Below are 288,358 nucleotides of genomic sequence, written 5' to 3'. Positions count from 1 at the left end.
CAGTTTCTTTATCCAAAAAAATATTGGAACTGTCCTGCTTTTTCTCCCCTCGCTAGGATCTCAGAGGTTTCAGATGTGAGTATCTAGGGTTTTTCTTTTCCTCTCTTAATTGAAAGCCTAGAAAGTTTTGATCCTTAATAAGCATATCTTTTCTTCCGGCTATTTTTATGGTGTCCATACAAAATAGATTTTACCCTTGTGGGAAAACAGTTTTAACCCATTTGATTAAAACAATTCCTTTTCCTCAACAGAGGTCACTGTCGTGGTGTCATAATTCTCCTTGTTCTCCACTCATTAAGGAAGTTTTTCAAGTAAATAATGCAGGCAAGAACTGATTTTAAAGAAGATGTGTCAGCCTACTCTTTGAAGCCCTCTGCACATTTTAAAGGAGTGTTTCAATCTAAGCAATTACTGTTTCTGCTGCAAACTATCTTTAATACAGCTGCTCCAAATATCTAAACCTTGTGGATGACATCTTCTGAAACAAATGGGAAAACTCCCCTGGGGAGCAGGGACTGGGCTTTCATCTAGTACTGCACATCTTGATTTCTCCCGGCATGTCCTCTTCTTCTTCGGCACTCAGGACACCTCAAATGCTCACAGCTGGTCTCTGGCTGCTTATTTGTACACCCTGGGTTTTCTTCTCTTCATTTTATCCCATACCCCAAGTTCAGATTCTTCCTTTTCTTGGCGAGTGTCACCATTAGTCAGGATTGTCTAAGCACCCATCCTCTCTGCTCCCACCCTCTATCTAGTGGCTAGGAGCCCTGGCCAGGCATAGCTTACTCCCTTCCCTTCCCTTCCCTTCCCTTCCCTTCCCTTCCCTTCCCTTCCCTTCCCTTCCCTTCCCTTCCCTTCCCTTCCCTTCCCTTCCCTTCCCTTCCCTTCCCTTCCCTTCCCTTCCCTTCCCTTCCCTTCCCTTCCCTTCCCTTCCCTTCCCTTCCCTTCCCTTCCCTTCCCTTCCCTTCCCTTCCCTTCCCTTCCCTTCCCTTCCCTTCCCTGCTAAAGCATCTTAGATGACATGCAAGTTTTGCTATAGTTAGCTCATTATTATTTGTCAGTTTGGGATGAATTATGACATTTAAATGTGTCTTCATCAGACAGGGTGTTGTATCATTAATAATCATTTTGGAGCCGCTGTTTGAGCAATAATGGAAGTGTTCTGGTCACTTGGGACTGGGTTGCAAGCAGGAAACCAGCAAATGATGCTCATTTTAAAGGCCCTACAAATTCATTTGAGAAGTATACTTGTAGGGGAATGGATTAGCTGCACATTCACTAAAATTGGCCTTGGATGTGAGGATGTGCAGAGCATAGGTCATGGTAAGATTCAAATGTGTTCACATCGAGCCTTCAAAACATAATAGCTTCCAGTACCACGCATTCTGCTTCCTGCAGCCTTTAGCAAACAAATGCGAGAGGGGAAAATTAGTCTGAGGTGATGCCCACATTTTCCTTGGAGAATCAGACTGTTCATTTTATTTGAGCCACTCATTTTGCACAGGTGTCTGTGTTCTGTGTGTAATCCCTCACTTGCAGAGCCAGTCAGGCAGCTATCGTTCCCTGGAAAAGGCAGAAGCTAAAATCTGCTCTGGATTTATGCCTTGCTGGTTCCTTCTTGTCCGACTGACTACTGTCTGAGTTAATATATTATACATTCTTGTGTGTAATAAATACATCTATTATAAAGGATGTAGGAGGCAACAGCAAAGTATATGACTGCAAAATAGTTTCGTCACACCTTCCTGGATTTGGATGGCCAGAACTTTCTGAAACATCTGCCCTTCTGGGTGAGATATCCCAAATGTGGCTTATGTCCAAATATGACAACCTGGTTTTAGAAATTTTACAGATCTCCTTGCTATTCCTGAGGGAAATGAAGGTGGAAAGGGAAGTGTTTGTGTTTTAAATAATTTTTGAAATGCGTCCTCAGGCAGGTGAGGATCATGTGAGACTTAAACTGGGTGGACTGATCGTGCTCATACAGCTGGGGGTTTGGCGTGCTGCAGATTTGGGGGAAGTTGTATTAATGATCATTTGAAAAAACAGCTGAGGTTCGTACACAGCACAAGCCCCACGAGTCCTGATGTAGATCTCCACATGTATCGAGTGTCCATGCAAAGTCAGTCAGTTTTATAATCAGCCACCTGATCCAACGCTGTCTCAGAAAGCTTGCCAAGCGTTTCAGGGAACGCAAGGTCGTGGCAAACAGACCCTCCTGGAGCAGCACGAGCCCTTCTGCACCCTCTTGGCTGGAGGGGATGGATGTCCTCAGAGTAAATAAACTTGGCGACATGCAGGGAGCTCGTGGAGGAGCCTTTGAAGGCTGAAGCCCTGTCATCTCGGTGGGGGTGCTGGAGCCCCAGAAGCTTTTTGTAGAAAGGTCTCCAAACAGGCGTCCTCCATCATTGTCCCCCCAGGCATACACGGGGCTGTGTAACCCCACTGCAGGGAAACTACTGAATTTGCACAGTGGAGCACTCAAAGCCAAATATGCGTCAGGAATAAGGTTAAAGACATGGTTCTGCTCCTGCTGTTCCCTTCCCACCCTACATTTGCTATGTTGCAGGTGCCTCACTGCAGTGCTTTTTCTCTGGGAAGGCACGCGTAGGTTTGAGAAAGAGAGTGCCCAGGGGAAGCAGGAGCGTGCAAGCAGGTCCTGTGCAGTGAGTGGTGCTGGCCCTGGGGACAGCCCTGGGGACATCCCAGGGGATGGAAGTGGAGCAGTGCCATGGCGGATTTAACAGTGAGTGCTCCTGGTTGTCTTTAACCAGGGGCGAGAATACCTCCTGGGACAAGTTGAGAGCAGAGCCAGGACGGCTGCTCCAGAGGGGCAGAGGCCAAGACAACATCTGCACAGGATGCTGAGGGCTGGCAGCATGACTGGAGACAAAGCTGAAGGGGATGTGTGGTGGTAGGGACCAAACTGAAATGATTTATTGCTGGAAAGGGACTGCACACACTGCTTTCTAGGGGGAGGTTGCACCAGACTGGGTGGTGCGTGGGTTGGGTTTGTCCCTACCCCTGCCTGAAGAGTTGATCTGCAGAGTTCTGGAGGTAGGGTGATGGTGGCATCCTTTGGGAACAGGTTTTCCTGCCACTTACTAGCATGATTGTTTCCCACGAGACCCAGGAGAGATGTCAGCCTTTCCCTAGCTGCCACTGCAGATGGGGTGGCACATCCCCACCACGGCAAGTCCCACCAGCAGCAGAGCTCTGCATTAGCTGGGCACCACGCTAAGGAATAAGCTAACAAGTAATGAGCTGCTCCATCCCCCAGGAGATTCCAGAAGTGGCTTGCTAACATTTAGCCTGCAGCCCTCTGCATCACACCTTGTGTGTTGTAAACCTGCTTTTCCTGTCTCCTGACACCTGGCGCACCGGTTCGCCGTTCCCCAGACTATTTGTCATCCAGCAGCAAGCTGCAGGAGCTGCCTGGGACCTGTGGATTCACTCCAGGAACAGTGGCTAGAGCAGCGCAGGTCACATCTGCTTCGTTTCTCCCCTTCGCACGGTCTGTGTGCGCGCTGCCTTGCTGTGCCAAGCGGGGGAATTTGCTATGGGAAAGCACCTCTGTGCAGCTGGCTGTGAACACTGCTCAACTCTGCAAGCAGCGCCTGGTTTTTCCACTGATGCCAACAATTTCACCACTAAAAACTAGAGAACGTGAAGCTCTACATTCATCTTGTCAGAGTTGGTTTCACGTCCTGCAGATCCCCTGCCTGCATGGGATACTTGATGCCAGTGGAAATTCTGCATCAGATATCCACAGAGTTTCCTTGGGGAAGCTTCAGACAGAGGAAGAGGCATAGCTTTCCGTGAAGCAATCCACCTGCTTTTTGCTTCCTCGAAATATTTGGAGTATAGCTGAAGCATCTAGTGGTATCCCTTTTTGCCAGTTAGCCAGAGGCTGATTGCAGTCTTTAGGTATATAAACCAAGCGGCAGCAAGAAAGGATGATTTCTGCCTTTCTTTAAAGGCTTCATATTCTCATTTTAAAAATAACATCAAAAATTGAAGAAGATGCAGGAAGGAACCATAGAAATAAGACAAGAAAATACAGTGACAGGCATTAAACACTTCAATATACTGAACAGATCTAAAAAAGCCTGAGAGGTGTCTTGATATCATATATGAATGTGGCCATAAAGGACTAGAGGAGAAAAGATTGTCAAGGACTAATAGCTGAAACCTGATAGTGTTGAAATTCCAGGTGGAAGCAAGTCACCACTTCTGCAGCTCAATAAAGTGGCTAATGAATGAAATTTAATAACTCGTGATGTACAGAGGTCAGACCAGATAATTGGTTCGTTCCTCTGGGCTTAATTCTGTGAATCCAAGATTTTATTGATGTATGTCCTGCAATTACATGAAGGAAAAAATACGTGCTAACTAGCATACACAATTCTGTAAATTTGAACCAATCTGAAAATGTTGTCTACAATCTAGAAGGCAATATCAGTGGCTTAGAAGTTCAGAGGCATTTTTGTTTCACTTTTTTGGGGGGTAAAATTGTTCTGAGATCAATTATCTCCAAATTATTACTGTGTGTAATTTGGCAATTACTCGTGAATTTAAAAAGATTTAAGAAAGTCTTTCCAAAATAGTATAGATGAAGAACTCAATAAAAACTAATGTTTCTGAAGCGAACAGTATTTTTGTCCTTTGTGAAAATAAACTATTTTTGCTTTCATACTGGTATAAATTAGGAGGAATTAAACTGAAGTCAACAGATTGACATTTGTCAAATTGGATGCAAGCAAGTTTATACTGTAGTCCACTGACAAGGAACTTTGTAACATGTGCTCCTTGTGGGTTTTCTGATTTCAGCTGTTTATTTGGACTGCTTGAATTATTTGTTCTGTATAAATTACCGGATAAAGTTAAATATTTTTCCTGTAGGTGAAAAATTTGCAGGCTGCCTCCGAATGCTGGAAATACTGTGAGTGAAGTGTTTTCAGCCCCCGCGTATTTGTGGATTTCACTTGGAGGATTTGCATTTTGCCACCTGTGGGCTGGTAGCATCCATCCTGTGTTTTTGTCCCAGCTTGTGTGGAGAGCTGAAAGCTTTCAAGTAAGGTGCAGGAGATGCACAGGGAGTGAAATTCCCTTTAGGGTGCCAGGCTCTGTCCCAGCCCCTGTGCTCAGCTGGTCCTTATGTGCATGTGGAATAGCCAAAGTCTGGGCAAGAGAGGAAAAGCCTCTTCTGCATGGCCCTCCTGGGAGCCTTTTCCATAAACATTACTCCTGAAGTGGAGAAAAATGTTGGGAAGAGCCACGCACTCATCAGTATGCACTTAGGGAACTGAAAATGCCAGTGTGTTTGAGGTAATATACAGATTAAAATGTGGTTTTAGTTTCATGGAATGGTTACAGTGAAGCTCTGCTTTCCCTGTGTCCTTTCCATTAGCCTCTGTCGATTTTATCCTAGAATAGCCTCAGTCTTGCAGCTTCTGAATTTAATTAGTGTTAATACTGGAGATATTTAGTCCCATTCAAGGGAGGGAAAAAAAAAATCAGAAAATTTGGAGATAGCTTGTAAAGATAGCAGCATGGAGAAGTTTGTTAGCTGGCCTGTAGTAATTAAGCTTATTTCCATAGCAACATTATCAGTTCAGCTCTAGAATTTAGAGATTTTTGTGTACCCGGTAATTAGAACTAATATCCTAATTTTAGCAGAGATATCACATTTGTATTTGGCGAGTCTTGTAACTAAGCACACTGATTGGGGAGTGCAGTAATGTTCCATTATCCTTGATTTCTCTTGCTTGGATCCCTTCAGACTGCTAAAGTAGCTATAAGCAAAGCAGTGCAGTCTGTTTTCTCAGTGCATGAGGCTGCTTTTACCTTTTGGGGGAATCGATGCCTACACGCACACACGTGTGCGCACTCGCATATGTATAATTTATTTATAAATATAGTGAAAATCTTGCCTGTCTGTACCATCCTTGGCAAAACACAAAGGCAGAGCCAAATTACAGCAATTCAGAGAACTCAGATAGTCCTCATCTGAATCGACTCGATGATTTTAGCTGTCATTTTCCAACCTAAATGATTCAGTGATTCTATGCTCCAATTTCACACAGCCGTGGCCTCTTTCCCTGATGAGGAGTTTGCATGGAGCCCAGGAGGGTTGGGTGTCCCGCTTGCTCACAGGCCTTTCCAGCCATGGGGTCATGGGATTGGCATCTTCTGGGAAGGGAATCTCCCATCCCATCTTGTTCTTGCCCCCACCTGCTTGATCTGCTTGGCTCAACCTCCATTCCCAGCCTGGTGGGCAAATGTCAGCCCTGGCTGTGGCTGGTTTGGGGTTACAGGTGTGGGGACAGCCAGCAGGCTGCTCCTCATAAGGTGAGCAGTGTGCTTCTCTGTATCATCTGTACACAGCCTTCAGCTGCCTCAAAATTTGTCAAACTTCAGTTCCTGAGACCTCTATCTTCCCTGTCCCACAGCTGTCATGTTTACTAAAAACTGGCCATCAGGCTTACAGGTTATTAGGGAAAGATAGTGTGATCATATAAACCTCAATTTTCTTAGAAGCCAGGCTAGAAAATGAGTCTTCAGTGTTTCCGAAATAAATCCCCATGTCTAGGCAAAGTCCACAAAGACCCATTAGATGATCCACCTACTGGGTCAGTCTTGTTTTGATTTTTCTTCTAAATATTTTCCCCCAAATTTTTATTCCCTTTTCCATATCACTCTATTAAATAAGGATAAAGCTGCAAATACAACACTCAAGTGGCACAGCAGGTTCAGCATATGCAGTGGCTATGTAGTGGAAAGTAGCATCCACAGAATTGCTCCTGTTGCTAATGAGTTCTGAAGGTAAGAGAACAGTTAACGTATTCATAACAGACTTATACTCAAAGATTTGTAAATAATTTATGGCTTACCGTGAGTGGGAAGCCAACTACCATAAAGCTTGGACCCAAACAGAAACTAATTTTATATCAGCAAAGGATTTTGGATTTTGCAGATGTAGTATCTCAGCTGTAATCCCCCTGGCAGGGAAAAAAAATAACTTAGTAGACTACGGTAGAATATCTGGGGATTTATAATTTAGTCTTTGTGGCCTCCTGGGGTTCTATTACAGTTTGTCATCTACTTCCCCCTAAGGAAAATGAAACTCCTTGCAGTTTGACCAATGTTTTGCTAAGCTGTGTTTATCTGCAGAAATTCTATTATAAATCTAAATTAAAGACAGTGGAGAAACTCATTGTTGGCGCAAGAACCCCCCCGCTGGTGAGGGATTTGTGTGTAAATTGGCAGATAGTAACTATTCATAGGAAATACTAGTGAAATAGGCATACATACTTTGCATGTGAATCATAGTGGCCTTTGGGAGTCTACAGCACCGAGTTCTTTGCCATGGATTGAAATGGCTGAATTAATGTTTAAGTACAAAATATTTTGTGTAGGTGCTTTTTGTAAGATTGCACAACTGCTCAGCAATTGGCAGTGGCATAGGGGATACCATATGGGAGGCAGAATTGCCTTTGTTCCCACCTGAGCTGTTTTTATAGCTGTGAGAGGAGTGCACTGCAGTAACCAGGACCTATCCAAAGTCAGGGCTGTGACCACAGTCTTCCTAGCTGCAACAAGGCAGCATTTCTTGTGGATGCTCTGTCCATGAAAATAGAATGACTGCAAACACATGTACATCCTCACCGTTCTCAGGGTCCCCCAGAGACAGACCTCTGGCACCCTGCTCCTCCCCATCTTGGCACTGCACTCCCTTCTCTTTACATGAGCTCAAATTTTAGCTCTGACAGGGAAGTGGGTTGAGGAAGGTCACCGTGGTGAGAGATGAGACAGTCTAGTTGTCTTTTCCATTGTTAGCAAGCTTGGACATGGGCACAGCAGTTCTCTTGTTGGTCTAGTCAATTCAACCAGGCTTCGCTTGGGGAAGCTCTCCTGTCTGCTGGGGGCCAGCGACAAGCTCTTGAAGGAAATGCAGTTATAAGCCCCTTACTAACAGCCAGAATATGATTCTTTCAAACTTATTTGGGCTTTTGGACGCATCTCTGCTGAATAGTGCATTTATCTACAGCTCTTGTGAAACTGGAGAATGTTTTTCAAACATGTTAATCGCTGAAGAAGTAAGCAAGAGTTTTCTTTTCCCTCCTTTTCCTCCTTTTTTATTCTCAATTTTAGTATGCAATAGAGAGACATTTTAATTTTTTAATTTGCTTGGGCCTTTTTTTACAGTCCTTTGGGCTTTGAGGACATTGGTTGAGTTGCTACTAGAAAGTAAATTGTCCTGAGGTGTGATTCAATGTCCCTTGACCCCAGGAAGGGGGTCAGCACGAGGAACAAGGAGATCTCTTTCCACTGACCTCACATTTTGATGAGGCCATTATTCATGGGGATATGGTAGAATAGGCTAGTGAATCCTATGGATTTGTTTGATCCTTTCTTCAGTGAAGACTTGAGATCCAGAAGAAATGCCTATCACTGCCCATAAGCATAATTTACAACCTTTAATTTCAGAAAGATTTCTTGAACCATTTATGGGCACTTTCTGATTTCCAACAAACAAGTAATTGCTGTTTTTAAGTTTCTGCTTTCCTGGGAGACTGTATCCAAAGCTACAGTTTTTCAAGCCCCGGTGCCCCTAGCAGCAATACATAATTTGCTGAAATGAAAGAACAGCTGAAAAAAATATATATTCATATATTTATTGTTTCAGCTATTACAAAAGAAGTGGGTCAAAATGTTATTGTACTAATTAAACGTGGTACTTGTTTGCCTTTATGATCAAGATAAATCACGTTGGCTATCTGTCAGTGATGCCTATGTATTAGGGCTGACATTTAGGTACAAACTGGTGGGAATCTGGTTTGCTGCACACAGATGAGGAGTCTTTGGCTTCTCTTCATCTGATTCTTACACCTCAGGCATGAAGAAGAGGATAGTGGAAGGGTTTATAAAGGGTGCAGTGTATTGTGAGATTTATTGCAAGGAGCAGCAAGAAGTGGAAAGCCAACAAAGTGCCCTGTCATATTCTGTCTGATAAGCGGTTTTGTATGGCTATCTGCTGCAACAGACAGGACAAGTGGAGTAATATTTCTGACTTACTGGATAGTGCATAGCAGTAAATGTGAAAAAGAAGAGACTGTAGTGTATTTAGTTTAGCCACCCCGTTTAAACTTTTTTCCTTTAATTTCTAGTTGCATATACGTCATCATAATCTATAGTGCAGAATCAAAGTCCTCCCCTAAGAAAGCTTCCTGTAAATTCATGGTGACTGCGGGGTTTACTTTTATAAAATATGTTTAATAGATATTTTTCCTGCTCCCTCTGCATTGTGACCCAGCGGACTGAAGTAGTTAAGTTCTCCTGTTAGGTGGGAAGATGAACTTTTAGGCATAGCGAACATGTACCGAACCAGAAGGGAGGCAGATGGGTTTGCAGGTATCTGCTCCTTTCTCAGAAGAGTTTAGAGGCGATCAGCAGTTTCTGTTGGTTGAATGGCTCTTACAAAGGGAATAGATGATCTATGCTCACTGTGATCTGCCAGAAGAGTGATAGGAAGAAACGGTGATACCCAGCTAAAGATAGGGACATGGTCTGAGAGGGATCATTTAAGCTTCATAGCATGTTGGAGTTGTGTTATGCTTAAATACAGGCCTTCTGGTCACACCGATTAAGCACCTGAATTAAGAGTGTGCTGTTGCTTATTGTTACCGAGAACTTACCTGGTTCTCTTTCTGGTTATTTTTGTTTCTAATACCTCATATACAACATTATCTGGCAGCTTACTTTCAGTGCAGTGCCTTGTTATCCTGGTGATTCATTGTCCAAGATAAAGTGAAAAGGAGGTAAATTGTTGTGTGCATGTTTGGTGCTTTTCACTCTATGCGGTCTCTGAGTGCTCAACGTGAGGATGACCCACTTCAGACACCAGTGAAATACAGACACCAAACAAACATGTAGTGATGTGCAGGTGCACTTGGCAGCAGGTTCAGAGTGTAGGTGAGAAACACCTGGGGTAAAGAACAAGTAGGTTTGTATTCAGCTTGCCAAGAAATTGTGTGTTCACTACTGGAAACAAATGTTACGGGTAAAACTCTGATCATAACTATGGTTATTACTTCAAAGCAATTACACTGATATTTATAAAATCAGTAATGTAGATGTAAAAGAGTGTCTCCAGCCCAGATATGATTTGCTATAAAATAGTTTTGTTATACTTTTATAGAAAGCAGTTCTTAGTAACATGAGTTAAATCACGCAGAGGAATTAAAGTGCTGACAAGCTAAAACTAATCCTTCTAATTATTGAAGGGATTAGCATAAAGGAAATAAATGATGCATTTCTGGATTTACAAATGAAGGTTATTTTATTAGAATGGTAATTTCTTGAATCTAGTTGTCTTTCAGTGTTCAGGTGTGATTTTCTTGCAGCTGGCAGTGAGAAATATACATAGAAATGAAAACATGTATTTAAGAAAAGAATGCTTTATATATGTATTTTTCTTCTATTTTACCAATCATGTGGAGTTGGTCATGGACTTTGTAGATTTCCTTCTGCTTGCATCAATTGCACAGCTGAAACTTACCCCTTTTGATAGAATTTTGCTGTTTGAATCAATTAATATATTTATTTTCAATTAATTCAAGAAGACAAGTGCATTTATAGCAGTTTTTAAAAGTTTGCCTTTTCAGACTTACATCACTATGTTGCTTGGATTAACAGTGCACCCATATTCCAGAAGTCCCATCTCTTCCAATAAAAATAGATGAAGTCATGTTGACAGTGTGGAGGGCTACAAAAGTCACAGGATTCTTTGTGTAAGCTGTATTCTGCAGAAGAAATTATAAAGTAAAGGTGATCTTTTTTTTTACCTACCCCCCCCCCCCCCCCCCCCCCCGCAGATTGCTATGTTTTCTGCTGCTTTTTTTCCTGTTTTGTTAAATAGGCAGGTCTTGTAGGGTGCTGAACCTGGTGTGAGCACAGTTCTGTGCAGGGTGTGAGAGCAACAAGTTGGCTTTGGTAGTTAGACCATGAAAGTCTCATAAATATCAAATGTTTTCAGCCATGCACTGAAAGAGGGAGAGGAAATGAAAATAAATGAATGTTATCAGACTTGCCGTTTGGTTCAGAGGACCCGAATTAATTTGAAGTCTGTGCACTGATCAGTCCTGTGCTTGGATGACTGGCACTGTTTTGCAGATACCTTTAAGAACTGCTGAGCATAGTGTATAACCTTTCCTTCTAATGGTGGAATCAATCACCCCGGGATTAGCATGCTCACAGGCACTTTTTTCATCTTCTGCCATAGTATTTCTTCCAGTAAGAGGATGGATTACCCACTGAACACTTGAGGAAAAGAAAGGAGTCTTCTCTGAAGGAAACTATATGAAAGTCCATAGAAAAGCATAATTTGTCATGTGTCACTTGATATAAAGCACAGAGAAATACCCTCCTCATCTTGCAGAATTGTTTTTTTTGTTTAAATATAAATGGAAATATTTAACTACAAATTTGTCCAGTGAATACCTATAACCAAGTTAAGTAGTAACTTTGATTTATAAATGCATTTTTTGGATGGGAGAGATCAGTCTAACCATATCATACTTTCATTTCAACAGTCATATTCACATTTGTGCAGCACATCAGCCACTTGCCTCTTCTCACAACCATGTCTTGAGTATGAATAGTTACCTAGGAAGATACAGGAACAGAATGCATCAAAGGAATCCAACTGCAAATAAATAGATCAAGCAAAGAGAGAAAAAAAACTTTGCTTACTAGAATACAGCTTTTTATTTGTTAAGTTCGCAGAACGTCCTCTTGAAGAAGCAGTCGGTTTACATCACTGCCTGTACTCTAAAAAGCATACACAATACACAGTAGTGTAAAGGATGCTTTTTTTTTTCTGTACTGGAAGAATATTTTATTGGTAATTAATCTAATAGTGGTCTTTCTCAGTACTGTCCTAAGAGAGGTTATACAATAATTTCCACAGCCAGTAGAGTTTTCAAAGCATGTGTAAATTTTTCATTAAAACAATTCTGGGAAGTAGGCGTGTTATTTACTTAGGCTACCTCCATCACACAGAACTTCAGGTGGGTCACAAACCCAAAGATTGCATCCTCTAGGGGTGTAGAGTCACTAAGCCTCTGAGCTTCATTTTCTTTGACTTCTAAGACCCAGAAGTTCATGCTGCCACAAAGTGCCGCATCCACGTTTGAGAGTTGCTCCCAGTGTTCAGTTTCCATAGCGCTGGACAGACCCAAAGCTTGTGCTGTATTGCAGCCAGCAGCTCAGGCAATAAAATAAATAGAAAATGTTTGATAAGGTGGTTCAAACGCAATCTAGAGTGGTACTTTTGTGAAAAAACAAAAACAAACAAAAAAAAAACAAAAAACAACAAACAAACTGACAGTTCAATAAATATTCTATAAAACAGAGAACCTCCCTATTAGCCTAAGGTGATTTTTTTTGTTGTTGTTGTTTTGTTTTTTCCATTTTGATATCTTTTCAAGGCTTTTGATGACCAGAGAGCAAGAGCCTTCCCTCAGGAGCATCTTCAGGAGGAACCAAGTAAAAAATACTGTAAGTAATACAGTAGGCTTGTGAGGTACATCTTGCAGCTACTGGATAGCACACAATCTGACAGATTCCCCCAGAAATAATCCATATGTAAATCGAAAATAGCATGTGATACCCAATTTACAAACAGCTCCATGCTCTGTTCTTGGATTTGCGCTGTTGGGCCAGTAATTAATCTTTCACAGCCAGATTTTCGTCTCCTTTACTCTTCGTCAGATGTACAAACTAAACACGAGATTGCAAAAGAGAGATATTTTATAAACAGCTGATCTCTTTTTTCCCCTCTTCAGCTGGCCTAGTTTTAGATGCTTCATATTAGTCACTTTATAAGAAACAAGCAGCCATATTTAAATAGAAACTAGGTCCCCATTTTAAACTGAGTTCTTAATCCCATCCCTAATTTCCCACCAGGGAAGCCTAATCTTTCTGGATGTTCATGTGCTGAATCTTGGTGGTGAATAAGGGATTTCTGGGAATTTTAGAAAAAGAGATTTGGGTAAAATTGTGGAAGTTCATCTAAGTTCATAGTCAAAAAGTCCCTGTTTGGGATCTTTGTGCTACTTCTGGAAGAGCTGGCCTATATATTCCATGTGAGCTTTGCTTTCCCTGTCTTAGGAGACTTCCTCTGGGCTGTGAATGTCTTGTAGGAAATAATAGGTCACTTGCAGAGATGTACAATAGATTCAACACTTAAAGTGCAGAAGGGACGTGATCAATTAGATTTTTTTTTTTTTTTGAAACTTAGCTGTAAAGGTTTGTCCTACTTTGTGACTGACATTTTATGCAAATTATTTAGAGCACTTTTGTGTATTAATTAGAAGTTGTATATATTATCATATTTATTATCTTCTTCTTGACAGTACATGTTCTGAGCACTGTAAAAAGTCTAACTTGGCACTTCAGCTGTGTACTAGAAGTTGGCAAGGTCACTGGGGAATTTCAGAGTTGTCAGTAGGTGTTGGAAGTATTCAGTTTCTTATGGGAAACGTGTGTCTGCATTGATAAATTATGCCCAAACTCCTGGTATGGGTGAGAAGGAAACGGTGGTCATGAAGCCTGTTCCCCCATAAGAGTAAGGGCTGTAGTTTACTGGTGTGCATGTTGCCTTCTTGATTTTCCTACCTGGCTGCTGTTTTCCTGCCATGATCCAACATGGGAACAGGTAAAGAGATGATGTCTGGCTCATCAGCAACCACAGCAAACGTCTGTCATCTTCTGTTTCTTAGCTAGCCCTAAAGAAGTTCAGTTTAGTGCAGCTGGAGGCAGCAAAATCCTTGTATCCTACTTGGGATACATTCTAGATGGGTAGACAGCTAGACAGATGAAAAGCTGGCATGTTTTTTGGGCTCACAGAGTGGTAGTTATTGGTTCACAATCTACCTGCAGGCCAGTTAGGAGCTGAATTCCCCAGGTGTCCATGTGGAGACGTACCCTGTTTAATACTTTCATCAGTGACCTGGAGAAGGAGACTTAATATGTCCCCTCATCAAGTCAGTGGGTGACACAAGACTGAGGGGAACCACATGATATGCTGGGGGGCTTGGCTGTCTTCCATGGGGACCCGGACAGGCTGGAGGAATAGGTCAGTGGGAACCTCATGAAATTTAATGAAGACAAACACAAAGTCCTGTGCTGATGGACTAAATTCCCTGAAGGGTATAGGCTCAGCATCCTGGGCTCTACTAAGAGGAGCAGAGCCAGAAGGAAGGGATTATACCCTCTACTCAGTACTTGTTAGACCACGTGTTGTTACTGCATTCAGTTTTGGCCCTCCCAATACAGCAAAGACATTGATGAACTTGATATTTGAGGGAGTTTGGCAGAGACCAAAAAGGTGGGGGGGGCTAGATCATTTGTCCAGGTACGAAAGGCTGGGGAAATTGAATTCTGCTTGGAGCACAAACAGCTTGGTGGGGGACTTGACAGCAGCCCTCAGTGCATACAGGGTCACTGGGGAGATACAGCTGGTATCTTCATGATGGTATGTGGCAGGAGGACAGAAGGTAATAGGCATAAGATGAAATGAGAGGTTCAGACTGGATATAAGGAAAACAGGAGACTGTCCCATGAGACAGTCAAGCTTGTACAGTCTCACTGTCATTGGAGGTTTTCAGGACCAAGCCTGAACAACCTGGTCTGAGTTCAGTGTTGACCCTGGACTAGAGACTTCCAAGACCCCCTCCAGCCTGAATGGCTCAATGATTCACTGACAATGGGCCTTTAAAGGAACTCAAAAGATGCTGAAGGATGGATCTTTGCAAAAAACAGAAGGAGGAACTGCCTGCTTGTATCTGCAAGAAAGGAATACGTTTTTTTTACATCTGACATTATGGTATTTTCTTTCCCATTTGCTTTGGGATTTTTTTTTGTGGATCTTTCTTTTTGGGTAAAAAATAGAACTATAGATGAGGTTTTCCAAATCTGGGAGATGATTGCTCTCCAGTTTTGGTAATTATTTTATATACCAATTCTTCCAGTCTTTAGGCATAAATTGCAGTACTTTGCAAACAGAAGATCTGACTTATTGTCTGACCTGACTAGTAATGAAGCATTTTGACAGCATCTGGGCTAATTCCCTGCTGTGTAAGCATATGTAGCTTCTTTGAAGTGAATTGCAATACATGTAATTGTACTAGTGGCAAGTTTGGCCCATTTTTAATAAAATACAACTAATAGGTTTTGTGCTTGTAAGTTATTTAAATATTCAGACAAGGTCTTGCTGATGAGCAATTATAAGAAAATCTTTCCTCTGACACAAGAAATGTCAGATATTGCCAAGAAAACCAAATGGGTCTAATCTTCAACTCCCAAAGTGTTGAACTGCAAGGCCATCTGCACAATAGGTGCAGCACCCTAATTGATGCAAGATCCTTCACCAACTCCACTGCCGTTAAAACACAAAGGCTTTAAGAAGCCTTTTCCTGTCAGTGTTCCAAGATCATAAACCAATTTTTGAGTGGCACCATAGAGCAGGATAGAAATATTTTACATGTTATTCTCTTTAGGAGCTTGTCTGTTCTGACACTTTCTTTGGATGTTTCTTCCCACCTTAATTACAAAACTAAAATGCTTTCAGAGTAGTTTCAGTTTATAAAATCAAAAATGTTTGGATCTCAGAGCTGTGTATGAGGAGAAGGCAGTGCAGCCTAAAAGGCTGTGGAAGTATTTTCCTTCTCTTGGGAAGTACCTCAATGAAAAGTTCATCATTAGGGTCAGATTTTAACTTACGTGGTATGTAGATTGCTATGTAGGTTGAGAAACTTGCTGCTCTGTTTTTTTTTTTTTTTTTTTACACATAAAAATAGTAGATTGTTTCTGATTTTTGAGTTTTACATGGCACATTATAGAAATTAAAATCTGACTTTCATATTGTTAATGATCGTGTTTTAAAATCAGTGAGTTTTGTATATGCCACTTGTATACTCTTCATTGATGGTAATTTGAGTATCACAAGCAAAACACATATGGAACTTGCCCTTACATCTGCAAAAGTATTCACGTCACTGTCTCTAGCTCATCATATCCAAATCACACCTCCTCAAGTGCACGGGAGAAGGAACATCACTCTGAATTACTGTCAAATCCTGTTTACCATTACAGCAGTAAGATTAATTATTTAAATGTGCAGATTGCACAAATTATACTAGAAAACTGGAATATTCCCAGGCATTGGAACTTGGTCACAGGTACTTTGGGGCACAGTTTGTGAACTAGGGAACCAGGAAAATGCTCTTTCAGAACTTCTCAGTATCTGGGTGAAAATGAGGATGGGTCCATGCCAGTTATCCTCTGTGGGGCTGAGGACATAGTGACGTGTATTGAAGTTAGAAGTAGTACACTGAAAACTGAGCTTTTATCATACAAGACATTTTTTAATGTCACCCTACCAGTGACCCTCTGTTTAGCTGTCTCAGGAAGCTGTGATATGAGCATAGCAAAAAAATAATAAATAAAAAAAAATGTAGTGTGAAGAGGCTGTAGCTCCAGAGTGCTTCCAAACCCAATGCAGTGATAGTCACTTTCTGATTGATAGCTGGGCATATAGGTTGCTGTAGTAACTTAGATATATCAGATTCTCCAAACTAAACCTTTCAATGATACCCAGACGACAATTATGAGCATAGAATATGTTAAAAATCTGGAGCAGATCTATGTGATTCCATTTTAAATGCTATTGTTTGTTTGTGTCTGTACTGCTCGAGGTACTGGGAGTATCCATGGCTCTACTAACAAATGGCACAGGCAAACTGATTTCCTCTTGGCCACATGTTAGTCTCAGCTGGAGCAAGTCGGAGTAATCTAGACATTGCCAGGGAGTTAACTAATGCTTAGGCAGCATGGGCAGTTGGGCTTGGTGCTTGTGCTCATGCCCTGGTCTGTTCCTATTTAGTAGAAGAGAGTCAGCCTTTATTCCTGGCAGCCATGCTGTTGTGCTTCACTGCATTTCATGGCCAAGCAATTGAACATTAGTCCCTGAAGTGTTTCCAGTTTGCTTTTTGAGTTCGTGTTTTGGTTTCCTTCAGCAGAAATGAAGGCACTGTTTTCAGTTCTACAGATATGAATTCATCTCACCTGACTTTAAACCGTCCAAAAGTTAGATATCTCCTCCGAGTCCATCATCTAGACTGCTGTGATATTTGAGGCAAAGCATGATGCATTGCCATGTCTTAGAGACCTATCTTAGGAGTGGTTGAATCCCCCATGGAAGTGGCTCATGTCTCTGCTCACTATATGGAGACAGTTAAGATGATTATCTTGGACTAGACGCCTAAGTTTTAAAATGCTAAAATTAGCTGGGATAAGTCCTACTCACAGCTACTACATTTATCTTCAGCTTCTCTTTTTCTATTTTGTTTCAAATTTCATGCCTGTACTCATCGATTTTCCACGTCTTCTAGCTGTTTTTCTTTATATTCTTTGTCCCACATGTACATGTTATTTCCTTCAACTTAAACCTGATCTCTGATTCTGGAATGGCAAATGGATTCTACAATACTTCTGCTTCCGTCTATTTGCTGAAGCATTGACTTTCTTAAAGCATTTTTGTACTGAAAAAAAAAATCAATAAGTCTATATACGAGGCAGAAGCAATAATGTAAAGGCGTCTTGCTAACCTAAAACAAAAGAGCAACATCCAGAGTTGAACGTCATTCAGTGAAAGGGAAACCTCTGGTTTCTAGTTGAGGGAAAATGATATTGGGCGTCTCTGACACCCTGCATTATGCACCCATCCATCAAAGGTAGCCACAATTCAACAAGCTGCAAGAAGAAAGAACAAACTCAGGAGAGCAAGCGCTAGAGAAAATAAGGGACTCTCACCTACAACTTGTTGGCCATAATATTTTTCAGTACATAATGAATATGCATAATCAATCTTTTTAGATGAATGCAAGTGTGAACTTCTGTTGGAATCAGTAGATATTTTTGGGAGTTTTTTAGTGGGGTCAGATTTTTGTGCAAGGTCTCTATCTCCCCTGAAGGAGGGAAAGACAAGCTAATATTTCATTTTGTTTGTGGAACAGCCACTAAGTTTGGAGTGTTTCAGCTGGAAAAAGGATATTGGCAGAATGTGGCATTCTTATGGATGAAACTTTATCAGTTCAGTGATGAATCTCAGGTACACTGTTCCATGATGTATGAGTAGCCAAAGAAGATAGAGTTTATTTAATGCTTATTTTGGACCTCATTCTCTGAAACTGCTTGACAGTAAGTATCTGTTTAACTATATGCAAGTAGTGCTTGGTGAGGAGGAGAAAGGCAGTACTTTGGGATTTAGCTTGCAAGTTTCCTTGCTTCCCATCTATTTTTGAAATGTTATCAGCCAAAGGCAACTAGAAAAAATGGTTTGGGAAGTGTGTAACATAGCTGCAATCATGTTTTTATATAGTGCTTGTTACCAACTTTTTCTGTGCATCATTGTAGCTTCCAAAGGGGTCCTTAAGACATGCTGCTGAGAAATGAGTTGCATAGTTGTTCATTCCAGTCTCATTAAAGACTGTTAGCCAGGGAAGGAGGGAACCCCCACAGAGGGGTCCTGGGGAGACTGCAGGTGTTACAGACACTGCAAATTAGACAGGCAGGTGTCTAGAGGAAGGCTTTATGTATTGCAAGGGTTGTATGTGTTGGAGGGGATAAGTGTTGAGAGATCTCACTGCCAGTGCCCTGGGGCAGGCCAGCAGCTGAGGCAGGACCTACAGAGGGGTTTCTTTACAAAATGGGGTCTTCCACCCATCTGCCCTGTGCACTTGTGTGTGCTCTTCTGAATGCCTGAGCCTCTCCCCCCTCTCAGGCACTGTGTCTGGCCTCCAGGTGGGCTGTGGCGTGCGCTAGGCTGGACTACCGTAGTGTCCCCATCAGGCCTTTCAACAGGGGTAGTCCAGCTCCTTGTAGAGGAGCTTTTGAACCTTCACAAATGGCATGTTGGGGCAGGAGGTAAAATGGAAACCAGTGCCTGACACAGCCAGGGAGGTGGGTCACGAGATGTTCCTGTGGCTGGCACCTGGGATCTGGGCCTCAGCAGAGGCTACGCGCTGCAGGGAACCATTTGCCCCGTGCCTGGCTGCCTGTGTGACCTGGAGGGGTGCTACACCTCACGTGTTGCTTTTGTTTGTTTGTTTTGGAGGCCTAATATTTGAAATTTGTCATTAATGACACAAAAATTCAGAAACCACAAAATAATCTGATGTCTTAGAGTTGTCTTTGTGTCATTTGTTGCCCACATTCTGAATGCAAAGACAAATGTGCAATATTTTTGATCAGTAAATCTGCTGCCAATGTCGAAATATGTTGTGAACCAATAGCCAAACATTGCACAGATGTAACTCAATATGATCCAAACTTCAAGGCCAGAAATACTTGAATGCAAAGATAACTGATGCTTGGAGAAATACCTTAAAACTTTGTTTCCCAGTGCATGTAATATGATTTTCCATCTGTTTGCTGCATAGCTGAGGAATACAAAAGCTAATGTACTGTAAGATTGTAATCACATTCATTTGTTTTTCAATTACTGGTGGGTATATTTTATTTCTGATGTTGGGACAAAATCCAGTATTTTTAGTGAGAATGTGGATAATAAAGGTTACAATTTATTCCTCAAAACGGGGGGCTTCTTATTTTTCCTATGTTTGACATACAATCGCAGATAGCATAATTAGAGGTGTTCTTTCTTTGCAGTGGAATGTGACTTGTGTAACAACATTCTTTAAATGGCTGTTTCTGTTTCAGTGAGAAATAAACATTTGGCAGTGTCCCATTGTGCCATTTAATTAACTTGAGTCATATGAGATACGTGAGCTGGGAGACTGCTACAAATTCTTAAAGCCCACAGCACATGAATAGGACATGTGCTGTGGCCCAATCCTGATATTAGGGCAAATGTTTTTGATGCTGGTTTAGAGGAGCTCTAGTAAAACAGGAAGACATCCAGGCAAGAATAAGTTGGCAACATGAGGGAGATGTTATAATACAGCCAAACACACCAGCTACCTCCTCGTATCGCAGTCAGCCTGACTGAGTCCAGTTGTGGCAGACCGGTGGTAGGAGCTAAATGATGTCTTTGCTGCTGGATTTCTCATTCCACAAAGGCTTCTGGTATCTTTGCAACTGAGACAAAAGCCCTTCCCATTTTCAAAGGTCCTTTCAAACTGGGGATAGAGATGAGAAGCAATTTCTGGGTTTAGATTTCTTTGTTGGGAAAAGGTTTTTTATTAACTTATGAGCCAGAGTTTTATTATTTATGCAAAATCATGGAAGCATGTGAACCCCATAATGGAAACAAGCTGACAGATTTCCCTCTGTTTGGCACCTGCAGTTTGCTGTACTAAAGCTCTGTATTGCTTTAGATCTCGAAGTGAACACCTGAGAAGGTAAGTTATAGAGGCTTGCTTTCTTGTAACGTGTTTTCTGTTTGCCAGTCTCAAATTTGCTTTTTCTCCTGTATCTAAACCCAGAAATTAGGTATGGGAAGGCTAGTCAGCAGTATTATGTTAGGCAGTGAAACATCTTAAAGGAATATAGTCATATATTAATATAGGAAATATATAAATATATGAATATATATATTTTTGTCAGGTATGCTCTTCTTTTTGCTTCCTTCAAGGATAATGCTTGATGATGCTTTGCTCCAGAAAACATTAAATTATTAACCTCAGTGATGCAGTTCCCTGTGATACACTACAGGATCCATGTTTGGACATTTAGACAGATAATCCAAGCATTAGTCTGTGGAAGATCGTCTGTAAATAATGTAAGAAGAGTAAAGCAAAGGATATCCTCTTACACATATAACTGGTATGAAATGTCTCAAACTGACAGGGTGGAGCTGTGTTGTAGGTGCTTTGATGGCATGTGATTTGGCTTCCCTAAGTCATTTCTACATAGTTTTCATGAACTGATATTATGAAGTACTTTGTGATCTTCTCCTTCCACATGTACTTGCTACATGTCATTTTCATCTTACCTTGGGACAGAGCCTCAAGCCCAGTGCTGGAGGGAGAAGCTTCTCCTAAACACTCAGTAACTCAAGGCTTAGGCAGATACAACACTCCCATTATAAGCCAGGCATAAGTGAGAAAGGGTAGTTGTTCTGGGAAGGAAGTGCTGTTGTTGGACCTCCTGATGGTGCCCCTGGGAGCCTGACTCAGCCAAGAAAACAGTGGCATTTCTGGGAACAAGGACCCCCTGCTATTTGTTGGGGTATTCCCATTATATCCCCATCACCTCCCTGCCTGGTTGAGTGCCTCTGTCAGGCAGTCTTCCACAGCCAGAGCAGCCACCCTGCCCTTTACCAATGCACTTTGTCTCCTTTAGCAAACCTGGTAGCCAATTCATCTCTTCGGGAGGTCTCACCACTGGACTCTGCATTGCTTCTCTTATATTGTTGTGGTTGTCTTAGCAACAGCAAGGACTTTAGGGCAGGGGTGAGCTCTGATCTCTCTTCTGTACAGTGCAGTGCAGAATCCACATGGGCATGCAAATGTTTTATGATAATCGTTTCCCTTCCTTCAATGTATTATTCTGCTTTTCTTTCACCAGCTGAACCTCATTTTGTTATTTGTTGCCCATTAGGATTGCTTCTAGGGAGGCCTGACAAAACTGTTACTGAAATTGTTCACTTAAAGTTATAGATGGTGTTCAAAGCACCCGCTGATTTGTTGAAAAGTGCAGTTTGGTAGTTTTCTAGCCTCACATTGATTGTGGGATGCTGTCCTGGTGACAGCAGCGTGCAACAACATAAGCACCACTGCTTGTACCAAATGCAATCATCAGTGTGGCATCAGAAATGAAAACCAACTGAGAAAATGTTATCTAGTGGTAGAAAAGTGCTGTTAATAATGAAGGACAAGTATGGGCAGAGAGCAGGACATTATTCCTGAGAGAGCTGGCAAAATGGAGACATAAACTGCCTCTTATGAAGACAGAAATCTCTGTAAGAAATAGGTCACATAAGATTGTTTAGTGGGGAAAAAAATAAGTGAAGATGAGACCCAGCATAAATGCAAAGGAAGCAGAATTACTTCAGAGCAGCTTCTGACTTTCATGACACGTTTCACTTGCAGTGTCCCCTGCCTTTTCTTGCACCTTGTAATTTAGGACCTCCACTTCTTGCCCTGGCCCTCCAGCCTAGGGGCTAGGCTGCCTCCTCTTGTCTCTACCATTAATTGCTTTGTTCCTGACTCTAGTCATGCCAGCATGGAGATTGTTTGCCCAATGTAACATCAGATGTTGGAAGTTTGGTTGGGTTGGCTCGTTTGGTCCAGGATCACCTGTGCTCCTTGCTTCCCTCAATGCTGGCCCTCAGAGTGTAGCACACAGCTATCCCAGCCAGGTAAAACAAGTTATAGGGCCACTACTGCACCTCACTGGTGAGATGTAATTACCCAGTTGGGAGCTATGGCTTCAGACAAAATTTTTGTCTTTTTGTACAGAAGAAACAATATTTCTCCTGAGGGATTTCTTTCCTGTGTTGTCTAATCGGCAGTGGGAGTTGCGTAGGGACAGAGAATGTTCAGAGAAGATTAAATCTTCACAGTTTCCAGCTGCTGAAATCTCTCTTTAGCTGTTAATATCGTGACTGAACATTTGTGAACTGTGGTGTTATTTTTTTTTTTTAAGATGCTCATAAATTGGCTGTATTTTGACCTCAGAAGGACAAAAATTACATGCAAGTCGCAAATCATCCTCTGCAAAATGGTAAGGACATTGAATGAGAAGTTCTAGTGTCACAGAGGTGTCTCTTAGTGTGTGTTAGTCTAGGCTGAACCCTATTTCAGTGAATATTTTTGTAAGGCTCTGGCTGAAGGGGTCACCCACTGCTTAACCCTGGCATCCAAGTAAGCCCTGGGACTTCCCTGAGCCAAGCCCTTGAGTGCTGCTCGCTTTCACCTACCTGGCACAGCAGAGCTGTTGCTCACAGTGTTTCGGATTGCAAGAACTGAAACATTTCTAAATGTGCTGTTCAGGTGGTTTTCCTTTTGGGGCCTCAGTCAGCATGGAGAATGAAAATTGGCTAATCAGTTTTGCTTTTGTTTACAGTCAGTTACTCTCTCTCAAGTGGTATCAGACCTCTCCAAGGTTTGAATTATAAACATTGGGAGACCACGTTTATTTGTTTAGAGAAAGCCATGACTCAAATAGAATTAAAAAAAAAAAATCATATGAACATTTGTATTGCTCTCATGGAGTGTAAATTCAGACAAAGTTTTCCATGAGAGCATTTTTTCTAACCAAAGCAATCTGTCACTGTTTGAAGTTATGAAGATATGTTCATATAGGGAGATAAATATGCATTATCTACCTGCCACTTATGATACTCAGTAGATGATAAAAATAAGCTAGAGAAAAAGACAAATAAATTAATAGAAGATGGAGAAGGTGGGCTGGCAGGTATATTACCGGTGAGCAGAGAAAATAGCAAGACAGGATGACAGCTGAGGACATGCTGCTTGCTTTTTTCAGAGCAATCGTTATTTCTGCAGGGAGTACCCGTGCTGTGAGAATCCTCTGCAGCAGATCCTCCGCAGAGGTGAACAGCCTCAGATTGCCTCACTTTCAATGCATATTGCACTACATCCATGTTTCATTTGATTGTGGCTCCTTCAGTTTTCACATTTAAATACAGTTCTGGGGGTGCTGGCTGAAGTTTCCTCTGGTCTGTGGACAGCAGGTGCTGTGAAGCCAATGGGATATTTGTGCCCAAGTTGGCCAGGACACATGGATCTGCATGGCGCAGCCTCTGCCCCAGGCAGGGTTTTGAGCTAGGTTGAAATGTTGAGCTGCAGCAGAAGAGGGCTGTTGGGGGCTAAACTCTGTCCAGGGATGATTAGCACAGCATGTAGCTGTGCACGTGAGGAAGGTAACCTTATTAAAGAAAGGTCACTGCTCACACTTAGGAGTGGGATCACATAACACCACCATGTTCCCTTTTGAATAATGAGAGTTTGGTAAGATGGACAGGAGCTATTCCAGGGCAGCCTGCTTCAATGCCAGGAAATGGTTTCATGCATGTTTAATTTAATTTTATGTAAAAAATTGGTGTGATTTTACCACTGCATAGATGTAGTCTTGGTGGCTTATGTATAGAACTGCATAAAAGAGCACCAGGTGCCATACTCTTGGACCAAAGCTGTGGGAGCTGATGGTAGTGGGCAGCACTGGTGCTCCACGTAGCAATCCAGTGAGGGAGGGTCACTGTTGGAGCAAGCCAAAACAAAAGCAAAACAGAAGTTAATCTGCACAAACAGTGCTGAGGGTACAAAACATGGGATTTATTTCCACTAATTAAAACCACGTGTAACACAGGCATCTGTACCAGAGCTGTCACCCCAAACTGTGCACTCCCTTCCTCCCCCTACATTCAGTGAGGAGACATTGGCAATTTTAGAGCCGCATTCATCTGTGACCTATTTTAGTTAGAATGAGATGACTCCCACTCCAGAAGTTAGTGTTTTTCCCTCATATGGACAGAGGGAGTTTAGCCAACTGCCGCATACATATTTACCTGCACTGTAAATATCTAACATGAGTTCAGATTAATCCTGCCCTGGAATATCTATTGATTGTGTCTTATGACTCTTAGTTCAGGAGTTCCTGAAAAGCTGCCCAGGTCTTCCTTCCAATCCTGTATTTCTCAAACTCTGTAGAAAAATCCAGCCCATTAGTTTTAGGTTACAATTTTACTTACAGAGGAGAAAAGGCTTTGGCATGCTGAGCACGTTAAAGGCTTTCTTGCCACCTGAGAAGTTTACATAATGATTTTTATTTGTTACATGAATTGTTCTGTATATGAAGGCACTTCCTCAAACCCACGTAAAACCAGTGTACCTAGCAACAAAAACACAAGTACCCTGCCTTTGATATCTGCAAGGGAGTTAAAGCAATTACTGTTAATCACTCACAGATATGGAAATGACTTATCCAAGCAAAAGAGAAAAGCCACTTCCCAGTCAAAGATACAGTGCTTGAGTTCCTTTTTAGCTACACTGGTGCAAATTGGGAGTTTTTGGTGTCAATTACATTTTGTCTGGATTTTCACTGACTTAACAGAGATAACAATCAGGCCCCCTGGCTTCTAATCAAGTTTGATATTACCCTGGTGAGTTGTTATAATCCCTGAAATGGCACCATGTGTTAAGAAATCAATTGCGTTATGAAAATTACTCAGCTTTTCAGTGGTGCTAATGTAATCTGGTCTAATTGTCTAATTTTACCTACTAAATAAAGAAAATATTCAGAATTCTCTCCAGTGGAGATTCATATTTGTAATTATCAGTGTAAAAAAGAAAGACAAATATTTTCCATCAAGGACAAGAGTTTTCAATGTGCAACATAGAATAACTGGTCACTAGTAAGTACATTGTCTTAAAAAATGTAGTTAAATTAGCATAAATACTCTGTGATTGCAAACATCTGAAGAGCATTTTGTAAGGACAGAAATATGTAAGTTATTGTACCAGTGAAATAACAGAGAGAATTTATATAGCTGGTGTAAGAACTCCATTGCTGCTATCTTTGCATTGCACTCATTATTTTAAGTTAGCACTACAGCTTTTGTGAGTTGAAGTACTTAGCATTATGTTTTTGGGGGATATATTTAACCAGAAATAGTAACTAAATAACAAATATTTGCTTATGCTGACTGGTTAAAGGTGAGTTGCCTTCTTCTCCGTAAGTTGTTCTTGAAAGTTATATGGAAAGTGCAAAGATCTGGTTAAAGTATTTACTGTATTTTTTTTTCTTAGCACTTATGAATATCTATCTGCTTTGATTACTTAAGAGGGGGATTCCATACTTAGAGAGGTCTTGATGTTTTGGGGAATTTTTTCAGAGTTTGGGCTTCTGAAGACAAAATCTCATTTTTTTGCCTTTGTATTGTTCAACTCAAAACAATTGGTAAAGCCTAGAATGAATCTTTTCAGAATTTTAGTAGAAATAAATAGAAAACAAGAAGTTGACAAATATTTCCACCTTTTCCTGTTAGACATTTCCCAGAGAGCAGAACCAAGCTCAGAGTTTTTTAATTCAGTACCTTGAAACAATACACTATATGAAATGAGCTGTTCAAAAAAATAATATTAATTGGTTTATGGTTCTCAAAATCTGGTCCAAAAGATCACACACAATACCTCTGAATTAGGATTTTTCTACTTGGATCATGATTTGATTGAAAAGAGAAAAAATAGAAGATTTTCATCTTTTCTTCTGTAAGTATATAGCCGGACTGGTTTTGCTTTCATACGAGTACACAGGTAGCTCCAGAGACTCTGTTTTCCTGTCTGCTCTACTTTGTGCACAAATGGAGATTTTTTTCTGACAGGAACCCAGCGCAGGTAGCATGGGTTATTTCTGCTACTGCATGCCTGTGATTCAGCTGGTGGAAGATGAGCATAATTGAGCAATAGTCCTGAAATTCTGCTATGCACAGAAGTTGTGTGTATGCGCTTCTCAGAAACAACTGCATCTGGAACACATTTTTGTACACTAAAACTTTCACGCTGGAAGAAAATAGCAAAAATAAGCATGCTCCCATACATAGTCAGTAGGCAGCTGTTCACTGTTAGAGTTAACAAAAATGCAAATTTTGGTCATTTGGGAATATCTTGTTATCCTTGTATCACAGATTTGACTGTGTCTCTAAAACAAAAACAGTAGATGCAGTTCACTTAGGTGTGGTTGGCTATCCTGCAGCTAAGATGGATGGTTACGTGTTTATTTTACAAAGAAATACCAATGTGAGTCACTGAACATTTTACTTTGTGCTTGGAGTACTCTCTGCGGTGCAGAAATGGCTCAGAGCACAGTGAGTGGAGTTGCTTGCATAAGCCCTGAAAGGTGACTGGGGCATTCAGAAGTACTATGAAGTGAGAAACTTACAATAGTCTCTTTTTTAGAGAGCCACATTACATTGCAAATGACCTGTCATGCTCTTCACTCTGCTGATGGGTCACAACACAGCATCATCCTGCCTCACTGAACTGCTATAACATGTACCAATTGACTGTCATATATGATGTAAGGTGTGGCTGCAGGATATTAAAATGACAGACAAGATACTGTCTGCTTACTGATGTGCTGGATATCCCATTGGATTTTTCAGAGAAGGGAAAAGCTGCTTTATTTCTCACACACATTTCTTTTATGTTGAACTAATCCAATCTATAAGAAATGCAGAAGAAGAATTTCTGCTCTCAAGACCGAGAACAAGGTGAGAAGCAAGCATACCCACACATTAAGATTCTTCTGTAGTCATGTGTGTAATAAAAAAGACCAAATTTGTTGCACTGGGGAAACCCTTCACACAGATATGGATATACACATTTTCAAAAAAAAAAAAAAATCAGTATTATTGGCATCACAAACTGTTTGGACAAGTTTGTGCTTCATAAAACCTGTCAAAGCATAACATCAAAACAACAGATATTTCATGGACTTTGGATAGTATTTTGTGATTTCTTAAATCCTTCAAGGCACAATCTGTTTGTAGAACTAGACCTGATAGGAGCTATTAGGAGTAGCAACTGGTAACGTTCTTCCCCCATATACTTCTCGCACATTGATCAGTTTATTATCTGCTTGTGTTGTGTTTTCTACTTTGTTTCCTGTCTTTTTTTTCTTTTCTTTTTTTTTTTTAATGAGGAAAAATGTGGTGTGTGGGAAGGAGACATTAATACTACTTCAGAATAATAAATTTAGTATAATTACTTTATTATGGTAGAAATGAAAAGAGCACAACAAAGAGAAGGTGTTTCAAGGGAAAAAGACAGTTGACTTTTTGCTCTGCTTGCCCATAAAATGCCTCTTTGTCACAACTGTCTCTGAATATCACACTTTATTTTCCAGAGAGAAAACTCCAAGCTTGGGGCACATTTCATTAAATCTTTGCAAACTACCGATGCCTGGAATGTTCTGCTTAGCACAATCACATTAATTCCAGTTTTCACAAATGTATGTGTTCCACCATCCACGTCTCTTAATCACTAATCCCACCTCCATGAAGAGCATTTTGGGAGCAGCATGCCATGAAAGATGAAGTTAAATTGTTCGGGGGGTAGTTTCTGACTGCTACATGGAAGCTTTTACACTGGCATCAACTTGCATTTCCTTCATATGTGGTCTAGATACAAAGCAAAAAGCCATGCTCGTTTGAAGCCTGATACATTGACAATGCAGGGACTAGGCATTTTCTCAGTGTTGTTTCATCCTATTCACTACTGGGAAATCTGAACAGGGTGGTTGCTCTGGATGGGGCTGGTCCCACTGGTCCCATCAGTTCAATCCTGAACAGGGATTAGCCCTAACGCTGAGCAGTCACAGTACTGACACTGAAAGTATTGACTGACACTGCAAGGAGTCACTTCTTTTAAAAATGCTTATGTGTTTATATTTATAATTGTCACTCATAAGCTTTCCCTTTGTTATTTTTTTGGGGGAGGGGAGCAAAAATTTAAGGGTATGGGTGAGGAGGAAAAAAAGATAAAAACAATGTCCCAGGCTGGGACTGTTAAAATAGGAGATAAGCATTTATAATAATGAGGAGGCGTGGTGGAAATAAGTCCAGAAAAGACCTTCAGGACTGAGTATTCCAGTGACAGCTAGCTCCTCTGATGTCTTAGGATATTGGGCCCAGGTAGAGGATTAATAAAATATTAACCTGACAATAACTACTACTGCTGAATGCAATTACTCATTATCTGAAAAACAGTCCAAAGAACTTAATAAAAAAGAAAATATCATTATTTAAATTCTTCCTGAAATGATTTGCACAGGGAAGAATCATCTAAGGATCATTTCATCTTGATTGTGTGTCACGCCACGTATCAAGTTACATCAGATTTATGCTGTAAGCAGCCATCCTTCAGGAGCATCTGTCTGGCAAAAGCTTATTCTAGCCAAGAGGCGATGCAATTGAATAAGTCATCACATTTCATGGATACAATTCTTCAATCAGTCAGTGGAATGGAAAATGCTGAATGAGTTGGCTATAATACATCTATCTAACTGGGGATATTTTCCCTTTGTATGACAGTGACATTTGAAGCTGTACGGGGCAACTTGTTTATCTGTGCAGAGCTGGATCCTACAAACAGTACATTACTCCATCGGTAAATATAATGGGATTGCTTGAAAAATGAGACCCTGCTTAGACTGAAAAAAGTTAGTTTGTTCCTGAAAAAGCTGAACGTCAATTACAAGAAATGTACGTAATGTACAAGAAAAGATAGCCTTCCTTTCTGATCTCTGAAAACTTTTATTAGCTCGCAGTTCGTGACTAGTGTTTCCATAAAAGTTACATGCCAACTCCCATAGACCCTGCTGGAATTTCCCATTCCATTCTCATCCATATTGTGGCAAGAGATTTTGTATGGAAGTGCAATAAATTGTTAAAGGTCTTCCATTTCATGTACAAGTTTAATTACTGTAATTTTCTTTGTGCAATTTTTCACTTTCTGCTATAGGAATAATGACATAGATAAGTAGTAATAAGATAATACAATGAGGACAAAGGATTATGACATGAAACAGGAATAAAAAAAAAATCAAAGTTTCTGTGTCAGCAACACAGCAATAAAAAAGACATTAAGAAAAAAATCTTGGTCTGAGAGGAAGGAGCAATTTCTCATCTGCTGAAGCTTTAATCTAAACTATGTTGAATAATGCAGGGATTTCCCCACGGATTTTGATAAAGCTTGTACAGGTGCCTAAAACAGTATACGTAATCTTCAAGACAGCAAGATCTATTTGTCTGATGTTGGCTTCTCTCCTTTCCAGTTTCTGTATGCATGGTTTCCAAAGGTTGATTGGCTTGCAGGAGAATCTGGGGTGATCCATCTGGGTTAACAGAACTTATGTTTAATTGTTTTGCTCCAGATCTTCTACTGGCACCACCAGTATGCCTCAGCATGAGCCAGGTGGCCAACAACTGCCCCACATCATTCACTCTTGTCTTCCTTGCCTGATACATGTTCTTTCTGAAATTAGAATCACTGGATGGTTTGGGTTGGAAGGGACCTTAAAGACCACCCAGTTCCACCCCCCTGCCATGGGCAGGGACACCTCCCATCAGACCAGGTTGCCCAAAGCCCCATCCAGCCTGGCCTTGAACACCTCCAGGGATGGGGCTTCTTTCCTTGAACACCTCCATGGCTTCTCTGGGCAACCTGTGCCAGGGCCTCACCACACTGAGTAAAGAATTTCCTCTGAATATCTAATCTAAATCTTCCCTCTTTTAGTTTAAAATTGTTACCCTTTGTCCTGTCATTACACTCCCTGACAAAGAGTCCATCCCCAGCTTTCCTGCAGGCCTGCTTTAGGTACTGGAAGGCCGCAATGAGTGCTCCCTGAAGCCTTCTCTTCTCCAGGCTGAACAACCCCAACTTCCTCAGCCTGTCTCCACAAGAGAGGTGCTCCAGCCCTCTGATCATCCTTGTGGCCCTCTTCCCTCCAGGGTTCTGTCCCATGGTACTCTACCAAGCAGATCCCTGGAGAGGCCAAAGCCTGCTCTCCTGAAAAGCTGGGGTTGCACCTCTTCCTCTTGCTCCATGATCCCTTTTCTCCTCTTGGAGGAGCAACCCTGAGTTTTCATGTAGAAGTCTTTGATTCAATCTTTGCTGAACTTAACTCATAAAGTAGAAAGCAGAAAGTTGGCATCTTTTCATCACTCTAAACACTTACTTTCATTTTTATTTATTTATTTATTTTTAGTTGAAACAAAAGCCATAACTGTTCTGCAGCACATGGTTCAGACCACCCTGGCAGTCACTGCCAAAACTGGGTGTTTCCCTATGTCACACTGGCGCATCAGGCTGGATTAAAGAACAGGCAGTGTGTTACACTATGGCACTTCCATACTAAGTCTTACCTTAAGAAATTCATAGACAAATCTCTTCCAAGAACCTATGAGAGTGTGTAACCCAGCTCTTGTTGCCCAGAGAAGCTGTGGATGCCCCATCCCTGGAGGTGCTCAAGATCAGGTTGGATGAGGCCCTGGGCAACCTGGTCTGGTGGGAGGTGTCCCTGCCCATGGCAGGGGGTTGGAACTGGGTGGGCTTTAAGGTCCCTTCCAACCCAAGCCATTCTATGATTCTATACTGGACTGAATTTGCTTGCACAGAGGCAGCTGTTCAAACCTGCCTTCCCGAAGGTTCAAACCATGCCTTCCCAAACCTTCTGGCAGTGCCATAAGCTTGTGGACCAGCAGCCACTGTGCAGAGAAGCCCAGTGCTCAGCAAGCCTAGTGCTGTGTATTGTCAGGACTCAACTAGTATTTCTCATTCATTTCAAGTGGGGCTGGAAACAGACTGTACAGTCTTATCTCAGAACTTGAATTCTTATATTTTGGAGAATGCTAGGTGATATTTGAGTTTTGAAACAGAATTAAAATTCTATGTTCATTGTGCAGAAAGAATTAGGGTTTTACGGTGTATCTCTGCCTTAAGTTCAAATGTAAAATACAGTAAATATGAGGTACAGGACATAACAGGATTTTCATCATCGATTACCCAGTACAGATCTGAAAAGTGATTTTTTAAAGTAACTGCTCTCTCCATCTTTACTCTGAACATGCTATGAGTTAGAGTCAGAGGGAATTTAATATACTTTATTTTAATGCAAAGTTTTTTCCAAAGGGGTTTTTATAGAACTAATGTGGGTCCAGCCAGACATAATGAGTCCTCCGAAACATGCTAGCCTCTTTCTTGCCTAACTGATATTTGTCCAGGAAGGACAGATGATGTGTGTCTACCACTCCCTGCAGCTGTTCTCAGGTGACACTATGCAATATTAATCACCCTGCTGTATTTACTGAGCTGTCATGAAGGTTTCATGGATCCCAGAGGGGTGTGAAATCCCTTCCCCAGGGCATACAGTCCTCCTCCCATTCCTGGGGCAGCAGAGATGCTGTGGGGTGGGGGATGTGAGCTTCAGACAGACAGATTTATTAAAGGGAGTTACTAGCCAGCTTAGTTATTTGGGGACACAAGCACCCCACCTTCCTCACAGATATCACGATCTTAATCAGAAGAGAAGATCCTAGCCAAGAGTGGCCAAAGGACTACAGAAAAGTGCTGTCTGGCTTCTCTTTCTCAAGGAGCTCCGAAGCAGAGGGTGGCATGACCAGTTTGAGGCTACCAGCTCTAGATAGGGGTTTGCTGGGAACCTGAATGCACCTCAGGACTGGGGAGGCAAGGACAGTGAAAGATGCCTTTCATTTCTTTGCTGTTCTTTGTCTGGGATGCCAGTGTTGATCAAACTAATTTTTGTATCATCTCTTGGCAGATTGTCCCAGTGTGCAGCTGTTGGTAGCGTACAACAGAACATTTTTAGCAATAACTGTAACTGACACCTGATTAGTTGTTTGTACTTGTTTAAAAGCTTGATCAATGCAAAAGTTAGGCAAGGTTTGCAGGAAAGGTAATACTGCTTGTTGTAACAGCTGATGTAGATGAAAAGGCACATCCACGTTTCCAAACACCTAAGCCCTTCTCAGGATTGCTGCAGAGAGAGAAAGATCATAGAGAAACAAAAATCAACCCTATCCCTTTTAAATGTGACATTTCTAAAATGCCTTCCAATGCTGCAAATTAGTACGAGTTTAGAGTAAGTCTGATTTATTGCCACAGCATATGCTGTGAGTCTGGAAACTCAATAACATTTTATTACCTACTGGAGAAGTTGTTTACTTAAATGATTACTTCTAGTGGCATATACCAGAAGATAAACAATGTATAAATGAATAAGCTATGTGACTGAGTGCTTTGTGACTAACCTCTTCTGTTCATTGTATGCCATTAATTTCTGAATTTATTCCACAATAAATATAGATACTGCTACTATGTGTTCAAAAGAAAAACAAAAGTCTCTTCAGCTGAAGGAACCAGTGCACCTTGCAAGCACCATATGTTTTATCAGATTTTATTTCTGATAGTCAGTTGCAAATGAAATACAGAAGTTCCCATTTTCAGTGTGAAAAGCACTGATAATTCATGAAATAATTCTTCCAGCTAAAAACAAACAAACAAACAAATAAACAAACTAGGAAACTTAATGCAATATGAAGGGAAGATGTGTCATTCCATGACCTCACATTTCCTTCCCTGTTAGCATAATATATATGGGTATAAAGGGGAAAAAATCAGTCAGGTTTCTGACCTGACAAAATGTATTCATTTTATGCTTATAATCTTGAACTAGCTCTTTCTCTTCCTACTCTGTTCTGGAAAGTACCATTCAGTGTAAGTTCATATCATCATCTGTTGTGTAAACATAAAAATTGGCTCTTCATTTTTTTATAATCCCCCTTTAAGTATTGAAAAGCTGAAATGAGGTCTCCCTGGAACCTTCTGTTCTCCAGGCTGAACAACCCCAACTGACTCAGCCTGTCCCCATAGGAGAGGTGCTCCAGCCCTCTGATCATCTTCATGGCCCTCCTCTGGACCTGCTCATAAACAAGCCATCTTTAATTATATCCCCTTTGACTTCTTTGTTGCCTGAATTGCTCATTGCTCTCTCAGAGAAAATGAAACCCCAAATTTCCCTAATGGTTATTGTAGATGTCAACCACAGCGTGCAGACTCTTCAAAGGATCCCTGCCATGACCTAATCTCTGTGCTCTCCAAAGCTCACCAGTGATTATGATGTCATTTTAGTGGTGACTGTGAGGTGAGAAGTGCTCACTGCTACTTTTCATTATCCACAGGAAAAAATCTTTTTACCACTGAAAAATGCAAGCTGCATACTGATTAATTTACCAAAGGCAACTAAGGTTATGGCTGCATATAAAGTGGAGGCCGTAGCATGGAAAATCCCCAAAGCTGTCTGGACATTACCCGGCAGGGTTGGATGTGTCGGTCCATCAGTCACTGACTGGCCAGGCTTCGTCCTCAGGCCAAACTCTGGCAACACAGCAAACCTCCAAGGCTAACTCTGTCTGGGACTAGACTGGCGCACAGCTGAAAATGATTTGTCTTGTACCAGGCACTCAGTGACTGTCAGCATTGAATCTGCAAAATCAAAATTCTTTTTCCACATTCAGACCTGAGATGACTTTCTGCTGAAGACAAACTCACCTAAAGAACCCTCTCGGGTTTTGTAATCGCTGTCTGCAGGAGAGTGTGCAGTTGTGGCATTGCTGTTGACATCTGATGAAAGCCAAGCAGACAGTGCTTTCACTTTCCCCTCAGCCTCCACAAAAATAAAAACCAACAGATTTGTTTTTTAGAAATATATTTGCACTAACACTAGAGATTTTCTTCTTCCCATATTTTTTTTTAGCAACTTGATTCAGTCTTTCATTCCTAAAGGTGTCAGGTAAACTCTCTGGGCCAAGTTTTAACTTGCAGCTTGTATTTATAATGGAGAAGTAAGACGTGGAAAACCCAGCTTTGAAATGGAAATTCCGCCACAGCTACAGCCGCAACAGCACTGCTCACTGCCCTATTTTGTTTTCCTTTTCCCATCATCAGCCAAATCAGGCTCGTTGCTCCTTGTTCAAAGAAGTGTTAACTTTCCAGAATTCCCTGTGCTGCTACTTATGAGCTGTCAAATGCCATATCCAGTATCCCATGTGTCTGAGCATGAGAAAATACTATTCTCTTCTGACTTCCAGAGCCTTGGAGCTAGCTCTAGGATGCAGGGAACCCAAACAAAAGAGAAGGTATGTTATCATCCAGTGCTTGCATGTTATTCTTAGGCCAGTGTATGTACTTCTGCTGGATTGCCCCACACCAGCTGAATGCTTCTGCTGTACCAGGCATCCACTGAAATCAGTAGCTGATCATATAGCATGTGTAGAGTAAAACAGTATTGTATACTTGTGGGAACAGTGAATATGTTCCTTAAATCTTTGCCCAATAGCAAAGTGAAGTGAGGTAAAGCAGAGGTTAGCTGAACGTAAAGCTGGGCCTGCTACATGACTGTACAGCCACCGTGAGCTATAATTAACATATTTCTCTATTTAAGCAAGTATGCTGTTTCTTTTGGAGTCGAGTCTGCTTCTAAATATATGAATCCTGATCTCATTCTCTTCAGAGAAGTACTATTTTTTGGCAGATGGCAAAACTTTCTGCAGAGCGGCTTGCAAATTTTGGGGTGTGAAGCGCGCTTGGCGGCGATGCTTGGGAAAATGATCTGATGTGATCTGTGAAACATGCCGTACCGGTATGCAGTACCTGGGAGAGTGAAACCTCTTGCACAGTGTAGCATGCCCAGATCTCACACAGGATGGCATGAAGCGCAACTCCTTGGCATTTTCTCCAGTGCTGAAACAGCGTGATTTTAGCTGACGATCTTCCCCGGCCATCTGGTGAAAGGGTGTGAAAGAACTTTGCAGGGACTAATTATTTCCTAGATCAATATTGCTGACAAGTACTCCATGAGGCAGTGTGTATATTTTCAGGGTGTTATGCTACTAGAAATGCCATTAATTATTTTGCCCGCGATTCACCGAACGCTGTGGTTCTGTACACTGGCATTCTGCCCCTACATCACCATCTGTGTACATCACAGGATATACCATCGCATTTATTTAAAATCTTTCCTGAGATTTTTCCATTTTAAGATTTAAGAATCTGATTAAGTAATTTTTAATGCAAGGCATTATAAAATTCTAACTTTTTAATCCAGTTTTCCTCTCAAAACTTGTGAAAATCTGTTTACTAACAATATACTAAGCAGGATGTGCTCTCAGTCTAACTGCTTACAGACATTGGCATCTAAACTGAATTTAACAGTCATGCATTGATTAATTTCTCCTTTTTTCACAAAAAAAAAAATACTATGACAGTTCATATTTCCAAAAGCCTTCTTAATACATTTAAAATAATGTATTATATTTAAATACAGTGTAAATATGAAACATATGATATTGGCTATCCATATTAAAAATGCATATGATGACATGCCAGCAGTTTGATCAAAGGTATCAAAATAATTAGTGTAACTGTCAGAACTGTTAAAACAGTGATCAAAATTTTCCTGGTTTCAGACTACTTGAAATATTTCGAATAAGTTTAAATTGATTTTGCTTTTACAGCTTCACCCAGTTCTGATTGATAATGATCTTCTTCCCAACACAGAAGTCTAATACAATTTCCCAACTAGTCCAATAACTCTTGCCTTTTCATTGATATATCTGTAGAGCTCTTAATGAGAATAATTTCAGATTAAAACGTCTGTAGGTTCTTTTTGACCTTCTGTGTTGTTTACTGTGGCTTCAAGGTCTTTTAACACTTGAGGTGTACAAACCAGTCTGATCTGACAAACTCCTGTAGGTTTTTCTGTTGTTAAAACAGATGCCCTGCCTTATTTACTGTAAAATGGAACAATCACCCGGTGGAGCAACACATATGGTCTAAATTCACTGACCTATATTCACTGGTAAAGAAAAATCTCTGGTGAAACCTCAGGGAGGGAAGGAGCATCATGTTATCTCTTCAGAGAGAAAAAGAGGAAATCAAAGATTCTGTAGAGCACTACAGATTTTACAATAAAGAAACATATTTTGAGGATTGATGCCTGTATGGAAAAATGGAATGGATTTTAAACTCTTACAGTGGAAACAGAGGGAAGTGGTGAAGTTTGGGAGTGGACAGTGGGTAACAGAAAATGGAAAAGGCAAGACTTATGAGGGAGCAGCAAGAAGCACCTTGTTAATGGAGCAGGGATGTGGTCCTCAGGGAGAAGGGTGTTCTTGCTTGGAAGAAACCTCTGGGCTCTGCAAGCTGTGTTTGGAAGAATAACCCCCTCAAATCCCAAAGCAGGTACATGAACTTTTCAGTAAAAATAAAATGTTGCTGATTATTGAAGATGAACAGGTACGATGAGACTACACAACTCAGTATCTTAGATTATTAAACTGCTTCTGTTTCTTGTCATGAGGACTAGTGCAGTCAACCTAGAAATCTCCTAAGAATGCCCAAATAAAACTTTTATCATTTTTCTTTTGTTACCTTTGCATTTGGCAAAGGTTTTCCTTATTTGTATTAATTTCTTAGAGCTCTAATGCAACATGGCTCAGGAGCTTGCTCTTAGTGTGGTCCTGCCCAACCCTGACTCCAGCTGAAGGGGTTCTTTATACTCCAGCAAGGGGACCTGTGGGCTAAAGCTGGAGAGCCACTGATGCAACTATTTAGCAATGGCACAGAAATCTACTCTGTTCCTTGTGCAGTAACTCTCTGCTCCCCGTGTGGTGTTTCGCAGTGAGTGTGCCTTCCTCTGTGTGATTTTAACTCCGTAGCAGGGAACGTGAAGAAGCTGAGTCACTACTGCAGCAGGAGACAAACTCTTGAGCAGTGTGAAGTGCGAGACAAGTGGTGTCACAAAGCAGGCTGTAGGATTGCAGTTTACTTTTAGCTACCAAAATTCTAGGTGGAGGTTTTCCTTGAAGGAGTCAAACCTGTTTTTCAAAGGCTTTTCCAGAGCCCTGCCCACAGGATTCACCACGCTAACTATGGGAAATACTATTGCAAAGCAGGGAGCCAAGATTTACCTGACTTTAACCATATGAAAGAGTCAGGATGATTCAGGCCACAAGTCCAACTTGAATTTCCATTGAGAAAAGCCTCTTTCTCTCAGCAGGCTGGAGAGTGTGCCTACATGACTTGTCTAAGCTCAATCCTTCTGTCTTAGGCAGCTAAGGTTTGGAGAAAAGAAACCTCTGTCTGCAGAGGTGAATTGCTTTGCCCACCTCTAACACGGGCTGGGGTCCAGAGACCGGAGTTCAGGTCTCCAAGTTTGGGACTCTGGCCAGACTGAGGGCACCATAGGTGTCTGTGCCTGAAGCCCTCAAGCACCACTCTGTTCAGCAGAGAAAAACATCTCATCTCAATCTAAGCTAGGTACATGGAATAATCAGATTAATCATGTCCTGAAAATACTCCATTTCCTCTGTTGTTTGTAAAAGGACCTTGAGGTGACTAGTTTGGTTGTAGGTGGTTGCAGAAAAGTGAGATGAGTCCAACCCTTATGCCACAAATGCTGCCTTTAAATACCGTCAGCAAGTTGCAGCTTCTGTTGCATCTGTATATAGGGTGTGCTGGTATAGGGATATCCTTGGCTGGCTAGCATACTGCAAACTGGGACTTCAGTCTTATGTGTTTGTTGGTGGTGATGACTCATCAATAAGCTAAATCCTAAATCTTGATTCTAGTCACTTTTACCAACAAAAACACAAAAGGTAGGTTGTTGCATGTTGTTACAGATAGAGCATGAAGAAATAAGAAACCGCTTTAGTGCCAGTGGTTAAATTTTGAGATAGACAAGGGGATGAATTCATTATAGAGATATCAGTGTTGTTTAAATTTAAGATCCCCATCCACACATTTTTCAATAGTCTTCAGTCATCTCACTTTTTGCCCAGCACTCTGGAGACCCCTTTAATCACTCAAACGTCCTCCTGCAGCCCCTTCTCTGGATTAGAAGACTGGGACTCTTTCTTCCATTTGTCTGTTTCTCCTTATTCTGGGAGCTTTTTTCCTTTCATTTCAGGACCAGCCTGTTGTCACAGCAACTTGGGTTGGCTTAAACAACATGCAAGGCTAGAAAAATTGAAATACAGCTGAGTTGTGTAGTGTGAAATGTCTTCCTACTGAAGGGCTGAATGATAGAGCATTAGACAGAATAAACCTGAGCTTCACAGACGATTTAAATCTGTTGCTCTCTCACAGCATGATGGTGCCCTGTGTGCTTGAACCGCCTGTGTGCAAAGGTTGGGCCTGAGGTCTGAGTGTCCTGTCTTAACTTTCCAGCTGCTATTTATATTACATTAGGTCACAGAGGATCCAACTGAGAACAGAACCTTGCTGTGTGAAGTACCGTACAAGGAGTTTTGTATAGTCTTTGACCAAAGACCACAGTATTTTTGTGAGTCTTGAACAGTCTTTGAATAAAGAAAAATACGCAAGCTAGACACACAGGGCAAGCAAGGGCCAAAAAGGAAGAAAAGTCTGTGGGGAGCTCACCATGGATCAAAAAGGGGTGGAGTATATACACCTCGCCTGTTTTGGGGCAATTGATCTTATGCTTCCATCAGTTTTTTCTCGGGTAACTTTCAATGGCCCATGAAAGTTTGAGGCAGGTAAAAGCCACCTGTATCATGTGAGTCAAACACCAGGAATGAATTCAAAAGTGCTCCAGGAGTAAAGGGTCTGGTCTTATAAATTACTTAGCACACCTTCAAGTTACCCCTTTTAACAAAGACTGAGCCAAAGCACCCAAGAATGCGCAGGCCCAATATCACTAAGCTAACCTCGTCCCCACTCCCAGGCCCCGGCTCTGTATTGCAGCATTTCAAGAAATACCTTCTCACCGGATTGCACTTCTCACTGGAATATCCGTAGTATGTTTCATGATATTTTTCTGTCCCAGCTGGGTTGTGTCATAGCTGAACTCTGAGGTCTCTTCAGATTAATGGGATTAGGCTGTTTCTTTAATGCTGGATATTTCTAAGCAGGCTATTCAGTTGCCTTCCATACTCCAAATACTCTGGTGTTATCTCCCTCTCTTAGTAAAAGCTGTGCCTGTTAGATTCTCAAAGACTTACACTGAGCCATACTTATTTCTTGAGTAGTTTTGCTTGCATAAGGTGCTTCTCCACGTGGCTTAAACACTGTCTCTAGTTAGGAGCTGCTTCTTCCCAAACTCATTCTACTGAACTATGTTGCTTTGATTTCATTTGGGGTGGTGGTGTACAACTTCTAAAAAAAGGCATAAAAGAAGATGGAATGGCTTCTTGCAGGAAATAATTGTTTATGATAGTGGGGAAGGTTCATAACAATGTGTCTCTGTAACTGCAGATTGACTTTGTATGACTTGGAAACCCAAATCTGAGCCTTGTTTAACTCTTCAAAGGAGCAGTGTACCAGCCACACAAGAAAGTGAGGTCCCAAATGGATGCATTCATGCCAAGAACCCAGCTCCCATCAGGAGCTGTGTACGAGGGTTGTTGTTGGTTGCGGAGGGGAAAGGACCCCCAAAAGCAGGGTCAAATTGTCCACTTTTTTTCTTAGTGGAGCATCACTGAGCCACTTACTTTTATCTGGAGGGCGTTTTCTGGTCTGTGAGTCTTGTCCTACGTGCCACACTCACCACATCATGTAGTTGTTTCAGAATTTACCAATCTCCTTTTTAGAAGTAACTGGCTACCAAGAGCTCTCTTTTGTAAGGCTAGGAATTGTCTTCTACTTCCCACATGGATATATTGATTGCTAATTTGTACTCTCTTCCTTCTGTGACTAATTTAAGTACCTCTTCTCAGCTACCATTCTCATAGTAAATATTCTTAGTTTAACCCTAGAGAGATCAATCTGTCTCAGCTTTTTTTTTGACTAGGGTAAACAACCCTCATTCCCCAAACAGTTTTTCATTTCAGTTACCTTAGATGCCATCACCTGTGTGCTGCATTGAATGTGACTTGCCAGAGTTGTGTTGCTGTCTCACCAATGCTTTATATAGAGACATTCGTGTTTGTGAATCTGTGTTGGAAATAGCTCCATAAGATTGCATTTACCTTCTTTATGGCTGCTTTAGGTCCGAAGCTCACTGTGGCTCTAACATCAGTTAGTTGAAAAAGTTGCGTTTCCAGCTGAGGAGTGCTCGGATTTTAGCCAGTACTTCCATTATTAATCCATTAGGACAAGACAGAAATGCTGGGGGCTTACCAACTGCCACAGAAAGCAAGTGCTGGAACGAGGACAGACCTGGACAAGGCCCGGACCCACCAGAGCCAGATGTGACATCAGACTTTGCTTGCAAAACTTTCTGGTTTTAAGCAAGATAACATTGATACCATGAAAGTCATGGGAATAGATTATTTTTATTATTGTCCTTGTCTCCAAGATAACATACTAGATTTGTGTAACAGCACAGAATAAGGTGAAGTCACATTCAAAACAGTCACTTTGCTTATCAGAAGGAAGCAGTATTATTTCTGCAGGCCACAGTCATGGCTAATCACTTTACTTGCATTTGTGTTTCTCAAAAATCTCCTACGGTGTATGATAAGGATGATGGCTTCGTGCCACAATTTCTCACACAGAGATCCCTTTTCCAGGGACGTGGAAGTGACTGATGGCAGGAGAGCTTTGGACCCTTTGCTCGGGAGGTGTCTGTGGTAGGTGCGTGTGCTGCTGATGATTATCCAGTAATTACAACAGGAAGGCAGAAGCCAGCCTGAGTGCTCACATGCTGTATTCAGATAGGAAAGCTCTTAGCATAATCTGCTGCTGATCAAACAGGGCTCGGGCTAAGCCACGGCTTGGCTGACCGTAATATTCCTCCTGCCAGGGAGGTCAGGGCTAGGCCAGGCTGGCTGGGAGCTGGCGGAGAGACACCGAGGTTATTTATTAATGGGGCAGGGCTGGCTGAGGCGGCTCAGCCTGCTGTAGGACCTCCCTGAGCTGAGCAGCTCTCGCTTTAGGTTCCCAGGTGCGTGCAAGGGGCACAGTCTGGGCCTCATTGCAAAGGAAATGGATTAAAGTGAGAGAAGTCTGCTTTCTAGCTCGAGAACAAAGAAAGGGAGGAATATCTCAGTGTGTAGTTCAGAGGAGAAAGGGGTATGGTTGCCCTGAGTGTCTCTCTTTGCAAAATACTAGGAAATGAGATGAAAGAGGGAGTTATTTAACCTAACTCCATACTTCTTCACTCTTAATTGCATACCTTGGGCATTTCTCACTTGTGAAGCTTTCTCAAAATCTGAAGGGTTGCCTGAGAGTGACAGTTCTGTCTGAGAAAGACCAGGGCTGCTACTTGCATGCTGGTACGGTTTCCCCCTCTTCTATTCTTACACTTTTCTGCTGTCTTCCTGTTATTCAGTATATTTCAGTTTCTTTTCTACTGATTTTATTTTCCTTTTCATTGAAAATAACTGATATCTCAACATTTTTTTCTCTTCCAATTTTTTATAATTTCTTTATCCATCAAGATTGATTAACTATTTCCTGCCTTCCTGCTTTCCCTCAGTTTTCCTTTCATTGACTGTGCAAATATTCTTCAGCACTCTCATACTGTCCTCATGTCCACTGTGGTATGATGCTAATTAATATAGCAATATCTTTGCACTTTGTTTGTAGGCTATGGTGGGGCTTCGTGCCATCTGACTCAGACCCTTTTGTCCTGAAATGTCCAATAAAAACAGGGGGTCAAAAAATATTGACTATATTAAGTGAAGGATGTATAAAAAGCTCTTTAGATTTTTTTCCATCTATTCTTGATGATTTTTTAAATATTCTTCCATAATTAGTTTTTTTAAAAGTACTTATTTTTTCAAACATCTCTTGGGCATTGTTATTGCTCCCTTCTTCGCTTCTCTACCTAGGGAAAAAAAAAAAAGTAGAAACTTCCCCACAAAAATATATTGAATTTTTATGGAGTGACAGGATTATTTTGACAAAAATAAATAAATAAATAAATAAATAAATAACCTGCTTTAGTAACCCCACAGGGGTGAAAACCTCTTCTCTTAAAGGCAGCAAATGTTTTGCTGTGCATGTTTTTTGCCAGGAACTTATGCAAGACTTAGGTGCATCTGGAGGACAGAAGCCAGCACTGCATAGTGCTTGCTGCAGTTGGGCAGAGAAAGGCCTTTGGATTCAGAAGGGAATGGGGTCCCACCAGTGCTGTGTTCCCTCCCCACAGGGCTTGGCTCTAGCCTTGATACCATGTGAGAGATAGGGGGATTCCACTGACCATATATGTTTTTAAGAACTGAAGCCACAAACACCATGTGCATGTATTTACTGTAGTATTTCTTACATAAGCTGTTTTCCAGAATGCTCTATGTTGTTAAATACTTGCTGCTAAATGTAGAGTGAAGGGTCTTGAGGACAGAGAAAAAGAGTTTCAGGTCCCAGCAGGCTCTGAAGAGGACAATAGCCATCACCATTCAGTGGCTGATTCCTTCCTGCCAGGCTTAATTCATTGGGTTTGGGAGCCCAGGAGTACAGTGAAGTTTTCCACAGAATTCCTTGAAGTTACAGTTTTACTGGCAATATTTTCTTACACTTGCCCTGGCCATGTCTATGTAGGTAAATTAAATAGGGAACCTTCTCCTTCTCCTTCTCCTTCTCCTTCTCCTTCTCCTTCTCCTTCTCCTTCTCCTTCTCCTTCTCCTTCTCCTTCTCCTTCTCCTTCTCCTTCTCCTTCTCCTTCTCCTTCTCCTTCTCCTTCTCCTTCTCCTTCTCCTTCTCCTTCTCCTTCTCCTCCCTCTCCTTATTGCTCTCTCTTATCTTTCCTGGCTTAATATTCCTTTTTGAATCAAAATATGCAATTTTACCAAGAGAGCAATGCTATGAGAACACAAATGAATATATTTTATGAAAAACTGCATGTCAAGGGGCATTTTTGTTGTTTGGAAAAAATCTTGCCAACATCACTTGTAAAACAATACAATTAAAACAAATGGGTGGAAACATTTGCACAAATAGCAGTAATTGCAACTGAAAGGTATAATTGTTGTATCTTTATTTGACAAGATGAATTTGAAATACCATTCATTATAAAAAAATTAAATGGGACATTCTGTGTAAACAAAGTAACCCAGTTCACACACGGTAATTTTCACAGATAATTTCTTTTTATGTGCAAAACCTGATCCAGAGATACCGTTTCTGGTGATAAGAGATATTGTACAGAAGAGCTCACATGTGCTTCCCATAGGAGTGCAGTGTAGTCATTCAGCTGAAGCAGGGCACTTTGCGTTTAACAAGTAATCTGGTTAAAAAATGTAGGCATTTTGTCCCCAGGGTACCTCTGAAGAGACTTTGCTTTGTATGAATTCATCTGTCGCTTGAAATTATTTCAGTGCTTGATTTGCATGCATTTTTGTCTCCAGATCCTTACTGAAATACTCATTAAATCCTCTTCAGTACGCAGGGCTTGAACAGGGCACATCTGAACTTCTTGTGAGCCCTGTCTTACCCAGGGCTTCTGGCTGCCACGTTCAAGTCAATATTGCTCACATGGTGGCTTCTCCCACCACCTGCACTGTAATATTTAAAGTCAGAGTGAGATAAAATTAATTAATTCCAAGTGATCTCTGAGCACTGAGATGTCCAGGCATTCCCAAGTAGCAATATACAAACCCAGGGATATAATAGCTTAGAATTTAAATTCCCTTGACATGAATATGATAGAGGATTTCTGCTAATAGACTTCATTGATCTGGTGGTACTTTTCCCCTAACACGCCATTTACCATGAGTTTTCTTGATTTATTTGCATCCGTGATTGGGGTGGGAGGAGGAATGCAGGTTGCTGTAACTTGTGGGGTTTTTTCATTCCCTGAAAAATCAGGGATGAAACATTGGTGGAGATGGGACACAAGTGACAGAGATGAGGTGCAGACAATCTAAGTTTTTAATTACTTGGCTTGTGAGTCTTTGTTCAGGTGCTCAGCTTCCAAATCCTGACCAAATTTTGGACTGAGAAGAAATCAGCATGATCAAATTAGCAACGACCAGAGAATTCATCATTTTTTCTCTGCACCAGGGAGCACCACTGCCTGCTTGGAGCACTGACGGGCAGCACATCAGCTCCCTGCATGGACCTCAGGCATTTTTATACCTTAATCTCACGTGTCTCTGCTTGGTGTCTCAGGGATTGGAATTTCTCAGAGATTTCAGCATTTCTGAATTGCTTTAATTTATCCATAGTCTTGCTATCAACATGTAGTGTCTTTATATAGATGAGACTGGACTGTATGATCAAGTACTATGGACTCTGTGATCTAATATTCCCTTTATCCTTAAAATCAATTCACAGAGTCCCAGCCAGGTATGCCCTAGCACACGTAGCCTGTCAGTTCTGAAATCCATACCTTGTAGTTTGTTGTTGCAAGCTGATTTAACTGAGCCTTGTGTTTTAGCAGAGGTTCTGATTTAATCATATAAACATATAGAACATCCTAAAAATGTAAGTATGTGCAGTACAACTGTAACACAGAAAACTTTGATTGCATTTCATTTGCTGCCAGTGCAGTTGTATAGCTTTTGCTTTTATGTCTGTGACAGGGGCGAGGGCTTCATATCAAGTAGCAGACATTAGATCAGAGACACCATCTGATGCTTTACACACTCACACCGCTAGATTTTTGCCCATTCCTGCAAAATATGAAACTGGATGGTATTTCTCAGTTAATAAAGAGGATAGATTCTGAAGGGACCTTGTTACCTCTGGTTGATGCTTTGCACTTTCCCCAAGGATAAGATAAAAGAATTTTGCTTGCTCGTGCTTTGAATAGAACATTAGATGTCAAGACTATGGGAGAGGGAAGAGAGAAGATGAAAGTTGAAACGTGATTAGGTATACATGTATTACAGAGAAAGCAATTAAGGCCTTGGATAGGTTTTGCAAGGATTCAACATCTGCAGAAGAGTCCCCACAGCTTGTAACATCCTACTTTTGCATTATAGCAATGCCCACTACCATTGTACAGTGAAAGGTCTATCTCCATTTGTCTTTTTAAAAATCATTCTGTAAATGGTTTGTAGTCATTCATAAAAAATGAACTCCGGGATGAAATTTATCATGTAGCATGTTGTTCATGAAAATATATTTTGCCCAAGATAGCAATCATTTTGACCATTTAAACTTGCAAATGAGAAGAAAACTTTTCATGTGGCTGTTCCACACTTCTCAAATTTCCATGTATACAGCAATTCACATGCCCAAATTCCTGCATACACAGTCTTTTTTCAATGCTGTCTGTAGCTTGTGTAAGGTGCAGCTCTTGAGTGCAGTGAAAGAAAAGGGGGGAAAAAGTATTTCCAAATGGCAGCATGGCTAATGATTGTGTGCAGTGGCTTCTGTCAGAAAGCTTTCCAAGGGTTTTCTCAAGGAAGATGTCAGCTGCGTATATCTTAGTTGCACTGAAGTATGGGGAAATATCTCCATGACAGCTGTTACAGTATGTCTTAGCAATTGTATACATATTTCTGCAATAGACAATAGATTCTCCATTCTAAGAAGTTTTTAATATGTGTTTACAGTACAGTTTTAAAGTCTCTGCAGATCAGATAAGGCTACGAAAAGTTTGCCAAATGATACTAGCGTACAGTTTTTGGCAACAAACTTTGTTGGAAGAAAAAAAATAATTAATACACTGAGCACAGAGAAGTTATTTATAAATAGGTCTTCTTGATGTTTTTTTTTCAAACCCAGCAATAATACATTAGCTGATTGAGTCCTTGTGAGATAATTTAATATAATGCTACAGTGGTATTTAGATAGTTTGCCAAATAAAAGAAGACAAACCACAGAGTTATTAAAAATGCATCCTTGCAGTTTTTGCACAGTATTTACTGCCATCAATGTCAGTTAACCAGTGGAAACTTTCTCAAAAGATAACTCATTTCCAGAGAGGTGGAATAACCAAGAGGCACTCTGTTTCTTTAGGTTTTTACTCCTGGCAAACGGCTATTTCTTTCTTCAGTTATGCTTTTGGATATTTATATTCCCTTATTGCCTCAAATAGTTTACTGTAAGTAAACAATGAAACTAGATGAACAAGCCACTAAGCTCTCCATACCTAATCCATTCTGTAATGTGAGGGCAATAGTTTCCTAATGTTTATTTTCCAGTGCTCTCTCTTAATCAATTTTTAATGATTAAAGCAATAGGCTTGATCCTGCTCCATTCAAGTCAGTAAAAATGCCCACAGTAATGCCTGCGGTGCAGAGCTGAGTCAAGGCAGGAGACATGCTCATTTAGCTTTAGTTTTCCTTTTCTCATTTTCATTCTGTTACCAAGTATTGTCCATTAGACTCAATTTAAGTGCTATTTCTTTTTCAGATTCAATCCTCTAAGCAATTACATAGAAGTTATTAAAGCAGTTATCAGATGTAATGCATATTAGTCCATTAGAAATAAACCAGGTGTGACTTAACAATCTTTATGGCTCCTTTTGTGTAGGCATTCCAAGAAAATCCCTAGCAGCCTGGCCTCACGTGTACTGTCTTTGCTTTGGCAAAAGAGATAACAGCCCCCAGAGGTCAACCTGGGAAACAAGCCCCAGAGTAAAGTATGTAACCAGTTGGATTTATACCCCCAAATCATCACATTGGCTCTCCCATTTTTAACTATATAAATGTATTCTGTAATATTCATCAAGGTTACCTCACTTCACTTCAGGACTGACAACGCTGGGGTCTATTGAGAGATCATGGTAAGAATTTGCCAGTATCCTAAAATATTTGGTGTCAAGACATCCTGACTTCACCAAGCGAGAGCTTCTAATACTAAATCATCCTTACTATTTCATCTCCATACACTGCAAGTGAATGTACAAAAGCATTGCAGTGTTTATGATTCATTGCCCCATTACTTTTTCTGTGTCCAAAGTCCTAGAAATGTTCCTTGTACAAACTAACAAAACTCTTCACTAGCCAGTCTTTTCCAGACATTAATTATTTTGATTTGAAGGCTCTCATACAGGCAGCATAGACGAGTAAACAGTTGTCTTTCCTCATGCTGTACAGAAGTGAGAGTTACGGCACTTGTAGTGCAAACACTTCAGCATGTACATAATTTTACTGTCCTGAGTCAGCCTCTTGACATCTGTAAGATGACTTAAGATAGTAAAGTTCAGCATGTATGGAAGCATTTGCTGGACAGGAGCTTACAGTTCCCATAGTCATTATTTATCCACGTTGTGTATATTCATTATTATTTTTTCCCCAAAAAAGTTTCATAGATGAGTTAAAAAATAAGACTGGAAGGGAGGTCACAGTATCCATTCATCTTCCTCAAGGCAAGATAATCTAGAATTTCATCATTTCTAAGAGGGGTTTGTCTAAAGTGTTCTTAAAAATGTCCAGAGATTGTTTCACATCTCCTTATGAAATCTAAGTGCAATGATTAGTTACCTACCTTAACTATGTACAGTTATTAAATATGTAACCCTGCTATCCTATTAAGCACATTTCTTGCTTTTTCCTTTATGTCCACCAGTTTCTTATTTAGCTTCTAAGAATGGCATGCCCAGAGCTGTACGGCAGGTGCAGATCTCTCCAGTTTCAAGACAAAGTAATATTTAGCTTTCCTGTTCATGTAGCATTCCTACTTCCAAGCATTGTGTTACAGTCTGCCTAATGCTCCTAACAGCATTTATGCATATTAAAAGTACTCAGAATGTGTTTCTTAGTCCATATTCATGTCTTCTGTAGTTCTCTGAGAGCACGTAGGTAACTTGAGGTCCTCTGTTTTCCATTGACATCTCTTTTTATGACTGGTTGCAAGCATCTACCGTATCTTTCTAGTTAAGGTCAGGATGGGTGAATATTGCTGACGATGTGGCTACTGGTGCACTGTGGATCATGAGGTGGAAGGAAGCCAGCTGACAGCAGACTTTTTTATATGTAGATCTCATTTTTTTCTAGTTGCTGAAGTAATGGAAAAGAAAAAAGGAAAAATAAACTTTTTATCATTGATACTTTGTTTGGGGAAAATAAAAGGCACGGTCCCACAGACCTCCTGAAAGATTTTATATTGTCATACTTGGAAAGTGCTTTGTATAAAGCATTAAAATTGTAGGTTTAATGGCATTGAAATAAGTGAAGGGGAAAAGGGCAGATGGGATGGCTGCCTTATTGCAAGTTAGACCAAAGCCCGGCCATCTCCAGCAATGCATTCTTGCTGTAGGAGTCATTGCTTTGCTATCGTCTCTATCATTACATATTTATTCAGATTAAAAAATACTTCTCGCATTTTGCAAGTGGTCGAGATGGTTGTAGTATTAATTTTTCTCCTTCTAATGAAGTGAAATGGTCTGCTTTATTTTGTTTGGTTCTTTTTCATTTTCTGCTTATTTTCATCTGAGAAAAGATTTCCCATTTGGTAACATACAAGTTGTCTTAAAACATGGAATTTTTGTTTCTAATCAAATTATAATCTATGGTTTAATTAAAGAAATACACCATTGAATCAGGTAGAATAAGTTTTACAGAATTTTGCCTAAAATTTACTGGCCTTGCAAAGGTGAGGGTGAGCAATTCTGCCCTGTATGTCATTGAGAAAATGATTAATTTAACATATTAAAGGAACTGGGCAATTTTCCCTATGGAATAATATACTGACAAAGAAGTCACATGTGGAATGGAGGGAATTGCTTGTCCTGCTTCTCACACACTTTTTGTTGAAGGAAGATCTCAGTGTACCAGGTTCAGCAGTGCTGATATTTAAAGTTGGGAGCCATTTTTACCTTTCACACAGATGTTAGCAGGATCCTGGGACTTCTGGCTGTTGTTAAATGCTTTTAAAATAAATCTTTAGTTTAGGATATGAATATATGAGATGAGTCTTTGGAGTGTTCTTCTTGTTCCGTGGAGGTTCCAGCAGCGTGTCATGAAATAGTCCTTTGTTTGTCTTCCTGTTTAACAGTTTCTATTAGAATCATGCAATAATTTGGTGGGAAGGGACTTCTGGAGGCCACCTAGTCCAAACCCTGCTCAAAGCTGGACCAACTTCAGGTCAGGTTTCTTGAGGCCTTCTTGAGTGAAATTTTGAAAATCTCCAAGGATGGAGGTTGTATAACCATTCTTGTTAACCTGCATCAGTGCTTCACCCGTCATGAACATTTTTCCCCCTTATATTCAGTTTAAATGTTCCTTATAGCAACTTGTGTCTACTGCTTCTTTTCCATTAGCTGTGCTTTTATGAGAGGAGTCTGACTCTGTCTTCTCTGTTATTCCCCTTTTTTTGGTCACTGAAGACAGCTGTTAGGTTCCCCCCAGACTCCTCACTTCTAGGCTGGACCAAGCCAGGTACCTCAGCCTCTCTTTGTATATGATGTACTGAATGATGTACGCCAGATCTGTAACTGTCTTGGTGGCCCTCCTCTGGATCCTCTCCGGTACCAGCATTGTACTGAGGCCCCAAACCTGGACACTGCCCCATATGCCTCATGCATACTAAGCAGAAGGAAAGATCACTTCCTTAACCTGCTGGCTACCCTCCTGCTAATGCAGCCCCACACATGTTTAGCCTTCTCTGCCACAGGGACACACCACTGAGTCATGTTCAGCTTGTCTTCCACCAGCAGTTGTCCTCCAACCAGCTCCACCAGCAAAGCTGGAAAGTCCTGAGCAGTCCCTTGGGAGACTACATCCTTCTCCTTTCAGTTTGCAGACACAAACTGGAGCAAGAAGGAAGAGAATTTGTGGATGCGTCCTTTGCAGTACCCTATTCTTTGGAGCTCATTTCTTTGCTTTGCCCAAAAGCCTGTCTGGTCCTTAGCACAAGCTGCAAAACCTAAACTTCTTCCTAGCTCCTGAAGGAGGGAAGAAGATTGCATGGTTGAGGTAAGTAGAGAGTGGGGTGCTGGTAAGGTGAGGCATGCAGTTTAGAAGAAACATCCGTTTCTTTTTGGGCTGAGCTGCTGAGTGCTTGCTATTTTTAATGCAATGTATCTAATATGCTTGCTAGTTTTCCTGTGTATCTGATACGTGCAAAAGATGCTTGATACACAGCTGTGGGTTCCAAAATAATCAACAATATCAAAAAATAAACATGGGCATAAAGATCTCAAATCCTATATGTTTGCTGTTAAAAAAATACAGTGTGTGAAAAATCCCCAAAGCTCACAGTAGAAGCATTTCTCATTTTCTGTATACATTTAAGGAGTGTGTAGTGATAAAGTGCCTGGTAAATAGAAAGGTGATAGAATGCTAAAACTGAATCAAGTTTGTGTTGATTTATGAAAAGGGGGATGCAATCTTTTGACAAAAAAAAATATCCTCCAAATGTTTTTGAGCAATATATACACATTTTTCTAAGCAGAACAAATATAATTGTTTACAGAGCAGTGGTCGCTGTGATGTATTTCTACTACCCTTTCAGGATCAGTAGCAGCAGGACGGTAATGCATTAGTTGTGCTTGACTTTTCTGAATAATAAGATTTTGCTGTTTGCCTTCTGTGCTCATAAATGAGAACTTCCTTGCCAGTTTGTCCTTGGTGAGTCCCCAGCCACGATGGACACGTGGTGCTTGGGGGGCAGGATGGTGTTATTGCTTCTGAATTGTACTACAGCTACTAGGTCAGTCAGAGTGTCTTGAGTGTGATAATTACACACGTTCCTTCTGCCTTCCTAACACCTGGAGTTACACCTAGAAATCTACTTCATGTACTTCACAGAGCCTGGTAGAAAAGTACGACTGTGAATAAAAACACACTGAGCTTTATGCCCTTGAATAGGTCGTTGTGACTGGTGTAACCAGGGTCCTCTAATCCACAGTCCAGTCTGGATTTTACCAGTTTTCATTTCCTTTTCCATTTTTTTTTTTAACAGATTGACACTGTTTTTTTCCCCTTAGGTCTCAAGTCATGAGCAAAAATATTCAGGGAATGTAGATCAAACTAATTATAGAAGATGGTTTTTACTGGAGTTAAAGAATATACATAGAATTTCTGATAATCCTTTATATTTGGTTTGTTGTTTTTTACTGATGAGGTGCCCCAGTATATCTACAGTGATGTTTTTGAAATTTTGACAGCATTATAGAATTGATGCTAGTTCAAACTCAAATGTGCAAACCTAGCAATCTAAAACTAGGGTCCTAAATTCATATTTAGGTATTCAGTTAAGAACTGATGCATTTACCTGCCATTGAATTCAGTAGAATTCAGAAAATGATGTGGAAAGACGGTTTACCCTTGTATACACTTGAAGTTAAACTGAGTTCAGCTCCAGTTATAACTGCTTTATCAGCAGTGGGTAGATTTGCTGGAGTAGACAAAGCTTCTGAGTTTCTGGTTTTGCTCAATAGGAAGCAAATTTATGAACTTTTTGAGTGTTATAACTAAATATATTTTTTCTGTCTCCCAGATGTTTTTTGGAAAGCAGGAAAGATTTAGCAGTCTTAGCAAAAAAACAATGATCATTTTGGAAACATTTCACAATCTCCTATGTCAAAATTTTGTGCTGTACAGAAATAAATTAAGTACTGTTTTGGGGCCCAGCACATCCACTGTCCAGCTGTTGCAGATTTTCTGATAAGCTGCTTGTTTGCATTTTTGGGTAGAGGGGCACATGTTCAATTGCTGGCTTGGCTCTGCAGGGTCAAGGTGCTCAGAGAGGACAGGCAGGATCCCTTTGCTGCTCCCTCCCATCCAATGGAAGAGAACAACAGGAGCTAGGGGTGCATCTCCCACCTTTGCCATTATCTCCTATACATTTTAGGGGAACTTTTTTCTCTGCTGTGCTCAAGACTGCCTAGAGGCAAAATGGTGCATGCATGGAGGATGCCAATATCCAGGGACAAAAGGAAGAGTGCAGAGGGTTGTGTCCATATCTGGGCTCAACCCTAGGGTAGTATGTCCATACATAACTGGTGGGTTGAGCTGTGGCAACACTGACTTGGTCTGATGTGTCATTTTTCTTCCCATGTTTGGTTCCACTTGTTGGGGAGGAATCACTTTTTGTCCAGACTACACTTCCCTCCAAGAAAACTTCCTTATTGTGTTCTTTCTTTCCATTTTCATTTGCTCTACAGTGCTTTTGGGTGTTCAGTGATAGATTTCTCTCCTTTGGCCCTCTGATTCAAGGTTTTCTTGTACTGCCTGAGTTTTGCTCATGGCTGTGACATTATAGATCTGTGTGGACTGAAGCTCTGAGCTGAGGTCCTGTTTCTCCTGATTTACCAGCTCTTACAACTTAAACAACCAGTATGCCATCATCCAATACCATCTATCTTCACAGTGTTTTTTTACCTGAGGTTCTGCTGTTTGTTCTTTGAAGTCCTGAATTGAATAGTATTGTGCTTCAGAAATTATGAGCTGTTCCTATACCACTAACCCGGTATACTTACCTAAAATTAAAATAAAACCAAACATCTGTTCGAGATAACTTGCTGTGGTTATCAAATTGGCTTCCTGGTTGCCTTTGCTAAGACAATCACAGGCCGTTTGAGGGGGAATCTGATTAATAGGATTGCTTATATCAGAGTGTGTTGTCTTATCCAACAGTGAACATTTGAAAGCAAATGGAAATGTAAAAAAAAAAAAAAAAAAGTTGTTTTGAAAAACCACAACTATTAAGGCTTATGCCTTGTGGAGACTTGATTGATGTTAATAATTAAAATAATTTGTCAGTTTTGATAATGAGATTCTTTAATCCCAAATCCTGTACCCCTTTGAAATAGCAGTAAGCAGGATCCTTTCCACATAATGTGCTTTGGGAATTTAGCCCTCACAGGTAATAAATTATTAGGGTAGCTCTTCACATTTATATTACAAAATGCAGTTTTAACAAAAAAACACACATTTACAAGTTTCTTATGAAAAGGAAATAATTTATATACATTATCTGAGAAGGTTTTTGATCTGTTTGCATTTAAGATGTACCGGTCCCCAGAGTGTAACTGGAGGTAAATTAAGATTTCTGCTCTTTGCATTGCCATGGCAAGAAAATTTGTGGGTCTGTTCCCAAGCAAGACCAAGCAGCTCTGGGTTGCTTTGGCCAACAGCAGTTGTCTGTGGTCATGGGTACTTCCCATCCACAGTAGGGACTATGAGATAAAGTGCCCCAGTTCTGAAAATGGGATATATAGCCAAAGGGAAAAGAGTGTAATCTCTTTGCTCTCCCTGCTGAGTTGGCATTCCCCGATTGCCATACGTAGGCAATTAAGGATATCTCTAAATGCTTCTAACGTGGTGTGTATTTTCCATTTTTCCATTTTATTCAGAAAGGAAAGTAAATCTTGCAAGCCAGTAATGAACACATTGTGATACTGCCAGGAGCTATGGCTGCAGCTACAGGGTTTCATGCTGGCATGTGGTTCTTTGGTCCTGTTGCTTCAGGTCACGGAGATGCTGCCATCTCCCCTGCCCACGGAGAGGAGATGTGCCTTTGGCTGTGCTTCAGGCAGTGACACGCGGCAGTGATTACCAGCAAACAGGGGATTGTACTGCTTCCCAGCGATCTCTCAGGGGTGTCCTATATGGAAATTACATAGAAGGGTACTGTAGGCTGGACCCCAAAAAACGGGCTCAGTCTTCAGGAGCTCAGGAGCTTGGCGAGTGGCAATGTGTGTATCATGTCATAGCTGGCACGTTTGGTGTGTGCAGTATGCTTCATGTGACATGACACCGGGCAGGAAAAACAAAATACTGACCCAAGAAAAAATTGAAAAAGATACATGTCCTCATAGGCCTTGTGAAAGCAAGAACCAGAGTGCTACACTGGGCTTGTTATCACACAGTTATTTAGGAAAAGTAAGTTAAAATACTAATTTGTGTACAGCATGTAACCTTTGTGTTTTCCCTAGGACATGACAGCCTCATCCAGAGTGACAGGGGCCTGTTTTAACAGGAGATTTTATTTAGTAATGAAATGAATACTTATTTCACACTTTCTCTTTTAAAAATTTAAAAAAATGCAAACATGGAGTAAATTTGATCTTGAAATGCTATTTTAAACTGTAAAATAATAATAATAAAAAAAAAAGTTAAACAGAATAAGTTTAAGTTGAAGCTAAATGTGGAAAATGTTTAAAACCTATTTTGTTACTAAACATTTTGATAAATTAGTTTAATAGAAGAGTATAAATTCATTAATAATTTCAATGATCTAAAAACTGTATTTTGGTGAAAAATCACTGAAAAGCTTTGCTTTTGCATATGAAAACTCTTACTCCTAACCAATAACTACTTTATATACAGTTTTTATATCTAAATTTATACAGAAATGAAATAGGTAATTATGTAAATAATGAAAAGATTAAAATTTATTGACCATAAAGGCATTAAACCAACTAAAACTGAAATTCTGGAAATGTTCAAGAACCACGCTCTGCAAAAATCACTAATATTTCCAGGTCATTTCAGTTTCACAACTGAATGGGAATTGCCTTCCCATCATTTTCCAACGTGTAAAGACCCAGCATTTGCTCCACCATTCCTCGTCTCTGCCTATGTCTGAGTTGCTCTTCAGGCAGACAGTTGCCTGTCCTGAAGTACTGTCCTCTTCATGATACACAGCATTGTTTCCATAGGGTCTGCCAATGATGAGATGATACTGTAATTTCCCCAAACAGCTGGATCTGCTTCTTTATGAGTAGAAACCAACTGAGGAGTCTATCCAAATGTTAGTTCTCAGCCTTCCAAATCACATTAACAAAATTATCACATGCCTGGGTGAATGCTTCTCCACAGCTTTTAATTAATTCTGATTGTATTTTAACCACTCCAAGGAGTTTATTGGCTTTTTTTATTTTTTTATTTTATTAGTGTCCTGGTATCAGCTTTCAAATTCCAGAGCCATTGGAAGAAGTAGTTTGTAATGATTTGGACTTTTCAGGAAGATATTCATGCTTCCTTCCCTTCCAGCACTGTATTTGTTTCATCCATGTGGCTCAGTGCTTGGCAACTTGCAGCCCTGATGTGTGATGAGGTGGTATCCCTTCTGCCAGAGAAGTCCTCAAATAGCATGTGCCAGGCCTTCCCAGCAGCATTTCTGCATATTGGGAGCCTGTTGTTCATGCCAGTTTTCTGTAGTAACTGTAATAACCACATCTCTTTCACACCTCGTACAAATGTGCTCCTCGTGTACTTTCATCAGTCTCCCTCAGCTACTGCATTGCTCAGACAAGGGGAACTTTCCCATGAGCCAAGATTTCTTTCTTAGGACCTGTTTCTGCAGGAGTTTATCTGTGAATGCTGTAGTGCAGCAAAAACCTGTGTGATCCTCACCCCAGAGCAGAGCAGCTCACTATCCCCACCAGCTCAAGAAGATTTGTCTTGCAGGAACAGGTGGTGATGGGTGGCTGCTGGTCTGTGGTCTGCCCCTAGCTGTTAAAATCCATTGTTGTTTTTAGTTTGTTTGTTTGTTTGTTTGTTTTTTAGGATAGTAGCAAACAGGTATGACAGAGACATGAGTTCAGTGGCAGATGGTTAATAAGGTATTCAGGTGCTTCTCTTACTCTTTAGAATTTTAGAAATCAGAAAACGCAATCAGCCCAAGCTGTGCACAGTTTTAGCAGTACAGCCAGATGTTTTTAGCATATCTTGCTGTAAATATTCTGGTTATAGTGTTTCAGTGCTGGGATGGAGAAGCAGCTGTGACAGTCTGAACTAGGAAATGTTTATACAGGAGCCACCCTACTCAACCCATTTTGGTTTTATATCTTTATCTCCAGTTTTACTTTTCCGTATGTTATGATCATTCTTTTGCATATCTTGTAGTTATTGCTGCTCTATTTTTTGTGGCAAATTGAAAACCAAACAACCAGCCAAAAGATTGATAATTCTTTACATTTTTCTTTTATTCAGTGCCTACGGAGAATAATATTTTCACCATTATTCCTACACTGCCTGTTTTACCAAAAAACTACTGTTATTATTTGGAAGAAGGCTGCTGCTTTTCCTTTCCAGGCAGCTATATTTTACAAACTTGAGTTCTGCTGCTACAGTCCATGCTGTGCAGGGGGCTGATATCATCCAGCTCAGCTTCATCTTCTCCCTAGGGTCTCCAGAGGCTGGAGTGGGACCTGCTGGCTAAATGTAGTTTAGGATGGAGCAGACTGTAGCAATAGCAGATGAGAAGAAACTCTTGTAGGCTTCTTTCCTACAGCATCATTACATGGACTCAGGCTTAGAATAGAGGCTATTAAAGATCGTCATCACAGAAGGAAACTGATACTGATGAGGTAAACCAAAAGCATTTAATTATGTTTCTGGCTCCTTGAACTTTTCTCCTTCCTGTTGGATGCACAGTTTACCATAGTCTGGTGGATATCATTTTATTCTACTGTCTAGTATGCTCACTTCACATCTTCACATTGTAAAGTTTTTTTTTTCTTTTTTTTTTTCACGAATATAGTTATTGTATCCTGCCAAGATGCAGTGACATGGAGATATAACTTGGCTATAACTTCATTTTTCACTTTCTGCAATTCAGAGGGGACATTTTTATGCTATACAGCATCAAGAAGTGTTTACCCATATCAAGGCTTACATATACCATATCGAGACTTTTAAGACTTGCAGTCCTCTTTCTTGTCCAGGGTCCTTAGCGAGAAACTCCTAAGTGATGAAGTGGTGCCATTGCTGGGATCAAGTCTCCTCTTACCTCTTGCTCCTGCTAAAGAGGGCATCTGAAGAGGTAGGAGGTTCACATATCCATCATCCCTGAGCCTTCCTGCACAGCAGGAAGTGACTTTGGGTGTGTTTATGTCAGCCAACATCACTCTAAAGAAGTGAGCAATAAAGAACAGAGGAAGAGGCAGCAGAACACAGGCTCTTCATCTCACAGTCTTTTCATCTCACTGACTCCAAAGAGCATAGTGAAGTTGAGACTAGACAGTGCCACTTAAGATAAACTTATCAGCAGAAAATCCCAGCAAAAGCTTCTCAAATAGAAGTTATCTACAGAAAAAGAAAAAAAAAAAAAAAAAAAGATAAAATCTTCTAAGGTCCCAAACGTATCACAGAACCATACATCTTACTGCCAAGTTTGCCTATCACAGTATATAAGTCTCTATTCCACTGAATGAACCAAAACCAAAAGCGTGTATTCTGTAACAGGGAAAACTGAAATAATAAGGTACTAATTGACATAGTTGCTTGATTATATTTTTATATTAAATTAGGAGTCCTGTTCTATTAGTATGTTTTATAGCAGAATGAAAAGTTAAACAGACAATATTTTGCAGAAGAAGAAAATAAATTTAGGTAATAGTATGAATGCTAACTGTAAGGTTGTAATAGATTCTTCAGGTCTGTGACATCCTTAATCTGAGACTGGACTTCATCTGGAAGAGATAAACTTCAAATATCTGGTGTGTAGGCGTTAGTATGGGATGAATCACCTTTCCAAGGTGCCCATCCCTCCTCACTGACTCTGGAGGTAGCACAGGTACAATGCTAATGCTGCCTGAGATTAAGCTCTGCCTAGACCATATTTTATTGTGCCTTCTCTTAAAAGCAATGTAATTACATACACATTTGAAGTCCATGTCTCTGGTCAGCACTGGCTGCTTTAAGACGCTAATTTCAGTCACACACAGAGACTGTGTAGTGCCCTGTATTTGAGAAGGGACAGATCTTTTCTCATCCTCAGGTTAATCAATTTGTACCAGCAACATTAAACCAAATTATTTGGTCTGCTTCCTGCTTCAAGCAGAACGAGCTCCCTGGATGAGCGCGTCCTGTCTCAGACAGCATATGGGAAGATGCTTTGAACGAATACAGGTGTTTCTACAATGTTTTTTTCAAACCTGTCTTCATTTGCGGTGAGTTAGTGCTAGTAATCATATTGGGGGCAAGTGTAGACAAGAAGAACAAATGACCTCTTATCACCACGTTCATAATCTTAAATGCCTCAGTCAGCTTTATTGTAAACCTGTGTAAGAGATTTCCAAACAAGCAAACAAACAATCAAACAAAAAAGACAAACTAATGTATTGCTCTAGTTGTATATTTGAAATGAGTGTGACTCCAGGGCAGGAGCAGCTGGTGGGACACAGGAGTCTCCAGCCCTGAAGGGCAGGCAGAGGGCTTGGGGCTGCTGTGAGCCCACCTCTGTCTGAGATCTACATTCACAGTTGACCCCTCTGCATTTCCACCGCAGCTCCATGGTCACAGCAGGCCTTTAGGAAACAGCTCTGTTCCATTTCATAAAAGAAACGGAGGTATTTGTATATAAAGATCAGTCCCCCAAAGGGAAGAGCCTTTCCTGAAAAGAGGGGAAAAACCATTCTGCAGGTTTCACTGGAAGGGAATGCATCTCTGTCACGGACAATCTGTGCTCCCACTGACTGACCACATGCCTTTCTCCGTGCTGGCTATGAAAAGCTTGTCCCTTAGCTGACGTGAGTACATATGAAATCTAGCTCATCATTACCTGAAAAAGATGCAGTTTTAGTGAGCTCAGTGGAGAATTTGCTTTCCTTAATCTCCCTCAGCAGGTGGCACGTCAGGAGGAAGATGTTGCTAGATAACCCCCCCTCACTTTCTACGTTATTGCCACCCCAAGTGCATCTGTGCACGGTGTGTCCATGGCAAGGTGGTGGTGGTGTGGGGCTGCAGGGTGGCCTCTGTGAGGAGAGGCCTGGGCTGCCCTGTGCTGGCCCCAGCCAGCTCTAGCTGGCTCCATCTGGTTTCAGCCAGTTGCAGTCAGCTCCAGCTGGTTCCAGCTGGTTCCAGCCAGTTCCAGCCAGTTCCAGCAGCCCCAGGCCAGGACACAGCTGAGGCCCGCAGCCATGTTGGTTGACCGCTGGGAGCAGTTTCTAGCATTGCTGAGGAGGAGTTTCCATTTTTTTGTCTTTGTTTCTCACCATCCAGCTCTATTTTAATTGGCAGTAATATAAATTACTTCTCCCCAAGTCAATTTTTTTTTTTGGCCCATGATGGTAATGGGTAAGGGACAAGTGACCCTGCTGCCTCTACCGTGATCCATCAGCTTTTTCATCACATTTTCTCTCCTTGTCCTGTGGAGGAAGGGGGAGTGAGACAGCGGCTGGGTGGGTGGCTGGCAGCTGGCCAAGGTCAACCCCACCCCACACCCCATTAAAGCTTTGCATTGTTGGGTGACAGATTTGGTGAGAGAAGATGAGGAAAAAATTTGGCAAGAAAAAACAAAACAAAACAAAACAAAAAACACCCCACCACCATCACCAGAAACAAACAAACAAACAAACAAACAAACAGAAATCAATATATATATTTAATTTAATAAATACTCCTTTTTGTGTGTGTGTGTGAATAAAGACAGAACACAGTAGTTTAAAAGTCTTACTTTACAGTGCTTTGAGGATGAGATCTGCAATAACACATCCCTGTGGTGCTGAAGTGAAATTCTTACCGCCGTGTTCTGTTTCATGAATTAATTTAATTAGCTGTTGTTTGCTGAAGAGATGGATCTATGCCAGGAGTGCCAAATCCAGACTCAAACAGAATGTGTGTGTGCACCATATGAAGGGACTGAGTCTGAGCTTGGAGGCAGATGTTGTGAGAAGAGCTGGGCTGAATGCGAAGGCAGGGAGGACCTGCTCACAGCAGGTGCTAGATATCTGAGCCCAGTCTTGCACCTAGATGCAGCAAGCAGAGAAGGGGATTTAATCAGCACTTCTCATTAGAGCCCCTGTGGGTGTCTGATTAGAAAACCAGCACAACTGGGATCATCACAGGTGCTTTAAGTTCAGCCTTCTGGGAAATGTGGGGCATGTTCCAATTTCCACTGTCCGTACCATATTGTGAAGAGTACTGAGCTACTCAAGAGATATCTGAGAGTAAATTTAAGCAAAGCATGGACAGAAGATGTGTCAAGGGCCTTACAGAAGTCCAGGCAGATGACATTGGTTGGTCTTCCCTCGGCATTGATGCATCCTCACCTTGAACATTGTGTCCAATTCTGGGCCCACAATATAAAAATGACGTTAAGGTATTTGAATGCATCTAGAGGAGGGCAAAAGCCGGTAGAAAGGCTGGCAGGCATGTCTTGTGAGGAGAGGCTGAGGACACTTGGGTTTGTTTAGTCTGGAGGGAAGGAGGCTGGGAGGTGACCTACCTGCAACTCCCTGAGCAGGGGAAGCACAGAGGGAGGTGCCGGTCTCTGCTCCCTGGTCACTGATGGCAGGACTACCTTTTGGTTATCCCTGAAGAGATCAGGCAGTTGGACTTGATATTTGAGGGTCTCTTCCAACTGAATTATCCTGTCCTGTACTATCCTGTCTCCCCTTCATCTTGTTGTAGGTGACAGAGGGCAAAACTGGGGCTCCCAAAACCACAGGTGACAGGGAACCAAAAGGATCTGCATTGTATCGGGGCTGGTGTATAATCCTGTATAACTGAGCGTACACGTATGCAACTGTCTCTTAGAATAACATTGTTTTTCTTCGCAGTCCTCCATCTATAGTTCTTGCTTTCTTGGCATCTATGGATCTGGCTGAAGAGTATCAAAGGGGATGGGATGTCAGCACAAGCACAGCAGTGATTCGTACAAGTCAAGGAAAGAAACCCATAAATGTCCCCTAATAGAGCTGGAATTTTAATACTTATTGCTTGTCTTTACCATGGTGCTTTAAATGCATCAGTAGCTACTCTTGGTACAATAAAGGCATTGTTATAGCAGTATGAAAGTGCTCAGATCCTTGATGTGGAGGTTTCATCCTCACCTAGCTATTTATGGCTATTTACAGTTGTAAATACAGTTGTAAATCTAAGTAGTGAAAAACAGTAGCAATTACTCTTCTAACAGGACAGTTTTAACTGCATAACTTCTGAAGTCAGAGATCTGGATTACACCAGAAATCTTTGCTGAGGCCGAAGTTGTGACTGAAACAGCATCTGAAGTGTTTGAAAGTACTCTAACCTGTGAGTGCTGCTGATTTTCACTTTTTTTAATAAGCATAATTCATGACACTGGTGTAATGTCTTTTTTTTTTTTTTTTCTCACAGGTTGGCTGGATTAACTGGCTGTCATTCAGAGGGAACTTGGCAGATCTATTTTGCTTTCGCTGAACCTCTCTACTGCATGTCATAAAGATTTCCTGGGTCCAGAAGCTGCACTAAAGACAACTGAGCAGCACAAAAATGTGACTTTGACAAGGGACTCCAAGCTTTCTGACAAGGAATTTTTTACTGATCGGTTTATAATTTAAACCTATAACTGAAGCATGCATAATAATTAGTTAACCTGATAGGGGAAAGAGGCTTTCTCAGTAATTGGGGCTGCCAAAAAAAGCAGTCACTTGAAGTTTCAAAATGAGTGCTCCGTTAATCCCAAACAAGTCATGTTATGCCCAGCTTCAGGACAACCACAGTGAAATAAAAAATAATAATGAAAGCACAGTGAGTATGGGGGATACAAATGCCAACCAAATTGTGACAAAAGTTAGAACCACTGAAGGAGATATCAAGAAACATGATTTGACAGATGAGAGTGGGAATATACACCGTGGAGGATCAGAAAAAGTTACTCATCTGAATACGGAGCAGAATAAACTGGCCTTCAGAGACTCTCGGACCTGTAACAACAGTGTACAGGAAAGTAAACTGCCCTCAACCACAAGCAGGGAAATAGCGAAAGACTATAGAACCAGTGAAACTAAGGATATATCAAGGCATATCAGGATTAGCCGAGGACAAAGTCTGTCCAATTTAAAAAGCAGCACAAATGATGCTAACCTGGAGGTTATTTCAAAAGGTGACGTTGACCTCACCCAGAACTTTTCTAAGGGTAAAATGTCCAGGACTGTGGAGATGGAGAGAATAAAAAGGCTTTCTCTGGGCAGACCAAGTAAATTTTCTCCTCAATCTGAAACATTTGCAAAAGAATGTGTTGGCCGCGTGTCGTGTAAACGTCTGCTTTCTGCATCATTGGATTCCATTGACAGGTCACACCATTTGATTGGAAATGCAGAGAAATCACAAAAAACATCCACAGATCATTTTCTTGGGATGGTGTTTCATCCACTTGACAATACCTCGGAGGAAAATATTGTGTTTTATTCCAAACCATCTACCTCAGGGAACAAGAAAATAAGTAAACCAGAAAATGTACCAAATGTTAACACTGAAAGCACACTGCATACTTCCCATACCAATCATCATTCAGCTACTAAGCCCAATGAGACTGCTAGTAAATCAGAAGCACAATTAGGTCAGGGTGATAAAAGTAAGAAAATGGATCTTAAGACTGCACCGTCTCTACAATCTAAAAACACGTGCCAACAGAAGATTGAGAGAATTATGCTGGTAGAGTTACTGGAGTGTCAAAAAGATGAAAGTACGATAGTGCAAGAAGAGAAAAGGTCTGTGTCTGACTCATCAAAATTTCCAGCATCCCATTTTCAAGACATCTGTAATAAAGTAGAGGATCCATTGTCAAGCGAGGTGGTAACCTATCCTGATGACAAATTGCAAAGTGATAACTTCACCGTCAGTGGGGAAGGGAGAGGAAGTAATGACAGTGACAGCAGGGCAAGTAGCCAGGTTAGTGAGGAATTTTCTACTGACAAAGAAGTGGAAACAGTATTCCCACTCACATGTGATAGTAAATCCAGTGGCAAAGTGACATGTAGACAAAATGAAAATTTGCATGAAGTTGATGCAGGTTGCACTGAAACAGTTGGCGAACAGATATCTCTGATACATAACACTAATATACCTGACAGCAGACCCTTGCAAGATAATGAGAATAAACTGATGCTAGTCAAAGGAGTCACTGAGGATGCTGCCATTCCTGTTCCCGATCTCTCAGATCAGCACAGAGCATGCAGTGCAGAGACAGTGTCGAACCAACAACCTGACAACCACGACAGTGATGCGGAAACCTCAAGCTTTTCGGTTCCGAGTACAAAGACAGCTCATGCACAGAAACATCCTCCAGATGAAGCACCAGAGAGTTATAAGGTTTCGGCAAAGGCTGATGCCTTGTTATGTGTTCCCACTCCTGTGCGCCCAGTGGCAATTCTGGATGTCAATAGTCAGCCCACCCTATCTAACAGTAATTTGAAGGACCTTTATGCACTTCATGTTGACAAACTGTCACCCTCCTCAGTCCTACCTCCTGTTGACAGTACACAGTTGTTAAACATATCCCCTAAAGTGCCTCTCAAGGCTGCTTGCAGCAGCGCAATCCCCAAACCTATCCTGGTCCACTCCAAGGGCTCCCTAGCAGATAAGGAGGATGTGGACAGCGACTACAGTGAAAAACTGGAAGAAAGCATTGAGGTGAAACCTGCAATACCCAAGCCCAAACATGTGAGACCTAAAATCATCACATACATTAGAAGAAACCCTCGCTCAATAGAGCAGCTTGACCCTTCATTTGCACCACCGGGTCTGCCTTACAGTACCCCTGCGTGCAGCGTGCCAATCTCTACCGAGCAGAAGGCATCCAATGGAGGGGAGGTGAAGCCCCCCACCATCCTGTACGACAAATTTAAACCTGACATCCAGAAGCCAAGGCTCTTCAGTTCTGGATTGGTGGTGTCAGGAATTCGGCCCCCGGGACATCACTTTGGACCGATGAGTGAGAAGTTTCTGCAGGAGGTAAGGAGGTAGCTTTGACAGCCTCATTTGTATGCCAAGTGGTGATATTTGCATACTTTTTGCTGCCAGAAGCTAGTTGTCAAACCTTAAATAAGAAGTATATCCTAAATCAAGGAAATATGTGATCATTAGAAATACACTTAACTGTTTCTGGCATCAACCCTGTTGTGGTATCTGATCTGTGACTGGAAGTTGTCACTGTATTCCTCCAATGTTTCCTAGCAAGCCAGTCCCTTCCTAGTAGTATAAATAGAGATGTTTAAAAAGGAGAAGACACACTATTTGAATTTATCCATAAATGGGACTTCTGTTTTTGTTTGTTTGTTTGTTTGTTTGTTTTTCCAAAGAACATCTTTGGGAAATGAATATAATTTGCTCACAGAGAGACTTTTCCTCCTTAATGGGAAACTTGGCAGATTTTTACAGACAGAACACCAGAGGTCCATATGCATCCTCTTCTGTTTAACTATACAGAAAACCAGGAACTATCAGAGTTGTTTTTAGATTATATATATAAAATGCTGGAAGAGATTCACTTTGACTCGTTTTAAAGCAGTGTACTATATTGACAAGCTTCTTAAATATAAAAACTTTTCTGGGAAAGTTTTCCTGAGTAGCCAAAATGTAATGGAAGTCCCTCTACACAGTTCTGAGCCCTGACATTTCATTGTGTTTCCACCCTGGTAAGCTGGGCAGGAGTGCTGGTGCCCTGCAATTCCTGCTGGGAGGTGAGCACAGTGGTTGAAGGTTGACTTTGCTTGGAAGGTGGAGAAAGGACAGGGAAGAGGGCATTATATTCAGGTCTGTGATGTGCTCTCGAGTCCACTGCTTTGGACCAAGGATAGCTCAACTAACAAGCTTTTTATGTAAATACCGAAGATCACACAATTGTATTTAATTTGAAACAGTCTTTAAATAAAAAAAAAGTATATATATTTTTGCTGTGCCTCATGCCATGTTACTAAGGCTCTTTTAATGCCACGTCATTCTACATACAGTATTTATCTAAAGAATACCATTGAAATAACACATTTGGTGACAGTGTTGACAATCAAAAGCCAGCAAATACCCAAACTAAGATATCATGTGTGATTATAGATTGATCCTTCTGGCATGTTAACAGGCAACCTAGAGACTGTTGAATTGATCATGGACTACAGTTTTCAATAGAGTACCATCTCATCCCAAACACAAGAAGGACAGTGCTCGCTGCCCTTTTCCCTTCAGCTTCCAGCTCCATCCATTTTGCATTCAGAAGAGGAGTTATTAAAGTCTTTGGGAGCTTGTATATGCCAGCCATTACTGTGATATCTTCACAGTCTCCCTGTAAGGTGGGGGAAAATTACTAGGTTATTACCATTTAACTGAAGTTAAAGCCAAAATAACATATGCAGCTGTTTGGCTGTTTATAGGGTGACATGACCTTCTGAAGACCATAGGTTTCTATAGCCCATACAGTTGGGTTTGGGAAAATCAGGCGGCATCAGCAGACAGAGCTGGAAGCAAAACACCAATTTCTAGGTGCTGTGGAAGACTGTTCTTAACATGAAAAGCACTCAGGTTGTGGCAGCAGGTCTGCAATGTGGTTTATTTTAGACAAGAGTTAGAAAGATGACAGTTATGAGCTGGAGAAGGTCCAAAGCACCTTAGGCCCCAAGGAAATATGACTTTGGGTGGATATTTCAATGGGGTAGTGTGAGCCCAAGCATGCTGCTGCTTCAGAGAAGCTGGTTTGCCCAGAGGAGACACTGGGAAAGAAGTTGATCAAATTGAAGTTCTGAGTTTGCATTAGCTCGGGAGTCAGGATTTCTAGGAGCAGCAGCCGATAGCAGGGGATGACATTTACTCTCTTGTGCAGTCACCCTAAAAGTAAGTACCTGAATCCCCTGCTGGTAAGGGGGTGGCAAAGAGGAGTGCTTTGGGTCCAGAGTGAATCAAAAGAATGGATAAAAAGGGATCTGTGCAAGTGGACAGATGCTTAGAAGAGTGACTTTGCACAGTATCTGTTCATGGCAGATGACTGATGTGTGATCTGAAGGAAAGCAATTAGAATGGGCTGAGGCAGACCAAAATCACCCCGGCAGATTGACAGTGCCAAAGACTCAGAGCTCTTGTAGACAAGGAGGTGCTGGGGCAGGATGACTACTCTACATCACCTTTGTGAGGGAAAAACTCCCAGACTACCCTATTTCACATGTCCAATTTGGGCTTTGGAGTGCTTTGATTAGCATTTTATGGCTCTTTACATAGCTATGATAGGGAGTGTTGATAGCTGCTATCAATCAGACCAGTAATCTCTAAGCAGCCTTCAGCTAGCTAAACGGTAGGCACAGTTAAATACCCCTTTGGGAGCCATCAGCTGGGAAAGATAGGGAGGTGCTGTCTTGGACAGGAGACTGCAGGGCAAGACCTAGCTGAGGAAGACTCCAGGGCGAACCCTCAGGGCTCCTTGTGTTGCTGGTGCTAAAGCAGAGCAGCTTAGATGAAAAATCCAGCTCTTTGGGACATCGACATGGCATGGAGGTAGATCTTCCATGTGCATCTTCATCAAAAAAAAAAAAAAAAAAAAAAAAAAGTAGAAAACCCCTGCTTAAGAACGCTTAAAAAATTAGAAAAAAAAAAAAAGTTAAAAAAAGCTGATCAGCAGGAAGACATAGCTTTCAAGGCTCACACGAGGTTGTCGATATGGCACTGGGAGCACACTCCCCAGCTCAGCTTCCTCCTCTGCCAGCGTGTGCTCACCCAGAACCTGTTCCCAAGGGCCAGCATGGACAAGAGCAGCCTGGTGTGGAGGGAGAGAGTTTACCCATATTGGTATGATCCATGCCTTGCTGGAGAGAGGGCCTTGGCCCATTATATTTGCTACCTTATGGCTGCTCCCAAGAGCCCTGAGTCCAGCAGGGGTCCATAAGGGGATCTGCAGATCACCGGCTCTGCTGCCTTCCTTCCCAAGGTTGTGCCTGCCCAATTCAACTGTTTCTGGGACCGTTTGCCAACAAGGACATTTTTCTGCTCCAAAGAATATGGACTAAAGCCAAGTGAAGACATGTTAAAGAAGTAGGGGAAGTTGTATTATATTTAGGCAAAGCAGTGTTTTTATATTTAGTGTTTTATATTTAGGCAAAATTTTATTTTGGTTTAATTATTTAGGTTCCGTCCCCCCCCCCCCCCCCGAGTCTTATGATGTGAAATGTCTGAATCAGTTTTGCTGACTCTTTTCCCAAATAATTGCCTGAAGCAGGCACTTGACAAAAAGGATTCTTGCTTGAGGCTTTAATGTTTGACAACGTTATAAACAAAGTAACATGAAGGAAAATGTTGAGCAACCTTACCTGCTGGCAGCACTGCTCAGAATTACCCAGGTTGTGGAAATGCATGAACGTTTCATGTATTTGCTGCAGATTTTCCAGCTCTTTCTAACAAGTTCATTAATTGTGGTGATTGGGGAACGTGCAGACAGGGATACACACTACAGTTCTGAGCTGAGCTTCCTTTTAGCTGACATGCTGCCAAAGGTCTTTTCTCTAAAAATCCCTTGTACAAAAATCTGGTACAGGACACTAACAAGACTTATATGAATCCAAATCTCTCTTAACTGCTCTAAGATGGACTTATAATCAATAATTGCACATGATTCTATTGGGACCACTTGAATTCCGCACTTGAGGAATTCACGGTTAAATACAAAAGAAAAAGGAATGTATCTTAGCAAGTTTATGTCTCCCTATGAATTGGGCTCTTTGAGAACCCGAACCTCTATTTCCTGAGGGATAGCTGGGTAAATCCTTCTCACTTCTTCCAGTGTGAGAAAATGTTTTATCCTTCTGATTGGTTTTGTGTGCAGATTCCTGTGTTACTTGTTGCATACCATCAATAAAGATGTAACTGATGTGACTAAAGGTTTGGTTAAGCTGACCCAGTTTATCAAAGTTGCGTGGTTTCTATATTTCAAGATTATCTCTATTCCTTATACTAAAGTACTTGGCATTGGCATGTTTGCTGCCAGTTAAATATGAGATGATAGAAAGAGTATAGTGAAATCTGATTGAAATAAATTCATCAGGGAGAAAAAAAAAATTGAACCTTATCCAGGAAACAATCTCATATCCAGAAGTTGAAAATCAGAAGCTAAGAATCTGCTACAGTCTAGGCAAAGAAGATCATCTGTACCATAAAAACCTGCATCCTAACTTGTAGAAATAGGTCATAGAAGTGTAATAAAAATGGAAACTGGTATATCTTATGGCAGGAAATAGTACTGCAAACAAAGGAAAAATATAGAGCAAAAATGTAATACTCAGTGCTTGTTGCATCTGTCTTCCTAGTTCCCGTACAGACGCCTCAAAGATTCTATACTTAATAGTTTAAAGCTAATCTTGTCTCTTTTAGCAAATTAAAGATTTGCTAAATTAGGATTAAAGCTCTTGCAACAGCTAGGATCAAAGCTTTTATAGCCAATGTTAAACTGCATATTCTGAATGCTCATAATTGCTAAATAGAAATTGATTTGGCATATTATATGCATCATAACTTGCAGCAGAGTTAATTAATTGCCAGTTACATTTCTTCCTAGGTAGCCTATGGCACTTTTTTTGATTAATTTTTAAAGAAATTTAGTTCAGATTTCGTATTTCCTAAGCCTTTTTTTTTTTCCTCTGGCCTAAATGGGATACACTGAAAAAATATTCATGGGTCCTTGCTAGATTATGATGATTATGCATTTTATAAGGAAATGGTAAAGAAGTTGGACTCTACCCAGAAGAGCAAACAGTTCTTTGCAAATGAGAGAGGTGAAAGCTCAGAGAGTTTCTGGCATTGCTCTGTGCCCTCGTCCTGAGATGGAGAAAGAAGTATGCAGAGGTGAGGGTCAGGGCTTGGCTGGAGTATAGAGGGATGCAGGGACTCTGTTGGGGAACCAGGTCATTGCTCGACTGCAAGCTCTCCACTAACAGCCAGCTTGCTTGAAGTACATCCAGCACGGGACTTACTGTGCTGGCCTCACAGAATATGTCCTGTAAAGTACTGAGAGATTTGTCACTGACTTTTAGGAAAGAAGCATCTATTTATGACTAACAGTAAATGTTTCACATCTACAGATTTGCTTTTTTCACCAGATCAAATGGGCAGCTGTTTTATAGCTCTGATTTGGAATATTCTGTCAGCCCCCTGAGAATATAACGTACAGAAACATGCAAGCTTCCACAACTGTGTCTCTTCAGGAACTTAGGGGCACAGATTACAGTGCACGTTTTGCAGTAAGAGCACATGGAGTTTTTTTCAGACACAAACAATTTGACAATCCCATTTCTCTTATAAGGTGAATTAAAATAGCTTCAACTTTATTTACAACTATTGCATTAAAACAGACTCCCCCAGATTGTATCTATCTCAGTAAGAGTATTTTAAATAACTTCTAATAATAATTCCACTTGCACATTCTATGTGTGTATGTACCTCTGGGTGTATGTACCAATGGTCTGAAGCCCAGACTCATGAGGAGGGAAAAATAGCCTTTATAAGCAATTTAGAGATACATATTCTCTGTATATATTGATTTATTGCATAATATCTGTGTTAATGATTTTTCTCTAGGTTGGGGAAAGGCCTGAAAAAGATGAATTTTGTCCTCCACCATATACCCACTACGAGGTTCCACCAAGTTTTTATCGATCTGCCATGATACTCAAGCCACAGCTAGGACTGGGTGCAGTCTCCAGGTTACCATCTGCAAAAAGCAGGATTCTCATTGCAAGTCAAAGATCCTCAGGTACCTGTCTTCATCAGCAAGGAGAAATAACAAGTGCTCCCAGCCTCTATCACCCCGATGCTTCAGGTAAAGTATGAACTTTCTTTCCTTTCCTTTAACTATAGTCACCAATAAGAACCTTTTTTCAGACATAAATATCACAAAATATACAACACCTTAACCTGACACTACAAAGCTCCAATAACACTCTTTGAGAAGTGTCCTTTTATCCTGAGGCAAGGCTGACTGCAGAATCTGGGGCTTGCACAAAGGTTGTTTAACAGGTCATTGCCAAAGGAGGAGGATCAATTTCAGTAATAATTCTCCTTGTGCTCTTTTTGATCTTTCTCCTCCTTGTAAATGCCCGAAAAATCTTTGCTTCTGTTGTATGGAAGATAATGGAACATTTTCTCCCATCATGAAGATCCCATTTTTCAATCTATGACATTGTCCACCATGTTGTGCTATGAAAGTGTTGGTGGATGTCAGATGTGCCAGCAGAGACCTTGATTCTCTGAAACCCCAGTATACACCTCTTTGGAGACAACGTTTTTGATACCTTTTGATACCCAACTACTATGCAGGGCACAGCATGACCCCAGGCTGAATTACAGGGGAGGGAAAAGTCAGAAGTGTGCAACACCAGAAGACAGAGAGAATAATCACCTCTATAGGACACTTCTTGGTAGCCTGGAATAGCTTGGAGGTTTTAACAATGTACATTTAATGAGCAAGTTCATGGACAAATGAAAATCAGTAATTGCCAGTGAAATGTAACAGCTGTTTAACAGTCTACAACTCTGCAGAGATCTTCAGATAATAGTAAAAAAGGATAAAGTTAAGTAATGACTTGGGTTCATACAGTCCACCCTCTTGCCCCAGGACAGAATTCCTTTGGATAAATATTTATTTAACCTATTAATGAAAAACTATTTATAAAAGCCTCCAATATGAGAGATTCTACAGCCTCTGAAAAAAGAAAGCTGCTTCGAAGCATGGTGATGCTTTCAAGTTAAAAGTTTTCCCTAGTGTTTTGCCTAACATTTGTTGCAATTTATTTCCCCTCCTATCTGGAGTAGAATCATAGAATCATTAGGGTTGGAAAAGACCTCCAAGATCATATGGTCCAACCATCACCCTACCACTGATATCACCCACTAAACCACGTCCCTAAGTACCACATCCAACCTCTTCTTAAACACCCGCAGGGCTGGTGACTCCACCACCTCCCTTGGCAACCCATTCCAACGCCTAACCACTCTTTCTGAGATGATTTTTTTCCAAATATCCAACCTGAACATAGGTCTCTTCCTTTTTGCAAGTATCTGAAAGCTATTTCTCTCCCTGGTGTCCATTTCCGCATACTAAAAACTGCATTAGATATTTAGGTACAGAATGGAAATGGGCCAGAGTATCTTGACTTAACGTGAAAAAGGAGTATCATCCAGTAATACAGATTACCAGGATTTGGCATTTATCAGAAAATAAAAGTTCTCTGTTATACAACACTTCCCTGGATTTTATCTACATTGATGCTGTTAGCTAAAGCTGGCCAAGCTCAGCTGTGTGTAACTTCTGAGACACTACAAGATTGTGCACTATGTAGCAAATACTAGTTCAGCCATATATGTTGAGTTCAGTCAGCACTGAATGTGGGAATACAGATGCAGAGAGCAATTGGCTCATGCTTTCCATTTAAATGAAAATGCAAGAAGCTGCAAGTTCAGGATACAACTTGGATAAGTCCTTGTGTAACATGAGCAAGTTTGGAAGACAGAAATGAGGGCAATATACAAACAGGTCCTATTAACAAATCCAGTGTCTTTTCTGCTCCTTGGAAATAATATCACCTTGATTTTTATTCATCCAGCTTAATTATCCTGAATCACTGATTATTGCAGACATGACTTTTCTCTAACCATTTGTTATCTATATAGGACCATACACTGTATATATTGTGTGTATATATGTATATATATATGTATACATACATTATATTTATTAATTTGCTCTCTTCCTGTAGTGAAATTCTAAAATCTAAACAGTATCAGCCTATCCTTCCTGTATATTATCTGTAGTATCAACTTCAAAAATTCCAGTGAATGAGAAATATACATGAGGAAATTGCAATAGCTGTTAGTGTGATTCCTATTCCACTGAAGTTCCTCTTATCCTGAAGTTTCCCTATTTCTCAAAAGTTGGGGGATTTTTGAATCTTATCACTGATTATTTCTTGGACCTTGCCTGCTTTGGAGGTCAATTTAAATCAACAGCTCCCTGTAATTTCCGTCCTACAACTGTTATTTTGTTTGTTTCCCTCTAGCCTGTTGATACCTCACTGTTTCAAAGATTCTATTAAAGATAACTCATGGTAGTCCAATAATTTGTCTGCCTTCTCCTTCAGGATCCCGAAGTGTACCTCATCTGGTCTTTGGGCTCTAACTGTTTTTATTGATTTTAAATTACCCAAGACTTGTTCTGGAGAGGTTGCTAATGTCTCTAGTTTTTCACTGTCCACCCCAGGACACGTTTTTTTCACTTCTGGCACCTCACTTTCTATTTTCCTTGTGAGATGAAGAACATGTTTAACTTTTCTGCAACATCTTGTTCTGCTGCAAAGTACTTCACATTGCTTTCTGGTGATTCTGTGCCTCCTGTTACTGATCTTTCATAAATTTCTGATACCTTTTAATTAGTTTACATTACTTTTAGGTTTTGCATTTTATTTCCCATTTATAAATTCGAGTTTAGCTTATGATCACTTTTTCTTTGTTCAAAGCCTTTTCTTTGCGTATCCTAAGTGACTTAATCTTTCATCAACATGTAACTTCACAAGTCAGCCTATCAGTCTTTTCATCTTTACTAATTTCTTTTAGGAAGAATGAATTGCTCATGAAAGAGGATCAAGTGACAACAGATAAGACAGTACCGGTGTAAGATTGAGAGAGCAGCAGAGAAATGTTTTCTGCAGCTGTGCATGTGCTGCTGCACAAATACAGACCAGTATCATTTTCAGCTTTTTGTCAACCATTTTCCTATAATTTGGCAGTTTATTGTGGTATTAAACTTTGATCTGCGTTATTGGTTTTGATGCAGTATTTGAGAAACACGATTAAATGTACCTTAGATGGAATCATATTTACAAATATAAGGAAAAAAATGCATGGGCCTATGGTCAGCAGGTTGGAAGTGATGCTGGTAAGACCCTTACTCATGGGTACTGTGGGGAGTAAGGGCTTGGCTGACAACACTGAAAGCAGCCAAGGACTAGCAGGTATTTTTCTCTCAAGCATACTAGTCCTGCCTTCAGAATGCTAATCAGCATCTCCTGCAGCTCAATCCTGAGCTTTTAATCCAGTTTTTAATCCTAGTGATTTCAGTCCTGCCCTGAGGTAGTGGAAACAGGGATCTAGCCAGTTGCCATCCAGTGACAAAGTGTGGGGTACCACTGAGGATTTTAAAATTAAAATTGCCATGGCACAGTATCGAGGACAGAGCCAGGGCCTCATAATAAGGATTTTATTCCCCTCTGCCGTGCCTTTCATAATGTAGCAGCCTGCTTAAGCAGCACTGATAAGCTGAGTGGTTTGGTCCATGTATAATGCTAATACTCATAAAACTGGTTGTAAGGTAATTGATAATTAAATCCCTGAACTGCTGTGATGGATTGCAAGTACTGCTAGTACATTAAGGGCTTTGTTAGTTTTAAGACATGCCAGGTAGAAAGTGAAATAATAATGAATGTTCCCACTATTCTCCAAGTGTGATGCCTAAAATGTGGCTGGGGCCACGATCATTCATCTGTATGACATTGAACACACACATTGACAGTGGTTGCGAGTTCCTTACTGACCAGTAATGCTACTTAGGTGATGCTTTACACTGGATGGGTCTGGCAAGCAGTCTGACTTGTAAGGAGAGGCATTGTGCACTGTAGGTAAGATAGGAAGCCACTCAATTGGGGTGTATCTAAGGGTATATTAAGTATCTGAAAGCTGAACTTTTGTTTATCTTATGTAAATTGACTCTGCTCTTTCTTTGGGAAACTTGTAATTCAAAACAAGCATTGAAGAATATTGTGTCTACAACATATAAATGATGAATATGCTTTCCTTGGTTATGAAGACTTGGAGCAAACATGTCAGGATTTACATTCATTAGCTGATTATTTTAATGGGATTAATGTCTGATTTTGAGAAATATGACAGAGATCTCATCATTAAATCTTCACTTAATTCTACGCTTTTTTGAGTAGTGTTTATGGTAATTTTTTCCCAAAGAGTGTGTTAATGAAATTTTGTTTCCTTATTACCTCTCCATCGATTGAATTTGCCAGTCCTGAGGGTCTAGCAGTTCCCTTCATTTCTCAACAAGTCAACTCTTGTTAAAAATTAAATTAACATGCACATCAGGACAGCAGTGTTTCTGATTTACTGAGACACACACAGACATATGTATTTGTGTATTTGCAAATATTTATTGTAGATTTCATCATTAATGCTACAATATGTCTTCAGCTTTTTCCTGATAGGCTTTCAGTTTTGCTTTTGTGCTGATTTTCAGGAATACCTAATACTTGAACAAGTAAATGAGTTTTGGTGACAGAAAAGAGGTTTTGAGGTTACTTCCTGAAGTATTTCATTACTGCTGCTCCACCTGCATGCTCATTTTATAGGCTTGCACTCTGATGTACTTGGATTTGAGCTGGCAAACTTAATTTTTTTTAAGAAGAGAGGTGAGAAGTTCAGAATTAAAAATGTTCTGTAACCCTCACTAATCTGCAATGGTTTCAGTTGTCACTCTCAGCTGTCTTTGGGTGAGCAACCTGATTGCATTTCCTAAAGAAAAATGAAGTGCTTTGAAGGGAAACACACCTCTTCATCAAAGTATTGCTGAGGACATTATCATCATACTCAGATTTAGCCATATGCCACCTCAGCTCCGAACAGTTACCGACTCTTCAAAGACTCAGAATACCTCTTATGAGAAGGGTATGAGAAGGATATGGCTGTTACATCATCAATGATCCAGGTGTAGTAGCAGACAAATACCTCATCCCCTACCTCCTCCCTGAGGAGAGCTGATTGTAGCTGGCTGGGCACCTGCAGCACATCTGAGCAGCTGATGAGCAGCAGCTGGGTGGAAGATGTGGCTCCAGTGCACTGAAACATGTTCTTGATGCCCTGTACTTTGAGAAGAAAATGCAATGGGCGTGGCTCAGGCACTGACATTTCCTGGGCTGGATGTTTCTGTGGGCTGCTTTGCACATCAGCTCTAGAAAGTAAACACAGACATTTGCAGCTTGAATGAAGCACAAGCTGACAAATTCTTGGGGCAGTGAGAAAGTGCTAAATGGCCTTGGGTTGTCTGGGAGCTAGAAAGGCACAGCGCAGCTTTTGGGGAGGTTTAAATATGAAGCAGGTGGTGCTGAGCATTTTCTGCCATGTGATGTTCAGCAGGGACAACTGTTTTGCCTTTGGAACTGGCCAGTCCCAGGCTTGACAGTAGATGAGAGAGCATCAGGGAAGCTGGGCGTAATATGCTCACTGTTGTAAAACCCTCTGGTTTAAGGTGTAGGTAATTAAACCTTTTGTTTTCAGGCCCCTTTCCTCAGTTATTGTTCGAAGGAAAAATAATTATGTCAATAACAGGGAGAACACAAGGGTACTGGGAACAGAATAGGTTTCTTATTTGGCAGATTTGTTTTTAATCTCTGAAGATATCAAAGACTGAGTTAACTCTGAGATGCCTTGAAAAACTGCTTGTATTATCTCTGACTAATTCTGCAAACTTGTAGGTAACTTCTTTGCCCCAGATTCCCCAACACAAACAAGGACAACAATGTTCAGAGCACCATCTAAAAGAAGGTGAGCTCTTTGAGAGCAAGTCACACCTAGTGGTGGAAGTTTTAAGGGAAAAGCTTGTCCAACAAATAATTAAATAAGAGGAAAAACAAACAAACAAACAAAAAACAACCAACAAAAAACACACTAACTAAGAAAACAAAGGCTTAGCATGGATCCCTAAATCACAAGTGGAGTTGAAGTCTTGAACTGCTACTCTTTCTCAGATGAATACATCTATGGAATTCACTTCTATAGCTTTTCATTTGTTTTAGCTAAAAGCTATTTCAGCTGTCACAGAGAAGTCACAGTAAAGGTGCTCGTTAGTTATACATGTGCATGGAGATGTGATTCGTGTGCAGTGCAGATGCATAAGAAGTCTCGCTCAGACTGTTTTTAAGGCTCCGCAGGCACGTCTGTTTTTTGTCAATCAGTTGTTACCTCAAAATGTTTTTGTCTTCCTAGATGGAAATAGTTTGAAGTGTCATAGAAAATCACTTGTGTGCCATACAGACAACAATACTTAATTCTATAATTAGCTTCAGGCAGTGAGGCAAGCTGGAAAGATTTTTGCCAATTTTTTGTTAAGCTTATTTTGGCAGATATTTATTAAAATGAAAGCTGCTCATTAAAATAACTTTTGTTTTGTACTCGCAGACCTTGTTTGCAGGAGTGCTTCTACACTTCTAAGAAACAGAAATAGAGAACAAACACGCATCATAAAACTTGATGATATTTAGAACAGAAAACAGGTACAATAGGCTGATGCCTCATGTATTTTAATGGGAAAGAAGACACAAACTGACTTATCTTTAAGGATTTGAATGCATCCTTAATGAGGTTAATGTCCTGCCCCCAGGTTCTTGTGAGGCCCTTGTGGTACAGAAGAGCTGGATTACAAAGAAGGAAGGGAAAAATAATTTAGGGAAGATGATGAGTTCAAGACACAAAATATTGTTAGTTCAGGGGAAACGTGAATAGGAGTCACAAACTGAGAAGTTCACAAGCACAGAAGTGTGAGAAACACCGTGAATAATCTGCACAGAACTGAGAGAATGAATTTGAAGGTAAAGGTAGAGATGGGTGGGCATTGTCTGCTGCAGCAAGGCGCCGAAGTTTGTCACTAATTTGTACCTCCTGGTTTTATGAAATTTCCTCTTCAGCAGCAGCATTGGTGGCTCCATGCTTGCTCTGCAGTGCTCAGTGCCCTGCTGGCTGCAGGCAGGTGGTCGCGTGGTGGTGGAGAGAAGAGAGCCTGGGGACTCAGTGCGGGCAGCCCTGCAGTAAAGCTGGGGATGTGGGAGTCCCATGTGGACCTCACAGTCCTAGGGCAAGTGCATTTCAAATGCTTTTTAAACAAAACTATTTCTAACCACTTCCCTCCTTGTCCCAGTGGATTTTCCCCTATTCTGCTGCAGGAAATCTGTGTTATTTATAGCTTTTTGCTCTAGAATGGAAAGGTTTCTCCCTCCACCTCGATTTTCAGTGGTTCTTAGGAAAAAGAAATCTCAACTCTCAGCTTGAGTAGTGCAGGTCTAGTCGTGCACTTTTTTGGAAGTCTGGAGAACCTACAAGAGACAGCCCCATAGTTTTTCCCTGCTGCCACTGACCTGGGCAGGTTCGTTGCTCTGCAGTTGAGCTTACGGCTGCTTGCTGTGGGTCCTCGTGTTTGCTTCACATCAGGCTTGGGTTTTGCCCTGCCATTGATACAACACAGGGAATGTTTTGCACACTGAGACTGTGTTGTGTGCCTTTTGTCATACACAGTGTAATCAGTATAATTAGTCCTTTAGGTACATGGCCAATATGATGTTTGGTCATGCCCTTGCTGCAACATGTGTGTGGCTTGGTAAGCAGGACATCTGGCCCATCCAAAAAATAGCTGCAGTGCTCATATCAGCATTTGCGAGGCCCTGGCGAGTCTGGCTGTGGAAGGGAGAGATCGTGGGGTCATCCTTCTGTAGTAAAAGTGCAATCTTACACTGGCACAAGCTGATCTGGATCCCACCTTGAGCATTTGTCAGTGCAGGAAGATACTAGTCCACTCAGAGGGATTCTGACCAAAGATAATAAGCGTGTAATTCCTGGCATTTGGGACTCTTAAAGCCTCTTGCTGTACACTTCTTATTGTTCCTACATGAATATCAGCTGATGTGATTCACACCAAGTGCAAGCTGTGCTGGTAGCTCTTAGGGAAAAGTTGGGAGCAGGTTCTGTAGCACCTTGCTGTGTAGTCGTTTAGATGTGAATGTCAAGACCCAGCAGCAGGGAGGGAAGAAGTCTAGCTTGGCGTTGCTTTACAGGGAACCATAAAACAGCTGTAATAGACTGCTGTCAACGCAATACTGCACAAGCCAGCAGCAATCTGTTATCTGTTCTCCTTGCTAATGTGCCTGCACTGCCCTTCACCTGCACCTGGAGCCCACAGCTCCCTCGGGGCACTTCATCACATAGTTCAAAGGAAGCCAGATTCAGCATCAAAGTCCAACATTGTCCCTGGTGGTGAAAAAAAATCATCAGGGAATTTTTAGACTTTTGTTACACACTGTGGGTATTTGTTACTTTCTTTTTGGTTACTCTCCACAGTACGTCATCCTCTGGGCTGTTAAAGGTGCAGTGGTCAGACATCCAGTTCCTTGTGTCTTAATAGAAGCCTGAACTCATGAAAAGTGGCTGCAAAAATAGATTTTTAAGAGTTTAAAGGATATAAATTATTTCATTTGTTGATCAAGAAGCATTTTTTATTTTTTTTATAGGAATGTGTTTTATAGGAAAACCACTCTTTTTTTGCTTGGTGTTACAGATAGAGCTATTTCAAAAGAAACAGCTTAGCTCTGTAAAACAAAACTTAGTATTGTTACTGTCATGAGGTACACGACTATCTTTCAAAATCCCTGTAACATTTTTCTGCTCAAAGGAGTTAGTCTTGTTTTCCATAAACTCTCCTCAAAGTGCAATGCTTCATTAACATTAATAAGGCTGTGACCTACATAGTTTACAATAGAATTAGATACTGTAATAATGTGAAGACCATATTTTTACTCTGTGGTTAATTTTTATCTTCTTTTATATTATGAATGTTCACTGCACCCTTTGAAGTATGTGTCAGGCTAAGGCATGAATAGCGTTGACCAGATGGGAATGGAAAGAAGGTGACTTTGTGGCTTTTTCTGGAGGAGTATATTGATAATTCTACCTTGTCTTCTAACCTTCTGGTCCTGACTGTTGAAGCACTCAAGCATCAACTTTTAGAGAACTTATTTTTTTCCTCTGCTTCTCAGGATGCTACAAGGAACAGAAATCTGTTAGTGTCAAAAATACAAAGAACGCTCTGTCCAAATGTATAGTTGAGTTATAGATCCACTATGTATCCAGACCTTCCAAGTAAAACCAAACTCAGAGCTTTAGTCCTTCCATGAAGACAATTTGAGACATTTAAGGACTTGTCTTCTGGATTTGCCTGAAAAAGTCTGCCTAAGCAAGAACAGCAGAATATGGATTAGGTGGACAAAGGGAGACAGATGACCAGTTGGTCCTTACCACAGGCACACATGGTAGCCAAACTGTTGTTGTTGCCTAATTTCGTCCTTTATAAGCCCTCTAATGGCAGTTGTCTGAGACTTGGTTGATGTCATCCATGTAAGCTGATGTTCTACAGTGAGTTGAACACTCTCGGTATAAATGGCTAGTGGTACACTAAAAAAGTACAACTTCACAGGGCAAGTTCTTGTTCCCAGGCATGGTGTGAGAGATGGGCATTTTCTTTTAGCAAAATATGAAAGAAAGACTTCAAAGAAGTATTTTCTTTGATGGAATACAAAGAAGTCCTGTGTCCTTGAGGAGGTTGTTGGTGTTCTACAATAGCTTCCAAAACTGGAGGCTATGCAATGATATGTTTGTCTTAGAGTGTGAGTTTCTTTTAATTGGCATGTAAGAAATGTAAAATTAGAAAGTGATACAGCATAAAATAACTTTTTTTTTAAAAAAGTAGCAGTCTTGAACTACATTACTTGCTGGAATTTTGACTTTGTGCCTCATGGGTTCTTGCTGCATTTCACATTTTAAAAATTATGGCAACCTATAATTGTTTCTTAGAATTACTTTTTAGTCGAGCAAAGAATAAGACATTACTGCAGTTTGAGCAGCCCTCAAAAATTGTATTCAGTCTTTTACTGACTTTATGTAGTTAGTTGGTACAAGTAGTATTTGATATGTCCCAGCTGAGTTTGTTTAATAAAAGATTCTCTATTTTTCCTTCTTTCAGTTGATCTTAAGAAAGGCCCATGTCCAAATGCTGCAAAGTCAAATCTCCCCAAGCCGTGTCAGTCTGGACTTCGTCCTCCAAGTTATTCACGGTTGCCAGCGGCTAAACTGGCAGCATTTGGTTTTGTCAGGAGCTCGAGCGTATCCTCCGTCTCCAGCAACCAGTCAAATGACAGTGCTCAGAGTGATCAAAGCAGGACAACCAACCGTAAGTCCAAAAAGTGGTCTTCTTTTTGGGGGGGATATAAAATAGATGTACTCCGGGATTGTCCAGACTGTAGTCTGCATACAAGGACTAACTTAATCTCTGCAGAATTTATTAATCTGTTCTGTGCCACTGAGATGTGGCTTTGGTATCTTGATTTCCCAGAGTAATTCTTTAAAATATTATTAATAATAGATGAATAGTTTCTGAATGTACATTGCACATAGAAGGAGTTACTTTCCCTTTTGCGGAGAAAATTGTGTTAAGAGTGAACCTGAAGCATTTTTCTATTTGGTTTTTATGTAAAATATCTCTTCGTACAAGCTGAAGTAAGTAAATAATCACAGTAAACTGTGTTTGGTAAGCACATTGCAGCCATGGAGAACAGTTTAGAATAAATATAATCCAAAATGAACAACGGAGTCTTTCTCATCCATTTTTTTTTCTGCCTCTTCATATGCAGAATAATAAACATGTTTTGAAAATTAATGCCGTTGGTATAAAATGTGATCAGAACTGGTGTCGTAGCTATTGTCTCATCTCCAGACTTGGAAAGATCCTATGGCTGAAATGTCATTTCAAATCCTATTTTCTGTAACGACTGTTAATTTTATTAAGTACAAAATAATACCCACCGGAGTGTGAAGTCCTTGGGAAGTGTGTGCGAGCCCTGGGCTTGGAGCAGAAAGGGGGATTGAGGGATTTTCATGCCCATTTTTCTTACTTTGAAGACCAGATTGAGACTGAAGTGTGTCAATATCAAAGCAAGTGTTATCAGCTGGGGAGGGATGCAGACAGGGGGACCAGGTGACATAAAGCACCAGAGGAGACAAGATGCTGCAAGCTCCAAAACCTTTCACTGTTTATATTAATTCAAAATGAAAGACAATGATAAATAAAATGAAAGTAGTTAAAAACTCTAAGGATTTTCCCTCTCCTGTCTTATACGGAATCAATGAAATGCAGAAGCGTCAGAACTCCATTGAGTTCTGACTTTCCCAATGTTTCCAAGCAAGCACTTGTATCCTTGTTTTACTCTTGGACTGATGGCTCATTTCTGTTTAGTTCCTACTGAGCTTTACATTGAAAGTAGTCAATCTTTTTTGCTTTGCATTTTCACCCTTCATCCTAGGTCTTTGGAAAGCATTTCCTTTTGTCTGGTGGTATAATCTTTTGGTTACATAAAGCCATTGCTAGGGATAGAATTATTTAGTTTCTGATTAGTTCTAAGCTACATGTCTGCAAGAAATGTTGTCTAGCAATTTCAGGTGTGAATCTGAAAAATGCACCATATGTAGTTATAGGACTATCCTTGAACACAGCTGATACAAACAGGTACATTTCATAAATTTGCGAATTCTCTAAAAGGAAAATGCTCTAAACTGTGGAACCTGAGTCAATTGATTTCAGTTCAAAAACTGTATAAGAAGCATTAGTCATCTGAGACCCAGAAAGCTACATTTGACTCTTCATTCATCTTAAAAGAAGTTGATTTCTTTTGTATATTATGTTGTATTTTTGTATTGTATTTGTACATTAAGCCCTTAAAATCTGAAATCATATTTCAATCCCCACAAGAAAGTGGAAGTATGTGTTGCATACATTTTGTTCCAGTCCACTTAGCTGAAGATGATAACCATCTTTAACTTATGATTAGGATTTTGTGACCAACTTCTGCATGTTTCAAGAATCTCTCTGGATGGATATGAAAATTACCCAGGGGAAGTGTTCTGCTTGTACAAATTCATGTAGACACGAGCTTGGCCTGTCACCTGATGAAAACTGGGACCTATCATTTCTGTTTTTGCACAAAGTTAGATAGCTCATCTATGCAGTTGTCTAGTTTCCCATGGGAGAGCAAGAGAATGGACATCTCCAGAGGGCCATCTGTCTGACATGGTTTGTGACATGCATCGCTGTCTGGTATAAAAGTCACAACTTTTTAAATTTTTCTTTAATTCCAAGTGGATATTGCTTCTTCATGGAACTGGGTGAGAGAGTAAGAAGGGGCTTTTCCAAGGGGGTGAGTGCACACCCTGTATTTGGGGCGTTTGCCCTTGGGTAAGTCATCACACAAGAAGTTACCAAATGTCACCCATTTTCTTTGTATTAAAAGCAACATAATTCCCATTAATCACTCCTGATAGGACATCTTTCTTTCAGGTATGGCAGAAAAAAATTTGTTTCCTTACTGTTGAGTTAATAACTGTCACAGAAATGATATCAGTATGAAACTAGTGTTTGGTTTTTTTCTATCTATAGTCTGTGTACCAGCAAGAGTTAAATTAGGTGCCCAGCACCCAAGGAGCACAAATTAGTTGCCTTCCATTCTGCTACAGCTTATTTAACAGAGATCAGCAGTGCACTTCAACATGCTTGGAAAGCAACTGAAGAGTGGATGTAGGGAGAAGTATTGGCTCAGGAATCTTAGCATGACATGTTATTTCTTCCTTTCTCTGTCTGCTGGAAGAATGGTTTTATTTAAATTAAATAAATAGCTGATTCTGTAGTTACTACCTGAGATCGTGTCTTTGACTAAATCAGGCTTAGTAGAGGGCAGGGTAAAGTTTTACTGTTAATTTCCTGGCTCAGTAGGGTAGAAAATGCAAAATGATCTAGCTTCAGAAATCTTCAAAAATGTATGATAACACAATTTCCTATTTAAGCAGCATCTCTGCGTGTCAGAGAGACAGAAGTAATTGAAAACATCTTACAAGTCTGCATATGTTAAAAATAGAGGGCCTGCCACTGTTGAAAGTGAAGGGGCTCACCTCAAGATCTTATATCTGCCAGAAAAAAAATCACCATGTACTGGCAGTTTCTAAAAAGCAGATGGCTTTAGCCGGGTGGGAGGAAAACATAGGTTTATTCTGGGGGCAGAGTGTTTTATGGGAAACAGCGATTCTTGAAGAGGTCCTAGTGTGATCCTGTGCTTGCTTTTCTCTCCCCTGCCAGATGTCTCATGGTGTCAGCTCTTCCTGAACTCGTGATTCTTACATTTCTTTTCAGAAATCCCAAGTGGTGTCTCTTTTTGGTGTATTAATACTGATGAAATGCTGTCTAGAGAGCAAAACCACACTTGTTGAGAGTAAGGAGACATGATATTTGTGTTGCAGGGAAGTTTGTTAAAGGAGTTGTGATGCGGCAGCTTTGTTTCTAACCAGATTTCTCCCCTTCCCCTGACCTTTCTGCAAGCAGTAAGCCTGGATGCGGTGTAGAGCTTGTGCTGTGCTCCTCAGCTGACTCTTCCTGGCAATAGCTCGCATATTCTTATTGACTCAATTAAACGGATTTGCAGTGGTGAGACTGTGCTCTTTTAGCATGGTAGGGACAGGGCAGGCTGTGCAGCACTCACCTGCTTGCCCTCTGCTCTTTCTTGGACTCTCGTCCCTGGGGTGCGGGTATAAGCGGGGCTGCGGGTATAAGGGGGGCTGCGGTTTGCTGATAACACACCATCTTCAACTGCCGTGCCGTCAGCTGCTCGTCAGGATCAGTTGTAATGAGGCTTTGCTCCTAGATGGTCCTGCCCAGCCATGTGTGGGGCTGGAGGGACATCTGTGGCATCCAACCTGTCCAGCCCATCAGCAGCTTCTGGGTCAGGGAACTGACCTGCAGTGCGGGGTCACTGCTCCATTCTGCCATTTAAAATCCACTTACTGGTGCTTACACACTTTGCGCACAGGGCAGCCAGAGTCCATGAAGCTCTGTGGGGATGGATGATGGTGGCATGTGAGGCAGCTTCTCACCTTGCTGAAGGAGGTGGGATGCAATGACAGAAGCCAAAGACCGCTCCATTTTGAGAGATGAAGCTGGGTGCTAGGGTTGATCAGGAGAGCTGACCACAGCAGAGCACTTGCTGTCCTGCTGTGTTCAAAATAAAATGGTTAAAATGGTTCAGGGTGAACACTTTGCTTCATGTGGTGAAGAAGGGCAGTTGTTTTTGAATAATACATCTCAAGCAGCAAGAGCTTGCTGTACCATATCAGAGAGGATCCATTCTTTGTTGCTGCAAATGTTTCTTTCCACTAGGTGCAGAGCATGCATTTTTCCCTGCCACTTTCACACCTCCCATCCCATGACTTTCCACATGAGAGTATCTCTGTACCAACCTGCAGCAAGGCCCCGGTAAGGTCTTGATGTCTTCTGCTGGTACAAAGCCACAAGGTGTAACACTGCTGCACCTGGCTCAGCTCGCGGTCCTGCCAGCAGACCCCCCAGATTTGTACTGTGCTGCAAACTGCCTTTCCTGTAACATCTTTGTTCAAGGTGACTTGAAATGTTCATGCTGACCCTCAGTTCCTGCCCACTACTTTTGAGATTTAAAAATATATAATATTCTAAACTATTTTTCATTTTTTATGCTGAGTTTTTTTTTTGTATGTCAAACAACTTTTTGATGTTGTTCACTTTCTAAATTGGCTAGAATTGAAAAATTCAGATACTTTAAGAGGGCCATCACTGTTCTCTGCTAAATATGAGAAAAATATGTGCAGGGCTCCAGGTGGGGTCTCACGAGAACAGAGCAGAAGAGCACAATCCCCTCCCTCACCCTGCTGGCCATGCTGCTTTTGATGCAGCCCAGGATACAGGTGGCTTTCTGGGCTGCAAGTGCATATTGCCAGGTCATTTTGCATTTTTCATCCACCAGCACCCCTAAGTCCTTCTCTGCAGGCTGCTCTCTATCCGCTCATCATTCATCCTGTATTCCCGTTTGGGATTGCCCCAGACTAGGTACAGGACCTTGCACGTGGCCTTGTTGATCTGCGTGTTGTTCGTATGGGCTCACCTCTCGAGCTGCCAAGGTCCCTCTGGAAGGCATCCCTTCCCTCCAGCATCAACTGCACCACACAGCTTGGAGTCATCCACAAACTTGCTGAGGGGGCACTTGATCCCACTGTCCATGTCACCAACAAAAATGTTAAATAACACCAATACAGAGGTCCCAATACAGCCCCCTGAAGAACACCACTCGTCACTCGTCTTTCACATAATTACTTTTATGTACTTGATCAGAAGAGACAGTAATGTGGTGCAAGCACCACATGGGAAACACTTCATTAAGCACTGTGGAACAGTTTGATATGTGGAGCAGTGGAAGAAAGAAGGATCGTTTAGAATGAGTTAAGGTACGATAACTGCTATGAGTCTTGGAAATGGAAAGATGTAGCTATAATACCAGGAAATACTTCTTAGTCATGAGGTCTACTAGTCTGTTAAATAATCTTCCAACTCAAGTGATGAAAGCCACGTTGCTTAAGATTCTTAAAATAGAATAATAGCCTGGTGTTAAAGACAATTCTTCTCTGGTGAGGTGCTAGACTAAAAGACATAATGCTGTTCAGTATCTCCCCACAGTTCTGAGTGCTGAAGCAATTTCTTTTCAGATAGAGCAAGAAAACTGTGACGAATATTTCAAAACTTGTATTAGTGTCTCATGACAGCTATTTTTTTGTTTAAAATTACAGAAATATGAAACTGTGTGTTTTGTGTAAACTTCCACAATCCCTTCTTCATCAAATAGATTTCACACCGGTTTTGGGTCTTTTATTGCTTGGCCTTTCTAAATGCTGAGTTTCCATTCTAGTAAGCAGACGTCAAAGTACATCAGATTTGGGTGGGTAGAGGAATGGGGAAATTAAAGTGAGCACAGAAGTCTTGAAAAGACGGCTAATTGCCTCCAAAAATGTAGAACATCCCAAACTGTGGCATGGTGGACAGATACACCAATCACATTTCTGTGACTGATTTTCTGATCATTTTTCTACATAGTAAATTCAATTATTTCATTTTGATCTTGTTCTGATATTAACATTTTGATGGAAGAATCACTTTATACCATCACTTTGCTCTGAATAGAAGTAAAATAGAACAGTGCCAAGTTAGGATTTTCAGCTTTGTGGGCAAAGCATCTGGAAAAGTGCAGTGTGTCAGCCAGGAGGAGCAAGGGCTGAAAAGACATTTTAACTGCCTTCCAGACTCCCAGCACTTACTTCTCATACTCTATTTCTTACTGCTGTGAAAAAAACCTTCAAAAGTGACTTGGAGGTATACGCACAGCAGTCTCTCCATGTCTGCAGATCTTGAAACAACAGTGATGATGTATAAATTGTCCTTTAATTTCAGTGGTACCTGTGAAAGTATTTTAAGTGTGATAATACTTTAATGGTTTAGATAATGTTTTTCCTGTTTACACTGTTAACCTCTTTCACTGCTTGTCAGAGCACTCAGGATGAGGGAAGCAGTACCACACTGTAAGGATCTGCACCACTCTTCCCTACGATGAACAAACAGGGGCAGGAAGATCAAGATGGTTTGGAAATGGAGAACTATTTTTATATGAAGACTCCAACATGAAACATTTGAGGGGTTTGCAAATTTTCCTTTCCTGAGCTGAAACGTTTGTCAAACCTGAAAAAAAAGCATGAAATTCAGTTCTGCAAAGTCTGCTTTTTATAAGTGAAGAACAGTTGAAAAATTTTGCCAAGATCTATTGCCCACTCAACTTAACAGAGCGCTTAATCTTGATGTTTGTTATTGTAGTAAAATGCAATATAAAATCTGCATTTTTAGAAGCAAGAAGGCTGGTCTCAGAGATGCTGTGCCTGTGTGCTAAAATTGTCCTGGCTCAGACCTGGCAATTCTAGTTCCAGTTTTTGGCACTGATTTCTGTCTGGCTTTTCAAAAGTGACTTAAATGATCCACCTCACTTTTCCCATTTGTGAAATGGGGTGGGAGGCTGCAAATGGTTATACAGGTATTGGATAATGGAGTGACGAAGAAGAGATGGATAGTGACAAATCCTCTTTCCTGGCCCACTTCCACACAGGATTATTTGACTGATTACAAGTGCCTAATTTAGTCACTGTGACTCTTAGTGTTTAAGCTCTAGAGGGTAAAAACCAGTTCAAGCCACCGCACACCGGGCTGCCAGACACTGGTGTCACTGGAGGGGGAAGAGCATCACCCCACGATTAGATTATTTCCATCACAGGCACCCAAACTGCCTCTTTCCTTTGACTCTGTGGGGAAATGCTGGCAGCTTGATTCATTGATCGGTCTCTTGAATTCAGCTACTGTAACAGACTGCTTAGGTGCCCCTGTTTCAACAGCCCCTTCTTTCTCCCAAAATGTGGCTGTTCTTGTTCTGCCCTGGTCTGTAGGAGATCCTCACCACTTTTTTATCGCAATATAATGTGTTTCATTTGTTTTTTAGAGGGATACAAAGAAATGAGTGAAGCCATTTCTGAAATAACCATTTTTAAAATTTTTTATTTTTGGTATTTAAATCCAGATTTTCTAAAACATCTGATCTTCAGGGAGCCTGAGGGTAATGCCCTCTTAGAGTGATGTGAGGGGGACAGGAGGCTGCTCCCCTCTACAACTGGGGTTAAAAGGGAAGTGCCGATGGAGAGCAGCTTCCAAGACTGGGGAAAAGCCGCAGTCAGCCCAGAGCCTGTACCAGGGACAAACACAGCACACATCCTTCTGGGGAGCCACAGCACTTGCTTCAGTAGCACTTAAAATGACCTTTTGAAGATAGTAAGGCAAGCAGCAGCTGGAATATATCTGTCACATCCACATAAAAGCGCTTCTGAAGAGCAGAAAACTCACTCTAAATTGTCTCCTTTCCATATTCTAATCTTCTTTTCTATCTGATGAGGGGGGCAAATAGGCTTTTAGAAGTGAACCTCGTGGACATTCATTGGAATAGATTAATCTCCTTATTTAGCCCTAAGAAAAATGCAGCAAATTAAGAAATACAGCTTTGAAGAAGTGAGATCTCTCCCCACTCCACCCCCCTTTTATTTTTTTTACCTTCTCAAATAATCTGTCCTCTAATGGAATCCCAGTTAAAAGTCTTCAGAGTCTCCCACTAAAGAAGTAGGTCTTTGCCAGAGCATTTGAGAAACGTTCCTCTTCGGCTTGTCTCCCTCATGTATTATCATTACAGTACATAAACCAATATTAGAAAGGGTTAATTTCAGATATCTAACTATTGGGGCTTGTTCCTGGAGGCAGCTCTCACCTGGATATTTCATTGAATTCACCTGCAGTTTTTGTGCTCTTTCAAATTCAAGCTTTTGGAAATGTAGATGCATTCAAATCTGAAAAGATGCTTCACCAGAAAGCGCTGCATCAGGTTAAATTCTGCATTTTGTATAATCCATGAGAGCAGAGCCACTGAACACAGTGAGGGACTCTGGTTTTAAAATACCTGAGTCTAAATGCTGCCCAATTAAACTAATTAATGCCAATGACAAAAATTGTTACAAACTTCTTGATAATAGGCTTTTTTTTTTTTCCCCAAAGATAGCTTAGAAATAACCATTTATTTAAAGATACCAGAAGTTTGATATGGTAGTTACGAACCAATTCTGAGTCACAGTGAGGCAAAGAAATATATGTGTCAGAGTTTGGAATTATGGAAATTTAAAAATGAATTTTGAAATGATATTTCCCCATGTGTAATTTTTCTTTACGGTCACATACCTGAGACTGTAAGGTCACCTACCCTTATTTCCATACACAAGAGGCTGATAACCTTGAGGTTCCGTGATTCTCTGAGCTCTTTCAAGAAGGGCCAAATTAAAAAAGTGAGGCTGAGATGATCTCATTGCAACCCTATTATTAATAGCTTTTGTCAAAGGTGAAATATTATGAATTTGTTATGCACACAGTCCAATCCACTGTGTGCCTCACTGCCAATAAACAGGACCAAAGTTAAAAGTACTGTAAATATTACCGGCAAATTGCATTTAGCCCAACAGGTTTCAGAAGCCAGAGCTGGCCTCTTCACAGCGTATGAAAAATCAATTAACAAAATGTTATGCCCTTGCAAAATGAGGTGTGGATAATAGACATGAATAAATGGGGATGTGAAAAAAGCGTGTGTATACTTGTCCCTTTTGGGAAGGGAGAGTGACTGATTGGTTTAGGAGAACCATGATGGATTAGTGCAAGTATGTATTAATAGTGGAGCAAAGGAAGACAAACTTCAAAGAAGTGTCTAATCTTTGATCCCATTATGAATCCTGCAGAATACTTGTGAATTCTAATTTAGTAGCGAGAAAACTGGTACAGCCAAAAGAGTGCAGTGCTATTTATAGACCAAAAACTTTTCCCGTGTAGAGGTTGGGCTGGAATCTCACCCCTGACATTTTTTCCATCACACTAATCTAGTCCAAACAGGTTAAAATTGAGGTCATTTGTGTAAGTCTTCCAGGTGCTCTTGAGAATATCTGCAATAAAGGGAAGAAACAGCATCTTTTGCAGCTTTCAGTATTGCCATAAGTCTGTTAAGTTGTGATCCAAGAGCTTAAAAATTGCAGCTTAAACTGACTTCCCTTCCAGCTTGCTGCTTGACAGCCTCTAGAGGCCTATGTAAGGTTACATGAGGCTGTAAACAGCTAAAAATGTTGTGGTTCTTTGTCTTGTGACAGGTGCAAGACCACAGGCTTTCAATTTGGGATTTCCTAAGTTAATTAAATGCTAGAAGAAAGCTGACTGAGGTCTGAAATTAGTAAAACAAGCATTGGCAGAAAAAAAAAAGAAAAAAAAAAGAAAAAAAAAGAAAAAAAAAAAAGACTGAGGCCCTCCAACAAAGAACACTAAGCAGAATAAAATGGAAACAATTGCACAGTATTTTCATCCTGGGTGGCAATTATTACAAAATGTAAGTTATTCTCACCCTAGACATCAGCAATACCACCATCAGCAGCTAGCAAACGTTCAGCCCTTTGGACATGAATCTAACAAATTGTAGTATGCCTCCTGTGGGGTAGACTTAAGGGTACACCTTTGATGCCATTGTTCTTGGAGGAGAAAGCTGCTGCTGTTCATTTTGACTGTGAGCTACAAACAAGCCTTGGATCTGTGTTCCTTGTGGCAAGGAGTCAGTTAAGTTGGACTGCATGATATGTGCTTTTAATTTATGTTGTTCACAACTTCATGGGCTGCTGGTATGGTTTCATGCACTCCATGTTACCGTCTCTGTGCTTACAGAAGGCTACACAGTCAGAAGTATTTATGGAGAAATATTAGCATTTAGGATGAGTGAATAAAGTGCTCTGATACATGGGTGTGAACTGGATCTTGTCAGAATAGCAGCAATCTTCCCACACAGACCTTGACGTCTGATCGTGTGGTGGTGAGGTCTGTCTTGCCCTGTGTGGATTCACCAAGTCATCATGAGACTGCCTTGTCATGTTAGTGCCCCTCCTCACACTGTCTGAATTGGACTATCAGGTGTTGCATCGCGCATGTTTCTATGTAAAAAGGAAGATGTTGCTATCCAGAAGGCAATGGAGATTGTGCCTACACTGGCCAGCTGGTGGACTGGTGCCAGAGGCAACCACCAGCAACTCCAGCTCTGTACAGTGCGCCTTGGTGGCGCAAAATGAGCCCAGACCATAACAGTTCTTGCATGTTGTGGACTTTTCTCCAGCTGAACATGAAGTTGGTCTTCTCTTTTTGTTTGCTTTTTTTGGAGCAACCTTCTCAAAGAAGACGAATTACATAATTTGTCTCCATAATTAAACTAATAACAAAGAAACAAAATAGCTTCTAATTGGCGAACAAGAATTGGGAGTCACCCCTCTACCACACCATTGGAAAAAGAAGAGAGTCAATACAGTAAACCAAGGAACGAGTGGTTTCCTACTCATCTCAGAAATAGTGTCTATTTCAGGTGCTGTGATAGCCTAGTTTTGCATTTAATCAGTGGCTCGCTTCCTTTTTATCACACATTAGAGTTACGCTGTCTTCCAGTCAGTCATTTCTGGAAAGACATGTACAACCTCCAGGGAAAACTAACCAAAGGTGAAGGAGCGATGATATATTTTGTATAAAAAGGCATGTCCTGTTCTAAATATCTTACAAACATGTCAGGACTACTTATGGGAAACCCTTCTGTTCTTTTCTCCTGCTACTAAACTGTATGGATTAGGAAAGGCCAGAGCTCAGTCTGTGCCCTGAAGCATGTGGTATGACCTTCTTGGGTTTGATGAAACAATTAAGAATGCATGATTTTTAACTAATATTTTTCTCCTTAAAAGGAATATATAATTAATTTGGATCTTTTTGTAAATTTCTACGCAGTTCTTACTACAGAACATGAGGTGATCTAGGAATTAATATTACTTCTGCAATCTGAGGAAAGGGGATTTCCTGATGAACATTATTATAATAATTTATTTAAACTGAAGTCCTATTTTTAGATGCGTCCTGGGATAAAACGTTCCTTCTCTGACATGTTCTAATGTTGACTAAATGTATTATGTACTGCAGCTAGGTATCTAAGGAATTTTAATTGTCTCAGAGGTACACAATAGCTTTTTAGAATTAGGATATTTATCACTTGTCACAGCTTGTAAATTTAGATACAGAACAGGCCTGTACACTGTCAAGCTGTGTGGGAAAGTAAGAAGAATAAGAGGTAGCGTCATAGTCTCTGTATGCCATCCAAACACAGTAATAGCTAGTAAGTTCTAAAAATATCTAATATGTAGATTAAAAAAGCTTAAACCTGAAAGTAAGATGCATGAAAATAAATTAAAAAAAAAAAAACAATGCTAAGAAATTCTCTCCTACACACACAGGTCAGTCCCACTCCTTTGGGAAAGATAGCTCTAAGAAATGTGCTGAATTATGCAGGGTTTACCAGTGACCCGGTGCAGGAGAGATGCTGGAGCTCAGTGGTGATGGTGGGAAGCTCTGGTGAATGCCTGCACTCCTGAACTGTGGTCCATCTGTTGTGTGTATCAAAAGTAGGTGCAGATAAAAAATTCAGACTAATTGAACAAAGCCCCAAGCAGCTCGCTAAGTGATATAAGCTTGCTATCAGTCACAGTTGTAAGATCAAACTATTGACTGTCAGGTTGAAAAATTTCCTGCTAAGATTAATTTGGTATTTGCCACTTCAGGGCATGCCTGCTATCATGTTAAAAAATAATAATAATAAATATATATGTATATATCAAACCTTGTCTAAAACGTCAAAGGTTGATACATTTTAAAACAGACTGGCTTTTTCATGAAGCCCACAGTAAGAGTGCTCCCAGATTTGTAACCGCTTCATTTTTATTTTATTTTAGGTTGGTTAGGATGGAGGGGAAACCTTTCCATAACTGGTATCCTGCCAGCTGTCATAAGTTGGTTCCTGCCCTTCGCTGTGGGCTGGGGCAAGAGCTGCTCCAGCTCCACCTGGGCAGAGGTGAAGCAAAGCAGCAAGGTCAGGCCCAGCCCTGGTGTGGGTGAGGACAAAACATCACGGTCCTTGGTCCAGAGGGCAGAATTTCCTCTCACAACTTTATGGGACAGAAGCCATGCTGTAATAGTGTAAATGCCTCCTGTTCATATTTACACGCTGCTAATTTGGGCAATAGGGATTTAACCACTATCGATAGAAGCGCTGGTTTCCTAATGACTATTATTGTTTCCACATGAGAAATATTTGCATAACAGAAGAATGATTAGGCATTAACTTCACTTTTTAATGCTTCTTGTGGTCTGATACATGTTTCCACAGAGCCTCTCCATCTTCCTTTTCTCTCTGTTCATCAACAGTGACCCTCTACACTACTCTTTTAACAGCTTTAAAAATTTGGATGGTGTTTCATTTCATAATACTTGTGCACTGTCTCTTCTGCTGGTTTGTCTCATGCCTTTAGGCAAGGGACTCACTGTCTTACTGGTGCTGTGCATCACTTGCCTTGCACCACGCATGATCCCAGTCATGTATCTGATTTGGAAGACTGGAGCTAATGTGAAAATTGTGATAGCATTTACCTCCACTACAGTAAAGCTTTTGCAGTTTGTAATTAACTAATGAAATGTATACATAATTACCTCTGATAATGCTTCCTGGAAACTACTGCATGCTTGCTTGAAAGTTTACCTCATTGTAAAGGTATTTTGGAGGGAAGTTTTGGAGGGAAGGAAGCTCCACTGGAGCCTGAAAACATTTTTCTCCAGGTGGGTTGTAAAGATGTCAAAACTTTTTCCAGACTTGGCCACCTGAACTTTTTGCAGCTTGTCTCCATCACAAGGTTCCCCTATCGCGGGAAGCAATGCCCTGGTTCACCTTGCAGCAAGGCTAAGGTGTGCTGGTGTCTCACATTGGCAACTGGAGCTGAATGAACTGATTGCAGTGGATAACTTGCTCAATCAAATTAGCCCTGCAGACTCTGAGCATGCATAAATTTTGCCTGTGGCTAACAAGCTGCTGATGCCACTGACGTGCTTCCTCTGCCTGACTGTGGGGGTGAGGAGCCGTGCTTGCATGGTGTTGATATCTGCTGCTGTTTCATCTCATGCAGCCACAGTGCTCTGAGGTGTCCACTGAAACTGAGGGTCCCAATGTGAGCAGGGTGAGGCTGCGGACCAAATGCTCTCCACTTTCTCAGCCCATGTCCTTGGCTTGGTATTGGACCTGATAATATTAATACAAATCTGCCTTGAGAGTAAGTGTTAAGAGGCAGAAGCACAGCATAGTCAAATAAAACCATGAAAGCTAACCTGGTACAGCATTTAATGTATTTTATGCCCCGTGTTATGTAGTGTATATTCCTGCTTATCAAGTGATATGTTATTTACAACATTTTCGTTATGCTTAGAATAAATTTATTTAAATTCAACTTCTCTTTAATAGTAGCTTGCAGACTTGGGGCAGGGGAGAGATAAGCATGCCACAGTTGACATTGGACTTTTGTTGCTCAGCAGTCTAAATTCTGCTTGGAATATTTCAAACTGTTCAAGTGTAGCAACATTTTAGCAAAGATATGATAACAAAATGCCTTATAACTTATTGTTCATTGGTGGCAGGCTCAGGTTTTACTCTCCCTTTTCATCTTTGTAGTATTGTGCTGTTGTTCAGGCAGCTTTTCAGGTAGAGATTCAAAGGAAGTGAATAAAGGGGTACAAACAGTTTCGGAGCGATGTGAGGGCACCGAGATATGGGAAGGGGTGGCTCAGCTGGGGGTGGCCCTGGGATCCATCCTGCACCGAGAGTCCTAAACTGCTCAGGGGTCGTGGCCCTCTGCAGCACAGGCTTTCAAGGCAGACTGCCTGAGATCTCGGAGTGGTTCATAGGAATAAAAACAGTAACAGTACAGAGAGCAATTAAGGGCTTAAGGATCACTTGCACTTTTATTAACATGAATAATTTCTTTAATTGGCTTCACGGAGCCTAATTGGTGCCAAATACCTTGGAAGGAGAGGTCTCTAACAGAGCATGCTGCAGCACCAGCTGGCAATCCGTACCACTCAGGGGTTTGGGAACAAGGTGTTTCCACTGTGCTCACCAGTGGGAGGTCCAGCAAGAGCAGATAATAAGCAGCCTACATTTGCAAATACCTCACTTTTGTTTTAAAAAAGTATCAAAACACCTACAACACAACAAAACACAATAGATTAGTAGCAATATGGAGTGTAACTTTTTTTACAGATAAATGCAGTTCCTATTGGAAGGCATTGGTGAATATTGTATTCATCTGTTGGTTTCCTTTCAGAAAACTGTTGGATGTCAGGCAAGTGTTACCATTATTGTCTCGTGGAAAGGAGAAGGGAGGAACATGTGAATGTGCCATGTTTCTCACGTGAGCCACCTTGGAGCACAATGGAAGAAGGTTTACATGGGATATTTGGAGCCCACATGCCTCCAGCCCTTTGGATCTGCTGTGTCTCAGGGTGGCCAGTCTCAGAGACCTGCAGATGAGCTTCCTGGGAGCACAAAAGGGAAAGTGGCCATCAGCTGAGGGAATTATGTGCTAGAAGAGATGTTTTCCCTAAACCATACAGGGGGGAGCATGATAACACTGCAGGATGATGTTTGAAGCATTTCAACACAAACGTCATATTTATCCACTTCCTCTCATCTCCAGTGGAATAAAGCTTTGTGTCCTTGGGGAAAGTTTTAGGAACATTCGTGCTTTTGTGTGACACAACCTTGTCCCCTCCAGGCGCGTTGAGGAGGACTTGCGTGGAAGCGTCTCAGCAGTGAAGTACATGTAGTCCTTAATGTCTGTAAAGTTGGCTTTGGTGTTTATCATATCAAAGTATTCAAATTTATGAAGCAGTTTCTTGGAGCTCAGTTAATCCCATGGGTGACTTTTTTACAAAGACTGGCAGCTGAGCTGCCTCTCTGTTAACACTGCGTAGGGAAAAGAGAGAAGTGTGTCATGTGAACTGCAGGGAAATTAGAAAAAGCTAATCAAAGAACAGTGAGGTGAGAAGTCAGACATTAAAGGCACTTTCTTATGGACCACAGGACTAGAAATGTGGTCCGGGTGTGTATTATATTTTGGTGCACTAGTGAAAGTCTATACAGTCAGACTACAAGCAGAGAAGACCATATTTGATAAGTTACTTTTTTAATTAGGAAATTATAATGAATATGTAAAACATTTCACAAAGCTTTCTCAGGAAGATCAGAGATGTAGGATCTTTGAAAATAGGGCAGGAGTGTGAGGAGAGGGACTGTGAGATATCCATGTCCCAAAGCGTGATCAGTTATCCTTGAGTGATTTGGGGCAGATTTCTCTCTTTTCTTATTTATAACAGGTTTAAATGATGTAGGGTCCCCATCTTGCCTATGAAAACTATCTCTCTTCTCACTTTTTGAAAATCATTAATGTAGTCTACCCTATATTCCTCTAGCAGGAGTTTAGACCAGTTTCTCACATTCTATCTGCAAAGGATGCAGAGAATTGTTTCTATTGGCCTAATACATATTTGAAGACTGTTGTCATGTCTCATCTCAGTTCCCTTCTGTAGAAATGAATCAATCCAACTGCTTCAGCTTTTCCCCCTAGACCACACTTTCAAAGACCTCTGGTCGTTTTCTATTCCTCATCTTTGGACTTTTTCTGCTGTGTCTCAGTGTGGTTCCCAGAACTGGATGACTCATAGAGAGAGAGTTAATATAAACCTTATTTTGCACTTTTTTTTTAATTTTTATTTTTATTTTATAACAGAAATCAGTCTGATCCCCTTCAAGGGCAAGAAAATTAAACTTTTCAGAGTTGACATGACTTGCCCAAGGCTACCCAACAGGGACACAGCAGAGCCAGAAAGTGGACCCAAGCCTACAAACTCCCCAGTCAGGCCCGGCATTTCTGTGAAAAATGGTCTTCTTTGACAAACACACAGTGTGCAAGTCTTTCACTAATGAAATGTACCACGTATCATCACTAAAAAATCCGGACTGTCCCCAGTAAGTGATCCTTTTTCTTACAGAGGGTGAGATGTAGTACTGCCTCTTGTACTCATGTGCTCGCTGCTCTTGGAATGGCTTTAAGCCATCTGAACTCCTACAGGCTTTGGTCTCTTGCAGGTTGAGGACATGGCACTTCTAAATGTGTTTTATCCTCTCTTCTGTCACCTTCAAAACTTTCCATAAATGAATATAAGCATCCAAGATCTCTTAAGCTTTGTTTGGAGTAAATTTGTTTGTGTCTTTTAGTGATGGATTAGCGAAGAAAACCAGAGCACTTAAAGAAAAGCGCTGGTATATTCCATGTGTTCCAACCAAACACATTTTACCCACCCAATCAAGTAAAAATACAAGTAGCTCTAAAATGAAGTTGTAGGCGAAGTTGCCCAGTGTGAGCTGCAATTGCAGCAAATATATTTCTCCTTAATTATTGTGCAGTAGTGAGTACATTGAAATGTTCAGCCTTTTCCTTAGTTGTGTGGTCTTTGCTGAAACACAATCAGCTCAGCTCAGCTACACTGAGTAAACACATACTTATTTATCTGATTTAAAAATATTCCAATTATTATTCAGCCGATCTATACATCATATCATTGCTATTGCTCAGACGTACTTTTTTTTTTTTCCCCTGGAGTACATTTGTTTTTTCCTCCGCTCTATTGCAATAGTTTATCTGTAATTTAAAACTCAAGAACCTTCTTACCAGTGGAAATCAGTGTGCTAATTTAATATCAGCAATTGCTTAACCTATCCAATGCCACAGGGACCCCAGTGCAAGAAAGGGCGTACTAATATAGCTTTATGAACATGCAGCACTCATACCAGCACATTGCTGATTAAAAAACACAGGAGGCATTTCTTCAAAGGATTCTGAATAAAGCCTTTGGTCCTATTTCCACACAGGGAAAAAGGATTTTTTTTTTCATTGTCCTAAATACATTTGTTATACTCCCTCATTTTCAACTGAAACTACACAAGGGAAAGATTTTACATGTGGTTAATCTATAACTGAAAAGAATTGATATATATATTTGACCTGACAAATATTTCAGCATTTAAAATACTTCCAAATCCTTGGAGAGTGCTACTGAATCTCTCAAACATGCACTTACAATGATTTAAGGATCCAGACTCTGGAGATTTGGTGACCCACTTGTGCTCTGCACTGCTGTGCACAGGATTTGCTTTGGATTTTATTCATCCAAATAATTTTTGAACCCTGTAAACATACTCAAGACTTTGTGAGTGCTAACGAGCACTGCCTGTGACATAACAAAGCAATGTTCTCCAGCCAGAAGCTTTGTGATGGGTGACTGGGTGAATACTGGGCCCCGTGGTAGATTGCCCTGTGGCAGCCTCTGTGCTCGTCTTTTCATGGGCATGGCTCAACTTCCCCGTCTTTCAGGCTGCTAAACTGGCATCTACTCTCAGCCATTGCAAGATCTTTTAAATGTGTCATGGTTACTGAACGTTTCACTTGTATTGGATACTGTGACTTAGGAACAGCCTGGAAGTTTTGAACTCAAACAATTGCTTCTTTAAATGTTAATCTTCTCCATAGTTCAGAACAAAGCAAATACTTTTACTTCTTTTGAGGTACGATGATGGTTTTAACATGCTTTAAGCTGCATTTCAGGGTTGTATCAGTCTCTTAATGCTTTATCATGTGACACTAGCTAGGACCCCCTGGTATGACCTCTTATCTTATAGATAATACTCTTATCTATGAATTATTTCTGTTCTAGAAAAGGAGGAAAAGATTATTATATGTGAAATGATATAATGGTTAGCAATTATCTCTCCTGAAGCAATAGAGGTGTATTTACTGGGATAAATGAACCAGTCTTGGTCATCATAAAAACCACTGTATTAAGCTGTAAAAAATTATCTGTTACTGGCAAAAATAAGTGCATATTTATCAGCAGCTCTCAATATTTTAATATACTGCCTCTAAACTAGCAGTCTTTAAGGAGACACACATTAAAAATTCATTCTTTATATAACAAATGGGACCTTTGATAGTTAAAATGGAAGAATGAAAAGTCTAAGATTACAGTTCATTTTCACCTATGACAGTCCTGCTATTTGGATTGATTGTGTACCATCTAATAAGTGTAATTCCAAGCATCCTGGCAGGGTATTTCTGAAGTATGCTTCTCAGCCTGTAGCACCACAGCTACAGTCCAAAGATGAGGAATAGAAAACGACCAGAGGTCTTTGAAAGTATGGTCTAGGGGGAAAAGCTGAAGCAGTTGGATTGATTCATTTCTACAGAAGGGAACTGAGATGAGACATGACAACAGTCTTCAAATATGTATTAGGCCAATAGAAACAATTCTCTGCATCCTTTGCAGATAGAATGTGAGAAACTGGTCTAAACTCCTGCTAGAGGAATATAGGGTAGACTACATTAATGATTTTCAAAAAGTGAGAAGAGAGATAGTTTTCATAGGCAAGATGGGGACCCTACACAGCAGCCTGTAGCTTCTCACACCTGTAGCAGCAAACCTGCTGTTTGTTTAAAAAGCTGCTCCATTATTTATACCACTACCCAGTTTATTTGCTCCATGAATGCTTTGGGACCCCATGTGTCAGCCCTGTCCCTGGGCACTCTTAGCAATGATGCTTTTGTGCCAAGCTGGCTTCCCCAGCTGCTGCTGGGGGAAATGAAAGGGCGAGTGTCACCCCAGAGGAGCCTTGATGGTATTGTGATGCCGGTTGTTTAAACAGCTGAAGCAATTCTAGCTATAGAAGGTGAGAGCAATTTGGGGCTCTGGTCACCAGCAGATGGAAGACAATCCTTTCTGGAAGCAACCTAACCAGTGCTAGATGTCATACACTGGAGACTTTGCATGATGAACAAGAATGATTTCTAGAGCAGCAAAATGCTCTTTTCCAGGCATCAACTGCAGCTGGCCATACCAGACTAGTACATGGCACTGCAGATAGACCTTGGAAAGCCCACCATGATCTGTGTTTGCCTACTGACAGCTGCTATAGGGTGCAGCAACCTATAGAAGGTTGCACATGCCCCAAATATTGCACCCACACACTTCCTTCTCTGAAGACACACCCGATCCTCCTCCCATACACTGCAGGTAAAAAAAATCATGCATTGTGATCAAGTATTAAGTGTATTTTTCTGGCAAGGGCAAACAAACCTTTTTCCTTCACATGTAAGTAGGCTTTGGCAGTGAATGATCCCTTTAATCTAGTTGGCAAATAATAATCTACGCTATAGGATGGAGAATTCTGGTTCATGGAGAAAAAAATAATGGAATGGAACAGTGAGAATATATACATACTGATAGACTATATCTTTTTAGCAGTTCTGACTCAGAAACCACAGGTAGAGCAGGGCACTCTTGATTAGTTGGACCAGCTCAGTTTACTTATGGATTTTTTGTTGCTCACAGGCCTCTCTTCCATACACCTCTGAAGGCAGCCAGAGTGTGGTCAGAACAAGTGCAAGTGCAGGCCCTTCCCTGGCAAGAGCCTTGGACAGCTCGCTCCAGCATAAGGGGTATTAAAAAACTCCATGTTAGATCTTGGCCTCCAAACCAGCTGAAATATAAACAGGATGTCTGTAGCACCAAGCTGTGTCCTTAAAAGTACCATAAACAAAACCCAGGGCCATGAACCTGCAGTGCCTTGGAGCTCTGCCTGCAAGTGCCAGGGACGGGATGCTGCTCATGTACTCGATGAAGCGTGGCCTTGTCAGAGGCATTAAAGTGACATGTTTAGCCAATAAAATGAAGTTACAAGTTACAATGCCCTTAGCCACCTGCCCAGTCTGTCTAAAGATTTTCTGAGAACATCTGGTTCGAAAGAAACTTGTTTGGACAGGATGGATTTTGCTGAGGGATAGTTTAGCAATAATGATAAATAATAATAATAATAATAATAATAATAATAATTCCCTCTCCCATCTGGAAATAAATGTACCTTTTCATTGTGGCACCTGAGATTTTGCAGGGTCTTTTTTTTTTTTTTTTTGTGTGTGTGTGTGTGTCAAAAGAAAGGTTTCTATCAGAAATGAGATGTGCTGTATTGAACACAGAGTGAAGTACATTGCCTGGATGAAGCACAAAGAAGATGCTGAGGTGTGAAATGAGTTGTGTGGCTGTAGGGGTCTGGTGCTGCCTTCCAGAGCCCAGGGGTTCCCCCCAGCCTTGCATTGCCCATGCAATGATTGCAGAGCTATGCAGGTGTCTTGTATGCATTAAGATGTCTAAAAATGGCATTTGGACACCTCTGATTGCACTGATGAATCTCATTTCAAAGATTCAGAAATTCAGATATGTAGACCCCGGTACTTGCAATGCTCCTTGCATGTGAGCTATGAGTGGCACTACACGTGAGCTGGCTCAATATGGTCAGTGAAGCCTGCAGAGCTACCTGTCTCATCCCAAAGTGGCTGACAGTTTTAGGGCCATGCTGATCTGCTGTGGGTCCATATGCACCAGACACATTGGAGCCACATGAATCTGCCCCATTTCTGCATCCTGAACAGAAGAGCATCCTGCATTTCTGTACCTGCACATGATCTGTCCCTCTTAACTAATTCTTCATGATTCATTTGCCCTTTAAAGCATAAGTTTTTACTCTAGCAGGTCACAGGGTCTGCTTCATATGCTATTTATCCATTTGAAGCCTATCTCAGTGACTCCCTAGATTTTTCTCCCTCATTAGAGTCATTACTATCTTGATCTATTGACAGAATGGAATCCAAAAAATGTTTTCCATTCTGATATGCTGTGTCATTTCCAGTGATTTTTGAACCTGAGGTACTCCAGCCTCTTTTGTGTTTCCAGACATATTTTGTAGACTGTGTGTTTATCTTCTCAGTTCTCGGGAGGGTTTTCATGGATTTATGTCCCAAAGTGGTGCAACACAGGCTCTTGTGTCCTCAAACATGGCGTGAATAGGATTCTGAGAATATGTTGTCCATGTCTGACATCAAGAGTAACTGGAGGATGTCCTCACAGCCCATTCTGCTTCACTGAAAGGTTCCTATGTGTTTTCGTCTGTTGTTTCCTTCACTAGAAGATGGGCAGCACAAAATGGCCAAATCCTTTCGGGTCCTGGACATGGTTCTGGTGGGAAAACATAAGCAGGACTGTGGTTCTTTGCTGAGCTCAGCAACGTGCTCTGCTGGGCTCAAAGGGCATACTTGTCTATGAGCTAAACAGCTCTAAAGAGCTATGCTGAGGTAGCATGTGGGTGGCTTTGGAAGGATTTGAGGCCACATCTGCCTGAGTATCTAGGTGGGCACTATCAGTAATGTCACTTCCTTCTCCTTTTCCTCTGTCTTGTTCTGTAAAAGGTGCTCAAACCTGGTCATTTACTTCTGCTGCTTTACTTTTATCCAGAATGCCCCAAGTGTAATGGCATTTGATTGCTCCCAAAGACACAGGAATATTGTTTAAAACCTAAAATGATCGATTTCATTATGTTCCCTATGCATTGGGCCACGCCAGAGCAACCTTGCACCTTCTTCATGAGATCAGTCGGGACCCACCCCTGCCACTTTGGGGACATTACCATGGCAGGAGCCACCCTCAGCACCAGGTGCACTCTAACAGCCTTTGTGCTGCCCTGAGCACAGTTCTGGAGCACCACCGTGGTGTGTCGGGGCCCAGGAGGCCATGAAGTACATCAGAGCCTGACCGGGTTTTGCCACAAAGCACTTGGGCAATGCTGACGATGCCCAGTAGCCACCAGCAAGATGCCACTGAGAAATCATGGTATGACACAGAGGGTCACAGGAGATGTCACAGTGTGCTTTAGTGAAAGCTGCTGGTGGTAACAACAGCAGCAGTGTCTGGGCAGCTTCATCTTTTTCTTATTAAACACTGGGAATCTAATAATTTGATCTGAAGTGTATTTATTATTAGCTGATGGAAATGTGTTAGAAGAGCATGAGCTTTCTCCTTAACCACCAAACAGCTTGTTTTCACTTCTGCTCTTAGAGACTGTGCCACTCAAGGACTTCATCCGGTGGCAGAAAAAAAATAAATAAATAAAAATAGGGAAGTAATTAAGACATTTGAACCTGAAGTTTTGATATAAAATCAGCTGGATCCAGGATCTGTGTTGATAATGTGGTTTACAGCCGTGTTAATGTTTGGAAATAGAAACTATTTGTTTCAGCTACACGGATTATGTGATGGAAAATTTGCGCAAGGAACCAACTATTTCTAGTTTATTCTGTCTATGTACCATAATAACAGCATCCACAGACAAGGGCTCACCTGCACAGGTATGCCTGGAAATCACTGTCGACTTAGTCTATCCCTGCTGTTCCTCTTACTAATTTATAGTTTATTCAACAAGCGCAGACATTTTGCTGAGGTGCCTTTGGGTCTCTCAGCTGGCTCCTAGCCAAGTTTGTTTGTCAAGTAACCTTTCTTTCTTTTTTTTTCTTCGTGTGCAATACGTTTGTGCTGGTTGCTAAGCAGATTACTTCCTAGTTGCATGTTTAACAAGAATGAAAATGGTAACACAGGGTTCAGAAGTGCCAGATAGCAGCATGGTATTTTTCTCAGTAAGGAAACAGTAAATAAGGGACTAAAATAATGATAGCTTCTGCTCCCGGGGATGGATTTTTTATGCATGAAATCCTCAAGATTCTGCTATTTGCTGTATTTCGTGTTGTGTCTTTACTTCCATTAATGGCTGAAAATGTTTGCACAGACAGCAAGAAATTTCAGCTGAGGAAATGTAAGTAATGTGGTACTTCTTATGAAATAGATGTGTTTGAAAGTTTTACTATTTCCCTCCAAAATCTTTTCTTCAAAATCCTTTTGGCTCTTGAGCAGTTTCACTTACCCTCTTTGTTTAACCCTTCCTTTATGAATGCCTTCAGGTGTAGGTTGTTCTGGAAGTTACCATGTTCTTTGAGCACAGTGAATCCTGATCATATTTCCTACTCACACTATTGCAGTATAAAAACATGATTATACTGATGGCAACTTCCTAGTCCACGGAGCTTCTATAAGGTGCATATCCTGAAGTAAGGGGAAATCAATCAAACAGTATTCTCAGCTTAATCTTGCTGTTGAGGTTGGTTTGAGGCTCTATCTGAGAAAGAACTGCAGGAATTTATAATAAGACTCCACAGTTTAAGTATTATGCAGTACTAAGTCAGATGCTAGACCGATAACATAATAGCTTTATCCAATTGCACTTACATCATTACAGTGATTCCATATTTAATATGTTTTTGTTTTCCTTTTTTAATGTTCCTAAGCTACGATTGATGCAAATAGTTAATATTCAATAACATACCTTTTCTTGTACTCCCTTTCTTCTCTTATTTGTGCCTGGATTTTTTCTTTTCTGCTACAATTCAGCTAGGGCAGCAGCTTTTTTTCCAGTACACGACAAGCCCCAGCCTATCTAATATGCTGTAAATACCATAAAGCCATGTAAAATCACTAGGGAAGTTAGTTTGGTGGAAATCCGCATGTTTTAGGTGTACTTGTGAAAATTAGGATCTTCTCACTGAACACGTTGAACCACAGCAAGGCCCCAGGTTGACATGGAGTGATAATAGCCTGGAAGTCCTCGAAGGGCATCTGCAGGGAAGCCTCTGAATTCAGAACCACACTCTTGTCCTGCTCTGTGAATTTCACCCCCATGAAAGGCACCTGTGAGGCAGGCAGAGCCACAGCACGCTTCTTCCATGCATCCTTTAGGATGATGACACCACTGTTAAATCAGCCACTCTTTCCACTAGAAATAGCCTTGGGGAGACAGACCTTTGTGGACAGTTTCCCTGTAGAGAGGGGTGGTAGTTTGTTGATATGATCCACAAATGTTTTGTTATTTACCTCATCTAGGAGGCAATATCCTACTGATGCTCTTACTGAGGTAAAGCCTGCAAGATAAACTCATCGTCTTTAATAGCAAGAAATCATCATAGGAGAAAGTTGACAGAAGTGTTCCAATCAGCAGAAACCTTCATTAAAAAAACTAGCCCTGTTAGACACCACAGGGTCCAGGATGATACAAGGGACCAGGTTGCATTAGCTCCATTACTGATCAGACTTTTTATTTTCCCCACAAGTTTGGAATAGCCTAATTGCCCAGATATCACTTTATTCTCCACAATCCTGTTTCTTCCACACATATTAGAAAGCTGAAAAACAAAAATGGGATATATTAATTTTTTTTACATTCTCAATAATTTTATTCTTCCCTGCTCTCCTCCTCAAAAGCTGAACAACCCTGTTTCACACAGATTATAGACACAAAACAAATTAACAGCATACACTGGGAGAAAATAAAATTAAAAAAAAAATACACAGAAAAACAATTTCTTCATTGGCCTTTCCTTATCTGAGAGAACGGTAGACAATCTTGTCATTATTGCTAATGTATTTCCCCAAATGTGCTGGCTAATCAGTAAGTATAAATAGTTGAAATGAACAGTTTTACCTGCTAAGCAATGCCTCATGCCTACCTTCATTAAAATTTATCTACTGTTGTGTTTCCCAATCACCCACTTTGATTAGATCCTCCTGGCATTCCTCTTCATTCTCAGTCATTTTCTGTAACCTAAATAATTCTGTATCCTCAGCAAATTCAACACCTTGCATATTGCTTCCTCCTCAAGATTATAACTAAAGTTGTTGAGCTGCACAGAAGTTAAGAGCACCTACATGTTCAGCATGAAAAAAAAAATAAATAAAATAAAAAGACTATTTACTCTCCTTTATGTACTCTCCTTTATTTCCTTTACTTCTTTTCTCTTTTTTAAAACTTTTGCATTTCCCCTGCAGTTACAAACTTCCATTAATATTCTCCCATGGGTGACTTTGCCAGTAGACTTGGGTAAAACCAAGTTAATGTGTTGCCTAGTAACTTTGTGACTTCATAGAGCTCTGCCAGGTTTATTGCAGATAATGTGTTCTGACAGAAATTTTCCTGCTAATACTCTATTTATGTTTAACCATCTGAGTTACTTATGTCTTCAACGATTATTCTTATGTTTAGGTGAGTGTTTGTATTGTACAGTGCAAAGTGAGAAAAAGTGTATTCTAAAGCAGAGAACAGATTCATACATGTTCCTTGCAATAGAAATATTAAAGGGACAAAACCACAGTGATGGTCCTCACCATCATTTCTGTAAATGAAAGGGGCATATTCACACATAGCTGAAAATCCAATTAGGAGAAGTCCCAGGTGCTCTCACTTACAAAACCATCTTTATGTTTTTGCTCTTTTCTAAGAGTGTTTGCAGTTTGTCACCTAGCATTTATTCAGTTGTTTCCTTTGTGTAGTGATTAATGAGTATTAGGAGAATGCATATCTAGCTTATGTACTATTAAAGGAAACCGGGGCAAAGCTGTTTGAGGATACCCAGTAATGGCTAGATATGATTTTCTCTCCTCATATGTGGTTATTATTATTATTATTATGTGGTTACAAGTCGTACAAATAGATTAGAATTAGAAAGTCAAATTATTTTTCTCCTTCTACAGTGATTATATTCATTGTAAGTGAAAGAGCTGTAGGAGCATGGATGGGCTAATTGCCAGCTGCATGAAAGGCAGATTAATACAGGTGGGTTTGTCCTATGCTGACTTCCAAAGCTGTTGTTGCTGCCTGTTCTGCTGCAACTGCATTTGAATTGTCTCATGAAAGCATGTTCTGGTCACCAAAACAAAAAAGAAAATCCATCTTGGTATCCCAAAGATGGAGCCATCAGAACTGCTAGTTCACCAGTTGTTCCACACCAGAAAGAGATCTTCAAAGACGCAAAAATCCCAAAACCATGTTAGGACAAGTTTCTGCTTTTTAGTAGTTCTGTGGATCTTAGCTGCTAGAAATAAAACACTAGTGAACCAAGCCACCCTTCTACCTAGGGTGTACAGTGTTTGTGAGTCATTTTTCAACTGGAAAAGTTCTTAGAGCTTAGGTGGAAAAAGAAAGTGTATGGCCACTGGAAGTGAGGTCAAGCAACGTGGGAGGACTATAAGGATGCTGTTCTCCATTGTAAGGAGAAAATTCACATGGCCAAAGCTCAATTAGAGTTGAAGCTGGCCAGTACTGCAGGGGCTAATAAAAAGGGCTTTTTAAAATATGGGGTCTGATGGGATTTCATTCCAGGGTACTCAAAGCTGGTTGATGTTGTCACGAGACCTCTCTCAATTATTTTCAATGGTCTTGGGAATCTGGAGAGGTCCCACTCAACTGGAAGATGGCAAATGTTGTCCCAGTTTTCAAGCAGGGCAAGAAAGAAGACCCTGGCAATTACAGGCCTGTCAGTCTCACTTCAGTGACTAGTAAAATTATGGAGAAGATTATTCTGGGTGTTACTGAAAAATACCTGAAAGACAATGAAATCATTGGTCATAGCCAACACGGGTTCATGAGGGGAAAGTCCTGTTTAATGAACTTAATTTCCTTTTATGACAAAATTACCCACCTAGTTGACCAAAGGAAGCCAGTTGATGTGATCTTTTTGGATTTCAGTAAAGCTTTCGATACTGTTTCTCACAGTATTCTTCTGGACAAAATATCCAGCATAGAGAAATACAATGGGTGAACAGTTGGCTGACGGGCCAGTCTCAAAATGTTGTAATAAATGAGGCTGTATCAGGCTGGTGGCCAGTCATTAGTGGGATTCCACAGAGCTTCATTTTAGGTCCAATTCTCTTCAATGTTTTCATAAATGACTTGAATGCAGGTCTTCAGGGTATACTATGTAAGTTTGTGGATGGCTTTAAATAGGGAAGAGCTGTTGACTCCATCGAGGGCAGAGAGATCTTGATTAAGAGGGCTGGACAATTACGAACCGCATAAAGTTCAACAAGAGCAAGTGCCAGATTCTTTACTTGGGATGGAGTAACCCATGGATATATGTACAGACTTGGGGATGAGACGCTGGAGAACAGCGACTCAGAAAGAGATCTGGGGGTTCTGGTTGACAGCAAGTTGAATATACGTGTCAACAGTGTGCCTTGGCAGCCAAAATGGCCAACTATACCCTGGGGTGCATCAGGCACAGCATTGCTAGCTCGGTGAGGGAAGGGATTTTCCTGCTCTGCTCTGTGCTGTGCGGCCTCACCTCGAGTACTGTGTGCAGTTTTGGGTGCCACAATATCAGAAGGATGTAAAATTATCAGCAAGTTTCCAAAGGAGGGCTACAAAGATTGTGAAGGTTCTAGAGGGCAAGACGTATGAGGAGCAGCTGAGGTCCCTTGGTTTGCTCAGCCCAGAGCAGAGCAGGCTGAGGGGAGGCCTCATGGCGGCCTGCAGCTCCCTCATGAGGGGAGAGGAGGGGCAGGCACTGAGCTCTGCTCTCTGGGGACAGCGACAGGACCCGAGGGAACGGTGTGGAGCTGGGCCAGGGGAGGAAAAGGTTCTACACCCAGAGGGTGGCCGGGCACTGGGACAGGCTCCCCAGGGCAGTGGTCATGGCACCAAGCCTGCTGGAGTTCAAGAAGCATTTGGACAGTGCTCTCAGACACATGGTTTGGTTTTTGGGTGGTCCTGTGTGGAGCCAGGGTACTCAGTGATCTGTGTGGCCACCTTCTAACACAGGATATTCTATGATTCTTTGATTGTATAAGAAAGCATCCTGCTCCTTTGCAAACTTTTAAAACATCACAACTCAGAAAGATGAGTTTGGTGAAAACCCTGCCTCACAATTCCTGCTTAGCCTTGCTTGAAAACCTTAAGAGTACAAATACTTATGATGGTTCAAACTACTTCTTCACCAGATTTTTGGTGTTATGTGTGCCAGTGAGCACTGTAATATAATGTTTTCCTTTGTATGTTTATCACTGAGGAAATTACTTCCTGAAAAGTGTTTACTGGACTATTTGTGATGTTTAGCCTCAAGTGATTCCCTGCTGGTTTGGGAATATGTCCCCTCAGTGCAATTGATACTCACAGCTGCTCAAACAGCTACCATTTAAATATAATTGCAAATAATGTCTTAACATCATGAAAAAAAGAGTCAAGATTTGAAATAGTTACCTCCTTTGCTTGTAGACTAAGCATTTTGCACCTGCAAAAAAAAAAAAAAAAAGTACCCAGCAAATACATCTGTAATTGTCTAAAATAGCAAATAAAGGGGAAGTTGGTGTTTATTGATCTATGCTGACTTGTAATATTTGAATGGAGAAGGGCTCAGACTTTTTTTGTTGTTAAAAAAAAAAAAAGAAAAAGCTATAAAACTCGCTTGGGTTTCATACTGTTGTCTCAGCCCTCTCTGAGCTGTGTTGTGTAGGGCATACTGCCACAGATTTTTAACATTCTTCTGGTGTCTGAATAGATTAGAAGTAATTTTGCATTTCTGACTGGAACAAGATCTAATTGACTAACTGATGATGATAAATTATGACTTCCCTTGGAACAGTTTATTAGTGCTGTCAGAATTTGTTTAAATTCCTTAATCTGCAGCATTTCTACCTGTTCCCAACCCATGCACTCAATGTGTCTTAGAAATCACAATAACTAAACCAATAAGATGAAGCTTTTGAAAAATGAATGTTAGAGATATATGGACCTCCATGCTAGAATTTCACAGTTCCCAAGATAGTTGGGCTTTGAAAATACCACTCTGTTTTAGGATTTCTGATCCTAACACTGAGGCACAGCCTGTTAATTTAAACAGTTTGTAGGTCCTGGTTTATTTAGGTAGGCTTTTGGAAGTGAATGGAGTAAGTTTTATACCAAGAGAAGGAAGAAGATGTTGTGTAGTTTGTACACATTGTGGGCTAGGTAGAGCTCTGGTTAGAGCTGTCTCGATAAAGATGGAGCAGATAGAGGTCACAGAAGCTGTAATGCATGGATGGTTATTTTTGAAGACCGGAAGCTGAAGAGTGTTCAAATCTGCCAGGCAGTCAAGGATTGTTTCTGCAAGATGTTAAATAGCTGAAATGGGTAAAAAGATACAGAGAAACAAAATAAAGTCCATGTTGGACCCTTTTCTTCCATTTCTGAAGTGCTTCCTCCTAGATAGAGTTTATGCCCATTTAAGAACTCTTCATGTTGTATTTCGGTTGACCAATGACTAATGCGCTGTTTTTGAAAGCCTGCAATGTGCAATGCAATTATTTTCATTTATATCATTTTTTCTGAAGGGATTAATTTCTCAGAATATGTTACAGTTCTTTTGGGCTTCCTGTAGTGATTACAGGAAACCACAGGAGTGCTATAAACCATTACCTTAATTTCAGAGCTGAAAAAGTTTAGCAGCTCCTAGTTCTGCAGAAGCTGTGCTGATAGTTTGCTTTAAAGGTGCACTTAATCCACTTGTAGGTAAAAATACTAAGTAGAACATTATAAGATTTTGACAGATATTCCTCCTCTATCTTTCCAACCCATCCCACATTACTGTGCCACGTACATAATTAATCAAGTCCATGGTGATAAGGCAGGTCTGAACTCAAGGCAGGAACATAAGTCAGTGAGGCAGGGTCAGGATCAGGGTTGGAAACCATAACCAGGGACAGATCCAGCCCAGTGATCACCAGGAAAGCCCATAGCAAAGAGGCAACTCCAAGGCAAGCTGAAAAGGAGTCTGTTAGGTCAGGGTCCTGGTCAGAACCAGCTGGGCCCATGGCCAGGGATGGACATGGCTGTGATAGCACTGTGATGGAGCTCAGGTGAGGACCTCAGCCTGAAGGCAGCTCCCAAGAGGAGGAGGGCAGCCCTTGCTATGGTTGCCCTGAGCCTTTTATTCACAGCTGCCCTTGCCAGCTGTAAATACAGAGAAGCAGACAGAAAGAAAGAAAGGACTAGAAAGGTGTATTTTCAGTTTATTGGGGGATTAAACTAGTTGCTTGTACTTGGACTGGGTAAAACAAAATCAAAGGACATGGGGACAATAATCATTTTCCACAAGTATGAGAAAAAAAGAAGGAAGTATTTCAGGATGGCACAATGACATGCAACTACTCTAAGAGATGTAAGTAATATTATAGGAAGAAAAACAAAAGATGCAGTCAGAGGAGATAACATACTGTTGTGGTTTAGCCCGGCTGGCAGCCAAACACCACACAGCCGTTCGCTCACCCTCCCCCCTCCCTCTCCGGGATGGGGGAGAGAAACGGGAAAGTGAAGCCTGTGAGTTGAGATAAAGACAGTTTATTAAGACAGGAAAAATAATAACAATAATAATAATAATAATAATAATAGTATTAATAGTAATAATGTGTACGAAATAAGTGATGCACAATGCAATTGCTCACCACCCGTTGACCGATGCCCAGCCTATCCCCGAGCAGCCGGCCCCCCACCCCGGCTAGCCACCCCTATATATTGTTCAGCATGACGTCAGATGGTATGGAATACCCCTTTGGCCAGTTGGGGTCAGCTGTCCTGGGTCTGTCCCCTCCCAGCTCCTGCTGCACCCCCAGCCTGCTCGCTAGCAGGACAGAGCGAGAAGCTGAAAAGTCCTTGGCTTGGTGTAAGCACTGCTCTACAACAATTAAAACATCAGCATGTTATCAGCGCTCTTCCCATCCTAATCCAAAACATAGCACCCTACCAGCTACTAGGAGGAAAATTAACTCTGTCCTACCTGAAACCAGGACACATACCCAAAAGTGACATATGTATTCCTGCAGGGGTTTCTATGAAGGAGGTGGTGAAAGTCTGTGGCTCAGAACCTTTTAAAAATGGCCTTGCTGAAGCTTTCTACCTCCTCTTCTAAGGAGGAACCTGTGACCAACCGTAGCCTCTAATCTTTTGCTCCTTTGTTAGTGCACTGGACAGTGATAGCTCTTCCAATTTCCCGTCAGAAAACTAAAACTTCTTTTAGCATTGAAGCTCTATTAGAAGGATCCTCATGAAATATTGCTGAGGCTTGAAAGATGTTTCAGCTGTATACAGTGTCCTATTAGTTTCCAGAGTCAGTAACTAATAGAAGATGACTGAAAGTAAGAATAATTCTTATGCCTGCTATTTGAGAACATCTGTGAATAGATATTTTTATCCCCTCTTCTTCTAGTTACATTAAATTTAGTAACATCATTTCTTGTGTTTTGGTTATTTGTACAACCATAAATTCTAAAGATAAGAAGGAAGAAAGAAGGATAGGAAGTTTTATTTAGTTGAATGAGCCTACAGATATATGAATGAGCCCTTATAAGTTTCAGTTTAGCATGAAGAGATCCTGCAAGTGACTCCACTTGCAAACTTATTTAGAAGAATCAGAAGAATAATCACCAATTATTATTATTTTTTTTCCTCAAGTCTTGAAGATAAGTATTGGTACACAATTAAGCATTATCTTTGTTCTGAATTACTCCATCTTTTTAATAAAGATACAGCCTGGCGGTGATGTGGAGGCAGGACAAATATTATCTCTGGTTTAATCCTTCTTTGTATCCCTTTTTCATTATTAGCATCAGTATCAGCTAATTTTAAGCTTGCCCTTTGAATCTGACCAGCAATCAATTAGATATCCTGACCTTCCTCCTGCTGGCACTGAAGGACTCTTTATTGCCTAATGACACTTCTTGTGATAAGATGGGAACACTGAGGAGCACTGGGTAGCAAATACACTGGGAACCAAGTGAAAGAGTGGCTCATTTTGTGTGAAGGGAAAAATAATTTTTCCATGCTCCCATTTCTCACCTGTAAAGTAGAATTAGTGATGTATTTTTGCTTTATTGAGAATGGTTTCAGTGAGAAATCCTAAGTATTTTGATGAGAAGGTCTTGAACTGTGTCTGCCCAGAGAGGAGGGGTAGGATTCTTCACTTATTGTCACAGTATTGCCCAGGGAAGCTGTTTTCACTGCTTACACTAGCTTCCGACTGTCAATAATTGCCATGCTCTTTTGTGGATTAAAACCTCTCACATCTGACTGATCTTCTGCTGTGGTGGAGACAAGCACTGTCCTAAATGCTGTTTTCCCGTCTTGAGCTCCAGCCCCTGTGTATTAAAAATAAATAAATAAATAAATAAAAATCAAGAGCTGGAGCAACATAGTCCAAAGTCAGATCAAAGAAATAAAACTCCCCTGATTGCATCAGCTGATGATGTCCTACTAGTGAAAGATAGTCTGTTGTCTGCAATGACCATTTGACATCACAGCTGCCTGACACAGCTCATGCTGTTGATCCACAAATTTTTTATTGACACATCTTTAAACTCCAGTGGAAATCTGTAGAGATTGCCTTGGGGGGCTCTTCCCTTCCCATTCAAAGGTACTACTAAAGGTGACAGGAGGCAACTATGTACTTACACAGAAATTTGTAATAAGATGTACTTATTGCAGAGCTTTTCTATGAATTACTTTAAGCATCTATCTTGTCACTTTGCCCCTACTGTGTATTCTGCCTCTACACCTGCTATTGTCTGTGCAAATGAATAAGGAAAGTAGTAGGTATTCCTAATAAAAGCAGAATTCAGAAAAATTCCATATCCCTCCTAGCTGGGACTGTAAGGTTGTATGCTTATAAGGTAGAGTGAGCTAGAAAAAATTTAACCCTGAAAGCTTTAAATATTTATTCAGCTTTAATCATTCTCAATGTCCTTGAGGATTTAACTCAATGTCATTGACAGACACATTGTTCTTACTTTGTCTTAGCAAATCTTTAAAACTGCTCTGTAAGTGAGAAAGACAAGAGGGCTGGGTGATACATCACAGTGTATGTAATGCATTTCTTTCCCTTTTCATGGGAGAATTTACAATTCAGAGTGACACTCCACATTTTTTATCTGTGCAGAAAGAAAATGCTGATAATATGCTATAGCAAATGAAGGAATGATTCAGCATTTGAACATGCTTCAGCAAAGATGACTTCATCTTAAAACAAAAAAACAAAAAAACTTTCACAGATTCAACAACACTATGTAGACCCAGGTGGCCCCCAACTAAATGGAGGTGGCTCATGAGCTGTTCAGGTGCAATTCTCATGGTCAAGGCCCTGGTGCTTGCTCTCTGGGCACTCTCTTGTCTGGCTGTAGATTCAGTGAGCTGCAGGGGTCTGGGGAGTTTTACACAATACTAAGTAAAGGAGAGGCAGGGGCTGATTCCTGTCTCAGAATTCAAGTAGTATGAACCGGCACCATACTACCTGGAACTAGCTCCCTTCATAGCACGTCTATGTTGGAGAGAACTCATTGAATATCTGAAAAACAGATTTAGCAAATGAGCTAATAGTAAGGATGAGTAGATACCCAGTGCTTGAGTGTGGTCTTTGGTACTCTTTTATTTCACTGTGTAAAGACGCAGCCTACCACCCAGGAATACCCCCTGAACCAGGTCTATCTCACGGTGAAGTGAGAGGACCTTTGGGAAAACACTGCTATCTTCTGTATCTGGAGATCTCCCCTTTTTTGCCTCTCTGAAGTGTGAGATCTCATCCACCTGGAGGTTTTGGTATGCCCATAGCCAGGAGAAAGTAATTCAGTTCAGGTTTATGCAGAGTGGCCTCCCTAAAGGGCAGCTCAGGTCAGCATGAAGTCAGATCACGTCTGGAGGAACTGTTTCCAGTTATTGCTCTCCCAGACCCTGGTGCGAGACAGCAACATTTGGAGGAGCAGAGCAAAAGTAGGGCCTTTTCTATATGCGGATGCACTGTAATAAGAAAATAACTTCTCTAACCAGTTAAAACAGATGGTACAGACTGCAAGCTGAGGACAGTCTAAAAAGCTGTTCAGCTGACCATACATAGGTGTCTATTTGAGGCTGAGATGGATACCCACTAAACGCCTCCACCTGTGTTGGCCAGGTTGTCGTTGATATTCTGGGAGCAATCCCAGCTCACACAAAGATACCTGTGTTGTTATACCTATGTGCAGGTGTCTCACCTGGAGCTGAATCCCACCCTCCTCTCTCTTGCGGTGTAGATCTTCAGCTTTAGGTCACGTCTACTTCTGTGTTCACTTCCCGTTGCTGTTCAAGGACGCTGGGATTTTCCCAAAGAAGGTTATTATTTGCTCATGATTCCAGCTATCCTGCCATCAGATGTGTGGTTGTCACGCAGATTGATATGCTCAAGCTAGCTGGATAATCATCATCTCGGCGCTGCTATTAGATTAAATCTAGCTTGGGCATGCAGATCAACTTCATCTCCCAGCTGCAGCACCGACATCCATCCATCCACCATAGCCTGGAGGTAGAAAATGGGGGCTTAACTGGAGCATTATTGAAATGAGCTCTCCTCCATCAAGCCACGTTCATGCTCAGTGTTACGGCTTTTGTTAGAGGGGGCTGGCGCAGGTCTCTGCTGGGGAGCTGGCAGGCACTGCTGCTGTCACCGCACTTGTCATTGTAGCCGTTGTTAATTTTGAGGGAAATCTGGACTCAAATGTTTTTCCTTTCTTTGTTTTGTTCCCCAGTAGTCACTTAATTGTCTCCATTTTTGGAAGATGTGCTTCACTGAGTCCAGATGTTTTCCTGCATCCTTGTAACCACAAGAGACATGCACCATTTATTTTGCATAACATAGTGTTGTTTTTTCTTCTCCATACAACAATGTTGGGGTGCATACTTCTCATGCATTTTCTTTACCTTTGAGATTGTTGGAAACCAATTTATTGACAACAAAAGGAGAAGCAACCCTTTGTAGTTTGCACATTTTTATTTATTATGGTACCCTTGAGAAATCCTTCTCACACTTCAAGCAGTGCTGTTAAAAAAAAAAAAATATCAGTGAGCTATCAAAAATGGAGCAGCAAGTAGTGCGCTCCACTTATTTGTGCATCCAGACTCTCCATGTTGGATTAGGGAACATTAAATATTTTAAACTGAGGAGGCAAATGAATTCTGGGCTTGATGCTAAATCCTGACTGTACCAGCAAAAAATATATCAAACTTGTGTACTATTTGGTGATACATAAATGCTCAGAGTAGTTTAAAAATGCATAATTTGACATTGTTATGGACTCCTTTGCCATTAAATTAACTCAGCCTTGAGGAAATAATTTAACAGCAGAGAATCCGAAATGCTGTCTCTCTAAAATTTCCAGTGCATGATCCAAGTCACTTGCAGACCCATTCCTGTTCTCTCCTTCCCTTGCTGTCATATCAGTAAAATGTTCTATGTATTTGACAGTGTTCTCTATTTTCTTTTTAAGTACATAAGTCTACTGAATGTATTTTTAAACTGGGTTTAAATTATTTAAAAATAAAATATCCCAGGGATTACACAGTATTTTTCTGTGGCCCTCAAAAAAATCCACTGAAGTTGATTCTGGTTGTTATATATCACCTGTCATAAGCCTTCCATGTCTTTCTCAGCCTGTGCTCTGGTTATTAGTTAACACGGTGCAAACTGTTCATGCCTTCGTGCTGTTCTGGCACACAGTGCAGTCACTGTGCAGTGTTGTCAGGGTTAGAGTCTGCCTACATCTTTCAGATGGAAAGGAACAAAATTTAAATGAATTATATTAATAAGCAGTTTCATAGAATGAAGGTGAATAATTAAGTGAATAATTCACTTAATTACTTGTATGGACCAACTGCCATTGTTATCCCTCACTGCTTAAATGAAAACATTTATTTCTGCTCCTGCTCAAAAATATTGTCAGTTCCAACACGGCATAATACTGACAATAACAATAAGCACAGCAATAACTTGTAGCCAATGTGTAATCTGTGCTTGATGTTTGTGTAATTGATAAAAATTGCTTTCAGTTGGTAACAATAAAAGGATACACCATGCTCCATATATCTGTCACTGCAGCTTTGTACTGGCTTTTGATGGTCTTTGGAAGCATTGCAATAAGACAGAAGGTCAGTGCACTTCATTCCTTTTAAATGAGTTTCCATATGGTCTTTAGTGTGCAATATAAGAGGTGAAGGCTCTCCAGGCTTTCCGATGGAGGCATCATTTAGGTGAAGTTAATGCTAGCATTTTGGGGCTGTTGTGAACCTCCAGTCCGGCTCTGTGTGTGAGGAAGGCTATCAGCCAGTATTCAAATGATTCTTGTTTGAATAGAGCTCCTCTGTCAGAAAATAAATAAATAAATAAATAAATAAACCATGAATTATAGATGAAAAAGCCACCATTAAGTGAGCATGCATGTGGTGGCAGAGTGTTCTGTCATACTGGCAAGAAGAAAAAGAGAGGAATCAAGGTGTCAGGGTCTTTTACGCAGGTGAGCAGAGAAACATCCCCAAGGGACTGACTTAGGCACAGCAAGTAAAGGCCAGGAGTTATCTTCCCATCTCCTCTTCGAGGCCCTCTCTCACAGGCAAACAGCAGTTCTGACCTCTCTTCCTGTACATGGCTTTGTGATCGGAGCAGGAGGAGGTACGGCTGTCTGCTAGGGGCCGACACTGAGTGCTTGCTTTCACCTCTGGGAAAAGCTATTCCCCTTTCTTCCAGACTGACTAGGATGGGGTGATACTTTTCCCTGTGTTTCACTGGACAGGAGTGCAGCTGGATGTCCAGGAGGGTCAAGTTCTTGTTCTTGGTGCTTCCTTCCAAAGGGTTCAGCTGGCTCTTTGGTAAGACAACGGGGTTTATGGGCACAAGAGATGCTAGTTCCCTGAACTGCAGTAAATCACTGATACAATATCAGAGAGAAAGTGGGAGCAGTATAAAAATTGCATTTTGGGTGAGGAACTGGCTAAAGAAGAGACAAGACCAGGTGGTGCTGAAAAAGGAAGTATTAGGCCAAGGGGAAGATATTAATAGAGTCCCTCCAAAACTGTTTTGGGGGCTAATCTTATTATTTAGTATTTTAATTTATGACCTTGGTAGATGTGTGCTAATGAAATTTGCTGACGATCTCAAGTGTGAAATCTGCATCAATGAAGAAGAGATATGGTTATCATACAAAGGGAGTGAGATGACCTTGAAGTCTCTGGTAGAAGAAGTGGGGTGAAACTCAATTGTAGAAAAATACAAGTACCGATACTTAGGAAATAATAATAATTTTTGCTACTAGCTAAGAGATCATCCTCTGAAAAAAACTCAGCAGGTTTATTGGCTACCTAGTGGCCATTAGTATGATCAAAGGCACGTGGTCCTGAAAATATCAGAAACAATCCCAGAAAGTGCTAGAAGAGACCTTTTCATCACAGGAATGTGAATTGCATCTAGTAAGACTCTGGGGTGACCTCCTTTAGAATTGCATCTTAATTGGAAGAGATTAACCCCAACCAGGAGAATGCTGCCATTGTGGTCATGGGAGCAAACGACCCATTGCAGCAAGTGAGATGAAATTCCCTTCTCTCATTTGGTAAAGTGAATGCTCAGAGGAGATGTGGCCTATAAATACGTAGATGTGTCCATACAGCGATCAGTGGTTTCTTCATTATAATTCATCTGCTTGGTTTCACCATCATTTTCGTGAGGACTGTTGGCAAATATTGTAAGGGAGTGTCGCAGTTACAGCTAAGTGAGCTGGTGGCTGGAGAGAAGTGACAGCCAGTCCTCTCTGGGCTTGCTTTTCTTCTGGCTTCTAGCATGAATGTGTGATTCACTCCAGAGATGCTGAAAAAAAGGGCTACTAAAGGGATCACGGAAATGAAAAAAATAGCATTAAAAAATGGGACTTAAAGATTTGGCTTGTTTTAGCATTACAAAGCACTGCATGTAAATATCAGGGTGGGGGGATAAAAGTGAGGAAGAACAATTTAAACTAAAGGACAGTGCTGGCATGAAAATATCTGTGTATATATGGCTATGAGTAAATTTAGAGCAGAAATTTTAAGAGACTTAGAAATCAGAAGAAGGTTCCTAAATATAGGAGGAGAGAAGCTCAGGAAGACCTTCTACATAGAAGAAGCCAATAAAAGAGCCCCACAGCTTTTAAGACGGGGCTTGTTCAGCCTATGAACAAGCTGTGACATGGTTGGTTCCCATATCAAGACACTGAATTTCAGTACGGAGATTCTCCAGTCATTCCCTGCATTCTGTTTATTTTCCTACTCAGGTGTGAGATGCCTAATCAGGCCAGAGTAATTTTAAGCATCGTAGGAACATCTCTGCAGCAGTGAGTGAACAGAGGTTCTCCTGCTCTGATTTTTACACATACATAATAGCCAAGATTATTTCATCAGTGCTTTCATTCATCTCAGTTTGCTCAAGTATAATGGAAGCTGCCTACACTTACACAATTTTCTTTTCAGAATTACAAATGTGTCATCGTAATTGTAGCTGTATCCCCTCTCTTATTTTTGCACTGAGTAGGAATACTTGCATGTTCATAACAATTTTTTAATATGCTGCTGCATACGTCCAACTTGTATGTTAAGATAGCAGAAAGCTACTGCTATTTTTTTTACAGAAAATCTGAAAATATTTGTAGTTTCACATTTTTAAAGGAAAAAAATATTTTGAATTATTTTTGGCAGGCGTTTTCAGCTTTCTGAAATAAATTCTCTTTAGGATTTTAACTTTTGGATTCTTTTTTTTTTCTTCTTCTTCACTGTTACTTTCACTGAAAGAGAAAATAAAAGAGAAAAGGAGATAGGCAGAAAGAGAAATGAAATGGCTAGGGCAGTAGATGAAATAACAAAAGTTGTGAAGTTGTGTTGTGTTGAAACATGGGGAGAAAGGCAGAAAAAGGCCATCCCTATATGATGTAAGTTTGGTGTCAGTTTGACAAGAATGGGGTTCTTAAGCCTGAGGAAGAAAAGAATGATCTGATACAGCGAGTCTACAAATCACAGAGATACATTGCAAAATGTGATAATCTGTTCTCCATGCCCATAGTGGATAAAACAAGTAATAACGGGTGAGAATTGCAGAATCACTCATGTTAGACATTGGAAAACTTCATTTTAAATAGAGATGTTGTAGGGAGGTTGTGGAGAAGGCTGTGGAAGCGTTGTCGTCCAAAGTCCGTGGTTGGATGCAACTTCCTCTGGTTCTGCCTTACCATGGTGAGATGGACCAGATGGCCTTGCTGAGTCCCTCCTGTTTCTATTTATCAATTATGCTATTTGTAAAAAATAAGCCATTTTTAAAAAGAAATGAGGCTTGTCTTCAAATTTATTCATGTTCTATACCTAACTGCAGGGCATTAATGCGTTTAAGGAAGATCAGTCTTGATACCTTAGACATTAATCTACATGTTTAACATTGCTATCAGTAGGGCTACTGCTAATAGCATAATTAAGCCTAAACCTTGGTTTTCCCAAAGGCATCTCACATGGCACATAGAGGTCTGAGGATACTTTTGTGTAAACAATAATCCTGCCACTAGAGTAGCTGAGTGCTTAACACTGGTACTCAGTTTCAGATCCCTGGTATCCTACAGAAATTGTGGAGGGAAAAGATACAAGAGCTTTGAAAATATTTTGATTGCTTGTGAAGTTATATTTAGTTTTAGGCATACTGAAGCCAGAAGGGTGTATTTCCACATCGCTGCCCAGGGTTCAGACATGATACAGCTGTGCCACCCTTATTAACACCACCCAGATCCTTTAAAAGAGAGGCAAACGATGTGAGTATCTGAAGTCTTTGTGGAGATAAAAAGTCTGGAGAGTGTTAATACACTTTATTTTCTGAGACATTTAATTGAGAACTTAGAAATGATAACGCATAGCAACCGTATAATGCTTTCATTCATCGTGTGGAGTGGTTGTTCTTATGCCACAGGTGAATTTCTTGTTATTTGAATTGTTTTTGTTTCCCAGAGCACTAAATTCTGACATTATTGCTTCTGTCAAATGGCACCTTACTCCTTTAATCATTCCAGTAGAGTCAGTGGGTAAAGTACTTCATCTTCTGAGCAAAGATAAAAGGATCTGGTCTGTAAGGAAAAGAAATCCCAGTCTGCTGCAATTGACAATCCAGTATTTTTCCTCCCTTGCTCATTTTCTGATATATTGCAATTTTTCAGCAGTAAGCTATTCCTTGTGTAATTGCATTGGAATACCTCAGGCTCATTTTTCTAATAACACTGCATTTTGTGGGGAGATTAAATTTCATGGATAGTTACAGCATATAATCTTTTCAGTTCTGAGAGAATATAACAGTCAGAAATTAAGCTGGAATATTGATGTCTGCTATGAATTTACTATGTCATATTTTGAATTACTACCTTCTTTTCAAGTAAAATTTTGCCCTGGCTGAATATTTGAAGTTCTACCAAGAGCTCTTCAGCAATTGCTGATGGTGATAATGCTGTCAGCAGGAGATACTGGTTTAGAAGTCTACTGGGATTATATTTGGTGCCAAGCAATTAGAAAATGAATGCATCTTGGAAATTAATTGATGGTTTCTACTTCTTCCCCGACTGGTATTGTCTGCACTGTCCATAGCTTGCAGACCACTTTTATTAATTGCTGCATTAGACATAGCTGTGCCTGACTAAAGCTGAGGTTCATGGTTGGACAAACACACCTCTGGTCCCAGCTGCAGCAGTGAAGGCAGGAGCATGCCTGCTTCCAGCATCGTTCTGAGACAAGAGATCTGCTGTGGAAGTGATCTGAGCTGCAAGCCTTGAAGCACAGGTCGCAGCAGCAGGAAGAGAGCAGGCTTAGGTACCAGGCTAGACAAAACAAACAAATCCGTGTGACTGAAAGCCAAGAGGTTGACTTGAAGTTAAAAAATGTGAGGTTAGGAAAATAAGAGTGAAATAACGCAACATTGGAAAGGTTTTCAAGGGATAAAAGAAAGAAGCTTAAGTAAGGATACAGAAACTCTGCTCAGATAATTCTCCTGGTGGAAGGGGAAAGCTGTTCCTCTGGGCACTGTGGTTTTTCAGTCTTCCCATCCTGCAAGCTGTGTTTATCCCATAGCTCACAAACCATCCGCACCCCCGGGCTGTGCAGAGGCACTGTTTCCCTGGGGCTCCTGGGGCAGCTGGAGGCAGCGGGCAACACTTCCCACTGCTGAAACCTTACTCCTCACTTCCCACTAAGGGCCTGTGGGAGGGATGGAGCACGCTCAGACCAGAGCCTTTCCCTTTCCCCAGGAAGGATGGGACTGACCTGGGGAATAGAGGATACATGGAGACAAGAGAGGAGGGTGGGGATGCTCAGAGTCATGCCATCAGGCAGGATTGAAGGTGAAATGAAGTAGGATGGTGCATGCATGGAGACCTCCACTCATAGCAGCTCGTCCTCCCTCCTCCTGTGTGATTTCCCCAGGACATCAGGAAAATGAGCCAAGTGCTGCTAATGATGCTCACTGCTGCAGTGAGCGGTCTGCAAAGCAGAGACACATGCTGTCCGTGCACGGCTGCTGTGAATTGGGCTCTGGTGTGCCATTCAGCCACGGGAAATAAATACAGAAGTGCTTAAAATCACACAGAATAATAGAGGCACGCTGTGAGGTGGAGAAATGTGTTTAATGATCCCAGTGGGGCATATAGTGCTGTGGACGGAGAGCTCATCACAGCAAAGACCCAGTGCGGCCCAGCAAGCTTCTTGGCACTCTTCATTCCCCTTCCCGTCAGACACCGTCCTTTCTCTCACCCTGGCTTCTAAGACCTGTCGTAGTTTGTCCATGTCCCACCTCACAGCAGCCTAACTGTGTTATTCGTCGCTGCCTCCAGGTCAGCCGTGGTCAGCTCTTCTCACCCACATGGCTGCATCTGCCATAGGCAGGTCTGGCTTTGTTCCGTGCCCTGTTTGTGCCTGGAGCACTGGAAAGAAAAAAAGAAAAAAAAAGAAAAAAAAAAAAAGAAAAAAAAATAGCAAGAAAGCAAGCAAGCAAGCAAGCAAGAAAGAAAGAAAATCACTGCCTCCTGAGAGCCTCTGCTCCATGAGCACTGCTGCGACCTGGTCCTGCTGTCTAGGAAGAACTCAGAACTCACTCTGCTTGTACATGCTTGGGCACCCAAACTCACCACAGCACCTGTGGCTGAAAGAGCAACCCAAAGAAATGATAGGCAAAATTTTCTTTACTTTTTTTCTTTATCGTAGTGAAATATATTAATTTCTCCTGAAACTGATGCGACAGGAGATAGCTTTTAGGAATCATTTTCTATTCTCCAGTGCAAATGTGTGTAAAAAATTAGGTATTAGAACATAGTTACATATCTGGGCCTGGCCTAAGGAGAGTATTTTAGAGCTGAGTTGTACATACTTCTCTCAAACTTGCTTCATTATGGAAATTATTTATACAGACATAATGATACCAGTGTTGGTGGTACCAACCACACAAATACACACATTGAGTGAAGTGTTAGACAAAGCAAAGTATATCCTTTACTTTGTCTTTAATTACATTCAGGTTTTAGAATTACGTATAAATATTTTTCACAGTGACTAACTAACTAACTAGTTTCTTGTGATTTTTCAAGCAGAGAGTTTGGCTGGTTTGCTTTCTCCTCAACTGAAAATCTGTGTAAAGGGCAGGCTAAATAATTTACACATGTTTAATATTGGAGTGGGGAGCTATTCCTTAAAGGCCAGAATTCCCTGACTTCTTTTTCATGCTTGAACTGATCTCTCTGCACAAACCGAGAAGCCTTCACAAAGCACGCAACCAGCTTTCTCACTTAGCTGCAGTGCGTTTTAAAACAACAGAGATGGTGGTCGTTCCCACAACCTCAGCACGTTTCCTCACTCCACTCTTTCCTTCTCATTCATAAATACAGGACCTGGTCATGCCAGTCACATTCGCCACTATTTCCTTAGAAGTGACGATGTATAAAACCAGCAGGAAGCTGGGTTTCACCCCCTGATGCTTCTCAAGCGGTTTTCCTCTAGACCATAACCACTGATTTCTTTTGGATGTCTTAATGTTTCCCTTCGTTGGTTCAGTGTGAAGACATCTTTGTCTGGGCAGTCCTGTCAGAAAGATCTTTCATCCATTCTCAACCATCACGTTCACAAGGAAGACAGAAATAGTTCTTTCACTTGCTGCATTTATGATTGTTTTTTAAAAATACCTTGTGATATCTGCAACAAGAAGAACTGAAAGTGTGTGGCACATCATTTTGATTATAAATGTGAAATCTGATGAAGACATATAGAGAACCTAAACTGTACATTGCCACATACACCTCTCTTTTCAGGACAAAGCCACCAGCCAAGGCACCTGCACGTCTGTATGGAGTCATGTACAAGTTAAATGATATCCCAGGCTCTCTTAAATTGCACAAAGGGAAAAAAAAAATGTGTATCCATAAAACACAGCTCTTGGACCTACACCAAACTGAGAGTCTATACCCACATCCCAGTCTGAGGTAGCAGATTTCTTAAGCAGTTCTTCATTTTGTTGTTCCAAGACTTTTACCAGGCCTTCAGCTTCGTGTTTTCAGTCATGAGGCATCTCATGATGCTCGTGCTGTGAGCCATGTCCACACAGTATGGAGGCTCGAACCTTATTTCATTAACACAAGTAAGGAAGCATCATGACCCATTGGCTGTCCTGCAGAAGAAAGGCTCGAACCTGGTCTGATCAGTGCTAGTGTGGAAAGTGGCCTCTGCACTCCGGCCCTGGGGAAATCACGCCTTCATCCTCATTGGGAGGTGGGAAGTGGAAGTCTTCACAAAAGCTGGGTACAGAAAACCTTATCCAAGCAGAGAGAGCCTGTGCCCATCCTCTTTCTCCACTGTGGGTGTCCTAGAGCAGGGGAAGGTGTCTCCCACCACAGTGTGGCCACCACAGCCCATGCCCATTTCAGACTCTGGAGGGGGGGAAACTTGCCATCCATCATGAAGTGTCAGCTAGGGCTTTGTGACACGACCCCAGGTCATCCCAGTATCACCCTCTTTACTCCTCACCATCTGATTGCAGCCACAACAAGGGTGGACACACACAAGGGTGGACACGATTTGTCGGGAATTGGTGCGGGCTCACAGTCTGCTACAGGAGGTACTCACTGTAGGAGCATGCTATCCATAAATACTGAGATTCAAGTACATAAATGACTTTTTAGTGTCCTGGCTAAGCAGATAGATTTATATGATGAACAATAAGTCTGTAGAAAAGCTAGGAAATTGATACTGTACATCTTTTAAATAGACACAAGCCTGATTTACAGAGAACGTGTTTTGGACTGCACCATCCTAGTGTAGAAATGCTAGTGTCTAACTTCTTCTGGGTGTAATTTTCATTGACTTCAGGAGAGAAGTAAATGCACAAAGAAATGAATGAATCCATTCAACAAAAATGCATTGCACACGGATAATTATACTAGCTAAAGGTTTTCATGTTATGTCTAATTGCCCATGATGTATGGTTTTACAAATTTCCTGGATTTCAGCAGCTTTCATTGTTCTGTGACTCTTCATATGCTTGTAGATTTTTCTCTTTTTGTCTGCACTACTTCCTTGTGAAGTAGTTTTACCTATTGGCTCATAGTTATAACTTGTCTCCCAGTTTGGGTGTTTATTATATGCACACACCTCTAATCTCCTAAATATTGGGTACACACATACACAGCATACATATATAACCCATATGCATGCACACATAGAAATGCTAAGATAATTCTGCAGCAAGTTGTATCCTGAAGAGAAAAGTTCACAAGGACTGTAAAAAAATGCAAATTGTCTGCAAAGCTCTTTTATTTTGGCCATTGATTAAAAATCAGTGTTATCTGGATCAGATATATATACCCAACTGTTCCTCTGGATCCCAGTTATTAATTACCTGTTTGGCTGATGGTGAACCTTCCTGTTACTCTCCTGCTAATGACTTACCTCGATGTGTACTTGTTTGCTGTACAAGCATTGACTGTGCTCATAGAACTCTGAGAAATTACTGAGTGGCTTCATTTGTATCACAAATAAAGTATCTGACATCTTCTCAGGGTATTTCCTTGTTTGTTCTTACCATTGATCTTCAATTTAATTATTTCTGTTGAACTGATTCTAGTTACTTCCCAAAGAAACTACTTACATACTAAACTTGTCCCTTCTAGCTCTTGCTTGTCTTTCTTGTGCAGATTCCCAGTCCCTAATGAGACATTGCCTTCTTCTTTCTTAAACATTCATATAAACTCACAATCTACATTATCCATATGTGTATTTTCTCCATTCTCTGTGAATTGCTGGATTAAGGGCTTCCAACTCCAGTCACTTGTACAGCAGTCTTTCTGCGCAGTATAATTTTTGATTATTTCTGATCAACCCAACTGGGAAAGACTGTAAGGCAAATTTCTCATTTTTTTTCCATGAGCTCTGATTTCTCCTTCAGGCTCAGCTTCAAGGGCTGAAACATGAAGCCATGCACTCCCCAGAATCAGTGCCTGTTGGGATGATCTAATAGACAGGCTGCTCCAGAAACCATTAAAGGCTTTCCTTGTCATTTGGTTGGTGGCCTACAGGTGGTCCTAGGAACTGGGAGAACCCAGATGTAACAAGGCGCAGTATCTTCAGATGGGCAGCATATGAAAGGGTATTTTTGTAATGCTTGTTATTATGTGGTGGGCTGTCTATGTTACAACTGCCCTGCAGAGAGCACACACCTGCCCCCCCCCGATGGGTTCTGGCACACTGCTGAAACTGGGATCTGAAAAGAGCAGTGGAAAACGAGGATTTGGCTGTGTAATTAGAGATTGCACCATAATCCCTTTGCACAGGAGGCCAGAGTTAATATTTCCTTGGCAACCTTTTTTGTCCCCAAAAGTGTTCTCCATTTTGCAACCTAAACTGTTTGTTAACTTTGCTGCTGCTGTTACTTTCTGGAAATACATTTCTTCTTCTAAAGTCTCATTTTTGTACTTAAATATATAAGCATTTTAATTTAGAAAGGTTTTTCTTCATATGTCTTTTGAACTAGGCCACAATACTTTCATGCCATTTTCAAGCAATTGGAATATGAAAGCAAAGAAATGTTTGACTTAAAAAAATAATTCTGGTGAAAAACACAAAAAATATTTTTTGTTGTTGCTCAGAAAGTATTCAGGGGAGGTTCATGTTAAGATTCTGTAAACTTGGCTGTAAATGAGCTGTGACTTTGTAAGGTAGAAAGAACCTGAGCTCACAGATAAAAACCGAGTAATCAGAAAAAAATATTACTCACTACAGGCAGTCTGTTGCAGTGAAAGGATGGTGATGGTATTTCTAAGGAAAGTGGTGTTAGAAAATTAAAATACAGTTAATAGAGTAGTTTAGCTGCATATCACCTTGGAATAAGCTGAAGATATGAGGGAGTTGCCTGCCTTTTCATTGTTAGGAAGCCTTTCTTTCTGTACCTGGGAAGCAGTCAGTTCTGGGGTGACTGCAAAGAGCAGGCCATGCTTACTGCCCTGCTCTGCTACAGACACCAAAGATTAGCTGTCCTCTGGGGTCACATCTGATGTTCTCAAGATGGGAGAGAGATACATTGGCCATGTAAAACAGTATTATTTATTGATATCTTCCTCCATCCTTTTGGGGGGATTTTAGCATTCAAGTAAAACACAGTGGCGGAGGAGAATCAGAGTGAAACAATATTGTGGGAAGCCTTTAATCATTTTCCAGTCACTTAAACACATCTTGTATTTGAGAACCCCATCTCTGAAGTTGTGACCAAGGAAGCAATTGTGTGATTGCCTCTTTTGATCAGACAGCTTGCTTTCTAGCATGGGCAATTTTCCACAGTAATCTGTCACACCAAATCACTGCCCCTCAGAGCACCACAAGACCACGGATAAGTACAGCAGCAGGGAACCCATATGTAATTACTAAAATGATATCCTCTACCAAATTGCATGAACTAGTCACAAAGCAAGGTCAGAAAATATATGTTGTTCCTGCTGCCTGCCACACTAAAAGGAGCTCAAACATCAGGACCCTTTTGTAGCTTGCTTCTTCAGCTCTGCAGTTTGCTCACAATCTCCCAAATTAGGCTAGTGTTTTAGCTATAATGTTTTCAAATCAAGATTTTATTTATCCACTTTGAAAATATTAATGTACTTAAATGAGGAAAACACTGAGATGCAAGATCTGTCTGTTCCTGTGCACACAAAAAGTACATGAAAGCCTTTCACACAATTAGCTAGATTTATTTTTGTTGTTGGGAGCTTTTTTTTCAGCATAACAAAGAAAAGAGTAATCTAACAAAGGGAATCGAGCACACAAGATGTCCTTTATGAAGAGGAGTTGATAATGAATATTTGAAGACTTCTGTTTCCCTCTTTGCATTGATATGAAACAGCAGGTGATTTCCTTTAACTATGAATGGTACAGTAAATTAATATTGCCAAGAGGCATTGAGGAAGACACATACCACTAATGATAAAATATTGATAAAGATGTGAATTTTTTGTCACATTAAATATCCTTCACATTTAGTACTCGAGAAGAAAAGCTAAGAGCGCAGCGTTTAATCCAGTCACAATCCATTAATGAAAATTTCATTTCAAGAGATGGAAACAGTTTGGAGTAGAGGCAGTTTTTAACAGATGCGTATCTTTCTTTAGTTTTTAAGCAGACTTCATGCCTGTTTGTTCAAATGTGTGTCTGTATATCAGTACACAAACTATAGGTATAAGAATACTAAGGTTTGTACACACACACACAAAAAAATCTACTCTTCAGTAAACGCAATTTAAAGCTTAAAACTCAGAAGAGTTCTTCACCATTTCATGGCATTTCCTTTATGTAAAGTGTGACCTCTGTCCTTATTTACTGTATGCTCTCGAACCCTCTTACAGATACACATTGACTAGCTGTCGTCAGCTCCAAACACAGATCCAGGAGAACTTCTTTTTACGACCCTCTTGTTATTTGCTGGAAGGTCATTTCTCACCGACCTCTTTGCAGAGACTGAGCAACCATTCCAGAAACCACATGAGAAGGTCTCAGGTCGGATGCTCAGAAAAGGAATGTGCAAATAGCAAGTGCCTGTAAACACATGGTTTGGGTAGCACATCACCTTCCTGTGGGGACTGGGGCTTAGAGGCAAGGTTACAGCATAGCTCTGCAGAGCAGCAGCAGGTTGTCTTAACTGCAAAACTCTTGTCCTTTACTCATCCTTTAATCCCCTGTCGTGTTGACTGCCAGCCTTACATTAGAGTTGGTCAGTCCTCCCCATCCTGCTGAGTGCCAGGAGAAATGTGTTTTCCAGCATCTGCAGCAGAAACTTCGCACTGGGGGGCTGCGAAGAACAACGTGCTGTGCAGAGCTCTTTCTGTCTACCCAGCCTGGATTTATTCCTTGAGTATAATCCATCCCGTGGGCTGGGAGACTAGCACTGCTGAGATTAAAAAACAAAACAACAACAAAAGCTGAACTCTTTTAGCTTAAATTAAATGAAGTCTAATAAACTGGTTATGGGTGAAATAAAGTACTCTGAGATATTAAAGCTTATTAAGTGCTAGATTTTTGAAAATAGGGATTTTCTGGAGAGGGTGTCAGCTCATCCTCAGCAGCACTGCCATCTTGGCCTATATATAAATTTTTTAGTCGGTGGGCAGCTGGGGGAAGAGATGTCTCTCTGGCAGAGTGCCCCGGTATGGATATGAACATGCCTGGACACACCATTAGGCTGTGGTGGTGTCACATAACCCCCTGCCCATTAATCCAACGTGTGTGTGAGTACAGTAGCATCGTATACTCTGGGGAGCTTCAATAGGCTACAGTGATTTAAAAAAAAAAAAAAAAAAGTTTAAAAGAAAACGACTGTCTAGAAAATGAGCAGGGCCAATTCTGTCCTATTGCAGGGATCGAATGGCCCTGCCTGCTTTGCAGCCCTCAGCAGCCTTGAAGTGCAGACCTTGTCACACACGGTGCGCTGGCCTTGCTCTGTGGTTCAGTGCCGACTGCTTTTCTCTGCTTCTCTCCTGTATTTTCAGCTCAAAAAGGCAGCCCACAGGGGACCCTGTTCATTTTCTGGGCATGCTTTGCATGCGGCACGTGGGACAAGTGCGCTCTCACAGTGTGTGTGTTGCAGCGAAAGCACGGCACAGTGAATACGCTGCCAAGGACCCCCTTTGTTGAACTGGGATGTTTTTCTCCACGTGGAGTATTGACAAGGGATTTCAGAACATAATGGACCACTTGAGAGCTGAAAAAACACAGCTGTTAAAAGAACACCTTTGTTTAGTAGTCCCTGGGCTGTGAATACTGTAAAAACTGCAGCGTTTGAAACCCATACTTGGGAAATGTCATTTTTCCTTGTCATACATTCCATATCTGTACATTTTAGAAACCCCTGTTTGATTATGTCACGCATGAGTTATTTCCGTGCTCACAAAATTGTTTGGAGATTTGTTCAAGATTACGTAGTAAATAATTGATTTGTCCCTCGCACCATATTTTTCTTCTAACTGTCTTTTGGAGCATACAGGGGAAAACAAAACAAAACAAAAAAAGAATAAAAAAGGAAAAATAAAAACACGTCAAAAAAGCAGCAATCCTTATAACCTACTGCTGAAAGCTAGAATAGGTCTCTCATTTTTTATGAACTTTATTTTCACTATTTTCACAGCAACACAGTGTTACATTCCTGCAATCACAGATTCTGTACAAAGGCACTGATAAAAAACTGAAAGGAAACGTAATCCAACATTTCTTTGCAAAGACTAGGGAAGCCCATAGGCTTCTTATGTGACTCTTCTGCTTGTTAGGGCTTGTGCGTGCCCTTGAAGGAATTGGTTTGGGTTTTGCCGTTGCTGTGTATGAGACTTGCTAGTGTTTGTCCGGGAACACTCCACAGATCCTGTACTGGTAGGAGCAGAAGGAATGAGAGGTTACTGATGATAATCTTTTGAAGAAACTGTGAGGAGAAAGAAGCAAAAGTCTCTTTTTGTTGTTGTTTTCCTTTTTTTTTTTAAATTTATCATTTTTTAAAGTACAAATATTTTCATTGTTTTAAACTGAAAGCAAAGAGGACCCAGTGGTGTAATACATGGAGATGTTCACTAGGAGACTTCACGTAATATTAAAGCTATAAACCTGTCTTTGTTTTAGTTAAACTACTAAAGCAGTTAATCTTTTAACCGGAAGAATTAGTGTTCTGAAGTGAAAGAATGGAAGAGAACAGGCAAAAACCATGATAAATTAAATCTCTCATCTTTAATTATTTAGCATGCCATAATATTTGTGTGAAGCTTCTGATTTTTACACATCTGGCATCTGTATGGCACAGAGCTGGTAATCTATGACGGCATCGAGCATGGGGCACTGCTCTCATCTCCTTCCCCATGGCAGGCAGAAGGAGATGGTTTTTCATTTCTCATTGACCAATGTCTTGGCTTTCAAGCTCTGCGTTGTTGCACTCGTCCTCCAGACCAGCTCCCCCCTGCTCAGTGTTTTGGAATTACAAGGTAGTTCGGGTTACCATGGGAACCCTAATTCTGACTTTGGTGGCTTGTTTGCTGGCTAAGATTTCAATCTTTAAAATTGCATTAATTTTTCAAAGTGCAGTATTTATATAAACAAATTTTTTTGCACAGTGTTTACAAAGGTTCACAGCTGACATTGTGGGAGTCTAATTTAGAGTAAGGGTTTCATGTGGCTGGCAGTGATGATTAAAGAGAAGCTACAGAAGTGACCTCTGCACCTATTTACCCTTGATACTGAAAGGGCTACGTCTTGGTTGCTTGATATATTTTTGTAACTCTGTGAACATTCTTATATTTTGCTGCAGAACAATTGATGTCATCCCTTCGGGATGTGCATATTGTCTTTGGAAATTCTGACTCGTAGCCTGTTGGGCAGTGAACAATAAAAGTCTAGAGAATTTAGCCTGAGATCTATTTTATATTTGTTATGGTTTTCAGCAACTGTTGTGAAAATCAAGCAGGTTTATGGTTTCTCAACCACATGCCCCAAATGGAACACTTTTCACAGTCTCAAGAGATGCAGAAATGTGACTTTTGGTAATTTCTCAACGTAATACTTTGCATGTTAGCAGCATGACCCATCTTCAAGTCACTGGGAGTTACTGTAAAAGAATGACTGTGGCATTTTGGAAATGCAAGGATCAGACCTGAAAAGACACACAGTTCTGGTTTAAATTCAAAGGAAAACTACTAAATAATTGTAGATATTTTAGATCTTGTGGTTTTTTATGAAAACTGAGTTTCATCTCTTCACGTTGAGAGAGGAAGGAAACAAAAACTCCACATCCACCATAAAATAAGACTGACTCCTAAAATAACAGTAGTTTGTAATTTATAGTGAGTTTCATGCATATCTCCCATATCACCCATCTAGGAAAAAGAGTAGCAATACCCACCTCCCTTACAAACAGAAAAAAAACAGGGGGCAGAAAAAATATCACAGAGGCCTTACTAGCACACCCTCCTGCACTCTCCCCAAGAGACTGAGGTGGGAGAAGAAGCAAAGCACGAGATTATTTCCCAGCTGTGACTTGCAGCTCATGGATATGGTCTCTCAGGTGCACAGAGCCATGGCAGATGATCCACGATGACCTTTTATCTCCCCTCCATGTCAATGCAGCTTGCTGAAAGAGACCCCCAGCCTGCAAAACGTGGTGTTGCACACCGCGATGGGAAATGTGGCCCCACGAGGAAGGGGACACCAACCCCATCTCTTCCCCAAGGCAAGCTTTGAGCTGGGTACCTGCATTCTGTAGCTGGCTGTGGGTTGTACTGTGAGAATAATGGTACCCACACGCATGTATAATGGGTTTGCACACCCTGGTGTTATCTTCCTTCTCTCCCTGTATCACATAACTTTGGGAAGAGCTGCTGACTGGCCAGAGACATCAGCATCTTAAGGGACAGTCTCCATCGCTCTGGTTTGACAGATTCACAGAATTCCAAATTATTCAGAAATTTCATGGTGACCTCTGACATCTCCATTTCATCCCAGCAATGATTATATTCAGAGCTGAGGAGTATAGATGCTCATTGCTGCCACTTGCCACTTTTATTCTGGTTGGGCATATCCTGCAGTACTGGATATTTCTCTGATCCATCTGCATAGCTGGCATGGTGTCTGGCTTGTGTCCCCTCCCCTGCTTCGCTTGCATCCTCCTGGCTTGCAACCTGGCTGTGTGGATCCTCAGGGAATGTGTGAGTGCATGGTCTGTGTTTGGTGTATTTCCAGTGTTCCCCGACTGCTTCTCTGGCTAACTGATTTTAAAGCAAATACTGCACGTCAACACAAAACCAGTGACTAATTTTTCAAAAAGCTGTAAGGACAGCATATAATCTCCATATCCTGTTCTGGACTAAAGATTGTGCTGTGAAAATCAGGGTAGTTATACGAAGTTTATTGAACGGTAAGTGGCTCAAAATCTCTAGTAATATCCTCAGACTGTTATTGATATTAAGTGAAGTGACAACCATGCTTTATTAACTTCTGCATAAGAACAGTGCTCTGCGGCAGTGTAATCCTCCAGCCTTACCTTCTGTTCTGCCATCACGTGTTGATGAAATTGCCATTGACATTCTTCCAGTGAATCATATCGTGAGCAACCAGCTGAAAGATTATTTCAGGAAAGATGATTAGGACAGAAGGATCTTGAATAGTTTATCTGAGCTGAACGACATGGACATCGCTGATAGGATTAATTTGTATTGAAAATAAATAGTCTTTATTTTCTGGTAGCCTTAATAAAATAGAGTCAAAATGACTGTGCTGTTTTGGTTTAATTAAGCAGGTAATTTTTTTAAAAAGCATAATGGTATAAGAGGCCCTAAGTTGCATTTCACTGTAAGTGTTTGAAAGAGAAAAAAAATGAAATGCTATTTTCTGATGCACTGAAATATGTTTAAATTTCAGATAATTTTATTCAACCTAGTGTACATGCTTTTCCTGCACTTCATAAACATTTAATTTAATTGAAAATAAGTGAATTGTTGAATCAATGGTAATCTGAGGAGGTAGGCGATTACTCCCTCTCTTGTTCATGGCTTTGGATTCATTAGTTTGTGTATGCTCAGTTGCAAGAAGTGATTCACTTAGAATTGATAACTAAGTAAATGCTTTAAAATCTTAAAGCAGATTTGTCTGGTGGGACAGGCTCTGCTCTGCTCTGACAACTGGTATTCTGTGACTGGAAGTGTTGCCAATATCTGTGTCTTGAATCGGTCTTGAGCTTCCTGGGTTTCAAAATTTGGTGCTCATGGCTGCTGTAGGTGAGCATTAAGTGACCTCAGTGCAATCTGCAGATTGCAGCAGTTCTTTTAGCCAAAAAAAAAAAAAGCCAAAAATTGAAAAGGTAACTGGAAGAACAGCAAATAGTCCTTTGAAGTCCCACATACAAAATGTGTGAGAGTAGCTACATCAGGTGGAAAGATTCCTGAATAATATTGTAACGTGCCAGTGCTATGCTCGCATAGCACAGCTCATCCTGAATGGTGAGTTTGCAAGAGGTTTTCAGAGCCTGGCAGAGACAGAAACTGAATTTACTCTTTAAATATTGAAGGGTCAGAGCTAGAGACTTGCTGTGGTTAAATTGTGATATTCTCTTGAATTATATTAAATTCATAAAAGTGAACGTGGCTTTCTCAGCACTGTACCAATATCAGAATTCATTGTGTATTTTTCTAATTGCATTGCTTATATGAGACAGATTTTTAATTAAAAATATATATTCTTGTAAGAATCCCCGGAGGCAGCCACCAGCTGGGACCTGCGCTGAAGATTCCCAGTGTGCACAGTGGCACCTGAAAGCACACAAGTGTAGTGCATCACTCTAGTTTGTTAAGGAAGGTCTGATAACGTTTCATAAAATGACTAGCATATTTTTAGACGTACAGAAAAGCAAATGTAAATGGAATGTTCTCACACAGTGTTGCAGACAGTAAACAGAATTGTGTTACAGTGAAGAAAAATAATTGTCAAAGCTAAGAGAGAAAATAACACTATCTTTGACAAAATGGGCAGCAGTTAATTACTGGGCTCACAGGCTGACAGGCCTCTGCCAACATCATTTTCCAAAATAATTTTCATTCTCCTTTATCTATTTTCACATGGTGTGAAAGATGATACGGGTGTAGCATGAAAAACGATGGAGTAAGAATCTATCTTCCGATCACAAATGTCTCTATGATTCAACCCTGAAAGAAAAATTATGCTCTTTATTTATCTAGTGCCCTAGCTACATGACTCACTTTTAAACCAATGTTATTGCCTGGTGTCAAAGCTGCCAGAGGTTGCCTTTGTCCTCAGCGATCCTCTGACCTCTAGTTGGTACCTGCTCCTGCCGGCTGTGCCTATGCAGAATGCAGAGGCCCTGGCATAGACCAGACTGGGGAAGCAATGCCAGACTTGCACAATTTCTTGTAGTCCTGTCACCTGCAAGACTTTCCTAGTCTTTCCTAGTCCTAGCTAGCATGGAAACAAAGTTCTCTTATCTTTAACTTCACCCAGGATTTGCATGTTTTGCATGTTTTGCTTCAAATAAATAGACTACTGTAAAACAAATCTGGCTTTGAAGAGTTAGCTCTGCCTGCACAGAGATGTTATAGGTTCTCAGCCTTAAGTAGTCATTGCATGTATTGCCTGTGCTTTACCAGATGTGAGCACATCTGAAGTCATTCTTGTCTGCATGATTCTATGTTTTGAAAATGCTAAAAAGCATTGGAGTGTCTTAAAACCCAAGTGAATATAATTTTGGAAACATGTAATTTGATGAATTTGTAAGGTGAAGTATTTGCGTAGCTGTATTCTTACAGTGGTATGAGGATATAAAAGGCAAAGTATTTACAGGGAATGGTAATATTATTTATTAAACTACCTAACAGAATTTGAAAACATAAGCAATATTGCAGACACTTAAGGTCTTTCTCAGGTCTGAAGTAGATGTCATGAACATTAAACTGTATAAAAACTACTTTGAGCTTATGTTGAATAAGTTAACAGATGATTTAAAAGAAAAAAGGTCCTTGTCACTTGAAGACTGGAGGTGGATATTAGAAAAGGGAGAGGTGAAAAAGGCATTAGTTCTTCTAGGACAAAAAGAAAGAAAAGTAATAACCATCTGGGAAACAGCAAGGATCTAGATGAGAGTGAGAAGAATTGTCATGTGCCATAAAGCCACCTTCCTCACTGAGTCCACAATTTCAGCTGTCCACTTGAGTTATGAATTTCAGTTCCCAAACTTGGCTTTTGAATGTATTTTTAAGACTTTCATGGGGACAAGGGCTTAGAAGTCAGAGATGGAGTGGCTATTCTGTGAAAACAAATTTCCCACTGACAACTGCGTATCTCTGTCCTCTGTTGATTATCTGAAGTATCTTTGTCCTGGTGCAGAGTGGCTAATTTTGGGGGATGTATCCGGAGCTTTCAGTGGAGGTGCATTGGCCATAGGATGTCTGGACAGATGTTTGTGGTGAGGGATGCAGTTACTGGAAGGGGATGCATCATGCTGAAGGCATGTTGGCAAGTTTTGCATTTAGGGGTCTCTGATAGGGTCCTGTATTCTGTTCTGCAAAAATTGTGCTTTTGGTGTTAAGACTGATATATTGATAGTCAAGAGAGATAGTAGTAGAAAAATCACTTTAAATTATCATAACCTGTTACAGGCCAGATTGTTAATATGATTTACTCTTTCTATATAGGGTGTTTTGTGATGAACAGAAGTATGTGACCACTGGGGTTTTCATTTTGTGGTCTGTTAAATGTATATAGGTCTGTGCCCCTAAATACAAGTCCTTGTTCAGGGTAGGGGGAGCTTTCTTTAGAAAATGTAGATCAATGAGGTGGATGTTACCAGTGTCCTCTGGGCACATCAAGGGTGATATATCATAACGTTTTTTGTATATTTGCAATGCCTACTGAATTTGCGGAGGTTGCATTGCCGCTCTGTGGGGACTAAAATGTTTAAACATTTAACACTGTGGTAAAATTGACACAAATGTAAAAATATATACCAGCTGGATTAGAAAATAGCAGAAAATAATTTTCAAACAGCTGCCTTACCTACCATACTTGTAAATGACAATGTAAGAAAGCCTGAGAAACAACTGGAAAAGAAAAAAAGTGTGATATTGGTCAAATCCCACTTGAGAATTTTCTTATCATATATCTCTTTGTCTCCTTTATAACAAGCTATGATTGGTTTTTAAACTTTTACATCCTTACAGTTCAGACACATTTTTTTTTTTTGTCTTGGTGAAAGCTTTATTCTTCATGAGAGCTGTTTTATTTGGGAGTTTCTTCATGAGGTGAAAACCAAAAATGAATTGGATAAAATTCTGTGCAGATGTCACTTCAGATTACAGCTTTCAGGTCAGCCAGTAATGTTGCACAAAGTACAAAATGAAAGTTAAAAATGTTTGAAGGTGGAATAGAGGGACTTACTCTAACAGGGTCATATCTAAGGATAAACACTGGAGGAAGAGCATGTCCTGGATTTCAGCAGTGTCTCATCTGCAGTGACATGGGGACAGACCTTCCACTGGTGCAGTCCTATCCAGTACCCTCATACTTGCACCATAGCCTCTGCAGTCTGAGGAAGAGCTATTCCCATTGTATATTTCTGGAATACATTTACTTCTTGCGTTCTCCAACAAATCCCTGTCTCTTGGATGAGCCTGTGATAGCTCTCTAGGTCCTGCTTCTGGGTAGAGTTACCCAAAGCCACTGTCCTGACCAAAATTTCTTCACTCAACTTTAAAAAGGTAATAACTAAAACATAAGGACATTATATTGCTACATCATCTTTAAGGAGCCTTCCAACCTAAACCATTCTATGTTCCTACTTCAGATATCAGTTCATGGACTCTCAGTGTGCTGGAGGTACACCATTTGTGGACAGCTTGAACACACGTTAATTGGGAAAGATTTACTAGTGAGGATAACTGATGGAAATGAGCCAGCTTTTCCCCGTGTAGCATGCCCTGAAATTTAAATACATGTCAGAAGCACACTAAATATAGCTCCTGGCATTATTGTTAGCATAAGCAGAGCTGGTATTTATAAAACCAATATCCTTTCTGCTGTGGTATACTAACAGTCTTTGCTTAATTACTAATATTTTCAATTGAGGGAATTTTGATATGATGAATTGCCTATTACTTGATGAGACATTTTGGACGCAATTTAAATTGTGTCAGTGTTCCACCTTGGTAATATGCTGTATTCTCACCATGGCTGAATTCACTTTACTCAGTCCAACCAATTTATTTTAAATTATGACAAGACTACTGAAAATCTAAAAGCCATTCAAGCACTTGGCTATGATGAGTGGTGCTGGCTAAAGCTGTGTTACAGGTCACAGACTGTATGTATGTGTATACTGCAGCATCCAACAACAGTACGATTGCCAAAAAATCTTAATTTCAAAAGATAAAAAAATAAAAATCTGCAAATCATTTGTTTTGCTCTGTAAAATGCTCCCTGCTGCCTTACACCCACATCATTCTACCTCATCATATCCATGATTTTCTGTCTGCAGATGTAGTGTTCAATATCTATCAGTTTAACAAATATGTTTAAAGGTGCACAAGACCTATGTGGTTTGTATAGGTCCAGTGAATATATTATGAACTTCCGTCTAATTTTGCTTTCTATCTCTGCAAGGACTTTTTATTTTTTCTTAAGTGTGAATTTAAATTAAATTTCTGGTGTATTTTGCAGTTGTCCAAATGAGTTAAAACCCACTCATCTACATGTAGTTCTAGGAAAGTGACTGAAGAGGAGGTGATGGTATGTTGGTGATGTTCAAGATTGAAAACTACTAAACATTTTTAGCAGGGGCAAAGGAAATGGTTGGCTAAACAAGTGCTGTACCACAGTCAGTGGAAGAGGTTTTTATTCTCTGTATAACCTAAGACAGAAAAAAAAAGTGAGGCCAGGCACTGGCACAGGCTTCCTTCATGCCTGAGTACCTGACCAGTCATACAGAGCCTAAAGAAGTGTTGTAGCAAGGGACCTGAGTGCCCTCAAGGATTTCCATATTAACAACAATGCTCAGTAGCCCAAAAGGAGGAGGAACTGCAGATAAAAGCCGTGCTGTAAGGAGAAATAACACTCTCTGTAATTTGGGGACATTTAGGTTCTTTTTTATTTTAATGCAATTGTAGATCACATTATACCTGTGGCTGTGAGGGTTTCCTGAGGAAAATAAGGGCTGAGCCCAGGGTTGCTACTCCCAGCTTTCAATACAAGCTGCCGACAGGATTGAATGCTCTGGCAGCACCCCTGAGGGGCAGCATCCTTAGGCAGCCTCAGAGGAAAGCCCTGGGAGGACGTGAGGGGTTGAGCATTTAACCTGACGGCCAGGAGCATCATGTAGTGCTGTTGGGACACACAGATAGGGCAGGGTTCGGTTTCTCCTGTCTAAAGAAGGAAAGCTCTGGGGACAGAGACGCTCCAAGGTGTTGAAGCAGCATCTTGGGACAGTTGCGCTGTCCCAGGGGCCTAGACCGATGACAGGAGGTGGAAGAGAGCCTGGGGAGGCAGAGAGCTGGGGAGCGGGCTCAGCCTGCTCAGCTGGGCACAACGGGGTCAAGGAGCCCCGTTCTCCCTCAGTTTGTCCTTAGATATGACCCTCAGCATTGCCCTGGCCAGCCCAGGCGTCTCCCCAGCCTCATCGCAGGCCTGGTGGCTGCGCACTGCCCCCAGCACGCTGCTTCCACAGACAGGTTTTGCTTTACATGGGCCTCGATGTTAAATGCGGTGTGAAACAAGCCTGCTGAGATGTGCAGTTTTGTCTTTGAGGTGCAGGTGTCTGAAGGCCCAGAGCCAGCTGCTCAGCCCCGGTTCAGTCTCTCATCGGAGCAGTGACTTTTGGGCCTGTTCTAGACTAACCGAACAAAACCCACACTGCGCAGACAACCAATTCCCTGGTAGAAAATTTAGCATTGTCTTGCACTTTCAGGAGCAGAGCCAAACATTTGATGAGATATCCTCAGGAGGACTACACCTCACTTGGGGATCCACATGCCTTCCTCCTGCACATTGGACGGGTGCCTGGAAGATGAACGATCAAGACTTGAACCTCATTTTAATTCCAAGGACTTTGCTCAGAGATAAACATACTTATCTGGCAGCATATTCTTTACTGTCTCTTTTTAAAATGCTTTTTCTTAGACAAATGCACCTTCATAATAACACCCATGCTTTCTTTGCAAACATGTATAGCAGACACACCAAGGAGTACAATGCTAGTATGAATCAAATGCTGTATCTGAAGGTTTTACCACTTTGTGGAGAAGTATTACTCCACTGTGAAAATCAGGCCGACCTGTTAGTGTATTGATACATGCAATGCAGCGATCTTACTTTGACAGAGGCCCAAGAAAATTATGAATTTGTTTATGATGCCTTCCCTATACCACTCCCAAACATTTTTCTCCTCATTGACTTCAGTAACAGTGTTCACTGTGAGTAAAGGGTCGCAGCTGAGTCCTTCGGTTGGGCCAAGAGGAAAATGCAGGCGTGTTTACCAAGGCCAAGGGATGCGCACCACTGTTACCATGTGCAGCAGCAGTGGGACAGTCCGCATGCTCACAGAGATGGCCATCTGGGGCATGCCCAGGAGGACACGAAGGAAAACACAGGCAGGGAAACGCTGAAAGTCCGTCTCAAGCAGCCAGCAGCACACTGCTCCAACAAGGAGGCGTAGATCCTGCGACATCCTCCCTCCCCATTCCCTGCGAGCAGCTGGCGAGCGCAGACCAGCCCTGCAGGAAGCATATGCTTGTCACCATCAAGCTGCAAGCTTGCAGCTACAGGGCAGCCGGTGGTGGCACTGCCAGGCACCGTGCCACCAGGCATCACAGCATGCACCCCAGCCACCCTCCTCCCAGCCCAGCACCTGCCAATGCGGACACACAGACCAGGCGATGGGGAAAGGTGGGTGCATTTAAGCCTGCAAACTTGCACAGCAGCCCCAGGGATCAGGAAAGGGAGTTTTCACATCTTGGGATGTCTAAGCAGCTGTCACATCTTTTTTTTTTTTGCAGAAATGTGGTGTATTCACACAGGTACAGCCCCACTGCCTACACACAGGGGACCGCAGGGCCAAGTCAGCACAAGGTCACGCTGTTGGGTAGTGACTCAGATGGCTGGGGTGCCTTGCTCTTGCCTTGTCTTTGCCCTTAGCTTTCCAGCCTCCTTGAAAAATAAGTGCGTGTTAGTTTTATGTGCCTGTCTGCCATGCTGCAGTGCTCTGGCAGGGAGTGGGTGCTGTGTTCAGGAGTGCAAATAGTAACGACAGAGAAAATTTGCTTCCTTTGTTGCTCTGTTGTAGCAACATTAGCTTTTTCTTTTTCTTTTTTTTTTTTTAAACTTGCTTGTTCTGACTTTTTGGTCACTAAATATTGATGATGTCTACACAGATATTTACACAGTTTCGATGCCTCTGAGCTCCTGACTCCCTACTCTGGAAAGACTGTCACTGCTTTGAACCTTGCACACAATTTAAGAAATCAAACGAGCAAAAGAGTCATGGTAATGAGTCACTAGACACAAAGGTGGCTGGATCAAAGAGGCTGTCTCATCTTCTTTCCTGCCTGCGACCTTACATAAACACTTCACTCTCAGATCCTGGCTGTGCAGAAGTGTAAATTATTCAAACCAACAAACAAACTATATACTGTACATGCCAGAAATGGGAAACAGGTAACAACAGAAGTCTTAGCTGAGAGATTTGTTTTGGGCAATGGAGGAAAACAAAGGGAGTAACATATACAGCAAAGATAAGAGTGGCTGTGCAGTGTAAGGTTTGCATTGTTCTTGGATTTGGGGAGGCCATCTTTCAGGGTTAAAGAGGGCTCTGAGATGTCACCTGTAAAATCCTTGGCAAATGTAGTTCTTTTGAATGGAGAGTTATATTTGCTTAATTGTTTTTGTGTTGTTGTTTTTTTTTTCTTTCCTTTTTTTTTTTTTTTATAGGTAGGCAGAGAGTTGGCCTGGCTTCAGAGATAACAAACTAAGCTGACATATACAAGTAAAACACATGTGGAATTAAGTTAGTAAGAACACAAAAGCTGAGACAGAGTGAATTCCTACAGAAGTTGATGTAGCATCTTTTCTTGAATTTGTCAGTGTAGGATTTCATCAACAACCCTTCCTTATGTGGCTGTTCAGTCTCCAGGATCCAAGTGATCATTAGGTGTGAGGACTTTCCCCAGATCCCATTGACAGAGACCTGGGGAGTTAGGGCCAAGTGGCAGCTCCTTCCCATCACTGCAGGGGTTTGGTGGCACCATGGTGTTGCCAGCTCTCCATTTATAGCAAAGTGTCAATGAGCTGAACAAAGAAATGTACTGTATGCCTGCCGTGAGTCCTGGGGTTTGGCATTGAGGCCTCTGGGTTGTGTATATGGGATCTCTAACGTGCTTGTGGTCGATTTAGGTGGCCCCTTCTGACCTGAAAAAGTAAAGCCCTAAGATTTGCTCAGCAGTTGGAGTCATGAAAAATGTCATGTTAAACAACGTGCAGAAGGAACTGGACTGCATAAAGCATCTCCTGTTCATTTTTGTTCTGTGGATTGTTCTGTTATATTCTGGTTTTAAATCTGGATGGGATGTGGACTTCCATTGCTTGCCTTGCTGGACTTCCTGACTTTTGAATCAAGATGTCTGACTCAGGCTTCACCAGAGACATTTTCAGGTCTAATATTAAACCACAAGTTTGGAACAGTCTCTTCTTTACTTTCTGCAATTCTAGTTGATGACAATTTTTTCAGAACGATGTATTTCTGATCGCACAAAAAAGTGAAAGTCAACCACTTGCCCCAGCTAATGTTTTAAATCATCTTGGGTTTCCTAATGAAGTGATTTGGAGCTGATCATGGCTTACATGTTGTGTGCCTTAAGCAGTTTTCCTTGATTGTTGCTTATTTTAAAATAATCCACACTCATTTCAGTTGTAGCTTTCTAAAGCCAAAGCCTTTTTTTTTTCACTGAAAACAGAGAAGTTGCTACTTTTTTGGTTAAATTGACTACATACTCCATGACTTTCATGCCAGCGAGAATACCATCATTCATATTACCATTTTTGCAAAGACTGCTTCCTTTTTGGAGGCATTTATTTATTTATTAAAAAATAACCCATTTTATTAAATGAACCTTTTTTTTTTCCCACAAAATGAGTGCCTTTCACTTCAAGTTTTTTTTACAGTTTGTTTAGCTTCCCATGCTTCAGAAGTTATTACGCAATTCTAGAATTCAGCATATGGTGACCTGAAATTTTCTTTCCTATGTCCCATCCATACTGCAGCATTAGCTACTTTTGCAGCACTTGGTACAATGTAAGTCTGTGCACTTATACAAACCAAAAGTGTCATACCAGACATCCTGGACCTTCTGGTAATTTGGATTTTTAATATCATGTTTTTAATTGGTGCTTAATGACAAACACAAGTAACTTAGAAATAATCACCACAAATTATTTCCATTAAAAAAAAAAAAAGTAGTTTATTAGAGTACATCAACCTCACTGAAATGTAAAGCAAAATACTTAATAGTTGACTCAGATTTTTTGTATGTGGCTAACAGCACCTTGTACATAGTTCATTTTGCTCTTCCTCTTTTATATTTAATGACTTTTTTTTCTCATTTATATGAGTTCTACATGCACCTAGAGGGTAGAGACAGTTACTCTGTCTGAAAACAAAAAGAGGAAATCCACCAGAGCTGGTGGAAATGCTGAGGGCAGAAGGAATACCTGGGGCCACATGCATTCCCCACTGGCCTGGCTTCCTACGGAAGTGCGGTGCAGGCAGTCGGTGTGTGTCTGCAATTCTCCTAGTTCTTTGAACCTCGAATTTGGGTTAAGAACTATGAAATCCCTACAAGTTTCCTGCAAGTAAATATCTGTGTAGAGGGAGAGTTACCCTGTAAGTGTTTGGACAGAGAAAAGGCAGAAGTATGTGGCTCACACATCTCCATGGGATATGGCTCTTTATAAATATTCCAACTGTAAGAAATCTTTCAGCTTTAGACCACAGTTTTGTAGAATAGGGATCCAAAAGAAAAAGTCTTCCCCTCCTTTGCTTATGAAGTAGCATGTCTTGCAAAGGTGACATTTTTTTCCAGTGGTGATAGCTGTATTTTCATTTTACTTACAGAATCCTTCTTCTGATAAGCCAGAAGCTTTGCTTTTTATTGCTATTTATTTACACGTTTCTCGGTTTGGGAGCAGAAACTACGTATCAATTTCAGTGGGACTCTTATAAGAAGGGAAATTGCTCTTTTCCTCTTTCAAAAATCCCCTTAATCAGATTATTGCAAACACATGTTTTTGTTATTTTTTAATCCCAGAACATCCAATTAATTGAGTTTAATCTCTTACATCTAATCATGCAATATATCTTCTTCATGGGTGGAAAGTAAATCATGCTTAACCAAAATTTTGAAATAAGTGACTGGTCATTTTATTCTACCCTTTTTTCCTAAAAAATTTGGTGCTGTTGATCAACAACTATGTATCTCCCAGTTAAGATACTGGTCAGTCACAAGTAGCTTGTGTTGTGCCTGCTTTCATAGTCTATGATCATAGCTTCAGTTTGGTTATTTAATGTTGTTTAGCTAAGAAAATAGACTTGTTGAATGAAACTGTATGCTGTGATTTCACCGAACGGCTTCATGCTTTAAAAGAATTAATCCATGAAATATCTTACATTTACAGGAAGATTGTCTCATTAGGGTAAAGCTCAGCTCCTTCAAATTGCCTTTGCAGGGGACTTAGAAAGCTTGCTAAATCTGTGGCTACGGTAGCTTTCTTACACTTGATAAGCATATTTTATTTGTTGAGAGAGAATAACAGATGAAAGATTTTTATTTTTACAGGTAATAAATCCCTGTAAATTTCTTTGCTTTATGCCAATAACCTCTCATGACGTGGACATTTTCTCTGAATCTATTGCACACGTGCATGAATAAAAGTTAATACATCCACAGTGCCAAAATTGTCAAAAGGCCCCCAGAATAAATGGGCTCTTCATGTCACAGCACAATTCTAATTCTTCTTATCCTCAAATTGTGCATTATTGCACACAAACCCACCCAGAGCATCAGTCTGACCCACTGTCACACATCCTGGATTCTCATGGAACTGCAGTGACTTGAATGCCCATGTTCAGGTTACAATCCAGCAGAACACCGAGGGCAACACATAACTGCAAACACCTGAGAAGTCCCATTTAAATAAATAGCTTATTTGGGCATTCATATATAAGCATGTGCTTAAGAGCAAAGCATGTCCCCTGTTGAAGTACTGTCCCCTGATGGTAAATGGTACTTACCTTTAGTCAAATCAGCTTCAAATAACCATTTCAGCAGCACGTGTTTGTCCTCTTTTACTGGCACTTCACAGCCTTTTAGTTTCTTTGTTACTTTACCAAAACAATGAAATCAAATAATATAATACTTCACAGCTTTCTGGATCTTATGGTATTTTACAGTTGAATAGAGAGATAAGTTTTGTCGGTGCTGCATTAATAGCATCATTATCATTGCTTTTAATATTATGGTCCATTGTATTTTTTTGCAAATGAGAAATTAAAGGCACAAGCAAATTAGGTTTGGGATTCATCTGCCCTAATTAGGTATCTTAAAGTTAGAATTTCTCCGTCTGAAGTATTCACCATAGGTTTCTTTTCTAATCAGCAGAGACAAATATGCCCCTCTCGAAAGTGGTTCAGGTCTTCCTAGAAGAGAGGCTCTGCACATGTCTCTTCTTCTGGGCTTATTGTAAAGAGGTTGTAGAGTGACTATTTCAAATTCCAGTAGCCAATTTTTTAGGGTGAATCAGTCCCATATTTGCTGAGTTAATAATGGTCACAAAAGTGTCAGTGGCAAACATGAAAACTTAATACATGTTTGGAATGCAATACTTTTTTTCCATCTTTCACATCTAGGCTTTGGTCCCCCACTGGTCACAGGGTTTCAAGGTAATTCATCTCAGGACCCTGACTCAGTCTAGTTTTGCTAATTCAGATTGAACATTAATGTGCTAATTATACCATCAAAGACCACAAACGATATAATTATACACCAAAAGACCACAAATGATATAATGTAACTAATGAGGTTTCAGAGACTGGTTCTTTAACTGTAGCCAAGCATAGAGATACTTGTAAACCGTTGAAGATAAATACTATGGGAGAATCTTGTACATACACCCCGGATTATAACAGTTGGATGTATCGATACCAAATGTCTGTGACTCTGTAATCACTACTAAAAACATCATTTTGGAGGCTATTTTTCTGAGAAATGGTTGGCTGTTCTGTTTGTTTTGCCCTTGTTTGTGTTTGATCATTTGCTAAACTTCATTTTTCTGATGTGTAGAACCAGAAAGCAACCTTCAGTATCCCCCTCACCCCCACTGAAGGAGACGTTGATTTGTTTAGTGGAGCTGTGAAAAGGGGTTTTCCTTTACTGCAAGATACTGGTGAGCAAGCTGAGTTCAGAGTTACAGATTTCTCTTTTTGGACCATGAGCTATCTATTGTCCTCAAAAGCCCCTTTACATCATGACATGGATTTGCAGAGTGTTTCAAACAGTTGATCCTAATAGTTGGCATCAGGTTTAGGGCTGGTCACATGCCTGAATATGGAGCCCCATCATGCCATTATCTATAGAGGCAACATCATGACTCTGTGTCTCCTGAATTTGGCTCCTGTCAGGGCAGATTCTTCCTATCACCACTTTTTTCATGCTCTGGTAGGGGCTGAAGAGAGGGAAATCAATGGATATCACCTTTTTTCTTCTCCATTTTTTCTTCTTTCTTTCCTCATTCCAGCATCTTAGGCAAGTGCTCCTTTTAGATGTAACATGATGCTGGGAGTGAAGAAGGTCTCTGCCTTTTGCTTAGATTGTCCTGAGCCACGAAACAAGTGGAGGGAAATGTTGGCTGGGCACTGACCCGCACGGGGACGAGGGCAGTGATGAAGCCATTACAGATTCATGGGGCAAGAAAAGGTCCAGTGTCCTCATCACAGCTTCTCTGCAGGCACTGCTGCACTCCCCACCCAGTACATTATAGGTTATTTTGTATTTTATGGTGTCACTATGCATATTGCTGTTCTAACCCATGACTTTGATGATTGTGCAGCAGGAAATAAAACATGTAGCTTCTTGACAGCACTGATTTCCAAAAAAGCCAGTCACTGACCCATGGCAACACACTTTTTGCTTCCCTGCGATGTGCCACGTTGGGCTGAGATCTCAGTTCTCACGAGCGTGTTTGGTGTCGGGGCACAAACAAGGAGCCCTGCACAAGTCAGCAAAGCTGGGTCAGGCTGATCATTTCCTGGATCAGTGGATCAAAGAGACTGAACAGATGAATTGTTTGTATCAGGCAAATGACACCAGTTCATAAAATTACTCCTATTTTCTTCATAGAAATCTGAATTTATGGTGTAACTTGTAACTAAAGAACCATTTTCAGCACTTACAGAACTCTCCTACTTGGTCAAATGCTGAATTCAACTTCACAGAAATAGTTTACCCTCTAGCATTTTTACCGTGTTTATTATCTTATTATCTACATCTTATGCCATTATCTAGGCAAGCAGCTTAATCTGAGTCTAAATATTTTCCCAATGTTATCAATAACCAATTTAACAGAATTACAGATACACAGACAGAAGAACAGAAACAAATCAGGATTGACTACTCATCAGGAAAACAAATAATCCGGTGCTCGTTCCTAGGCCGAGCTCCGCCTCAGCTAAAGTAAGATCTCAAGTCTTCTCTTAGGGTTGACTTGGTTTATCAGCAGATGTAATCTCGGAGGATGTCGCCATGGATTTTAGTCCCTGTTTACTGTAGGTTGTCAGGATAGTGCCTGACCTCCAGTGGTAACAGTGGCAAATTGCTCATGGTTCCCATCGGGTTCAGCTGGGAACCAAGGGGTTTGAAAACGTTTAGGTGATCGTATATATAGCATGTGCTTTTGGAAAATGGAAATCAATGAATGTAATGGAAAATATATTAAAATGGACTATGTGGCCAAACCTGAATTCATTTGCACTTACAAATAATGTTTCCTGGAGGCACAGGTTTACAACAAAACTTTCAGACTCGATCGCTGATGGTTGTAACAAGTCAGTAAGGAGCTCAGGACCTGCAAGAAATGCATTTCTCAGCAACGGGCTCTGTGTAGCCAGGTGATCTGTGCAGCTCTGCTCAGGCAGGTTGGTTCCCATACCATTTCCAACACAAAGGTCTGTTTTTCTTCTCTGTGCCTGAGATCTGCACAAAACAGGGCACAGCAAGGAAAGCGAATGACTCATCCCTTACACTCAGCTCCCCTCCATGACACACATATGCCTTCACACCAAGAGAGCTGAAGAAGGGAAAGGAAAAAATAAAGTCAGAGGAGACCGCCCACCTTCTCTCCATCAAAAGTGTTTCCTGGTCATTAGGGCTTGGTCTTTATTATTGGACTCGCTCCAGTTGACAGGCAGCCAAGCATCTTTTCTAGGGAAAGAAAAGAAACAGCATATGGGGATCAAAATATAAGTAGGAACTGACTGTATAAATCAAATACTTGTGCATCATGCATGCACTGACTGTACACTTTGGCAGAGGTCTTTGGAAATGCCTGGATGCAGTTCAACTACTCATTTGGGATACTGCTCAAGGATTTCTTCCAAATGGTGGCATCGCACTGTGTGAGGAACCAGCCTCATCACACGTTCCAAACTGGGGCATCTGGGCCAAGTCTTCAATTTAAGAAAAACACACCCACTGCTGAAAGGTGGGAAGTACAGAGGTGGGGAGGCAGCAGGGCCAGGGAAGGTTACGCGGACTTAAGCAGACTGGAGAAGTTTACAGAGGAGAAAGCTACTGAGGGCTCCTTTGCACACAGAAAGCATCCTGAGCTCAGAAGCCCTCGAAGTGCCATGCTTTTGAGGTTACAGGAGTCTTGGGGCAAGGGGATATTTCACTCTATTTTGCTCAATTCCCGTGCTTTTCCCTGAGCCTCTGCTGTTGATCACCACTGAGAGCAGAAAACTGAATTAGCTGGATGAGTTGCCTGACAATAGGGCTGATGTTTTGTTCTGCGGTGACCTTCCCAAGCGCAGGGCTTGATGTTCTAAAAAGATTCAATGGTATCTTATCACCCTGCACCCACATTGCACTGGTGAAACAGGAGCACAGCCAGGTTCAGTCTCTTTGTGCTAAGGGCTGTGCAAAGCACTAGAGGGATGCTTTTCAGGAACTCACACTTCTGCTTTGTTTCTCACTGAGGAGTTTGTTACCTTTGACTGCTCTTGTTTAAAACTGTGGCATAGATACATCTACACAGTTTTTGCAAAGCATTGCCATTGTCATGGTTGTTGCTAGATAACAGATATCTTTGTAATTGTGACTTTCTATATCTGTTTCATGTTGTGACTCTGAGCTGTTTCAAGGCGTCCTGTCAGCCATGCTAGAAAAGACCTTTTATAAATACTTAAAGGACCTTACACAGACTGCTGTATTTTCAAAATTCCTTGTTGAGCAAGCAATTAAATGTTCACAGAAAGGGAAGTCATAAATAAAGAGAACTTTCATCTTGTAGGTTGGTAGAAGTTGTCAGATGCTGTGTTTGTGTTAAATATGGTTTGATAGTACTTGCTCATATAATTAATAGCTGTCATATTGCCTTATCTGATCTGGACCAGGGGAAGGATTACACCCTTGAACCAGCAAGTCTCTGCCTTTGTGACTGCTTGGCTAAGCCATGGCCATAGTGCCCCACACAGCAACCTTCTTGTGGCTCTAAGCCTTGCCGTTTGGCAAGGGGTCCTGCTGGGGTTGTCTGCCACCTGGGGCAGGCCCCTAACACTTCATGCTCTACATCCCCAGCTTCAGGCTGTGGGCAAGTGGGATATTAGTTTGCTATGCTGGCTCAAAAACCCAGTGGTGATTGCTGAAACACCAGGGGACGCAAACAATCTCCATGCCCTTTGTACCTTGGAAGAACACCAGGAAGGAGAACCTGGCAGCAGATCTTCCCCAGCTCTTAATGGCCAGTTTCGTTTTTCTGCTTCTGGGGAGCAAATGGAAAATGTGACTGTATCAGCTCCTTGTATGCAAGTGTGTGTTTGTTTACGTCTAATGGAGGATGCTGGGTGGTCCTGGTTTTATGGAATGAGACCCTGGGGAGACCAAGCCTCAAGGCTCAAGTAATCTGAGTCAGAGATTCATGTATTTACCTTCTGAAAAACAGTCAGGCTTTCAGAAGTAATTGTTCCACCGCATAAAGAGTTTAACAACTTTGACAAATACAATGGAGGTTGATTTGGGGTCATAATCACATTGAAGGCAATCGTGAGGCTTTAAATTAATAAGATGTATTAAACATAGCCTGAAAGCACTTGCCCTTCAGTAATCCACTCAGAGTCTTAGCTTCTGAAGGATTCATGTGGTGTTTAAGTTAATAATATATTTCTTAACAATAGTTCTTCTTCTAGTAGCAGATGTATGACAGCTGCATTTATTGTCAAACCTCCTAATTTAGGACTGTTCTCCTGCTTAAATTGAAGTGTCCATACAGCATTAGAAAGGCTCCCCACTGCTCACCAGTTGGAAAGTCCAGCCCCAGGCTTCCCACCTGGTATCGCTGCAGTCATTTTGACAGAGGCAGCAAAGGGCTTTTCCCTCTTCCTTTAGGTCCCCAAGACCATCCCTGTCGTACCAGGTGGTGTTCTATTTTAAATTGATGTCCTAACACATTAAGTGTTTGAGTTGTCTCTCTCTCAGAATTTTTTGGTGTGTGTATGGTTTCATAAAGAAACAGAACTTGGGTAATTCAGTGGGATTAGTCCCGCATTAATAAACTTCACTTTGTCCATTTCCCCTGTATCTTGAATTGCTCTGAGGGTAGAAGCTACTCCAGGTCCTACAGGTTTCTTAAGAATCCAGTGGTTGCTAAATTAATGTTTTTCTCTAAGAAAAAGCCTGTCTTGTGAGCTCAGTTGTGTGGGTCTTGTTTGGCCTGCTGGCACAACACCTGCCACAGCACCAGAGCCTGCACACCGGTTAGAGGCTCTGAAAGAGCAGCACAGGTCCTGTGTATTATTTATGTAGCCTTTCATGGGGAAGGACTGAGGAGGATCTAAGGGTGTTCATGCTGTACCTGATGGGGCACTGGGAGCATTGCAATGGGAGTAACTGGGACTTGGGTGTGCTGTCACCATCGCTGTAGCAGACACTTACAAAACACACAGCACAAATTCAGAGGAGACCAGATTTCATCAGTTTTTCTATTCACAAAACAGCTTGCTGAAAAAAATAAATAGATGACTAGAAGTTGGCAATGATACTGACATTGTTATATCTTCCAGATCACCCAATGAGCAAAAATGTCTTTGATTTGTTGCAATTCCCTGCATTCTGCTAACAAGAACCAGGTGAAATACTCATGAAGATTCCTCCCAAAAAATTAATCTAATTCAGAGGCTTTTCAGCAGAATCTGTTACGTTTCCAAATTCACAGGAACCCTGTGTTCTTTTTCTCAATTCCAGAGAATTCAGAGGATGATAAAAAGTCTTGTCTGAGGTGTAACAGTTACAATTTCATTATCAATTTTAACCAAATCACAAACCTTACAGAGAAAATTTGGTGTGTTGACTGACCTGAAAAAGTCAGTATATTTTTCAAATTTTTCATTGTTTTTTCATTGTATAAACAAGAAAACAAGATCCAAAAAAAAAAAACAGAGGAAGTTCATGAAACTGTGTCATGTAAATCCTGAAGAAAAATTTGTTACCACTTACAAAAACTGAAGCTATTTGCTTTTTCCCAGCTACTGACAAGCCGCTGACTATTTTTGAGCATGGGATTCTGGTGGAGTGGATCTTCATTTCTAACGATGGCCATACTCGCCTTAGGAGACACATGGTCTGAAACACAGCATGCTACATCAATGTTATCATTGGGGTTTCACAGTGTGCTTTCCATAACTTTTATTAAAATGAGCTGTTCAAAGGGTGTTGCATCACCAAATGAGGTTCATTAGAACACAAACTAGGAACAATGTCACGTGGGAAAGGTTTAAACAACAGGACCTGAATTGGTACATCCCCCTGTTCACTGTTTCTTGCACATGGGTCCATAACTACTTGCTTAGGCCATTTTTGGTGACTTTCTGAGCTCTGCTAGCCCCTGGTGCCATGGGGACATTATCAACTCTGAGGCTTGGCAATGTTGCTCCACATTGGTCATCAGGAGTCTCTCAGTGTCTTGTTGTTCATGAGCTCTAAAAAGCTGTGAGGCTGTGTGTAGGGAAGGATGCCAGGCAGTCCCTTCAACTGGTTGTTTCATAGTCTGAAACAGTCCAAGATTTTTTAAGGAAGGGAGAGCAGAGCAAACTCTGCACTTAGCAATACTAGCAGGTCTGTTAACCCAGATTCACCTCAGCCCTGTTAGAGGAGGATCATTCTTGGTAATTCATACCCAAAGCTTTTTCAAGGGATTACTGTGCTGCGGTAACATATGAAAGTCTGTACTTACCATCAGAGGTCATTTGTATGTCAAGCATCTGCGTTTTGTAATGTGAATAACATCCCATGTGTAGTGCAAATGCCCTCCACCTACTGGGAACCTATTAGCAGCTTCACTTGTAGTGAAACGGCATGTGGCTTGGGAAATACAGGTCAGGAAATGGGGAGTTTGTAGCTTGGATTCTGGATGGATTACTCAAAAGAAAGGCAGCTTTCACTGCTGCTCTGCCAGCTGTCTCAGGTCTCAAATTCCACCTGAAAACCTGCTCAGGGAGCTTCCACATTATCTCTATTTATATCTTTCTGCTAAAATAACACGACAACAAGCTCAGGATTGGGAATTAGAGGAATAAGTATAAGGAACAGTACTGCTACCAGACCAAGTGCTCCTGTTCTGTGTCATATATTTCTTCTCAAATCCCATGTGCAGATAATTTTAATTTTCAAATTTTTCCATGATTTTAAGGAAGTATTCTGTTTGTGGTTTATATATATGTATACATGTAAAAGAATTTATTTTTTATCCACTTTTAGAATGAGTAAAATTAGATAGGTGTTTTGCTCTGATAATTCACAATAGACCCCAGTAATATTTTATAAATATTTTAAAGCGCATTTTATTCCCTTCGTATTTAAACCCATTAATTACTCATTACTTAGCACATCCTTCCTCCTGTAGGCAAACAGCAGTAGTTGCCACACTGTTTTAGAATGAAAGCTGTCAAGATAAAGGTGGGTTTCATTAATGAATTACTCCTAGAATATTACACCACAGGCACTAGCAGCATGGTTGGAGGTGGCCTTTACCAAAGATTTTTCACATTTACCAGAATCACATGGGTGTGAATAAAAGCAGAAAAAACTCACCTCGTCTGCAGATAAACTCTTTTTTTTTTTTTCTGAAATGCTCTTAACAACAGCAACTAATATTTACCTAATGCCTCTCATCCAAAGCAATTTGCAATTAATTAATCTTCATAGCTCTCTTGCTAAAATAAGAGCACTGAGAAAATGATGCTGGAGAAGCTAGGCTGATTGCCCAGGATTTGCCTCTAATGCAGACAAAGTACTCTCTTACTAATTATCACAGATTTCATTCAGTTTTTCAGTGTGAAGACAAATTTTGGTTGCAAATACCTGACATATTGAATCCCTGCTGAAGAAACCTTCCAACAGTGGCCACAAGACACCAACTGTGGCAGTGGTACTGCAGGTTCTCTTCTCCCTTTCTGGGGAAAGAAAATGAATAGAGGCCACTGGTCAACCCAGCAGCATCTTCATTTATGTTAAATTCATTACCTACTGCCACTTAGGTCACAAAGAAATGGAATGCTGAGTACTGGCATTTCCGCAGTAGGAAACCTGCTCTGTCTCCTCTAAGAGTCTCCTTTGACCCGGGGGCTGACCTCGGTAACATTGCTCCAAAGCTGTGCTATTACCCATACATTTAGATGTCAGGCACTAGACCCCAAATGGCTTGAGATATTTGTCTACACTTAATGGAGAGGAGGAGCTTTAAAAGCACTTCTCAGAGCAAATACAACTTTAACTTCTGTGTTATCACAGTAGTGTGATGCCATAGCAGTGTACCTGCCCTTTCAAAATAAACAATATATCTCTTAAAAATATATATATATATCTTGGAGATGCTCTCAGGCTACATTTCCCTGCTGAAGAAGAGGAAAAAAAAATTAAAAAATAGAAGTTTCTTTTGCAGTAAAAGCAGCTGTGATTTTCACATACCCACCTGCCTTCAGGGCCCAGGAGCATAAGAGAAACATCAAGGGCATGTGGTGGGCCTGTCAGATTGTGCCACCATGGACGGGAAGGAAACTCTGCAGAGCCAGCAAAGCTACATAGGAGTCTGCCAGGCAGATCTGCCACTTGTGCTCTCCTGAGGCCTCTGCTGTTCATTAGCAGTGCTAAGAGCTATCGAACTTATCGTCAAGAGCACAGGGCTTTGAAGACTTTTTCCTGCAACTGAAGTACTATGGAAATCACTTGAATTACAATTTTCCAGTAGGCAAAGCTCTGGCTTAATATTTCTGCACTCATCCAGTACAGACACTGTTAATTAGACGCACCTGCAGTACAAAAGGCATTATATGTGTTAGTATCAAACATTACAGACCATACTTCTGACTGTACTTTATGACTCCTTAACTTAATTCCAACTCACCCGCCCACACCCAAATATATATACACTTTCTTAATCCTGTTAATAAGTTCAGGTATCTTCAAAAAATTCACTGGGATTTAAAATTGTACAAAATGAGAAGCTCTCCTACTTCAATAAGCCATGTACTAAGTATATGATTAAAAAGCTTTCATTTAAGTAGTCCCTTCAAGGTCTTAACTTCAGGAGAATTAATACAGAGGTGAAATTAATAGGATATTCCTTGTTAATCCTGCAGTTCAGTTTTCACATGTCAGAGGTGGACAAGTGAATTTATCTTCAAAGGTCCTAATTAGGGGGAAAAACATCGGCAAGGGTGCATGTAATTACATCTCTTTGGAACATCAAAACCTTGCTTCTTAAAAATGATGGATTTAGAAACATGACCTTACAAATAGAGACTTCTTGCAAAATTAAGTTACCTCTTCCCTCCCCAGTCAAAGCCCAAAATCCAACCAAGTGCCCAAACCCTTAAAAGACCATGGCCTGGAAGCACTGAATGGTCCCAGGGCGCCCTCATGGATGTGAATATGACAGAACACAGAGTCCCAATTCACCAACTATGATTTCGAGTTCAAGTTACTGCCTACTAATCATTGCCTAATTTGAAACGACCTGAATCCCTCACATCTTGGCCATGCATTTTGTAGGCAGGGAGCCTCAGGGTTTTCAACTCTGCTGCGGGTTGCTGAAAGCAAGCAGAATCAAACAAGGCCTTCCCACTTGTTTTTAAACAGCATTCACTGAGTGCTTTATGACTAACTATTATTCACGACAAATCTTGAACACCTTTGGTATTCAGATTTGGGTAAAGCCTGGTAGTTTTAAACAGCCAGCTCCAAAGGGAATTTCATCTCCTTTTGACAGAGCTGGAATGATCTGATGACCTTAAGGCCAGTCCAACCAAGCCAACGTCAGATGTCCTGAACCTACTGTTCAGGCCAGGTGCAGGACAGCCCAATCTACACAGCCGTGCTCTCCTCTCATAAATCATGTCCCTTTAGAGAGGATGCTGTGCTATCTCCTGCTCATGTGGCTGTTACCAGGTAACATAAGCAGAGGCTGTTGGAAGGGCTGTGGAAGGTTGATCTGCCCTTGGTTCAGTGACAGGCCGAGGGAGCCCAGGTGGCATGTACTCACCCTTCTCCTCTCCTCCTGACTGGGGACACAGGAAAAGGATGATGAAATACATCCTAATTTCACTACAGAGCATCAGCTACAAACCATTAGCCTCCTCTCCTACTGAATTCAAAGTTTTGAGAAAGGGAATGTTTCTCGCAAGACAGTTGGTTTGTGTGAATGACGCTTGGTTGTCTATGCCTGACAATGTCCTAACAAGTTAACACACTGTCCTGACTAAAGCACCATCCAAGTTATTTTCAGAGAGGCCTTAAAGTATTGTTCTGACACAAAAGAATTAGGATGCTCCACTTAGGCATGTTAACGGGGAATGGCTTTGCTGTCTTAAAAATGAAGAATTGTAAAATTGCGGGAAATTGCTGAGACTGAATGCTCGTAATAGACTAGAGAGGTCTTTTACATACGAACATGTTGTTTTAGAACATCAAATCCTTTATCAAGTTTACCAGTCATTTTAGTAATAGTGTCAGTGTCCAACCATAAAGAAGTTTTCATCTGCATGGCTTGGTACTATATCACATTAAAACAGATGATGCAGTTATGTGTCCAGCCTGGCAGCAACTTGCCCACTGATGCAGAAGACCAGGAAAGGTTTAACGACCTTTTTGTAACTTGTGTAATTTCAATGCCAGCAGCTAATACTAGTCCAAGAAACTGTGATGTTTTTGCCAGTGCCCCTAGATGTATTCATTAACCTCTAGAAGTAAGAGTTATAGCCACAAATACCCTCTGGCACCCTAAAGTATCTTCAATTCAGCATCCTTTGACTTAAGAGTAACTATAGCTTTAGTATAAAAGTAGCAGATATAATGATGTAAGCCAATGACATGGATTAACATGGCTCCTCCTGACAGAAGCCACTTGCTTGGAGAAGACTCCCCAAATCCAGGGTGCATGGTGGGAGCCTGAAGGTGCTGCAGTCAGAGGGGGAATTTCATGTCTGGCTGTCCAGGCTGAGTTTGGTCTCCGAGCTATAGATTTCCATCTCCCAAGTAATCAGACTGGTGTCTTCCATACTTACAAACCCAGTAAAGAAAGTATGTCGAGAGCATAAATGGTAATATAATGCAATCAATTATATTACAGTCGTCTGAGCAAATAGTGGTGTATGGTCATTATTGAAAGCCTGGCCTTGGAAATCAGGGTTCTTTGTTCATTATTCCCCTTTCACTGTTCTACTCCTGGCTCTACCCTTATAACTCTGTGGAAACCACTTCTACATGCTTCAGTTAAATGGGTTTACATGTTCTTACTTATTAGTGTCATTTATTAAATAAAGAGAAGCTACTAACTTGAAGATTGCTACTACCAGTCAGTAAAATTTGAATAGGAAGGGAAAAAGGAACTGCAGAAGGATCAAATGAACAAAACGTTTGATACTTTAAAAAGTAATAAATAAATAAATGTTTTTGTTCTATAAAAGCACTGGCAGCTTTAAGAACTACATCTTCTATGTACCCTCTGTAGGTTTCAACACAATTTTGATTTTATAAACTCTTAAGAGCTTTCATTTTGTGAAATAAATGCAATTTAACATCTGTTCTCTGCAAAATACTACGTACCAACTGGCTTAGATGATTTCAGTGCACAGAAATATAGCTAAAACACTTCACAAAACTTATTTAACTGGGTAACTGGGTCATAGCATTTAGTGCTGCTGACTTGTAAAATAACTGAATTTTACTCAAAAGCATCTATTCAAGGCATTTTTTTTGCAAAGATGAGGAAAACTTGTAATAGGTCACACTGAAAAATGAACACAGTCTTCATGGATAATGCCATTTGTAAAAGACACCTGTTTTGCATGTGGTTTTCTCTCTCCAGGTGTTTTTGAAAGGCAGTTTTACTTCCAGGCTCCTCGTAATTGACAATATTTATTTTTAAAAAAATTAGTGTGATCAAATCAGTTAAGATGTTTTGTAAGGAAAACAATGCTTAAACAGCAGAGCTCTACAAGTCAAGCTTATTTTTGGAGACTTAAAAGTCAATATAGTCAGTGTCTATGGAAAAATAAAGCTGTCCACTGAAACTTGCTTCCTGACTGCTGAAACTCTGGAATACATAATGATTTTTCTCAGAAGATTATTTTTACAATAGATTTTTTCCTGTATTACATCTAAAATAACCAAAAACACATCCCAAGACATGAGCCAGCACAGAGCAGCACAGTGCATGTTGCACATTACTTCCAAGGAAGTTCATGAAAGTTAACTGAGAAAAGCAGGTTCTCATATGCTATCCAGAAGTAAACAAGTGCTTGCAGTGGATGTTGCCTACCTGGACATCAGTAAGGCCTTCGACACTGACCCCAGTAAGATCCTCAGAGATGCTGTTGAAGTATGGGCTGGATGAGCAGATGGCGAGGTGGGTCAAACAATGGCTGAACGACCTGGTCCTGGGGGTAGTGGTCAGTGGTGCAAAGTCTATTTGGAGGCCAGTGACAAGCAGAGTGCCACATGGGTCAATACTGGGTCCAGTCCTGTCTAACACCTTCACCAGTTGACCTCCAGAAGTCAACCTTAACCATTCTGTGATTCTGTGAAGTGACATTTCTTGAAAAGTTCATACTACTAGAAGGAAAATTTCCAGTAGAAAAGTTCAAGCAGATGAAAAAAGTTGAAAACATCTAATGGTCGAACACCTCTCATTTGTACTTAGGAGATATACCACTGTAGGAGATATACCAGGGTGAAGGGGCAGGAAAATGTGCCCACTGTGGAAGCTTTTGCTGTTCTCGGCCTGAGGAGTGGCAGACATTTTGTTTTAGAAATCAGGCCCTGATTCTCATTTTTAAAAGACTTGAGAGTGGCTCTATGCACCTCCACTCCACGTGCTGCTGCAGTCTGTGGTCTTCAAGAACAGGGCAGAGCTGCGAGGCCAGAATCAGTCTTGGCTGCTATTGGGGCCCATCTCACCTCTCTGCCCCCAAAGGAAACACGGAGGAACAGCTCGTAAGTCTCCCATCTTCCCATGCTTCAGCTGGGGCTTCATAGGTTTCGCCTGACATGCAAGCACTCAGTCCTGCCCCTTGCATTTCCATGGGGAATTAGGCAGCTTCTTGGACATGAGTGATGAGGGTTCCTCTGCCTCTTTCCTTGTTCACTAGAGCAGAGGGGATCATCTCCAGCAGGATGGATGACTGCACCCACTGAGGCCACCAGGGGTGTTGGAGAAGGGAGCTCGAATGGTGCAGGTCAGCCAGACTAACTCAAGCTATTCTACAAAAGGTGGGCAAATATTTTTCTTGAGCAGCATGTTGTTCATGAGGATGTGAATGGCTGCTCTGAGCAGCATATGTTTTTCCCTGACTGCCTCCAAAGCACAGTGCAGCTTTGGTGTCTGGCCCCACTTTTCTCCCCCAGCCAAAGCACGGCTCAGCATTCATGGGAGGTTCTGTTCAGCTGCTTCGGGCCTTCATACTCTGAAATGGAGACATCTGTTGGTTTGAACCTCCTTCAGGGCTGAGAGGGTGATTAAGTCTACTGTGTGCTGAATTTGAATGTGAATTGAAATAGGAGTTAAGTTCCTAAACAGCTTTGAGGATCTGTGCCTGGGCTTATAAAATTCAATTAATTAATGACTAACTGGAGACCCTCTAGGGCTCTTCCATCTTTGAGGTTTCAGTATAGCATCTCCCCTCCTGGGCCCATACTGCATGCTCTGAAGGCATTGTTATGCCAAAGGAAGGAGGCAGACACATTTACTAACTCTTTAATCTATTACAATGCCATGTAAACTGTAGCACACACGTTACTGTGGCTTGGCAGGGAGGATCAAGACTGGGTGCTACCAGACCTTACGCACTGGCAATGGTTAGTGCATTTCTTAACCTCTCCTCCTCTGGTGACCTGTGGCATCCAGCATGGATTGCTAAAGCTGATGGACATTAATTAACATTACTGGAATGCCATTAACGTTTTTACCAAGGATTATACCCCCTTTAACTTTCCAAATATGGCACTCCACACCAGTGTTTAAAAAAAATTAGAAGCAGCAATTCCTGGAAAGAGGCAGTTATTGATGATATAATGCCCACAAGTGTCAGCAGATGTTATTCCTTATAAAAAGGCATGTGGCTCTAATTTGGCACTTCTTGCCATCAGGAGGAACTTCTTGCAGAGCAGATGTCACTTCCAATTCTATATTTCAAGGGTGCCTGTGCCCTGTTAAAAATGGCATATCAATTTAGAAGCAGGCATGGTGCCACTGGAGCAGATGGTTATGAGCACAAGTTGTGTTATAGAACTGGTGTTTGCAGAAATGTGGATGCTGGGAATGAAGTCCTACCCAGGAACATCAAAATGTTCTTACCCAGGAAAAACTCCTTCTACGTAGGTTGATACATGCTAATTAATGCTTTAGTACTGGTAGAAATGGATGTTGTCAGTACTGCTTTTATGGCTTTTCAAGCTTTTGGGCAACCATTGATGATCCCAGGGGCCATTTTGGCAGCTGAGGGCATTGGAGTATAGATGTGTCCTTGGGAAAAATGCTGTCTATGCTTGGTGTTACTTCAACAGCTCTGCAGCGCCTGGGAACTGTTGCAGTGTGGAAGACTGCTCTGATGGGCAAAACGAGGAGGAGAGGTGGTTCTGGACCTGCATTCACCCATCTCCTCTGTAAGGCAGTGTATCACCCTCTACCAGCCAAATATCTGAAGCAAAACTGTGCTTCTGTCCTGAATAGCATGTGCTTTTTCTCTTGCTTTGAAGTCAACGCTCCAGTTGCCCTCATTGGGATAAAATACAGTATTTCTTAGAAATACAGCCTTCATGAAAAAGCTCATTTCAGTAAATTTACTAAATGTGATTTTTAAAATGTTGCTTTTTAGATAAAGCTACTTCTTTTCTCTCCCAAAATGAACCTGCTGAAATTAATTTAAATGTTAAATTGATACGTAATATGTTCTTAACTTGTATCTTCAAGTAGAGTTTCCAAAAGCATGATGAGTATTTTACTGTCTTGAAGTGTACCTCAGGCATTAAGAACCAGCCCTTCCTATAACTAATTGACAGACTTCAGTGACTAAACAATAAATCAGGTTACTCTTATCTGATATGATTGAAGTCTTCATCCATATGTCTAGAAGCTTACAGCAGATGTTTCTCTCTTCTCAGTTAGACAAGGAAACATTTCCCCCGTATGCAGTCCTACTGCATCAGCTTCTCAGGGTACCACACAAGATACTTCACTGCGGTATTCATGATATGGGATGTTTCTTGTCACTCTGATCAGAGCTGTACACTGAAGAAGGAAAGCTTTTAGGAATGTTCTGGTCATGAATGACCTTCTTATTCTGGACTTTTCACCTGTGACAATTCAGCTCCAAGGTGTGCCAAGAGATGGCCCTTTCAGAAGGTGATTTTTCAGGCCCATTTTAAAATGTCTGCATACTACAGGTATCCTTGGAGGCATTCCAATAACCTTATGTTACCATTTCTGACAAATATTATGATTGACCAGCAAAACATTTTGCTGCCTTCACTTTATACTCTGTGGGGCTTTGATTAACCAGCCACACAAATGAGCGCAGCTAGCCAAGCAGCTGTGCAATCAGCCAGTGCTAGGCAAAGCTACCAGCAACATATGGTGAAATTTTACTCCATAATAGAATACTCATCTTGCCTGGTAGGGTTGTAACATTTCCCAAGAGCCCCAATAAGATGTGTTGAGTAATCCAAAGTGTGGCACAGTCAGCAAATTATCTGCAGTTTCCACTAATAGATAAAGAAATTTTATTTTGTGGTGAAATTTTCACCTTACCCAATGAAGCCTATAGCACGTCAGCAGGGAGCAGCATGTAACTCCACTCAAGTAAGAAATCCACTTAACTGGCTCCTAAAATATGTATTTTAATTGGTGAGATGAGATGAATAAGTATTGATACAAGGAGGTGTATCAGCAGAAGGTTGTATTTTTACTATCTATTATGTATGAAGGACACTGAAGATAGGTGAGTGCCTCAAAAAATAATCTAGATTTCAAAAACTCAGCGTCATCAAAAACAGTAAAACTCGTAAAGGTGGGAATTTCAGTTCCATGTCAACACAGAGAATTAGATTATCCATTTTGTTTATTTCTACCGAGTCAATTATAGAAGTGCCACAAAGCTCGATTGTTTCTACCACATTGTTGCAGACCAGCAGCTATAGGATTTGATCCACACAGTGGATGAAAACAGTGCAGGCATGAAAAATCATCCTCTTACCTTCTGTATCATGAAGAATTTGTCATATTTATGGTGAAAGAACAAAAAGAAGTGTAAATATTTATTCACGTAAACATAAATTTTATCTGTCTAGCTTAAGTCAAAATATTACTCTTCTGAACTTGCCTTTCATCAGCTTTACAGACAGTGGACTCTTCAAATACATTTTGATTAATGGAAGTGGGGCTAAATTTTGGCAAGTATCTATGTTCTAACTGCAACCTAAAACCATGCTTCTTGGCTCCGGGGCCAGCTGTGCTGGCAAACAGGGAGGGCCTGGACATCTCCTGGTCCCGTGCCCTGTTCTTTGCAGTGTGGCTGTTGTTGGCGCTGCTCTTACTCTCTCCAGGAAAAGCTGCTACAGAGGTAGTTAGCCTAAGCAGCACCAGGATTCAGCCAATATCACTAAGCCCTCTATTATTTAGCAGAGTAGACACAGCCCCACAGATGAACCCTCAGCTAAAGGCCATGTCTGCAGAGGCATCCTGCTGTGAGTAGGGCTGCTGGTGCTACCTGGGCAGTGCACCTTCCAGTTGAGTTGGGAAGGCACAGCCCAAAGGGGTGTCACTAATCATCAGTGCTGGTGGGATTCATCTGAACAGCCCAAGGGATCATGAGATATGGAGAGGCACCATGCTCCTTCCCTTGATGTTGAAGGGGCTGTCTCAGAGGTACTCATCTGCACTGCAGAGACCCAAAGCCATCCAAAGCTCAGGGAGATGGTTCCTGTCCTGACAGGCACTGCAGATTTGGCTCCTTATTTCAGTGACAGTTATCAAGCTCAAAATTCACAATGCAAGTTTCTGTTGAATGCTAAGACTTCGGAAAAAATCGGCTTTTATAAACACACGTGGGCTTGAACAAGCCTTTTCTAAAATAAATATGATAAGGAAGGTTATTGCTAAGACACCTTTGTCTGAGCTAAAAATATGCAATGGGAAAAAAAATAATTTGAGGTAAGTAAGCTAGGTTTAAGGATTATGTGAACATCAGTCCTCATACACCTCCTTTTTCTGGATAGAAAAGAAACATGTCACCAGCTTCTTCCTGATCTATTGCCCATTTGGCCTTGTGTATTGGGAAATACCAGGCACTGGCTCTCAGCAAAGACAAAATGACAAATTAACTGGCTAGTAATCTCATCTACTATCATAACTTCATAACAGCACAGTAAGCCCTAAGGACTAATGATCACACTGTACCACTTGGTCAATAGCATTGTTTCAGAGCTGTACATTCACTTGTGTCTGTTGATGATTACACTGCAAAGCATTATATTGAAATTTACAGTGTTGAGCTTTAAAACACTAACCCTCAAATCAGAGAAATAAAAAGCTCAGCTGGCAAGCTGCAAACCTTGTAATCAATGTATAAAAAATACCATTTTACAGCTAAAAATTGGAAATAAATAGCGGTCCTTGATTAAAGGATGAGCATATGTTACAATTGAGTGAAAAGTGTGTCTTGCATTTTTAGTTTTAAACATCGTGTGATTATTCACAGTAGTTTAGACATTTTCCTTATCATAGTGTTACCCATGGCAGTGATTTAAAATTTCATTTTGAGCTTGTATATGTGCTTGAAAACTGGGGCACAGAAGTGCAGTCTAGGAAAAAACAGCAACAACAACAGCAAAACAGAGGAACAATACATCCCAATATTTTGCAGGCGAAAAATATATATATAATTCTAGCCTCATTCATCATCAGGTTTTCCTGCTTGCTTTCTGTCTGTCTCTGCTGTTCTCTTGCTGTGTGAATTTGGAGAGCAGCTCAACTCTTTCGTCCTTTTGTTATTTGTAAAGCTCATTGAGTTCTGTGATTGGAAAGTGGTTTAAAAATGCTAAGTGGGGTCACCGCTGAAACAACTAGACATAACTTTGTTGTTATTAAACTTGGCGTCAAGTATTGTCCAAAGGTCTCTAAGATGGAAAGGGCTTGCTATTACTCTGGGTAAATGTTTGTGCTTCGGTGAACATTCATGATGCAAGCACGTTCCCAGTGTCTCGGGTGTGATTACAGCTGTGGTAGAGATCTAACGGCTCCAAGCCACATTTGACCTGCTATGAAGAGCTGGAAACTTGCTGCGTTTCGAAAGGCTGCACATAGCAGCCCATGAGACAGGGAGCCACAGAAGCAGCTGTGCTCGCGCTTTAATACTCTTTGGGGTCTGTTTCTCAGCAAAACAGAGACCCATAGGGATTGTCAGACAAGCTATTTTTCTAGAAAGGACCTAAGCCCTCCAACAGAAGGAGGTTTTATTGCCATCGAGTGCAGGCAGGACAGCTGTGGCAGTGCAGCTCCAGAACGCAGCCCTTCATCTCTCTCCTCTCAGAGCAAGACCTGTCCATGCCACATGCTTTAATTCACATCTTGTCAAACACAGATTTCCCCCAAACCATGCTCCCGCTGTTTTGCAGTCGTATCTATTATCATACCATATTTGACACTTTTTTTGCCAATTTTGTAAGTAATTCCAGAAGAGGAATGGTTCCTGCTAGTGACACACACGAAAGAGCTTTCCTGTTCTTTCAGGGAAGTGGTTGAGTCACCGCTCCTGGAGATCTTCAAGAAACATGTGGATTTAGAACTTGGTAGCATAGTTTAGTGGTGGACTAACTAGCTTAAAGGTTGGATTTACAAACTTAAAGGTTAGACTAGATGATCTTAGAGATCTTTTCCAACCTGAAGGATTCTATGATTCTATAATTCCAGGAGTGATTAGCCCCTGAAGCAAGCTGTTTCAGGGTCAGATGGTGAAGGGGACAGTGGTGCATATGGACAGAGGGTGTCTCAAGACGTCTGGTGGTGCATATGGACAGAGGGTGGCTCAAGACATCTGGGAACCCCTGGGATTTTGGTCATGGTTTTCTCTGAAAACATAGCCTACAACATGTTGCTGGCCCTGACTTCTGCATGTCTTCACTGGTGTAACAGCATAGCTGATGAGTGGGTGCAGCTGGGACTCTCCAAAGTACTTGCAAGTCTTCAAAAACATTTTCTTCTTCCTTGTGTTTTTTTTTTGTCTGTTTGTTTGTTTGTGTGTTTTCCACAAGATGAAGAGTAGGATTCATTGATGCTCGTAGTGAGGAGGTGTTAAAAGTGAGACTGAAGGCCTTTGGCTCTAGCAGATCGTTAATGCTCTGTTAAATACTCTCCTACAAAGTCAGCAGTGCAGCTCTGCATAGAACACAGAGTCTGCAAAAATACAGGACGATTTATGTAGGAGAACCCAAATGACTTGCCAGGTGTTTCAAAGGCAAGCAAGGAGTCTCCCCTGGTTCAGGTAAAATGCAAAAGTAGGGGAGTATGAAGAAAGAGGTACAATACAGGGGGGGATGTGATCACCTGAAATCTGTTATGCACAGCACATCTGGTGTTTCTCTTCAGGCTCTTACTTAAAAAATAACAACTGTAAAGATTCTGGGAGGACTGATGCTACTGACTCACCTGCTGCAAATAATAGTGGAAAGCATTATCTCATGATGGACTGACAAGTACCATTTAATGAATAATCTTTCTGATTTGTTTTTTTTTTTTTTTTTTGTGGATGTTGCCTACCTTGACTTCAACAAGGCTTTCAACACTGTCTCCCATAACCTCCTCATAGGCAAGCTCAGGAGATGCGGGACAAATGAGTGGACAGTGAGGTGGACTGAGGGACTGAGAACTGGCTGAATGGCAGAGCTCATAGGGTTGTGCTCAGTGGCTCAGTCTAGTTGGAGGCCTGTAGCTAGTGGTGTCCCCCAGGGGTAAGTACTGAGTCCAGTCTTATTCAACTTATTCATCAACGACCTGGATGATGGAACAGAGGGCACCCTCGGCAAGTTTGTGGATGACACAAAACTGGGAGGAGTGGCTGATACACCAGAGGGCTGTGCTGCAACCTAGCACTGCCAAGTCTACCAAACCATATCCCTAAGCACCACATCTACATGTCTTTTGAATCCCTCCAGGGATCCAGAGATGGTGACTCAACCACTTCCCTGGGCAGCCTGTTCCAATGCCTCACAACCCTTTCAGTAAAGAATTTTTTCCTAATATCCAACCTAAACCTCCCCTGGTGTAATCTGAGGCCATTTCCTCTCGTCCTATCACTAGTTGTTTGGGGGAAAATCCTGCCCCTCACTCTGCTACATCCTCCTTTGAGGTCATAGAGAGTGATAAGGCCTCCCCTGAGCCTCTTTTTCTCCAGGTTAAACAACTCCAGCTCCCTCAGCCGCTCCTCAGAAGACTTGTTCTCCAGACCCTTCCCCAGTTTTCTTGTCCTTGTTTGGACATGCTTCAGGGCCTCGATGTCCTTCTTGTACTGAGGGGCCCACAACTGAACACAGTACTCAAGGTGCGGCCTCACCAGAGCCAAGTACAGGGGCACAATCACCTCCTTGGTCCTGCTGGCCACACTATTTCTAATACAAGCCAGGATGCTGTTGGCCTTCTTGGCCACCTGAGCACACTGCTGGCTCATATTCAGCCGCCTATTGACCAATACCTCCAGGTCCCTTTCCGCCAGGCAGCTTTCCAGCCACTCTTCCCCCAGCCTGTAGTGTTGCATGGGGTTGTTGTGCCCCAACTGCAGGACGTGCACTTAGCCTTGTTGAACCTCAAACCAATTGAACCACTTCTTCCTTTTCATGTTTTTCCCCTGCTCCAGCATGGGTTTCTCTCCACGGGCTGCAGTCCTTCAGGATAAACCTGCTCCTGCAGGGGCTCTCCATGGGCCGCAGCCTCCTCCAGGCCACATCCACCTGCTCCACCGGGGGCTCCTCCACGGGCTGCAGCGTGGAGATCTGCTCCGTGTGGGACCTATGGGCTGCAGGGGGACAGCCTGCTCCACCAGGGGCCTCTCCACAGGCCGCAGGGGAACTTGTGCCGCGTGCCTGGAGCACCTCCTGCCCTCCGGCTGCACTGACCTGGGGGGCTGTAGGGCTGCTTCTCTCAGTTTCTCACTCTTCTCACAGCTTCCATGCAGCATTTCTTACCCTGTCTTAAAAACATTCAGAGGTGCCCACCAGCCAGGTTAATGGACTCTGTTTTGTCCCGGGCTGGTGGCCGCTGTAGCAGCTGGAGCCAGCTGGAACCGTCTGTGCCCAGCACAAGATGGCCCTGGCCTCTCATCACAGAAGCCTCCCCTGCAGCCCCCAGCACCTGGCCACAGACACCCAATACAGCCATGCAGCTTGTCTTACAGAGAGAGCACTTTTTTATCAAATGATCAAAAGCCAAATAGTTTTTTCTCACTTTTTCCTCCTGGCAGCTTACAGCAGGAGGTGCACAGGGGGCTCTCCAGGCCTGGGGGATTTCTGACTCAGGGGACCTGACCAAGTCCTGTTTATTAGCCTTCCCATCCACTCATTTCTTTAATCAGCAGACTTCGTACACTGTGTTTTGGACAGCAGAGGCGTTTGTAGCTAGCTGCACTTCATCCTCAAGACCTAGAAAAGCTTTTTAATTTTTATATTTTTCTTTGTAGGATTTTATGTAATTCCCCTTGGAAGCTCATTCTTCAGCAAGAGAATTGCAGATTTGTGAACTGAAACATTTTCTGTATAATAAATTTTACAGTAGAGAATAAAAGATAGGCATATGAGGTTTCAATTAAAGAGCATTTGAACTGCATTTCTCTGCAAACAATAGGAATAATTTCCTCCTCAAGGTTAGCGTTTCTACAATTTAAACTTTAGAACAAAGAGCCAAGGAAATAAAAAAATTTCTACACGTGGTGCTACCCAGGCCAACAGGGTGACTGCATATCCAAGAACAAGGAGTAACTCTGGAGGAGGATGCAAACAGACTGAGGGAGACACATTTGCTTTAAGATACCTTGTCTTTTTGCACAGCTGCGGAGAAGCCTTGGCCAGGCTGGACCAGCCTTTCTGCTGACATGACTTTGCTGAAGTCAGCAGTGTTTCATCAGCAGACAACTGGGCACATGGTCTTTAATGGCTGTTTCACAGGTCAAAAGTCTTTGTAATTTGGGTATAAAACAACCGTCTGCTCTGCTGAGGGGTTGTTATGTGTACAGCAGTGTAAAGATGACAAATGTTTCAGGTTTTCCTGTTCCTGCACAGAGTACAGCAGTCTTTTGTTGAATTTTTAATGTGGCTTATTATTTGAGTAAAGGTCAAATGTTTTTTTCTAGAAATCCATGTATACTGCAGGTATAATACTTTAAATTATGACCTATATGCAAGCAGCCCTAAAGACAGAGCAAAATTTAACACTGTTTTGTCAGAGCCAAAAGGTATATTCTTCCTTTGTCAGAAAAGAGGATTTCCTTTTCCAACCTGCACTTTTCTTCTAGCGGATTTTCAGTAAGAATAGCAAAAAAAAAATCTTCTTTCTTACACACATTTAAGAAGCCTACGTCTTAAATATACTGGAAACTTGGACACACCAATTATTTTAATAATGTTATCATTACCCTGCAGGCAACACCTAAACAGTATTGTGTTGTATTTTATCTTTTAAAATAATAGAAATAGAAATTATAACCCTTTTCTGAGATCCTATGTATTTCTTGCTACTATCTTTACTCACTTTCTCAAGTAAAATCTTCATCCTTCTGCAAATGTTCAAGTACAGACATACTGTAATCTTTTGCTCTTCTTAGGTTTCTACGCAATAGATAAAGAAAACACTCCAACTTTGCCTTTTTCAAATGTTAAGGAAAGATTGATTTCCTTATATCTACACGGAGTCTAGGATGTGATTGTTCCCTAAATGGCAAATGCAGGAGGAAACCAAACCCGTAGAAAAAAGGTGTTGATAGAGGTCAATATAAGCTGGAAACCTTGGCAACCAAAAATTCAGTATGAGAATATGATTGAAGTGGATGTAAGAGTTAAGGCAGAATTATTTTTTCAGTTTACTATTCAAATGTCTGAGTGTAATCTGAGGAAATGCTTGTGGGAAATCTTTCTTGGGTGGGAGAATTTGGTGCAACGCACCACTGAATCCTGCTATTGCTCTTTACTCTGAGAACTAGTAACACCCAAGTCTCTGGGTGAGGGTATAGGATAGCTTCTGTAGCATCTACAGAGCCCCAGAAAACTGCTACACCCACAGATTTAGAAAGTCCCTGATTTACTTAGGAGCCTTGCAGCCAGGTAACTATATGGAGCTAGACCAAAAACAAGTTTTAAGTTCCTGTTGGAGTCAGACTCCAACAGCTGCCAACGCTTAGCATTTAAGTAAGTTGCTGGGAACTCTTTATTTCTATATAACCATTTGTGCTGGAGAAAATCCATGTAACTTAGTCCAAGTTGCAATGTGAATATGTTTTTGTAGATTATAATTGCTAGTACAAGCTTGGTCTGCATGCCACAGTTCACATACATTTCTTATGAGCTTATAATTACGGCAACTTTGGTCTCCTGCAGGTTCCAGCTTTGGAAATGAAGAGCAAACCACTCCTAAGGCATCTGCACCTTCTAAAGATGTACCCAAGGGTAGCAGCAAGAGCACAACGCAGGTATCGAGCAGCACAGCGACTCCACGCAGGAGCTTACTTCCAGCACCAAAAACTGCCACTGCACCTGCTGGTATGTGTTCCAAACTTGTGTACCTGAAATACCATCTGCATTAGCCCAAGAAATACAGAAACCTTATCATGATACTATTTTACTGCTTACTTAGGTAGTCCAGCAAAGTGAAAGTCAAGGGAGGGGGGTGTCCATCACAGTCAGGAGTGACTGTCTCTTACTGTCAGAAAACTGTTTAGGTCCATCTTCTGCTCTCACTAACTGGGAAACAGACCAATCTGTCAACACAATATATGAATTTCTGATGACCAGACAATAGGTGGCACGATTTTTTTCCCTTTTGATTTTTCTTCCTTTATTTCTTTATTTTTTTCCTTTCCTTTGATTTTTCTTTCCTCTCTGCTGGTCCCTAAGTTACATCATTTCAGGCTATAGCAGTAGTTGATTAGTATCAGATTTGCACCTACCTATCTCCCGCAAAAGCATTTCTTTTCCAGCTAGTGATAATGGCATGATAAGCTTTAAAGGGCTATTTTCACGCTTCTGTAGAGGAACTTTTCTGGCCTCCAGGGTGTTTTTGGTTTCTTTTTGCTAGAAGCAAGAAGACTGCTAGAAATCCTGTGCCTTTTACTACTTGTGGAGCCTCACAAGTGAGTCATTGCCAGGGAGGTTTCATTATTGGGGCACTGCCATGAGCTGGAACCAGTGTTTGGTATGCAATCATGCTAGTGTGGACATGCAAAATCTAGTCTAGGCAGGACCAGCTAAATAGCTCAGGCTGTCATCTCTGAGTTTGCACAGCTTCCAAGTCTCAGACCCACACAGAAGAGCAGAAATTGCAAAATAATGCAAACCAGTATTGATCAGGAGGGAGGTTTCCAGAAAAATAGATGATTTGCCATCACATTGGGGAAGAGAATTACTGAGGGTGGCTGAAAGCTACATTTGACTTTTAATTTAGGTTTTTAATCTATGAAATTGTTTAATTTATGAAACAAAAGTCCAATCTTGTGCTAGATTTTAATTCCTCTAGAGACAAAGCTAAAAAATAAAAAGCAATACAGCATTTGGACTATTATGAAAAATTCTCCCAATATCTGCCATCCAAAGAACTTTTGTTTTCTATATCATCACTCAGTCTCTGTGTACTTTCCTTCAGACCATTTGTTATTGTCTCTGCATGACCCTCCATTAACCATGGGTACGTTTGTTTCCGTGGGGGCACCCAAATGAAAATTCTTCAAGCTGGCTGTGCATGAACTTGTGAGCCTCAGCCCATGTAAAGAGCTCTTACTGCTATACTGTGCCTGAGTTAATAGTCCAAGTGGAGACAAGGCAGCATAACTTCTGAATTGAATTTACTTCCCTCCAGCCTGCCACGTGTGGTGAGGAGTCCTTGTGTCTGTGGGTGCATGGGTCCACATAGATGGGCCCTGTGTAGGACGTGCAGTGTTCAGGCTTGCATGGCAGAGCAGTCAGCTTTGTTCTTCCCATTGCAAGGCTGTTAGTCTGACTCTGCTGTTGCTTCATAAGCTTTTTTTTGCAGACAGGAAGCTGACAGTGTGTAGAACAGGAGGCAAGTTACAGTCCGGCAGCCCACCATGGCCTTTCCGTGCTGTGGAGATAGCAGGTGTGATGGGGATTTTTCCATATACATGCTTTTGCAAGCCACAGTAGCAGAGAGACAGGAGGGATGCTCCCAGAACGTTAGATCCATCACAACTGGAAAATAGTTGAGAGAGCAGCCTTGAAATGACTCTTCACTGCTCTGCTGGGCAGGGGCTCCAGTGGCATACCCAGCTTTCTCCCAGCAAGGCACTTTGTGCCAGCAAAGACTGGAGCCCATTGCCACCACCTCACTGAATTTATAGTCTGGTCTTGATAGGGACATTCAGTCAGGTGAGTACAACTGATTCCTGCTTCATTCTGGAAAGAAACTATGTATGTAAAGTAAGGGTACCTGGCTGTGTTATCAAAGGCAGATGCTGAACAGGGACAGCTAGCAAGTTTGGAAGGTGGTTGTTGTACCCAGTGGGCAGAAGCAAAAGAAACTACGTTAGTCTGGTGTAATTTTTGTATAATTCAGGTACCTGCAGATGTATCTGTGGTCAAGTCAAATTTTTTTTTTTAATTAGAATAATGTTATGGTTCCTCACAATGGTAAGTATCTGTTGGAAGCAAGGACCAAAATAAATTAAAGCAATGATAATGACAAGTATTTTTTAGCAAGTCTAATCCTGCTTCTCTTGCAATTATGTATGAATGCTGTCTGCAGATCCCACTGTGATAGGGAGCCCTACAGAATGTAAGGTCTTCTCTTTAAATATTGTTTGGACAGTTTTGCACATCTTTTAAATGATGAAGCACAAGACCATCTCCTTAAAATTGAACTCTTCATTAAATTGGAAGGAAGATGCTACAGATCAAATGAAGCAAGTGGATAAAGGGCAGTGAAGTGTTCATATTGCTTTGGGCTTTATGATCCCAGGCAAACAAAGGAATCTAACAAAAGCTCTTTACAACTCTGTAGACCCCGTATTTTAAATATGTCAGAGAAAGTGCATTGGTGTGCTGAAAAGGCCAGTCTCCAAAAGGATGTCCTGGAACAGATAGGGTCTAGAGGTTGAAAGACTGTACAGATATTGTAAAAGGTCTGCTTGTACTGCCTTTGCAAAGTGGAAAGTACAACAGCTGGCACAGGCTGACAGTCTGTGCTGGGCAAGTCTGGCATTAAAGCTGGACATCACAGAGCAGAAGACCGATAACAATAAGGGAGCAGAGAGGTAAAATCAATGTTTAAAAAAAAAATTGAAAAGGTACTAAAATTAATCCACCCCCTACCCACCATGTGTCTCTGACACCAGCATGTTTCCTGTGAAATGAATGCCATGCTCGGGAAGGCAGTCAGCAGCAAAGAAACTTTCACCAGTGCTCCAAACTGAAAGGAAAGCAAGGGGAGCATGCAGCAGACAACTCTAAGCAGACCAGGGATGAAATGTCTTGAAAACAGCAGAAATAATAAATTTATAATAATTCTACCAAGCTATTATCACATGATGGCAATTTCTTGCACAGAGAATCCAAAGGATAGGAGAGTAACTATGGCATAGGAAGATGGAATAATAGAAGAGAAAATACTCAAGATGTTCTCAAATTAATGGAACTACAGATTGCCTTGTTCCAGTGATGCCCCATGTTGGATGCCCCTCTATTGAAAGTAGTCTTTGTTCTCAAAGGGAATGCAAGTACAAGAGACCCTGACTCTAGTTTTGAGGATAGGTATAGAGCGTGACTTTCCTGGTACTTTCATTTAAATGCTGGATCCAGGGAAGATTCAGAGTGTCAGCAATACATCTCAAAAAAGTCTTAGCTGGACATGGGTTTAGTCTTATCATGTTTTATCATGTCCATGGTTAGCACCGTCAGCCCTTCTTTAATAACTGTGTAAGATATCCAGCACTATGATGCCAGGGTAGGCTTGGAGGATAAAAGGGTAGGTGGTTAGCCCCTTCCTGGGAAGGAAGGCCTCAGCCTTGTGAGCCTGCTTGTTGCTTGCCTTTTATTTGCAGCTGGCTCATGAGGACAGCATCTGCAGAAGGATGATTGGTGAGGCACATGTCTACCTCCCACCTCAGCGCAGTTTCTCCACAGCAAGACAGGCAGCAGCCCAGACCCCCATGGAGTCATGGTTGGAAGGAACAAAACCACCACAATTTCCTTTTCCTTTTTCACCCCGTGGCAGGAGACAAGACAATGCACAGAGGCTGTGAAGGAGGAGAGAGGGATGGTCTCTGCCATGGCTGGTCCAGGGATGAGTGCTGAGTGGAAGATGTTAGCTGGGGGTGAAAGACATGCACTCTGTTTGTACCATGTACCCCTCCTTATGTAGTGGGGAGAGTCCCTGCCTCCAGCAGGAAGGACTTTTGACACACAAACCAACACCATTGTGAAAGTAAGGCATATTTTCCCATAACAGAAAGTGAATAAATAACATGACCTTAGGGTGAATCTTGCATTAAGTAAGAAGTCACCAGCCCCATTCAGTTGACATCAGAAGGCTAAGCTGTCCTATAACCAATGCTACTGAAGTCCCCCATATAATAAAACTTCTGAAAAGCAGAGAAAACATGATACCTCTGGTTCTTCTATACTTTCTGTTTACGTGGAGAATAGTATGATAGATATTCTAGGTATAATAGTCTAGCAGTGACCTAGTATTAATTGCAGTAGAGCTTAATGTTGCATATGCATTTTATAAACACATATTTCCAACCTCCTGTGCAAGATATCGTGGTTACTAAACTAGGGTTTTTAGACTGATCCACCGCTACAGCTAAAGTGCACAGACACTATATATGTGTTGTATTCAGCATCTCTTATGAAAGTAAAGAGGAGAGAAAGTATTTCATAAAAAGAATGGCAGTCTTAAATACAAAGAAAGTTTCTGAAAGAGTGGAATGTCAGGTGATGTAAGAAATGCATTTGTATTTCAGAGAGGTACATGATTTTAACTATGTATGAGTAAGAAATGAATTCAAAAAGGAGCATATCTACCTGTACTGATGAGTAGAAAATAACAAAAATCACATTGAAGCTTTCATGTGCTAGATGTTACCTGAGAAGAGCACCTGTGCTGCAAATTCTCATTGAAAAAAAAAAAGACAGGTGCTTAAGAGAGATTATACTACTGATATTGCACTCAAATTGCTTGACAAATAAATTGGACTACAGCATAGATCACCTTTAATTAACGAAAATGGATCCTTATAGCTGTTGCTTTGCAGTGATTCAGATGATCAAAAAAACTCTGGCAAGAGACAATAGCAGTGGTAATTCATTGTCATGAAAATTGTTTTGAAAACATGAACTAAATGGTTTTTGACTGGTCTACTGAAGAATTGCAGTTAATTAGCATTCAGTGTCTTGCACAGCCATTTTTTGTGTGTTATTAGACTCCTTTCAGATTTGCATACCTGTCAATATATAGAAAAAGGAAAAAAAACACACACACACACACAAAAAAAAAACAACCACAAAAGAACAAAAAAAAAAAGAAAACATACTTGAGAGGAAAAACCAAGATAGATCCTTTAATTTCACTTAAACTTCTTAACTGTTTTGAGAAATGCAGTGATAACCCAATTAGTACTTACCATTTCTGTTACTGCTTCATATTCTGTTTAAAGACTTAGGTGGAAGTAGCTCTCCATCTGGAACTTTACACCAGCTTCCACCTTAGAAAACATATAGGCCTCCTCCTTCCACACACTGATAAAAATGTGATCTTTGAGGCACACACATACTGAATTTTCTGTTTTAAATTTATCTGAAAATGTGGGAATATCTGCAGAAAGAAATGTTCAGAGGCAGCAGATTAACAATTGCTCACCCTCTGGGGTATCTGTTTTACAAACCACATAGGTTAATGCCCACCATGGGACAACTGAGATTCTAAATCAAACCAGGATCTAATTCTGTCATAATTTGGACAAAAAAAAAAAAAGAAAAAAAAAAAAAGAAAAGGATACATATGGCCTAAAACCTCTTTCTGCAGTTCCCTTTTCATGCTCAGGTTCTTCTGTGACTGTCTGGGAAGGTCCTAGAGTATCTCAACTTTCTGCAGACCTCAGATGATCAATTAACATGGGTGGAAAAATGGCTAGAGCATCAGCATCAGGGTGTTGAGATCAGAGGTACGAAGCCCAGCTGGCAGATAGTTATTTTGGCATCCGTTAGGGATTGATACTGAGCAAATACTGCTTACCATCTTCATTGAAAACCTGAGCAATGGGATAGAGCACTCCCTCAGCAAGTTGACAGATGATAGCAAATCAGAGGGAGCTAGTCAGTATGCTGGAGGGTAGGGCTGCAGTTCAGAGGGACTTCAGCAGGCTGGAGAAACGTGTCAGCAGAAACTTCGTGATGTTCAACAAAGGCAGATGGTGGAGAATAACGGCATGCAACAGGACAGGCTGGGGCCAGCTGGCTGGAAAGCAGCTCTGCAATGTGCCCTTGCAGGAAGAAAGGCCAGCTGTACACTGGGCTATATTAGTGAGAGCGTGGATCAAGTCATTTCCCCTCATTCAGCACTTGAGACCACTCACAATTGTGTCCAGTTTGTGGAATCCCAGGACAAGAACGATGTAACATACGATGTGACATACTGAAGTGAGCCCAGTGGAGGGCCGTCAAGATGGTAAGATGGTCAAGAGCAGGCTGGATCAGAGGATTGGTCCCTCCAGCACAGGAGGTGTGTACAATTCTGTGTGCCAAGAACATCTTAGGCCCACACATGTAAAAATGGTGTGCCACCGATGTGTTATTTTGTAGTGTGGTGCTCTTTCGCACACTCCGGAGGAATAACTTGGGGGAAGAGAGCTGAATGGTAGGTCTTCTACTGTACTGAGTACTGAGTGCCTGGCTCCCACGAGGACAGTAGGACTTGCATGCAATTCAGGGATAAAAAGAAAGTGTGTCTCAATCATTGTGTATAAGGATTTGAGGTTTACATCTGACCACCTCTGCACAGTTTTTATTCCCTTCATGTAATACAGCTTCCTCAACAGCCTCATCCCTGTCTAGTCTCGTTCAGCCACATCCTTCTCTCAGAATACAGAACCCCCCAGAACTGTGCTGTGCTTTGATAATTTGGCTTACCCTCAGATACTGATACAGCTCCGGACTCCCCTGTGTGTGCCCACACTCCTGATCCAAACTGCCAACCATCAGGTTGCCTCCTGTTCCAGACCTCAGCTCTATCCAGCAGGCTGGACTTGTCAGACAACAGTCTACGAAATTAGGGAGCTGAAGGGTTTTATATTCTATATATCTTGTTGTGGGGTTTTGGGGGTGTGCGTGTTACAGAATACCTATTTCAGCGTGGCTATTATTTAATGTTTATCTCACAGACAAGTGACTGTTATTCCCCATAAGAAACATCATAATTCATGTGCAATGACAGTAGCAATAAAGAATTCACTTGAGCAGCTTGTTTCTACTTGGCCCATTAAATTAAAGACGATCAAAAGTATTGTTCAGAAACTAACCCAGTCAATTCCTGAGCTTTTACAAGTACCGGTAAATCATACGTAACAGGGCAGACTGCTAAATATGATCAGTCAAGATGAAAAATAGGAGGCCAGTGTTATCCCAGCCCTCACCGGCAAGCTCACAGTGTAAAATGTGCTTCTTTTAACCAGCTGCTGCAAAATCCAGACAACACAACCTCAACAGGAGGGAGAGGGATGAGCTCAGGTCAGTGTGAGGGGGCAAAAAATGAGCACCAGAGTGCTTGCAGGGCTAGAAGGGGATGAGTCGGCTGCTGCTGTGTTCTCCTTTGCAAACTCTTTCCATTAAAAGCTGAACAGTAAATATATAGTGGTTCTCATTCATTCCTGTACTGGGTATAGGGATATGGAGTAGATGCTGCATGTGAAAGTGGGACATTCAACTGCAAATTTTCCAACCTCTTTCCCAGGAACTTTACTCTGAAACTTGCCATAGCACAACTCTGTGAGGAAGTAACAATAAAATGCTGTGGGATCCATGTAAAATGACAGTAAGAGGAAGAGTAGCTATCTTATCTCTGCAGCTAACTTCAGGTGTTCTAAGTTACTCTGAGTTTTTCTATTTAGTCCAAAAAACAGTTAATTTCTTCATTTTTTTCCTTTATTTTTTTAATACCAGACTTATTTTTTTAATAAAGAAAGCAAGCAATCACTTTTAGACAAGTTGCTGAAATAGCCCTTGTCCTTATCTTTTTTTTTTCTCATCAGATTGGCTTTAAATTTGAAACAAAAACAAAGGGAAAAGTACAAACATTAGCAGTTTCTAGTTCAACAAATATGTAGTCTTTCTTCTACATCTACTTATTTATTCAAAGCCTTTCAGTGACTCATAGATCACAGGACATACAGAGTCTCTAGAGGGAATTAGACTGCTCTTATTCCACAGAATCCGTCATATTTCCAGCTTTGCTCATTTTGTCTCAAGCAGTGCATGCGTGGATGTGTAATTACTCACCAAGGACATGACCAGCCATGGGTATCAGGGGGGAAAAGCAGAAGCAAGCTCGAAGTGGCTATCTGTGTCTGTGAGTGACCGGAAACACTTCCTTGGGGTTTTTCAAACTCACAAAGTGCATTACTTAACTTATAAAACACACCTGAGAACAGCTGGAATCCGACCAAGTGCAGCCTGTCCCATTGAATTGTTAATGGTGTCTGCAGCATGTTAGGGTCTGTTTCGGAAAAAATACTCAATGTGTAAGGTAACAGAAAGTTTTCAATCTGAAATGTGTAAGCAGATTGAAGCCTATCTCATTTTACTGGCTTTTAAAGACTCAGAAAGGTACATGTACGTACACGTGCTGATTCTGCAGCAGCCCTGGAGAAGACGTCTCAGATAGTGTGTGTTTAGTTCTGGTTTCTGGCTAGCGTTCAGCACTGCTGAGAGAGTGGACAAGCAGCTTTCTTTGTCTGCTATCTTCCAGGTGATTGCTGAATGATTTAACATGTCTGAAGTGTTTTTTACATTTATTTCTAATGATTTTTTTTTTTTTTTTTACATTTTTTCTAATGATTTTTTCTTTGCTCCTTGTGTTCGGTTTGAAGCAGACTGTATGTTAATTAGGAAATGTAAATACCTTTACAGAACTGTGCATGGGGATGCATTCGTAATCACAGCAGTAGAAAACACTAGCAAGTATTTATGCTCACAGTTACCTTATGGCCTGAAATTTCTATTTCTGCATGCAAGAATAGCTTTTAAAAGAGAGAAAACTTTGAGAGATTTATACTATCATTTAGTACAGAGTTAACTGGAGTTCCACGTTTCCAGTCTGCAGGCAATAATAGTTAGAGTTTGAAGTAAAGTTTGTTCTTGGTCAGAATGAATACACTTTAAAAAAAAAAAAAAAAAAAATCAAAATTCAAACAGTGTGCAGCTTCAAGAAATGTACACTTGTGATGCTTAGTTTCCTTTTTAAATTGTATCTGACATATTTTCTATTATTTTGATTGTATGCACCATACCTTTTGACTTTTCATACTCAATATGATGATCAGAGCATTATTTAAGGCTTTCCATGCATTCAAGCCCATTGTAATGACCGAAATGTTTGTCTTGTATCCTAAGTTGCTCTCTTTTTTTAAGCATTTGGACAGACTATTTTAGACTTGAAATTCCAGATTTCTGGGAAATGAAAAATTCTGAACCCAAACTCTCATCATTTAGAAATTAATCTTCCCTGCAGGAACTTCTCTTGAAGTCAACAGGGTTTCTGAATGTTTCTCTTTTAACAAGCTAACAGTTGTTACAAAGGAAAAGAAAAAAAAAAAAAAAAAAAAAACATTTTTAGGAAAACTTTCGGCACAAATTTTATCTGAAGTCTGATGCCAAGGACATCTCTTTTCTTAAGATTTGCTCATGGGTGGTGAGTTTAGCAGAGCAATAGCAGTTTGTTCCTGGGGACTGTCCTGTCTTTTGCCTTCTGCACACTTCCTAAATCCCTCCCTGCTAAGGAGGGCCACAGAGCAGCCACCAGGATGCTTCAGCTTGGGAAGGAGAACCCAAATAACCTTACAAACTAATGGAGGGCAGTTATCTCCATTTACTCCCTTTGTTATTAATCCTTCTCTCCCATCCTTGCCGAGATATCTACTTGCCTCTTTGTCGCAACCTGCTTGAGGCTCACTCTGCTGATCTCTCCTGTGCAGCAGCCCCTGACGGGCACCACCATCCATGCATGGCTCTGGCTGCAATCCACAGACCTCACTTCGCCCTCTGCAGAGTGATGGAGCTCTCAGGGCTTTTTTGCTGCTTTTCTCTGTTTTGTTTTGTTTTGTTTTGTTTTGTTTTCACCTGAGCTCTAATTGGGGAATTGTTGCTCCTTGCTTTGTGATTAAGGTTAAGAGCCTTAACTAATTCCCCAGGTGTTCCTCATTCAAAACTTCTCAAAACCAAAATTAGTTAAGTATTTGTATGCCCTTTGTTACTGCTGAAAGCAAAAGGAAAACACTTCCCCTATGATTCTACCACTGTACGTGCTTGACATCTGCTGTAGAAAAATTTACAGAGGAGCTTGGTGCATGGCCCATTTACACACTGTATTCTTATTCTGAAAACCACATTAAAACCAAGACCTGACTGCCATGGAAAAAGTAATGCTCAAATCTGTAACCTTATAAACTATATCGTATAAAACAAGCTCTGTTTTTGTCTCACAACTCCCATCTCAGGTTGCTTTCACTCAGTCCTTAGTAATGACATGGCACCATAAACTTGTTTTATGTCCTGCTCTGTAGTAAAGTGCGGTGTAGCAGGTGGCAGATGCGGGAAATTTATGTCCTCAGTCACTTCGCTGCAGAAAGTATTTATCACAAACAAGAATCGCAGCCTCAACATCTCCAATTTACAAACAGCAGAGAAAACAGAGATGGACCAAACTATGAAGAGTTCAGTCTTTACCAGCTAGTGATGACTGATGGGGTGATTTTCCTGTGAAGGGTGGGAGGGAGTCAGAGAGAGTGTTAGACCTCCTCCTGTGCCATCCTCTTGAAAATACAGTTGGACTCAGGGCTTGTTTGTGTACCCATGCTCTTCCCAGGCATGCTCCACAAGCAAATGCTGAGACAGTGCTAGAAAACATGAACCGCGGCTTGTGGTGCGTGGCGAATGCTGCATCTGCAGCTCGCTGCTTGCAAGTCCTGACCCAGGCAGAGGTGGAAGGGCAACCGAGGCATCAAAGATAAGCCTGATACTGCAGTTGTGACCAGCTGTGGCTTTACAGATGGGGGAAAGCTGGTCAAAGTGTCCCTGAAAGTAATGAACATATAAAATTACCACTATTTTTTTTTTACCCATATAAAATTACCACTTTTCTCCACTGTTGAAATAACCAGAGCACATTTGCATTGAGCAAAATGGAAGACACTGCTAGTTTTTGGACTGATGCTGTCTTTAGGTAGCATAAAAAAAATATGGTTTTGTTTTCCTGCTTCAGATACTTCAGCTTCTGTGGGTCATTTTCCTGCAAGACTTCTGTGAATGTACTCATGAGAGATGTGAAAGCTAATAAGGCAAACATTGTTTTTCCTTTATGAGAAATCTTTTCGCTTTTCCTCTGAATCCAGGGGCTGCCACACAGTCCTGCAAACTATGCAACCCCCAACAAACACTAACTGTTAAAAAGGAAACCAAACAGGAGAATACATTGATGTCTCAGGGATTAGCTTCTTCTTGTTGTTCAATCTTAATTCCTTGGGAGTGTTTTCTGCTTGAAATCCTGTGGCTGTGACTGTCACAGGGCAGGGTTTTTGTGTTCACACACTCAGCATAGTCCCCACAGCTACTTTTGTGGCAGTTGTGTGGGCAGAAAGGGCAAGCTGAGTTTGTGTGGCTGCTCTGACTGCAGAGCTTGAACAACCAGCAGACCATCCTGAGCCTGTAACCAAGGAATCTCCCACTGCAAAAGCAAAGGAAAAAGCTAGCGCAAAGTTTCTAAAGATCAGAACCCAAGAGAGCCCTGGGGCATCATGTTGTCAGTGGGAAGGATGAGTAGCTGCAGGAGAAAGGAGAAAGGCAGAGGTAAGAAGTAGTCTGGAGAGTCACAGAGAGGAGAAGAAGGAGGGGAGGCAGCCTGGCACATGCCTGGGTCACAGGCGAGCACAGACCAGGTGCTGCCTCAGCCTTGTGGACAGCAAGGCAATGGTGTGGTCCCGCTGTGTCCTGCATTGGCACAGCGTGTTTTAGGTTTGTGCACTGGGTGTGTTGCACCTCTCTGTTCCTCTGCAGACATCGACTCTCCTGCCTGGGGCACCGCATCCAGCAGAGCCCTGACACCTCCTGCCTGCTTCTAGCTCTGCAGAAGCTCATCTCTTGACTGTATGAGATCTTCTTGGTAAAGCCAATCACTATGAAAGGCACTTTCTAACTGGGAAGGGTGATCTCTAGGGAAAACGTTGCAGTGCCCTGCAGAAGAGGCAGGTGACTTAAGTCAGCTTTGCACAGTCCTACTCAGCTTCTCTTCCAGCCCAGAATGGCTGAGGATGCACAGCAGGGTAGAGACAGGACTTGGAGCCCAGAACAGCTAGTATGGGCTACCTGTGTAGCTGTTTGTGCCTTAATGGCCACTGTGCAGACGGCCAAAGAACAAAATTAGTGTGTAAGGCTTTCTTTTGCCCTTCCCTATTGCTGCGCAAGTCAGCTCAGCCACATGCAAACAGTCATGCTTGCAGAAATGACAAGTTGGCATCCAACACAGGAGTACTGTGTCGCATCATTCTCTCTGTGCAAATGCCAGTATGTGTTCTGGTGAAATATTTGTATTTTGCCATCCTGATATGTATCTTAGTGATGTAGTTCTCTGCAATTACAAATAGAATTATAAAATGGGTTTCTTTCTACCTTTATGTATTATTATTTTTCTGAAACAGGTGTGAAGAAAGAAGCACAAAAAGATCAGGATGCTAGCAGACCAGCTGTCTCATCCCCTAAGAGATCAGCAGTAACAGCCACCAAGCTCCATTCACCAGGTATTTATGAACCCAAAAGCACTCTTTCAGGGAAGATTTAAAGTTGCCGACTTTGCATCTCTAGTTAATACACTGAAATCTGGGACCTACTATTGTTGAGTGAAGATTGATTATATCCAAGGTTCATTGAGCTGGCTGTGGGTACAGCAGGCTTTTTCATAGCAATGCATGAGCTGAATAGCTTTATGTTTTCTTTGTTATCACCTTGCAATCATCTCTCTTTCAAAACAAAGAGTTGTTGCTATTATATGTTTAAGGGCATAGGAACATTTCTTGGACCGCTATAATTTTCTTATTTAAAAAGAGAACAGATATAGTGAAACAAAAGACACCTCAAACAATTACTTAAAATGATAGTTTTTTTCTTAGAATCTACTGTCACTGTTGTGCAGAAGCAATATATTTCCTGCATTACTTCCTTGCATAATTAGAAAAGAGATCATCTGTAGAAATGAGCTTCACACTGCTATTGAGGTGTTGTCAATTTCTCCCTTAATATTAGATGCAAGCACGAGGTTATAGTATTTGTAAAGAATGCCATTATGCCATTGTTTAGGTACTAAAATGAAGAGAACTTATTTCTATTTATGTCAACTAGTGCACAGTAAGAAATATATAAGGGACCTGAAGACTTTTGTAAGGCTGGCCTTTTGACTGATTTTAAATGTTTCTGAAATGAATGTGAATAGTCCCACTGATTTTGTTGTGCTTGCTGTCTTCTAATATGCTGCATCATTTTTCAGACTCTACTTAAATAATTTAAATGTCATATATGCAACAGTGTGATACCTGAGTAATAAATATGGGGAGTAGAACTCCATGTTTCTCCATTTGACAGTGAAGAATAAAACATCTAAAGCAGCTCTTCAGCTCCTGTAATTTGCATCAAGTCTCTTCATTCTTACTGAACTCAGTGCCTATTTTACTTCCCAACCAACAAAATAAAAATGGAAACTTAAATTTAACCTTCCTAGACACCAACAAGACTCAGAATTCTCCTTCCTCAGATGCTAGGGTAGAAAGGTGAACTTAACACTGTCCTCTGAATTGTATAATTGTCAGGCTATTTTGGATCTGGTGAGGTCACTAAGAGAGACCCAAAGAAAAAATTACTGCAAAGAGTGCCAGACTAGCAGCTCACCAATGTTTATAACAGTGGGAGTCCAGTTTAAGAACCAGCACTGATTGTGGTTGTAGAAGCATGCTACAGAAGCATGCTGGTTTGCTTCCACTAGAATTAGAAAGCAAAATGAAACACGGGCATATTTGTATGGTGGATTTGCTGGGTTTTAAAGAAGCTGAAATTTCCATTGGTTGGCTGATTTTCAAGGCTTAGGACTTGGCAATTCCAATTCACGTTGCATCAAAACTTGAAATTAAACTTTCATGGGAGTTGGGTACGTGGGAGGTTGAGTACCTACCCTCTCTCTGTCAGGTTCATTTAGGATTTTGTAAGTTTGGTTGTCCGAAATTCTGGCCTAAAATTGTTTAGCACTGTAAGGATCAAATAAAAAAATAAACCTCATGTTCATTTATTTTCTTTAGAGTAGCCTTGAGCATTCTTTGAAATAACAGCAATAACAAAACAATAAAGAAAGAGAATCTTTTCACCTATTCAACAATTTCACAAAATAATTAAAGAAACCATTAAACAGGACAAGGAGCAAGTGTAGCAGGGACTAAGAGGCAGTATCACAGCCTTTGTCCCACCAGGGTCACTAATCCATGCAGCATTTATAGTTTGTGGCAGGAATGGCTTCCACAGGCATCTCCAGCACAGCTATAAGTGGCCTTGAAACAGGTTCTAATATTTCTGAGTGCCATTTCTAGATTGTTTTCCCTGTTATTGGCCTGTCCATTTGCAATTCCTGATCTGTTTCTGGTTGTCATACCAACACTGTTCCAGGAGGATTGAATATGATTTTTTTTTAGCCTTGGATCTAATCTTTAGAATTTGGATCAATACTCCTAAAGACTAGCAAAGAAGTTTTGAAATGCAGTCTTGAAAGGATCTTAAGTTTATCTATTGATTCAATACCATTCCTGAGATCTGTGTATGGACACAAGTGTACATAGATGCAGATGCTCTCCCTCCACTCCGTTGGAGGAATGTGACATCTAGTCTGATATCTGTCACTCTACAGATTACATGTCATCAGTACTCTCAAAGCAATGTCCTCACTTTCCTTAGCAAAATGTTGAAAGTTGGACAATTGAGAGGCAAATAAATTGCATACCCCACGTAAGTCCTCATGGACTGAGTTAATTATGACTGTCTACCTGTTATGGCACCTCAGTTCAAATGCTCAGGTAAATAAAAAAGACCTGGGAGTTTTGAAGCAGATCAAAGGCATTCAGTTATTTTAACGAACAGTGGATCTGCTCCCCTGGTTCCACCATCAGCAAAAAGGACATTCAGGATCAGGGCCAGCATCATTAACATACACCCTGTTTTGTGCAGAGCAACAGAAGAGAAACATCAGTGGTAGAATAAGCTTAGTAAGCTGCTTTTCAGGCCCAAATGAACTGAGAAATTCAGATTTATCCCTAAGGAGAATATCACAGTTTAATTTAAAAGGACAGCTTATAATACTGACAAGGACAACATGGAGATATGCACTTAAAATCTTCCACTGAACGGGAAAGCTAGAAAGATATAAAATAAAACAATAGGTTTTATCCCATTGTTGTGTTCCTGTTTTAATTAAAACAGGACTGATTTCAAGGGCTTCCTCCTACACTTCTATCTGTGGCTTCTCTTGCAACATCACAATGCTGCATAAACAGAGAGAGATTTTTATACTAAAAAGACAGATATTCACAGCTGTTGTTTTTACAAATGGCTTATTTTGTGATAATACCTACGGTCCAGTTAAGAGCCCCTTTATGAAATAGACAGCCCCTAATGAAAGCCCAAAATGAAAGAAAGAATCTGTAAGAAAATATCATTCTTGGAAAGAGAGAAAGAAAGAGAGGAAGAGAGGAAGAGGGGAAGGAAGGGAAGGAAGGGAAGGAAGGGAAGGAAGGGAGAGAGAGAGAGAGAAAGAAGGAGAGAGAAATAGAGAAAGAAAGAGAGAGAAAGAGAAAGAGAGAGAGAGAGAAAGGGAGAAAGAAAGATAAAGAAAGAGTGTACAGGCTTAAATTGACATGAAAATAGATAGAGGGCAATGACATTGCTGGTTCTTAATGCCAGAAAGTCCTCTTTGACATCCTCTATTGTATTATTTGGGTCTTGCAACATCACAAAGTTAATCCTGACATCTTGCAAAACCTGGTATTCCTCTTTGCAAATATGGGTCATGGGCACAAAGAGTTTTAAAGTCTGTTTTGTAGTTGTGTCTCTTTGCAGTAGCAGCATGAGATACTTGAAGACATGAGGGAGCATCTCTGCTGGGGCTGGCTCCCTGTAAGTTTAGCCTGGAGCAAGAACATAGTTGAGCAGGTTGGAGGATATGCTCCCACTGGCTCCATGTAAGCTGGGAATGGATCTGAAATGGTAGGAATACACCCCTGGGGCATTGCTCTGACAAAGTAGTACTGCTTTCCTGCCTGACCTTGTAAGACTGCTCTAAGGATCCGTTTGCACACCCAGGCCACAGTCTTAAAGATCTAAAATATCTAAAGCATGTCTGTGAAATTACCCGTGAACCAATATATTTCTTTACAAATTGGCTCAAACTCATATCACCAGCTGCTTCCCTGTGGGAGAACTTTTTATTTTTGTTTTAGGAAAGGGGTAGTTAGTCTCCACAGCAGAATACTGTCCCCTGTTACATTCATTGTTGAGGGCTGATTGGAGATAATGTTTTTCTGTATTATTTTTCAGGAACTGTATACATAAAACTACAAGACACCTTTTCTCAGATTCTTGAATACTTAACCCTTCCTGCTAACACAGAATTTTTCAGCTTCTGTCTGTATTCAGGCCAGTGCCCATCATCTCTAATAACACCTGGAAACAAGGTGTCTGACTCTATTTTCTCACTTTTTCTTACTGACTCTAGCTCCTGGGTTAAAAGCTTGAGACTAGTGGGAGAAACCAAGGAAGAGAACCAGAGATTTCTGAACAGTATTCAGGAAAGAGTTAAAAAGCATCAGCTGATGTGAAACTGAGAGTAGTAAGAAGCCAGAGTAAGCTGTGCAAAGGTGTTGCCCAGCTGACCCTAAATGTTTTCAGGGGAGGCTTCTCAGAAAGTTAAGACAAAATACAATGGCCAAGTAACGGCTTGAGCAACCTGATGCCACCAGAGCACAGCCCCTTTTTTGCTTCATCCTTGTAACCAGGTATTAACCTCCAGAGAAATAGATAGTTGTCTCAAGCAGGATATGAACTTAGGATAAAAATATCACTTTCCTATAGCAGCTTATCAAGAGCAAGCACACACAGTGCTGTGATCCCTACCGCCACTTGGTGTCTCCATGAAGACAGCTACACTAAGTGAAGGTTTTATGGGGTTTTGTTCAATTAGTCATCTTCCCTAGCAATTCCAAGTGTGGTAGCAAAAGAAAATGTAATTCTGCTACATTCTGAGTGTAGACATGTCCAGAAAGAGAGGATGTGACCATACTCTAGGTTTTATTTTCTCTGCCTGTAGTGTAACATACCCATAACTTGGTATGGAAACAGTGGCTGCACCCAGAATTTGCTGACTAATATGGATATGCAAAAATGTACGAATTCAGCTCATGCTGCCTTGACTGCTCTGATTTTGCTAAAAGGAGTACAGCCTTCTGGTATAAGATAGTCAGTGTCCTTATTGAGCTGCCAACTGCTGGTAAAATTTCACACAGACCTCTTTATTGCTCTAGCTTACACCAGAGACAGAAAGGAGAAACAAAGCTCACTTTAGCACCTTCTTGGGGCAGCCTATTCCTATGTGAGGTCAGAACATATCTTCTTTCTTGCTACCAGATTCACTTTCCCATATACAGACCCCCTCAAATACAGTTATTTCATGGTCTTCTTTCTAGCTCCAAGGGCTCTGGTAAGAATCAGTGGGTTTGGCCCTCATGGATGGTGAGTCAGTGCAGAGCTGATTACACAACCAGTGAGCAAACAAATGTAGTAGTTGCTGTGGGTTCTCTGCTGTTTGTTTCAGTGGGGATGTAACATATATCTCTGCTGAGGATGCTGTACCTGGCTTCAAAGAGGATGGAGCAGCAAAAGACAGAGATGTGTTGACCAGCTGAAAACTGCAAAGGCTGGTTCCGCAGGGCAGTGACAGTTCTGTGAAGTCACCACGCTTGGAGTTCAGGTGGCCAAAGAAACCATGTGTAGAGCGTGAAGGTCATCTGAGTGTTTTCCACATCCACAGTAGGATGAGGTGAATCTCAACCTGCAGGTGCACTTTTCTGGCATTGACTTTGAGGAGAATCAGGCATCACGCATCAAGAGGCAAGCCTCAGTTTCTGCAGTTGTCTAACATGGGTGAGCTGAATCCCAACTCTAACAACCTCAGTTCTCAGTAAGACACAATGAGGAGAACTCTCCTCAACAACTAGCAGACCTTAAGGCTCATATCCTGAGTTGAAATGACTCCTACAAATCTTTGAGCTTTAGCCTCTAGGGAAACATATTTTGCTGTGCTCTTGCTTTTTTAGAAAGTTATTACACATCTGCATGAATGCTACAGATGTTTTTATTTTATAGGACTGATTCCCAAAGGCTTTAGATACACATAAAGATTATGTCCATACATATAAAGTAACTGACCTCAAGGATCCTTTCTTCTCTCTTTTGCAGGACATCCCAAGCAAAGGTCAACCACCCCAAAGAACGGATGCTCCCCCAAACCAGGAGAGAGCCGAGATGCTGAAAAGCAGTTCATCCAGAGACTGAAGGAAAAGTGCGATGAGCAGTCCCGGCAATTAAGCAACATTCGAGATGAGCTTAAAAGGGCCAGCTGTGGGTTTGATGTCTTTGCGATAACAACACAGCACTTTTTCAGGCAGGTAGGTGCAATGGGTACTTTTTAACATTGGAAAGGTACTTTGCCTTTACGTCAGTCACTTGCCCAAATGTATTTCATAGTCATTGAAATCCTGTTCTTGGAAGCAAAGCCTGTAATTTCTTTGCAATTGTTACTATGAGAAGGGAAATACATTTGATACCATGTATTTAAGAATTACAGTTCAGGAACCTGGAAGAGAAAGAATTGCAACTGAAGCCTTTGTTACAAGAATGAAGGACTTTCAGGATGTTTTTATGGACGAAGCGGATGTAGAAATGTAAAAGTCCCAGTCCCTGATTTATAGCAGGAATAGGGGATATAACTGAGATATCGACACTTGCAAACAAATGCAAAAATAACCCATGCATTTAGTCAACAAAAAGTGATGGATGAAGGAAAAGATCTGCTTTCTCACAATACTTATCTACTGTTCCTGCTCACCACAGATCAGGCAGAATGGTCACTGTTACAAAGGTGCAGTTTCCAAAGTAGGAGTAACATTACTACAGTATTTAGGAGACTACATTTAACGGGTATAGAGAACATAAAGAAAATGTTGTCAATAACTAGAGAAGCTTATTTGTTCACTAAATCCAAGAAAGAGTGAGTGAAGTTTGACAGATGACCACAGTGACCATGAGGGAATTATTTGTTTCAGTCCAGACCTGGTTCACCTGATGCCCATCTATTTGGTACCATCTCAGGTTAAGCAGCTGTCCAGCTGGCAAATAATCACCAGCAGTAGGACTCGAGGTTTTGATAATGTCCTTGATTGACTCTTCGTCTACTTTTGGAAGAGACGAGTAAACTTCCAATATTAAATAAGGGAAAAAAAAAAAAAAAAAGAACAGAACTGAGCTTCAGTCTTCACAAATTCTGAAACACTTTATTCAGTTTTGTTTTTGTTTTGTTTTGTATTATATTAGTGGGAAATGTTACCTTCAAACAAATACCATGGTTCGCGCTTTTCCCTAAGTAGGAGCTGATCTTGCTGGGGGGAGCTTGACTGAACTGAAAAAACAGAGAACTTTTTAAAAGTTCTCAATATTTTACATACCTTCCCAAGGGATTTTTTCCCCTCTATTTTTCTTTAGTCTTGGCATTTCTGGGCCCGATGGCCATTTGTAGAGCCTTTTCTTTTTTTTTTTTTTTTTTTCCTAGCTGACTGTGGAGTGTCCTTGATTAAAGCAGAGGGAAATAAATAAATAAATAAATAAATAAAAAGGACACAGCAGTGTCTGCACGGTTTTGTCTGTGCGTTGTCCACTGGGGAGGGATTTTTCATCTCATGCATCATTCACAATTTGCTGAAGGAATTCTGAAAGTTTGGGCATATCTCTTTCGTCTCCTCTGGATATGTTTTAAATGAGAACAGCTGCTGCAGCTGAGTTTTGAGTCTCATCCTATTGGAGTGTGTTAGATCTGTCCTGAGAATGCCTCTTCAAGTGAATGTGTCAAGGGACTTCATTTAATAGAGTCCTCTCCAAGTCCTGGCCAGACATAGCTGTGCCTCATCTCCCCAGTTCCTCTGCACTATCAGAACCAGACCAGCTGGGGCTTCACAGTAATACTGCTCTGAATGCAGTATTACTGTGAAGAGCAGTCTCTGGGGGGGACTTGGAGGTTTAAAAACATAATAAAAAAAAAAGATACCTGTGAAAAATAAGCACCTTCAGGCTTAGGCAGAATGAGATGTAGATTTTTTTCCAAATCTACTATTGGACTTGCTTACTTGTTCAGCCCACACATCAGTCCCTTTTGGGCTTGCCTGGCCATCCTGGATTATATATAAGGGGTATATCTATGGTTTATATATACATCTGCACATCACTGTCCAGTGCAGTGCAGAGCACCCGACCCAGCCCCAGAGGAGCTGCCCTGGCTGCTGGGAGCTGTGTAACATGGACCCCTCCCAGTCAAAGACACCCCAGCTTCCACGGATGATGAGCACACACAAGCCCAATGGTTATTATCTTTAGGCACTCAGGTGTGGTACCCACATTAGGAGGACAGGTGCCTTAGGCTTCATTTTTAGGGAACGGAGGTAAGTGGGCACTTCCAGAAGGCTATTTGCAGCACCGAAGTTCTGAATTCATAACTGAGGTACTTGCCTGTCTCATTTGAGAGCTCCAGGGAAGCCTAAGGGCTTTTGCTGCTGCTGCTTTCATTTCAGTGCTTGAGAGTGTAGTTCTATTGGGGTGATCTGGGACTACTCAAGTAATTGCATAACTGCACAGTCCATTGCCTTGCAACATAGACACAGACTTCCAAGTCTATGAGTGGCATTCGAAAATATGATCTGTGGACATTTTCTGAGATGGCATTATTGTCTGAAAACTTGAACAAAATCTCTTTGTCTGGCTTTGAGTTAGGGCAGCATGGAAAAAAACTTTTTTCCATTATGAAAATAATAAAAATTGTGTGTGTTTGTTTCTGAGAAGCCTGCAGGCAGAATGATTGAGGTCTGAGTAGGACTGCAGTTTGGCAAGGGGATAATATGCATTCAGGAATGAGGTGGGGCCTTACTCCAGAGAAGTTTGGGTTTGGTTTGTCCAAGTGACAGTTCTGTTCTGTTAAGCAAACAGGGGGCCCAATCCTAGTTCAGTGCTAGGGAACCTCCTTGGGCTGATAGGCACCTATAGCCTGATCTTGGTATGTCTCTGTCTCCTTGCACCACACCAAAATAATGTCTGAAACAGAGGTTCTTCTCTGTATTGGAGATTAATTTCTGATGGAAAATGCTCTCCCAGGCTGTGAGGACTGGACTAAGTCTTAACAGCCCACCCAAGGACTGGTGTTTTGCCTACAGGTAGGAGTGTCCCCATGCCCATGATAATCTTGTCTTGCTTACACTATTTCTGTTCTCTCTCCAAAGCTGGCGGAAACACCAATGCTCTTTAAAAGACTTCTCGATGTCAGCCCCCCAGTGCAGTCAGAGGGACTGAGCTGTGCCCATGCACAGAGGTGGTTCTTGCACAGTCCTCCAGATGTGAGCAAGGATCCTTGCACAGACTTTAATGCAGGATTTCGTCTGCTCTTACTGGTCCCACCACAGTTTGCCCCCAAGTGCCTGCAAAGTCCACCTTTAGCTGTGGGAGAAAGAGTGTCAGTTTGTAGTAAAGAGTGTTGGTCCACACTGACAGTTTCTTTGAGCACTTTCCAATTTTCAGCACTTACTGTAGCAACCTCAAGGTTGCCTGACCATTTTGTCTCGGTTTTGTTGGATTTGTTTTCTGGCTATTCCAGACCATGCTGAATTGTATTCTGTCCATCTCTCCTTCTCAGTTGAAAATTTAACAGGCAAGATTAATTTAATGGGCATCAAGGAGTGCACAGCGTGTAGCAGAACTTCATACAGATCCATTAAATGTCAGCTAGACCAATTTGCTATTCTGGGGAAAAGCCTGAGCAATCAAAGCAGATGGTGACTCAGGCATTGGACAAAAAATGAAAGCAGTGGTTCTGACAGGCATTCAGCTATCTCTGAAAAGTAATTATTGCAGTGCCTGTGGACAGCTGTTTTTAACTATTACTTAATTAGAAGAATAATTAGTTCAGGCCCTCAGATATGCACACATAACTCCTGTTGACTTTGAGAACCACTACAAACTTAATCTGAAGAGGCGTACGCTGAGTTTATGCAATGAGAGATACTCCAAAGTGAAAACTGGCTGGTGGGAACCGAAGTGATACCATGAAAACTCTTCAGAGCAAGTATCATGAGCAGCCCTGCTGACTTGGGTCACTCCTGACCTGCTCTGGCTCGTTATCATCCCAGTGATAGTGATGGTCCTGACCCAGCTTCAGCCCTGTTCAGCGGCATGGCCAGCAGCAGTCCCTCTTGGAAGTGGTAACAGTGCCACCTAAAGGAGAGTAGCCCAAAGTGACAAATTCCGGAGGGTAACTCCTTCTGGACATAAACAGGTGGGGAAAACAACAACAACAACAAAACATAATTTCATATCTCTGGTACACTAGGACACTGGTCCTAGGAAGGACAAGGAAAACTTTTTTGCCCATTCAAATATGTGTGTGTGTGTATTTTTAAGAGTGATGTTTCTGTCCTGTGAGTAGCAATACACCAACCAGTGTCATGTAACTACCCCATCGCTTCCCAAGGAAATACATTAATACATTCTTCTACCCCAAAAAACAAAATCTGCACCAGTTGTCATAGCAGTGGCTGTGTAAAAGCCACTGAGGGCAGAGGGAGAAGCCAAGAGCTTCCCTGCACTTTTTTTCCTTCTGTTTTGCAGGGGACAAAGCGAGCAGACCATGCTGTCCTGGAGCAGTATAGGATATCCACAGTATTCTAAGGCTTGCTGCTGGCTTGGCTAGGAAGTTGGCAAGCAATACTTCTGGTCTGTCTCCAGCTCCACCTGCCCCAGGACACTTATGTCCACTAGTGAAAAGCTCTATGCAGTGACAGGATAGCAGCATTTCATGTCTTATCTAAATGGACCCTCTGAGACTGCGGTGCCTGAGGATAGAGCCTGTGCGTGGGGTGGTATCATGAGCTTCCAGCTGGGCTTGCTTGAGCATCAGCATTTAGCATTTTAAAACTCATCTGCAGAACCTTTGTACCTGCTCTGCAGCCTCACAATTTGAGTCAGGGAAATGAGCTTGCTGCGCTCCCTTCCTGCCCCTCCAAATGATGTTGCTCTTGCAGCCCGCTGCTGCTTCTCCAGGGGTGAGTTACTCGCTCCTACTCCTTGCCCCACAGGACTGGGTCTTAGAAAACCATGGTATTAGGGGCATGGTTGGCACAGCAGGTTTTTGCCTCTTCTTTTATCAGTTGCCCAGCCCTCTCTCTCAGCCATCTGGCCATAGGGAACAAGCCTGGAGCAGGGAGACCTAGCTAGACCAGGGAGAGGGGGTGCACCTCAGAGGCAGAGATCATCTAATTGCTGCATTTTTGGTGATGAAAGAGCTTGTGCAAGTGAGTCCACATTGTGGAAGAAGTCCTGCCGTGGGCCTGCCCTACAAATAGGTACATCAGTACTCATTTCTGACTTTACTTATCCTTCTCATTCATTATCACAGAACAGTTTGGGTTGGAAGGGGCGTTAAAGCCCACCCAGTTCCAACCCCCTGCCACGGGCAGGGACACCTCCCACCAGACCAGGTTGCCCAAAGCCCCATCCAGCCTGGCCTTGAACACCTCCAGGGATGGGGCATCCACAGCTTATGCAGCCTGAGGGCTCATTCGTTACCCATGCCACCCTCTGTACTGACTGCAGAGTGATGATTTTCCTCACAGGCTGTCCTTTAGTTGTCCCACCCCGTTTTTGGAGTGCTTCACAAATATTTTTTTTCCTCCACACTGCCCTCATGCGATGGCAGTTCCCGGGTGTCCCCATTTAGCAGCTGGTCATGGGGAAATTAAAACACCTCTTAGATCCTGTGCTAGGGGAGAGCCTGGGGCTTTGCTGGCAGACCCAGAGGGTGCAGTGCGGCAAGCCTCCGGCTCTGCAGTCCCAGCAGCAAAGCACTGAGCACTGGCGAGTGCTGTGCAAGCAGAAAATGAGGGACAGGCTCTGGCACAAAGGTGGACAGCTTGGATGTAATGATTTTCCTACAGACTCTGTGTATCAGGGCAGGAGCATCATCCGGTTAGCCAAGGGATGAGGAGGGGAGGCATATTCATCTTCTTTAAGATTTCTATTCCCACAGCATCTTACCTTTTCGCTGCCCTCAATACCAAATCTTGTGCATTTCTACATAAAATCAGTTTGGAAAGCCTTAAATGAAGACAAAGCTTCTTTCTAATTTTTTTTTTCTCCCAAGTAAACAAAGTATTTTTTTTTATCTTACAATAAAATGTTTTTGATTTATATCCCTAACTTTTAAACTTTGGTGAGTCCCAAATGGATTTTTTTTTCCTGGGACACAGAATGAAAAGATTGAGTTATTCTGACTGCTCTAGCCTCCAGCAGGAGCCAGGAAAAACTGAACTTGATCAATAGAGGAAATCCATCCAAACTGTAATAGTAGTGAGGGAGAAGAGGAGTGGCACTTTTCTAAGGATTATTTTTGGGTCAAATTCTAACATATTTTGCAAATGTTGGGAAATTGTTACCCCTGAAAGCCAGAAAGTCAGTGCTTCTGACAAGGGCTAGGTTTTTACCATTGTGACACCGCCAGGCACAAAAGATATGTATTTTTTTCCTTGAACTCTCTCTCAGAGACAGTTGTGAAAATAAACAATTTCCAGCTCAGCCTGAGATAAATACTTGACATGCTAGCCCAAATTACTGGCTTGGAAACAACGGCAAGAGCTGCTGAGCAGCTTAAATGTGGTACAACCAATTTTGCTTCTAATACAAGAGGTCATTGGCGTTTAAACAGTGAGCCTTATATTGAAATGACCTACAATTAGACTATGTTTGTATGCCTTGGTTGGAGAAGCATTTTGTTAGTGATACATAACTATTCTGAATTTCAAGATAAAAGATGAAATAGCCTATCTACATGTTGTCCTCAAAGAGAAATGCATTTAAGCTGGGTGCCAAGCATCAGGTAAAGGAGAACTTATTTTCCATTATGATTATATTAGTGATCTCCATGTAAACAACCGCCTTTGACAGCCTTGATTTTACATTGCATGCAGAGGAAAAGAACAGAATGAGGGTCAGGAGTGGATCTTGTGAAGATGACAGCCTCCAGGTAGAGTGGTTGGCTTCTGGTGGGCTTCAGAGATTTAGCGGTGCGGTAGGAGTTATGTGAACAGCAATGGTGAGTAGTAGGCTTCAGTGGTAATGCAGCCTTTGCTCATGCAGGAAGCAGGGGTAAATGCAAATTGCAATGTTGTTAAGTTTAGCAAAGAAGTCAGTGAAAATGTGTCTCTGTTGTAAATCCCATGCATCTTAAATACCCATTTCACAGACAGACAAAATTTCATTCTCTAAGATTCATAGTTGCTTTTCCACTTCACACTGGAGGATCTATTTTCAGTCAAGGATCCTGTCTGCAAGAAATGATGGTTGTGCCATCAGCTGAGGTTACATGGACACCATGAGTCACAGTACCTGATCACTTTCCAACCTCTTTTTTAGGCTTGGCCTTTGTTTCAAAACAGGGAGCTTGGAAGCTCTATTATCTATTTTTTTCTGGGCCTGAGGACAATATGAGGATCTCTATCCAGCTTGGTCTTAGCACCACAGCCACTCAGCTCCATCAGTTGTCCAGGGGTGCTTGTGCTTATCAGGCTTATGCTTCAGAGAAAAGCCTTGAAAGCATCGTTGTCCATCCAAGGCAATCCAGTAGGAAGCTGGTCAGGCTTTGTTGGAACTGTTGCTTCAAGCTGTCAAAACCAAAATCTTCCAAAGGACTTTTTCCTGTTTCATCATAATAAAAATAAATAAATAAAAATAAAAACAATAGTCAGTAGTGATTCTGGCATCTGTAGACTTCAACACCTTTGGATCAGTACTTTGTGTTAGAAATGTATTAACGTTAATGCATTAATGTATTAACGTTATTGTTTGTGGTTTTTTTGTTGTTTTTTTTTTTGTTTCATTTCCTTTGGCTGGTTTATTGGTTGATTTCCACAGACACTGTATCAAGATTTCAAGTAAGAATGTGGCAAAGCAAAGACTTTCCAATTGGTTATAGATCAATAAGTGCAAAATTCGCATATATACAGAAACATTTAACAACTGAATGTCTGTAGATACTTTTCAGGGAGTTTGGTGAGGCTGGGCAAAGTTTTCACTAGAGAAGAGCAGATAAAGTATCCATAACTCTTATTAGGAGCAATATGGAGGAGATTGCTCAGGTAGGAGGGATCCCATCCTCTCTTCAGGAGTGAAAAATCTGAGCCTCCCTTCAGAGACAAACCTTTTAGCACAGCTCTTGTTTTATGCAAGTATTCAGAAGATTTCACTTTCATTTCAGTGTGTGATGGGACCAAATGTCAGCCTGTAAAGCCGCTGTGAAATGGCAGGCCATGCCCCCATTAACCTTTCAAAAGTAATTTCAAAACCAAATTTTTCAACAGAAGCCTAAGGGAGGTCACAGTCAACCTTGAGAGGGAGCAAATACCACATTACTCACCCAGAAGAAGCAGTGACCACCAAGTTACCTGACACCTATTTACGTGCTAGTGTTTATTCTCAAGGTCCCCTCTGGGACCTTCCCGGTCCCTGTCACCCGAGGGGACAACCTCTGGCACCACCGGAGAGCTAAGCCTGGTGCTGCAGCCTTGCCTGGAGCTGCCCTGCGTAGCACCCTAGTGAGTCTCCTGCCCTCAGACAGGGGACCAGCTACACACAATGAAAAAAAGAAAATGTGGGTAGGTACATGCACCATCATACACATGTGGATATGTATCATCTTTGTGCCTTTTCTTTCTGTCTGGCTCTGCTCCCTACAGGGATTGGTTTGGGTAGACACCTTCATCAGCCCTTGGGTGCTGCACAGCAGCCTTGCCTCCTCTACCTTGTCCCTGCTTGTATTTTTAGACCTGTGGCAGAGAAGGTTTTGTTTGATGGCTTTATATTATCTCCGTGTTGAAGTGGCATGGCTCCATTTATTCAGATGTCTAATGATTACATATATAGGCATCATAATAATAATGGCAATAATGGGCAGTGTAATAAATAGTCAGTTTGTTTATGAGATATTACTGTTTTTACAGCCTACTAAGAGGAATAATTTATTATCTGTAACAAATATCAGCTAAACCAGCTATCTGCCTTGATTTGTGTTTGGCCATCACGGTTCATCATGGGCTCATGAAGGGAAAGTCGTGCCTTATTTATTTAATCTCCTTCTATAGCAGTGTTGCATGTTCAGGAGATGAAGGGAAGGCAGTGAATGTAATATTTCTGTATTTTAGCAAGGCCTTCAATGCCATCCCTCGCAGCATCTGTCTGGACAGACTGTCCAACTGTGAGATGGACAGGTTCATGCTACGCTGGGTGATGAGCTGGCTGGGTGGCAGAGCTCAAAGAGATGTGGTGAGTGGGCTACACCTGGCTGGCAGCCAGTCACTCGTGCTCCACAAGGCTCTCTTCTTGGGCTGGTCCTTTTATCACTGATAATATGATATGATGCAGGAGAGGAAAGCTTCCTTAGCAAGTTCATTGACGATACTAAACTGGGAGGTGCTGTCCCTCTCTGGAGGGATGAGGGGCCTCGCAGAGGGATCGGGATACCTTGGAGCACTGGGCAATCATCACCGGCATGAAGTTCAACAAGGGGAAATGTGGGGTGGATGCTGCACCTGGGACGGAGCAGTGCCGGGCACAGGCACAGGCAGGGGGATGAGGCTGGGGAGCAGCTCAGCAGGAGGGGACCTGGGGGTGCTGGTGGCAGCAGGCTCAGTACAAGCCAGCAGTGTGCCCGGGGCAAGCCGCATTTTTGGGTGCATTGAGCACAGCACAGCCAGACAGTCAAAAGGGTGATTCTCCCACTGGATTTAGTGTTGGTGAGGCCTCACCTTGAATATTGTGAGCAGTTCTGGGCCCACAATATAAAAAGGATGCTAAGGTACATGAGTGCGTCCAGCGGAGGGCAACAAATCTAGTAGAAGGATGATGTTCTGGCCCTGAAGTGCTTAGCATCTAAATAAGCAATAGCCCAATAAAAACTGGGCAGTCAATATGACTGAGTCTTGGAGATCAGCACATGCCCAGTTTAATCTGGGATCTGTGTGGAAAGATAGACAAGTGTTTGTGTAGCTGGGCATAGATACACAACCAGCATGCATGCAGGCACACGTCTACAGTCTGCTCTGCTGCCTCAAATGTTTTCTGGGAAGACATGAGTTTTCAGTGAGTGTGCGGGGATAGGGCTTGGGGCAGCGGTGCCTGCCTCACTATGAGCTGTAGAAGAGAGCACAAGAAGCACAATGTCCCTCCTACAGACAGGGATATTCCACTGCTTGTCTTCATTTACCCCAGACCAGTGACGTCCCACCGCACTGTGGGCCTGCCCTTGGCAATGTACCCTACAGAACAGTGCATGCTGCAGATATAAGCAGCAGTACATGTCCTGAGCAGCATCCCTGGGCTGATGGCTTCCTCCGGGGCAAGCAGGCTGCACAATCATTCTTATTATCCCACTCTGATCTCATCTGCAGGGAAAGAGAAGCTACATTTCTTCCTTTTTTTGTTTGCTTAGTACACTGTGAAAAGGGACCTCGGTATATAAAGGTATGTGTAGAGAATTCTGTTTGGAGAGGCATAAACAAGAGCTATGTTGTGTAATTGCATAGATTGAATACTACTGTTAAAATAAGACAGGAGGCTGAGGGCTGAGATCAACCTAAGAGTTAAACCATTTATCTAAAAGCATTGTCCAAATGCTTCTTGAACAACATCAGGTAAATTCACTATAAAGGAACATAGCATACCCAAAGCAGTGGATAAACACATGACTGTGATTGATTTTAAAATAAATATGGAACAGTTGAGTATACGCCATATATTTGTGTAGGTGCCACGCATTATGTTTATAATGTTTGAAGTTCTTTCCCATGGACTTAGAATATCTTCTGTTGCATGCAAAACAGAATTTCACCTGTCTTTAGTTAAAACAAAGTATTGGAAGTTACTAGGTTTAAGTATTAAAAAAATGTTCTGTCTTCTCTCACCTCCCCTCAAAGGTATTTTTAAATGTCATTTGCAGAAAGACTTCAGAAATTATTTACTGTCTTCCCTCACCACTGCATATTCCTAAGTTAGAAACTTCTGCTGATTTCATTCTCTGTCTCTCCAAAATTACTGCTGCAGTCCCAGGAGGTGAGAGTGTAAATATCATAAGTCTTCTTCTGTGGATCCATCAGCAGACACATTTTGTGCTGATGCACAACAGGGACTGTGCAGCAGCGTAGTGGAATTTTCCCTGTTGCTGAAAGTTCCTGGCAGATGTGAGGTTGCTTCAATGCAAACTAAGGCTTGAAAATCTGGGCAGACTATGAGTACAATTCCTAACTTTAAGCCCTTCAAGACTATGTGCCGCATCTCAAAAAGATTTTATACAGATATGGTATCAGAAAAGGAGCGCTTTCTTTATTAGCGAAACTGATTTGATCTTTAATTTTGCAGGTGCAATTTCGTGTCTCCATTGCATCCCACGTGGATTGTGGTTACAAATTTTAGCAGATAAGTAGCCACGTATTCAACTCACAGGCTGCAAGCTAGCTACTCTTTTGATTAATTAAAATGGCATACTTGCATTCCCACTGATTCCTTCTTGGTGAGTGACAAAGCAAACCCAGGCTGAAACCAACTCTGCCTGGAGTTTTCTTTCAGTATGACCCTGACTCACCGCTGTGCAAAACAAAACTCAGGACTTTATCCCTTCATCCACATCATCCTGAGACAGGATAACTACAGGGAGAGCCTGGCTCAGACAGGGTATTTGGACCTGGCAGTAGTATGGAGGGATTTGGACCATCTAAATGAAATGCATCGTAATGCAACCAGAATTTAATGAATAAATACAAACACAGAATACAGGTCATGCCTACTGAACTGTGGCTTGGGTGTCAACTGGAAAGCTGTAACTCCAGGAGTAATTAGGGTTTGTAGTGTCAGAGCAAACCAAATGAACTCCTACTGTGGAAGTGTTAAGAAAAGTGGTCAAGACCTTTGGGTGAATAAGGAGAGACCTAGCAAACAGAAGTAAGAGCGTGATACCACCTGCATGTTCGGTACTATGGAGATTGATACTAGAGTATGACATTTAGCATCAGTGCCCACAGTTCTTCAGGAAACAATGAAAAAGAGAGGAGGAAACAGGGAAGAGGGATAGGCAGCTGTGAGGGCTGGAAAAATCCTTTGCTGTGAGAGACTGCAGAGTACAATTGATTTTGACTGTGAAAAAAGACAAAGTGACTTAAATCCCATGCAGAAGTGTCTTCATAAGAAGGTACTACTGCAAACCAGAGGGCTCTTTACTCCAGCAGAGGAAGGTTTACAGAAACCTCTGGCTGGAAGCAGAAGCTTCAACATGTGAAGGAAGGCAGGTAGTTTTGCCTGTAGAGGTGATTGGTTATTGGAACAAACTGCTCTGAGAACTAGAAGCCACTCCACATCTTTATGTTTGTGGTTTACAGCCAGGTGCCTTTGTAGAAGGGATGCTTTCATCAACTACAGCTGCAGAACGGTAACTGTGTAAAATACAATGCCCTGCAATACAAAGATCGTGTCATTTGATTAAATCATCTTTCTGTCCTTGAGTTCTACAAAGCTTATTGGCAACAGGAATATCCAGATGTGTTTACTGCAGGGGAGGTACCTATTTTAAGGTCAGAAGCTTCTTTCAGGTAGATATTAAGATGAGATTTCCATGCAGAACTGCACACTCTCTAATGCAGAGCTTCTTGTTCTTGCACCTTCTGAAGTTTGTGGAAATAATGACTGCTAGATGCAGGACCTGGATTAGATGGACCTTTACTACATGAAATAGCCACATGGTAATAGGTGTGTTACAGAGACTTTGGCATTTACTTTAGCTATACTTTCAAGTGGACAGTATATCCACATGATATTCTTTTTTGTGTCCTCACAGCCATCCAAGAGCATGTAGCTATGCTTTTGAATCAGATACCCAAAACACAGCCTGTCTCCCTCTCACCTCCCCTTCAGGTCCGAGCCCTCCATTTCCAGAAGTTAATTCTAAATTTCTCAGCTGCAATCTCCTGGAATTCCCTGGCCTTTCTCTCCCCTGAGATCTGATTCAAATGCTGCTTCCTACAACCACTTTTTACACACAACAGAAATAATTTCAGAAGATGGCATTTGTTGGTGGTTTCTTGGTTGGTTGGTTGATTTTTAGTAATGATTTGAGAAGTGTTTATTTTGATTTCATCTTTAAAACAGCTATAACTACACAGATGCTGGAGACAGAGAAATTAATATATAAAATGCATTTTTAAAATGAGTTATAAAAATTATCTGAGTTAGGTTTTCTTCTCAAAAAAAAGTCCCAAGCTCACATCTGATATATTGCACTCTCATTGTTATCAGTATGCATGTTCCTCTCAGCAGAACACTGTGGGGAATCTTCGTTTCCCAATAAGAGAAACCATGGTCCATGTGAAGCCGCTGACATTGCTGTCGCAGGATGTCAGCATTTGTCCCTTGCTTTGCCAAGCCCCAAAAAGGGGCAGCTTGAAGCTGTTGTTGGCTTTGGGCCAGAATAACTCAGTGACAGACAAGAGAAGAGGAGATTCCCAGGCTGTTGGGAAAAGAAGAGGATATTTTTCTGCAAAGTTGATTTAAGAAAATGGCCGTCTGCTTCCAGCTACTGAGAGGTTTGGAATTCAGCCTGGGAATTGTGTATTCCTGGGCAGAGGGCAGGAGAGGAGTTCAATGAAAATAGACTTTAGTTTCAGTTTCTTGTGATCTTGGTGGGTAAATGATGTTTCATATGAGGAAAAATGAATTTTTTGTCAGCAAGAACTAGTTGATTGGGAATTTGTAGCAAATGCTCATTTTGTACTACTCCAGACAGCAAGAACTAGAAAACTCAGTAATAAAGTATTGTTCTCTGGTACATTTTAATCCATGGCCTTAAAAGCTACTGCCATAAAAATAGATGTAAGACTACACTGGTAGAAATAACAAAACTCTGAAAGAATACTATATAGATCCTCACATTCTTTTCATGTGAGAAGTGAATTAAAAATTGTGTCAGCTGGCTGGGCTCTCACTTGAGAACAGAGAGCATGTAGTCTGTGTTAATTTGTTAAATTCTAGAGTAAATATTCTATTCTTCCAAATATACACTGGCGTAATCGTATAAATGAAAAACTATAGTAAAAATGTTTCCTTCCATATAAGTTGCCCAAGGATCATTAAAACCTCATGGTACTGAGTAATACACAAAATGTAAAACCTTAGTGCAAATCCGAGTAAAACTGGTATTTCAGAGACATCTGGCATGACCTTCAGCTCTAGCTGAATCGTCTAGCTGAAATTCATGACTGACTGCTCATATGTTCAGAAATCCCCAAAACACTATATTTTGTTTTCTGTCTTTTTGTTTGTTTGGTTGGTTGGTTGGTTGGTTTGGTTTTTATTTTATTTTTCTGGAGTTAGGCAAGAGTAAAAATGATAGACTTGACCTGGAAAAATAATATGTTACATGTGTGACCGACACAGTATTACCAACAGCAGAGCTGCACCAAGGAAAATTTGTAATACACCTCCAAGAGGGAAGATGTCAGCAGAACAGGGATGCTGCCGGCCCAGCAACACAACTGGTTTTGGCCCAGAGAAGCAGGTCCTGTGCTAGGGAGGCTCTCTTCCCAAGTTTCCCACTGTCCTGTTGGTTTAGTTTTAACCCCAATCTGATTCACTGCCCAAACACCTGTGTGGCCATAAGGAAGGAAGGGGAGGAAACAAGAGCCAAATGAAGTGAGCAGGGAAGGGAGGAGAGGATGAAATCACCTTCTTTGACAGCAGCACTCCTTTTCAATGGTTTCAAGCACTCACAGAAGTACAATGAGACTATCACTATGGGCTTTGAAAGAGAATTTAAGACTAGGTGAAACTGTTTCCAAATTATGCTCCTTGCAGACTTAGAAAAATTAACAATGGTGATAATACCATTAGCAACTGGATTGCATGCTTTGAGGCCCACTCTTGGCCTAATGAAAAATAAATTCAATCTCCTCAGTTGTCTGATATTCTGACAGTGGACTTGACTTTTCTCTTGTAGATACAAAAATTGTGAGAAAGCCCACCTGCATGTTCTGTCAGACAGTATATAACTAGCAGTATTTGAAAAGAGTGTGTGAAAAGAAACAGGCTGCTGTAATCACATAGGCAGAGCTGGGTCTTCTTTCTCTCATCTATGTCATGAATGATAATTCATGGCATGTCACTCAACAACCTCCTGAGCCTCCTGTTCAAATGCATGACTGGAATAGCTTTGTTCTACCTGACCCTGGCACTGCCTTAGACAAAACCCTGGCCCCTGCTGAATGCCACGCCAGGCTTCTCCTCACGTCATCATTCGGAGGTGCTTGTTGTCAGTGTCATGATCACTTCTCAGCAATGACTGCAGGGAATGCCAGGAGGTGGCAGTTGCTGATAGCCTGACTTGTCCTCTACAGCTGAGACATCACAGAAGTTGCAGTGTCTCAGTTATGCATGAGGTCATCTGAATCCGAACTTTGCCTCTCTCCTTATCTCCTCATTCCTGCAGTCTCCTGTTCCCCGTCTACCTTCTCTGCTGCACAGCCCTTCTCTGCAATGCAGTCTTCACAATGATTTTTCTTTCCTCTATTCATCATTTGTTTCAATCCATGCTTTGTTTTCTTTTTCAAGGGAAGCAGTTTTTCAGCTTCTGGTATTCACCTCTCCTGTGAAGACAGGCTGAGGGAGCAGGGGTTGTTCAGCCTGCAGAAGAGAAGGCCCCAGGGAGACCTTACAGTGGCCTTCCAGTACCTAAAGGGGGCCTACAGGAAAGCTGGGGAGGGACTCTTTGTCGGGGGTAGAGTGACAGGACAAGGATTAATGGCTTTAAACTAAAAGAGGGTAGATTTAGATTAGATATTAGGAAAAAAATCTTCCCTCAGAGTGTGGTGATGCCCTGGCACAGGTTGCCCAGAGAAGCTGTGGATGCCCCATCCCTGGAGGTGTTCAAAGCCAGGCTGGATGGGGCTTTGGGCAACCTGGTGTGGTGGGAGGTGTCCCTGCCCATGGCAGGGGGTTGGAACTGGGGGGTCTTTAAGGTCCCTTCCAACCCAAACCATTCTGGGATTCTGTAATTCCCCACCTCAGCCTTCTCTCACCATTATCTCTCTCCATATCCCTATGGTGTTGTCTTCAATATTCTTGGTCCTCACTTCTAAATGTTGTCTTCATCAGCTTTCTCCTAGTTTCCTATGTTTACTGCCGTAACCACTAATGATGTCCTACCAACCTATTTCCAGAGCTGGCAGTCCTCTTGAAACAAACAAACAAACAAAACAGAACAAAAAACACCGGCAAACAACAACAACAAAAACATATGTCTTGAGGTCCTCTGTGCTATCTTTTCCAGATCTTATCCTCAGACTGTTTTCTATTCAGCTTAAGTTAAATATTTGTTTGACATATTTCTCATGGTATGCTTCTCAGCAGGCATTTTCAGTGCTTCATAAAAGATGGATAATACACAGTTCACTTAAGGATTCTCCTGCTCAGTGACATACATAGTAGTGTTACTACCATTATCTCCCTTCAGATGCAGTAAATGTAACAGAAATTTTTCTCAGTACTTTGGCTCTGTTTTTCATTCTCTTGTCTTACTCCATGAATCTCCATCTTCACAGCAAACTGTGCTTGCCAAGTGAAAGAAAGATTTCACTGTGGAAATCCAAGGAAAGCACTATGTATCTCCTAGGCAGGGCAGCCAACCTCCATGAAGTAGGGAATCATCAGGTCCTAAGAGTTAAGAACACAAAGCTGCTTATATATGTTTCTCATCTTAGAAAAAAATTATTGCTGCAGCACCAGCAGCAAAGAAATACTGTCTCTACTCAGAAGTACACAACCTTAAGGTCTTGCTTGCCACATGCAAGTAAAAAGCAGATACTGGAGTCAGTGAAGTTGTAACCTGGTGTGAAAATTTGGCTTTCTGGGTTTCATACTGTGGCCTCACTGCATTACTTAAACTCCCATAAGCATAACAGTCAGACAGCAACAGTGGTAATAATTACCCCAAAACTGAAACTCAAAGTGCCTGGTGACCAGAGTTATTATCCAAACAGCAAACCCAGGCTGATGAGTGAATCAGCACAGCCAGCAGTAGATGCAAGCCCTGCAGACCACCCAGATGCTGCTGCAGTCGTATCCCTTCACCCAGTGGCCATCTCCAGCCCCTGCATTTTTCTCTCCTCCCACAGCAGGTGCATGCTTCACTTGTGGTGGTTTTACTTGGGTGGGCAGCCGAGCTCCACCACAACCGCTCTCTCACTCCCTCTCCTCAAAGAGGAATGGAGAGAAAATACGATGAAAAGGGCTCAAGGGTTGAGATAAGGACGAGGAGATCACACAGTAATTATCCTTACGGGCAAAACAGACTCAGCATATGGAGATAGTAAGATTTATTAGCTATTACTAACAATCTAGAGAAGTGAGAAACAAAGGAAAGAAACCAAAAGCACCTTCCCCCCCACCCGCCCTCTTCCACCTCCTCCCCCCGAGCGGCGCAGTGGAACGGGGGAACGGGGGTTATGGTCAGTCTATAGCGCTTCTTCTCCACCGCTCCTTCTCAGTCACTCTCATCCCTTGTGCTGTGGGGTCCCTCCCACGGGATGCAGTCCTTGCTGAACTGATCCGGCGTGGGCTGCCCACAGGCAGCAGCTCTTCAAGAACTGCTCCAGATATGGGTCCATACCACGGGGTCCATCCCTCAGGAGCAAACTGCTCCAACCTGGGTCCCCCACGGGCAGCAGCTCCTGCCAGGTCACCTGCTCCTGCGTGGGCTCCTCTCCACGGGCTACAGCTCCAGCCCGGAATCTGCTCCGGCAGGGGTCTTCCACAGGCCGCAGCCTCCGTCGGTGCAGGTCCACCTGCTCCACCGTGGTCTCCTCCACGGGCTGCAGGGTGGAACCCTGCTCCACCGTGGTACTCCATGGGCTGCAGGGGGACAGCCTGCTTCACCATGGTCCTCACCACAGGCCGCAGGGGACTTCTGCTCCAGTGCCTGGAGCACCTCTCCCCCTCCTTCTTCACTGACCTTGGTGCCTGCAAGGCTGTTCCTCACTCCTCTCACTCTCCCAGCTGCTGTGTGGTGCAGCGTTTTTTGTTTGTTTGTTTTGTTTTGTTTTTGTTTTGTCTTAAATATGCTCTCACAGAGGCACAAACAACATCACTTATTGGCTCAGCTCTGGTCAGCAGTGGGGCTCTTACCAAACATGGGGCAGCTTCTAGATCCTTCTCACAGAAGCCACCCCTATGGCCCCCTGCTACCAAAACCTTGCCACGTAAACCCACTACAACTACATAACTTTACTGTGCTCTAGATGTTCAGCTTCCCCAACAGCTTCTACATCTGACTGCTCTTACCTCCTGTGCTCTCCTCGTGTGTGCCTCCTCCGCAGCTATGCCAAGCCGTGTTACATTGGCATCTTGCAGTGCCACCTCTGGGACCTAGGGAAGGGGAGAAAGAAAGTGAGGGAAGGGGTCTGGCACTGATCCTTGCTTGTTTTCCCCAGCACTCTGCTCCTTGCTTGTCTTGTCCCCTAAGGTTTCCAGGGAATTTGGAATCATATCCATTTGATATCCACAGAATTTGGTGCAATTTGAGTCTTTTTACATTACAGTGCCCAGTACAATAAGGGTCTGCCTCTAGCTAAAGCCTCTGGCCCTTGCCATAATATGAGCAGTGCACGTTAATTATAAAAATAACCATGTTGCTAATTAGAGGAACACTGAGAAGGTATACCTGCTTGCCTGGAGCTGTTATTGTGGCAGTGATTTTATCACAGGCTTTGTGCTAATATGACTGCACGCACATTTGGAAAGTTATGTTTGCAATTAAGATTTTCATTGCTTGTGTCACTGTTTGCACCCATGGTGAGCATAATTATAGGCTGCCTACAGACTTTTTATGTACTTTATTTAATGTTCTGTCTCACATGTAAAGACTTGTAACAAAGACCAGTCCCTGTCAAACACCTCATCAATCTCAGCTGTGTTTTTTGGCCAGAAGAAAGCTGAGTGTAGGGCAGAGATGCCTTTGGCAATGGAGGAGGCTGGTCCACTATGCTCAGGCATTGGGATGGGACTGGGAGCCCTGGGGTTTAATCCTTCCAATGATGGTCTAATCCTCCCTCTGTGATGCTGGCAAATCGCCCTGGCAATACTGTGAGAGCCCCATTTGCTTTGTACATATGGGAACTGGGAGGATGAATTCACTCATATGTGCTGGCCTTCCCAGCATGAAAATAAACAGAGAGTACACACAAAACTAAATACAAAATTTGTTCATATGCACAGTTCTGTAGGCTCTCTTATTGTTATGTGTATAGACATCACAGCAAAAAAAGAAAGGATGCATGCACGTTTATTTATAACTATACGTACAGTTCTGTGCTATTTATATAAATACATATATACAGGCAAATATACATACACAAAGTTAGGGGCTATATGCATTGTAGGTTTACAGTCAATTCTTCACAATATCTTTAAGTATCCTACTTTAGGTATGTGCCTGTGTGCATTGCAGTACTATACCAATCCTCTGAATCATCAGTTAATTTAAACACAGGAAAAAGGATTCCCGATTGCCCCTTGCCCATGTTCATGGCTGCTTAAGGGACATCAGAACAGGATGACAAGGACTGCTGGTAAAGTGGGAACCTATTTTTTTGCAGGAAGTGGTAGGTGTGAACAGGGTGTCACGTCAGAGCCAGGCTCAGTCACTACCCATCATCTGAGCCCACTTCCTGAGTGCCAGATCCATGGTCGTGAAGTTGTACTCTCCAGTTGGCCTCCTGGGAGTTTCACATCCATCCTTCATCTTGGTGAAGGTATACTTTGAAGTACTTGGTGGAGTGGGACATGTAATATCCAGCTGGCTATGCTCTCACTGGAGAATTCAACCTGATCTTTTGCCAATTAAATCAATTTATTTGATAAATATGCTATTTATTTTTTTTTATTTGGAATATATCCTGTAGAACATGTTAAAAAAGGGTAGGAAAAATATATTGTGTGTATGTACACTACTTATGTGTTCAATGTATTACCATGATTTAAAATACAAGGCGTATATACAGAACTCAAAGTAACAGCTTTCAGATTTTCTGATTATAGTTAAATATCTCATTGTTGGAAGAAGTCTACCGATTAGCTTGTGAATGGAGAAAAAAAAAAAAAAGATGAAGAAGAAGAAAATAAATTGATTTGAACCTGATCTTGGAAGGAATTGGGGTCTACTTCTGACTAGGATAGAAAACTCATAATAATAAATTATCTCACAAGATTTCTATTGTTTATTTTCTGTTGGGTATAAAACAAGCAGGCTCTTTACTGATGTTTTTATAGTAGTCATTTGGTAACTAATTTTGGGCTAAACAGTTAATCTTCAGATTTAAATCTCTGTTGAGATGATGTTTTAAGGCATTGGGGACTGGAAACATTTAGAACTCTGATTAAATGATTTATTGCTTATCCTCTACTTAATAGAGCCTATGGACTGATATATAAAGACCATTATGGAATTTAAATGAATAATGTGCTTCATTTGGGGATCTTAGTAAACTATACAAAAATAGCTAATTAAACCCTACCTCTCCCAATTTAATTTGGATAGCTGCAAAATGCTGTAATTGTTTGAACAGTAAATAGGAATTGTATCATGCCTGTTTTAGAGGAAAGCATTGATTCTATCAGTGTAGAAAAAAATTTATGCCCTTGGGGCCTTTTTACGATTAAAATAGGTTGTTTATAGACAAGCAGCTCCCCTGGGCCATCTAAGAAAATGTAGATGTCCTCCTTGGGTTTTAATTACCCAGGATCTTTACCCTGTGAGATGCCAACTACATTTTGTTGTTTCCACTGAAGTCAATAAGTGTTGGAGTACTCAGTGCCTTGTAAAACATTTCCCATTAAGTAACGTGTTGAGTGCTACTATTTTGATGTTGTCAAATGTAACTTTAACATCCCCGTTGCTAATTTTATAGACAACAAGGAACACCTGTCTTCGTGGAGCTTATCTGAATTTTCATAGAATCATAGAATCATCTAGGTTGGAAAAGACCTTCCAGATCATCAAGTCCTACCGTCAGCCTGACCTATCAAATCCCACACTAAACCAGGTCCCTTAGTGCCACAATTTCTGTTTCCAATGAGGGATCAGAACAACAGTTTATATGTAAGGTGGGTTTTAACTAACAGCCCGGGTTTCCCCAGGCTCTGTTGGTCTCTGTCTTATCCACACACCTCTCCTTACGTGTTCTAGGTCATCAAATACAGTCCCTTCCCATTGTGAACAAACAAGTTCAATAATCTCTTCCCTAAAATGATAAATTTTAGCTTAAAAGTAGTTATCTTTTCCTCTGCACCTGAGTGAAGACTGCTTCAGAACCTCTTGCAACTCAAAGACCTGTATTTCCAAGTTCACATCCTTTTATTCTTATGTACCTGTGTTTTGACCTTAAAGTACTTCTCCATCTCCTAGCATTCATCTCCATGGTGTGTTTATAGAAAACTATCATATTTAAGCTTTACCACTGTCTTGTTAGGCAGAAGCAGATATGTGTACTTACTTGGCACCCCACAGTGGTACAAGCTGGATAGCCCCAAAACTTGGGTGATCAGGGCTGTGTTTAGTTCTAGATGACCTCTCACTGGGGCTTTCCATAAAGCGTTTAAACTTCTCTCTTCTCTCTTTCCTACAGCCTAGGCTTATATTCGCTTTATTCAGAGCTGTATCATAGACATATTTCACAGTCATCCTTTGACTGAATAAGCAGCACAGTCCTTTCCTTTTGCTGTTACTCCCAGCTGATGAGTCTCCATCTTCCATTCAAAATTCCCGTTAATTGTGCCTAAGATTATGACCTTGGACTTGAGTGTTTTATTTTTCTTCTTGTGTCCACTACCTTCACCCTAAATATCATCCAGCTTGACAAGCATGGTGTTTTGACTCTCCCCTTGACAGATACATACTATTATTTTGCTGTGGTAGTTAAACGGCTTCCAGTCAGGATTTTGTCTGAAAAAGATCCAAATCACAGACGTGGCAAAAGAAGAAGTTCCTGCAGTGAGGATGAAATGATTTTACTCTGTGGAAAGTCTCTTTTTACCTCTACTCTGTAGCTGTTCAGTAGCCAGCCAAATTAATTTCCATGTGCTGTAAAGAAAAATTAGATCTTGGACGTTGAGTGAGACCTAAAATTTATTTTTCACATTTACTTTTCCATGATGTTCTGAAACTTCATTTAAAACCCTGGCCAAATCAAGAAAAAGCAGGAATGAGAAGCTAAAGCAAACTGGGAAGTTACCTGAGCACTTAAATGGGATTTAATGCAAAGTTTCACTGGACATTCTTGCTACTGGCTCCTACTATTTTCCTGATCACTTCATGTATTGCCAGTCACAGTAGAAGTAAAATTAAGCAAAAAATGCCTACCCAGAGAGGCGCTGTTGTGAGCCATGGTAGCATTGCAGCCTTCCTACAAGAAGACAGAGCTGCTTCATTCTCTGAATCACAGAATCATTAAGGTTGGAAAAGACCTCCAAGACCTCTGGTCCAACCATCCCCCTACCACCAATGTCACCCACTAAACCATGTCCCTAAGCACCACGTCCAACCTTTCCTTGAACACCCCCAGGGACGGTGACGCCGCCACCTCCCTGGGCAACCCGTCCCAATGCCTGACTGCTCTTTCTGAGAAGAAATGTCTCCTCATTTCCAACCTGAACCTCCCCTGGTGCAACTTGGGGCCATTCCCTCTAGTCCTACCACTAGTTATCTGTGAGAAGAGGCCGACCCCCAGCTCCCCACACCTTCCTTTCAGGTAGTTGCAGAGAGCAATGAGGTCTCCCCTGAGCCTCCTCTTCTCCAGACTAAACAACCCCAGTGCCCTCAGCGGCTCCTCACAGGACTTGTGCTCCAGGCCCCTCACCAGCTCCGTAGCCCTGCTCTGGACACGCTCCAGGGCATCGCTGCCCAGCCTCAGTGCTTCTGTCCCGCTTATGCAACCGATCGCGAATATCCACATTTTCTCTGGGGGAGGAAATAAGTAAATAAATAAATAAATAACCCTCTGAGCGTTACAAAACTCCCCGCGCACATTGCAGAGGGCTGTGCTTTTGCAGTCCCCGGCAGCGCCGCAGAGCTCCGGCGGGCAGCGGGCGTCCTCGGGATTTAAATCAACGACTGGGGGACGAGTCCTTGCTTCGGGGGCGGGTGTGGGGTGGGGATATGGGGTCGCAGGGGACGGGCACGGAGCTCGGCGAGCCGCGGGCGGCGGAGGCAGAGCCGGGCGGGATGCGCCGAGCCCCGGGGGCGTCTGGCTGGGGTGCGGAGCAGGAGGGAGATCGGCATGAGGAAGACCCGCCTTTCGCCGGGAGCCCGGGCTCCCCGTCGGACCGCAGCGCTGCCAACTTGCCCGACCTTCCCCACCTCGCCTCCCCCGGCCCTGCCCGCGGGTCCCGCAGCGCTCCCGGGGCTCCCCCAGAGCCGGAGCATCGCCCCCAGGCCGGGGGGCGGCTCCTGTCGCCATGGGCCACTGCTGCTCCGCCGGCTTTCCCTGCTCCCGGGGCCAGGACGGGACGGTAACCGTGTCCTCTTCTTCCCCTTGAGGGGGGCGGTGGGGAAGGGGCGATGCTCGCCCCACAGGGGGCTGCGGGGTTTGGGGGCATCGCCTGGCCCAGCGCTCCCAGGGGAAGCTCGGGGGGGGATGGCACAGAGAGGAGGGTTGGGTGAGGATGGGTCCTGCCCAGCAGCCGGTTGGGTTTTGGGGGGGTTTCGGCCGGTTTTCATAACCCTGTGGAGCACGAGTGAGGAAAGAAACTTGCAGAGTTCGAGTTTGAAGCCTCTGGTTTACCTCTCTGCTGCTCCTCCTTTCTGGCGCATTGGAAATCCCATGCAGAAGTGAAAGGGGGGCAAAAGTGCATGTTTTCGTATGCCATTTCTTATTTATGAGTCTAAACCAAGCAAATGCCCAGGCATCAAACGGGTCGGGTAGCAAACATCAGCACGGAGGTAAGGGCATAGCTACAGGTAGCAGGAGAGCAGCCTGTGCGGGAGCACAACGCCAACATACAGCTTTCATGCGATTTTTCTGGGCATTTGCCTGGCGTTTAAGTGCCTACAGAAGACAGAGAGAATGAGCATATGCATTTAATTTGCTTAATAGAAAATATTTTGGCAGAAACACATCCTGGTGCAGTATATTTTGTTAGTTTGGCTTTTGAAAGTATTCACATACGCAGTCTAATTAAAAGCTGACATTGTCTCCTGCTTACCTAATAACGTGTTTAGCTTGGGATATGCTGTTAACCAGGTTAAGGAAAAGGTATGGCTTAATATAAAACTTGTTAGAGTACATATGTAGGTGATCAGCTCTGCCTGTAAGCTTTACCAAAAGTAAATTACGGGGGAGGATTACCCGATACACGGCATGACTGAAACAGCACCCTTTTTGGAAGGATGGCAGCAATCATAGTGAACATCAGCCTCAGTGGGAGCCAGTTATTGTTTCTACGAGTATCTACTGAGATATTTATTGACACAAGAGAATTCCCAATGTATATGCTTTTCTTCCCATTGATAATATACAGCCTGTCCCCAGGGAACTCTGAATAAAGCACGGCAGTGACTAAGCAACACCTACAGGTCAGTCTTTTTTTTTTTTTTTTTTTTTTAATATTTGAAAGTGCTGGATACACACAAGTCATTCTGAAGGAGCAGTTTTAATAACAAGTGCCAGAGAGCATCTGCATGCAGTTCATTTTCTGGGCGGTATTGTAGGGAACTAGGAAATGTTTGTGGACATACTGTACCTATATTTGGACCTAGAATATAGCACACTGCAAGTGTGTTAGTTAGCAGGGAGGAGAAATGTGTCGATTTGGAGATGTAAACCCAAGCTACGTGAACTTCCTAGCTGCAGGTCGACTTCCTACTTGGGTCAGGGCAATTCTCTGATCCTCCCAGCCTAATCTGTGTCATTTGTGAAATAGACCTACTATTGCTTACCTATTGTCAAAAAAGTATGTGGAGGTTTAATTAATTAGCATTTCTAATGAATTAGTGTCTCTGGGGCAGTTTGCAGTTTTCAGGGGAATCTCGAAGGCAAATCTCAGCTCTGCCTCCCTATCCCACAGTTATTCCTGGTCCAAAGCAAAGCCTTGACCTTGCTGATATATCCTTAACATCTCCTGATGTCCTCCTGTCTAGCTGTCAGCTGGGGCTCCATGCAGCTGAAGTGTTCCTCACTACTTTCCTTTTAACTCTGTTCAGACAGCACCAGCATCTTGCACATCCTCAGGCATCCTTTACAAAATGAACTTCCCAATTCCTCACGGTTATCCCTAAATCTTGCATGTTTTCTTCTGAATTACCCTGCTAAGTTATGGCCGCTGTCATTTAATTGGAGAAATTCCTCCTCCCTGCCTACCTGCCAGTTTTCCTGGAGCTGCTTGGATGCTGCACCAATGGAAGTCCTAGCTCCGTCTGTCCCCAGGGAGTTTTGAATTGAATCGAGAATACACAAGCACCATCTTCAGTGTCTGTTTCATTTGCTGAAATGTAGTCCATTGCTTAGTCTTTCACAGGAGAAATATTGGGAGGTCTGTGTGCTTTAAAGTTTATGACAGGAAAGAGTTCTTACTGAGGCTTTTATTCAACAGAGCATTAGTCTAAGCACAGAGCAAACACATCATTCTACCTATTCTGTTCTATTTTTCTTCCTGGCTGAGGAGCTGGGACATATTCCAGACACAAGACTTAACCGCTGTGTTATAGAGTGAAATATGAGGAATAAGTTTTTCTTCATCTCCATCATGAGCGTGATTTTATTTTATGAAAAGTACTTCAGTGTCAGAGTCATTTCTTGGGATGCAGCCAATGGAAGACCTTTCTCATAGGTCTTCCAAGCAATAATTAAATCCATCATTCATTAAAAGTACCCCAAAACTGAAAGCAACATCTTGCTTTGTGCAAAAATCAGTCTTGCTTTCACATTTTTTGGGGAAAAAAAAAATCCTGAGTCAGATCACATCAATATTTTCTTGCCTGCTATTTAACTGCTGCAGTGAAAAATTTAATATTTGCACAATCTTCTGATCGTGTCTGTGGCCTTTTCAGCCATTGGAAACAGCTGTGTCAGTAGAGTGGTAGCTGAGTCTTTTTAAACATAAGTTGGATTTGGCCCTCAGTCGCTCTGAGCGACTCAAATCCTACTTTGGAGCTCCGTAGAGATGCTGAGCCTGTTAGGCACAAAGCTCGTGGGAGGGCGGAAAGGGTCCTGCCTGCTCTACTTTCTCTTTCAAATACTCTGTTGGGAGAGATATTAGTGAAGATTGATTCATTGAATGGGATAGCCTGTTAATTTTGTTTCTTGCACATTTATTTTGGCAGACTTTACCTTGCGTGCTTGTGAATTTCCTAATTGATTTGATGTTTTGACAGCAGACCCCTGTGAATCTCTGCATTGGACCTGATAGCTTTTCGTTTTCGCATCAGATCCCGTTTTGCTCTACTGTAACATTTGGTTTCCTAAGCACTGGCATTCCCAGTACCCTGGCTGTGCTGGAGCGCTGGTGATGTGCAGAGTCCCACTGATGATAACAAGGAGAGGCTTTTTCATTTCCTATTAGCGTTGCATTGACACCGGTCCCAGGAACACATGCAGTCCAAACCGATCACTTTGCACTGACAAAGCAGGTTATAGTACCAGAAAATGCCAAGGATTTGTAAGTGTACATCCAGGAAACCACAAGGCTGATACAAAGATTAGCCAAAACTACACCTTGCCTCTTGAGATAGCACGAGAGACAGCCCCAGCATGGTAGGAGCCCCACTGTTCCAGTGGGGTGCTGCCCATGCTGAGGATGAGTTATGGGACAGCATCTTAAAGCTGGCACCATGGTGACTCTCCACTCCTCTGGAGAGCATCCTCAAAGGTAGGACAAACCTTATCTAAGATTACGTAAAAAGAGGAGTCTGTAGTATTTCTTATGTGGGAGCAAAATTTTAACAACTTCTTTTTTTTTTAACTAGGATGTCTTTTATTATTTTTTTAACTTACTTTTTGTTTTCTCTGTATAAGTAGAACAATATCAATCCCATTCAGTTCTGCTCATCTGTAGGTGCTGGCAAGGATTTATACGGGGCTCTCTTGCCCTAAATTGTTTTAAATTCTGGGAGCAGGTAACCTGAGTGGATGTTTCCCATCTGCAAGTCCTGTATGCAGTACATCCCGGTGCACATGCCTTCAAGGGCACCCGTCCTGGCAGTCTGTCAAGAACACTTCCTAAAATGACTTCAGTGAGCTAGCCAGACAGCATGGGCAGATGCAGTGATATTCTCCAAAAGGGGAAACGTTATCTCTGCAAGATTGCTGTTTTAGGAGTCTGTGCAAGGGGCTACGATTTTTAACATACCAGGCTATTTTTAGCTGGATCTTTTTATTTCTTTGTGGTTTTTTTTTTTAACTACAGGAATAAATAATTAAATAAATAATAAAAACCACTGCATTTTATTCTGAGCCTAATGCAGTCTGGAGACTCTGCAGTCCTGGCACACGATGCCCTGTGCATTAGTCAGCAGTGTATGGAGCTGCTCGGAGAAGCCCAGTGCTGCTCGTCTGGCTTCTTCTCATACCTGAGTAAGAAAGACATCCACGTAGCCTGGTGCTCCTCAGGCACCCAGGACTCTCTGGTCAGCTCTGCTGATTGTTTGGTTTACAGCAAAATTTTCTGGTAAGTGAGGTCCTTGGAACTGGTAGAAATTATCCCAAAAAGGACACTGTGTAAGAGATTACTTTGAATTCCAGATTAGAATTTCCTGGTATTACCAAAACCAAAGCAGTTCTGTATTTCCCTTAACAGCATTAAAGTTAAATGCAGGAAAAAAATAACGAGAAACATTAGGCTCTGAAAACATTTTTTCCACTTTCATTAGATTATTATTGGTCTTGTTTGCTTATTACTGAAAGATTTACTTTCTAGGAGTCGATTTAATTCCATTTGCTACTACACTGCCTTGTCTCTTGAATGTGATTTTTTCTGTGGTACCCTTTGAAGATTCTCAGCCTTTTCTAACCTGGGACATGTTTATAGCAGCCTGATCTAGTTTTCCTAATCACCAGGGACATGGCCAGAAGGATGGTTTCCTTTGCCTTCTTCCTAACAGGAGTCAGGATACTTCCCAACTTCAAGTGCCTTTACGCTTGTACCAGTAAGCTGGGATTTACTGCATTAAACCAAACTCCCATAGATTTTCCCGAGGCTTTTCTTTGTCAGTTTGCACAACACTCGTGAAATGTCTACTGCCAAAGCCCTTGCATTTTGGAAGTAAAACCTTAGCATTGTTAATGTAATTATGTTTTATTTTTCCTTTGTCCAGCTCATGTTTTAATTCGTTGAGTATTCAGATATCTTTCGAGACAGGTCAAGGAAAGGAGCTCTTGTTCTTTCCAGACAACAAAATATCAGAAGTAAATGTGGAAATACGCATGAGCATCAGGCCATTAGTGGTGTCCGTATATGTAGGGTATGCCCACCGTGTCTCGAATGGTGTAAGTAGAGTAATCTACTCTGCAAATTCAACTGCGTGAGCATGTTACTATGTTACTGTATTACTATGGTAAATGCAGGCACAAATAGATGGAAGATCTAACAGACCTACTAATACCATCTTGTACACACAGTCCAACCATGAATGGTTCACAGATTGAACAAATGCAAATATCTTTTTAGACACATAGGAGTAATCCGTGTATTCTGTGCTGTCATGTGCACATGAGCGTGTGTATTTGTACAGAACAAAGGTATTTGTGGCTAATGAGCGGTGGCTCCTAAACTTGATTTATAAACTGAAGGAGTTCATTATAATCCTCCCTACCCGCCCTGCCACCCCAAAAGAAATCTGAGGAATAAATCTAATCTGCTTTGCTGAATGAACTTGTGAAAGTGCTTATCTGGGATATACCTGGGGACTATATATATTTTTTCTCTCTTCTCTTCCTTAAACAGAAAGAAAATGCCCTTGTGAAAATAAACAATTTAGGAGTGGAGATTGCAAAGATCAGGGATGAAGTTGGTAAGTAGCACAAGCAAAGTAACAATAAAAGCATAAGTAACAATAAAAGTGAGAAAACACAGCGTGATGAGAAGGGGGAGCTTGGGACCGCTGCGCACGGTGACTGGGAACACGTCGCTTACTTGTGTTTGTATGTTTCGTAGCCCAGTTACAAATCGAAGGACAGCAAGCTCAAAACTTGAGTATTAAAATCTCTGAAGCCTCTGCCCAGTTTAAAGACAGCAAATGCAATGTGTCACATTCAGTATGTGTATTCCCTGTGTCTCCACATGTGCCACATTTCTGTTCGGTTTCTGATCAAGGCAGGAGAGACAGGGATAGGGTAAAGACATCGCAACTCTTGGAAGAAAAGGTGAGCTTTTGTGCTGGGTTCAGCCAAAAAAATGAGTTGTTTTTGGCTGAAATCTCCCAAGAACAGGTAAGATGTTGGGGTCATCTACCCCAGGGCAAATGGAGAGGAGACAGGACACCTGGAGGGAGGATGGTCAGGGCAGGGGACACCTCCACTACCAACGCGAGGTGCAACCACTGCTGGATCTCTGAGCAGGACCTCTCAGCTTTCCCTGCCTGTGGGACCCAGGAGCTGGGTCAGGCACTGAGCAGGGATTGTGCCATGTGGCAGGAGGCTGGGCTGGTTAGCACAGAGTGGTTCAGGCCAACCCCCTGTTGGGGGGACATGGCTGTAGATCCTTTCTGGCAGGTAGGGCTATGCTTTGCCTTCACTTTGCACATGGCAAGCCACCACAGAAGAGCTGAGCACAGCCCTTTTCTGATGCTCCACAGCTTGTGCTGCCTGCTCTGCCCCTCTGAAATGTTTAGGCTGGTTCTCATTTCACAGAGCTTTATTGTCCCCTTGGCCAAAGGATACTGTGGCAATAGAAAAATAACTTTTCCAGTTATACCTTCCTATCTGCCTTCATCCTTCCCCTACATCACCACAGCTCTCACAGAAGAGCTGCTTCCACTGGTGCTTTCTTTGGCCAGGGCACATCCAAAACTCTCCGTTGAATACCCACTTCTCATTTGAAAGCCCTACCTCTTTTAGCAGGCTGGGATTGCTTATGTTCTCCATCCATCGGGTTTCCAGCAGGGAGCAGAGAGTTGGTCTGCTCCAGAACTTTCGACTGGTGGCAGCATGGGGAGGAAAGAGAGTGCTGGAGATGAAGGGCTCTGCTTCCATTTACACCACCAGCTGATGTGAACACAAATCATTGGCGGTTTTGCTGGAGAACTTTGCCAGGGTTATAACTCTCTGCCTCTTTTGGGGTCACGGAGCAGCGTATTCACTAACAGGAGATCACTGTACTGCCTGCCCTTGCCATTGCTCTTGTGCATGCAGCATTAGATATCTTCTCTGCGTAAAACCAAGTCCAAATGGAATATATGGAGACAGTTTTGATAGGAACCCCAAATATTTCAGAAAAACAGCCTGTGGTTTCAGCTGATCTGTACTGCTTTAGAAGGGAGGTAAGCCAAAGATATGTGTGGGCTTTCTCACTGGTCCTGTGGGGATGTGTGCTGGAGAGGAGCCCCCTGCTCCTGAACAAACCTCCACTCCAGGAGGCAGCGAGATGTTGAGTAAAGGCGACTGGGATGGCTGGTAAGCCATCAGAGGTAGTCATCTCCATACAACTCTGATACAGAAGATGTACAGGTAGAAGGAATCATGGAATCATGGAATCGTAGAATCCCAGAATGGTTTGGGTTGGAAGGGACCTTAAAGCCCACCCAGTTCCAACCCCCTGCCATGGGCAGGGACACCTCCCACCAGACCAGGTTGCCCAAAGCCCCATCCAGCCTGGCCTTGAGCACCTCCAGGGATGGGGCAGCCACAGCTTCTCTGGGCAACCTGTGCCAGGGCTTCACCACCCTCAGAGTAAAGAATTTCCTCCTTATATCTAACCTAACCTTACCCTCTTTTAGTTTAAAACCATTCCTCTTTGTCCCACCACTCCACTCCCTGACAAAGAGTCCCTCCCCAGCTTTTCTGTAGGCCCCCTTTAGGTACTGTAGGGCCGCTGTAATGTCTCCCCAGAGCCTTTTCTTCTCCAGGCTGAACAACCCCAACTCCCTCGGCCTGTCTTTGTAACATGCAGTGGAAGAGTACATGTTTTAAGCAAACAGAAATCCTGCACAGGTTCAGTCCAGGGGAGGTTTGAGGCAGTATTGTGGTCTTACCTTTTCTTCTGTTTTTCAGAATACTTGTTGAAATTTTCTTGGGTCTTTTTTGGTGATTTTAAAGAAAGATTGGCAGGATATTCTGCAATTATGACTCAAAATGTGAGCACACGCAGGTGTTGCACTCTGCAGAAATTCATCAGTAGTGCACTTCCTGGTATGTATCAGTACATATGGAAGGTGAACAAATATGGACCTTAGTGTAAATCAAAAAATGCTGGACAGCCTGCTTTCCTTTGGAAGAAAATTATAAAATGTTGTGAAACAAACCATGTTTTAAATCTACGAGCAAGGTGAGGTGGCCAATGCCATGCACATGGGAGCAGTTCTTGTAAGTGCAGCTCTTTACTGTCTGTAAAGCAGTGCAAGTTTTGGGTGCTAGTGGAGACGTGTAACCCACCTGCATAACAGAAGGGTTGTGTTGTTCTCATCATCAGATGAGCCTGTATGATGTACAGTATTTTACCCGTTCTGACAAGCTTTATGCACATAAAGAACAAAACAGTCATTTACTTGACAACAGCAATCACAAGCAATTCGAGGTAAAAATTTAGGAAAAATGTAGAGTGAACCAGCTACTTGATTATTTTCACAATGAAGTTGTAGTTCTGACTTGTCTCAGTCACTTTGATAAGTAGTCTCTCATTCATTTAAAAACAATCAGCCCAGATGAACAGCATGGGCGTTGGTCAGAAATTCCGGATTTCTCATGTGTACGTTCACCATGTAAGACTCACAGACGCAAATGTCTGAATGAATCAGTAAAACTAGGCTAGACTAGTCAGGGTTGGTACAGATGGTTGGTCCAATGTTTAGTTGTTTAGACAATAGCTCTAATTCAGAATTATTATTTAGGGGCTGAATGTGCCTTGCATTGAAAGCACATAGTGTCTCATGGCTTCAACAGAAACTGATTTCAGGATTCTGGTATACAAAGCAATGAAACCATGAGATATAATCCACTGTTCAGAAGAGTCAGAGTGCATTTTTAAGGAAATTTTGCTTGGTAGATAAAATCATTGCTTAAGCAATAACAGTGATGGAGCTTGTGTGTGAGGATCCTTCTTACCTAGCTTCAGATGGGGTAAAGTTGGATGTCTGCTGTAGGTTGGTCCTCAAGGTTCCCCATAGAGCCAATGAAGAGAGAAAAACACCCACTGAGGGTGGTCCAGCTCTGGCAGGCTGATGTCTAGAAGTGTCCCCCTAATCACAATTATTCACCTAATTTTAAATGTCTGCATGTGAGCAAGGTGTCAAAGCCCATCTTAGGCAGCAGAGATTGAGGTCACATATGGGTGACCGGTGCTGTCTGAGACGCCCTAGGGAATCTGAGACATCCACGTGTATAAAATCCAGCCTATAGAGACCTGTACCCTTCTGGACCCAGGCAGGATATTTAGATTCGGATAACACCATCCACCTTTACCTCTAGCACAGCTGTGAAGTAACACACCTCACATGAAACCAGTATGCAGTGAAATAGAAAAGTGCCTCTCCCTTCTCAGCCTGGAGCGGAATGTGTGCGTCTACAGCTCCATAAGCGCTGAGGGACTTGTTATTTTATGCAATAAGATTTCCTCACGTATTTTGCTAGAAATAACAAGGCTAGAAAAACACTACAAGCAATTGTTCTATACTCAAGATGCCCATCTTTATAAATTATAAATATAAATACTTTTCAGCTGCAGCACTGAGACTCCTGGAATAAAGAGGTTTTGAACACCTTCTGTTTCCCCTCAAACTAATGGAAATTAAATGCCAGAATTACGTGTTCCTTTGCTGTCAGACAAATGACACGTGAAGTGAGTTGAGAGAGGTCTGGAGACGCATAAATGCCTGGATGAATGGAAGACAATCAGATGTAGAGTTTAAAACCTGTACTGTCTGAATCTGCAAGAGTTTGAAAGCACATGCGCCAGCTCCCTCTGGATGTGCCTCCTGATCAGAGAAGACAGCCTGAGCAAGGGCTCTGTGATTTGTCTTGACCCTGTGGCTAAGGGTCAGAAGTAAGAATACAGCCTGCATGGTTTGCTCTCACTTTAGGATGAAGAGCCCATTTCTCATGTCAGAAGTAGCCGGTCCCGGTACGCATGACATCAGCCCCCCAGTTCCCATGGGGCTTACCCTGCGGAATGCAAAGAGGCTGGGCTGCAGCTCAGGCTGGCTTTGTGCAGGAGGATCAGTCCATTAGTGACATCTCCCTTTCCCTCACCTTCCCAGCCTGGCCTGAAGTGGGTTTTGCTCATCTGTTGTGCAGTGTAATGAGGCAGGGAAACGATCAGCTCAGGGAGCAGGGAGGCAATGGCAGCTGCTCTCATGTAACCCAGCACGGCTGCAATCCTGGGAAATGCCATTTTCTGTTAGAGTCATTTCCAGCATGTAAGCAGCAATTGAAATACCTACAGAGAAGGAAAAAGAAAACCAGGCTGTTAACTCTTCTCAACAGCAGCTGATAGCAGCTGCATTCTGCTTGTCTTGTGCCTTTCCTTCCATGCTAGTATTGCATAGATATAACTTTTCTTAGTGACTTTTTTTTTTTTCCACAAAAGGAACTCAGTTTTACAGTATCCATATCCTGATGTTTTAAAATGAAATTCAACATTTTCCAGCAAAATTAGTGGGTCTTCTGTTCAGGCCTCCTTGCTGGAGGTGATTCAGTCTGGTTAAAAGCTGGCTCCAGCATGGCAGGCTCTCCCATGCCATTATCTGCTCCCAAGACAGATAAGGGAATCACAGACCTTGTGGTTGTCTGCATGAAAGTCTCCCTCTGCTGGGTCCCAGCAGACCCAGACCCAAGGGACCATCCCCTGTCTAAGAAGGTTCAGTATTTCCTCTCCAGCTCACACACAAGGTCTAGGTCTGGGAGACAGTGGTAGGGAACACTCCTTCTGGTTAAAGGCATTTTATATTCAACATAGGGCAAATTTCCTGGGAAATTGCCTCATTACCTGCCTCCATTAGCATTTTGGGGTAAATGACACACAGACACACTTTTCCCACTTTGCTCTTCCCTCCACTTTACGTCTATATCAGGGTTTGATTTGCAAGGTGTGAACACTTTCGTGTTTCAGGTTACGGAAAGCCTTTCAGGTCCTGGAAAGTGTTTCAGATTGACTTTCTTTTGGTTGGAACATGCCACTTCATTGCCTGCCCTCCCTTGTGCACTGGGTAATCTCATTAGAGAGGCTGCAGAGAGACAGGTTTCATTACAGCTCCAATTTACAGCCTGAGTAAGTTTCAATTATTCTGAATCCAGAACTGCAGGCTTTACCCTTTGTCCTCCAGCTCCGTGGTAGCTTTGCACACCAAGGAAAACTGGTAAAGCAAAAGAAAGAGAGAGGGTGTACAGCTACAATCCAAATGGCCAAGAGACAGGCCATTTCAGCTAATAACTATATACATTACAGCTGTTCCAGTTCAGGTATGAGGCAGGTGGGAAAGATTTCTACATACCATTGCTGCTGTGCTAAGCTCACTGGTTCAGCCTCGCTTTCTCCCTTTCTGTAAGAAGGGGGAGCCTGAAAGGGGCGCAGCATCCATTTTAATGCTCCAGAAAATGTCGGGATCAGAACAGGACCACATCAGTGATATCTGTCTAGACATACTGAGCACGTTTGGGTATTACTGGCCACTAAGTGAGGAAGCAGAGCTGAAAACAAGATGAAAAATAGCTGTGTGGGAAAGGGTATGGTTAGCTTGGGTACCCAAAGTAGCTTACATGGATACATCTAATATAAGCTGTGGTCGCAGCAGTAGGCAACTTAGACAAATGGTTGCTCTCCTGTAAAAGTGAGCTTAATCATAGAACGTCCTGAGTTGGAACGGACCTACAAGGACCATTGAGTCCAACTCATGGCTCCACACAGGACCACCCAAAAACCAAATCATGTGTCTGAGAGCACTGTCCAAACATTTTTTGAACTCCAGCAGGTTCGGTGCCGTGCCCACTGCCCTGGGGAGCCTGTCCCAGTGCCTGACCACCCTCTGGGTGCAGAACCTTTCCCTAACCCCCAGCCTGACCCTCCCCTGTCCCAGCTCCATGCCATTCCCTCGGGTCCTGTCCCTGTCCCCAGAGAGCAGAGCTCAGCACCTGCCCCTCCGCTCCCCTCGTGAGGGAGCTGCAGGCCGCCATGAGGCCTCCCCTCAGCCTGCTCTGCTCTGAGCTGAGCAAACCAAGGGGTTTCAGCTGCTCCTCATACATCTTCCCCTCTGGACCCTTCATCACCACTGTAGCCCTCCTTTGGACACTCTCTAATAGTTTTATGCCCTTTTTATACTGTGGTACCCAAAACTACACACAGTACTTGAGGTGAGGCTGCACCATTGCAGAGTAAATCTTAGTCTGATGCCATAGAAAAAGACAGGAAAACGTGTTTGTTTGTTTTTTCCTGCAAACCTTAAACATAATGAGGCAGTCATAGGATAAATACACTTTTTAAATATTCAGAAGTTGCCTACCCAGAGAGACAGCTGCTTCCAGTACACCAATTTACAAAGCCATACATGTCTATGCAGGGCACGTGCATTTTGAAAGGCAAGGGAAGTATGAGTGGGTGATGGTGTATTTGAAAGCTCACTGTTTTTCTAAACCAGCTATGGGTCTAAACCAGAAAATAAATAAATAAATAAATAAAAGTCTAGCAGTGCCATTTAAAACATATCTTTTTCTCTAGTGTTGTTCTGAACATTATGGTCATGATGATTTTAATCACATCTTACTTGTTGGACCTTTGCAAATGAGCAGACTTGCTCTCTAAATGCAGTCTGTCTGAACTTGCCCAACTTGTATCAGCCCTTCAATATCTGAATTGATTACAGCCATTCAGTGGCAAAGTAAAAAGCTGAGGAGCGCTCTGTAGCACTGCTATCCTGGGACTCAGGGAACGATATAGGGGAGGGAAAAAACGGGGAAACAAGCTGAACATGCCTGACATGATGGAACTGCTGGAGTTGCACCTCCGGAAACAAGTTGTAGACACTCTTGTGCGTTTAGAGACATGGTCACTGGGTTAGTTCACAAGAGTAAAAAATTCGCACTTTCTGACTGTCTTTCCTGGGTGCTCTCTGATTTCATGAAGCACACGAGATAGTGGTTTGAATATAAAAATGTTTACAAGGATGCATTAATGGTTTTAAGAGGTTCTTGATGGAGCTGGTATAAGAGACAGGCCTATGGGGTAAGAAAATTCTAACACACAGAAAATGGGATGCATGAGATACATCTTCTTTCAGTCAAGTGGCCAATGATACTCCCCGGATAATGTGCACAAAATGCTCCGAGAACCCGGGGTTTTTCTGCTTCCCAATATGTCAATGCGCATGGGGCTGTGGCCAAGGCTATGTCTTGAGAGGATGAGATAAGGAAAATCTTGTAACACAGATGAAAGGCTTTGTGTCAAGTGATTGTCTCACTTGCCATTTCTGGCATCCAAGACTAAGTAGAAGCCCCAGAGACTTGATTTACAAATCCAAGACTGTGCTGGCCAGGAGAGCATATCCCTGCAGAGGGATGGAAGTCCATGGAGTTTCCTGCTGTTTATTATTATCATTATTATATTTAACCAGACCCCAGGTTTGCATGGGCTTTTGCAGGACTCTGCCAGTGCCTCTGTTTAAACAAATGCTTGTGTGTATGTGTGTTGGAGGGAGGGAGGCAGAGAAGGGTCTGTGAGAGCCTGCTTATGACCGGTGTTCATGGGAGACCCAGTGCTGGTGAGAACCACTGTGCTCAGCGCTGCACAGAGCTGGTGCCACCACTCACTGACTGTATGGTCTGGTGTCCTCAGCCCTCAACACGGCGAGATGGAAGAAACTACAAAGCGAGAAGGAGGAGCTGGAGAGGCGCTTCGAGGAGGAGGCGAGGAAGCTTCACTGGCAGCAGCGGGAGGAGCTGCAGGTGCTGGAGCAGCGGCTGCGGGGGGAGTACAGCGCCAAGATGGAGAGCCTGCAGGAGCAGCACAGGCTGCAGCTGGAGCGGGTCAGGTCCCAGCATCAGCACCAGGTCAGTTCCAACCTGTCTGCTTTTGAAAAGCAGACCGTGCCAATACTGAGTTCAGGTAATGAAACTCATTGCTGATCTCCAGCATGAAGATACTGGTAACAAACTGATGACTAGAAGAATGTATTCTAGACTATCTTTTCTGCATTTCCTCTTTATTATTTAATGGTATTTTCAATGGTATTTCAACATAGTAACGTGTTACATTGCCATACCTTTTCTTTACATGCTTCCATATGTTTTACAGCTAACACAAATATTAAGACTAGCTCTACTCCCCACACATACTTGCTCCCCATTCCACCTATTCTAGTCAATTCTTATGAAACCAATGGTTGACCAAGAGTCTGCTACACAGAGGTAAGGCCAATAGAGCCCTGCCCCTTATTATTTCAAATGCTGGTGGTGGTATAGTGAAGTTATGGGACCCATGTAACACATAGCGTAAATATCAAGTGGGTGAGACACTCCAGGTGTCAAGATTTCTGCTCCAACATTCAATCTAATGTCTTAGATGGTAAACACCAAGCATTTTTCCTGCTTTGCTTTCTGTATGTAGGTAGGAAGGAATGCTCCCACATACAGTTACTTTAGTTGTATTTTTAATGGCTGAAGTGAATGGTAATCATAACTCACCTATGGGCAACTCTCACAGTGACTGAATGCCCTGCTGTGGTTTATGCTAATAATGCCTGCAGCTGGTCTTTTCTCATGTTTTGCATTGTACTCTGTGAACATTGGTTACCATTCTGATTTTTCCAGATGCAACTCTTAGCCACTGCTCAGCACCACGGCACACGAGGGTTTTTCTTACCTGAGTATTTGTGGCATTTAGGTACACTCTGCAATCCGTACCATAAAGCTGTGACATGCCACAGACTCCACTGCTATGGGCACGGCACCCAGCAAAGCCCAGTCATCTGCAATGCACGAGCCCAGCCAGCAGCCCCCATGCTTGCAAGCATCATTCTCACCAGCCCCATGGCAGCTGGAGGCGGAGAGTGAATTTTTCCCTCTCTGAGGCCATGTAAATTGTCAGCAGCACTCTGTAGTGCAGATGTGGTCCGTGAGATGGACAGATGTGAGTGAAGGTCGAGGAGAAGGCTTTATGTCCACAGGATCTGTGGGCATGCCCCATGCTGTTCCCCCCACCAAGGATGGTGACAGGGCTTGCTGTGGGCTTGGAAGCGAACCATCTGTATCAGCTGAGCCTGTGCCCAAGCTAATTTAGTGGGTTTAAGAGGTAAAGGCTGGTGCATCACCGTGCTGCTGTAGCTGAAGCTCCTTCAGGAGCCAGGGCTACTCTGCACTGAGCTCAAGGGAGGGGAAAGCATCAAGCTGGGGCACAGCAGAGACTGCAGCCCAGGGCCTTTAAGCTCAGGCATTTGTAAAAAAGGGAGATGACACAATTTACTCCCTGTACTTGATGTACTGTAAAACTCCTGGGATGGGAGCACAAATAGAAACCAAGATGATGACAGTTTTATGTCACTGGTGCCGTGGCTGCCTGGTGCTAGATTTACTGCGTAATGCCAATGATACAGCAGGGCAGGCCAAAGCACAGTCACACAGACACACAGACACACAGACAGACACACAGCATCCCAGCCCGTGTCCCTGCTGCCCCAGGTGCCCCCGTGAAAGCAGAGGGGACAGGAGCGCTGTGTGCATCTGGGCTCTGTGCAGCAGAGCTGTGTTACGGGCTCCTTTGTAGATTTCCCTCAAAAAGGAGCTGTCAGCAAAACCTCCCCAGAGCTCCCACCCCAAGATGCTGGCTGGGTTCTTGTTTGTTTGCTTTGCCATCAATGGACTCATAACCTTTGACAGCTGATTCCAGCAAATGTCTTTTTTGAGGATGTTTCTTCTTCTTTCTCCTGTGCAAGGTTTTGGGTTGATTCCTCTGTGGGGGAGTCTGAAGCACTCTCTCTGGATTTTATCCATTTTAATTGCTGTGCCTGTGAGTCGCTATCGATTTGCAGAGCTTGTAGAGTGCAACACAAAGGCTTTGTGTAACTGGGCTCTTCTGTCCTGGACGAACTACCTTTCTCTGTTACTGCATTGATTTTTAAAGATGTGTTAGAAGGTGCTGTAAAATAGCTCTTTGTGCCCTAAACTAGAGTTTTCAAAATCTTTTTTATAAGTGTGTAGCATCGGTGCTGAGCCACGTCTCTTGGTTCTCATTTCAGTTTATAATAGATGGTTTTCTTGCAAAACCCCTCAAATTTTCTGCCTTAGTTTCTGATATGAAGGAGGAGTGGTGTTCCCGTAAGATTCATCTTTTTTTTTCCCCTTCACTGTGAAGGTGTGCCAGTTTGTCTTTCAAGAGATGCTAGCTTTAGCTGCAAGCTTTGCCCCTCCTGGATCATCAGGCATTAGCATTTGTGAATGAATTTGTTCTGCAAGTTATTTTTTTTGCCTCTGCTCCTCTTTGAAGTGTTCCTGTAAGCTCCCAGGAACACAAGGATGGATGGTGATTTTTTTCCCCTCAGGCTGATTCCTGGAAGTGTGGGTTACACAAGTCACAGTAGGGCTTGTCTATCAGTGTGCTCATTTTTCTAATGTTCTCATCTATTGTAGTTCTATTAATCACCACACTGAAGCAATAGACACATTTTTCCCTTTGAGAGGCAAATGTTCTCCCTCCTCCAGTCCTTTAGTTTGCTCCACAACTCTTTGTTCCCAGAATTACAGGAGATAATCCAAACATTTCTCTCCACTGCTTTGAAACCACTGTTGTGGATACCCTGGTATCTCTGTCTTTTCAATCCATGGTTCCTCCAGCACCTCACGAGGAGTTTTAGTAATTTTTTCCTCCTAATTCACACTCAGCTACACCCATCTGGTGTTCGCCTCTCTCTGGTTGAAGAGGCTGACAGGGCTGGTTGGAAAGCTGCTCACCTGCAGCACTTCTTGGCCTTGCTGCCCTTGAAGAGGATAAGGAGAATTGTGCTAGCCTAGGAACCAAGTTGCCTGAGGAGTAAGGATCCCTAGAAGCTGCAAACCCAGAGGGTTTGTAATCTGTGGTTCTTCATCCCCTGCTCCACTCGCAGAGCCGACCCTCTGGAGAGGAGAAGCCCCTGGCTCTGAGCATAACAAAACACACGAGTCTGCTCAAGGGACCGGAGTCGTTCAGCCCTGGTGCTGATCACTGGCCAGGTGTGCCAATGCATCCCAGTTGTCCTCTGCCCTCCTTGCAACTGAGGCCAAAATTGGAAACATAAATCTGTGCTTCTGGATGGCCAGAGTTTCTCACTCGAGCTGCTCAGCTCAAACTGTTTTGTTGTCCTGACTATTGAACTTCTACCCCTAGAGCCATCTCTTGATTTAAGTTTATCAATCCTTAAAAATCCCAGCTAAGCTTCTTTTTATAGCCAGGAGATGCTGTGACACAGTGTTTCAGTGAGTTGATCAAGCCTATAGAGTAAGTTAGTGGCAGAGCTGGAATGAGATACAAGGGATCTGCTTCCAGGTGCCAAGCAGACTGTTTGCTATGAAAAACTGCAGGCAGGGTGTCACGCTGGAAGATTAAAGGGAGTCATTTGGTATGGGAATATAAAACATACGGAAGACAGAAAAATCCCTGGAGTCCATCTGAAAACTGCAACCTATTTAATTGGCTTTATAGATAAATAACCTGCCAAGGATGGTGGCAGAGAAAGGAGACCCCTTCACCTTCCGAAGGCGTCGGAGCTGAGCATAATCGTTCCTATGGGGTGCTGCTGAGCTGAGGAGCAATTAGTGCAGGAAAAAAGACTTAAGCAAGGGCAAGGTGAAGAACGTGGCAAGGCTCATGAGGCATGCAGACATCCTAAACGAGGATGTTGTGCTCGGGGAGAAGTCAAGTGAGAGTTCATATCCCGTTAGCAGCCCGTTGAGTGATCTATCCTCCCCTTGCCCTGCTCTTCCATGCAACACATCAGCAAGATGAACCCCACGTTGTTTTGTGAACAGTTCTCCACCGCCGAGTTGCCTCCCATGGTATTATGAAAATGAGTTTGTATCATTTTAAATTTCATGTTCAGTGCCTGTTTTTCATTCTAAGAGAATGCCTTCTCCAATCTGATTGGAAACGGTGCTTCTGTTGGGTAATCTAACACGTGTTTGACAGTTAAATGCAGGGAAATAACATTTATTCCAGTCAAGATGCGCTTGGCTGAGTGTCTACCATTATTTAACATAACAGTGGACAAAAAAAAAAAGCTGTCTAAAGTGAAGTGGCTTTGTAATGAACAGCTGTTTCTTTGTAAAAGTAGAACAGCTTGACTCTCTGCATTGCCAGATATCACAGATAATGTCTTCAGTATCGGGAATAAGACCACTGCGATTACAAAACCTGTAAAAGCAAATCAGGTCATCCATGGGTAGCTCTCAAAAGCTGCTCTGGAGGTTACCTGAAACCCTAAGGAACTAGAGGTGAACTTCAAGGCTTTCTTGAAGTCATTTCCCTCTTTTCAGAGCTGGAAGTCCCATTTGGTTTCCTCTTGGACAGCTGCTGACTAAAACAAAACCTGAGAGCGAAGTCTGAGCCTTGGATCCTGGGTCATCTGAGCTGCTTCAAGAGTAGCTTACTCCCAGCCTCACTTCTGGATCTCTGTCTGCAGGATGAATCCTCTCTAGAAAGATCACCACAAGCAGTGTGGAGGTGACCCCAGGCGGGCCGTGTTTGTTTTGCCACCTGGACATGGCTGCCAAGTGGTGCTGCTGCAGGGCTGAGCTTGGGGTGAGCCTCATAGTCAGCACACACTGCAAGGCCACTGCCAGTTGTTTGCAGGGACCAATCAGAAATTGTGATTATTTTTATATTTTTCTCCAGTCTATAAAACATTTTCTTTCCTGTGAACTGCAGAGCTGGACTGGGGCTAGGAGAAGGCTGCAGGTGGGATGCACGGGGGTTTTACTGGTACTGGAGCACCCCTGTGAGTGTGGGGTCTTCCTCATACACTCAGAATTTAAAGTTCTTGGTCTTGTATGTGTATTTTTCCGCTATCACCTCTAGTCTATCAAAAATATGAGCTTGTGCAGTTTGACGGGAGGACTTGAAAAATAAAAGCACACTTCTATGAGCCACTTCATACTTCATTTGCCTTTGTGGGTGTCTAACCACTGGCTTAACCTTGATCGCAGCCTCTGACTGCATTTTCTTTAGTGATACAAATCAGAACACCATAACTAGGGATCTCACTCTGCCTTTAGCCAAGTCCTGTAACAAAGAGCATCACGGAGAAGTCCCAAACCCATCGGGCCACAGGAGCACAGGCTGCCCACAGCAGACAACTGCATCCACTGCTCCTGTGGTGCTTGCTGTATGGTGTGTGGCAATCTGCGGCAGCAGGACCACTTTCTGGCCTCAGTAGGAGATTAGAAAAAAGCTTTCTGTCTGCACCATCATCCAGGTTACTTCCATACCAACCTGAAAACTCTCGAGCCTGGATTGAAAAAGGTGCTGTCACGTCTTTCATCTGTTTATTGGACGTGGACTCAAAATCCATGCTTCGGGAGGATGTTGGAATTTAGGTCCTGACCGCTTGGTGGGATGCTCATTTTGCAGTAAAAGGATGATAGATTGCGATTCGTTTTATATACTCACTGACGATAATTTCAATGTTTCTCTAGACATAAATATTTCACAACTATAAATAATTCATAGGCACTTTCCATGGAAGTTAATTCAAGACCTCACCATAAAATTAATCGCAGTAGAGAGCCGCAAAGACAAAACCAGGATTACTCAGAACCGAGCAAGTGTATCTGACCATCAGAGGGAGTCAGGTTATGAATATCATTTAGGTTAATGGATTGATCAGATTTTTCAACATTTCTTTTTTTCCACTAAGGGGTATTTTTGCCTTGTGCTTTCTTATGCACCTCATACACCACTGTTAAGTTGAAAGAGCAATAACACAAGCAGCTGTGACTACACACTACCACTCAAGGGGTCAACATGCTGCTTTTGCAATGAATAAAACTGGCTCGTGTGCTGGGATCCCTTTTCTGTTTCCAGCTCACTGCAGCTGCCTGGCAGTGGCTTGTCTGTGTGCCACAGCATGTCTAACCGTGTGCCCGTGTCTCCACTCACTGTCGTTGCAACAGGTGGCCGATATCACAGCTGCCCACGAAGCTGCAGTGTTGCAGCTGGAAAACAACCACACCGTGGCCATCGCGGTGCTGCAGGACGAGCACGACTGCGAGATTCGAGGTAAGCAATCTGTGTTGCTCTGGTGCTTTCATGCTGGGTGGCCCACAAGTGCAAGGGGTGAGGGAGAGCTGTATGCAGTGCGTACAGCATCTAGCTTGCATCTGAGAGTGTCTGAGGGGTCTCCGGGACAAAGACGAGGCTTTCTGCGTGGGTTGCAGAGCACGGAGTCCAGGTTCCACCTCACTTCACCAACAGGCTTTTCTCAAGAGCCGGCGTGCCTAATCAGGAGGCTAGAGCTCATTTAACACCCCTCAATATCAGTGCTTAAATGCCAACACTGCTTCTGAAAACATGGCTCATTGTTTTCACCAATGAAAGCCCGGCCGTGCTGAGCAGAGCCACACTGCTGCAAGTCTGCACCTCAGCACTGTTATCCTTACTTTGTCCTATGGTTTTACCATGGGATTTGGTGCTGCACCAAAGTTCGGTGTCTAAACACGTCTTTGCACATGGCTTAGCTTGACATTTACCGCTCATCTGTACAATCTCCCTTCTTTTTCTTTTTTAATTTATTTTTTACAAAGAAGCACGAGGACCTAATTTTGTATAGTTGTAGTAGGTTTTCCCACAACTTTCCCCAAACAGAGCAGTATTGCTTAGCTGTGCACTGTATCATTTAGATACACAATCCAGAGAGCAATACTGCATTATTAGCTGAGAACAGCCTGTTCCCCTCTCCTGTAGGCGGAGATGGTGTCAGTAATACCAAATATAAAATTAAAATATACCATTTTGAAAATTTAAAAAAAAAAAATCCTTGCTTGAGGATATTCAGATATTCTTATCTATCCATTTTTGTCATTATTTTCTGATGATAAAACCTGGTTATGAAGGAATTAGAGACCAAAGCGTGTCCCGTGCAGCTGCTGTGGGTGCGGAGTGCCCTCCTGTGCCTGGAAGGGGCACTGCAAACGCTGCGGGCTTAGCACCAGCATCAGTGCAGATCCCCACAGAGGTGGGGGAAAAGACAAAAAAATAGGGTGTCTGTATGCTAAAAAGTAGGTCCTACTACTGGACCGAATGCCAGTTTCATGCCATTAGGTTAGACATTAAACTTTATTCCACTTTGGTTATCAAACTTCTGGTTATAAATAAGTCCAGGGTGACTTATTCTAGTAGTGAAGCCTTTAATCGTGTAATATAAATAGAGGATTTGTTTTTTGTCTCCAGGGTCTGGCAGTTTACTCACTAATGGGGTAAATCTCACAGGTCCTCTGTCACAGCTCCATCATTTGCATTTTTGCATTGAAGTTGCTGGCTCCCCTCTCTATAACCCCAAAGAAATTGCACCCCAAACTTGCAAATATATCCAATATCAAATCCCTTGACTTGGGGATACTCACTCTGAAGTGGTAAGTTACTCATTTTCAGACTGAACCTGAAAAATCAGAATTTGGCCACATAGAAATAGAGGTACCTGCCATCACTGAAAGACCTGGAAATTTTGGTCCTCAGAACAATTTGTCCAAGACCATGTACTATATTGCTGCTGGTTTCCTCCTTAACCTCCATGCCCTAAAATTGCTGCCTAAATTGTGCTTGTCTCGCCGTCTCTGTGTGCTCAGATCCTGGTGTGCTGGACTTCACTAAGCAATGTCATGTCTGTGTATCTTCCGCAGAACTGGTTGCTGCTCACGAGCTGGAAAAAACACAATTAAAAGAGAATTTTGAAAAGCTGCGGCTGTCACTCCAGGTTAGCAGTTTCGTTATTTCCCACCCCGAAATGATGTTGCAGAGCTAGGCAAACCTAAAGGGAGGGAAACGCAGCTAGATAAAGCTGAGAAACATCCTTTTCACCTTGCTGACTCTTGCAGCACTGAAGCCAGGAGGAGCAAAGTCGAGATCTTCCCCTGCATGACAGGGAAGAGCTGGCCATGGCCAGGGTGCACCCCGCACATTGCATCTCTCACACCCACTAACACCAGGCTTAAGATCACCGCAGCTTTTCCAGCCCTTCTGATAACTCCCTGCAGATCTTGCTCCCTAGATGAAGCAGACCTGGGGAGGGCAGAACCATGTCCCCATCATTCGTGCTAAGTTTGGAAAAAAATTGTGAACGAGTAAAGATGCCAGAGCAAATGATGTGAGCTCTGTTTGATTTTGTAAGGAGAGATTAATTACATTTTTTTAAACCCTCACTAGTGTGCAGTGTTGCATGCAGCAATTGTCACTGCCTCCATGCAGCTTCCACAGTTTGAGGCGTGTCAGCAGTTCTGCAACAAGCACTGATGTAATGCTACAGCTTAGAAATTACAGACATAAAATATATAAGAGTACTGGCCTCACAGCAACTGTGACATTTACAGGTGTGGTCTGTACAGAAGTAGCAGGAATGTCTTTCATGGTAACAGAAATGCGGTTGCTTGAAATAGCACGTTGTTCCTGCGGGTAGCTTTGGGACGAAATGGCTGTCACTCAAAGCCCACACCACTAACATCGTCGCTTATTATCGTTCTAAAAGCCCCTGAGTAGTCTGGAGTTTTGCCTTTGAAGGTGAAGGAAGCAGGAGAGGGTATCTCTACTGCCTCGTTCAGACTCTAGGGGCTGCACAAAAGATCTCTTTCATGCCTGCAGCATAAATGCCAGGTGTCTCAAGAAAGGGCATGGTTGTTCTTACCTATCCCGAGGTGATGGGGTGATTTAGCATCAGAGACTTTTCATGAAGTTGTGCCAGCCAGCATCAGCTAGCCGCAGGCAATGCAAGGATTTCGGGATTCCCTGAGGCACTGGGTTATGGAAAACCCCACTGCATGTTCATGTGGCCTTATGTAAAAAATATCCAACTGGCAGTGGTTTCTGAGCCTTGTTCAGGCCCTCCGATGGTTTCACGGTGCAGATGGACTTGTATGAGTGTTTGAGGGGTGATAACATGGTGGTGTGGTCATTTCTCCTCCCCTGCAGGACCAGATCGACACCCTCACCTTCCAGAACCAATCTCTGAAGGCCAAAGCAGACCGGTTTGAAGAGGCTTTGAAGAAAAGCACTGAGGAACAGCTGAAGGTAGATGGCCACTATAATTATACAGTCATCAAGATATGTGCTCCTTTGTATGGCACACATCACATAGTTAACAATGGGATCCCAGCACCAGGGACTGGGGGACGGGCCCCAGCCAGGACTCCAAATCTTGAGCTCTGGGGAACAGTCAACAATCTTAGCCTAGGTCTGAATACACAGAACTCTCCCTCAACATTGGGCCATTTTCAACTGTCTTTTGAGTTTATTTCTACCCTGCATTCTTTCACCCAAAAGATGTAGCTCAGGAGGGGAGAACTCCTAAGGAAAGGAGTGCAGGTGTCTGTCTGAAACCAGCTTGGCCATGGGAAACAGGCAGCATCAGGCCCTTCCATCCCTGCTGCAGTATTTAATTTACATGAAAGGACAAATTCTGATGTGTCACAGTGACGTGCATGCCTGTAACTCCCAGACAGTTCACTGGAGTGAGTTATAGTCAGAAAAAATACAGAAAAGTCAGCAGCAGTAATTCATCAGTATCATTCAGAGCACATCTTCTGCCCATGAGCTGAATCCCAGTATTCCCTATATCCGAAGTTCCTGAGCAGAGAAGAAATATCTTATTGAAAGAAATCACTGTTCTTTCTCCCACCACAGGCTTAATCTTTGCTAACAAGCCCCGTGATGCAGTGCAGGCAAGGCAAAACACCAAAATTTTTACCTCCAGCCCCCTTGCCCTGTGGCTTGCTCTTTCTTCTGATTCATGGTTGCACTTTTTGCAAGCAAACATCTCTGCCCAGTCATAAAACACCTCATCAGTTCCCAAGCTGTGAGCAAGAATGAAGTTGCCAAATAACCTGGTATCCCATCTTTCTAGCCATGAGATTTGTCAAAAGAAAGGTACCATTGGCTGTCTAGGATAAAAGGATGTGCTAGGAGACAATGTGAGGGTTCAGATGGGCTGGAGAGACCCAAGTGTATCTGCCTTTCACAGCACTGACACTCCTAAACCATTGGGTAGACTGGGAAAACTTTACATTATGACTGTAGATGCATTTATGGCCAATGTATACAAATTACTGGTTGTTTCCTAGATTGCACGAGCTCCGTATCTGCACTTAGAAAAAGATCTGAAGAGCTTAAAGCATGTTCTGGAAATGAAGAACCATCAGATTCACGAACAGGAGAAGAAGATTATGGAGCTAGAAAAACAAGTGAGTTGTCATTTTTCCTTCAGAGGAGACATCCCAGAGGTAGAAAAGTAAAAGTTTGGTTATGGCAGATGAATTTCAAAGAGGTGAGAAAAACACTTGGGTCGGGGAAGACACAGGAAGAGGGGTCCGTAAATGTCTATCTGTTTTTCCACTGCCAACATATAGCTTCTTCTACTACAATGTCTCAGGTTCCCTCAGAAATTGGGATCTCTTCCCATCCCTTTACCCACCCATGATACCCTTGACTTCTCCCACACATCTGTTGGTCTGTGCTGCATTTCCATGTGGTCAGCCCGTGTGTTAGACAGGAAGGTGAGTGGCAAATGGTGGAAGGGGAGCGCCGTGGTACTCCAGGGCTTAATTCTGTGCACCAGCCTGCACCCTCCTGCAGGAGCCAGGTGGACATTTAGGGCAAGTGGAGGAAGGTCCAGCCATGTGTGTCTTGCTGTTGGTCATGCAGAAATTTAGGGAGCTCCCAGCCATGGGTATGAGTTAGCAATATTCAGCAGTGCCTAGCAAAACTCACTCTAGGAAAGCTCTCTCCAACCCTGAGGTAATGTTGTCCTGCAGACTGCACTGTTTTCTCATCTTTTGCTTGTGGGGGTCCCTGAGGAAGAACTCCCCAGTTCACCATATATTACACTTTTTATTGGAAAGCGGATTCATTTTGTGAGGGATAACCCGCAGTGACAGTGAGTGCAGAGCGTGGTGACAGGATGAGGCATTACCTCAGCTGCGGAGCCAGGACAGCTGGTTCAGCACAGCGTTCAGCAAGATTTGTTTCCATTTACGGGGGAATCTGAGAACTCAGATGATTATTTTGCTGAACAGATGCTTGAGTAAGTGGATGTAGAGAAAAAGGTCTCCTTACAGCTGAGATCTGTTAACTGTGCTCCTTCCTCCTGGAGCCAAGCCAGCATCTGAAAACACACTGTAGAATTATACCAAAAAAAAAATACATATATATATATATATATATAATCAATGGCCTACATAGTTTCTGGTCATTTAGTTGCTTTTGCTAATTAACCACATACAAGTACATAGTCCTGCTCCTGCCCTTTATCACAGTGAAACACTTGGTCTACTGTGGTCCAAGGGTACAGCTGCTTTCTGTTTGAAGATCTGCCTTTATAAGTGCCAGAAACCTAGAGGGCTTCTCCAAAGGCTCTGGGAGATGGGGAGCCTCACGAGGGAGCAGGAAGACATTTCTAACACAGGCTCAGTTGGGTGAGAGGGTCCTGAAAAGGCTGTGCCCTGAAAGAAGCAGGGTTGGTAAGACTGATGGCCTGCCAGAACTGACTTACCCATTAATGGCTTTAAACTAAAAGAGGGTACATTTAGGCTAGATATAAGGAAGAAATTCTTTATTTTGAGGGTGGTGAGGCCCTGGCACAGGCTGCCCAGAGAAGCTGTGGATGCCCCATCCCTGGAGGTGTTCAAGGCCAGGCTGGATGGGCCTGAGAATCAGCATCATCCTTTACTATTACCTGCACAGGCTGGAAATCACTGCCTAAAACTGATGCCTCCACCTTAAAGTGTGAGTTATTGCAAACCCCAGTGCACAGCATTTTGATTCTTTCTAAAAGGCAAGGAAATGCAATAACTGAGCTCACATAGAGATAAGGTCGCCCTGCGATATCTTGTTTTCTTCCAAAAGTGTTGGACTCAGCAACATTCAAACTGCTGGGGGAAAAAAAAATAAAAAAATAACAAAAAATAAAGAGAGAGAGAACTACAGTGATAAAGTATGTCAAATTCAAAACTTGTGAAAGACAGGGCATCTGAGGCCATGGTGCATGCTTACGAACATCTTTGTGATGTTTTATTACACTGCTGGTGACATCCTCAAACTCTGTCCTTGGGCTGTCCCATGTATAAGCTACCTACTCTTGGGAGAGGATTCATTTCACCTAATTGCTGCTGTAAGGTAAATGTCTAGTTTAAGGCAATCATTTAAGCTGATGCTGTCAGCAGTGGAAAGAAGTGTCTCCAAAGGGCAGCCCACCTCATGCAAAGGCAGCAGCAGTCCAAGGCTGTCCTGGTGGGTAACTCCTTCCTTCCCAGACCCAGGGAGCTGTAATTCTGGTAGTGCTGGCTCCCAGGGGATGCAAGTTATGGGGGCATCACGGGGGGAGATGTTTTATTCGTGCTGGCCAAGGCTAGGACCCTCCTCCTCCTCAGTTACAAATAGGGGCTCATTCAGCTCTGCCTCCCCTCGGAGCTCTGCTGCTGCCCTGCATACTTCACCAGGATGACGTGCTTCAAGTCAGACCTCATCAGCAGTCAAGATGACCACCTCCAACTATCCTCAGATTTTAGAAGTTACTCCGGGGACAAATAAAGATAAAGAACAGATCTTCTTGCAGTAGGCTTTGGGATTTCTTCAGCCTTTTAAAAAAAAAAACCTTCTTTTGTTGCAGGCTGAAAAAAATTTAATCCTGGAAGAAAAAATCACTGTGCTGCAACAGCAGAATGAAGAACTCAGAGCCAGGATTGAGCAAAATACTGTCATAACAAGGTTTGTGAGATATTTGCTGTCCGTGTCAGCTTGGAAGGAGACTGCAGATTTAGCTGCCCTAGGCTGACACTTATTTCAAAAGGAGAAAAACTAAGTATATTTCTCCTGAAAGTGTATTTTTGTCCTGATCTCCCTGTTTTATTAACAGATCCTTTTTATATCCGGGCTTGCTTGCTTTAACATAAGGCCACGTGTCTATACAAAATCATTCTCATGATTCTGGAATGGTGCTGAGATCACAGCTGCCAGTTGCTTCTTATCCTGGTGCCAGTGCCACGAAACTCATTGGTCAGGAGGCAGCAAGGATGGAACGAGATGACCTTTGAGGTCCCTCCAACCCGAGCCTATATCTATAACGCACATGTCACTGAAGTGGTCACCTTTCCATGACTGGGGAAAAGAAATTTTTAAGGTCTGTTTCATCAGACCAGTTTGAGATGTCTGTTTTGGGCTGGGTGAGCTGTGCTCTGCAAGCGGTCTCTCTCCGTGCCTATGACAATGGCCAAGGTGCCACTTGGTTTGGTGCTTGTCTGGGTGAAGGGCACCCTCCCTTCCCTGAAATTTGAGGTCAGCCTGGAAAGTCAATTTTTTTTAATTTTTTTTCCTGGTCCTTTGGACTGGGGACACTTGAAGAATGGTAGTTTGCAGCACCCTGGAAGTAAAGACGACCAGGACAGTGTCTGGTCTCCATTGGCATAGCCTAGGTAGGTGCTTGCTGACCTCTGGCCTTCACAAGAGGCCTCAATGTGAGTCAAGGGCACAAACCAAGCACCTTCCCCCACATCCTTTCACATCGGTGTGCCCCTGCACACCTCTGTGGTTTTATTGCTGTGGTTTCCACCGTGATTTGTCACAGCTATTTAAATTGTCGGGAGAGGAACACGAGTGATCGTAACATCTATGGTGTAGGGAATAAAGGATTTCCCAGTTGGGTTAGGTCTTAAAATAGAAGATATATTTCAAGGTATAAACTTCTGTGCTGAGAACACATCTGCCTTTACATTGCATCTCTTCCTCCTTCTGCCTGATCAATGCAGAGGGGCTGAGTGGCCACGTGGCCACTGGAGGATGCTGTGTGAAGGATCCCGGCACCGCTGGCTGCACCAGCTGCCTTTGTCTGTGTCCAAGTCACATCGCCTCAGATGACACAGCACAAATTCCCAGCACACAAGGCTTAAAATTAAAGAGTTATTTCTAGAGGGGGAGCTCCCCTGTGGGCTTCCTCGCGCCGCTTGGACTGTGAGATCATACCACAGCTGTTTCCCCAATGGGGTTGTGAATAGGATCTTTCTCCTCTGCTGGGCAAATAGCTGTCCAAAATCTTCCAGCAGCTCATATCTTTCAGTCCTCTAACTCTGTGAGCTGCTGCTTTGTGGTTCCAGATTTCCAGGGGAGTGGGAGAGGAACAGACACATACATGGTCACCTAAGCTCCTTTTCTGTAGGAAACTAGGCTAAACAAGCAGGAAACCTTTAAAAAGTGTTTTTTAACAAAATCATAAATACCACCCCAACCCTCTAGAGACTTCTGATGACACAAGAACAGTGAGTCAGCAGTCCATGGCAGCTGCTGCAGGCTTCAGGCTGTACCCAGGAAAGGAGCTGGGCAGAATTTAGTGCCTGCATCCAAAATCCACACCCAGCTTCTACAAACCCTGGAAAAACCTGGTGTGTATTAGGTGCCTCCCTGTTTATTTCTAAAAACTCGAAGCTCTTGTGCCAGTGAGCAGATACTGCAAGCAAGGGCTACAGCACCGTGCTGGGCAGCTGCATCCTCCACGTGCTGAATGGGGGCAGATAACACTCCAAGCCCCTTCATTGCACAGTCACTCTCAGCCATGAGCAGATTTTGATGAGAAGAGGACACCTGAAGTCACTGTATCCCCAAGCTAGGTGTCTGGGACCAGCTCTGAAGGCCTCTGAGGTGCTGGTGCCCAATGCCAGGTGCAAAAATAGGACGGACACAGACCTGGCACGCTCTGCAGCCCCAGCTGCCCACCATGCAGCACGATGGGGGGGGCTCTTCAGCTCCCCCCCCACCCCAAACCTGCATCCTCCCTGCACGGGGTTGGGAGGCTGAGCACTCGCCTCAGCCTTGCATCCTAGCTCCTTTTGGATATCCAAAGACAGAAACAAATACACATTTTTCTTCAGCAATTTTTGCTGTGCTGTCCGTATGGGAAAATGGCTAAATCTTAAGTGCCCGGACTGTATGGTCAGGGGCGGTGAAAGGACCCTGGGACAGCTGTGCCCAGCTCGGGCAGCTCAGCTGCAGCCCTGGGGGCAAGGTGGGATGGCACAGAGGGAGGGAGGTGGGCAGCATCCTTTACCACCACCATCTTCCCTCCGCCGAGCCTCACGCGTTGTCTCGCTCCCCTCCCCAGGCAATTATCGGAGGAGAACGCGAACCTTCAGGAATACGTCGAGAAAGAAGTGGAGGAGAAGAAGAGGCTGAGCAGGACGAATGAGGAGCTCCTCTGGAAGCTGCAGGGGGGAGAAGCCGTGAGCCCCGTGAAATCCCCGCCCGCATCCTCCACGTCTTTCTACCGCTGCTCGTCGGGGAACTCCTCTCCAGCCAAAGCCAGAACCGTGCGGCGATGATCCGGCAGCCGTGTGCTGACCCCCTGCCTCGTACACATTTCCACCCTGCTGAATTTCTCCCTCCGAGGAAGCATCGCCATCCGTGGGCACCCAGGGTTCGTGGCTGCAAGCATGCTCCGTAGCTGCATAGCTTTACACTAGGCAGGGCACCCTTAGGGTCCCCACGTAGGAGCTCCTGGTTCTGGCACGTTGATTAGGATAGCAAAGAGGACAGCAAAAATTAAAAAAAAAAAAAAAAAAAAGGATAGCAAAAAGTTAGGGTAGCGGCGAGTTAGGGTAGCGAATGTTTAGCTCGATGTGTTCACATTTTAACTGTGGTTAGAGCCAGAAGTTGGAAAATACTAAATTAATGGTTCATCGGACTGAACTTCTGCTGCAGTATTTCAGGGTAGTGACAAATAGAGTTCCGGTTGTGAATATTTCCGTATGTGTGTCTGTGTTTATATACATGTATGTACTGTACCTTTATACCTATATATAGACGCACACACATATATATGTAGTTGAAGATATTCCGAATTGCATTTTTTTATATTCTTGGATACTACGAAGTGCTGATATATTTTCATTACAGTCAGCAGTTTTCTAACTCGTGCCTAAGACTTGTATCTAAATGAAACGCATTTCTGTTTAGCCTCCCAGGAATATTTATACCCGAACTAGAAGAAAGTTACACCGAAGTAAAGCGCCTTCCAAATGACCACCAAGTGGTACTCTATGTAACGTGAACACCAGCGACTTTTGAATTCCCAGACAGTACTGCCTTGAACACCGTCACCTTCGCATTGAACACCCGATGAGATACGCATACCATTCACTGCTTTTTAACTCTGCATCAGTATTGCAGGTGGAGATAGGCTAGAGATGAGAAACCTGAGGGTTTTAGTAAATCTGGGAGAGGTTACTGGTTAACATGTGTCAATTTTAGAGTCTTGAAATCCTCAGTGTCTTTTATCTTGACCTGTTTAGGAAATAGTCAGACTCTCTGCTTAGAGGTTACTGTCCGTTTTGATTTATTTCAAGTCCCATAAGCAAGAAGGAGAAAATTACGCCTTCGGTCCTTGACCTTTGCTGGCCAAGAGCGTTAGGATGAGCTGTCGGGGCCTGCTTGGGGCCCCTGAAGCACCAGGCGAAACAGAGGACTGCATGGGCGCAAATGAGGTCAGAAGCCTTTTCCTTCCATATATACCTATTATTGCACACCTCTAAATTTTACCCAAAGTTACAGAGCACTTTTGAGAGTCATGGAAAAGTCTGGCTAAATTACCTTTAGCTTCTCTGCCTGGAAGCAAAAAAAATCTCGCCCTGGCTGAGCATTGCCCCTGCTTGCCCACAGGGGCAGGAAGGGCTGCGGGGCCTTTTTGGGCACCGACAACAAGCAGGGGGGAAATGTCCCATAGCGTAAATGAAAAATAACAATAATAATAATAATAATAATAATAATAATAATAATAATAATAAAAGGGAGATCTGTGGGATGGTTTTATGTTCTGCTAGGGGCAAAGAGCCTGCACGCTGTCCTGCCCTGAGCACCGGGGTGCAGGGACGTGCCAGGCGGTGCGTGCAGGCGTGTGGGTGACCGTGGGCAGCGTGGGACACGGGCACGGGGTGGCACGGCCGTGCTGCAGTGCCCGGCCGGGAGCTGCGCTCCAGCTTTCCTGGGACGCCCTCAGGATTCACGGGCTGCAGCTCAGACACAGCTTCAATCACCATCAACACGCCCCTGGCCCCCACCGCGGCGCTGATGAGTAACGGTGATCCTTTTTTTTTTTTTTTTCCTCCTTTTTTAGAGAAATTTATTTTTGTAGAGGCTTTTGCATGATACTGTGATACTGAGTACATTGAGCATCTTGTTAGAATAGACCTTTCCGCACCGACTGGCTGTTGAAATGCATTACTAGATTTTAGCGTGTCCAGCAAGTACGACCTGAAAATAGAATAGCTGCGTAACACACAGACAGACACAAAGCCCCTCCTTGCCAGCACAAAGTTAAATCACTTTCATCCTTGCTAAATGCACAGGCACCTGCAATACCTACTGCCTCGTCGTGTCTCACTCTCCTGATGCAATCCTGACACGATCGGAGGATACAGCCAGAGTTGGTACCACGATGCTGAACTTCTCCAAGCTAAACACGGCAGAGCATATTATCAGCCCGAGATGGGTTGGCCAAGCCCATCCTTTATTTCTGCATTGTTTTCCTCTATATCTGGTGCTTTCCTTCTCTCTTTGTTGGCTTAACTTCATATGCAAGAGATGCTTCCAGCAGTGAATTGGGAGTGGGGCTTCAATGGTGGGAGAATGGGGACCGATCCCAGCTCCACCATCGTTTGGTGTCATTGCCAACCCCTTTCCCATCGAATTTTTGCCTCCCAATCCTGCCTGTCACTGAGTTCTTCCTTGGTGTGGCCCCTGGGGCCTGCCCGATCGCTAGCAAAGCTGTGAGAAGCTCTGCCTGGCCGGGAGGGATCCAGCAAACCTTCCCTGGGGGGATGCAGCGGGTGGCTCCTGCTGCTGCAAGCCCAGGAACAGAGAGTTCTTTCCCCCAAAAAAACATGATTCCTTTTTTCCTGCTCTTCCTGTGTCCTGCTCCTCTTTATCTCTGGGGAGAGGAGCGTTCCCAGGGGACGGGGACCCCGAGTCACCCCACTCGTGCCATATGGGTGCAAAGCCCAGCTCCAAGCCTTTGTTTTTGGGGTCTGGCGACTTCCCAGATGCCAGAGCCGCTGTGGCTGCTTGCCCCACTTCACAGGGCAGGGCGGCCTTGGGCAGGAGGCAGTTTTATGACAGGAGGAGGAGGCAGCACGTGCCATGGGCACCCACCATGAGGCTGGCCCCAATGCTGCCCTCCCGCCTCGCTAACACACATCTTCCTCGGGGAGAGGGCGCCTGCCGAGTGCCTGGCGAGGACGGCGGGGGGTTGGACACATCCCTGCGCAATACAAGCAGGGGGGAGGCAGAGCAAGGACCCCGTCCTCCCTTTTTCCCTTTTGGGAGTCTCCAAAAACTCTCACAAAGGTGGAGCTGGGAATTCAGGCCTGGCATCTCCCGCTGGAAGGATCTGTGGGTGCTTGGGTTTAGCTCGGCAGATGCACGACAGCAAAGGCTGGTGGTGGTGGCGGGGCTGGGGGAGGAAGGTGAACGCTAACGGGTGCAAAATCAGGTATTTTACGTCTCTGCACTGATTGTGTTTGTGTCCCATGGACACGCCGAGGAGCCTCTGTACAGTTCCCACGCAGTAGGAGTTCTGTGGTCCGGTTTACTCTGTGGCTAATGAGTACAGGAAGAGTTTGTATTATTTCAGTTACGATGTACAGATAAGTGTAATATATTCCTGATAATAAACACGAGCGCCAGCAGACGTAAGGGGCAGGCGCATAAAAACCTGGTGGGTCCTGAGGTGTTTTCTGGATGTCTGTGTGCACAGAAACTGTGCAAAGCAAGATCCCATCATAGTGTGGTTAAGACTGAAGCCCCTTGGCCATGGGGCTGGTGGCTGGGGCAGGTTACAGCCTGTGGCTCACAGGATAAATTCAATCAAAATCCCATGGGTTCAATTTCTCTTGGGTCAGCACACACTGAGCGTTACTCACTTGCCCTCTAGCTGGGCCAGATCCCACCAGAGGAGTTTGGCACCGAAGCCACCAACCTGCCAGGATCATGCCTGAAATCCTCCCATGCTGGCTCTCTGAGGTCAGTGCTTGCGGATGAAGGGCGTTTGCCCACGTTCAGCAGAGTTTGAGATCTGCTGGAGTTTGGGGATAAGCTCACCTGTGCTGGACGTATCTCAGCAGACGCTGAAACAAGCTGCGAGGCAGAGGAAGGCTTAAAAATCAGGATAAACGACAGGCACGATTTATTTGGTTACTGAGAAAAAAATGTTTTAATGCTGTACCACATCATTACAAGTGAATTTCCAAATTCCAAAAGCTTCGTTTGGGGGAGAAGTATTTACAGTGTCGGCAGGATAAAAAGTATGCTGCACGCTCGCGCTGTGCTCTGGGGGCAAGTTTCACATTGTAGAACTTAAGGCTTTAATTGCTACATGAACACAGCTAAAAAACAAACCCAAACGAAACCAAATAAAAACCCCAAAACCCAAACCAAAGATTAAAAAGTAGATTTGTTTGCGGAACAAGCATTAAAACTATTTACCACGCCTGTAAGAAATATTCTGGAAAAATCATTAGGAAAATAGACCATCAGACAACAGAAAGCTATATACACTTCGCTTAATAATTAAAAAATAAAAATATACAGACTCTTCCATGGCTTCAGTCAGTAAAAATCGCTTCGCTGAAGGAACGGCCCTCGCTCACCACTCATTTGGTAGCACGCCGGCTCCGGGGTGGGCAGCACCGTGCTCCCTGCCCTTCTCCTGGCACGGGTGGCTCGAAGGCAGGGCCACAAAGTGTGGCACCGAGCAGGCTCGCCCCGTGTCTTGGAGCAGGAGCAAATACCCTGAGAAAAGCCCGCGAGGCTGCCGGTGCGAGCGGCTGGGGACCCTCAGCACCGTGCCCTCGTGGGGTGCCCTCCCTTCGCCTGCCCCGCAGCCCCGCACCATGCTGACACCGCTCGAAGGGTGACCTGCCCTCTTCCTCCCCAAAAACTCACGCCCAGCGGGCATCGGGAGGTTACCCAAGGATTTAGAAGCAGAGATGCTTTTTCCACGAGAGGGAACAGGCGTCCTTTAAAAGGGGATGGTGCTGAGATGCACGGGGGGACTGCGGGGAGCCTTCTGCTACGGGAACCGGCACGGTGCGTCCTCCACCCCTCCGAACCCTCTCCGCTGCCCGCCAGGCCGGCGTGTGCTCGCTCATTCACCGGGACAGATGATAACAAAAGCTCATTTGTAAGTGGTTTTCTGGGGGTGGAAATGCTTGTGCTAGCAGGAATTTGAGAAATCCCACTGGAATCGGTTAATACGTAAAACGCCACCGCTAAAGAAGCTGATCTTACAAAACACAAACATAATACCCTAATAATATTGCTTGCTGCTCCCCGAGCCAGCAGGAGAGATGCTAGCTCCCCGCAGGCACGACGCAGCCAGCGACTGGCACCCTGCGAACGGGAGTTCTTCCCAAACCCTGCCCAAAAACAAGGAGCAGGGCCGCAGGGGCTCCCCTCCCCGTCCTGCTGCAGCCCGCGGCGCAGAGCTGCAGCCGCCGAGGGGGACGGCACGCACCGGGCGCTGACGGCTGCTGCCCAAACCGGTGGCAAAACGCACCCCGAGGGGTGAGAAGAACACAAAATGAAGCCAAAACCCAGCCGGTAATGACTTTCAGCAACCAGAGAATTAAATTTGTAAGCAAATAAGCAAAATCTAGTAGTTTTTTGTTTTGTTTTGTTTTTTTACGCCAAGCACTTAGCTCGGGGGAGCGCTGTTGTGACAGTTTTCCTTGGGGAAAGGCTGGCTGGCTCCGTGTCGGAGGGCTTCTCTGCAGTGAGCAAACTGGGACCGACCAAATAGGCTAAAATAAGGTCAGACCTTCGGGCCAGACCCTGCTCCAGAGGACCAGGCAGGCTGTGTTTATCACAGACACAAAAGGATCCGTTCTTGCACCGAGCAAGGCATCACTCCTCTGCTCCTCCCACCTCCTCATACAGTGAAATGCTCTGCATCTGTACAAAACACTCTTACAACAACAAAACAAAATAATTACTGAACTATTTACAAAGAAAAGCTCAAACGAGTGAAGGCATATTGTTCACAACAGCGAGGTTATAGCAGCAGCTGCATGTCTTCAAACATACCTGGCTTCATCTATGTTACATGCAGACATCAGCAGGGAGGCAGAGACAAAAATAAACCAACAAAATAAAATTAAATAAAAAATAAAAACTCACCTATTCGCAAAGTCCTGGGCATCATCCTAGAAAGAGGGAGCCCAGTATTTTTTTTTTCTTTCACTTTTCGGGTTACAAAAGAGAAGCGAGGGGGGACGGAGCCACGAGGAGCCCGTGCCAAAACCGCCGTCCCCTCCTGCCACTCGTGTCCCCGCGGGCACATCGTGTCAGGGACAGCACGGCTCCGAAAAGTGGCACCAAAACCTCCAGAGAGGTGGCCCAGGGTGGGCTGCAGGAGCCTGAGACGGAGAGAAAAGCCCTCAACTCCCACAGCAGATTTGCAGCAGGTGACTCTGGGGCTGGGACGGGTAATGGCACATCTGAATGCAAGCTCTGGTGGAACAGAAGGGTTTTCCTATGGAACCTCCTCGGAGGAAAAAGAAGCCAAAGAAAAATGGCCCCAGCCCAGACTTTCCCTTTCTTCTAAGTGCTGCAATTACATGCCACAAAAGCTGAAGTCAAGTTACGGAATATAAATACCAGAACAGATCCCTAAGCAGACAACAAAAAATAAGTTAACATTTATATTTAAAAAAAAAAAATACATACAGCAAGAAATCTGCATATTTTTAAATAATTCTCTTTGGAAACACCCTTCCAGTCAGAATTCATATCGTCGATGCTGAATGTCTTAATTGCTCACAACCGGTACCCAAGGTAGAGAAAAATGTCCTTACATTTTTGGTACAATGGGAAACTTAAATCCCCTCTGAGTTTTCCTTTTTTTTTTTGCCCTCCTACCACATCTTCAGTTCTTTTCAGGAGGCTGTGGAGTGCATTGAGTTTGCCCGTGTTTAAAATAAAACAGATCTCAACCTCATGGGCTTTAATTTTGATATTCTTCTCTCCCTGCTTGAGCAAAGACTTCATATGTGCAGAAGGAAAAAAGGCTTGGCAGATGGTCAAGACCATCTGCCGGTACAAAAGCGCCCTGAAAACGCACCCAGAAAGCAAAGCACAGCTTCCAGTCACTCCATCCAACTCCATCCCGGCAAGCCCCTGCTCAAGTCAAATTTAGGAGCCTGTTCCTCAGCTCTCCGTCAGTACGACGGGGACAGGAGCCCTTCCCTTCATCCCCGAGAGCTGTGCTGACAAGCACATCAAGCTGTGGAGGGCACCTAAGGCAGCATCCAGCCAAGTTAGGGAAGGGGTTTTCTGCAGTATCTGTTCAGGATTTGCTTTTCAGTACAAGCTAAAATGCGAGTTTAAATCAGTGGCATTACATGGGCATGACATGACCCACCTTTCTAATGCTTTAGCAAGCCTTTTTTAGGGTAAGGAATTTGGCTGGGGAAAGATATTTGAGGGAATTAAGAAAAAATTGTCTTACAGCAAAGCCGAGGCGACCTCTGGATTGCCAGCTCCACGCAGACCCTGGCCTCACCTCTGAATGTCACACAATCGCAGCATGGGTTGGAGCAGGCAGAGACATCTTTCACTAGACCAGGTTGCTCAAAGCCCCATCCAACCCAACTCTGAACGCTTCCAAAGACGGAGATTTCCCACCTTTCACAGTGGCCAGGCACTGGAGAGCAAGCCCACAGCAAGCCCGGCCCTGGCACGGCGCAGGAGATGCACCCAAATGCTTTGCTTAATTCACGTGGCCCACGCTGGGGCAGCTCTTCCGACTTCCAACCAACCTGATGCACGGAGAGGAAAGCGGGGCCCTACTTATTTTCTGACCCGGGCTCGAGAGCACTTCTGCCACCCCACCAGTTGGGCCCCACCGCTGGCAATTTTTGACGCAAAGAGGTAGGAAGGCTCTTTGGAGACACCCGTGCTATTAAAGCCATTCAAGTATTCGCACCAGCTGGTTTTACGAAAAAACCTGGAAACCCCTCTGCTGAGCACACAGTTAGCAGGAACATCCGTCTGCGTTATCTGCACGCTGGCAAATGACCACTCACCCAACAAGCAGCAACCAGAAACCCTCCCAACATTCCACAGAAGTGGTGCGCTTTAAAACATACGAATACTGAGTTAAAAAAAAAAAAAAGAAGTTAAATACAGTAAAAACTATGAAACCCAACACTTAAAAGAAAGTAAATCTTGCGGGTGCTTTCTTAACCAGGTGAAAGCTTGTGTTTGGCAAGAGCCTTTTTGTTTTTTTTTGTGCGTACACAAGTGGTACAGCTCGCATCAGGTGAAGTAACGATCTGGTCTAAGCACGACAGTAGCATTGCGGATCTGCTCCGTGTATGATCAGGTAGAGTATCTGGGGGGAGGTAATTCCCAGGGCTACTGAAAGGAGGGCCTTTGGGAGGCCTGGTTTCATAGCAGCATTTAAGGTTAACTGGCACACAGAAGCCGTTTTCTTTCTACACGCACTAAAAAATAAAAAATAAAATTAAAATAAAAAACAGGAGAGGGAGGAGGGGAAGCGCATAGCCCCGGGTTAGCTGACAGCGCTGCCGGGAGCATGCCAGAGGTGCGGCTTTTTTCCTTGCCATCCCTTTTAACTGCGCTACGAAGCAAACTGCAAGCTGCAGCAACAGGGCCGGGGATTCCCACGTTGTGCTTCCTGGTTTCTGCATTACTGCTTAACCGGGGGCAACGCTTCGGGACCCCCCTGGCACAGCTGCCTCGGCTGCAGCGGTTCCCCAGGTGCCCGTGAGCCCAGCGCGCAGTCATTTGCAGCTGTCCGAGCCAGCCTCCATGGTTCTCTCCGCGTCCGCCGAGGCTGCGTACGTGGCTTCCACGCTGTGCCATATTCCGTAGGTGAAGTAGATGATAAAGCCTGCGGGAACCGAGGGGAGAGAGCAAGGTTAGCTCTGTAAGGGAACACCTGGACCGGGGTTCGGCTCGGATGATGTCCACCGGGAAGAATACAATCTAGGTTTTAATCCAGGTCATAAAACCCGCAACTGGAACAAAACCAACAAAAAGTAAAAGCGCAAGCACAAGGACGGCTCCTTCGAACACCTTGCTTGCTGGCTCACAGCCATCCTACTGCTCTGTATCTTCTAGTACGGATTTCTCTCATGGTGACATAAATCACTCTTTCCTCAGCTTGTTTTGATATCCAGTGGCATCGTAAAAGAAGGCACAGAGGGGATTTTACAAGTTAAAGAAACAAAAATGCTCCGGCAATCTAGGAGGTTTGTACAGAGGGGGTTAAGTTTTGGATGAATCTGTCTGCCCCTGCATAAGGCAGTGCTGTTTTAGCCTTGGGATGTCCTCAGGCAAGGACTTCTTAGGAAAGTGTTGACATTCATGGGTACATCGGAATGAGAAAGGGAATGGGGAAAAAATGAGATGTGGGCCAAAAGGAAGCCATCTGGAGCATGGTTTTGGCATGACCAGGTTCAGAGTAAGGTGAGCAGTTGCTTCAGTAAGCCCAAACTCTTCGACCCTCCAAGTCTCCTTCCATTACAGGAAAAAGTTATAAAGCAGTAGCCTGGCAAAGCTCCTGAAATCCTACAGATGACAATAAAGTGACCAGACAATCACAATCCCATGCCACATACTTCTCAAGATCTCCCCCTGCATATGCAAGTACACAAACTAACAAAATGGCAAAAAAGGTAACATTTGCTTCCGTTTCTATGTAGCTGCGCACGAAGACATTACAGAAGCAATGCATAAGCTGCAAGATGGGTGGTTGTTCTGAGCTCACAAAGGCTTCATGACCCCTAAATTTAAAACAAAGCTGGAAACACACTGCCTAACCGGCTTCAGTAGGTTACCCGGAGATAAAGAGAGAGCAGAATCCCTCCCTGGGATGCTACAACGAACTTACAGTGAACAAAATCTCATAACTTTGAACACATGCCTTTTTTCTCTCTCGAACTCACCTATGAGCATCCAGACTGCAAATCGTATCCACGTGCCAAGGTCTAGCTGCATCATGAGGTAAACGTTCACAAAAATACTCACAATAGGAAGAAGGGGCAAAAGAGGTACCTGAAAAAGCAAGAGGGATACATTACATCGGCTGGAGAGATTAATGGGCAGGTAATAACACTGCAGCCCTGGTTAAATGGGCAGTGATGGCTGTCACCAGGGCTTCAGCTGCCAGATCTGAGATAAAACAAGGTTAGATCAACACTCAGGACATTGACCCCCTGTGTGAGATGGATGTGAACACCCCCACTCACATCACTCCCCTCTGTTTTAAGGATGGGTGTCCTTGTTTGGGGTCTGGAAGGAGGCAAGAAGCAAACTTTAACTCCAATACTGTGAGGCGAAGAAGAAAAGAGGAAAACTAAGGACAGCACCAAAGCAGGCACCTACTGAAGACCAGGAGAAGAAACTAAAGGTATGTTAGAGGCTGGACCTGAAGGAATTCATCCAGCAGGTACCAAGGAAGTTAAGGAACACACATTAAACTACTCCAGAGCAAAAAAAAAAAAATACAAAATATTGTAAGAGACCAGTGCAGCTATACCAACAGTGATCTGAAAAGCAGAAGAATAATACAATAAAGCCAAAATGCAAAATCAGAATATGAAAAACGGCACAATGTAGAGACAAAATCAGGAAGGACTAATTTTAAAAATAGAAAAGTCTGTGAATATAGTAAAACTGAGAGGAAAGTGAAAATAATTCTCTTCACTTTTAAGGAAAAGGAGATTCACAAATACAATTTTAAAGAAGCCTGAAATATTTTAAGCCTTCCCTGGTTTAGGCTTCAACAAAAAACACCCCACACATTCATGGGGGCCAGCCATTCCCTTCATTAAGGACGGGATGGACATACAAGTTAGAAAAAGGAAGAATATTTTCCTAAATTAGGTGCTGTCAAGTCAGTAGGAACAAATGACATTGCCCTGTGGGGGTAAGGTATGTATCCAGAGACTGCAGAAATAATCTCTGAACTATTAGGCGTCTCCGAGAGCTCTTGGTAGACAAATTACCTATTAAAAAGAAATATGGGAAAACAACTGGGGAACAAACCAGTCAGCCTTGGATTCCTGGAGAGATTTTGGAGAAAAATCACTAAGCAGTCAGGTTGTAAATGTCTAAAAGACAACAGGGAGATAAGAAACAGCCATTACAGATTCAGCAGTGACAGGTCTAATTTTCTGTTTCGGACAGGGTAGTGCCTGAGGGCAAAAAAGGGAGTTGAAATATCCTGAGTGTCAGGAAAAGAGATCTCCTCAGAAGAAAGTTCAGAAAATACAACCCAGACAACAGCTCCTAACTTTTCTGCTCCTAGGCACTTTGTTTCCACTTGCGGGACCACAACCCAAAGATGAGCTGCAAACGCTAATTTGAGAAACTACGGTTGGATTAAATTTATTGAAAAACTCTAACTTAAGAGCAGTCCGAGTGAGAGTACTTTGGAGGACAGGATTAGAATTCAAACCTGCCTTTGTAGATTGAACAGCCTGTAATCAATACGAGGAAACGTGACCTGCAGAATTACACCAAAAAAAGATTGGTATTTTCTCAATACAAAAAGGATGGTGCGCTTGGGCAGGGCAAGGGAATGGCAAGAGTCGCTCTTACTTAATTCTGTTAACGAGAGAATGGTCATCCCTTAGCCTGCACGGCCAACAGCAGGACACTAAAATATCAGCTAAACGTGCATCATGGAAATTTAGACTAAGCTATTGGGAACAGCTTGCCAGCTGTCTGGGCAGCACAGCACTGAAAATGTGACAAGGAGAAGGGCTGGTGTCTTCTGCCAACCACCTCCCAGACGGCTCTTTTGTAGCTACACCTCCCAGGGCACTCACCTTAAAGGAAAGCTTGGTCTTGCTTTCAGGCTGTTTCCATATAACGAAGCTGACAACGAGAACCAGTATTGCAGCAATAATCCACACGGCCTTTATCAGAACGCTTGGCTCGAGGGCAGTCAAGATACAGCTGCCCACGATAAGGAAACCTGTGAACAGACACCAAAAGCTTACTGATGCTTTTTTTTTAAAAAAAAAAAGAAGGAAAAAAAATACAAGCAGAGCAAAGCAAAATCTGAAAGCACAGCAAACAAAACTGCAGAACAAGAAAACTAACGCCCTTCCCCTATACACCCCATCTGTGTATTTCTCTTCAAGTCATCGATTTAACCTGCAGATTCTCAGTTATCTTAGCTGTTACAAGAGCTCATTGCAATTACAGGTAATTGCAAACAAGCAAGGAGATGAAATTTCCCTCCACGGTGAGCACAAGGACCTACCAGCTGTCCCACCGCCCCCGAGCGGCGCTGCCCGGTGCTTACCGATGATGAAGGTCGAGACGTTCACCACTGAGCCGGAGAATTTGGAAGGGTCTGAATTTGGGGGACACAGTATGGCTTTGAGGGAACATTTCTCCTCTTCCTCTGGCAGAAACCCAGCCTGCGACTCGCTGGTGCTCACAGACTCGTTGTTATCTGTCTCCTCTGTTGTTCGAGCCATCTGGTAAGCCAAATTAGGCTGCTCTGGCTGATACCTAGGAAAAGGGAAGTGAGACAAAGAACGTATGGGCTTGGCATAGGGTAACACACAGAAAACTATGACTGCACCCCACATCCCTATAGCCTCAGAATAGGCACACATGTCTACAGACTTCTGTTTCAGGGGAAAATCTGAGGATTTTTTCACTACGTGAGCAAATGCTATCAGCTATCACCACCTAAAGCTTGGTTGTGACATCCTTGTTTTAAGCTGGAGAGTGATCTCTTCCATAAGCCCTGTCACACACATCACCAAAATATTACCAGGTGATAGCAGGAGGCCTGGACAAGGACGTGCCAGGAGAACAGTGAGATGGTCGTGAACAGGCCGTGGGTTTATCTGTGGCAGCTGGGCTCTCGTGTTCTGGTGTGGAGGCAGTTGAACTAACAGCTCAGCACATATCACGCCCTGGCAGCTGCTGATCACACCACACAGACATTCCTGGTGTGCTGTCCCCCTCTGGTCCAGCCTCTTGTTACTTTGTCTACTGCTACATAGCAAAGGAATGTATTTTTCTTATTGCACACGTGGACAACACCTCATTTAACAGGGCCCAGATGCACAACCACATGGATCCATACAAAAAAAACACTCTTCCAGCCCCAGCTCTTTTTTTAAGGCTTCGCATGTGGCTCTCAGCTCCAAGCCTAACTAAAGGAGAGGAGCATTTTGCCAGACCCCTTAAAATCACGTTTGTGGGGATACGTTGCCAATGAGAGCTTTTGTGAAAGATGAGTTGTGAAACGCAGTGAAATCCTTGGGTCCAGCCGTAGCAGGGTATTAGTCACAGCACCTTACAGCTTTGGAAACAGTTGAGGTTTTTCTTCAACAGGCAGCCAAAGCAGCTGCCCTGGCTGCTAAAAGGCTGGCTGTCAGCTCTGCAAATCTATGATGGGGAAAATGCCACATGATAGGTACTGCAGCGTGCAAAAGCAAATTAGGAAGACATTTACAGCCATATGGAGAAGAGAGGGCTGGGAAACCAGAGGGAAGGTATGAAGGGCAAGGAAAATCCTCTAGCTCTGTGCGCTGGGGCAGGATGGACAGCACAGGCACAGAGCACGAGTATTCAAGTTCAGTGTCGGCCCTTCATCAGAGCTTAGTTCAATGCATTTGCTGTGAACAGGTAAAAAGCATCCACTGGATTTTAAATAACTCATTGAGCACAGAAGGGTATTTTTCAGCAACGCAGTCTTCAAAATCCAGCCCTTCTGGGTAGAGTGCTGTTGCCTGTGAGGTGCCAAGCAATTAAGACACTCCATTTTCAGCTTATGCTCAGGAAGCTGTGCGAGTTCAGCCCTTGTAAAAGACATGCGCTAAGGTACTGATCCTGCAAACCCATGCTCAACTTCACTGCTGCTGCTAGACTGTTCCTCCTGCCTTACTTGGGTGACTGAGCACAGGAACAAGCTGCCTAGAGAGGTGTGGGGTCTCCTCTCCTGGAGATATTCAAAAGCTGTCGGGACACAATCCTGGATAAAACGCTCCAGGGGACCCTGCTTGAGAAGGCAGGTTGGACTACACGATCCCAACCCCAGCCATCCGCGATTCTGTGATTACTTCTGGGACAATCTGCAGCAGTTCGCTGCTGACAGGGTGGTATCCTTGCTGACTTTCTGTAGGATGCAGAGCAAAAGCAAAAGTCGTGAGCAACACAGCCCCATCTGGCTTTAATGCTCAGGTGAGAGCTGAACTCCCACTCTCACACCTTCTCACAGAAATGATGAAAGAAGATGGAATCCCCACGCATCTGACCATGAGCTGGCTCTGTTCTTCAAACTCCAAAAAGGAGCCAGATGTCCGAGGATCTTCAGCCCTGCCGCTCACAATAGCTCCTTCCTTCCCACTGCTCTCACCATAGTAGGAGCATACTGACAGGGACCCCTTTCAACAACCTATTTCCTCTTGAATCCTCTTTGAAAAGCCTGAAACTCTATCCCCAGTAGGAACAAGAGTGATGAAGCGGGCATCCAGGACCACCCATCTCTCTCCACTACCCATGGGCACGTCTCCTAGGACATGCACCGCCTGACAGCTGCGAAGGTGGCATGGACCAGGGGCTAAGCAAGTCCTGAGGAACCCCTTGCACCTCCAATGAGTACAAAAGCCCACAGCCTTAAAGAAACAAGTCTTTCACATGCTTAGCTGGAGACGTTCAATGGTTTTACTGGGTCTGTGGAAATTACGAGGGCATCTGACTGCCGCGTGTGGATTTCTGTCCGTGTGGTGCAAGAGAGGCTCCTTCTACATCCCTACCTCAACACCAGCACGCAGGCTGCCACCAAGGAGTAAGCCAGGAGGGTCCCGATAGACATGAGATCCACGAGGTCTTTCAGGTCGAAGAGAAAAGCCATAACAGCTGTGGGGGGAGAGGAAGGTGAGAGGGAAGGAAAACATTAACACAGCAGAATGTATATGCACATCCCAGGAGCGTTATCAACAACACAGCACAAGTGTGACTGTTGCTCGGGACTTGGCAAGGGGAACGCAGGGAGCTTGTGTCATCCTGAGACGGGGAAAGGCAGGACTCACTGAGCACCAATGGCCTTGTCATTCCCTGAGTCTCGTGGACAGTCACAGTACAGTCTCACCAACTGGAAGCAAAGGAACCACTTATTACTGTAAATGTCATCCTGTTTTTCTCATACGGGGATGCTGAAGCTAGGACACCCTGTAATACACCTGTACGAGAAGCGAGGCTGGGGTAACACTCATCTCTATCAGCAACGAGCAAGCATTTAAGCCACAGCCTTGTTGCCTGAGTCCCCCAGCACAGCCGCAGCACCTCCGAGACCACAGTTATCTCCTGGAAGTACTAAGAAAAAAAATAATTAAAAAAAACTGCAGTCTGCCATCTCTTACGGATTACTTTGCTGGCACACCCTCACCAGGCAACTCTGCTGTACAGACCTTTGTATAAACGCCTTCAGCAGGAGAAGCAAGAAAATGCAGGACAGACCTGCAGTCGGAGAGCTGGATAACACTTTGACACCACTGGTCACATGAGAGCGAAGGGGTTTCAAAGCTGAGCCTGATCCGGTCTGTCTCCAATGCACTGCCTCGAACTCGAAAGCCAAAGCAATGCTGAATCTCAGGTGGCAAGCGCTCCCCACGCCTGCAGCTTCGGTTGCATGCTATCAACCACACTGGGGTGACCAGGGGACACTGCAGACTAGGTTTTCTTACTTTATCTGGCTCTTTACTCCCCAGTGTGGACTCAAGGCTCCCTGAAGACAAAAAATGTGAGGGAAGTAGCTGTGTGAAAAACTCCACAGGGACCAGGCTGCAGCTGCAGGAGGCTGAGCTGTTTCACTGGAGCTTAGAGCCCACCGTGACAGTTTGGCAACGACTCCTCAGAGGTGGCACATTCTCCCACCAGAGGCTTATCCCCGATTGGGATGGCAGAAGGTAAAGGAGAAAGCAGCACCACTCTTCTGCTCGCGAGGCACTGCAAGGACGGGGGTGGCTGTGAGAAGAGGATAAGCCACTCATCTTTGCTGTCTGGTTTAATTCCTGTGTTCTCAGGAGGCGGGCGAGGGAAGGGGAGGACAGGACCGCGACCGGCTGCGACTAACTGATTAACAAATGCCTGTGCCACGGGGTCCATCTGCTTGTCTCCGGCTGCTCTGGCATCTTCCACCGAGCAGCTACCTACGGACAGGGCACGACGCAGGGGCTGCAGCCAAGCCAGGCCAACAGCCCCAGGGATGCTGGGGCACAGCTGGCTGCCACCCGCGGGGGGTTAATTATTTCTGAAGCCTGCAGAGCACGCGGGGAGTGGATGAAGGCAGTTCTTGGCATGAGACAGGATGCCTGCAACGAGCTCTGAGCAAGAGGTACAGACGCACAGCGAGCTATTCACGTTCACCCTGCCCTTGTGCTTCCAGGCCTCGGAAACCCAGGGCATGCTCTGGGAAGTCACGCTGTGCGGTATATCCGATTAGCAGTGAGCGTCAGGCAGGCTTATCTGCCCCGAGGATGAGCTTATGTCTCTGCTCCTCTCATTCACGCAAGTCTTAGGATCTTACCTGCAATGGCTCCTGATGTCACCGTTGCAATTATTGGAGTTTTTCTCTTCTCGTTGACTTTGGCCAAAAACTTAAAGAGAAGTCCGTCTTCTGCCATAGCATAAATTATTCGAGGCATTGGAAACATGGAGCCGAGGAGACTAAGAGCAGAGAAAGGGGAAATAATCTACTTACAACACCTCCTGCTGAGCACAGGAACGCAAAAGAAATCAAGTTTATGGCAGTAGAAACACGGCACAGGTGGCTTTCATTCACTTCAGCTTCTCTTTCAAGAGCTCCCTCTGAACAGCCCTGTTGCCGATAGCTGGCAACGGAGGCACAGCTCCGCGATTTTGGATAACTCACCTTAGCCTTGGGGCACAGAAACAGCCTGGCTTTCGGGTGTCAAAACACCTGTAACTTCCTTCAGCCTCTGTGAGTCGCTCACCTAATTGCATGCGTCTAAGCTGAACTGAAACAACAGGTCTCCAGGAAGAATAAAGAACAGGACAGGCTCTGCCTCCGGCCTGCCCTGCCTCGCAGCCAGATGGCTGTCCTGCAGGCAACCTGCAGCCAGCCAGCCCCGGCTATCGTAAGCCCCACACGCTCCAGAGACGCTCCCTGCTACCCGACATGAGTCTGCTCTCCACCCAGCAGGCCAGGACGTCTTGCAGGCATCGTGGAGCTGTTTCCATGACTCACTGATCCCAGGTTCGTATTACAGACGTACACCGATTGGGTTTGCTGCCAAGATGGGTGTTTCTGAAGTGACACTGGTCACGTGCATCGCTGAAGTTTACCACAGGCTGAAATCCTCGGCTTTTTCAAGCCAATAGCTCTGAGTTTCATCCCTGATCCCAGCTCCTCTGCTAATAAAGACCCAGGGGAAGGTGATGAAGGGAAACAAGCTGGGCCGCTACACAGCCCTGACACGCACCGTTTTATAAAGAAGCTGGAGATAAGTGTTTGCTTTGAAAGAAGCACCAAGGAAGAGCAGTGTCTCACCTTGTAGAAAGTGCACACAAGGAACCGACCGCTACCGCATAATTGGCTCCATCCCAACCCACATATTTAAAGGCATTGGGCAAAGGGCTGTTGGTATCCAGCTGGTAGTAAGGCATCATGAGCGTCAGGGCAGCTGACACACCAAAATAAGCCACGAAGCAGATGAGCAGAGACGCCACGATGCCGATGGGAATGGCCTTCTGAGGGTTTTTTACCTCCTCACCTAGAAGAAAGAAATTGGAGCATCAGCCCAAAGACGAGCAAGAACTTTATCCCAGTCTAACACTTAATAGCTGGAGATTTCAAAGGCTCTGTGGGCAGCAAGGCTGCTGTGTGGAGCTGCACACTCTCAATGGCCTAAGGAGCCCTTCACATACCTCAGACTGGCTGTTTTCCCCCACTTCTGCTGCCCCTGTCATTCCTTCAGACAAACATTTGTGAACGACGTGTAAACCCAGACATAGAAACAATCAGGATTAAAGGCAGTGCCTTCCCCAAAAAAGGGTTATTTTTATCTCCAACTGCTCCTGCTATCCCACTGATAGTGCAGCCCAAAACAGCTCAAACTCACAAGTGACGGGACAAAAAATATCACGCAGTTGTGGGGCAAGTATTTAGGCCAGAATTTCCATCAGCATCTCCACCAAAGCAACTGCACTGTGACCAGACCACCCTACAGGCTCAGTTCCAGGGAAGGTCAGGCTTTTCATTTCACATGAAAATCATAGGGGTCTTTGAAAATAAATCCCTTTCAAAAAAGGACTCCCTCTGGTTTTTACAGAATATTTTGGACAACCAAGTTGGGGCAAATGTGTAAAAAAAATAAATTAATTAAAAAAATCCTCCAAATGCAGACAGTGATTAATTAAGAAACAGCTATGAGGCTTCCTTGTTCTCCAGAGCTGCTTCTGTCTCAAAGCAAAAGCTTCTGAGGCTTAGCATTTCAGGAGGATGAACCAATAAGCAGACTCATACCTATAAGTCAAAGACAGATGAATGTGCTTCTCCTCCGAGGAGAGGCCCTAGGGCTAACTGAAGTAATGGAGCCAGCATTTCTCAAACTCCTTGGAACATGAGGCAGTACTGTTTTATCTGTCTTTGTGATGATCTCCTCCCTCTGTTCCAGCTTTGAAGCAACTCATTTCTTGCCAAATGTGAAATTAAGGGTAATCCTTCCTTTCTCCAGGGGAGTTAGATTCTTCTAAGCCAGGAGAAATGTGACAACACTGATGGTTACTCTCTCAGATCTCTGAACTTTTGGAGATAAAAACTCCCCTTCATTTTGAGGCGCTGCTTTAGGTGGAATACTCCTCCTTGGAGGCTCCCTCTTCCTCTGGCTCTTTAAATACTCCAAGCCAGTGGAGCTTGGAGTATTTAATAACCTGATTAAAGCATCATCTAGAGTTAGAGGTTCAAACTCCACCAGTCACACAAGAACCTGGGTTTTACCTCATGCTTGTTGCTAAAACTGGATGTGTTTTCTACTGAGTCTGATCTGGTCATCATCAGCAGTGGACAACCATGGGATTGAGCCGTGAAGGCAAAGAAGGAGGGAAAAAGCTCTTTTTATGGGTTATATGATCTAGCCACCTGCCACAACAGCCAGAAGGCAACATTTGTGCACCCAGGGACTTGGATGTACTCAGCAGTTTGAGTATTAGGAGCAGCTGAGTCAAAAATGTATTTTGGGCTGAGGTTCACAGGGAAAATGCATGCAGTGTCACGGATTACTCATCATCTGTGCTGTAAAACACTCCTGAAAGCCAATCAGCCAGCAACCAGGTTCACATCTGGAATGAAAACATATTCCCTCTTACCTGTAGTAGCAATACAGTCAAATCCAACGAAAGCATAAAAGCACGTGGCTGCCCCTGAGAGGACTCCTTTCAATCCATAGGGCATAAACCCTCCAACACCATAGAGCTTTTCTCCCTGGGTATGACTGAAAAACATGACACGGGGTTAGAAGGCATTCTGCCCAGATGGCAGCAACAAAACTAATCATACAGCTCATACCGACGTCCACAGCTGGAGTTCAAAGGAACACGCTCTCCTTTTCACATGCCAGCACACAAATGCTGAGGAAAATGCTCTGCCCTACCCACTGCTGAGCTTTGGACTGGCCTGCAGCAGCCTGGGGAATGCAGGGAATAAAAACGGTTCATGGTTTATTCTCACCACCTGTATTTACGTTGGGATAAAAATGTCCTGGCTAAGACAGGGAGAAGATAACATGAATATTAAAATTTCTCTCGTGATAATATTGTATGTGTGTAGATACACAGGTTCATTTCAACAAGCTTTTGAAAAAGCACAACATGTAATTCTGAAAACTGAAGACAGGGAAAAATGTAAACCATCCACTGTTCACCTAAGATGAACTCAGACAAGGCATGAGGAGACATCGGAGCAACGCAGGTTGCCATGACAGTCTAAAATCTACCCAATGCTCCACCCTCAACATCAAAACTCCCTTCACCAACCTTGTATCCAAATCCTGTGTGTGAGGTGAGGTGCAGGCACCTCTGACAAAGCAAATAATCCACTGAGCCTGACCCAAAGCACATTATAACAGAGAGCTAATGACTCCAGCGCACTCTGGATCAAAGCCTGAGATACACCTGCCTGTGTACATGTACAGAAGATCCTTCAGTTAAAGTAACTTAGGACACTCAATTTTGAGGAAGAAGCCTTGTAAAGATGAATTAATTCAATTAAAGCAAATCCCAAACCTGCACGTCTTATCAGGTAGAAGCATCTGAACTCTCTTGTAGGAGTTCCACCGAGAGCTGAAAACTCGCCTGTTATTTGCAGAAATAGCACAGCCTAAATGTGGATTACTCTGGAAATAGTGATAAAGCGAAGCAAACCCCAGACAGACTTTACAAAAATAGCAAGAGCTATGGGTGAAAGAGCTACAGTTACACTTTGAAGCTATTGCACTAATTGCTACTTGCATGGGAATAGCAGGAGGGAGGGAGGGGGGACCTTTCCTACAGAAGCAATTTGTTCGCAGGGAAGAAGATAACAGCAGGTTGAATTTTTCCAGAGAAGCTCAATAAGTGGCTTGTATACAAGCCAAACTAGACCCATGCAACATTTATAAATCTCTCCGGCGTGTGCCAGCCTGTGTTTCCTTGCGGGCCAGCATGAAGGATTTAGATAGTGAGCCAGGACTGAGCTGATGGACGTGGAGACATTTGAAAGCCAGGGAGCAGTCATTCTGTGTCACACAGTCTCAAGTAAAAAATAAAAAAATAACAGCCTTGTATCACTGGCTACCCTTGCAAGCTCCTTATTTTTGGTCTTTTGTGGGAACAGAGGATTTTGGCCAAGCAGCAAAATGCCATTAAAAATGGATTTGTGATATGCTTGCTGCAGTGCATTAAAATAATCTGCAACTTGCCTTCCACTTTCTCAGGCATTTGGGACGAGGTCTCCCAAAGGCACAATGGTTCTTCAAGGAAACTGCCCAAGTGTCCAAAGAAACTACAGAGCTACACTTGGTCATGGCTTAAAACAGGCACCAGAGCCAGCCTGCTGTAACCTTGAGCTTGAGGTTATCTGGAAAGCTTTTTTCTCTCAACTTTGGCTTCCAGTCACGACACTGGAAACGGTCACTTTTGCACAGGGCCCATGCTGACCCAGCCTAACTCCCACCAGTTTCACCCCAACAGAGTAGCCCACGTTCAGCAAACACCCACCAAAACCATCTCTGCCCCCAAAGTGTTTGGTGAAGGAGGAAGCTATCCCATTCACTGATCCTCTGAATCGCTCCACAAACCCTTCTCTAAACCTGATGGTGCAGATGCATCGATTTTGTGTCTGAGAGAAAAAGGTACAACCTACTTGTCCCAAGAAATGCCGTGGCTGGTGTTGTAAATGTCTTCTTCAGTCAGCTGCCAGTTTTTAAGCGACCCTTTCACAAAGCCAGAGACCATGACGAAGCCAAGGACGAGGATGTTGATGCAGGTGAACACTTTGTTCACCAGGGCAGATTCCTTCACACCAAAAATTAAAAGCCCTGCAAAAAGAGCAAACGGGCAGTCAGGTATTTCACCACCAGCAGCGTGCGCAGGGGCATTGGGAAGGAGACACAGAACAGCTCGCTTACTGAGAACATCAGCGCTGTATCGACGCTGGGCTCGTCCCAGCTTAAAATTTCTTGTTTCTCCACAAAGCCAAGCAGCTCAGGTAGGCCAGGATTAAGTCACTGGGAAGGACAGGGCCTCCAGCCCACACATTACCCCTGTCTGAAGTAACACACCTTCCCACACAGCGTGCCCGTTTGGGACGTGCTCCAGGGAAAAGTGCTTTACTTTACCTCACGGCGCTGTGCTGTGCCACCTAGAGCCAGCCACAAACTCCAGGCAGGGACCAGGAGAAAGCCAGGTGGGTTTCCATGAAGGAACACTGTCTTAGAGGTCTTGGCCAAAGGCAGGTGTTATCAACAACATTCACCTTTTCTTGTGAGCAGGGGAAATTATGATGCCGTCCTCACAAGGACTGAAGCCAGGAGTTCAGCTGTTTCTAGCTTAAGACACGGAACAAGGTGCCATCTTGAGATTCCTGCTCCTGTTGAAATCAGTGGGAGCTTTGCCTAGGACTTCAGCAAGAGCAGGTTTTCAACCTGTTTTCCTAAGAGTGTCCATCAGGAGAAGAGTGTATTTGCAGGCTTTGGCAACCAGTGCTTTGCTGAGGCACAACTCAGCTTCCCTGAGCGACAAGCTCTGGTAAATCACCTTTGCTCTTCAGGCACCTGATTTTCAAGAACCCAGACCTTGAACTCACATTTAATAAGAAGGCTGAGAGAGAAAGTAAATGACTTCACATGGGCTTGAAGGACAAAGGAAGCACTAAATGGTGTCCTTACTGCTACCGCAAGGCATTTCAAGGAGAGGGGAAGAGTCCTGTGCACTCAGATTTCCTGATTTAAAATAGGACAAAAGCTGAGACAGTCGCATAAGAGATCCAAATGCAAACTCATATGTGCAGAGTTTGAAATGTTGGGATAACCCTGTTGGGGCAACACTGCATTTCTGCATGCTGGAAACCACAGAGGGGGGTACCTGAGTAATTTTTTTTTTTTTTTTTTTCATTTGCCTAAATTTGGGAGTGTTTCACAAGATCCAATTGGAGTAGCTGGCAAAAGTTCAGAAGGATTTTAATTTTACAAATTTTCAAGACTTTTCCAAATCCTGATCAAAGCCTTGGCACATTTTTAGGAAAAAAAGGAGAAGGACCTGACTGCTTTTCATACGTTTATTTCTCTGGGGTCTTACATTCAGTGCTGCAAACTGAAGTCCGTATATATTTCCATGCTTTGACACCTAATATAAAAAAATAGTACATGAGGTTGCTACTGAGTCCCATATTCTTCCCTCTCACTTTTCTTGGCCCCAGGCAATGAAAATTGGCAGATTATCAAAGGGGGAATAAAAGTAGTAGAGTAACAGAACGAAATCCTTGTATAACAGGATTTGTAGGGGGAAGGATTAGGCTTCCATACCTGACTGAGGATAACAAGTCATCTTTTCTTTCCTTCCTTACATAAAATTTGATTGAAGGCTTTAAAAGTGGCTCAAAAATATCAACAACACTCCCCTCTAATTAAAAAGCTTGTAAACAGGATATGCCCAGCGCTAACTCCACTGCAGCTATATAGGTCAATCCAACCCTTGTAGCAAGAAAGAGCCTTTAGTAAGTTGTCCAAAATAAATGAGGACTTTGTGCCTATTCCAAAAGCAAACAACGAAATTACAGAAGAGGGAGGTCCAAGACTCCCAAACCCCTCCGAGGTTTTTACCTGTTAAGATGATGATTATCACCACAGCGAAGATGTCTGGGTACTTGGCTAGCACTCCTGGAGCATCCATCGTCATGTATTTCCTACAAAACTCCTCAATGTGCTGGCCGATGATTTCATCGAACGTCGCGCTCCAGGCTCTGGCCACGCTGGAGGTCCCTGTCAGAGGGCAGAAAGGATGCGGGTCACCTTCTGCAGCTGCCAAACACCCCAAACACAAGGCACTTCGCACAGCTTTTGGCCGTGGCAGGTCTCAAAGAGCACGCTGCCCGAAGGCAGCCTTTGTGTTCAGAGCTCAGGTGCTAGCAGAATTTCCTCTGCAGAGCCAGCCCACTGCTGCACGAAGTGCGAGCACGGGAAGGTGTGGGACCTGCTTCCTCCCAGACCTGGGGGGTGGCCGTCTGGGACAGGACGAAGGTCCCCATCGGGCGTTTGCCCTCTGGAGCACTCCGAACAGCTTTGATGGCAACGAAGGCCATCGGCTGTCTCAGAGTCATGCTCTGACAAGATAAAATTCCTTAACGGAGTGGTTTGGCTTCCTAGGAAACCTCAGCTTTGCCTTAAGTTGCCTAGAACGACCTTTTCCTCCAGCCCCCAGCAGCCTGAGCTGTATGCTATATGTAACAGCATCTAATTGCATGACATTATTAATCCTGTACGTAATTGCCTAGTCACAGAACTAAAAGAGGTTGGCTTGCTTTTGTTTTGCAGAGCAATTCCTTAGGGGGCTCTGTGCCCACTTACACCTAGAGCAGTTTTTCCCGACACAGGCACCTACAGGGAGGTTTTCAGGTCCCAACTCCAGCTCTTGTGACTGTGTCAAACATCATCAGTGCCTGCCACTGCTCAATCCTCTTCAGCGGTGCTTGGAAGCACCCGTAGCAACGCTGGGAACGTTCCCTGCGACGATGTGGCTTGTCAACAGTGTGACAATAAGCTACAGATCAGCCCTGTTTGGATACTGTGCTGCCCACTGAGATGCAGAGGTACGTAGAGCGAATGCATTTAAAGAGACGGGACATCAGTGCCATCCACTTCATCCCAAAAAATTCTGAAAGTTGCTATGCGCTACGTCACAAATTTTCTGCTTTACCTCAAGACAATTCAAGGGAAAAGGCTATTTCTTTACTGCTGGTTTCTTCTTCTTTTTTTCCTTTTTTTTTTTTTTGGTCTCGGCTGTAATATTTCACGTTCTAGGACAGGAACAACCAGCTCCTGGACGCTTTATATTGGATGCCAGCTGCTTGGAAGCCTGTTCCGTATCACTATCAGCTTATCCTGAACTCTCTGTAACCAACAGGCTTGAGGAGTGGGGGGAATCTGACATTCTTCCAACGCTGCAGGCACCTGGACAGTATCTTTATTGCTGCTGAAGAGCTTGGCGCAGAGGCATTAGGCCTGTACCCAGGAGAGTTGTACCCATGGCCACCACGATCCTGAGACCCCAAGATTTCATTTTTCCCCCACAATACTTCCTGAACACGTCTGAAAGCCTCAGCGACAACATCAGGTCGGTTGAGGCCCTTACAAATTTAAGCTCCCGCCACCTTGGCTGGCTTTGGTGGCACTGCTTAGGATTTTCTGCTGCGCAACGGAAAAAAAAACAATTGGCTTTCTGCCCCCTCTCGGCCCCCAGCTCTGAACTGCAGAGTGTGCCTGCCAACACAGCTTTCTCTCCCACGCCCCTGATGCTGATGGGAGTTGTCCTTGCTCACAAGACGGGCAATTAGCACAGGGGAAAACGTTGCATAAGATAAAGAAGAGAGACCTAGCACTGCTCGCATCCTCCTCAGGATGATTTTTAATAGCCACCCTTCTTCCCAAATTATGAGGGAGCCAATTGCAAACATTTATTTTTGTTGCAGAGCTGAATTAAAAGCGACCAAGTTGTGCTAGAACTCCTTCACGGACAACACCTACATAGATTTTAATGAATTTTCTGCCCTCTGGTAACACGATAAGCAGCCAACTGAAAACTAAAGGCTGAGGCAGCGGTTCAAAAGCCATTTTGAGCGGACAAAAAAAGTATCTCTCAGCTCAGATTGGGAGTGTAATGCTAGGTATGCAATCTTTTCATGGTGAAATTGCAGAATCAGGTTTTGGGACCGTGCTGAGGCTTTTCCGTGGCTATGTAAGTCATTTTTGTGGTCCAGTATCATGGTAGGAAGGCCACCATGTAGACAACAAGACAAGGAGCATGAAGAAGACTGAGTCATTACCCTTTTGGATGAGATGATAAATCACCAAGAAATCTGCTCCATTTTCCTACATGTAGCCTAAACAGAGTCCATTTTAGAAGTCTGGAGGAAATTAAATGCTTACTTTTTTTAAAAAACTATTTTTATCTCCTCACTGGAATGAACCTGATTCACAAAAGAACCACAGGATTCAGATTTCCTAAGGAGGTGAGGTTAATTAACTCTGGTTTTTCAACCTCTCGTTTGATATTAAAAAATAAATAAATAAAAGAGAGAGGAAGAGGAGGAAAAGGTTTCAGGGAGCACACAGACCAGAGCCAGCACAAGCAGCTGTTACATCACTTTATCACTCTTGATACGATCTGACACTTCCCAGCTCCATGGGAACTGATCTCCAAGGTAACAGTTGCACATCCCATAAAATGCAGTTTAAAAAAAAAAAATAATAACAACTTCCTTTAATCATTTAGCATAACGCTGTTTTTCATTTTAATTCGTTAAGTCTTCACTCTCAACTGGCAAGTTGGTTGCAGCCTTAATTATGGGCATGATGACAAGCCCAGAATGTGCTTGGAAAGACACGGATCCTTACTTGGCAAAGTGTGCTTTAGCTTTAGTGCATCAGCTGGGCTGCACGCCGCGTGCTCAGAGCATGATGCAAGGCCTCTCCTGATGGGAGCGAAGGGCTTAGAAGGGATTTGGTTTGGGCCTTTCAGAGGCCGCCAAACTGCAGCTCACCCTACGCTAAATCCTGCCACCACTCACGAGACAGAATTCGGATCTCCTGATCCTTCGAGCAGGTCTCAAAGGGGCCAGAAATTAATTCCTAATCAGGCGGGAGCACCGGAGCTGCCGTGGAGAAGCATCCTTCTGTCAGCCGCTTCTTTCTCAGCAGCCAGGGCATGCCAAACGGGTGACGTGGGAGTTCAGGGGAAGTAGCTGCTGTAATAATTCGGCTTCAGGACAAAGCCCACAGTATAACACTCACCTTGTGGAGTGACAGGAGCCACTGTCGGTGCGCCCTGCCGAAGAACCCTCAAACCTCCGGTCGTTTTTAAAAAAGTCTAAAAGGACTAAAATGGACTAAAGCTAAGGTCTTAACGCACAACCCGCCGTACTCACCGATAACGTAGGAGAGGATTAAATTCCACCCCGTAATGAAGGCCCACAGCTCGCCCACGGTCACGTAGCTGTACAGATAAGCTGATCCCGTCTTAGGAACGCGGGCACCGAATTCTCCGTAGCAGAGCCCGGCCAGCACAGAAGCCAAGGCGGCGATCAAGAAGGAGATCACGATGGCAGGCCCCGCGTTTTCCCGTGCCACGGCCCCGGCCAGGACATAGACGCCCGCACCCAACGTGCTGCCAACGCCCAAGGCCACCAAGTCGAACGTGTTGAGGCACCGCGAGAGCCGGCTGTCTTCTCGAGTGCAGTCCACGTTTTTCCGGCGAAGGAGCTGGTTTCCGAAATTGAGAATTTTCTGGCACTCCATCCTTGTGTTTGGGCCTGCGAGAAAGAAGCTGTCATCGTTAGCTGGACCAGGCACATCCCACCAAACAGCACCGCTGCAGAGTTATAACGCTGCACCCCGCTACGTTTCAAGGGAAGAATCTTCCCACTTGCATTCCTCATTTTCACGGGGCAAAACATCTCCTTCAGCACGTTTGCTAGGCTTATCGCAGGGAATCAAAGCAGAAAAAAAAAAAAAAAAAAACCACAGCATTTTCTGCTTCCTACTCCCATTCATGAAGCCTGGGCAGCCCCAGGTGAACGAGATGTGCTCTCCTCAGCTCCCACCCACTCCACAACCACGCAGCTCGTACACAACTGGGCAAGCCAGAGAAGCAAAGCCTGCCTTCCAGATCTCAGGGCACTTTTCCTGGGCTGGGAATTAAAAAAAGGCAGATGTTTATATGTAGTTATATATCCTTTTAAAGTCTCGGGGGTGAACTAAGAGCAAAACTTGGGAGCATTACGTCCCAAAATAAGGCACCACACGTGCTGCTGTCCCTAGAGGGAAACGTGACCACGCGCAGCGGTGGGACGCCGTTTGCAGTAAAACAGACCCACGTTTCTCTCTCGGAGCTCCAGCTCCTGCCAGCAGGCAGTAGCACAGGCTGGCAACTGCCCACAGGCTGGAACAGATACAATTTGGGATAAAGGACACGCAGAGCCGAGCTTTATTTAATTTGGTTACGCTGAGGCAAGGCTCAAGCTGTTTTTTATTTGCATCAGCTACGTGCAGCTCCCTGAACTTCTCAGTCCCAGCAGGATGGCAGCACTGCAAGAAGGGGGCGTGCAGTGAAACCGCGGGGCAGCATTTCCAGCTGTGGTCCCACGCCAGCAACATGCTTCCAAAGGCACACGAACGTGTAATAATGTCCATGAAGCCTTTTAGATCGCCCATATGTTCTAAGATGCGTTGTAGAGAAACGCACATCTTATAATGCAAGACCAAGTTTCAGAGGACCACGGCTGCATCCATCATACCTGGAAGCAAACGAAACACAAATCCTAACGCAAAGCGACGTTTATCTGCCCATAACCGATGCCCTCGCCATCCCTGTGTACAGACAGACGTGCTGGCGTGGCCAGACAGCGGCGTGCAGCGGCTTCAGCTTGTGAGCAGCTCCGGTGCAGCTCCCTGCTTGGGACTTTATGACGGGATTAGCAGCGGGGTAAAGCAAACTCCTCTCTGTGGATAAACCATGCCCTGGTTCCTCCTTCTGGCTCGCCCCTGAGCCTTCCCTTCTGAGTTCTGCTCCCACTGGTTGCAGCCGCTCTCTTGAGCCCACACCCCGCCACCCTACCTTCATCCCAGCACCAGCGTCCTCAGCCAGCTGGCAGTCGAGTGCACTTCAGACCACTAAACACACGCTGCACTCCGACACCAGCGCTGAGACTGACACGTAGACAAAATATTGCTACACGCAATTTACAGCGGGGAGAAGCGAGACTTGTACTTCATTGCCCCAGCTATAAACCCAGCGTAAAAGGTGGGAAAATACATGCTAAGAAACTTAATGAAGTCAGCTTTTAAGTCCAATGCTTCGGTTCTCCCATCACATCGTCAACTAGAAAATGAAAAAAAACCTCTTTGTTTTTCCCAAACACCGGTTGTAAACCCAGGCTTAAATCCCTCTCCCTTGGCCTTACGCCTGCCTCCCCTACTATGAGAAAGTAATTACAACGGCAGGAACAAGGCTGAGGATTGGGAAGTCCCACCGTGCCAGGAACTGCCCCAACTCCACCAAAAGCTCTCGTATAGCAGCCACGGTACAGAAAGACGCTGCTTCAAACCCTGGAGAAAGGCAGGTTTCAGGCAAGTCTTCAAAAAACCTCATTTGGTGAACTACGGGAATTCCTGACGCACGTGGAGGGGGAAAGCTACGTTCTCCCTTCTCCAAGGATGACGGGTCTGTTTACCAAAATTCATCCGTATGTTGGTTCTCACCTGCAGCCTCTTGCACCATATGAAAAAAAAAAAAAAAAAAAAACCCTCCAAAACAAAACAAAGAAATCCCTGCCACAAACTGCAGCCAGCTACGAGCAAGACACCCGCAGGAAATGTGTCGGTGGGTTTATTTCCCAAAGCCAGCCTGAGAGTCAAGACTGGTTTGACTCAGAAGCAAGCCCCGGATCGCAGTGCAAGCACAGCTATGTCACGCCGTGCAGAAACACCCAGAAATGCCAAAGGACTGCTGAAAGAGTTTGCCTCTTGCCAAGCCATTGTTTATGGCAAGGTTGAGACATCGAAGGGCCCGAAGTATTTAGGGTTGCTCGATTCAGCTGATAGGGCTGCTCGAGCACGGCAGGGACCCGCTGTGAGCCGCACAAAGCTCCAAGGAGGACGTCTCTGCGGGGAACAGAGGCAGTGGGACACACTTTTGTCTAATAAATACCTCCAGGTACAGGCAGTCCCCGCGATCCTGAGCCCTTCTCCCTTCCTCTGCCACCCCCACGAGGAGCTGTGGATCCTAATTTGCTTTCAGGCTTTGGTGCAAAGCCTCTGCTCCAAAAACGTGCTGCCTAATAACGATTGTAGACCATTTATTTTCTACGTAGGCTTTTCATTTAACTAAACCCGGTGTCCTGCCGAACGAACACAAGCCAGCGGTGCCAGACAAATGGGGGTTTTATCTCCGCACTGAAAATGAAAGCCTGGTACCTGAGCAACTCCTCTGCCACAGCTGGAATCGTGGGATCATTCAGGTTGAAAAGACCTCTACGATCATCTTGTCCAGCCTTTAATTGTGTTGTGACAACCTTTGGGCAAAAAGTGGGCTGGGGAAGAGCAACTTCTTTCCCAGGAGAGAAGCAGCCCCTCGCTGCAGGGATGCTGGACCAGGGCAGGGGCTTGGTCACGTCTTGGGGGCAGGGGGAGGTAGGATTTATTCATTAAAAAAAATACCTGGTGAATTATCTCAAGCTCATACATAAATTCAAGAATGCCACTAAAAAAATATTTCGAAATAACTTAATCCTGAAGCTTCCTCGGGCACACCTACGGGTATTTTTACAGCTGCGTTGTGGTTATCAAGAGAAAAAGCAGAAGGGCTTTCGATGGATAACTTGGTTAGAGGAGGAACCATTTAATTACGACGGACCTAGAAATTAAGGCCGCCGTCCCGCCAGTGGCTCAGTGCCAGCAGACGGCTGGCTGTCTTCTGGCCGAGCTGAAAAGCAAGACGTCAACGTCGTCCTGCCCGTAAAGCGCCAGAAAGCTGGGGTTTCTCTCCTGAAAACAAAATGCCACCTGCAGCCTGCCCATTGCCACGAGCAAGCAGGGGGCAGGGCGCCCGAACCGCAGCCGTCTCCTGCGTCCCCTCGCACGCAGCGCTACCTTTCATCGTGTGGACGACTGATGGCAATCCTGAGCATCTCTTGCCCATTTCTGCTGCTTTTCAAGCAGTGGGTACGAAAACCAAGCTCTCACTTTCAATTATACTCACAATGACTTGGCCGAGTGACTTTCAGTAAGGACGAGCGTGATTTTGTCCTTCGGTCTGCAGCGCAACATCTCTCTGGATGCAGCAGAGGGGCCATTACACCTCTGCCCCAAACCTTTCCTCTGATATCATTTGTTATCTTTGCAATTGCATCAAAGGGTGACTTCGGCGGAGCTTATTTTCCCCTCCTTAGAAGTTGGATCTGCCTGTGATCTCGCTTTTTGAAGGCTTCTTGCCTTTGAAGTACGGAAATGTGTGCGGGGCTGGCTCCTCTCACTCCCACTCCTTACCACACTTGAAATGATGACCCTTTCTTTTCAACGTACGGTCAGTACTCCTGCGGCATAATGCAGTCCTAATCGCATAAAACAATTTAAATTACTCTAGAAACGCTGCCAAATGGCACATAACCACCTTCGAGTCGAGGAAACCTGACCTGAATGAACCGAAATGAGCTCTGCGCGCCCTCACGCGCCTGACTCTCGCCCTGCTTTAGCAGCCTGGCAGTGCCCAGGGCACCGAGGTGTTACAGAAGACCTCTGTGACCCTAGGCACGAGCTCCTGGAAGGCGAGGAAGAGCCCCTTGGAGCCTGGCTGCTGCGGGGAGCGCGGCTGGACATCACTCACCTGCTGCCAGGACAGCTCCTGGGACAAGTTCTTGCAGGACCGACCCTCCTCCTGCCTGGAGCCCACGCTAAAGCTACGGGACCAAAGCAACACGGAGAGCTTTGTTAAATACCAACCCTTCTTCCCATCCTCTGACTTAAAACCACCCCAGGACGCAAGGAGCCGGCCTGATTTCTACAGCTCACCTCAGCTCCTGCCTTCTATACGTGCTCCAGTTACCCTGGGAGGCGTGGACAGGCAACTTGTGCCACCCCAGGTGGCTTCACCCCAAGGCCCTGGGCACCTGGGGGCTTCAGCAGGAGCCGAGGGAAGAGCGACCCACCTCGATAACCTAGCAGGGCGGCTCCCGGGGCAGGGTTCACATCCTCCGGTGAGATCCTGTCGGAGTCAACAGCAAAGCTCCCACCGACTTCAATAGGGCCCAATTCCACCCATTCCTACTGGTCCTTGTCCTTTATTTACAACGCACCGTATGTTTGTTCTGCGTCCAAATTCTTGTGCCTCGGCTGCATTGTATTTTAAAGTAAAATAAGGTATTCTTCCTCCTCTTATCTAATGGTTAACATACCTATTATATCAGGTTTGTAGATTTCCTTCCCCGTCAACAACATTTCAAAAATTCTTCAAAACAATCCCGTAAGAAAACAAGCAGTCTTGCATCTGGCTACCGGCAAGAAGTAAACCATAACAAACATCTGTCCAGCCGAACATGAAACACCACGCGTAAAAATAAGCTGACACGGCACCGTTTTACAAAAGCAGTACTACCACTTCCTAAACAATCACAATTTGTTTCAACTTCTGGAAACCACTCCTTATCTATTTCAAGGCCCTGCTGCTCCGGAGAATTTTCTTCTCAGAAGCCAACTCTGACACGCAGAAGAGCATGAAATTAAAGCCGATTAGGCACAACAAGGAGTTTTCTACTAAACCAAAGAGAAAACCCGAGCCTAACCCTGCTGCATGTCCAATGAACTGCCCCGGCACCTCTGCAGAGGAAGAGTGAGCAGAAAACCCTACTCAACCTCATCCCATATATGCTTATGTTCATTTTGAAACCTTTGCTGCCAATACCCCTCCTTCACAGCAGTGGCACCCCATGGTCAGTTTTATTTTTCCTCAGCATCCTTTTGGTCCTCAGTGAATGTCTCCTCATGCAGCTACAGCATCACTGCTACCAATCGGCAGGAGAACAAACAGCGGGTGCTTATGGCATGTTGGCATGTCTGGCAAACAACATGGAATGGGTTTGGCCCTCTGTTTTTGTTTTAAACACGCACTAGCTTCCTGAACAAGCACGCGGTGCTGACTTTTTGATGGGCATACAGGTAATAAACCCCTCTGGGTGCCCTTTCCAAAGGGCTGGATTTGTTTCTTCCATCCCCAAGGTAGCACCATTCACAGAGAAGCCCTACTCAGAAAAAGAAGAGATGAAAAATCCATATACCTACTGTTTCTAGTAGCACGACAGATATTTTCAGGTGTCAGATTTAACTGCAGACTCCTAGATGCAAAGAGGTTACGTTTTAAGGGACCACACCAGAACCACCGACTGCCTTCTGAAACCTCATTCGGAAATACACAGAGGAAAGCAAACAATAACTGAGGCACGCCAGCCTCAGGTGCAAAGCAAAACCTTATTTTCCCGCACTAAAGGACTAAGCGTGTCAGATAACGCACTTTGGAAGGCCCTCTCTTGGAAAACCTACAAATGCTTTCTTACGTTACCTTGCAACGAGTGACAGGGCAGAGACAAGACAGCTACAGCAGACGCTGAGCTTTCCACACAGACGCCTGCCCTGAGAGAAGAGGCTTCACAGCTGATGAAAACAAAGGCGGGACCATGCACCAGCGTTACGTGGAGCTGGAAGATATCCCAACACGGCAGCAGAGATGGCTGGCAGCCCGAGCCAAAAGCCAGTGAAAGTAACTGCGAATCTTTGCATCGGTTTCACCGTGCAGAAAAGGATGCCATCCTGTTTTCTTACGATAACCAGGTAAGATTTGTCCATCTGCTGTTGAGTTGTTCCCTTGATTCACATAATTCTGTATTTTTTACGTCTGTATAAGTATGTATTTATGTAAATATACACTGCAGAAATGTAGATTACATTGGCACACACGTATGTGGACACTAAATGTTACATTCTTTGCCAACTCTGTCATTAAAAGCGGGATCACCCACCAGTAAGGCATTTACTACTCGGAACGAAGTCATCCAGTTAAATATAAACCACTCGCTACACACAGATCAACAGCACACACAGCAGTGGGTGTGCAGTGTGTACAAAAACAATCTTAACTACCTGCCTAAAGACACGCTGCCCATAAAAAGGGGACCGTGCCACTTTCCTCTTCTGAACGCAGCTGTCTGAATGGCACGAGGAATGTGCTGCCTGGGAACCAGCCCTCTGCCGCTCCTGGCTTCTGTTCTTCCAGCTCCTGAACGTCGGGGGTGTCTCAGAGAGATTTCTTCCACCGTTCTGCAGGCATCTCACAGCCCTGGAGGATCCCCTCCACTGGAAAAGGCGTGGCGAGGTGCCCTCTCTGATCCCTGCATCATCCGTCTACTTACCATCAGCTGCTGAAAGGGGAATAACCTAGTGGCACTGGAAGAGAACGTGCTGGTGCTCCGCTACTGCCTCGGCGTGCTGTGGTTCACCAGCCTGTCTTCTGAACCGGCACAGCTGCTGTCCACAACAAGAAACAAGTTCATTTCCCATCCCAGAAGAACTTCCAAGATGGCAAAGATCATCCTTTGCCCAAGACCAGACAAGATCTCCTAGCTGCAAAATATTTGTGAGCTAGGAATTCCCCCAAAATCTCGGAGGAGGCAAACTTCAATGCTTTGCTTCAGTTCCTGCATAAAACTTGATCCGGGTTACTTGATATACACCAAAACTCATTTTAAAACAAATAGTGATTTTCGACCAAAATAAAAGGAGGGAGGTCCCTACCCTGAAAGTTATAAGGGGAACGCTTCAACCTCTCAAAACACAAGCTTCAGCGTCCAAAATGGAAGCTCGCTGGAGTCTGGTCTCCTCTACAAAGCTTCCACTGTGATTAACAGCAAAGGATGCCCACAGGGAGCCATTCAGCAGGTAAAAGGTTGGCTAGACACTAAAAATCTCCTCCTGTACAAACAGATGATGTATTGGGACTAATCTGCAGTGGGGAAGTTCACCAGTAGGATCACTTTCTAGCCGCAGGCACGGTGAAACACTGGGACAGGATACAGGAAAGATGCAAGCCTCCAGCACCCAAACATCTCACGAACAGGTTAGAGAAGTCCCTCTTAAACCGATTACAGAGCATCCTGCCTTACAGCAGGGAAGACCCAGGTGCAGCTGGCTAATATGCTTGCTCCTGTAGGAGGGCAGCCCTGCGTCTGCTGTCTGCAGCTCCTCAGGGATCAAAACGTCGGGGAGACGCCTCCCCGCCTCGCTGACAAAGGGCGTCACACCTCTCCCGTTACGGGGATCGCTATTTTCTGATGAAAAACATTTAATTGAAATATCTCCCACCAGCTCGAGCAGTCTTCTCAAATACTTCCTCAGCAGGGCTTCAAATTACATTTTGTGAGAAAATGGCTTGATTTAACTCCCTCAATTTGTCATAAAACCTGAGGGGCTCTCCACTGATAATTAGCCTTGCCAAGCCAGAGCCTGAGACAGATTGCCAGGGATCGACTCTGAATGACAAACTGCCTGGAATCTGCCAGGGGTTCAGCCTTGACAGCAAGCAGAAAAAAGAAAAAGAAGTATGCCCTGGGAAACGATATTAAATAAGCAAGTTTCTGTCTTCTTAAATCCAGATAAAAGGGAGACAGAGCTTTGCTTAGCCGAAACGTCCGGCCGTGCCACTCAGCGAGCTGCAGGCACGGCCTTTAGACAATAGTCCTTGGGAGACGGTGGGAAGCGTCCGTGAGGAGATAAGGAAGCAAGTTAGACCGAGACAGAAGTTGGTTTGTTATTAAAACAGCGCAGGGGAAACAATCAAATAAGAAATCAAGAGCCCTGACGCTTCTGCAGAAGAACGAACGCCATCCTGCTCCGAGGTGGGCAAGTCGCCACGAGCCAGGCAGATGGATGGAGGGAGACTTCCCCAAACGCTGCCGTTTCATCAGGAAGAAGGGCACAGCAAGCAGGGATTTTCAGGTACATCAATTTTGGTACATCCCTTAGAGGCAGGGAGGCCAGCCGATAGCTTGCGGTGAGCAGCGGCAGCTCCAGCTGGAGGCAGGGCCACCCAGCAGCGGCACCAGACCCGTGGTCACCCCTGGGACCCGAGAGCTCACGTCTACACCCCACAGAGAGGGTGCTTACAGGGGTGTTTTGCAGCATTTAAAACAAAGCTCTCACCCTCTTCTTCCAGCTCCGCAGAAACGCTGCACCGTGCTGCTAGCAGGAGGGAGAGAGCTCAGCTTGCACTGGGCGTGCAGGGAGGAAGGAAAGCAGAAGTCCCGCGTGGCAAATCGTGGGGCTCCCGCTCACCAGGATGACTCCAGTCTGAAAAAGTTCCTCCCGTTGAGGAGATTTCTGCTATCCTTGGGTAGCTGTGCCTGCAAATGTCAAATTATGCTACAAAGCCTACGTCATTCCTCAGGGCTTGTGCAATCTAAATAAGGTAATTAGACCACGTTCTCATTAATCCGGGAGTTTTTCCCAATGATTTGGAGGCCGTTCTCCAGGGCCTGCCACGCACAGCCCGCCAAGTCAGAGCTCTCAGCCCTCCACCTTGATTCGGTTTTGGGTAGGGTCTTGACATAGCACAAGAATTACAAAAAAGAAAGGAGGACGGGGAGTGCTGACGGCGCAACCACGCTCCCAGCACAGCCAGGACGCGGCGATGTCCCAGCTCCCCGACAGTTGATGACACCCGCCTCACCACGGCCCCTTGTTTTGGGATGGGAATCGGGCAGGGCGGGGCAGCTGCGGAGAGCAGGGCTGCCAGGACCCCGCGATGTGCCCACGTCATCCCAGTCTAGACACTCGTAACAGAACAGGAGCCAGGGGCAGCCCAGAGAGATGGAGCAGAGGAGGAAAAGCGCGAGGCAGGCACCTCTCTGGGACCGCAGGCAGCGTGCCCCGAGGTGACAGCCGCCACAATCACCTCCAGGAAAGCAGCTTTCCCTCTGCTGTCCCTCCGTGTGACAGGGCAGTGGCCACACGCTTCTCACCTGCCGTCAGACCACCCCAGCCTGGTGAAAGCCGCTACCTGTGCCGATCCCCAGGCTTGCAACGCGCTACTCGAGTTGCATCACCTTCCCACCTTCCTCCCCTTCCCAGGCAGCTGCCTCCCGCGGTATTCCCGGCCACCTGGAGTGGAGAGGGCTGCTGAAAGCAGCCCGGCGGTTAGGAATCGCAGCAGGGCACGGTTTGGTCGTTTCTGCAAACACTACGAGCAGTTGCCATGGCAGCTTCGCCCACGTACTCGCCCGCTCGCTGTTAAAACTTCACGTTTCACGAGTCGCTCGCTTTCCTTCCAGTATTTGACCCGATCCCGCCCAGCTCGGCAGTCCTCCAGTCCCTTACACCACAAGCTGCAGTAAAAATCCAGTATTCAATGGGACAGGAGCACCTGAATAATAAAAAAAGGCATACGGGATGGGATTGCTGCTCTGACTGAGGGGAAAAAAAGTCAGTCTCGGAAGTGATTTGCAAATAATCCCGTACGCTTTCACTGCAAAGACTTCACAGCTCCGGAACGCTGATGGATTTACAACAGAACGCCGCCAAAAAGCCACGTTCAGGTTATCCAAACCCAAAACAGGTACAGAGCAGCCCAAACGACACAAGCGTGAGGTCTTACCGCTCTGATCGCCCGGTCACCAGGCGCTCCCGCTGTCACACGGATATCGGAGGCCAGGTTTGATGGGTTCCACCTAAATAAAACTTATCGAAGCGAGGCAGGTGTAAGGTTTGTTTGCTTTTGGTAAACACTCTTTCTTTTAGCCCAGCTGAAACTCACTGCTCAGCTCTCTCCTGCCCTTCAACGGCCATGCTGCAGGAGGAAAAAGGCGAAGCGAACGCTTTTCTCTGCGGGCTGCATCTCCCTGGGTTCACATGCAGAAGGGCAGGACCTGACCGAGCCTCCCCAGCTTTTGTTTGGGGGTTTGTTGCAAGCCCCACGGCCTGCCAGCAGATAAACGCCAAAGACTGGCAGATTTGGCCTGAGCCGAGCCGTAAGGCCAAACCGAGCCCAGACTCAGCCCCAGTCCTGCAGGCAGCAGCACCTTGCAGGCTGCGTTACCCTGCCCGTGCTGCGATGCGGGCTGCGGAGAGCCGGCGCCCACGACCCGCACGGCTCTGCAAAGGGAGCTTGTTTTTCCACTCGGAAACGCAGCTCACTTTGCAAAAAAAAAAAAAAAAAAAAAGGAAGATTTGCCATTTCTCATTCCCCTCCATCAGCCTGGCAGCCGACCAGTTTGTAGACCGAAGCCTGGCTTGGATTTCTGATTCGACTGGAATTGCCATCTGCGCCTCCCTGCCCCACCAGCTTCTCCTACAGGAGTCTCGCCTGCCCCCAAACCTGCTTCTCAATTCCTAACATACAAGCATGCTTTCCCCCGCTGCCGGATTTTAAGAATTTGCTCAGGATACACCAAACAAAAATTTCGGCTCTCCCAGTACCAACGCTGAACTCAGTGACAGAAATAAGTTGCACGGCACAGAGCCCTGTTGAGGGAAGGGATAAGGTTACCCTTAAAAATAACTGTCCCTATAAGCAAAAGTGTATGGTTTGGAGCAAATACACATTTCTTCTCATTGGGAGAAAAATTGCTATTATCACCCAGTCTGCTAATACATGTTATAAACCTTATTAGAGTTTCCCAATTCTGATATCAAAAGAAATCACTTTCGATTACATTTATGGGGTTGGAAGCGTGCAGAGGCCTAAATACGACAGTCTCCGAGAGGTGCTGCATTAAACATTTCATTGCAGCTCTTCCAGCACGCGCAGTGCCAGCTCCCCCCAGTCCCACACGTCACTTATCTCAAAGAAGAAACTTTGAAGCGTAATAAAACGTGCTGCTGCTGCGAGGCTCTCTAAGTGACAGCAGGAAGGAATCCAACCACTGGCTGTAAATATTCTGTTCTGCTTAGCTCCCCTGCCCTGGGACTTGGGGAAAAAAAATTAAAAAATATGGGTGATCTTAGAGCAAAATAAGTATGAAACAAGTGGTGGGTAGTATTCCCCCCGCCTTCCAAGGGTCTGAACAGCAGCATGAAAGTGCAGAACTGCTGCTGGCGGTGCCATGCACGGGACTGCTCTGTTCTCCTGATACTTCCTTCTAAGGAGAAGGCAGGTCCAGAAGGGCTCTACGCCTGCGATGCTCTCTCTGGAGCAGCCAGAGCACAGCCACGTGGCCACGACACTCACCCACGTTTCCCTGGGGATCCCCTGGCGTTTCTTCACAAGCCTCCCAGGTTACGAGGGGCAGGATTCCTCCCAGCTAGCTGCAGCCAACCCCAAGACAGCAAACTGAACCTACTGACTTCAGAAACAAAGACCTCCTCACAAGAATGATGATTCCTCAGAACAACTGCATTCCTCAAAAATAAAGAGTCTTCTGAAGCTGCTGCACTCTCATGTTTTCACTCTGCTGCTTGTGTTGGAGCTTTCCTGAACTGAAAAGGTGCCAGAGGCCAAACTCCCAGCCCGATCCTTGCCGTTCCAGCAGAGAGAAATCTCACACAAGTTCTCATTTTCCGTACCCCAGCGGGAGCTCAAATACCGATCTTCCCCTACGTGGCACCTCCACCCTCATCCCTTGTCCAGCCGCAGAGGTCGGGGTGTTGCTCTCCTTCACGCTAAGGGTGCCAGGACCCTTCTGGCTCCTTTCTTCCTCTCTTCCAGCAGATTACAGAGCCTGAAAGGCCCTGCCTGCTGCACCTGCGGTCGGCACCAGTGGATACCTGATGACACAGCATCATTTCATGTCAAAACTGTACCAGCTAAATGCCCAGTACCTGTTTTGATCGCTTCTGCTGCTGTTCCAAGTCAGGCACAGAACGCGGCGGGGTTGATTTTGCTTTATTTTTAATTAACTGCCCGCTCTAAGCTTTCGCAAGCTGCAGGCGCACGAACCAGCCTGACGCAGAGCTCTGCTGCAAAGAGAGACAGAGCAAAAGCCCTTCACAACGCGCCCTGCGGGTCACCCTGTTCCGTGAACTTTTGGAAGGGGGAAAACAAACAGCGCAGCACTCGGCAGCATCCTTTGCTTGGGAATTATCTCACACGGGTCATCAAGCAGCTGTCAGGCAGCGAGCAACCCGGCGTGGAGTTTAATCAGCAACCTGAAGATGAAAGACTGTATTCTGGTTACCCAAGCCAACTACCTAATCCCCTCCGTAACATTTTCTGGAGAGAAATCACGTTATTTACTTTGCCAGCTGAAACAACGTCAGCGAAAGAGTCGCTTCAGCAAAGCGACCTCCTTCTACGAACGCAACGGTTTTCCCAACTGGTTTATTTTAAGGCTCTCCCACTTGACGGAGGCAAGCTTTTCTTCAGCTTCGGGAAACAGCTCATTTATCAACTCACGGTGAGCTCTTGCGTGCTGCGTCTACTCCTGCCACATACATACCCTAATAATCCTCCCACAGAGGCACTCCCGCACGGAACTACTGCTAGCATTAGCAGCGTTTTGATTTTGTTGTGCTTTGTAGTTCGTACTGTTTTTTCCCTTCTTGTTTGGCAGAAGTGGTCTTCTTTCCTTCTGCTGCCCCATAACCCAGGGCCGCACCGCTTCCCGCTGCAGAGGCGGCACGGGGAGGTGGGTCTTTGGGAACCAAAACGCCCTGATCTCACCGTGCTTCACCCAGAAAGTCATAAAAAAGGCAATTTTGCACGGTCCTTCTTTTATAGCAAAGGGAAGTGGCACTGAGCCACACCCCACAGCCCCAGCAAACTCACCTGTGGTTTACCTGCCCCACCACCCCGATGCCGGCCGCGGGGTGCGGACACGCGGGGCAGCACCGTGCAGGTCTTCTTAGGGCTGCCTCCCAGAGCTCTGGCCACAGAGGGGAATATCCCCAAACGGGGGGGCTGTAACCCAGCCCTTCTCACCATAGCAAAACGCCTGGTGCCGCACGGCAGCTGGGCTCGCACGCAGCCAGGAATAACACGGGGCACGGCGCACACCGCTATTTATTTTGACAACACCTCCTCGTTTGAGGGAACGGCTTCCAGGAACAAATAAATGAGCTGGTACGGGGGATTTTAAGCAAGCTGCATGAATCCGTACCAGGGACGAACCCAGTTAAATGAAAAGCTCATTGTTCATTTTTTATTTTTTTAAGAACATCGGCGTGGCTTGTAATAAACTTTTAGAAGGGCATGACTACAAAATAGCCACTAAATTATGAAAAAAAACCCAGCTTGCTCAGAAAATACGGATGGCAATTCATTGCAAACCCTCAAAAAACAGTCTACTAATTAAAATCCTCATTCTTGTAATTTATAAATTAAACAGCCTAAAAGATCTACAAGGAAAGATACAGGAAATGACAAGGGTCTGGAAAATAACGAGGCAGGAGCGAGATGCAAAACCTGTCCAGCTCAGAACAGACAGCTGGGACCTTTCTCCAGAAGCCTGGGGAAAGAGAACCCAAGAGTTATTCCTCAGCCCAGAAAAAGGCAGGAGAAGGAGCTGTAGGAAAATAGGAAGCTAAATGCTACCGTTACTGTAATAAACGTAGCATTTTAGTAAACCTAGGAATCGCCCGGATTTCTCAGAGGAGTTGTTGAGACATGGTATGGCACACGCTGAGGACCAGGTTAGACCAAGAGGAAAACGTAAGCAGGAATGCTTAGCCAGGGAACTAGTAGTATATTTTTTCCCACAGCAGTTACCCCGGTTTCTGATCACGGCCGAGTTGCACCTCTGGGAAAATGACGTTTTCTGAACTGTTTTTCACTCCAGGGGAAAACTGGAAGCTCCAAAACGCACCCCGAGCCAAAAATCTCGTGGCATTTCATCCTGGAAACTCCGAAACAAGGCACTTCTGTACAAGATACCGCTCACGGGACTGCTGGGCAGCCACCTCGGTGGGTTTAAGGCAAGTCAGTAACGCTGGAACGAGGGTCCCGGGGTTTGCACAAGCCATGCTGGCAGCGGGGAGGTGGGAGCCCCAATCCCTAATCGCTGACACTCCCAAAGTGCCCAGGAACCACAGGGAATAGCTGGGAATCCTGCACTCAGGGGGTAGTCACTGGGAGGTGCTAGTTAACCCCATGTCTTGTTTGACCAAGAGATTCAGCTACGCCTTTTTATTTTTCCTTTGTGGGTTTAAGCAGGCAGCGATACGGGAGCAAAGGCACTAACAAGGGAGTGCTCAAATACCAGAACAAACTCACCCCCAGCGCAAACAGCCGCGGCTCTCCCCAAAGCCACTGAGGAATCCGAGAACCTCGCAAGCTCATTGAGATAAACTTTCGGACGTTTGCGGCGCGGACGTTTACATCGGAGCGAAGCCTTTTACAGCCAGCAGGGAGCGACCTTCAGGGCGCGAGGCATCTGTGTCGGTGGCCGCAGGAATGCCCAGCCCTCCTCTGCAGGACCGTGAGGGACGTGGGGACTCCTACCTCGGACGCAGACGACTACGTTTGGCCAGCTGAATGTTACCTTCAGCACAGCCAGGTTGCCAGCTCTGGGATGGTGTTGACTTGAGTTGACCCAAAACAACCTCCCAGGTCCGCTGCTCACCTGGTTAAGGCAGCAGGACTTCTCAGCTCACCCTCCAGGAAGGGCAAAGCAGCTCTGCCCCGCGGATTAACCACGGGGCGTCAGTGGCAGTCACTCGCCGCCTCCTGCCCCAAACTGCACGCGGCTGAGCTTTCGGCATCGCCGACGTGGGCCAAGAGAAGAGAATTAAAGGTGCCGCGTTGTCTCCTGCTCTCTGAAAGATGGGGTACGACTGGAAGTGGCATTTCTGAAAGGCTGCTGAAGTCTCATTAACCTGTCATGGTGGATCAAGGTCGAGGAACTTGATAGATCAAGAGTGAACGAAACATCGTGCAGGCAGCAATTCTAACAAGATCCCTGCTCTCCTCCGCCTGAACCACATCTCTCCCCTGTTGGAGAGGAAACAATGAACACTACGCTCTTGCACAGACCAGACCAGCAGCTGTGCTCAGCACCAGTTAGATTGCCACATATCAGCCCTCACATCTCATAACCTAAAGCAGAGACACGGAGCTTAGGTGCAACATTACCTGACATTTGTTAGTACACTGGCACAGGAAAAAGAAAACAAAAATAAAAATAGGAGTGGCAAAGATTTCAACAAAAACACAGCTCAGAGCTGGTTCCTCTGATAACTGGTTAGGTTACAGGAAGAGCAATGCTACCACTCATGGGTTCCCTCTTGTCTGAGCTACACTTCTTCTGTCTAGCAAATCCAGCTCCCTTTTCTCTCCTTCACATGGATTCATGAGCACGTTGCAAACGTGTAATAACACATTTTGACCCACGTTCACAGCTGAACTGCTTGAATTAGAAGCCTAGCTGGCCTCAGTTTCCGTTACAGCCCACCCAAAACTCTGGGTGCCTCCTGAACCTGTCTTCTCGCTGATCAGCACAAGCCTACAATCAGCGAGCCTCAAAACACACCCCGGTGAAACGGCACGAATCGAGAACACAGCTCAGGGAACAGGGTCATTTTGGAGCCAATTTCACTAAGGCACACTAGTGGAGGAGCACAGTACAAGAGCCATCCCCTCCAGATCACCCGAAGTACAACATACTCAGAATACAACCTGCAGTTATGCAGTCTGGGCAATTACACGATTCCTCCTTTTTTGCTTCAGATACAAACCCTGCCTAAAAGACGTTTAGGCTGACTGCTGAAGGCAACGCAAGTCCACAGAGTATCTCACCAGCCAGGAAGGTTTCTCCAAGTCAGAGGCAAAGACGGTGAACACACCGGTGCGGCTGGGAAGCTGGGTGTGGATGCATGCCTAGCCGTGTGCCAGGCGTTTCACAAAACAAACACACGGTGAGTGCTGAAAACCAAAGCGAAACAAGCTTCCCTGTCACGAGGCTCAAACGCACTACTGTCAGAGCAGGCTTTACAAACCCTTCTGCTTTACTACTGTTTTTACATGCTGCGTCTTGCCCTTGGGAACTTAGCATAGGGACTACCCACGCCTCTCCCTCGATGGCAGAGGCAGCCAAGTGTCACCGAGTAAGGGATTTCTAAAGGCAGGGCTGTCCCACAGCACCTACAGGTGCAAACACATCTTCCCCACATGCCCTGGGCTTGGAACATGGGTGCTGAGAGGTTCGTGTGATGGCAGACACCGTCACGGGGTTGTTGCTCGGGGCTGCTGCTAACGTCTGCAAATGGCCGCGAGTGCCACACATGATAGTCAAAACTGCTCAGCTAACAGACCGCTAACTCATAAAGCCCACCTTCTTTCATATCCTGTGAACTCCTCAGAGCTGCAATGGTCTTCTTGTCCTCAGTCCATGCAGCATCGATGGTAATTATACCCTGCTCCAAAACCAAGACTCCTTGAAAGTCCTAACCCTTCTTTTCAGCCTGTGTTGCATACAAAAACCCTCTTGAGGTTTTTTTTGTTTCCCCCCCCTCTGCCCTGCCTGCCACAAACATTCGGACATGAATATGCAAAACATGAAGAAATCCATCTGTTAGTCAAACCAGCTGCCCGTGAAATGCTGACAAACACAAAACGGGAACAAGCCCCTTCCCTAATCGCAGGTGGGAACTAGCGACCGGGGCAGGCTGAAGGACAGCGGACAGCAGGAACCTGTGGGCTGCAGCCTTGACTTGAGCGCCAGGAGCACAAAGCTGGCTTCTCAGTGAACTCTCAGCCTCTTTTGTAATTTTAAAAGAAAGGAAAGCACTGCATGCTGTGGCTGCTGCGGTCCCAGACGAGGGATGGCCATCATGGTCCGAGGTTTGCTTCTGCTCAGCGCTCGGGCCTGCACCTCCCAGAGAAGCATGTCCTCCGCCACCCCACTCGTCTTGTGGGGTGAAGAGAAGCAGGTTGAGCCAGGCCAGGCGTGTGGGGCCGGATGGGTTTCATGACTCTGGTGCCCTGGCTGGCTCTGGGGGACGGCTGGCAGGGTGGCAGGCGGTGGCGATGCCCACCGGGGTGGGTGCCAGCTGCCACAAGGGAGGCTGGGCACCATCCCCCTGCCACCACAGGACAGCCGGAGCTGGGGGTCCCGGCGTGTTGGGGGGCACGCTGAGGGGATGGGACACCCCGAAAGCTGAGGAGGGGGAAAAGGGGGACTGAGGAGGGGGGAAAGGGGGACTGAGGAGGGGGGAAAGGGGGACTGAGGAGGGGGGAAAGGGCTGGCTCTCCCGCCTCGGAGGGCCCTGCTGGAGATGTGCTCTGCGGTGGGGTGGAAGCAGAGGAGAGGACACGGGGGGGGAAATGGAGGGGCCGCGCAGGGCACGGTGCCGGGCAGCCCCCAGCCCGCAGCCCCCGATTGCATCATGCAAAATGGATGCCCCGCGCGTGGCGCGGCCCCGGCCCCGGCCCCGTCCTTCTTTCTCCCCGTCCCTATCCCCAGCCCCAGCCCCGGCCGAGAGCTCCCGCACTCACCCGCGGCCCCTGGCCGGCGGCGGGCTCAGGCGTGAGGCGAGGCGGGGCGGCGGGCGGCAGTCGCGGCTGGCATCGTGGCCATGGCAGCGCCGCGCTCCCCGCCGCCGCTTTACACCTCCGGCAAAGAGGCCGCGCCGGCCCCGCCTCCGCGATGAATGGGGAGGCGGGCGGCGGGCGAGGCTGCCGGGACGGGGCCTTTTCGGGTTGCCGGGAGCCCCCCGGGGATGGGGAGGGCGGTGGGGTGGTCTCTGGGGACGCCCGGTGCCGGAGCCGCCGTCCCCGGTGAGCCCCGGGCCCCGCCGCCCTCTGCCCGCCATCTCGGTGCTTTCCCGCCCGGCGCCATGGCGGGCCCGGCCGGGGGCAGGGCTGGGGAGCTGAAGGGGGGGAAGAAGCAAAGGGGGACTTTGAGCCACGGGGAGAAGGGGTGCTCGGTCAGATATCGCGGCAGGGAAAACAAAAAGAGAGGGAGGTAAAGGCCCCGTTGGTCCGGCTGAGGAAACATAGCCAAAGCGGCGCATGGAAGGAGGGCTTGGATGAGAGCATCTCCTCAGATCACAGGGAGGTTGCCCCCAAAAGCAGATTGTAAGCAGAGTTTGTGTCCTTAGCGCGGGGAAACGAAAGCTTGTGTTGGAAAACTGCTTACTTTTTCCTCTTGAACCCAATGGAAGTGAGAACCGAGGGGCTGTGCCGCAGTGAACTGCCCAGCCGTGGTGTTTGCCCCACTCAGATCACCGACAGCACACCAAGTGACACAGAGACAAAATCACAGAATCATGAAGGTTGGACAAGACCTCCAAGATCATCTGGTCCAACCATCCCCCTACCACCAATGTCACCCACGAAACCATGTCCCCAGGCACCACGTCCAACCTTTCCTTGAACACCCCCAGGGACGGTGACTCCACCACCTCCCTGGGCAACCCGTCCCAGTGCCTGACTGCTCTTTCTGAGAAGAAATGTCTCCTCATTTCCAGCCTGAACCTCCCCTGGCACTACTTGAGGCCATTCCCTCTAGTCCTATCACTAGTTACCTGTGAGAAGAGGCCGACCCCCAGCTCCCCACACCTTCCTTTCAGGTAGTTGCAGAGAGCAATGAGGTCTCCCCTGAGCCTCCTCTTCGCCAGACCAAACAGCCCCAGTTCCCTCAGCCGCTCCTCACAGGGCTTGTGCTCCAGGTCCTTAGGTGCAGATGGATGCAGGCAGAGCCCAGCAAGGCTTTTGACACTGCCAGTGTGAAACACTAACCCCAAACCAAGGGAATAGGCTGTTGGTGAAATCTTCATGACTGCCCCCACAAATGGGACAAACGAGCAGTCCACGGGAGCTGTAGGTGTCGGGAGGGGACAGCATGGGATCTTTGCTGGGCTTGGCTCAGTCCCATTTCCAACAGTGTTCATAAAATCTGTGGTGTGACCCCTATGGGAAAGGTTTCAAGTGGGCTGGGGGATGGGACAGCACCTGAGCACAAATCTTGAAGAAACTCTCCAAAATAAAGTGGAAATCTAGAAAGGTGTAGCACGTTTAGAAAAGAAATACAAGTTAGCAGTCCGGAACAGCTGGCTGAGCAGTAGGCTAGAAAAAGGTCTGGAGATTACAATGAATCTCAACAGTGTTGTAAGACTCCTACAGTAGTAATAGCAAAAAAAAAATGGAAAAAGGAAAAAAAAAAGGAAAAGGAAAAGGAAAAGGAAAAGGAAAAGGAAAAGGAAAAGGAAAAGGAAAAGGAAAAGGAAAGGAAAAGGAAAAGGAAAAGGAAAAGGAAAAGGAAAAAACAAACCCAACCATACCTCTCTTCTAGAGCATTTTAATGGTAATATTGTATGCAGGACATAGAAAGTAATTACGAAGCTGTAGTGAATAGCGCTGAAACCTCAGCTGGAATGCTATGCTTATTTTGACATTTAACAATAAGAACTAAATACAGTTACTTGGGGGAATACCTAAATAGAAGTCTGATAAGAAACACTTATTAATGAAAAGCTGAAGGAATTGTTTATGTGGGTTTTTTTGTTTTATTTTTTTCTCAGAACAAAGGCAGAAGAGTAGAACAGTCCTTCAATGAATAAGCAGGCATAAACAATAAAGAAATTGCTTAACGGCACTTATGACAGATCCACACTCATTAGCGATTACAGAGGAAGGCTGGAGCATTTTTGGGGTAAGCATTCAGAGAAAACCTTTGAACGATGTTTCACTACAGCATTCCTTCAACAGCTGCCCCATGTGAGACAAACAGCTATACCTACCACCTTGCAGTCCACTTCTACCTGTCACTGTCAAAAAGCTCTGGTTCATCTCCTGTGCATATTAAAAGATGTGGCTATGTAAATAAGGATAACAGTGGTCTCAGATTAGGGCCCCTAAACCAATCTGTTCAGGAAAAAGAAACTCTCTTTTATGCCAGGCTGAGGTATCCAAGAATGCCAGATACAAATAGCATGCCAAAAATAAAAATAATAATACTCATTCTGGTATTTCTCTTCTCTTTGCTATAATTAAGACATTCTGTATAGAAAGATCATCCACTGCACCTTAATAATGCATTGCTGTTTTTCTTTTTGTTTTTATTAAGCAGCCAATCAGCCCGTCATAGTTCATTTTATTCTATGGCACCCAGGAATGGCATTATTCACAGCATTCTCTTCTGCCCTAGACATCACTGACATCAACACCCAGGTGAGTAAACTCCAGCCAAAGGACAGGCTGCAGACCTGGCACAGATTGATCATGTATCATGGGCAGGTTGGATGTCTGCATCTTGGCTATTTAAAGAGGAAGTCCTGTCTGCTGATGGGGCTACAAAGGTAACACGTGAACAAAACCAAGGAGGATCTGAAGCTGTGAGCAAAAAGCTTGGTGGTGAGATGGGCAGTTTTCATGGGTTATGTGAACTTTGTGCAATGTGAAAGGAATGGAAGAGGAAGGGAAGAAGGGAAAGATTATTCATTCTGCAGTTCAGGTTTCTTGGAGAAGATGTGGCAACACCAGGAGTTGAGCAAGTGGAATTGTCTACATCCAAGCTAGTCTCCCTAGGCAGGTTTCGTAGCCAATAGACAAGGAGAATCCTAAAACAGGTCAGCTGAGTTTCAAGCCCAGGAGTCTCTGGTTTACTCCCCAACACTACTTTTGGGGGGCACACCTACAGCAATGAGCTTAGATGTTGGTATCTGCATTATAGATATCCACAATTAATTGAAATGAGTCCCATTCTGGCACTTAGATGTGTGAAATTAGGGGAAGGTGAATACCAATACAGGGCCTGTCTACCACAACAGCACAGTAAAACAGACAATGGGATAGACATCATACTGTGACTAAGCAGTTGGCAGCTTACTGCAGAATGTACATAGCCAAAAGTGAACCTGTAAGATAATGTGTACCAGGAAAAAAAAAAAAAAAAAAACAAGACTGCAGAGGTAGATGGGAATTTTACAAGCTTTGGTTTTGCAAAGGCCAGGCACCACCTCAGGCTGGACTCTCAGAGCATCATGTGGGTGGGAGACTGCCATGGCTACAGTGACTGAACACCTTCCCTTCCATGAGCACACACAAACTAGCCAACTGCATGGTGCCAGAGCGAGGGACTAGGACCTGCTTTCCAGTAAAAGGCACTGCAACCTCCAAAGATGTGTACAGTGTGTGCCCTAGAGGAAAAACATCTGAGCAAGAGAGGAGGGTTGAGAAGCTGCTCCCACTTTGCATGCTCAGGAGCTGAAACAGGGCTCTCTTGCTTTTCAAGAGCAGTGTGCCAGGCTGGATTTTCCTTTTCCCAAATTAGTTAAATGTGCCAGAAGAAAATAATGGAACAAACAGACACTGCCTTTCAAAGAACTAAAATGCTGGCGGTATCATTACTCTGGGTGAGGTGGCAACTCCCAATTCCCACATTTGTGTCTTCCTGGGAGCTGGTAAATGCTCTCTCATAAATGCTTCTCTTGTTATGCTCTGGTGGCAGTCCTGCCAGGTGCCACCCAGTTGTCCTAAGCCAAGTATTTGCCACCTGTGACAGAAGCCTCTCTCCCAATGGTTCCACGGTGCTGGTTACAGAGAAGACTCGCTGCAGCCACCAAGTGAGCCCTTCGGCTGTAGGGTGGAATTCCACCCTGGGACTTCCCAGTCCCATCTGGGGATGTATGCTATGTTTGAGAAAAGCGATGCTCAGCCCATACATTTTAGTTGCTCTTGTGTTTTTTAGCTAACAGCAAGGTCACTGATGTGCCCTACTGACAGGTGGGATGAGCCTTTAAGGCAGTTTTTAAATGCACCTCATTGCAATATGCAGGATAAGTCAAATGAACCCTGATGATCTTTTAATCTGTCGCTTCCTTCTTCTTGTTTGGCTGTGGGAGTGACTCGCTCCTTTCCAAGCTAGCAAGTCTTACAACAATAACCTCTGGCAAATAAAAATACTAACAGATAATTACAAATGGGTATTTCCATTTCACTGGAAGGATCTTCTTTCCTACCTTGCCGAGACTGAAACTCTCATTTTTCATCCCTTCTGGTTTATTCCGTTTCTTTCTTCTCTGCTCGGTCATTGATGAATTTAGCAATAGTTCAGGGACCCAGGAATAAAAGGAGGTGCATCAAACAAAGCTGATGCAACGAGAGCTGGGCCAAGAGGTCACCTTTGAATCAGACAGTGG

General features: G+C 43.3%; 2 protein-coding genes and 1 long non-coding RNA gene across 3 annotated transcripts in view; 2 read left to right on the top strand and 1 right to left on the bottom strand.

The window, feature by feature from the left end:
* Positions 1-61,741: 61,741 nt before the first annotated feature.
* Positions 61,742-239,313, top strand: MTUS2 (microtubule associated scaffold protein 2). Its single transcript, XM_035542552.2, has 14 exons — positions 61,742-64,033; positions 69,626-69,866; positions 79,887-80,093; positions 168,336-168,497; positions 180,872-180,970; positions 186,714-186,922; positions 215,583-215,649; positions 223,614-223,828; positions 229,916-230,021; positions 231,641-231,714; positions 232,923-233,021; positions 234,071-234,190; positions 236,614-236,711; positions 239,095-239,313. Exons 1-14 carry the CDS (start codon positions 61,742-61,744, stop codon positions 239,309-239,311), a joined length of 4,206 nt encoding a protein of 1,401 aa, XP_035398445.1. The 3' UTR covers positions 239,312-239,313.
* A 7,943-nt stretch (positions 239,314-247,256) lies between these two features.
* Positions 247,257-283,860, bottom strand: SLC7A1 (solute carrier family 7 member 1). The gene is made up of 12 exons (XM_035542563.2): positions 283,713-283,860; positions 265,678-266,061; positions 262,358-262,516; positions 260,401-260,575; positions 258,369-258,493; positions 256,552-256,774; positions 255,568-255,707; positions 253,796-253,898; positions 251,323-251,534; positions 250,841-250,989; positions 248,954-249,062; positions 247,257-247,896 (listed from the first exon to the last, which is right to left on the bottom strand). Exons 2-12 carry the CDS (start codon positions 266,045-266,047, stop codon positions 247,787-247,789), a joined length of 1,875 nt encoding a protein of 624 aa, XP_035398456.1. The 5' UTR covers positions 266,048-266,061; positions 283,713-283,860; the 3' UTR covers positions 247,257-247,786.
* Positions 283,861-286,284: 2,424 nt separating this feature from the next.
* LOC126913565 (uncharacterized) overlaps positions 286,285-288,358 on the top strand; it is a 7,129-nt gene continuing 5,055 nt past the window's right edge. The window contains exon 1 of the long non-coding RNA XR_007709130.1: positions 286,285-286,388. This is a non-coding gene — a long non-coding RNA (uncharacterized LOC126913565). The remainder of the gene's footprint in view (positions 286,389-288,358) is intronic.

This window comes from Cygnus atratus, chromosome 1 (genome assembly GCF_013377495.2).
Source record: "Cygnus atratus isolate AKBS03 ecotype Queensland, Australia chromosome 1, CAtr_DNAZoo_HiC_assembly, whole genome shotgun sequence".
NCBI classification, from domain to species: Eukaryota; Metazoa; Chordata; class Aves; order Anseriformes; family Anatidae; genus Cygnus; species Cygnus atratus.
The sequence above is the reverse complement of the archived record's forward strand: the minus strand, read 5'-3'. Positions and strand labels throughout refer to the sequence as shown.

Excerpts from the sequence above, each read along its gene's own strand:
- MTUS2 (XM_035542552.2), top strand. The coding sequence starts at position 61,742 with ATGAGTGCTCCGTTAATCCCAAACAAGTCATGTTATGCCCAGCTTCAG. Across the intron at positions 69,867-79,886 it reads CTATCACCCCGATGCTTCAG|TTGATCTTAAGAAAGGCCCA; the intron begins GTAAAGTATGAA and ends TCCTTCTTTCAG. Across the intron at positions 80,094-168,335 it reads TCAAAGCAGGACAACCAACC|GTTCCAGCTTTGGAAATGAA; the intron begins GTAAGTCCAAAA and ends GGTCTCCTGCAG.
- SLC7A1 (XM_035542563.2), bottom strand. The coding sequence starts at position 266,047 with ATGGAGTGCCAGAAAATTCTCAATTTCGGAAACCAGCTCCTTCGCCGG. Across the intron at positions 256,775-258,368 it reads TGACTGTATTGCTACTACAG|GTGAGGAGGTAAAAAACCCT; the intron begins GTAAGAGGGAAT and ends TCTTTCTTCTAG. Across the intron at positions 251,535-253,795 it reads GCCTGCGTGCTGGTGTTGAG|GTATCAGCCAGAGCAGCCTA; the intron begins GTAGGGATGTAG and ends CCCTTTTCCTAG.